This window comes from Heloderma suspectum, chromosome 13 (genome assembly GCF_057233095.1).
Source record: "Heloderma suspectum isolate Gila_16-S chromosome 13, 16-S_ref, whole genome shotgun sequence".
Classification (NCBI taxonomy): Eukaryota; Metazoa; Chordata; class Lepidosauria; order Squamata; family Helodermatidae; genus Heloderma; species Heloderma suspectum.
The window spans coordinates 17,036,931-17,292,317 of record NC_139470.1 but is presented as its reverse complement, the minus strand read 5'-3'; the positions used below and the strand labels follow the sequence as shown (position 1 = coordinate 17,292,317).

Genomic DNA, 255,387 nt, shown 5'->3' with positions numbered 1-255,387 from the left:
TTCAATGCAACACAATCCTAAACATGTTTACCTAGAAGTCCCATTGAGTTCAGTGAGATTTATTTCCTAGTAAATTAATTTAAGATTGCAGATTTAGTCACTTTAGCTGGATTTGGGGGTCCGGTATAAGGGTGCTTACAGGTCATAAAAATGCTAAGTTTACCTTAATAAATATTTTATGAACTAGCTTGCTAAAGCTAACTCCTAATTCAGAAACATTTGTCTCCAAAGGGCATTTTCTATGAACAACTGTGGTCCATAGTACTATTTGTGTGTAAAACACATGTTGGGAGCATTGTTAGAAACTCTGCAAAGCTTACTCTTGGCAGATGCCAACTTACTAATTCTCCACTTGTCTGTAGTTGTGTAGAAACTTTTATCTGTGCTTCTACACATATCTTACCAAAATGCCTACTCCGAGCTGATTTGAACTATAGCTTGAGGCTTGCCTATATAATGATTACATCATTAACTTCATGAGTTTTGACTGTTACAAAAACTCTAGTGAAATAACACCACAGGTTTTATTAAGAATTTTGACAGCTTTTTGTTTTGGCTCCTTGCATTCCTGTTTTGGAGAGCTAACTTTTGTTGTATGAACTTTACCTTTGATTTACAACTCTACAAAAGAAGCTATGGACACAATTTACTAATATTCAGTGCTTGGCGGCATATTTTTTGTCTGTGTTAAAGCATATTGGCTTGAAACCATTAATTGCAATCATTGAATGTTACTGGGATTGAATTTCCACCTTGAGCATAAGAGCAGGATTTCTGACAGAATGGAAAACCTTTTAAAAGATTGCTTATGAACAGTGTGTAAGGGTGCAATCCTATGCATGTTTAGACAGAAAAAGGTTCTACAGCTCCCAGCATTCTTATGCTGGAAGTTGTAGGACTTTTTTCTGTCTAAGCATGCATAGGATTCCACCCTAATTTACATGATCTTTTCCTTACCTATTCTATCTATTTCTGTGTAACTATTCTAGAAATTCCTTTTAAAATGATGTAGAATCTGAGGTCAAGGTACCAATGTATGCAATTATACTGAAGCTTAATTCAAAGATATTTGGTATGAAGAATTCATATGTTGGGGCTCATGTGAGTTAAACGGAACATGTGCACAGTCACTGATCACTGTACAAAATCCTCTGGGGTGATTTCATACTCAACTTTGAGACTATGCATATAGATCAGGCAATATACAAGATTCACAATTCATTCTGTCTGTTTGTGCACATTCTCCATTGAACTCCTATTAGCCACAAGCTGTCAAACATTCCAGTCTTGAACCCACAAGACCCTGCAATTCATAGTGGTGTAATGCCATGAAATTCTGTTGCCTGGCTGTGATTGATTGAGTGTTGTTTTTGAGGCCTAATTTTTTTCTAAAGCCATACATGTGTGCCATACATGAGAAGCCTTGTAATGCATGCTTTCAGGAGATAATTACATTAACACACAGGTTACATTCAAGAGCTGGGAAAGGATTTTGGTAACTGAAGGCAACCTGTCTGTTTCCACTGTAAAATATTTAAATGTGAAGCTGCCTTATACAGAGTCAGACCCATCCATCTATCTACCACAGTACTGGCGACCCCTGACTGGCCGTGGATCTCCAAGGTCTTTGGCAGGGAGTCTTTCCCAGGCCTCCTAGTTGAAATCCTACTAAATTGGAGATGCTAGCATTGAACCAAGAACATTTTTGGTATGCAAACCTTATGCTTTACCAGTGAGTTACCAGTGACTTCATGTGCCATGTGGTATACAATGGTATTTTATAATACATTGGCCAAGAAACCATAGTGGGAATTTTAAATTCTTAATAATTAATTGGTTCCTGTAAATTTACTATATAATCCAATGCATAATACATCAGTTTTAAAATAGCTCAGATCAGGCATACATACACACAATTTTAGTCCCATGCATAGTACTTCTATATTTATAAAGCAATGTTTTGAACCAATCCCAAGTTTAAGGGAGAGTATTTTTGTAAGCGTTGCAGTTTAAGTCCAAGAAAATCCTTTTAACATAAGTTTGAGATGTTTATGATTTGACTGAAGTGCAAGACACTAAAGTAATGAAAAGTGCACCTTAGTGAAGTCCATCCTTGCAATCAGTGTTAGAGCATGTGCTGTGATCAGAACTGAAATGGTTAAACCGGAAGAAATTCAACAGTAGGACTAACTTGTGATCCCAGAACAAACTTTTAAAGGCTGCAGCAAGTTTACTTACTATTGTTGCCTTTTCTTGTGGTGTTTCAGTGTAGAGCACTCCTAAGGAAATACTTTTGCTTTTGTATTTGCTTTGTACTGTCGGTGCCTTAGTCATGTACCCCAAACATCCTGCACAGCTAATTTTAGTTAATGGTAAGTTTAAAACCTAAAACAGAATTTTATAAAGGTTTTCTCTATGTTGTTAGATTATAACAACTAAACATTTCTATTGTGTGACAGATTTGTGATTTGGTTATTATAATATGTATAGAATGATTGTAAGTAGAAAAAGTTTATATTTCGTCTTAATTCTGTTGATGTAAACGTACATTTTTTTAAAAAAAAAACAGTTGATGTCTTGTTAGTATGTGCCATCTGATTCTTGTAAAAACAAATGTGAAGAAATCATTAAATTGTGATCCTGAATTACCAAAGTAACAAAGTATTATGCATATATTAAGTGATTGGAAAGGCTTGTTTTCTAAAAACACACACACAAGCACACCCTAAAATAGTTATTAATTATTGCATCCTGAGTTATCTATTAGGGGTTTCAATGCCTCAGTTGAAATTTAGTATTGACTTAAGTTACTTTTTCTCAATCATGGAAATGCTGTGGTTCACTAGCTATAATGATGAGACAAAGCCATTTACTGTTTCTGGTCTGGAGGAGTCTAGGATATGGATGATGCAAGTGTCCTTCTCTATGCTACCCTTACCTTGCCCACAACTCCACTCCATTTTGCCAGTAGAACAAATACACCAGCAGAGTGTTTCACCGCTGTATCTGTCATGGAGGTGTACTGATGTAGCAGATGCAGAGCATCTGCCAAATCCTGTAACCCCTCAGTTGGTGTAACTCATAGGATTGCTCTGTGTTCATGACTCACTGGCCTGATATAATTAATAAACCAGTCTTAGTCTGACACCCTGGTTTGTTTTAACAAACCACCATTTGCTAAGTTCAGATGCCGCAACAGTTGCTGCTGACTAAAAATGAAAGCTTTCAATCTCCTCCCCTTGCAGATAGGCAAGCATGAGAGCTTCAGGACTCCTATGGACTTCAAAGGATGCTTGCCTGTGTTGGTACCAGAAGCACCAGCAGAAATGAAGCAGGCAGGGGAAATAATCATCACTGTGTAGATCTATTTTTAAGCTGCTTACATTGCTCCTTCAGCTGGTTGTCACCATCATGAGAATTGTGCAGATTATAGTAACTCTTACAGCTGCGTGTGAGAGATGGAGCGGGAGGATACTCTCTGCAATGGTTTGCTGTTACAAAGTTGTCGCTACCTCCCTCCTTAAAATTGGCTTTTAAGGCAGCCGACCAGCCGTGTATATTGACATTCTGTGAGCTGGTGGAAGGTTCCCGCTTGGTGCCACTGGGGCAGCTTGGGGAATCGTGCATATCTCCTGAACTCAGACGTGGCTCTCTGAAAATAAAAGATCGGCTCCAGCTCCTTCCTTTCACACTTCTAGACTTATGCTGGGGCTGAAGGAGCTGTGTAAAAGGACATCGAACCCAGGAGACAAATGGTGGAGGTAGCAGCAGAAATAAATTCTGAGACTATGGGGTGGGGAATCCCTGAAGATTGTGGAGCCAAGGTGGGGGAGAGAAACAGACTGGGGACTGATCCATATGTAACATTCTGCTGCTTATTCTATCTCAAGCTAGCAGTCTACTCATGTGAGCAGCATAACACACTGGGTGAGAGCCAACAAAATGTGGCAGCAGTATCTACTGCAGTGTCCTGAAAGTATTAATTTGTGGCCCATTGCAAAGCTTGTGACAGATGTCAATGCACTAAAACATAAGCCCCTTACAAAACAATACTCGGCCAGCCATTAGGGACTATTTAAGGCCGAAACAAACGTGACATGGAAGAGATCTGTTATCAGATCTCAGAGGAAGCTACCTTCTACCGTGTCAAACAATTTGTCTAGCCCAGTACTGTCAGCACTGACTGATGGCTGCTCTCCAGGGTTTCAGGTAAGATCTTCCAGCCACACCTGGAGATGTCAGGGATTGAACCAGGGACCTTCAGTGGCAAAGCATATGCCCTACTACAGAGCTATGGCCCCTCCTAACATGTCTCTTCTCGCTTTAAAGCAGGGGTGAGCAACCCTTTTGCCCCCAAGGGCCATATGTGGTAATGGGTGGAGGGTCTGCCGGAGAACACAGGCATACTTCCCCTCTCTGCGAGCACAGGGAGATGCTTCCCTCCCTCAACCCCAAAATCTCAGTGTACAGGGAGCAGACCTTCCCACCTTGCACACTGACACAACTTTGCATCTACCCCCTAGTACCAATCAACTGGGCAGTGGGAGGAGGTGTGCAATTGTCCCCGCGCAGTGGAGCAGCTAGGTAATTTTGGATCTTGGATTTAATGGTCTCCTGGGTGGTGGGGGTGTCTTTAGACCATGTGAAGGTATGCAATGAACAGTTCTCCCTGCCATTCCATGTTTCACAACTGGTTCTACATTCCTGATACAGCAAAACAACAACAACTGTTTGCCAACCTTGATGAGAGGAAAACAAATACTCTGAACATGTGCAGTTTTGCATTTTAAACTCACTGAAATCCTAGCACTGTCATGACTACAGGAATAAAATGGAGACTGCCTCTGTTGTGCTGACAATAGAGAGATTTGCTTGTGAATAAGGATTTTGTTGTAGAAAGGGATAATACATTTTTAAAGGTAAAACAATACAATGAGCATCTGTAACCATGTATGTGACTGGTCAGCTGCCTGCTAACTTTACAATGTTTAAAAGAAAGCATCAGTCCTGGTGGGCCCTGATGTAAGGTCTGTTTGCCGCTACCCCCATCCCCTGATGGGGGTAGCCCAGAACGCAGGCGGAGGAATTCAGTGTCTGGGATGGCAGCTTCAGTGGTGAGGATGGGCAACACAGATGGCCTTTGAGGGCCATGGGTTGCCCATGTGTGCTTTAAAACACCTGTGGGTGGGGGGTGATTTTGATTACAGCAGTGCAGAAGGCAGAAACCTAGCTCTTCAGAGGCCCTTTCTGCCATGTTTCTCTTTTTCTGCGGTGGTACCAAAGTGCAGGATTCCATCCTGAGGCATGTTCACCAAGCACCCTTGTTACTGTGTCTTTGGGCCAAGCCAGACTTAAGGTGAAATGCATCCTTGCATTTAATAAGCAGTGTTATAAAAGTTGTATCAACTGAGCCAGGAGTAGGCAGAGAGGGGAATGTAACCCTCTCCTCCCCTGATGCAGTCCCAAGGAATACCCCTGTGCCAGTGGGGAATGCTGAGTACTTCCAGGCAAAGTGCTGCTGCTACCAGTCATGGAATTGTGTAGCAATTCCATCTTATTTTCCTTAAGGGGTTCTCTGCAGTAAGGGAAAGGATGGAAAAAGCAGTGGGGGGGGGGAACTAGGAGGGCTACAAATGGGAGATGACGACATCTAGACCCCCCATAGAATTCTGTGAATGGGGTGGGGCCATGGGGCCATAAAAGCCTTCTCTGGGAGCACGCACGCGCACACACACCCAGCAAATGGCACCAAATAGCATTTAGCCTCACATCTAGTTTTGGCCTTTAAGCACCTGCATGAATTAATGACTTGTGTCCACAGACCAACAGTCGTTTATACACCAAAACCCATACAAGCTAACCCAAGAAATTAATACATAACAAGGACACAGATAACATCACAGAGGAGCCCAAGGGGAGTTCTTCCTAATTTGTATTCAGGAGAGAAATAAGTTCTCTATCCTCTCAGTAGTATGAATAGCATCATCCCTTAAAGAGAACAATCCCAGAGTTTTCAGTAGCCCTTCTGACCAGGTAAAAAAATGTAGTAAAAGGAGGATCAACATCTCTCTGACTCCGTATATAAAACTGCAGTATAAAAGAACATGGCCAACAGATTCCTTTCTCTGATGCCACAAGGATAAGGTTGGTTCTTAAGTTGTACCTTGGGTTTGTTGAGCCCTTAGATGCCTGGAAAAAAAATTTTTAATGGCATTTAGGGAGCAATCCTATGCATGTTTTGACAGAAAGAAGTCCTACAATTCCAGCATTCTCCAGCCAGCCATGCTGGCTAAGGAATGCTGGGAATTGTAGGGCTTTTTTCTGTCTAAATATGCATAGGATTGTGCCCTCAGTTTCTTTTATAGCAGGAGAGCAGACCATTGTGTGTGTGTGTGGGGGGAGATTCCCCCCCAGCTCCTCCATGGGTTGGATGATGCCAGTGGACTCCTGGAAGCTCCATGGGCCAGATTGGGCAGGCCAGTGGGTCAGATTTATGGTTGCTCCCCTGCCCAGCTGAAATTAGTGTGGACTCCTCTCAGCGGCTTTTATTCATGGTTTTCTATAATAGTTTTAGACAGATTATTTTTTTGTTTTTCAATTTATTATAATTATTATTACATTTATATCCCACCCTTTTTTTTCCTTTTGCAAGGAACCCAAGGCAGCGTACATGGTCCTCTTCCTCCTCTCCATTGTATCTTCACAACAACCCTGTGAGGTAGGTGCATCTGAGAGTCAGTGACTGGCCCAAAGTCCACCCAATGAGCTTCATGGCCCAGTGGGGACTAGAACCCAGATCTCCTGAGTCCGGCACTTGAACCACCACACCAGCTCTCAATTTAACAATTTACTGTAGTTAACCAACTTGAGGCTTTAGCAATATGCCAGGATACAAAGTAGAAGGAAATAAACATTTCCTCTGCGTCATTTGCCTGATTTAAATTGCAGCTCACCTGGCCTTGAAGCTGTTGTTAGATTCAAAGCAGAAATAAGATAGGTGCTTGTTCTGCATCTCTCTGTATCTCCCCACTCCAACTACCATCGCCCCAGTGGGGCTGATAGAAGGTTTTGAGGAGGAGATGATTTAGATCAGGAAACCTGCATGAACGCAGCACTGCTCCAATCAAAACTGGAGACCCCCCACTCAGAACTTCTTTAAAATGGGGGGAGGGGGAGAGAGACTGTATTGCATTGCTTGTGTACACACCAATTAAAATTTAGAAAATATGTGGATTGGGCTTTTTAAAAGGGGAGAAAAACAGAGGAGGCCAGGGATAGAAGGAAAGAAGTTGCTGGGCGATATCAGTTGCTCTCTGGTAATGCTTTTGCTTACAGGTGTTGCTAGGTTTAGGAGTTTTGGCTGCCCTTGTAATGTTGAGTTTTTGTTCCCCCGGCCCCAGTATAAGTAAATAGCTTCCTTTTTTGCTGCAGCAGCTTCAGTGAAGCTGTGACAACTAAATAAGGATACTGTGCGTTCTCCTGTACTTTTCAGAAATGGGTTCCAATTGTGCGAAAGCCTGCTTCAATAAACACAGAGCTATAATTACAGCATATAATCAGAATAACCAGCATGCTTTGCACTAGCACTGGAGGAAAAGGTTTTAAGTACAGTTTGGGAGACTCATGTCATTTCTGAAATGCCTCCGTTAGTCTCAGCTGCTATAAGTCAACACTGCACTGATGACCTATGACCCATCATTATATTTGGAACACACATGGGCAATATATAATCTGTTTCCCCCTCCCTCCCTGAAAACCAGTTGGCTTTTTGCAGAGATGGATAAGCAAGCATTTAAATTAGTGATAAGTGGGCAGCAAAGAGCAGGGGATCTCGGGACAGGACCTGTGGACAGAATGATATTGAGAAGATGTCCAGGGTGCTAAAGTTGCACCACTAACCATTAGGAAGCTTAGTTCAGCTCCCTCTTGCTTTTGAGCCTTCACCAGACTATGTTCATATTTTGGAATCATGAGGGCTAGATGCTTCATTCCCAACCAGCAGGTGTAAGGAGCTACATATCTCCCACAAAAGTGAAAGTCTTCTTCCTTTGAATACTTTATTCTGGGGAAAGTCAAGGGGCTGTCAACGGTTACACTGTTAAGATGGGGGCTAAATCTGGGCTAGAGGGCCCTGGTTTTAGAGCTGTGCGCAAATGGCCTCTCAAAATTCTCCGGCCTATTTGTGGACAGAGAAATTGGTGGAACGACAGTTTCTCACAGAGAGGACTCACTTTTGGCAGGCATTGTAGCACCAGTTCTTTCTTTTTTCCCTCAGGGTTTTTGGTTTATTGCACTGTTTCTGTAGGCGGCAACAGCATCAACTGTGTTGAGGCTTCCACTTTTGTGAGGAAGAATTTTGAATTTCTTTTGGTGGTATTTTTGAGCTTGCCTCATCCCTGCAAGGTGGTCAAGGGTGCTCTGTGTGTTTTCTCTCTGTGTTACACATCTTCCCATTGCTCTGCAGACTCCCAGGCCACCTGCACTTCCTGAATTTGAAAACATGGCTTTTTCATTGCCTCATGATGTCATCCTCATGATGGCTTTGACTGAAGTGTGGGAAGCCGAGGAGGCTACAAGCTGCCACAAAGATGACTGTACAATGAAAGACAGGACCCTCACGCACACTCCTCAGCCACCTCATAAGTAAGGTAAGCACAAGAACCCTGAACCCAGCCCATGAGAATTTCTCCAAAATTTCTCCTCCTCTGAATTTATTTTTTGAAAGCAATTCCTTTTCCATCAAATTGAATGAGAATGGTGGAAAAAATGTGGGAGAAATTTTTAGCACAGCACTACATACTGACTTGGCTACCCCACTTTTAAAATGAACAACCCAGTAGCATTGCTTTGGGGCAAAGTCGCTTCTGGCAGCTGCCTGGGCAGCAATAATGTTCTGGGGTGTGTGTTTGAGTGGGGTGGTGGGTGTTTTTTGTGTGTGTGCAAAGATTGGTGCTGTTGCAGTTGTTGCTGGTAATTTTGTAACCCCATTTGCCACAGGGTGGCAAAGTGCACAGTCCTTTCGCTCAGCTCTTGACACAATAATGATACATTTCCCTCCTTGAAACATCAGCAGCATTTTTTAAAAAATTGCTGGGTTGGTGAGTGGGATGGGCTGGAGGGAGAGAATGTGTTTAATGTATGTCCAGAGAAAATGATACAGAAAATCTCTTGCTGTGGCACCATGTTATCTTCCCAATCTGTCAGCTGCAACTGGAGATAGTCATTCCTTTCTCCCCTCACACACAATTGAGAAGCGGGGAAGGTAACCTGTGCAGAAAAAGGGAAAAAACCCACTGGTTTTCTTTTGACAGTGTAATGCAGGGCAGGGTAGGCGGCTATGGGCTCATGGGCACACTTGGCAATTTGCGAAACCGTCCTGGGCACCACCACAAAATGGCTTCCATGGTTGACATGGCTAGTCACAAAGGACAAGCAACCTGCCCAAAGGTCCGAGTACAAGGCAGAAGCAGAGTCTGATCCCTGGCACACTAAACAACTCCTTTGAACCCCAACGGAAACGTTTTCTCATCCACCCCCTGACCGCCACCTGCTCCCCTGCCAGCCAAGTCATTCCCCTTTATTCTTTCTCTCTCACACTCCAGCTCCTCCTGGAAATAAGGTAGGGTATGTGTTTTTCAAATCAATCAATAAAATAAAGTTCCAGCAAGGCAATTCCGTTCTTACATTAATATCTCATTATCTCATGGGGTGGGGAGGGGTAAGAAGACTCCCAAAGGTGGTGCTTCATTCAACACTACACTCAACATCAGAGGCGTTCCTATGAGTGCTTCCTCTGAGGGAGGCTCGGAAAGTGGCATCAAGGGAGAGGGCCCTTGGTGGTGGCCCCCAGTTACGGAATGCTCTCCCCACTGAAGTCCACCTGGCACCAACACTGTCATCTTTTTAGTGCCAGGTTAAGACTGCTCTTTACTCCCAGGCATTTGATGGCATATGAGAGAGCCAGTGTGGTTTGGTGGCAAGAGTGTTGGACTGGGAGCCGGGAGATCCAGGTACTAGTCCTCACTTGGCCATGGAAGCTCACTGGGTGACTTTGGGCCAGTCACAGACTCTCAGCCCAACCTACCTCACAAGGTTGTTGTTGTGAGGATAAAATGGAGAACAGAAGGGTTATGTATGCTGCCTTGAGTTCCTTGGAGGAAAAAAGGCAGGATATAAATGCAATCAATCAATCAATCAATCAATCAGATGGGGCATTCATGTGAGTTATTTCTATCAGGTGCAGTATCTTATTGTAAATGTTTTAGCTGTTTAAATTGTTTTAAATTTTAGCATGTTAGAGATTTCATGGCGAAGGGGCTTGTGTAACTCAGTGAAGCCATAAGCTATGCCGTGCAGGGCCACCCAAGACGGACAGGTCATGGCGGAGAGTTCTGACAAAATGTGGTCCACTGGAGAAGGAAACGGCAACCCACTCCAGTATTCTTGCCAAGAAAACCCCATGGAACGTATCACAAGGCTAAAAGAGATGACGCCGGAAGATGAGCCCCTCAGGTCGGAAGGTGTCCAATATACTACTGGGGAAGAGCAGAGGGAATTTCCAAGTAGCGCCAGAAAGAGTGAAGCGGCTGGGCCAAAGCCAAAAGGACGCTCAGCTGTGGATGTGTCTGGTGGTGAAAAGAAAGTCCGATGCTGTAAAGAACAATATTGTTTAGGAACCTGGAATGTAAGGTCAATGAATCAAGGTAAGCTGGAGGTGGTCAAACATGAGATGGCAAGATTGAACATCGCCATCTTGGGAATGAGCAAACTAAAATGGACAAGCATAGGCAAATTTAATTCAGGTGACCATTATATCTACTACTGTGGGCAAGAATCCCTTCGAAGAAATGGAGTAGCACTCATAGTCACCAAAAGGGTAGGAAAAGCAGTACTGGGGTACCATCTTAAAAATGATAGAATGATCTCAGTACGAATCCAAGGCAAACCATTCAACATCACAGTAATTCAAGTCTATGTTCCAACCACTGAGGCCGAAGAAGCTGAGGTTGATCGGTTCTAGGAAGATGTACAACACCTTCTAGAACTAACACCAAAAAAATATGTCCTCTTCATCATAGGGGATTGGAATGCTAAAGCAGGAAGTCAAGAAATCACCGGGATAACAGGCAAGCATGGCCTTGGTGTACAAAATGAAGCAGGACAAAGGCTAATAGAGTTTTGTCAAGAGAACACGCTGATCATAGCAAACACTCTTTTCCAACAGCACAAGAGGCGACTCTACACATGGACATCACCACATGGTCAATATCGAAATCAGATTGATTATGTACTTTGCAGCCAAAGATGGAGAAGCTCCATACAGTCAGTCAAAACAAGACCTGGAGCTGACTGTGGCTCAGATCATGAGCTGCTTCTTGCAAAAGTTTGGCTTAAATTGAAGAACGTAGGGAAAACCACTAAACTATTCAGGTATGACCTAAATCATATCCCTTATGAATATACAGTGCAGGTGAAGAATAGATTTAAGAGATTAGACCTGATAGACAGAGTGCCTGAGGAACTATGGACGGAGGTCCGTAACATTGTTCAGGAGGCAGCAACTCAATCCATCCCAAAGAAAAAGAAATGTAAGAAAGCCAAGTGGCTGTCTGATGAGGCTTTACAAGTAGCTGAGGAAAGAAGGGAAGCGAAAAGCAAGGGAGAAAGGGGAAGATATATCCAACTGAATGCAGAGTTCCAGAGAATAGCAAGGAGAGACGGCGGCCTTCTTAAATGAACAATGCAAAGAAATCGAGGAAAACAATGGAATGGGAAAGACTAGAGATCTTTTCAAGAAAATCGGAGATCTCAAGGGAACGTTTTGTGCAAAGATGGGCATGATAAAGGACAAAGAAGGCAGGGACCTAACAGAAGTAGATGAGATGAAGAAGAGGTGAAAGAATACACAGAAGAACTATACAGGAAAGATCTTAATGTCCCCGATAGCCATGATAGTGCGCTCACTGAACTTGAGCCGGACATCCTCGAGAGTGAAGTCAAGTGGGCCTTAGGAAGCATTACTAACAACAAAGCTAGTGGAGATGACAGTATTCCAGCTGAGCTATTTAAAATCCTAAAAGATTATGCTGTTAAAGTGCTGCACTCAATATGCCAACAAATTTCACTGCAGACAGTGACTGCGGTGAAATTTCACCAAGATCACCGCAGACAGTGACTGTAGCCATGAAATTAAAAGATGCTTGCTCCTTGGGAGGAAAGCTATGGCAAACCTAGACAGCATAGTAAGAAGCAGAGACATCACCTTGCCGACAAAGGTTCGTATAATCAAAGCTATAGTTTTCCCAGTAGCAATGTATGGCTGTGAGAGCTGTACTATAAAGAAGGCTGAGCGCCGAAGAATTGATGCCTTCGAACTGTGGTGCTGGAGAAGACTCTTACGAGTCCCCTGGACTGCAAGGAGGTCAAATCAGTCCATCCTAAAGGAAATCAACCCTGAGTACTCATTGGAAGGACAGATACTGAAGCTGAAGCTCAAATACTTTGGCCACCTAATGCTAAGAGAAAACTCCCTGGAAAAGACCCTGATGCTGGGAAAGATTGAAGGCAAAGCAAAAGGAGAAGGGGACGGCAGAGGATGAGATGGCTAGATAGCATCACCGATGCAACTAATATGAATTTGAGCACACTCCGGGAGAGAGCGGAAGACAGGAAGGCCTGGCGTGCTATGGTCCATGGGGTCACGGAGAGTCGGACACGACTGAACGACTGAACAACAACAAGAGATTTCATATTATGTTTTCATTATCTGGAATTGTGATGTGTATTTTTTTGTGAACCACCCAGAGAGCAGGTGGTAATCTGTATTCAAATCTGGATTTTAAATCTCTGCATTGCTACTAGGTTTGATTCTGATTGTACTGTTATGTTGTGGTTTGAAGCTTTCATATTTTTTATTGGTTTACCTTGAGCTTTGTGTTTTTAATTTTTGTGAACCACCCAGAGAGCTTTGGCTACTGGGCAGTCTAGAAATTAAATAATAAAGAAATAAATATTATTGGGCAATATAGAAATAAAAATAACCATAATAACCATAACAATATGGAAACTATCCTTCCCTTCACAAGGTGAATTTAGAATTAAGGTTGTCTTAATTAGCCCCTCCTCTCTGAGATAAATGTCAGCCCACTGAAATAAATAAATAACCAATTGTGTAAAGTGACTTGTTGCCTGTAATTATTTCAGATTGAAAGCAGAGCACGCTCTCTCTCAAAAGACATACCTAATTCAACCACAAGATAGAGCCATTGTAATACCAGATCCATGCACAATAAGTAACCTCGTGCTATATAGGCTGGCCTTCATCCAACCCGGGACCCTGCAGATGTGTCAGATTACAACTCCTACCATCCCCAGCCAGCTGCTGGGGTTGATGGGACTTGTGGTCTAACATATTTGGAGAGTGCCTGGTTGGGGAAGGTTACTACAAGCTTATTGTTTGAATCCCATATGTGAAATGCAGTGTAATATAAATGGTATTTGTTTGTTTTACTTTGCAGGGCAACATATCCTGTGTGCACGCATCTATTATACATATTCATTATATTTACAAATGGGACAGTCGCTTTCTTGGTGTGTTCAGCAAGAGACCTAGAAAGCTAGCAGAGATGTCAAAGCTATCCAATATATTTGCACACAGTATGTCACATAGATGGAACATAGGAAGCCGCCTTATACCAAGTCAGACCCTTGGTCCATCTGGCCCAGTATTGTTAGCACTGACTGGCAATGGCTCTCCAGGGTTTCAGGCAGGGGTCTTTCCAGCCCCACCTGGAGATGTCGGGGATTGAACCTAGGACCTTCTGCTTGCAAAGCTCTACCACTGGGCTGCCAAAAGATATGGCGATGTTAGCTTAGAGAGCAATCCTATGGTCCCTGGGTGAGCATGCGAGGGACCATAGGACTGTTCAGATTCCCCCTTCTGTGGTTGGGAACAGCCCTCTGACCTCGGAAGGGGGAGTCAGAGATCCACCCCTCCTCCCCCACCCTCTCACAGCTGGCGCGGAAAGAAATGCTCTGGCTGCCCTCTGAGTGACCTTAGAGAAGGATGAAAGGGGGTGTTTCTCTGGGCAGGGAGGGGAGGAGACCAGAGAGGTCAGGATACAAGCTATTCTGAGCCTCCTCCAGGCTCCTTCCCTCCCCGTCTGAACCACCCTCATGAGAGAGGAATCTGCAGGGTGTGTGGACGGGGAGGCAAAGATCACCTCTACTGCTCCTCCTGCCCTGCATTGGATGATCGGATGCCTCCAGGGTCAGAGGCTTCTGATCACCAAGGGCACAATCAATAGGATTGCACCCTTCAAAAGAGAATTAGTCAAATGCATGGAGGATAGGCCTGCCAGCATTTACGAGTCATGGTGACTATATGCAACCCCTAGGTTGGCCTTCTCCAACCTGTGGCCCTCCAGATTTGCTGGAATACAATTCCCATTGCCTCTGACCATTGGACACCCTGGCCCAAGCTGATAGGCCTTGGGGCCCTATAACATCCACAGGGCCATAGCTCCCCTGCCCTTGAAGCCCGTCAAAAGTGAGTTCAGGCTGTCCCTAGCTTACAAACCATGTAAACAAGCTGCCTTATTTGGCTCGTCGGGAACTTTACCTAGGTTCCATTTGGAGGAATGGGAAAAAACTCTTGAACCTGCTCAGACAATAGTAGGTTTCTGACTGTTATTAAGTGGGCCAGCATGAAACAAGGCTGTAATAAAGGAAAACCTTGAAACAAAGGGTCAGGACCCCTTGCCATGTCTGGGGACTCCCTTTGTGTGTTGTAAGAGTGACATCATAAGGAGGGCTTTTAGGTCATGTTCATGAACATACCTCCCCATAGTATGGCCATGGTGGACCTGACATCTCGAGTTTCTTTAAGTTTTGCAGTGCGCTGTGTGGCATCTCGGACACAGTTGATGGGGTGGTCCCTAAAAAGGAAAGTAAGGTGAGCTCAGTTCATTATGTCACCCACTGTGGAGGTAAGAGGATGCACCCTTGGAAAGGTTATAGAAAAGCAGCCAACTCTGTGCCACATAGAGATTCAGGTGCATGGCAAATAGAAGCATTTTTTAGCCGTGTCAAATGCCGAGTGAAACATTTCTAGCCTTCCAAAGTCACGTTGATCAGCAAAGAAAGGAAGACCTGAACTGGGGGACATAGATTATTTCAACCTCTGGCCGGAGGCCCAATCCAGCCCACCTGGGGATCCCCAGGAGGCCCTGGCCTTCCCCCAGCCCCAACTCCCACTTTTTCCCAACCACTGGTCCAGATGCATTGGACTACAAGGCAATACTGGCTGGGGATGGTGAGAGTTGTAGTCCAACACATCTAGAGGGCGCCGGGTTGGGGGAAGCTGTTCTAGGCTCTTGAAAATATCATTATCGCCCACCCCTGACTCCTGGCCATGCCATCGCTCTTTCTATTTTTGGCAAGAACCCCCACAGCATATTCCGGCTGCCTCTCCGAGGCTTTGCCCTGTGCTCATCTTTCCAGCCGGGGGATACGGTCTGAGGCTGGACACAGAACATCCATAGGCAGCGCTCGCTCTCTCTCTCTCTCTCTCTCTCTCTCTCTCTCTCTCTCTCTCGGTTGGAAGCCCTCTGCTATTGCAGACAGATTTCCTGATCTGCCACAGCAGTCTAAACTTCTCCCTCCAGTGCTCCAGTGACAACTGGCAAGGAAAAGGAAGAAGAGATTATCTATTTGAGTAGAAATCTTCTTCAGGGCTTGCTCTGTTTAGTTTGTCAGCTGAATGGAGCTCCTGGAACTTTCTCTGGATTTTAAGGACAGTCAGAAGTTGTATGGATCAATAGATTTCTGTTTATCTTCACACACACACGCAGTTATTTATTTATTTAGGGCACAATCCTATGCATGTTTAGACTGAAAAAAAATCCTACAACTGAGTGCCCATGCTGACTGGGGAATGCTGGGAGGTGTAGGACTTTTTCCTGTCTAAACTTGCAAAGGATTGCAGCCTTAAGGCATTTATATCCTGCTATTCTGCTGGAAAGGCTCTAGAACAGTTTAGAGATTAGTCAAAAACAAGAAAATCCCTGCCCTCATGACAGGGAGGGGGAAAGGGCCATGTTGGAGCATTGCCAAGCCCAGAACTGTTTAACTCAGGAGGTCCAGGTTCTATTCCCCACTTGGCCAGGAAGCTCACTGAGTGACTTTGGGCCAGTCATTGACTCTCAGCCTAACCTTCCTTGCAGGACTGTTGTGAGGATAAAATAGAGGAAGATGACTCTGTAAGCCAGGTTAAAAGAAGAAAAAAGAGGAAAAAATGTAACAACATATTCTAAACATAATGTTATATTTTTATTTTTTTGGTTTTGTTATTTTTTTGTTTGTTTGGTTTGGTTAAAACTCCTAATAAAAATTGATTTAAAAAGAGGGAAAATGTAATTAACAACAATGTAATAAAACAACAATGAGTGGTGGCTTAGTGGTTAAGACGCTGAACTGCAGACTGGAAGGTCGGCAGGTCAGCAGTTCGAGACCCGAGTGCTGCGTGACGGAGTGAGCTCCCGTCTTCAGTCCCAGCTTCTGCCAACCTAGCAGTTCGAAAGCAAGAAATTGCAAGTAGATAAATAGGTACCGCCTCGGCGGGAAAGGTGACAGCGTTCCGTGCACCTCGGTGTTCAGTCATGCCGGCCACATGGCCACGGAAGCGCCTTTGGACAGCGCCGGCTCTTCGGCTTAGAAACGGGGATGAGCACCGCACCCTAGAGTCGGACACGACTGGTTGGGGACACCTCTACCTTTTTATATACATATATATATATATGCATCAGGCCGCGGGGGCTTAGTGGTTAAGACGCTGAACTGCAGACCGGAAGGTCGGCAGGTCAGCAGTTCGAGACCCGAGTGCCGCGTGACGGAGTGAGCTCCCGTCTTCAGCCCCAGCTCCTGCCAACTGAGCAGTTCGAAAGCAAGAAATTGCAAGTAGATAAACAGGTACTGCCTCGGCGGGAAAGGTGACAGCGCTCCGTGCGCCTCGGTGTTCAGTCATGCCGGCCACATGGCCACAGAAGCGCCTTTGGACAGCGCCGGCTCTTTGGCTTAGAAACGGGGATGAGCACCGCACCCTAGAGTCGGACACGACTGGCTGGGGGCACCTTTAATAAAACAGCACGATCCTATGCATCTCTCCTCTGAAATAAGCCCCACTGAGTTCAATGGAACTTACTCCCAGGTAGGAGCTTTAGTCAGGTCAGCAGTCTCCAACTCCGTGCCTCCAGATGTTTTGGACTCCAACTCCCAGCATTCCTGACCATTAGCCCTGGGTCTGATGGGAGTTGAAGTCCAAAAAATTTGGAGGGCCCCAGGTTGGGGGAAGGCTGAGTTGGGTGAATGTTGGACCTTTTGCCCGAGTTAAAAGGGTCAGAAAGGAAAGGCGCTTTCCCAGCTGGCTACAGTGTAGCAACAGAACTGCGGAAGCAATTAGGAACAATGTAAAAAGGGATCCCGCCAGTGGAGGCTGGTGGCTCCGGTTTTGGTGGGGCTATAAATCCATTCTGGATTTCAGTCAGAGCCTGCCAGAACTTTAAAGGAGCTATCCAAAGTGCTGAACCTATTCTGGGGATAGAGTTCAGCACCTTGGATAGCCCTTTTAGAGTTCTGGCTGAAACCCAGAATGGATGTATAGCCCCACCGAAATCCGAGCCACCAGCCTCCACTGGCGCCCGCTGATTGGCAGGTGGGCGGGGCTCGTGCATGCAGAGCGCCTCGCACGCGCCTGTTCCCTGCCCGACAAGAAAAGGAAACAAGTCTGGCGCCGCAGGGAGTCTCCCCGGCAGTCGTGCCCGCAGCTGCACGCCCATTGGCTAGCCCGAGTTCCTCTCGAACTCTTCCATCATTCTCATTCCCCGAGGGTCCTAGCGCCCGCGCCACTGCGCGCGCCTTTTTTCATTGGACTTTTGCTTTTCTTTTGGCGGCTGCAGAAAGGCAGCGCGGGCAAACTGGCAGAAAGCGCGAGCTCCAGGCCACGCGCTGCCCTTCACTCACCAAAAACACTCACGCATATTTATGCATTGATGAGCAATCTTTAAAAACCGCTTCTTATAGGAAACAAATCCCAAGAACCGGTTTACGAAAGAATTAAGACAAATAAAACACCCCCCCCACACACACACACACACACTTGTCGCCTTGAGTGCTATTTTTTTGGTAGAAAGGCAGGGTACAAATCAAATCAATTGATAACATAAATAAAAATAGTATAATGAGGTTGGTTTAAAGGGAGCTCAGATTAATAGCATAGTTTAAAGATAGCCAAAGTTTTGTTGTTGTTCAGTCGTTAAGTCGTGTCTGACTCTTCGTGACCTCAGCTTAAATAGCTTAGTTTAAAGATAGCCAAAGTAAAAAGATTATATATTTCATATATAAATTCAATCACACCAATACACACATACGTATAAGTATGTTGTTCATTTGTTCAGTCGCTTCCGACTCTTCATGACTTCATGGACCAGCCCACGCCAGAGCTTCCTGTCTGCCGTCGCCACCCCCAGCTCCCCCAAGGTCGAGTCCGTCACCTCCAGAATATCATCCATGTATAAGTATATAAGATACAAAATAATTTTGTTTAATACACACACACATACAGAGAATCAAAACACTTGAACACACACACACACACTGAGTTTTATAGCTTGGGGAAAGCCAAAGTAAATATTCAGCATTCATGTACAAGATATAACAATTTTATATATAAAGTGTCATATATAAAAATTCAAACACACTTAAAAAAACATGTACATATAAGTATTTTATTTATAATACAGAGAGAGAGAGAGAGAGAGAATAAAAACACACGAGCACACCGACACACCTCTGATGATGATGATGATAATGAGTCTGTGTGTGGGTGTATAATATAGTACTTAATATAAACACAACACATATATAACATAAGATACATATTATATGCCTGACATGTTATTTCTTTCTGAACTTACTCCTGTATAAACAAGAGTCTTGTGGCATCCTAAAGACTTAGAGTACAATCCCAGCCCCCCAGATCTGCTAGCCAGAGGGGGTAAGGATAGGGCAGAGATGCCCCTCTGCTGTCAGAGAGGAATTGGGGGGGGGGTCTGCACCATTCACACTACTGTGGAAAAAACTGGTGGTAAAGATCTACCACTGGAGGTAGGCTTCAAACTGTGGCAGGTTCCCCAAGTGGCCCCTCAATAATGGTTTCAATTGGGGGGGCACATGGGATTTCAAAGAACAAAGATCAGCCATGCTAAAAAGCCAGGTAAAGCCCCCGCCCCCTAGAATTGCTCTGCCCAAATTTATTATAACATTAGCTTCTGTGGGCCAAAATAAGAGTCTGGCCTGTTTGCCATGTGTGGAATGCAACAGACTAACATGTCTATTCATCTGGAAACTGTCTCTTATGTATGTAACTGTTTCATTCATTTCTTTTGGTGCGGGAGGGCGGAGGGGCAGGAAACGGCACATATATTGCTGTTTGTTTTCATGGCTGTGTGAGGTGAACCCTATAACAAAAAGATACAGTGCAATTCAATGCATGGTTGTTGTTGTTGTTGTTGTTCAGTCATTAAGTCATGTCCGACTCTTCGTGACCCCATGGACCATAGCATGCCAGGCCTTCCTGTCCTCCGCTCTCTCCCAGAGTGTGCTCAAGTTCGTATTCATTGCATCGGTGATGCTATCTAGCCATCTCATCCTCTGCCGTCTCATTCTCCTTTTGCCTTCAATCTTTCCCAGCATCAGGGTCTTTTCCAGAGAGTTTTCTCTTCACATTAGGTGGCCAAAATATTGGAGCTTCAGCTTCAGTATCTGTCCTTCCAATGAGCACTCAGGGTTGATTTCCTTTAGGGTTGACTGATTTGACCTCCTTGCAGTCCAGGGGACTTGTAACAGTCTTCTCCAGCACCACAGTTTGAAAGCATCAGTTCTTCGGTGCTCAGCCTTCCTTATAGTACAGCTCTCACAGCCATACGTTACTACTGGGAAAACCATAGCTTTGAGTATATGAACCTTTGTCGGCAAGGTGATGTCTCTGCTTCTTACTACGCTGTCTAGGTTTGCCATAGCTTTCCTCCCAAGCAGCAAGCGTCTTTTAATTTCATGGCTACAGTCACCGTCTGTGGTGATCTTGGGGCCAAAGAAAATAAAATCTGTCACTACTTCCATTTCTCCCCCTTCTATATGCCAGGAAATGATGGGGCCAGATGCCATGATCTTAGTTTTTTTAATGTTGAGTTTCAGACCAGCTTTTGCACTCTCCACTTTCACCCTCAACAAGAGGCTCTTTAGATCCTCTTCGCTTTCTGCCATTAGGGTGGTATCGTCTGCGTATCTGAGGTTGTTGATAATTCTCCCGGCAATCTTAATTCCGACCTGTGATTCATCCAACCCGGCGTTTCTCATGAGGTACTCTGCATATAAGTTAAATAAGCAGGGCGACAATATGCAGCCTTATCGTACTCCTTTCCCAATTTTGAACCAATCGGTTGTTCCATGTCTGGTTCTTACTGTTGCTTCTTGGCCCTCATACAGGTTTCTCAGGAGACAGGTAAGGTGGTCTGGTACACCCATCTCTTTCAGAATTTGCCACAGTTTGTTGTGATGCATGCAATCAAAGGCTTGAGCGTAGTCAATGAAGCAGAAATAGACGTTTTTCTGGAATTCTCTTGCTTTCTCCATGATCCAGCGAATGTTGGCGATTTGATCTCTAGTTCCTCTGCCTCTTCGAAACCCAGCTTGTACTTCTGGTAGTTCTTGGTTCGCATACTGCTGAAACCTAGCTTGTAGGATTTTGAGCATCACCTTTCTGGCATGTGAAATGAGCGCAATTGTATGGTAGTTTGAACACTCTTTGGCATTGCCCTTCTTTGGAATTGGAATGTGAACTGACCTTTTCCAGTCTTGTGGCCACTGTTGAGTGTTCCAAATTTGTTGGCATATTGAGTGCAGCACTTTAACAGCATCATCTTTTAGGATTTTAAATAGCTCAGCTGGAATACTGTCATCTCTGCTAGCTTTGTTGTTACTGATGCTTCCTAAGGACCACTTGACTTCACTCTCGAGGATGTCCGGCTCAAGTTCAGTGACAGCACTATCATGGCTATCAGTGACATGAAGATCTTTCCTGTATAGTTCTTGTGTGTATGCTTTCCACCTCTTCTTCATCTCATCTGCTTCTGTTAGGTCCCTGCCTTCTTTGTCCTTTATCATGAGAGGGCTCATCTTCCGGCGTCATATCTTTTAGCCTTGTGGTATGTTCCATGGGGTTTTCTTGGCAAGAATACTGGAGTGGGTTGCCATTTCCTTCTCCAGTGGACCACATTTTGTCAGAACTCTCTGCCATGACCTGTCTGTCTTGGGTGGCCCTGCACGGCATAGCTTATGGCTTCACTGAGTTATGCAAGCCCCTTCACCACAACAGGGCAGTGATCCATGAAGGGGAAAGGAAAGGTTCCTCCTGTGCAAGCACCGAGTCATTGCTGACCCCTAGAGGGAAGCCGCTTACTCTGGTGTTTTCATGGCAGACTATAGCGGGGTGGTTTGCCATTGCCTTCCCCAGTCGTGACTATCTTTCCCCCAGCAAGCTGGGTACTCGTGTTATGGACCTCGGAAGGATGGAAGGCTGAGTCGACCTGAGCCAGCTACCCGAGACCCAGCTTCTCTGCTGGGATCGAACTTAGGTCGCGGGGAGAGTTTCGGTTGCAATACTGCTGCCTACCTCTCTGTGCCACATGGTTACTCAGAAATAAATCCCATCCAGTTCAATGCGTTTTGTTGTTGTTCAGTCGTTTGCAGTCCTAATCTGTATGTGCGCTGTTTATATATTTAAAAGGAAGTCCTTCTTCACATGGCACATAAACTATGGAGTTTGCTACCACAGGATGCAGTGATGGCCACCAATTTGGATGGCTTTAAAAGCGGGTTGGACACATTCCTGGCTATCCATGGCTACTAGTCCTGATGGCTATGTGCTACCTCCAGAGCCAGAGGCAATGAGCCACGTACACCAGTCGCTGGGGAACATGGGTGGGAGGGAGCTGTTGTGCTCATGCCTGCTTGTGGGCTCCCAGTCGACAGCTGGTTGGTCGCTATGTGAACAGAATGCTGGACTAGATGGAACCTTGGTCTGATCCAACAGGGCTTTTCTGATGTTCTTATCCATTGCAGCTTTGTATCTGACGGAATAGTATGTGCTCGTTTTTACCTGGGTTTTATTGGGTGGCTTTGTTGTTGTTTTTTACTTATATATCAATTTTGGGAAACCACTTTGAGAGAGGTTCCCCCTGCCCTTAAAGGCAGCATGCAAATATCTTCAATCAGCCTTCCCCATCCTAATGCTCTCCAGATGTTCTGGACAACTTCCACCATTCCTGATCATTGGTAATGCTAGCTGGGGCTAATGGGAGTTGAAGACGAAAACATCTGGGGGGCACCATTGCTGGGGAAGGCTGCTCCAAATGTTGTTGGACTTTAGCTCCCATCATCCCTAGCCGGCATAGGCAATGGTGAGGGATGATGGGAACTGCAGTCCAGCAGCTTCTCAAGGGCCACAAATTCTCCATCCTTGCTCCATGTAATTGCTATTATTTCTCTCTCTCAGCTTTTACAATAAATACGTGTCTTAAAAAAAATGAAGAGCCAGAGCGCCTTTTCCTGCCATCCCCAACCCTGGTACCTCTAGCACAGGGGTAGGCAACCTGTCACCCCCCGGATGCATTTTTGACTACAACCCCCATCATCCCCAGCCAGCAAGCTCAATGGCTGGTGTGATATGAGCGGAACACGCTCACATGTTCGTTGTCTAGCTGGACAATGGATCACACTAGGCAATGGGGACGATGGAGGCTGTAGTCCCCAAAACAGTCGGAGGGCCTGTCCCAGCTTTATTTTTATTGCATCTATATCCCGTTGTCTAGCTGGACAATGGATCACACTAGGCAATGGGGACGATGGAGGCTGTAGTCCCCAAAACAGTCGGAGGGCCTGTCCCAGCTTTATTTTTATTGCATCTATATCCCGTTGTCTAGCTGGACAATGGATCACACTAGGCAATGGGGACGATGGAGGCTGTAGCCCCCAAAACAGTCGGAGGGCCTGTCCCAGCTTTATTTTTATTGCATTTATATATCCCGCCTTTTTCCTCTTGCAAGGAACCCAAGGCGGCTTACCTTATCCCACTCCTCTCCATTTTATCCTCACAACAACAACCCTGTGAGGTAGGCTGGGCTGAGAGTCTGTGACCGGCCCAAAGTCACCCAGTGACCTTCCACGGCTGACTGTGGGCTAGAACCCGGTCTACAACTCCCATCAGCCCCAGCTAGCACGGCTAATCTATAGGGAGGATGGGAACCGCGGCCCAGAATCACGCAAGAGGCCCAGGCTGCGGGGGGGGGCGGGGGCGGGGGCGGGGCCGCCGCCGCGCGCTGCGATTGGCTCTGAGGGGGCGGCGCCAACGGCGACGCTCGGCGGCGGTTTCTCTTCTTCTAACGGCCGCCAACGGACCTCGTTCCCCAGCGCGCGTGCGGGCTCCAGGGGGCGTGGAAAAAGGAGAAAGGGGTGGGGGAAGGAAACGAGCCGGAGCAAAACAAAGCCGAGCCGGGCAGTCGCGGCGGGAGCAGCGCGCGCGCGCGGGGGGCGTCGTTGGAAGAGTGGGGGGGCGTGAGGACGGGAGAAGAAGGCGGCGGCGGCGGCGGCGGCCCCCAACGACACCAACACGGCGACGACGACGACGACGACGACTAAAGCAACAGGATGACTCGGAGGCTGCTCGGCCCTGAGGACAAGGGGAGAGAGCGGCTCCGCATTGGCGGCGGCGGCACGAGCGGCGGCGGCTGGCGGTCTCTATGACCCCCTCACCCCCCCCCCAAGCCACCCACACCGCTCCTTGCCTCCGCTTGGGTCGTGGTCGTAGAGGAGACGCCGCCGACGCCCCCCGCCTCCTTCGCTCGAGTGGGGGTGTGTGGGAAGGAGGACTGCGCCCCCCCGCGCCCCACTCCCCAGCACCACCGCAGCAGGTAGTCGTTCGCCCCCCCCGCCTCGTGAGCCAACTTGTGCGCCCCCCGCCGCCTCTTGTCAGCTGGGGGAAGAGAAAGAAAGGGGGCGCCTCGGTGTGTGTGCGGGGAACGCCCCCCCCACAGCTGAGGTACCCCCCTTCCGTTCTTTCCCCACACAAAGGACGGTTGTGGACCTCTTGGCCCGGGAGAGGGAAGGGTCGTCAATAGAGGGAGGGAGGGAGGGGCCAGTTTGAATTTTGACCGGGGGGGGGGTTGTGATTCGTCTCCGCGCCTCCTCCCCCCCGCAAACACGTGACCCTCTTTTGAGGAGGGGGATGAAGCTGGGCGGGACTGTTAACTTGTCCCCACCTGCCTGCCGTTGGCAGTAGAGCAGCCTGCCCCAGCCTGGTCTCCTCCAGATGTGTTTGGACAGTAAGCCCCATCATCCCCGGCCACGATGGCCAGGAATGCTGGGGGCTGTATTCCAAAACATCTAGAGGGCACTGAATTGGAGAAGGCTGACCTGACTAAAGCTGCGCTCCTACTTGGGAGTAAGTTCGGCTGAACTCGGTGGAGCTTGCTTCAGAGGAGAGTTGCTAGCTGGGGGATGCTGGGAATTAATAGTCGGACACATCTGGAGGGAACCAGGTTGGGGCAGGCTGAAGCAGGGTATTGTTTGCCCCTCCACCACCAAAGAATTATTTTATTGGTTATATTTTAATCCCCTCCCGTGACTCATAGCAAGCTTACCCGTTACTATGTTTATTTTTTATTTATATATTAATATTTGTATCCCGCCTTAACATAAACCACCCAAGGCAGCTAACGATATCTCCACACAGTGGGTTGGAACCAGGCTTCTTCATACTTAGAACGGACCCATTAAAATAGCTGGAATTAAGTCCTATCAATTTCAGTAGGTCTGTTCTCAGTTATGATGGAGTCTGGTTCCCTGCCGTTAATAGAGAGCCCTGTGCATGTGTACTCAAAAGTAATTTCCCTTGAGTTCAGTGGGTCTTAATCCTAGGGAAGTGTGCATCACATTGCAGCATAAAACGAGTAATAGTGACAGTAATATAGGAGGACAGGACAGCAGATGCATAACAGATAAAGTTTAGATAACGAGTAGTTTGCAAGCAAAGTAATAATTTACTTTGAAAATAATTCAGAAGTACAGAGCAGCTGAAGTACTAAATTATTTTACTGGCACTGGTGGAGCAGTGATGCTCCCCACCAGTAATGATAAATGTAATAATTAATTGTAATGTTTGTATTCCATCCGATGCCCTGAGCTCAGGTGGCTTAGAGCAATTTTATTGGTATCTGTCCTCTTGGAGCGGGTCTTGAGGAGGAAAAAGATTCAGGGTGGCTAAAATTCTAGTGGTATGTATGGGTCCCACTTCCCTTAGAAGGGCTTGCAATTAAAACAGTAAATAAATCCTGAACTCAACAAAAGAAAATAAATATGTGTCTAGGAAAATAGTTGTTTTGCTATTGTTTGTTGTGAGAGAAGGATTTGGGGTTTGCATCCTTAGTGAAAGGTTTTCAAAGTGTTTAGATACAGGCACTCAGTCTTACCAGATTCTCTCAGTTGGAAGTCCTGCTCTTTAATAAGGGGTGGTGGTGGTGGTGGCTGTACTTAAGCCAGGATGGAAAAGCACTTTGCATTGCTTTGTATGTTCCAGAGCTTGTTTGATTCAAATTTAAGTCGAAGTTCATGCACACACATTCTACCTGATTCTCACCTCTTCCTTATTCCTTGTTTGAGTAGTCAGGGAAGGGAGTGGGGGAGGCTTTGCTTTTGCAGTGTGTGGAGGGCCACTGTTGCGTCCATTAGGGTGTGTGTGTGTGTGGGGGGGTAAATTTAGAAAATTGTGTTGTAAGGTGTTGTGTTGTTATTACACTTGCATGGTACTGGGAGGGGAACGAGAACTTGACTGAATCTGTTCAGATTCTCTAAACTATTGTATGTGTTGTGGTATATAAAGGAAATGTAATTTCCTTTTCCTCCCCACTTTCCTGACATGCTATCCCCCATCCTTTAGGGCAATCAGCACAAGGATGGTATGTTTACCCCGATTGTGGCATCCCTCAGAGATGCAGGTGGTTCTTGAGTCCGTTATCTGGGGTAGTAGAACAGTAAACATCTCTGAGCTGGTTTGTTTGCACTCTTCCTATGCAAGGTTTCCTTTGTTGGTTTGGAACTAGGGTGCAGGTGGGTGGCGTTTTGTCTGTTGCTCAGATTTGCCCATTTTCCTATGACGCTCACATTGAGGTGCTGGTCGTCTATACGTGCTGCCCCTTGTCCAAATTCTTGCTTTGTTGGAGTCTGCTACTCAATGGCTCAAACAAATTGGCCTCAGAGGTAAGGGAATTTTAGCTTCAGCTGCAGGAGAGGATTTGTTTTCCTTTGCTTTTAAATGCATGCTTATTTGCTCTTTTTTCTGTCAGCCTTCGAGGCTTTTAGAGCATGAGATCTTTCATTTTGGTTGATGTCTTCTTTCTTTCCCATGCTGATTGGTGTACTGGTAGTGGTGGTGGGGAGGCTTTACATAATATGTTCTAGCTCAAGTGGATGGCACCAAGGCTGAACGGGAAAAATGGAAATGCATCCTTTTCCTCCCTTTGCAGTCCCCCCACTGTCCATTAGAACTAGAAGGCAGGCCGAGGAAAGCCTGACTCCTTGCAAGCTAAATCCAACCCTGTTGAGGTTGTTCAGGTGCTGCTTGTAAACAGTGCCAGGAAGAGTTGCTTGCAGCCACTGTTGGCCTTTTGTTTTGATCTAACGGGTGCGGACTAGCTATGGCAGGAGCTGGCTGTTGCTGCTGCTTTTGTTAGTGGGGAGACAGTCCGGGACTCCGCTGGTGCACATTCATCTTCCCTCCCTGAGGTGCTGTATTGTCCAAAGTGGCTGAAGATGCAGCCTTCTAAAAATAGACAAGCATCTTGTAATGTGCTTCCTTCTCACTTCCGTTATGAAAATTTGCTTTTTTCTCAAGGCTCCTAACTATTGTTTCCCCTCTTCAGATGAAGACTGGCATGTGACAGTGAAATAAAAGGGTGATAAACAATAAAAGGGTGAGAGGGAGATGCTTTGGTGAAATCAGGCCATTGACTATTGTTTTGTGGTCTGGGTGTGTGGTGATGGTTGATTAGGAGTTTTCTCACAGCCCAGAATTTCTGTAATTCTTCTTTTGTTGTTTTGTTTGAAGTTTAGCAAGAGTGATATCCACTAAATCCTCAATAAATCAGTGTCTATTTTTATTCCTTAAAAATATCTTGAATATGTATACATGTGATATAGTCTGGAATACTAGTGGTTCTAAAAGCCTCTTTACAGTTAACTGACCTCCTGGGAAGGCCCAAGACAGGAAATCACAATGAATGTAAGGCCTGTAACAGTAGGGGACATCTATAAGTGTAATATATGAAATAGAAATGAGAAATACTATATAATAAATTCAAATGACCTGTTGCTTGCATTGTTGAAATATGCTGTCTTAACTGTTGGTCAATGACCAGTTTAATATTCTGTAGATCTGGTGTATGCAGATCTTTTCTATTGCAGCTAACATGCTTAAGTATTTGTTTATACATCCGGGTACAGAGTAAGGACAACCCACTATGCCTAAGATTGGCTGCTGCTTGACTACCAAGATTATGCCTTCCTTCAAATGATGTCATGCTGGTAGACAGAAGAGCTATCATTGCGTACATTCAGTGTATGAATTGTAAGAGCACACGAGAGTCAAATTTATTTGTGCATCTAATAAAATTGCTGGCTTATTTGGCCTTTTGAAGTGGGGGAAATAAACAGTAGCAATTGGCAGGTTGTAAATAGCATGATGTAAATGAAAAGTGTCTTAAACATCAATAATAGCTTTTGAAAAATGGTTCCTTCTGACTTTTGAACCATTTTGCTACTTAGGTTTTGACATTTAATACCAGATTTGTACAGCATTGCATTTAAGTTTATAGGAGACCCCCCCACCCCAAATTGCTATTGTCAAATGGAATAGGAAGTTTGTCTGTTTTTTAAAAAAAACAGTGTTACTGAGAAGCTTAAACATGGCTTTTTGTACACGTGTAGTTTGTGTTTTGTATTTTTCTAGCATCACCTTGTCTAATGTTTCCTTTGTTCAGCAAAAGGATGCATGGGCAGGTAGGTTATGGGAGTTAGGTGCAAGAGAATCTTGACTTTAGTATGCTAGGCTATATGCCTTTATTGAAACTGACATTCATTGACCTGTATCCTCTACTGTAACTTAATTAAAGGAGATGCCCTGCTGTAATACGCAACGCTTGGCTATTCTGGATACATGCAAATTCCGTCTTGACCACCCTTGTCAGGTGCTCTTAATAGGCCAATCTATAGCCTTGGCAGGAAACATGCCAAGACATACATCTGGAAGTGTCCTTGCCTCAAAATAGATCAGCAGGGTAAATAATTCCTTGGACAATCCTCATGATACCCTTTTGTTCTGTATATCTCTACTTGTCTCTTGAAGCATGGCTATGCTTACTTAGTTCACTTTATTAGAGCCCCGAGATCCATCAGCTGGAGCCTGGTGCAAAAGACATACACTTACAATTAAATAATTCTGAGTTGAATGCTAGAACTGAATGGAACTCACAGTCCTTCCACACAAAAATCCATTCCTGTTTATCCCAAGCTTTCTTCATTTCAGCAGTATAATTTAGGATGGAAAGGGAGTAATTTCATTGTGAAACAGTTGGGAGTCAAAAATCCTTGCTGTGGTATTGCAGATTACCCAGAGATCTATCAGTATATCCAAATATACCTTCTGCCCACGCTTGAGATAATGCTAAAAGACTGAGGTTTGGGGCAGGCATCTAGCTCTAAACCTATTTTATTGCTATATAGTGGTGGGTGTGGGTTCTGGAGAGTGGGAAAGGAAAAAAGTGCCCTTTTCCTCCCTTGAAAGTGGTGGTTTTCAAACTTTCAGTGAATTCTTTTCAGATTGACTTTCTGTTGAGGAATGCATGCATGCTACAGAGGATTCTGAGGCATGCTCTCTGGGATATATATACATATGGAGCTCTGGCCAAGCCTCACTGTACCCCCTGCACTCTAGAATGCATAAAATACTCCTCTGCAATTATGCACTGCAGGGAAAGATCAGCAGTGGTAGGCAAGCTGTCTTTTATGGGAAGTTGTCTGCCATTGCTGATCCTACTTTAAAGGAAAGCCTGCCAAGATAAATTGTGCTGTTGGTTTAGATATCCTTAGGAAGAGTTTTCATATTAGAAAAATACACATCCAATATTTGAATTCTTCCAAATATTGTATAAAAGCAAATGATGGAGGAGAATCAAGAGTAAATGGGGAGGGAGGGTAGTTCTAGCCTGGTAGTTGCAGTCTTAAGTACTGCGATAAGCCCCTTTAAACTTGGTAGGATTTACTTCTGAGTAAGTTTGCATTAGGTTGGGCTGTGAGCCTCTATGTGTTAGTCTAGGTTTGGGTTCATACTGGAGAGCTATTGTGAATTCACCTAACTGTAAATAAGCATCTATTCCATTGGGATGGAGAAATTGAAAGAATAGCTGGTGCTTGCAATCTTATAGGTACAGCAAGTCTCCAAAATTAATGTGCCTCAACTGCATCGGGTGTTCTGATAAGAAGCAAGAGAATATCTAGAAACCACAAACCCAATAATATAGTTCACAACTATATTGTCAGATAACGTATAATAACAAGAACGAATACGTATGTCCTGTAACTACAGAATGCTGGCCAAAATTTGGTTCAGTAAATTGCCTATCAAGTCCATATCTGTAGATTTTGAGTCCTAAGGAGAAAATCTTTTCTGGTCCAATTCAAATTAGTTACTGCTGGGGTGTACCTCTCCACTCTTCTAGTGGTAAAAGCTTGGGGAAGCATAACACACATTTGGAAAGAGAACCCTATGCAGGAGGGAACAGCCCAGTGAGGTCTGAACACACCCAGTGAACATGGAATGCTGATTGTCCAGGGTGGTATGGGGAATGAAGTATCCTGAAAGAAGGCATGGCTGGCTGGAAGCCTGAACAAGAGCTCAAATATTTCACACTGAAATATGTTGTTGCAGGCTTCATTTGTATACTTTATATTGCCACCACTAGTAAGCTTTAAATCTTATGCATGTGTACTCAAAAGTAAGTTCCTTTTTGAGTTCAGCGGGTCTTACTCCCAGGGAAGTGTGCATCAAATTGCAGCATGAAACAAGTAATAGCAACAGTAATATAAAATGACAGGACAGCAGATGCACAACACATTAAGTTTAGATAAGCAGTTTACAAGCAAAACGACTATGAAAATCAGAAATACAAAGCAGCTTCAGTATTCAATAAATTTACTGGCACTGGAGGGGCAGTGATGGTCCCCACCAATAATGATTAATTTAATAATTAAGTTCTATTCCTTTAGTATAATATCTTGCCTATTTTTAGGAAAAAGAACTGTACTTGGTACAGCCATAGATTTGATTACATTTGAGACTTGTTTTTAGGCATGCTGGCACTAACTCTCCCATACTGACTTGGTAGTGCTGCTACAGGGTGCAGTCCTGCTATTGGTTATTACCTATTAATTTTAGGAAGGTTTGTGTCTAATCATACACCTATGATGTCCAAAGATGGAATTCTTGTTATTTCTTTCCCTTCCATTCTACCACTTATCTTATTATGGAAACTTATTCAGCCACCACTACCATTGAATAATTAACCAGAGGCTCAATTCAGGCATTGCACTAAACCATGTTTCGCACTAACCAAAGTTCAGAACCCAAGCCATGGTTATTAGTTTCCAGACATTCAGCAGGCACACCATGGTTAAGAGCAGTTTGTCTGCTGTTGTCTTTTATTTTCTCAACAACACCCACCTTCATAATTTCAGTCCCAGCTCCATAGTGGTGCCTCTAGAACGTGAGTGACACTCCTTAACTATGGTTTGTCTATTCTCTGACCTGTCATCCAGCCATAATCAGTACAAACTATAGCTTGCAACTCCACTTAAAACCAAGGTTTCTGGTTCTGCTTTGCCTTCCTTAACTGTGTCTTGGCATGATCTCTAAATTGAAATGTGCATTTCTTACTGAATTCTGTAAAGTTTTACTCTTTTCTTATAAATAATGGTAGTAATTAAGCTGAAAGTTAAAGAAACATTTAAATGTATTTGTTCAAAGTATATGATTCCCCCCCTTTTCAAAATGTGCAGTTCTTAAAAAGTCGACAGTTTACTTGGGGAGGGGGCTGTGAGTTGTGTTCTTGAACTGGGTATGGATAAAGGCAGGGAAGAATTTGGATTCTTTTTTTGTATAAAGAGTAATTATTAATGAGGTGACAAGAGGGGCATCATGAACTTGGCTACGGGAGAAGGAAGAGAGGAATGTCTCAACTGGTAGCTTGTCCCAGCGTAGGACAAAAATGTCCAATAAATGCAAGTTAATATGTCCTTTGTACTAGATAGTTCTATGGTGAGCCCAATATTGGGTGCCTGTAACGGAAGAACACTTGTTTGATTTTAGTGTTGTAATTATAAACATGCTGAGTTTAATTGAGCTTGCAGTACATACATTTTTATAGCCGTAGAGATCTTACTCCAGTGAGTTTAGCTCAGACCAGGAACTCTGGCAACCAGTAGGCTCCTGCATCACCTGTTTTGTTTTCCTCAGAAATGAGATGAACGCTTATAAAAGGTTCAAGATCCCCCCCAAATCCTGCTGCTGCAGAAATAATTCACTTTCTGCTGTGGTCTAGTGCTTTGAGTTGTCATTGCTGCCATGCTACTGTCATCATGCCATTCTGATTTTTGCTGCAGATGGGGAAAAAGCCTGGTTTCTCAATTGTCCTTCCAAAATTGATGGAGAAATGATTTCAAATTTTAGTAGCCTCTTCACATGCCCCATATCTGCTGTGGTTGGCCTACCTGGGATACTGAATTCAGAACCATGTGTTCTTGATTTATGGGCCTTGACTATACTAGTGCATAGTACCTGTGGTTATCAACCTGAGGAGGACCTGGGGGGAGTATATCCCTGCTTCAGCTCACTGATAATGGTTGCCCTGTGAGCAGTGTTTAGTGAGTGTCCAGCATCTATTGGGTGATACCCTCTGCCATGTCTGGATATTATCTCCAGGTAATTCCTCTTGAGCATCATGATTTGTTATGGAAAGTTATTAGAAGAGGCTACACCGTGCCATTTTTATTGTACATATTCTAGTATTTGTTTAGACTTTGGCTGCATCTAGACATCACAGTGATGTATAGTTTAATGGGAATAAGGTGAGCTGAGCCTCGGGCCCACACACACACACCTTCTCTTCTCCAGTGTGGCTGTCAGGAGTTCGGAAGCTTTCGCTTCCATTTTTGATTAACCATAGCTTGTCATTTTGTCTGAACCAACTGTGGTTAATCTTATCTATGGCTTGCTTGAAACAAGCCAGCTTGAAACTATGGGTTATGAAGCTGGCTTATTTCAACAAACTATAGCTAAAATTAACCACAGTTTAGAACTCAGTCACAACACTAAACACTAATAACAAATGGAAGTGAAAGCTTCCACTCAAGTCTGCAAGGCTAAGGCTTGTTCCCATTATGATAAACCAGAGTTGATTGTGACATCTGACAATCTGCGAGGATAGGACCCTCTCCTCTCCCTTCCCATGGTATACCCATGCAGGCACCCTACATTACTGATATAGGGAGTGATTTGACATGTAGAAAATGTGCCCATCTTATTGTAATTGTATCCGAATATTTAGATTGACAAGTGAATCTTTGATTAGAAATGTGTACTGTAAAAGTACTTGGAGTGGCTTATACGTTTTTTTCTTTTGTTGCAGGTTTTAACTGTTTCTTCTGTGGCGTCTGTGTGGAAAGTGCCACACACACTCCAGAACAACAACGGCTTTTGCTTGTATTTTCCAGTGTTTTTTTTGTCAGCAAGTTCAGCAAAGTTGTAATTCTTCAAGTGCCAGCCCTGATCAGAGTGAGGAACCAGCAACAGAGATGGTAAAAATGACAAAATCTAAAACGTTCCAGGCTTACCTACCAAATTGTCACCGAACCTACAGCTGTATCCACTGCAGAGCCCATCTGGCCAATCATGACGAACTAATTTCCAAGGCAAGTGGTCTGTCTCTAGACCTCATGAGTGCGTGATCTGGTGCTTGTTTTGTAACCTATTCTAATTGCCTTAATGAGACAAAAATGGTATACCAAAAGCTGCATGTTTGACGGCTCTATTAGAAATAGACTGAATAAGAATTTACATACTTTCTGTTTGTGCCTGGGTGCGGCTACTTGAAGTATGTTTAATCTCTTGTCAGGCAAGGATGATGTGTTTTGTTTTTTTAAAAGAAGATCTGAAGTGTAGCACAGCGACCAGGGTTGTGGTTCTTTTAGGTCAGGAGTGGCAACCTTTTTTTTCCATTGAGGCCTCATTCCCTCATGGGTAATCTGTAAGGAGCCATGTGTTGGCAGTGGGCAGGGCCGAAGCCGGCCTGCCACCCCCTTTTCCCTCTCTCCCACTTCCTTACCACGCAGCAGGCTGCCTGGGAATGGGCCGATCACTCTCGCCAGAGATCCAAACTAATTACATGAAGAGTTTTTGAAATTAGGCTGAGGTCCATGTGCGGCCTTAGAGCTGTAGGTTGCCCACCCCTGTTTTAGGCAATGTGACTAACATCTGATTATTCTAGAGTTGCAAAAATTGGTAGTAGGAGACTTCTAGAGTTAAGCTGTGCACAGTGATTTTAAATATTCATATATACAGAAGATTCAGTTATATTACAGGCTGACACCTTCTAAACAATTTAGCCATATATTGGAGTGATAATTTGGTGTTTCACTGCAGAGAAGTATATCTGGTCAGCAGGAAAAAAAATAGGCAGTTCTTAATCTGTATGTGCTCAGGAGCTAGGATTTTTGTCTGACCTATTCAGTAAGAGCATTCATGAAGTGCTGGAGCATGCTTTTGATTAGCACTTTTTATTTCATTCTTTGTTTCATTCTTCCTTTATCCATTCTTCAAAAGACTTCGGTTGCAACTTGGACTCAAGGCCCATCCTTGAGAACTATAGATGTGAAGAAACCTCTTGGCAGGCAGTTTTCCTGACTCCTCTGTGGAAGGGAGTTTTCTTTTGCTCATGGAATGAGAACATTTTCTCCCAAGCATGTATATTTCCCTTCATATTCTCTTTAGCTGGATCCCCTCTCTTTTTCATAAATTAGAGAGGAACTTTGGACCTCAGGAAGAGAATTATTCTTATATGAACCAGATTTTTCTTCACAGCAGTACGTTTTGCAATCTGCACGCACAGTTTGGAGAAGATGCATTTGCTAGCAGTTAGGTAGTATCTTAAGTACTTAGGATGCTGGTTCATGTTATGGATTTTAAGTTCATCAAGCACAAATATGCTAAAGGAAAGCAAGAAAAATCCTGGCTGCCTTGTTTTCCAGGCACTGATTTTCATGTTCTGTAAAGCATCCTCAAGAAACTTTGTACTTCCTATGTGTGGAAAAATAGTTCTGTCTCCTTCTCAGGTGAAAGCATTTCAGATTTTGAATAAACAATCTACTAAACATAACAGTATTTTCAGACTTCCAGTTTGTGTAATATCTACCTTGTTGAAATGTTTAAAAATTTGGCTGATCATCCATCACGCATATTTTGCGGGACTGGGTCATGTAATGGTAAAATATACAGGCAATTAAATACTGTACTTACGTTAATTAGTGTAGTTTAAATAATAGTGAGAGGTGAAGCATTCAGTTGCATTTATTTTCCTAACTGACCATGTTCACAAGTCTGTGATGGAAAGAGAGTTGAATACATAGCAGTAATTTCAAGGTGTAAAGCATTGAGTGTATCTGTTTCAAAAACAAGTACTACCTGTGCAAGAAGCTGAGTCATGGTTGCCCTTAAAATAAACACTTCCAGGTTTGCACACAGTGATATAATGTGAATCACTTGAATCTGACTTTATAGGAATTCTCCCTCCCGTCCAAAAAAAAAAATCCATAAAGGTATTACTGGGATCGCAAATGTTAAATAATGAAGTAACGTAATGCACAGATGCCATTTCTCTGAAAAGAACTAAGATGTCAAACAAAGAGTTGGCAAAATTCTTAAGCCTAAATATTGTAAAAAAATGAAACACCAAATCATATTTCTGTCAGTCACAAGTTAGCAGGCCCAATCTCATCCTCTTCTACCTCTACTGCATATCAGTATTTCAGTGCTTGTTTGGTTGGCTTCAGAGTTAGCCATACTTACAGTAGATCTATTGAAATTAATGGAACTTAAATTGGTCATGGCTGACCTATGTCTCACTGATTTCCTGGGTCTACTCTAAGCGTGACCCAAGTTTGTAGCTAACCCATTGTGTTTCAGGCACAGGCAGCTCAAATTTAAAATCCTTGCTAAACTATCAAGAACAATATTAGATTAAAATATATTGTAACATGATCTAAACCCTTCTGACAGGGTGGGAACAAAATCTAAGCAAATCTTGAAATTTGTATTGCCTTATGGAATAGACAATATTTTGCAGTCATTTTTATATATATATATATATATATATATATATATATATACACACACACACACACACACACACACACATATACATACACACACACACACACACACACACACACACGTACGTACAAATTCCTATTTGGGGTTTCTATTCTCATTTGGCCTATTACTCAGCAATAGTGATGAATTCAGGAGCATTTAAGTAATATATCTCAGAGTGTGCTTTGGTAGGAAAGTGCCACAAATTATAATGGCGGTTTCTACCATGCAATTGATAGCTGATGCTGAATCCCGTCTTCTGCACAGGAGTACATATGGTGCCATTTCTAAGCAGCTAAGAATTTACAATTGAAGTAAGACATATGGAACATAGCTGAAGATTGTGGGGTATGGAACAAGACCAGAAAAAAGTAGTAAGAACTCGATTCCAGCAAAATTAATGTAGTCCAACATTGTGTTTCCATCCTGTCAGGCAGCTGCCTCTGGAAGCTCAGAAGCAAGGCATGGTGATGGTCATCTCCTGTTGGTCCCCAGTGCCTGCCACTCTGAGGAGAACTGTTTCTGAATGTGGCAGTTCTATTTGTGTTTATTATGCCTGTCACTATGATCTTGTATCTCCCTCCATTATTTTTAAAAATCTTGATGCTAGAAAACTTTTCCGGTAGGACTTAAACCCACAAACTTTGAATACCCGTTGGTACCTTGCTACAAAATCTCTACAAGAAAAAAAAATAGCCCCCTTCTCTCTTTCCCACATCATGGGTTTGTCTAGCAAGAGAACGAAGTTCCTGATAAGGATAGGGCAGGACTTAATGGGTAGTTGGCAGCCCTCAACAGAGGAGATTTTATTGTGGTGTAAGTTCTTCATGGAAGGAGTAAATATTCAAGAAACCTATTGAAGGAGAGGAAGCTGGGGGGATGTGAAGAAGAAGTATGACAAAGTAGAAGGATGAAGTACTATATCTTACTATCTATTCCATAAGTTAATATATGATCTGAAGCACATTCATTTTGTCCCTAAATCTGAGAACTGTATAAGTTTTATGAATGGTGATGTACATGCCATTATTAAAAACCCACCACCAATAAAAGCTGAATTCCGTGACCTGTATAATGTGTGCACACTTACATACTTTTTGAATGGTGATTTTTTACTTGGCATAATTTTGTTGCTAAATCACAAAACACGCACTTAACCAACACTTAAATGTCTGCTGTTTCCAAAAATCTACCATCCATGCTTTTAAAGTAATATTTATCCAGCTAAACCCATACTTCCCATAAAGCTTTCTCTGGTATTGTGTAACATTTTGGATCACCTCAAATGTTCAAACACTCTTTCCTCTCTCAGATACTATGTCAATTTCAAGTACTCATTTACATACTATCATTTATTTACTGAAGGTGAAGTGCTTGATTGCTGTACTATTAACATTCTTGCACTTAATAGATCAAACCGATCTTCAGCTTCCTCTTTTGATCAGTTTAAATGCCCATCTTGATACCTGTGAACTTAAATGTTGTCTCAGCAACTTGAGACCAATATGTATTAGCATGCAGGCGTTGTTTTCAGATGTACAGTATATAAGCCTCAACAAATCATATATCCAACACATGCCAATATCAGTATTACACTTAAATACTTTTCCATGAGATTATTACATGGGGAGACCTCTTTTGTTGTTCTTATGCATGTTTCTGCCCCCATTTGGTAGTATGTCTTCCAAAGCATTTCCCTCAACTTTTGAGTTATTCACCGCAGTGCAAATACACAGTTTAATCATAGTTGATTAAAAGAAACCTTTATGATTTTGAGTAACAATTTTCTCAAGCTCAGTTTCTAAGTTTAAGTCACTTGCTTAATCTCACATGGAATAATATGCAAGGGAGATTCTCCCTGCCCCCAGATAATTACCCAGTTTTATTGTAAAAGATAATAAGTTTATTGGTGTTTATGCTTAAATGGGGAACTTTTCAACTTGATATCTAAGGTGCTCTTTAATATAAAAGAAGTCTAAATGGGAAGATCCTTAAGCTTGTTACAGGTTTAAAAAATGAATAGTACCGTGTCCCATGGCAAATATTTCAGTGGGATTTGTGAAGCCTCCTGATTAAGAAAAGGCTAACATGTATGTTTCCCCCTGTCCTTTAGCCAATCTACCATTTACCTGTAATTGGACACAGTAATTACTTAGCAATGCTACATCTCCCTCTTTTTTTTTGGCAACACTTTAACTTGATTTATATTCTTTTGCCATCTATGCAGAACATTTGCAACATTTTTGTACATATATTTAGCAATGTATCAGGTGCAGGGCCTGACCATGCTTGAAATAAAAATACATATTTAGCAATAATTTTTCTAAACTGTCAAATTATAAGTGCATAATAATTCAATCACATTGAATCTGAGCAGCTCACCAGAGATAGATAACCCTGTTCTAGAATTAATTTCTAAGGTTGACAGTTAGGGGTAGGAAATATTTTACTGGACATTTCCACTTGGTCCCTGTCAAACTGGTATTTTTTTCCCCTGACATGTTCATATGAACTACTATAAATTATACTTTGTTCTTATTGATTTTCTAATCTGACACATGTTCAGATTCATATTCTATCCTTTATGGGCCCAACAGCTTCACTGAAGAAAATAAAGCTAAGCATATTGATTTATTTTATTAGATCATATTTTAAGCTGCCCGATAACAGACGTTTTCTAAGTGGATTACAAAAAGATAAAAATACAGTACAATAGGAGATCATCACCATGCATTCTCTAGACATAGCTGCACCTATGGCAGGTTATTTTTCTCCCTTTTGTCCACACAAGCATGAACAAACATGAATCACTGTGCACTGGTCATTAGTGCACTGGTCATTATCGCAAAGTGGAGGCTGGTGCATGTAGAACAGTAAGATGTGCAGGCCAGGTTCCTGAAAAGAAGGATGAGTAGATAGTTATTTAGTGCCTGTGTACACTAACCTTGGAGTAAGTCCCATTGAAATGCCGTAGAAATGCTGTAAAAATGATCAACTATTGCAGGAATGTGATTGTTTCACTTTGCAGGGTCATTTTCCCTTTAAAAAAACCATTGCCTGATTTCCAGTTGAACTATTATGAAATGGTACTATAATGTCACCAGGAACACAGTATAGGTTTCAATACAGCCTGTAAAATCCATGCTGGTAAAAGCTATTAGACATTCTTGTAAGTATAACAATAGACTACTTACTTTTTTTCAGGCATTCTTTATATTTTGTTTTCCCTTGGCCTTAATTTCCAGATGCTCACTTAAATGTGTGAATAAATCAGTTCATTCTCTTTCCTCAGTTCAGCTCCTTTATGGTGGTGATATCTCTGTCTTTCCCTTTTCCTTTTAATTTCTGGGTAAACAGATGCACCTTGATATTTGTTCTGATTTTGCTAGGCATAGGAAGGGGCAAGAGGGCAGAAGGTTCAACCCCAGCCAGTGGAAGCCCCATTTTGGGGGATTTTACTAAGCATCACCTATATGCTTTCAAGTATACATTTGTGGCTAGAAATATTTTGTTGTTTAAAAAGGAAAGCTGTGGTTGTGACCAATGCCACATCCTGAGCTTTTTTCCTGCCCTTGTGGGTTTACAACATATATACAGCCTTGCCTTTATAATATCCCATTTGCAGTCTCCTCATTTTTCGGAAGTGAAAAGTCCCATCCTCTTTCTTTGGGTGTGTGGAGTGGAAGAAAGCTTGGTTTGTCCTGAAGAGACATTGAAAGGATAGCTACCAAGGTGAAATCCCAAAAGGTTAGCAGAACCTTTTGTTACAGCAGAAACAATGCCCTATACTACCTTTTAAAGCCTAGCAGATTTATTGTGGCATTAGAGTTATTGTGGACTAGAGCAGGGGTGTAGAACCTCAGTCCAGTGGCCAAATCTGGTCTCTCTGGGGGTTCCCAGAAGACCACATCCCATTCCCCTTGCCTCAGCCCTCCCACCCAGCCACTAACTGGTGGTTTCCTGGTGTTTGTGCAGTGTCCCCCCCTATTCTAGAAGGTTGAAATGCCTTTCCTATGGCTTAGTTATTGGCAGTAAGAGCTTTAAGCTAAAATATGCTGGTATTTTGGGGGTTTGGTCCTGCCCCTTTTACTTTTTGTTGCACCCACTGCTGGAATGAGGCCCCCAAGAATTTCTCAGAAATTGAATTTGGCCCTTGGGCTGAAGGAGGTTTTGCACCTCTGGTCTAGAGCTTCAGGTGTGTGAAAAGTGTGTGTGAGTGAGTGAGAGAGAGGGAGAGAGCTATGCAAACATGAAATGTAAACAAGACCATTGTGACCCATTCACAACAGTAGTCACTGATGATAATATTTTTCTTGCTACACTTATTTAATATGAAAAAGAGACCACTGTTTTCTATAGTGAGAAAGATCTCCCCCATCTTGATTAAGTCTGAACAGGATAGAATCTAATTTGGTGATTTATTTTAATTAAGTACTATTGTGCTGAAGCTTCCTCCTAAAGCTGTTGGGTTAAATATGGCAATTCTGAGGTCAGCAGCAGAGTATCCTGGGAGACTGAAAAGTTATCCCACTACTTTCTGACTGTCGCTATTTTTTTTTATGCCAGATTTATGATCACTTATTCTTTTACTTAGAGGTTGACCTCTTTGTCAGTAAACTGTTCTTTAAACAACAGAAGGGCTTTCCTGGCAGGTGTATATCATGATTTAGGCTTGTGTGGATGAATGATTCCCTGAAGTTATGGCTGGTGTACTATAATCAGATTTTTTTCAAGCACAAGTTTGTTCCCTCCCATTTTTGCATTCATTTGTGAATTTTTTTTAAAGTCTGTACAAATTCATATGGTTTTTTGTACATTATTTCCCCTAATATATGCATTTTTAGAAGCACTTCCCCTAGTATATACATTTTTGTACATCATTTTCCTTAAGGTGTGCATTTTTGTATGCTTTTTTTCATCAGAGAGAAATGTGGAGAAGTGTGCAAATTAAAGGATGGTTGCATTCCTGTATACCTTTTAGTTCGAAAACTGCAAATTAGGTTGGTTCATATTAAGATGTGAACCAAACGTATTTCATCCCTATCTCTAGTTGTTGGGTTCTGTAATAGTGCTGCTGGCATAGATATAAAGAAAGAGCAGTGGCAGGACCTAGCTTCTTGGTTTGTGTGTCTGTTAGATCAAGGGTAGGCAGAAGGTAGATCTCCGTATGATTTGGACTTCAACTCCCAGCACCCCTACCAGCATGGCCAGGAATGCTGCAAAGCTGAACTCCAAAATATCTGTAGGTCTCCTTACTGCCAACCCTTAGATGGCCTGTTGTTGCTGTTGAGCAGCTATTTTAGAGTGTTAGCAAGCAAGGACATACCTACTGTCCAAAGCCTCCCATTTCATGCTTTTCAGACACTGCCCCCCCACTCATATCTTGCTTCCCCTCTCCCTGTGTGTATGTGTTCATGCCACCTTGAATCCCCTGTCTCAGCAACCTTATCTTCCTTCTAGAGGGCTCTTTCCTTGAATGGCTGCTTCAGGAAAAGTTGGTACTATCTTGCCAGAAGCATTTTAGGAGAGGAGGAAGGAGCCTACTTGAAGGTGCAACTTTCCTCCTGATTATAGTTGCAGCAAGAAGGGAATAGTGTGAAAGTTGTAAGGGGGTAGAGTTGGGCATGGGGAGGAGGCTGATGTGAGGAGAAGTGGCTACCCCCAACCCCTCAAGCAACAAGAGCTGGGATGTTCCTTTCTTGCCGGGTCTCTTGGGGATGCCCGTTCTAGACTCAGGTGTTGTTGGGAGAGTGTGGGGTTGGGTGCTCCCCATTATTTTTTGGTAAGCCTTGGTTGTCTCCTAAACTCAGTAAAGACCTTTGCCTTGTGTATCCAGACTCAAGGATTATTTGCACATGAGGTGTATTTTGTTTTCGACATAGATAATCTGTTGAACTATGACTTCTTTGACATAGAACCTCCATCAGTACAACCTGCTCTTTCCTTTTGGCAATTGTTATAATCTTAGTTCATCCCACTTATTTTTCCCTTGGTCTAAGATGTGCCTGGCAGATCCTTTCAATATCAAGTATTCTGTTTAGGCTTCCTGTGTTTCAGGGTTTTGCAAAAATTATGCATGTATGTCCACCATCACCCTTGATACAATAGGATTTTTGAGAAAGTCTTATGAGTTTCTGTGTTCTCTTTGTGAACTTCTATGCTGTCCTCGCTTTGAAGGAACTTAGGCTGCAATCCTTTACCCATTTATCTAGGAGTAAGCCCCATTGAACTCAACACATAGGATCACACTGTTACCATCCTCAGGCTGAGTCATTTCAAATTGGATGTTCCTCAGCTCACGTTCGCTTTCCTAAATTTCAGCTTGTAAAGCGATTCTTTGACTTTTTTGGGTTTTAAGTGCCAGCAGTCTGGTTCCATTAAAATTCAGGCAGGCCCCTGTATCTTGAATAAAGGATATTGCCCATAAGTTTTCCCAATGTTTAACAAATCTTAAGTTCTTTCTCCACAAGCCACTGGGACACAGCAACTCTCCATCTTTAGCTGGCACTGCATATGAAACAGGTTGCATTTTTCAAAGATGCTTTAGGGGTCCTGGATTTTAGGTTTGGTCTTAAAGCATGCTTAGTTTGGGCCATTCTGTGGATGATAGGAACATAGGAAGGAGCCTTATACCAAGTCAGATCATTGGTCCATCTTGCCCAGTATTGTCGACACTGACTGGGGTTTCAGGCAAGAATTTTTCTAGCCCTACCTGGAGATGGTGGGGATTGAGCCTAGGACCTACTGCATGCAAAGCAGGGGCTCCAGCACTGAGCTATGCCCCTTCCGTAATGATAGGAGTTGTAGTTCAACACATAAGGACAGCACTAGGTTCTACAAAGCACTTTGAGATTGCAACTTTGCAAATGCTATTCATGTGTTGCATTCATAGCTTGTAAGACTATTTGGCTATGAGGCAAAACCACTAATTTGCAAGCAAACAATTGTGTCTAGTCTTCAGAATTAGTCATGTGGTAGGTTAGTGTTACAGCTGTCAGGTTTTTATCTGAGATCTTCTGAATTATTAGAAAATGATGACTAATTTTTAATTATGTTAAGGTGACATCATCTGTTGTGGCACTGAGAGGTGGCGGCTTACTTTCAGATGTCTAAGGGACATGTCCGGTAAAGGGGCAAATGATGTTAAAGATATGAACAGGCAAACACATCCTGATGATAGTCATTCCTTTTTAAAGCAACATTTGCAGATAGCAGCAGTAATAGGTATTGGTTGAATGCTTCTGGAAAGGCATTTTAATGTCTTCTAGCAAAACTGGTAAGGTTTAATAGAGGTGTGGTAATACTGAGGTAATACTGAGGGGCCGCGGTGGCTTAGTGGTTAAGACGCTGAAGTGCAGACTGGAAGGTCGGCAGGACAGCAGTTCGAGACCCGAGTGCTGCGTGACGGAGTGAGCTCCCGTCTTCAGCCCCAGCTCCTGCCAACCTAGCAGTTCGAAAGCAAGAAATTGCAAGTAGATAAATAGGTACCGCCTTGGCGGGAAAAGTGACAGCGTTCCGTGCACCTCGGTGTTCAGTCATGCCGGCCACATGACTACTGAAGCGTCTTCGGACAGCGCTGGCTCTTCAGCTTAGAAACGGGGATGAGCACCGCACCCTAGAGTCAGACACGACTGGTTGGGGGCACCTTTACCTTTAATACTGAACTGGTTTTGCTTAATTACAGTCTAATGATACCATTTTGACTTCTGTTTTACTACCCAGTAAGTGTTGGGATAGAAAAATGTTGCTGCTTCAGAAATATTGCACGGCCAGTGTAGTATAGTGGCTAGAGCAGCTTTCCCCAACCTGATGCCCTCCAGATGTGTCTGGCCCTACTGGCCAGGGATGATGAGAGTTGCAGTCCAGCACATCTGAAGAGCACCAAGTTGAGGAAGGCTGGGATGGAGTGTTGGACTAGGGCCTGGAGACCAAGGTTCAAATCCCTGCTCAATTATTAAACTCTCACTGGGTAACTTTGGGCCAGTCCCTTTGGGTCTGTCAAGTCTACCATCCTGTATCAGGTCTAATATCCTGTCCCCATTGTTATTTAATATCTATATGAAGCTGTTGGGAACGGTCATCAGGAGATTTGGGGCAAGGTGTCACCAGTATGCTCGCAGCACCCAGCTCTATTTCTCTGTGACATCTGAATTGGGAGAGGCTGTGCACGTTCTGAACTGGTGCCTGGATGCAGTTATGGCTTGGATGAGGGCGAATAAACTGAAGCTGAATCCCAGTAAGACAGAGACCCTACGGGTTGGTAGTTCCCAGGTCCAGGAATTGGGGTGTTTGCCTGTTCTGGATGGGGTTGCACTCCCCCTGAAAGAGCAGGTCCATAGTTTGGGGGTGCTCCTGGATCCACCTTCATTACTGGAGGCCTCAGTAGGGATGCTGGAGAAATTCGAGGTGGATTAAAATGAGCTCAGATTTCTAAGAATCCGACCTGCGGAATCTACTGTGGAACGGCCCCCCTTAGGCCATGTGGAGTCCGTGGACTTTCAGATGATTTTTTTACTTTCTCGAAATTTGCACATAGAAATCCATAGAAAAATACGTTTTGCCTGAGGAAACATTGAATGGAATGCGGGACAATACACTAAATGTTACATATTGAGGTAAATTATGTAAATTTCCGTATTTTTCTGAAAAAAATATTTACATCTGTCTGTGGGCGGATGACAGAATGAAAGGCATCTGACAGTCTGCGAAACACAGACGGAGCGGATTTTACAGTCTGTGCATCCCTAGGCCTCCATGGCCCGGGGCACCCATTACCAACTTTGGTTGGTATGCCAACTACACCCATTCCTGGATAGGGATAGCTTAACCATGGTGAGCCACGCACTGGTAACCTCACAATTAGACTACTGCAATGTGCTCTACGAGGGGCTGCCCTCGTGTGTGGTTCAGAAGCTGCAGCTAGTGCAAAATGCAGCAGCTAGGGTACTCACTGGGACACCCAGCTGTGCGCACGTAACATCTGTGTTAAAAGACCTGCACTTGGATGCCTATTAGGTACTGAGCCACATACGAGGTTATGTTATTGTCATACAAAGCCCTAAACAATCTGAGACCAGAATACCTAGCAGGCCTCCTTCCCTTATACCAGGATGCCCAGGCGACCTTTAAGATCAGCAGAGGAGGCCTTGCTGGTCATTCCAAAAAGAACAAAATGTTGCCATAAAGTATCCAGACATTGGGCCTTCTTTGCAGTGGCGCCCACTCTCTGGAAAACCCTCGCTTGTGAAGTTTGGGAGGCAGAAAATGTGACATCTTTTAAATGTCTCCTGAAAGCACACTTGTTCACTCAGGCTTTTTTCCTGGGCTGCAAATTAATTATGCCACTCCATTTTACTGCTCCTTGATTTTTTACTCTAGTTGGTAGTGTTTTTAATGCTGTGTTTTGTGTTTTTAATACTGCATTTTAAAATTGTGAACCACTGAGAAATTTTATTATATTCAGTGGTATATAAATACTGATGATGATAATAATAATAATATCCTACGGTGGCCAACCAGATACCTCCAAGAAGCCCATGCACAAGGTGATTGTGAGGATAAAATTATATGTACTGTGTATGTATGTGTGTGTGTATATGTGTGTGTGTGTGTGTGTGTGTGTATATATATATATATGGGAGGAGGGGGATAAGAATCAGGTATGCTACCCTGAGATCCTTGGAGGAAAGGTAGAATAAATATTTTAAAAGAAGAAGAAAAGAACAATTATGGTTGTGGTTCAGATTATGATTTGTGGCCAGTATTAGGATGTGCTATAAAATCCAGTTCTGTGCAAAGAAATCCTACGCACAAAATAAACACTGAAAGTTGCAGAAATATAACTAAAAATTGTAATATTTTGTTAAGGGCTGTGGTGGCAAAGGAGAATTAAATCTGTTATGCATCCCATTTTACCCACCCCACAACTTGAAACCTTATCTGTTTCTAACAACATAATGGATCCTGTCTGTCCACTCAGTGAGCTCATACATTTTCTAATTATCTGAATTTAATATTCTGCAATTCTATACAGTTACATCTGTGCTTGTTGTGTTTTTGCTTAGTGAATGATAATAGTGATCTTGATCAGTAAAACGTAGCAAAGTGTAGGCAGAGCTATATCCTCTCTACAGTCCTTACCTTATGGCAAAATATTCCTGCAAATCTTATATCTGCATTTGATGCATTTTCAGGCAAGTGTGTGGTACCTGATAGTGTCTTTGTTCAAATAAATGAATGGAAAGAGTGCAGTTAGCTGCTGAATGCTATTAGCAACATTTTGGATTATCTCCCGTGTTAGCCTACTAAGGGCGCAATCCTATCCAGATAGGCGGCCGAGCTCCAAACCCACTTATCCAGTGCAGAGCAGGAGAAGCACGGAGGGTATCATTCTCTCCGCGCTTCTCCTGCCTTGCATCTTCGGCTAGGCAGCGGAATGCAGCTGTCTAGCAATGGGAGGGCTGAGCGGGGGAGGTGGCTGCTGTACAACATATAGGATGCGTCATAAAGGCATTTCCTCTCTCCCCGCCCCGGAATGCCCCACACATGCCCCTTTTTGGCTGCTCCACACTCCTCTTGCAAACGTGGAGGACAGGGCTGTTCTGCACTGCCTCTGAGGCAGCGCAGAAGTAGGAGGAGACCAGTTCCCGGAAAACAATCCAGCCACTGTCTAGCAACCATAGGATTGCTCCCTAAGTAAGCAAAAGAGAAAAGTGGGCAGTCAAGCTAGCAGTTAGGTCAAATTGGCCATGTTAAGAATTTTCCTATGCATTATTTCAATAGTGTTACAATTACCCTGCAAGGTAGGCCATTATTACAGTCGGGAGATGGGGTGGCAGTGGTGGGAAGGATGAGAAAGTGAGTTGCTTTAAGTGAGCTTGTTTTATGGTGGAGTTGAACTGGCGACTTCTAGCTCATGTTCTTGACTGCTGCATTTCTAATACCGCATGACAATCCTTATCTTTCCTTTAAAAAAAAAATGTGTGATGGATATGTTATAGCAGTGGCAAACCCTGTGGACTTTGGGAAGGCACCATAGCTGGGATCGGCTACACAAGCACTTGGGTAAAGATTTGGTTTGAGATTAGAGCTCAGACAACGGGTTTACAGCCTCATAAATGGCATCTGAACAGTCATTACCTGAACAATTCATGCAGCAGGATTTACGTTTAATGGGCACCCTAAAATGTACCAGTTTCAAAGTTCAGGTGAAATATTTTTGCCTGTCTTTCTTTCTTTCTTTCTTTCTTTCTTTCTTTCTTTCTTTCTTTCTTTCTTTCTTTCTTTCACAATACTCCTTTATTGAGAGAATGCTGTAGTACAACATTCTCTAAGCTGGTGCCGTCCAAATATTTTGGACTTCAGCCCCAGCCAGCATGACAAATGATCAGGAATGCTGAGAGTTGTTGTATCAAATGGCTGAAGGGCACCAGGTTTGGGAAGGCTGCTGTAGTATGATCTTATAAAATGCTTTCAAAACATACTTCTAAAAGACTTTCTCCCCTCCCCCCCCCACAGTCCTTTCAGGGAAGCCAGGGACGAGCCTACCTCTTTAATTCAGTGTAAGTACAATTGCAATTCTTACTTTTTATGGGATAGAAAAACAATTTGATGATGATCATATGTTGGTGGGTTGGCTTGTTTAAATAAAGACAGAATCCCTACTAGATCAGACCAAAGATCCATCCCACCCAGCATTCTGCTTTTTATAATGGCAAAGCAGACCCCTGGGAAACCCATAAGCAGGGCTTGAAGATAATAATTGTCTGTTGCTGTTGCTCCCCAGCAACTGCTTTTTAGTGGCATTCAGATACTTCAAACCAGGAGTAGGCAACTTCTGGGGGTCCAAGAGCCAATCTACCCCCATGGAACTCACCAGGAGCCTCACCCCTTCCTGTCGTTGGTGCATATACTGCTGAAAGTGGTGCAGTGCCAAAAATAGCTGCAATTTCTATTTTAAAAGGCATGCAGGAAGTGCAAAAATTGTGCTCTTGGAAGCCCACAAGGGCAGGGGTCCCCAATGTGGTGGGTGTTACTACATCTGCAGGGGCCTCCGAATGGCATCCATGAAGCTCTCCAATCTCTGCCTCCTTTAAAAATTTACTTTTAATTAAAACAACTTGAAAAATGTTAATGTGCCAGTTTCCCCTTCCTGTTCCTGAACCTGCCATTGATCAGCTGTTCAGCAAGCAGGAAGACAAGGAAAGGCTTGCTCCCCTGGCCCCACCCCATCTTCTTCTGTCCACACATACCTTTCCCCTTTGCTCTATCAATACCTCTCCACTCCCAGCCTCTAGTCTTGCTGTTTCTCTCCACCCAACCCTTCTCACTGTTTCTCTCCCTTCTTCATCCCCAGCCTTCTTTCTCTCCCTTCCTAGCCTCTAACCTTGCTCTTTCTTGCTCATCCCTTCATCTTGCCATTTCTTTCCACTCCCAGCCTCGTTGTTTCCCTCCCTCCCACCTTGCTGTTTCTCCCCCCTCCTAGCCTCGTTCTTTCTCTCCCTTCTACCTCTTTGCCTTGCTGTTTCCTCTTCCCTTCCAGCCTCTAGCCTCACTGCTCCCCCCTCACCTCTTTTGACTAGCTGGGCCCCCACAGTAGCCATTATGTGACTAGCCACATTCTCTATCGGTGCCATTTTGTTGTGGTACACACAGCAGTTTCTCAAATTCCCAAATGTGTCTACAGGTCTGAGAAGGTTGGAAACCCCTGCTCGAGGGAATGTGATTTCACTTTAAAACAAGCTATGCACTCCACATGGCCTTGTCTTAAAGAGAAATTGACACTTTTTTGCTGCTGCACTGCTGAATTCCAGTGATGGGGGCCACAAAAATGCCCAGGGGGACCACATCTTGCTTAGGCCACATCTTGCCTACTTTAAACTGCGGTGAGGGAGCTTCTTACACTGCCTGCCTACATGGAACCCGTTTGAAGCTCTTAATTCACATTGCTAAAAAGTATGACCTGGTTATGCTGGGATCCAACCCATTTGCAAACACACTTCAGTTGTTTCAATTACTTAATGTAGAGTAGTAATAACTAACTTGCATTGGTGGCACTTAATCACCAATTCATACTAGCTACCACTCAATGGAAAATAAGCCATAGCTAAAGCTATCTAGCTATTGTTAGTTCACATGAAAATCAGTGCTGTTCAGTAATTACATTGGTGTTAATATAGTTGAAGTGGCTCAAAAGTTTGATTTGAGTAGGGGAAAGCCAAGCATCTTGTCTTTAAAATAGCTTCCCTGTGTGACCTGGGAAATATTTGCCACAAACCCTGACGTAAGTGATTTTGAGACCTTGCATCTATTTTTTTTGCACAAAACTAGATACTAACAGGGTGGGGTTGGGGTGGGAAGTGCTCTGAAATAGCTGATGTTTCTCCCACTGTCTCTTGCAGGGTGAACGTGGGTTGTGGTCCTGCCGAGGAGAGAGTACTTCTGACAGGCTTGCACGCAGTAGCAGATATTTATTGTGAAAACTGCAAAACCACACTTGGATGGAAATATGTAAGCAGTTGTCCATTTTTGGACCCACATTTGTGTCACTGCTTGGTTCTGTCTGTCTATTGGGAAAAGATTTGTGCAAAGGTGGGAGTAACTGGATCATGTGTCGATCTGTGGTGCCCTGTGCCTCTTGGCAGACTGGCAGCTTGATGAACCAAGTCCTGAAGATGAACCCACTGAGTCTCGCTGTGACTAAGGTCCATGTGTAAAATTATCCATGTCTTGCAGAAGCAACCCAATCTTCCATCACCAGCTCTTGGCCTGATCCGCACCTCCACCTAGACTCTAGGTCCTAGAGGGAGAAGGCCAGGCCATGCAAGTGGGGCTGCTGCTCCTCCTTCTTGTCACTGCTTGCACCGTCTGAGAGGGCAGGAGAGCAGGCAATGACAGTAGGGAGAAGGAGGGTCAGCTCCTAGCTGGAATTGGCAAGTGCCTGATGTGGTGACCCCTGATGTAGGTCCTGCTTACTTGGGCTGAGGGTTTGTTTACAAGCGGTTTTCAAACACGTGAACTGTTGACTCCTCCATCAGGAATTCTGCTTTTGGATCTGATGGATTGCAGTTCATCTGACCCTTGGGCATTCTCTGTAACTCTGGGTTCCTCCCAGAATGTTCAGCTTTCCTTGAAAAGAAGGAAAAAAGTCTCCATAACCTTTTTTGTTTGTGGAAATATAAGGAAAAGCATACAGGCTCTGTATTCTGCCCAGTTGCTAAGTCTCTTCCCACCTTCCAGTGTTCTGGCCAAGAAGTCAAAAGCACTGGAATGACTGGCAAACAATCGCACTTACTTTTAAATGTGGTAAAATTAACACGTATCTGATTAACACTATTAAACAACTACAAACATATTGGGTCCTAGCTGTCCTGCATTGATACTCCCCATTGGTGCACCCTTTAAGCCCCCGCACCTCAACATTTCTGGCTACAAGCCTGTGAGGACACCCACTGAGGAAGTTGCAATGCCCAGTTTGCCCACTAAGGCATGCTTTCTTCTCCCTCTATTCCCCCCATCCCCAGCTCTGGATTGATTACCATTACATTTTTCACAAGGGGGAGAAGGACTAGTGGGTAACAGTGCATGCTTTGTGTGAAGAAGATCTTGGGTTCAATCCCCGGCATCTCCTTGTAGAAGGATCAGGTGGCAGGTCATGTACCCAAGGCCCTGAAGAGCTGCTGTCAATGAGAGTAGATCATACCAGGCTAGATGGACAAATAGTCTGACCTGGTTAAAGGCAGCTTCTGATCTTCCTAAGATGTGTCGCTGTATATGCGTCCCAGAAATGTTGAACTTGTCACTAACTTGCTTTGGTTTTAATAATGATTCAGCTAAAGACCATTGCTTTTTAAAATAGTAATAAACGCCCTAGCAGAAATAAAAGCATAATATGAAAAAGTATAATCAGTGTCAGTCTATTCAAATGAGAGAGGGTTTGCTGTTAGCTGTTGATGCACAGATTGTAAGGAGCCTTAAGAGCCAGTTTACAATGTACACAGACCTTGACTGAATGTCTTATATACAGAGTGATAGCTGGGAGATTGCCTTCCTCTCGTACCTGCTGGTTCCCCATCATTTATAGAGCAGTATGTGTGATTTGGGGACCTGCTTGTGTAATCCATTCACTTTTTTTCCAGTGGGGCTGGGGTGGCAGTGGAGGTTTCATAGGGGGCTTTGTGATGTACATGATCATCTCATTACACATTGCATATTGATTCCAGGACCCTTTGTGTACCAGTCTCAAGGTAACATCTGTAATGACTGTTGGTAATGGAAGTATATTTTCCACAAGATTTTCATTCTTTAAGGTCTGATATTGTAGATGCTAGGAATGAAAAACAACAACACAAGAGAGTCTTCTTCACAAAATGTCTACCTTATTGCTTAGTGTGTTTTGATTTTTTGTTGTTTCCCAATAACAACAACAAAAGTGTATTTATAACATGAAATCACCTATTACTAGCTGATGCTCTAGTCCAGCGTTCCTCAGTGTGGTGCCCTCCAGTTATTTTGGACTACAACTCATAACTTCCCTGACCACTGGCCATGCTTTCTGTGCCTGATGGGAGTTGTAGTCCATCACATCTGGAGGGCACTACGTTGGGGAAGGCTGCTGTAGTCACTGAACTGTGTAGAGAGTTGAACTTCTAAGGGTAGGGCTAGAACATGCCTGTCATTTATAGGATGATTGAAAAATACAAGAGATATGTACGCTGAATGACACTTAGAGATTTGTTAGAATATATTCTTGTTTGAGATGAGTAGATAACGGAAATCTAATATTTTATTTTCTGGCCTAGGAACATGCATTTGAGAGCAGTCAGAAATACAAAGAAGGAAAATTCATCATTGAACTTGCCCACATGATCAAAGACAATGGCTGGGAGTAAATTGGAACACTACTCTTTCTTTATGGACACTTAATCTGTGGAACATGCTTTATAAAAGACTAATGCAAAAAGGATTATGGTTGGGCTTGGTTGAGAAAATCACTGCATTTTTGAAACCTTCAAGCTAAGTAGTGTAATTTTGTGGCTTTTCCCCTCCAAGGCCATCTTTTGCCTCTTTCTCTTTGTGTAAGTTCCCCTCTTTTTGTATATGTATTCCTGTGTGAACAGTTGTTTTGAATGAACTTTTTCTAAAAACTCTAGAGGAATAATTCCCTAACTGCAAATTACTTTTACTAGCTAGCATCTCTCTTTTGACCTATGCCTTCAAATGCTCCCTTCTGCTGTGCATGCTTTTTGCCTGTCACCTGCCCCTGCATGAACAGTCCTGGAGAGAATGTATGGGATTAGTATGTCTCTTTTTATTTTTTCCCATACATAACAATTTCTGTGGTCTCTTTGCAGTGAAAAGGACACAGTGTTGTAGTAATCATTATTACTTCTAAAAATATTTTCTGTGTACTGCAACCTGTGTACATCTTTTGGCCAGGTTGGTTAAATGTTCAGTCAGTTGTACTGACTGAAGTTAGTAAACTTTCACTTTTATATATAAAAAAAGCAGAGAGAGAGAGAGAGAAAGGGGGAGGGGGGTTTGACAATTTACAAGGATAACAAAGACAGTAATACTGTGGAATAGATGGCCTAAATCAATACATTCCTAAGAAAGTTTAGACTTTGCTCTTTTAAGGAAAAATGTCTAGCAAAGTCTTCAAGAACAAAGGGCACCAAATATACAGCTCTTATTTTTAATATGTCAGTGTGAAATGTTTTTGGTAATGTACCCTTAATAGGGACGTGTACATCCATTGAGGTTTTATGGCTGGTTCCATGTAGCTCTGTAGTTTTAATGCACTGGACAAAGAGGTTGATATCAGTGAAGTGGTCTGCTGTTGCAGTACTTAAACACACAGAATTATTTTTTGTGTTAAAAAGTGGCCAGAGCCTATAGCTGTTACTACCCTACCTGTGGGAGGTTGATGAGCAGGTAAGAAAGTGGCAAATTGACTTAATTTCTTCATTAAAGAGAGAAAAAAAGTAGCAAGATAGTTTTTTAAAGGGGTGCTTGATTTGCTGGCTGAATCATCCCTAAGCATGTTTTTGTAATAAACAGTTATGTGAAAGAAACATCAACTTGTAATTTTTCCCAGCTGCTGCTTTTAAGTGGGGTGACTCAGTCAGACACTTCCACAATGTGTATATGTGTGTAAAGTTCCCTTAAGGGAACTTTTATATGCATACTATTTCAAGAGATTTGAATACTTTTTACGTCATGTTTTTTGCATTAATCTTTGTTCTAAAATTTACAAGAGGAAAAATGTATGGGAGAACGTTTTACACTAACTCTGCGTAACTGCTGTTAGCATGAATAATATGGAAAGCCTTACAGTGGAAACTCTGTTCCTTTCTAATACAACTTTTACATGTCATAACAAAGTTTTGCATTATCTCTCCTTGCTGGCTGCTGCTAACATCCTCTTAATAGGCTTTCAAATCTCTACTGCACTTTACCTATATATTTCATGTAAAAGTAGGAGTAATCTTCCTCTGAAGATTAATCTTTCCCCCCCTTCTGGTTGAGGAATTCTTTCCCAAATAAACCATCTGGGATGTAGTATGGTTACACTGTGATGCAAAAAGAATATTGAATATATCTATTTAAATGTGTGTATGTAGTTACCTCTTAGGCATTCAAATCCAAAGAGCTGTACTAGTGACAGCTAGATTCAGATTTTGTGTTGCTGAATTACCTTTATTCTGGTGCTCTATTTAATATGAATGAGTTTTTAGATCCATGAATCTTCAGTCCAGTACTTGATTTAAAGTAAAACGGAACCTGGAGTCATCTTGATTCATCCAGACAACAGCCGTTTTAGCCCCCATAGTTCTACTACAAGAAGCTGAAGTTCCTTGAAGATGAGATACTTACTTCCTAGTTGGGTATGCTTGGCTGCCTGGTAATTTGCTTAGTGCTGCCATCTCTTGTGCTGCCAGTACAGATCCTTCTAGTTCCCTTCGACTAGAAGTGATCAGCATGGGAACTGGTACAAGCAGACACTGTGTGTCCTGCGGGTTTGTGACACATGCAAACATCAGTCTGGTGTTCCCTGACTAAATACCAGTAACTCAAACTGAATTAAGTTATTGTATATCACTTTAAATTCCTTGAATTTGGAGATCTGGTTTTCTTCTCTTCCCTCTGTTGTTTTATGGCTGTCATGATAAAGAACTTGAACTATCTTCCCTCTGGCACAGTATCCACTGCCAACAATGAAAGTACTAAAATTGTAAGCAGTCGGGCACTGTTGTTGGCTCACGATGCTATAATTAGTACCAGCTATGAAAATGTTGCTAGAACCATATCTCCATAATATGGCTGCTCACTTGATGTGTTTCTCTCATCTAGTACCATAATAATCAGAGGACAAATGTCAGGGGTTTTTTTGGGGGGGGGGAGGTGAGAGTTTGAGAGAGAGAAAAAAACGTTAAGAGGAAAAACATTTTTAGAGTAGTTCAACCTCTTTATATCAGTGCATTATTCATATTCCAGACCTAAATCATTTAGGGCTAAACTACATGTTACACACAAACATAATTTTAGCATTTTCTAAGACTGAAAATCCACTTTGGGTGATGCTAAGAGAAGTAGCAGAGAGGAAGGTGTGTGTGTGTTTTTAGTGCTTTCCCCACTCAAACTCACTTTAAGCAGCTTTCCCCGGCAGGTTTCAAAAGCAGCGGGTGCATTTGGGGGAGAAGTTGCCCTGGGGGTGGGGTGCGGGTTGGAATGGAAAAAGGATTGAACATCCCCTTCTCTCTGCTGCTTTCCGATTCTTCTTCTCTCCCGAGATGCTTTTTCACCTTGTGTGTAACATTTGCGTTTGGCTGAGTGCATGAACATGGGTGTCTTCACCAAAACCTTTTGTTTAACCTGGATGCCCAAAACAGGTTAAAAAAGCTGGCATCTGGAGTATCAAACTGCGGGTAAAAAATCTAATGCAAATCATTTCTGATGATAAAGCATTTAAGAATACCAAATAGAGCATGATGTTTATGAATTTTGAAAAGGGGATGGGAGGGTGATAGAGAATTTAAATCTAAAACTGATACCATGGGTGTCAAGTAGCATCCCTTTTAGATATCTAGGAGTAAGTGGACTCCTTTGCTTGGCATCGTAGGAGGTTCTTTAAAACTGGGTGCTTCAATTTGACAGATCTGGTGAAAGTAGAATCCAGCTACTGCTGGATGTTAGTTGATGTATAAAAGATCAGTCTGGTTACTGAACTTTCCAGCATTACATAAAAACATAATACTTGAAGAACATTTTACAAAGCATTTTCCCTCTAACCATTTTTGTAATGTATTCTATTTAAGGTTTTGTGTGTTCTTTCTGGGTAAGTTACGCTTTCCCTTCAACTTGAGCACTTTTGTTACTTGTTATTTTTATTACTGTTGGTCTTAACATTTATTTTATATATATATATTTTTTATATCTTGTAACAACAATTTTTTGTGAACATCTGTGTGTTTCCTACTAGTTCTCCCCCCTTCCCCCAACCGCCTTTTTGGACTAGATGAACTGATTACAAGCTGGCTCTTGGGAAGAATGTTCATTGGCACATACAGGAACGTGCTAGCAAAATGTACATGTATTGAGGTGTGTGTTTTTCTCTGATCTCAGTAGCCACCGTTATCCTAAAATAACCCGACAATATGACATGACTGAGGGTCAGTTCAGACATTCTAAAAATCTCCATGTGGAGCATCCCCCTATGTAGCTATGTGGAGGAAGGTATGTGTTATATCCTGCGAAAGTGTTGATGGGGACTTAGCAAGTAAAATCCTGGAAGCAACGCCCATCACATGGCCACTCTGGATCAGATGTTACCTCCACAAGGGTAAAGATGTCTCCATAAGGATGCTTCACATGAAGGGTTTTTGTGCATCTGAACTGGCCCAGGCTGCAACCTAGTTTTCATTTTCTAGCTCTTTTGACATGTGCATTAAATAGTGAGAAGTGATTTCATGTGGTAGTTATTTCTTTGAGACTAACAGCTGTGGATGCCTTTTAGCCATTGTGGGGGCGAGGGGAAATGGCATACTTGAGGCAAATTAAGTTGCAACGTTCACTCTGTGTCCCAAATAAAGAGTTTGCTTTTTGGCTTAACCAGTCTTGTACGCATGGATTTGATTCGCTGTGCTACTGCCATGAATTTATTATGTAACAATCCAGAGCAATAGAAGGGGGCTAAAGAGCACTGTTTTAATCTTGTCCAAGTTTCTCTATATTATATTTCATATTTTAAGATGTGGCAAGTCAAAATGACTGATATCTCTCTAAATTGTTTTATTATTTGTATGGACCTTATGTCATAGAACTCTGTGACAAATACTATTATTAAAATCTCACTCGGTGTCAGATGAAATCAGACCTCAAAGCAACAGTACCTTTTCTTTTGAGAGAAAAAGACAACCCATGTTGGCCATTAATATGAACAGAATTAATAGGGGCATGCCATTTCTAATTAATCTGAAATGAGAGATTTACAAAATCTGGCTTTTTTTTTCAAATAAAATCATAATCTATAATGATAACATGTTTTATGTTGACATGCTGCGATAGCCACATCTTAATATCCAACTTGTATAACGGGGTGAGCATGGAAGCAGCATTCAAGTTGATGATAGCACCACATACTGCACCCTTAGTGTAGAAACAACCGATAGTGTATGTTATAAAGAACAGGGTTTTCAGAGAAGCAAGGAAGGGTCAAACACATGAGTCTTAGGTGGCAATTGACTTGTGCCTCATTGCTGAAACGACTTTTTAAAATGCTTTCTTTTGTGGCTGATGTGGCTTCTTTCTGGTTTTTGTCTTAGCAGTGCTGTACACAATTTGTTTCACTTTATTGTATCTATTTGAGGTATCACAATAAAAGCTTTCAGTTGTTTTGTTGAATTAAAAACTTCTCTTTGTGGTTCCTTTCTTTAAAAACAGAGAGAAGGGTTGCATTTTAGCTACATGAGAGTGTGAGCAATATTTATAAAACTATCCGGTTTTTGTTAGAAGCTTTCATCGAACATAGCTGTGGATGTTTTAAAACTTCCCTCTACACCACTACCGATGTGTTTAACAAGCATAAAGGGTGGTTGTCAGTAGTTGCTGCTGATCTGGCAGAATATTCTCTCCTTCACTCACTCTCAGGTGGTATCAAGGCCAAGAATTAGAAGAAACAAACGGACCTGTAACTGTTCACTGTTCCAGCCAGCCATGTCCTCCTCCATGAGATTCCATTCCCCCTCCCATCCAATTTTCTTCCCCCTCCCCCACCAACAGTCAGTCAGTATTCTTGTCCTTGAAGTAGACTCAGTCCTCAATGGGATGGATTTTTTTTCCACCTTACGTTTTTTCCCCTAAAGATTTTTGTTGTACTTTTGCAAACCTTGCCTGGCTCCCTTGAACATATTGGTGCCTCTCTCTTGTATGTGAATGGCACTCGGGGAATAGCGATAGCTATTAGTATATATTATTATTTATTATTATTAGATTTATTAGCTGCCCATCTGGCCAGCTACCCAGCCACTCTAGGCGGTGTACAATAGCAACACAAAATAATAATATATGATGATTATATAATAATAATTATATAATATATGATTCTAATTCTCAGTCTGTAAATATGGGGTTCATCTGCTAACACAGATGCCTTCTTTATTTCTCAGGCCAGCCAGAAACATAGATAAGGATGGTAAGATTTCTTCTACTACTCATATTCTATTAGAGCTAGGTAGATGGTAAGGTGATATGAGTGGGGCATAGCAGTTTCAGAGTAATCTTAGTGAAAACATTAAAAAGTGGGGGGGGGAGTTTGACTACAAACACAAAGGCATAGACAAAATAAGTTAAAATGCATCTATAATTCATTTTATTGCTTGCCCTTGATTTTTACTTAGGGCTGCTTCTGTTCACACTTGATTGGTCAATCAATCATGGTTCCAGAATTTGGCATCACTTCCAGCCCACCAATGGTCGTCATCACAGGGAAGGAGGTAAGGGTTGAGTGTGTGTATGATTGTGTGTGCATGTGTATGTTTCCACCCCATTTCAGGGTTTCCCTTTATGTGTCTGATGATCTTGCCAGTGAGTCTTTAGAAGGCACCAAGGAGGGGAAGAAACCTCAAGATGCCCCAAACACTGCCTGGCCTAAGGTGTTTTGAAGAAAATCTTCCTCAGGGGCACTGTAAAGACACAAGACTCTGCACTTCAACTATGAGGCATCATTTGCAAAAGGAGTATTCAAAGAGCACAGGATGTTGTGATTTTACAGTGCGCCCAAGATTTTCTTTGAAGTGCCTTGAGCCAAACAGCATTTTGTGGATCTTGAAATTTCCTCCACTCCTTTCCATGGGTCTTTAGACCCATCTCAGCATGCCTCACCAGTGGCAATCTTAACCAATCTCAGGTCCTTATTTTAAACCGGGTTTGTGGTTTTATAGATAATGTTTGAAGGCTAGTTGTAGAGAGGGGAGAAGAGGGATGGGTGAATGTTTAAGATGAAAACTTTTCAATAAAGCCATAATTTTTTAAAAACAAACTATGTAAGCTGTTAGTGAGAGAGACCCACAGGTTGATAATACACTTTGTCCTAGACAGGAAATGCCACATAATGTGTATATTTTGGAGAAAATAGAACAAATCTTTGGCTTCAGCAACCAAGGGACCCAGTGCTAGTCTTTGAGTTTGCACTCTTATTCTAGGATCTTTTGAGATAATTTATTGTTGATGGAATAATACAATTTTAATAAAAGAATTGTAACTACCCTCCCCCATGGTGTGGAGAATGTGCATAGGGAGACATTTTTCTCCCTTTCATAATACTAGACCCCAGTGGGGCCATCCCATGAAGCTGAGCAGTGGGAGATTTGGGACAGAGAAAAGGGAGGACTCCTTCACACAGCACATAGTTAAACTATGGAATTTGCTACCACGAGATGTAGTGATGGCTGCCAAGTTGGATGACTTTACAAGGGTGTTAGAGAAATTCATGGAGGATGCTACGTCCAGCATCGGAGGCAGTATGCTGGGGAACACTAGTGGAAGGGTGCTTTTGTACTCATGTCCTGCTTGTGGGTTTTCCGTGGGCAGCTGTTGGCCACTGTGTGAACAGAATGCTAGACTAGATGGACCTTGGGCCTGATTGGGGGTGGTTTGACAAATTCCATCATAACCTCATTGATTTCTCATGAACTGGAAGCAATTTGTGCCTATCAAAATTTCCTTTGTGGTGGGAGTCTGGGGCGGGGGGAGGAATGATGATGCTGGTGGAGCAGACAATTTACATGGGGCTCTGTAGGCTTTGAGAAAGGTCAATCGGCATTGCAGACAACCTCCTTCAAGGACAGCTGCAGCATTGCTTGTTGTCAAAAAACCAGTCAGCTTGATGACTCAGACCTTTTCCAGTTAATGAGCAGCACCAAGTATTGTCTTGTAATTTCTCCTTTGTTGTACCCCCCCCCCCCACACACACAGTACGTTAAAGCCAAAGGGCCATTGTGAAAGAGTTTGCAGTCTGACCCTTACTAACCTTGACATGGCAGGAAGCTCAATGTTTAAATACAAGTCATCGGAAGAAGAAAAACAGGTTTTCTTTGCATGGTTATGCTATATCAGTTATTCCAGAGATCGCTGGTCATTCAGTATAATACAGTAGACATTCCTGATTCAGTTACAGGGGTGTGGTTTCAGTTGCCCATTAATTTCAAGGGGTAAAGCCTAGGCTGAATTTATGATGTGGGTCTGAACCTCAAGGATCCTAAAGTATAGGAAAGAAGGGCTGGGAAAAGCTTGGAGCAGCTGCCTGGGGCAGAGAAGAAATATATCAGCTCATTTCTTTAGACGTGCCTGAGTGCTGTTGGCTTTGAAAGGGGGAAGAGACACATTCATGAAGGAAAACTCTATCAATGGCTTCCAGTCATGATGGCTATACGCAGCCTCTGTGTTCAGAAGCACAATGCCACTGCATGCCAGCCCCTGGGAGCAACAATTCGTAGGCTGCTCAGACGCACCTGGGATGCTACATTAGGTAGGCCTTTGCTGTGATCTAGCTGGGTTCTTACGATCTTCTGATTTGAACTGAAATGAATAATCCACTTGGGCAGGTATGCCCAATGCAACTCCTTGAGTAACTGGTTCATGTAAGTGGCTCTTACTGTTGACGCAGCTGGATCTTAATCATAGAAATGATGGCCTTTTGGGGTGTGGGGGGGGTCTCTGGTGTGATTAAAAACTGCAGGGAGCTTTTCACAAAATTAGCTAACCACATTGGGGGAAAAGCCTGAAAATAAAACTGTTGGTACAATACATTTATATGGCATGGATATACTTGGAATACTGTGCAGAGTTCTGTTCACTCCATCTTAAGAGAGGGATATTGCAGAATTGGAGAAGGCGCAGGAACAGGCATTTAAAATGATCAAGGGGATTGGACAACTTCTCTAGTAGGAAAGGTTACATTGTTTGGAGAATGTTTTTGTTCAGGAAAGAAGACAGCTAAAGGAGGAAATAACAGGTTTTGAAAATTGATGCATGTTGTGGAGAAAATGGATAGAAAGAAGTTTTTGTCACTTTCTCATAATACTAGAACTGGCCTCTGGTGAATGCTTGATGTCAGTCTGCCTGCTATTTCCCTTGTTATTTAATCTCAAGTATTCGTGTATGGTACTGGCTTTCAGGATGTATGCCTTCCCTTGTATTTTTTTTTAAATCTCATGTATCGGTTAAAGTTATAGCTCCATCTGCTATATCGCTTTCACTGTCCAAGCAGTATGGCTCTTGCCTTCAAAAGCTCATGTCACAATGAGTGTGTTGTTTTCAAAATTGTCTTTGTTTTTATCAAGCAGATCATGGAATTCTGTGCCTAGTCCAGGCTTAGACGAGATGGTTGTGAAATCATAACATCGACACTAATTTGGCCTTTAATTTGGCCATCTGAGATGGCCTATTCGAGGCATTTTAATGCATGACACAAAAGCGCCCTTCACCCATTATCTGTAGATACACCAATGTGGACTGGAAAATAGGAGAGAGACATTTTAAAACAGAAGTTACGTTGTAGCCAATTTGGGCTCTTATGTTTCAGTGACATATGCGCTGGGTCATAATGTCTGCAAAAAGCCACAATTTCTTTCAATCACTCTTCCCACTTATGCTTTCTATTTTCAGCACTGTTGCTATCATTCTCCTCTTGGATGGGGGAAAGGGGAGGGGGAGGAGGGCAGCAAAACAAACACTTCCTTTGGAGCGTTATTTCCAGAGGGTGAGGTCATCATCAAGGCAGCAGTTTTTCAGCTTGGTGGAAGATGACAGAGATTGGATTGATTCAAGCCACATGCTGGGCTTAACAGTGAGTGAGACATAAACTGCACTGCAACAGTGGCTTATTATGATCTGATGAACTAGAGGCTGGGAGCTTACAGGTCTAGGCAAAAGAAAGCCTTTGCAGAGAGCCTTTGGCCGTTGCATACGGCAAGTGACGGGGCTAAAGCAGTGAGCATTGAATAGGCCAGAAAATCTGCCTGAGATCCTGACAGTTGCAAGCTACTTCTGTGGTATGGCTCTCCTGAAACACTTCTAGCAGCTAACAACACTTACAGGGAGGTTCCCCCACTGCTTTTTAGCTCTGCTAAGGGGAAAGTGGGTGTAGCTTTCTGGGAAAGCCCAGGTGAGCTGGATTTGGTCCCCTGGCCTGACATTCTCCACCTCTGGTCTAGATAAACCAGCAGAATAAACCATCACCATAGAAGTGGATTCGTCCACTCTTCTGTGTGTGGGATGTAGGAGGAGATTCTGGTGACTAGTTTTGTTTCTACCTTTCTGGTCTGAGAAATGGGGGAAAGGGACTAACAGAGCAAACATACAGAAGTGTCACAGCTTGGTAATGTATAATGGATACAAGTGGAACCCAGAAGAGTGAAAAGGAATCCTTTGCCTATTTTTTTTTAACTTTCCCCTACTTTGTTTTTCCTGTACCCAATATTGTGACCCTTTTAGGGAAAACTAAACTTATACAAAATTGATGTTGGTCACCTTGAGTCCACAGGAAAAGGATGGATATAAATATAATCAGATGAAACTGTTCAGATAAGATCTTCAGCAGAGGGCTATTTTCCCCCAGCAGTGGCACCCACATTTCTTCTTTGACATGCTTAAGTTCTCCATCGTAGATGCCCCACTGGGAGCACTGATATCAGCTGCTGCCATTCCCCCAGCTGGAATGGGAAGGCCTAAAGATTGATGCAACAAGCAGGGATTTGGAGGCATCTGCATCCATTTTCCACACTTCAGTCGCCAACTGTGTCTTTGCAGGAACAGTTCATCTTTAGTTGGAAGAACTAGCCAGATTGGACTCTACCCTCAAACCTGTGAACAGCACTTTTTAAAAGATGGTGCTGTCCATGGCGCTGCCAGCAGGCTCATCACTGGATGCAGCTCAGTTTGAATCCAGAGCGATAGCAACTAATGCAGTAGCTAGGAAGTGGATTGTAGAGACCAAAAGTGGTGGACCCAAGATCCAAGCGAGGTTGGGAAGTTTCCCTTTTGTAGGTGCCAGACTGTTTGGAAAACCGCTGAAGACAATCCTTATTGAAATCAGAGATGCACAGACACACAAAGCTTTACCTATGGCTAAGAAGGAGATCGTAAGACAAGATGGCAGAGGCCTTTTGGTCTCTACAAGAAAGCTTGTACCACACTTCTGGGGCATAGAAGTCCAAATGGAGTCCTCCAGCAAGGGATCTTCCTAAGGCCGTCTTCTCTGGATGCAGACCACAACGTGAGATACATGGGCCCAGGAGACTTATTCCCAGTGATGCTTATTGGAGGCGGGGGGAGGTATTCATTTGTTTCTTACTGCCTAAGAGAATGGAGATGTACAAGCCATCGTGGTCTTTAAATGGCTGAAGACATCTCTCAGGAAAAAGCACATTAGGACAGAAACCCTTGGATCCATAGTGGCCTCCTTCAACAAGCAAGCATCATCAATTTGAGGCATACCTTCACATTCCTGTCAGTCAGACCTAGAAGTCACTCTGCTTCTCCTATGACAGCTTTCACTTCCAGTAGAGGATTCTGCCATTGGATCTGACGTCAGCAACCTGGGCGGTTTGCTAAAGTCCTCATGGTCAAGATGGTGCAGCCAAGGAAGCAAGGCGCATACCTCTACTCATACTTGATAATCTCATCTGATTTCCATCCACAGAGGGTCTGTTGACACTCAGATCACTCCATCGTATCTTCAGGCATGTTGTAACCTAGGACAAGAACTCTCTCATCACCGCTCAGATATTTTATTGGATGTAAAGTGGTATATAAATCTTGTAAATAAATGCTCCCCTGGAACTTTCAAAAACATGCAGCATTAGTGTCATAATGCATGAAATTGCAAAATCATAAGCAGAATGCCAGTTGCATAATTTATGGTTTATTTCCCACTGATGTAGTTACCTTGACTACAGAAACTTTCTCTGTTGGCTTCTTTTGTCTCACCTCAGCCAAAATTGTTCACTTCTGTTGTTGCTCTAACCACATGATGCCCCCTCTACAAATTGCTTTACTGCCTTCTTGTCTGCTCCCGGATTCAGCACAACTTTTTGTCTTTACATTTAAAGTTCTCCATAATCTTGCCTTCCTTATCTCTCCACTCTCATTCCCTGACACATCTCTCTCTCAGTTCTGCACTCTTCTTAATTGGTGCTGTGCTTTTAAACAGGAGCTTGCTGAAGTTCTCTGAATTCCAGCTGAATTCCATCCAGCTCAAGTCTGTATCAGATTGTGAACTTTTTTCTTTTCACATGAAAATCTGTGCGTATTTTTCCAAATGTACACATCATTTGTGCGCGTCTTTGAAACGTATGCATTCTTCTCCCATTGATTAAAATGTGTGCATTTTTCAAATGTAGGCATGTTCTTGAACACATTCTTTTGGTCCACAAATCACATTACAAGCTCGGAGATGTACAAACTTCGACTGCAAATTGGATCCAAGTCCATGTTTGGTCTAGAGGGTGCAGACTGGGTAAATTCTGATCAAAAACAAACAAACTAATTTCTCATACATCCCCACTTGAGAAGATGCATCAATCTAAGCAGGTAAAGGTTTTCTTGGCCTGGAGAGAGCAATGGAATAATAATCTGCTAAGACCGGGCTGCTGTCAGGTGCTAGGAAGTTTGGTCAGCTGAAGCACAGAGTCCATTGCTTTTCAAGGGAGACAAGACACACCTTACGCTGCAAGTCACAGGATGTCATGTAAGCAAGCAACATACAACAGGCCGTTGGTTCCATGTAATTTCTATCTGGTGACTGAAAAATAAGGTCATAAGCCAAGGAGCGCTGTATTTCTTCTTCTTCCTGAACAGCCCGATCGATGTCTCCTTATGGATGTCAAGTTGCAAATTGAAAATTAAGCTGCAGAAAACTAGTTTTCTCCCATTTGCTTCTTATCTTTAGGTAATTCTGTATTCAGTTCTAGCTAGGGATGTCAGAGAATTCCACGACGGATCTCGGTGAGACCGCCCCCGAAATCCGTCGCGGAACGAAGCCCCGCCCCCCCCCACCCCATGAAAGCCACGTGAAACGGAGCATTTACCTGCTCCTGTCCGCGCTGCTTTGTGAATGGCGGCCATCCTGGCTGCCATTCGCTTCCTCCTCTTCCTAGCCGGTAAATATGTAGCCTATCACGGCAAACGCAGGGACGCCATTTGCATCCCTGCGGAGGCCCTGATAGGCTACGTAAGTATTTATGTAGCCTATCACGGCAGGGGGGAAAAAAACCCAGCGTACGCAAATGGTGGTGGCTACGACAGCTGCCATTTGCATCCCTGCAGGGCTGCCCAGCAGCCGGATGTCCGGCTGCGGGCAACTGGAGCCAGCTGGCGGCTCTGCGGCTTGGCCGCGGAGCGGAGCCAGACGGGCAGTATTCTGGGGGGAGGGACAGAGCACCTGCCCCCCACCACGGATGCCCCTGCGTGGAGTCAGGTAAGGGATTCGTACATCCCTAGTTCTAGCCAACAAGACTCTAGTCTTAGGAGTAGCTTGTGTCTAAATAGTTTTATTTCTTCTTCGTGGTCTCTGTGCATCACACATATGGGCTCTGCGCCTGCACAAAACCTTGATTTGGGAAATTTCTAAAGCTGAAATATTTTGGCAGGAACCCTCCCCCACCACCCCACTGCGCATGCTCCAGTGGGTTCTTGCCTAATCCTTCAGTTCTTCATCAACTGCCATTGTGGCAACACTCGATTCAAGGGACTTGGTCTTGACTGCGCTGAGGGAATTTCTCCGTTTTCTAACTTTCTCTTCCTATGGTTTTTCTTTCTTTCAAGTTTGTCATTTTGAGTGGTTTTTCTTTATTTGTGGGTTTTGGTGGTTGTTTGATCGCGTTGCACCTTAGAATCTGTGTTCCTGCTAAAAGCCGCAGCTTTGTCCTTCACGATACACTTCTTCCCATTTTTAACCACTGATTTGGCTACAACATTTATTCAGTAGCTTAATATTTCTGAAATAGATTGCTTCTCTTCAGCTTTTAGGCCCCAGGACTGCCTGCCAGGCTAGCTCCATCTTGGTTTTCCTTTCACCAGCAGGGAAAGACGTTTTCATTTAGACATGCTTTGGGATTTTAAGCTGCTGAGGTAGGTTTGAACTGGTTGTTTCATTTTTATCTATATGCTTTTATGTTGTTATAATTTTGTATTTTATCTTGTATTTCTTTCCTGTTAGCAGTCTTAAAAACTAATTGTAGCAGAAAGGCAGAATATACCTGTAATAATAAAGAAACCAACTGCAGTTCCATAGCATTTCCTATCAGGAAACCACCTAGTAAGAGGGCAGAGGTGCCCCAAACAGACCAGAAGATAATAAAGTAGGCAAAAGCAGCAGGATTGTTACTTTAGACCAGGAGTGGGCAGCTTGTGTCCCTCCAGATGTTTTGGTCTACAACTCCAATGCTGAGGGATCATGGGAGTTGTAGACCAAAACATCAGGAGGGTCACATGTTGCCTACTCCTGCTGTAGATCAGTTACAGGTTTGGGGGAGGAGGCTCTTGACAAGAAAGCCCTCCCAAGGCATCATCCTGGCCAGGAACTATCATTTGCTTCTTCAGAGAGCAGATAAACAAGTAGCAGCACCTCATCTTTGTGGCTGGGACCAATCCTCACTGGTGCTCAGGGAACATGAACTAATGTGCTGGTAGCTGCTCACCGCTTTGAGTGAGTAGCAATTGTGTCTAGTAGCTGCACCAGGTTTGGTCAGTGGCAGCAGATACCTATGTATGTATGAATGAATGGCAACTCCTGGGTGCCTTTCAGCGCAGAAGCCATCCCAAGGCGGCTCACAGCAATAAAATACCTCTGGCAGGCTGTGGGCGCTCAGCCCCTGCCTAGGAGACCAACCTCTGATGCTGCCCCCCACTTTAAACCTTAACCTGCTTTTTAAAAAATTGCAAACAGACTGAAGTTTGTTTTCCTCCTCAAATGTTGAACTTATAGTTTATGGAGAGCTGCAGCCATTTCCTCAAAAGAGCCCTGACTCCTGTAAGGATCTTTGAAAATATGGATGACTCATTTCCTGGCAAGAAAACAAAAGAGAAAACAAAGCACTGTATTGGCAGAACCCTGGAAAAAACTGCATCAAGGCACGCCAAGCCAATGAAAATGTAAACCTTTAATGAAAAGTATTTCACAGAATTTCTCCTGCTACAATTTTGTATCAAGGGACTTTTTTCATAAACAAGGTAGTACTGCAATATATAAACTGTTATTTTCTAAAGCAATATATACTCAGTTCTTGAGAGGGGATCTCGGCTTCTCACTGCAAACAACCACATAAGTATTTCACTGTCTCTTTTTGTGGTGTGGCTTTAAAGATTGCTTGATGATGGATGTGACTGATCCTGGTGAATTCAGTCTATACAAAGATAGCTTAAATATTCTGGTCAGACTCTTAAGGTGTCTGTGCATATAAACTGGAGCAGTGGGGGCCACCTTACCTTGTGCAGCCTTGAGCCAAGCGCTACAGTTTTGCTCCCCTGTTCTGGGATAGTGAATAAGAAGTAATGAACGAAAATCCAGGCGCTCTCTCTCTCAAATTATATCTTCCTGCTAACAGAGAATACTCTTCACTGATATCCTGCAATATGGATATCTAGGAAAAGTGTGTGTGTGTGTGTGTGTGTGGTGGGGGGTGAGATTTTATTTGCTTTATCTTTAATACTGCTTTTCTTATCATTCATTTGTACTGTATGAAAAAGACCTATACACATTAGCAAACCTGCCCCAAATTGGCATAAGACATTCCCTCAGCCAGCACCTTTGCTTTAGCGCAGACTTCCCTGACCTGGTGCCCTCCAGACCTGTTGGACTGCAACTTCCATTTTCCCCACCCAGCATGATGGGAAGCTAGCAAATGTGGAGCTTCGGCCCCATCTTAACTGCCATAACTCTGTCCATCTTCAGCAAGAAGGACAGATGACAAATTAAACAGAAATGCATGTACTGATTGGCACTGGTTAAAGAAAAGCTGCTTTGGGCAGAGAAGTAGCAGCTGGGAGAGAGGCTGCTCAAACTCCCTCACTGATCTTTTCTCCTTTGCAAATGGCAGAGGTTCCTTTTATCCCCCCAGCTGCTTTTCCTCTGCAGAATTCACCCTTCCAAAAACCCATCTGGAACTCCAAAGGGTGAAAAGCACTTTATGGGGCGGGAGGGAGGGGGGAGGATCTCGAATGAAAATCCTAGGTTTGAGTGCATTGGGAGAAAGACAGAGCAACACACTAACTAAGGAAGCAAGCCGTCTTCGACTTGTCAGACTTGGGGCCCATATTTCACCCTGACTTACAACACAGGACCCACGTTCAATTTTGTGTCCTTTACGTCAAGACTCTTCCTGTGGGGATCTCCCCCATTCTCTTTTCCTCTCTGTCCAAGCCCTGTGCAAATCTTTATATTCCTTCCCCAAGGCTATCTGCTTGCATTCAGTGACCTGGTTCCAATGACAAAGGCAAAGCAAAACCCCCTCCCCATGCAGTTCCACTACTCTCTGCTCTACTCTAGTGGTCACCAACCTTCCTGAAGCCACAGGCCATTTTTCTGGGGATGCCCTTACTGTGCTGCAGTATCTCCATCTGGCCTGTCAAAAAAACATGCCTAGCAAAAGCTAGTGGCTAACAGACTTGGAGGGCTCAGGCTAGCTGTCTGAGATAGGGCAAACAGGGCTGCAGCATTACCTGGACTTGCCTCTTTTTGAAACTGACATCTCACCTTGTGGCCAGGTGAGTTTTGAATCTGCATCTCTCTGTACAAAAGCAGCCCCTGCAGAGAGGTCTAGACTGCTGCTTCCTAAGCTCTTCAATACTTGTGAGATCAGTCAGCCAAAGGGGCTGAGCTGGAAGGGTATCCCTCGGAGAAAGGGAATAAAGTCTGGGTAGTTGATGGCTCAAAGGAACAGTGGTCGAGGAGGTGTGAAATGGAGAAGGATGCACAGGTGTTTATGAATCATAGTTGGAAAGGAGCAAGGGATTATATTAAGCCTGCAACAAGGGTACAAATCTAGTGATGCCGCCGCCGCCTCCTCCTCCTCCTCCTCTGCCTGAATCTGGCTTAAGTCTGGAATCAAACCTCGCAAATAGGACTTCATTCATCTGTTTAAGTGTCCTCTTACGTTCCTATGGATAGATTTGCTGAGCAGCCATGCACAAGAGTCATCCTTGAATCACAGAGTGCAGTCACTCACTGAAAAACAAAGGAAAGAAGAGAGCTGCCAAGGAAACAAAGTTAAATTAAGGAACGTTGGGAAAATGTCTGATTTGTGTCCGTGTGCACGCAGAGGCAAAATCTAGCCTCCTCCACTCAAAACAGTGGAGTCCGGGCTTGGCTATGGATGGGTTCTTTAGAGCTGGCCACCTTAAAATCGGCTACCAGGAGCTGAAGTCCCCAAAACCTGTGTTTTTCTTCTCTTTCTTTGCAGCTGCACTGGTGGATGGTCCGTCATCTTCTACTGCTCGCTTCCTATAATGGAAGTCACACAGTCAGGCTGATTTATTACATCTTCTGTCCCTCCCTTTATCCAAAAAAGCTCAGGGTGGTGTACAATGCCCCCCCCCCTTATCCTCACAATGACCCTGTGAGGTAGGTTAGGCTGAGAATGAGTGACTGGCCCACAGTTGCCCAAAACAAATGGGGAATATGAATCCTTGGTCTAACCACTACACTGCCTTCGTTCAACTCTGAGCATATACTGCAGCCTTATAGTTAGACCGCTAGTTCATCTAGCTAGTCCTGTCTGCTCTGAGTGACAGCAGTGCGGGTAGGCAGAGGTCTACCCGAGATCCTTTTTTAACCGGGGACTCTGGGGACTGAACCTGCAACCTTCTGTGTGCAAACTTTTGTTCTCCCACTGAGCTAAGGCCCTCCCCACCCTCATCTGCTCAGTGGCAGCACACTGAGCTTTGCTTGTGGCTAGGGGATGCTGGGCCAGAAGTGGCTGAAGTGCTGGCCTTGTCCAGGGTAGTTTAGAAAATTAAAAAGAAAAGCCGGTGTGAAATGGAAGAACAAAAGAGGCTCCAGCTATTAAACTGTAAGCAGGTATTTTAAACTGTGAGCTGCCTTGAGTGCACTGGCAGAAAGATGGAGTGACGTGCTAACCACACAAGCAAGCCATCTTCAACTTGTCAGACTTGGCAGCCCAACCTACAACACAGGACCAACTTTCAATTTTTTATCCTTTACGTCAGACTCTCCCCTTGGGGACCTCCCCCATTCTCTCTCTGATCTTCTCCCTCTCTCTGTCCAACTCCTGCTCAAATCTTTATATTCCATCCCCAAGGCTATCAGCTTGCATTCAATGACCTGGTTTGCATGACACAGCCAGCTTATCGAGGGTTATTTAATCAATGATGAGCTGTGGCATGTGCTGGGCATGTGCCATGGACATTTTGATTACACAGCCTACAACTGGGCTTATGAGAGGTTGCACTGTATCATCCGAACCCGGTCGTCGTGGGTTAATCAAGGGTTTAAACAGCTGTTGCTCAACCAATGAGCTGCAGTGGGGGTGAAGTGAGGGTTGTTTATAAACCTTGAATAACCCAGGAAGACCGGGTTCAGACGACAGGGCCACACACACTGCAGCTCACTGTGGGTTAAATAAGTCATGTTGTGTGAACCAGCCCAGTGAGTTCTATGTAACCTGACAGGCACACCTGCAGAAGCTGGGTCCAAACAAAGATGATGAAGGAGAAAGGGGCCAGGGCTTGGTAGGGAGAGCACTTGCTCAGCCCGCAGAAAGCCTGGTGTGAACCCCGACACCTCCAGCTTACAGGATCAGGTAGCAGGGCATGGGACAAAGCCCCTAGCCTAAGACACTGGAGGGCTACTGCCAGTCAGAGGAGACGGTGCTGAGTTGGGATGAGCAATGGTCTTGACTGGGTTGAAAGCAGCTTCGTACACCATGAAGACACGGCACTGCCTCACTTCTCCATGCAAAGGGACGCACAAGTTCAAGAAGGCCAAAAGTGCCAGGCACTTACGCTGCAGCTAGGTTAATGTACTTCCCGACCCCCTCGCGGTATGTTTTTGGAGTGTGATGCACCACTTTTGGGACCACTGTTTTGGTTTCCCCCTTTGCTGCCTTCTCCTCTTCCTGGGCCTTCTCTCTTTCTTTGGCAACCTTTGAGAAAACAAGCACAACCAAACAGCATTCCCAAAATCACCGAAGCAGGGGTTTCAAACAGACCAGAGGGCATCTAGACAAAAGACTAGGACCCCGGCAGACTAGCTGCCACAGGCGACTCTGTCTGTCCCAGGGAGAACTAATCCTTCCAGGAGCATGCACTGCCCACCAGTCTGTTGCTTTCTCGGTCTGGAGACAGCATCATGCACAGGACAGGGGGCATGGCTTTGCACCACATCTGTTGGACTGTGAATGAGGAAATACATAAAAATAAGTCCTGATGGAGGACACCAAAGATCCATCTAGGCCAGCGATCCCATTGCCCACAGCGTCCAGCCAGATGCCTCCAGGAAGCCCACAGGCAGGGCCTATAGCTCCTCTTTCCTCCCCCGGCACCTGGTATTCAGAAGTATCCCATTGGGCCATTGTGGCTGATGGCTGCTGTCACTCCAATACTCTATGAATTTTTCTAATGTATTTTTGGAAGACATCGAAGCCAGCAGCTTATCGCCACATCCTGCAGCACTTAAATCCCACAAGGAAAAGAAGAAGAAAAGAAAGTGTAGGGAGAGAAGAGCCAAGGCTGCCTAAAAGGTATGAAATCATTTCCTGCTTGAGGTCTTTGGTGCGCAGGCCTACTTAGGTTAATACTTCCATCATCACCTGAGCATCTGCCTCTTCATATGGGTCCACAAAAACAGTTGTTGACTTGATTCGTATTTCCTCCTGAGAACAAAAGGGGGGGGATAAGTATGATGCGCTTCACTGAAGTGGTGTCATTTCCCTGAAGTTCGGTTTAAAGGATGAACAAGCAGGACACACAGAAGGTGAGAGACGTTTTTAGTTCTGACTGGGCAACTTTGTGCAAGTGATGCTATTATACCTTGGGACGGTCAGTTTTCGGATCACTCTCCACATTCTCCATTGCTGTCAGGGTCTCAAAACCACCGACCACTCTATATAAAAAAAAGAGAACAAATATGCAAGGGAGGAAAAAATTACCTCAGCTTTTTAGAGGAAAAAAACGCAGTCTCTAGACACAGCGTCTGCAACAAGCCTCGCACAATGGCAATCGAAGAAGAACTGAGGGAATAAACGGGAAACCATTAGGGACATGCGGGGGAGGGCAGCAGGGGAGGGTTCCCACCAAAATTCCTCAACTGTAGAAGGTTCCCAAATCGAGGCTCCATGCTGGCACAGAGACCATATGTGTGGATGCGCAGATGACTGCTCCAAGTACCACAGTTACAAGGAAGCAACCTGTCCTTTCAAAACCAAGCGAAAGGACACATCCCACCCCTTCCTGGTATGTAGCCAGACTGAGGTCAGGGCGCACAGTGGGAGCTTTCACAGGTCAAATGTGAAATGGCAAGCCCTAAATCAGGGGTGGACAACTTGTGGCCCTCCAAATGTTTTGTCCTACAATTCCCATTATCCCTCACCATTGGCTAGGTTGGCGAGGGCTGATGAGAGTTGTGGGACTTCTTTCTATCTAAATACGCATAGGCGCGCACCCTAAATTTATGTACAAGGGTCAACAAGGGGAGACGGCCTTCTCAGTGGTAGCCCCCCGATTGTAGGATGCTCTCGCCTGTGAGGTCTGCCTGGAATCAACATTGTCATCTTTCCAGTGCCAGGTTAAGACTTTCCCCTACTCCCAAACATCTGATGGGATATGGTGGGGCTTTTAATGTTAGTTGTTTTATCAGGTCCTGGTATTTTCTTGTGAATACTTTTAGTTGTTTTAAATTGTTTTGAAGTTTTTGTATGTTAAAAGATTTTACATTATGCTTTTATTATGTTGTATTTTGGGTTTTGATTTTTGTGAACCACCCAGACAGCTTTGGCTATTGGGCAGTATAGAAGTGAAATACTTGAAAATGATATGAAATGTGAATGAAATCAGATGAATCTGATGGCTCTGTGGGCTTGCCTTTATCAGTTGCTCTGCGAATGACACCCTTCAAACCTGGCACTATGCTGTCATCCATCAAGGCAATAAGGTAGAACTGTAGGTGCCAGAAGCAGGGCCTTTACAGTGATGACCCCGGGGCTGCAGCACAAACTTCCACAAACCTTAGGTGCTGAGTCAGGCCACTTTCCTTGCCTTCCCAAAAGCTGAAAGGTACCTCACCTTTTGCTGGCTTGGGGTTTACTAAATTTCACCAGGATATTCTGAGTTTAATGGATTTTTGTGTGTGTATGTTTTTAAACTTGTTCGGAAATGGATTTGAGCTCTGGGAAAAGCAACATTATAACATTTTAAGTGAAACTACCCAAAAAATAGACACCAACGACTACAAACTCTGGCGAGAACTCTGACCAAGCAGCAAAAAATTCCTACTCAAGTTTCTGTCTGAATTATATGCAGTTTGCTATTCTGTATGGCAGAGTAGGATACACAAAAATTTCTGTTTGAAACTTGGGGAAACCCTTTAGAGCCAGCCTTTTCAACAAGCTGTTCCACAATTTATTTCTACGTACTTTAGAAAGTCTGCAGCAGAACCTCCATTTGATCATGATGCTTCAGGCCGATAACAAGAGAAGCCTTGATAGCGCTGAAGGTCACAGCCCATCTGACATACTGTGCTCTGCATTTTTCATTGCCGCTGGAGCACGCTTACAGTTTAAATACTGGGAAGCTTCTCTCACAAATAACTCTGCCATCTTCTGGGGGGGGGGTCTTGATCTAATTAGGCTTTGATCATCCAAAACATCTACAGTACCATCTGCTGGGTGCCTCAACGAACCCGCCCTTCTCCGCAACCCAATTCCACCAGCCCCCATGCCCCCAGCATCATTCAGAAATGCATTTTGCTAACAAGCGTGGGATTTCATCGCAGTTCAGGGTGAACTAAAAGAATATGAGAAATACAGCATGATTAAAACACAGTTGATAGATCTGGGCTGAGGGCTGGCGCCACTGAGGGGCATGCTCAGGCACCCAGAGGAAAGCTGTCATTGTCACCAAAGGAAGCTTTTCTCTCCCAGCTTGTGGGGTGGGGGGTGGGTTTCATCAGGGCCATAGGGACTGGGTTCGCACAACATGCTAACCCACACTCAGTGGTTGACTGTGGGTTGTAGTTGAACCGTGGGCTGTTTGTTGAACCGTGGGTTAACATGTTGTCTGAACATCCATAGGGTGGCTTGTTAACCATGTAGTGTGGCTTATTTTCTCAAACAAGCCACCTTGAGAACCTATGGTTTGTTGTTGGGTTGTTTGGGGTGGTTAACGAGACACCCTGCAGAAAATGTCCTGGGTTCAGACAGCACACTAACTCACGGTTCAAAAAGCAACCCACTTTTCAACAACAGCCCACACTCAGCTACTGAGTGTGGGTTAGCGTGTGGTGTGAACAGCCTATATGTGGGGGGCAGGGGCGGGGAGAGGGTGAACCCTCTCAACAGGAGCTGGTGTGGCATAGCTAAGAGACTGAGCTACAGATTGGGAATTCCCTGGTTTAAATCTCACCTCTGCTAAACTCACTAGAGTAGAGGACTTGGGTAAGTCACTCTCATTCAGTCTCAGTCCCTCATCTGCAATATGAAGGATAATAATACTGACCCACCTTACAGGGTTGTGGTAAGTATTACAGCTAGATACTGCATGTAAAGTTCTCTTTGAACACTTGAAAGCACCATTCAAATGTTACTTTATTACTATTACCACCACCAACACGTTCTGAGTGCTGTATTTTGTACTATTGCCAAAAAGGATTGCACCACTATGTTAAGCCTTATAAAAGCATCACTCCCTAAATTTATTCCTACATTCAGTGCGGGTTTGTCTCCACTCATCTGACAACTGTCCCTTGTACATTTTCTTTTCAACTTATGTGTGCATTTTTAGTCTCCTAAATAATATCAGTTAAACCTTATGCTATACTGCGCTGGCCGAGACTCAAAATAAATCACGCAGTTTCCTGCCCAGAAGACAATGCAAAAATAAAATAAAAATACACAAAGTATCTGGAATGCTTTAGAGGAGAAACAAAAACATCTAGCAGAAGGAAGGAAAGAAAACTAGTTTGAGTGAGAAAAATCCACATACATCCGCTCTGAAAGCCTGCGTTTACCAGAAAAATCATTTTAAGATTTAGAGCAAAGCATGGTATCCTTTATAGTTGGAAAAGCCTAATTCTGTGCATTAGGAGCAGGGGTCCCCAACCTTTTTGGGTTGGTGGGCACATTTGGAATGTTGAGAGAGTTGCGGACACTCTCACAAAATGGCTGCCATGGGAGGGCTTGCTCATTCATAAAATGGCTGCCATGGTGGGCAGGGCCAGTCCTAAAACACGCATTTGTCAGATGTCAAACTGGTGAGACTAAAAGAAACGTAACTTGCCCAAGAACCAAAGTACAAGGCAGATACTGTACTTTGGTAGGGGCATCTGAGCTCCAAACACAAAAATCCACTCATTTGAACCCAAATAAAGGTGGTGCTGGAGGGCGGCATGTTGTTTGTGCATGGCAACCTCCTAGTTTAATAATAAAAAAAAAATCTTAAGAAATAATATTAAAATTGGGAGGGGCAGGAAGACTGGTGGACACCAAGAGAGGTGTCCTTGCTGGAGACCCCAGTGCTAGGCTGTCTGTTGCTTAAAAACTGTCTGCACCGTTCTAGATCCTGGGTGGACACATGGACCCAGTTCGCACAATTGTGGCGTGGTTAACAATCCATGGACTTTTGTTGGGTTATTTGAGGGTTGCTGCCCACCCCAAACAAGCCATGTCACCCAGGTTCAGATGACACAGCAATCCGCGCCAGCAAGGTTATTTTGGGAAATCTGACCAGTATGTGGCCGGCGGTTATTTCCCTTGCGGAACCAGCCCACAGTGACCATGCAGCAAAAGACATGCACCTGCAGTCTTTTGTGTTGAAATCGGCAGCACCGATTTCAACACAGAAGTGCACTGAAGGGCTCCCCAGCCCTGATTAGCATGTGTACCTTTTTACTGCAGCCAAACTTCTGCTTGGAGAAACACACAGTCCAAAGAGACTGAGCTTGGCAACAATGCTGAGGGAAATCAGAAGAGCAAAAGCTTCTGCCTCAGATTCTCATAAACTGAGCCAACGGGACAAATCAGGACACCTGGAAGAAAAGGCTGAATTCTCCACTTAAACTATCCAGTACTGAAGCAGATGTGTCTCTCTACAGGAGCTGGTGCTGTTTTTGTACTGCAAGGCAGGCTCTGCGTCCCACCTGCCACCCACCAATTTTCACCTCTTCCAGCCACCCACTTTGGGCCAGCTTTCATAAAAAACAAAGCAACCGCCCCCCACCCCTCAAGCCACCTGGCATATTTTTATAGTGAAATGCAACATCAGTCCATTTCAAAACAAAAACAAACATTGCTCCGGGGAAGGTGGCTTTGCGATTGTCATAAGGGCCAGCCAATCAGCACGCTGCATGGCTAGCTAAGGGAAAGGGACAGAGGTGGCGTCATGATTGTCAGAAGGGCCGGCCAATCAGCACTCCACATGGCTGGCTGGCAGAAGGGGACAGGTGGCATCGTAATTGTCAAAAGGGCCAGCCAATCGGCACTTCGCACAGGGAAAAGGAAGAACCAGTTGCTCCTGTGCTTGATTCTCTGTGGAAGGATTAACTTCTGACCAAGAAGAGGCGAATATGGATCATCATGCAAATTATGTATATCTCCACACAGCTTAAAAGCCAAGCCAGGCAGGCCTTCACAGGGGTAATGTGCAAAGCCTCCATTTACATATGCAAGAACATGAGTTGCTAATGAACTGATGAAAGAGTGCAATCATCTCAGAAGCATGTCTTGCATTAGTGATTTCACTACAATGGCAGCTCGAGATTTAGGAGCATTTCTTAATCAAGATTTGCTCTTACAGAGGCTGGAGCAAAAAAAGAAAGAAAGGAAAAACAGTAAAGGCGTGAAGATCACACATATGTCCCTAACACACTTTCTCCTTGCTGAATTTGTGACAGTGACTCATGAGGTCTGTGGGACTGGAAGAAGCTATTTTTAGTTCCAGTGACAGTATACCATTGCTCGTAACTGCACAGACACCTTTAGTTACTGTGAACCTAACTTTACGGAATGAACTGCAGAGCCACCTTCACCAGGATGCACCCCAGGAAATAAAGGGTTTAGGAGAGAAAGGCACAGGTTGGTGTGACCTGTCCTGTCCTCTTCAAAATCCTTTATTTCTTCGGTGCAAGAGATTCCTTCTCTTTTATGCACACTTTCTAGAACACATCTGCGGTGATTGAAAGGCTGATTTCAGGGCTGGCGCCGGGGGTTAGCATTGCTGGGCACTCATCAAGACCCAGAATCCAGCAGGGGGCCCACTGCAGACCCAGGCGGTCATGGCCTGTTCTCTGGGCCTCTCTGAGTGAGCAGTGACGGAGCAAGGAGAAGCAGCAGTCTCCACTTCTCTTGCCCTCTCAGCAGCTGTGTGGGTTGGGCCCAGAAGAAGAGAGCCAGCAAGGGGGCAGTGGGGAGAGTGGCAAGGAGGTGGATCCATTCAGGGAGAGGACCCACTAAGGGAACCTTCCCAAAGTCCGGCCCACCCCACACATGGGCCAGCCCTGGCTGATGCGCTTTATTTTCAGTAGTGAGGTGTGAAATGCTACCTTACTGCCTAAGGCAACACAGAGGCCTAATCAGTGTGCCTGAGAAAAGAATTTTACTATATAAGTGGAAAAATCAATGTACGGAGAGAAGATGTGGCTGCCAATCATCAGAATGAAACACTTTTGCTTGAACGTGGTACCCAGGCTGGTAGTATGCCAAGGACAATTTCTCTTTTCATCTCCATTACATTGTAGTCTCGTTCTTTCGTCTAAGGAGCTCAGGGTAGCATACATGACCTTACACCCTTTTATCTTCACAACAACCCTGTGAGACAGGTAAGACTGAGAAAGAAGGGACTGGTCACCCAGGGAGCTTCATGGCTGAATTGGTTTCTGAATTCAGATCCTCCTGGTCTGAGCCCATCATGCTAATCCCAACACCATGATGGCTATTTCTCTGCATCAAAGTGCACAGGAAAATTTGATATATGATTCAACGAAATCGCTTCCTTTACCTTCCAAACACTGTGTGCTTCTTGTCCAGGTACGCACAGGAGCGGAATGTGATGAAGCTGGAAGGGGAGGGGAAAAAAGACAGCTCTTACAAGCCTGTAATGAACAGAACGTATCCAGAGTTTTCAAAAGCTGGAGAATTTCAAAGACACAGACAGTTGTGGCCTGTGCAGGCCAAATGGCAAAAGGTGAGGGAGTATGTAGGATCCAAGGCGGAAGGCGTGTTGGTGGGGAGGGGAAGCAACTAAGAGGGTGGGAACGTAGCAGCACGGGTATGTCCTAGAGTGATTTCTAGCTTGAATGGAAGATCTAGTAAATTTAGAAGGGGAACGGAATATAGAGGTTCTGAGAAACATTGTTTTAATCCGCGCGCGTGTGTGTATGTGTATATATATGGGAGGTGCCAGCACTGGGAGAGACAGGAGCTCAGCGGCAGAGCACCCGCTCTGCATGCAGAAGGCCCCTGGCTCAGTCTCCAGCATCTCCAAGCAGGGCTGGAAAAACAACCCCCTGCCTGAAGCCCTGGAGAGCTGCTGCCAGTCAGTGTTAGCAACCCTGGGCTAGCTGGGCCGATGGCCTGACTCAGCATAAAGCAGTTCCCTGTGCTCCTGCGTGTCTATGCGCACACATGCACAACGCTTTTACTTCCAATACGTCTGGCTGGCCTATGGGATACCAAGACCTTTAGACTAGCACGGAGCGGCAGAAGCTATTCAAAGATGCGTACGATTCTGCAAGGTTCCGAAGAGGGTTGCGTCTGAGTTGGTGTTTTGCTGTAACAGAACTGAATCTGTAATCAAACCATCACTTGCGGAATCAGGGATAACAGGAAAGGCCAGGAGGGACTCTGTTAATGAAGACCAGCTCAGGCTGCGCTCTGGTGCACACACGCAACAGGCATTAAGATCCGTTAGCGATTAAGAGGCATTACGGAGAGAACCCCGTGTGCACCAGTTCCTGCGTGTGACAGTCACACACTGGCATGACCTGCCTTCATCCAACCTCCTCTTTTGGACTGTGCCGGTGGGGCACAGTTGCGTGCAAATGTAGGTGTTGGGCTACAGCTCCTATCATTCCTCCCCAGCATGGCCATTGGCTGTGCTGGTTGGGAATGATGGGAGTTGGGGCAGTACCAGGTTAGGGGAGGCAGGGGCTCAAGCAACGTTAGTGGAGGGGCTCGGGCTCCGTGCAAGAGCACCCGACCCCAGGTTCGATCCCTGGTAGCTCCAATTTTTAAACAGTTCAGGTAGTGGGAGATGCCAAAGACCCCGTCCTGAGACTCTTGAGAAGCACTGTTGGTCAGTGTTGACAATACCAAGGTAGAGGGATAAATAGCCTGACTTGATATATGGCAATCCCAGTGCAGCCTGGTGGCTGCAATGTCAGTGAGGCAGTGAATCCGCTCTGGGCTGCAGTCAGAACCAGTCAGAACTGCTCCAGGCTTCTGACTGAAACCTGGAGCGGATTCACCGCCCCACTGACATGGCAGCCACCAGCCTCCACTGCAACATCCTATGTTCTATGTGCAGTAGGAGCCCACTACCTAGAGCAGGGATGTATAACCTAGGCCCATGGTCCAAGCCTGGCTTGCCTTGGATTCCAATCTGGCCTCCTTGGCACCCCAGATGGCCACACCCCCTTTCTCCCAACCACCAATTGGTGGTTTCCCAGATTTCGTGAAGTTTTTTTCCCCCATTCTAAAAGGTTGGAATGCCTCTCCTATGTCTCAGTTACTGGATTTCAGTTAAAACCTGCTGGCATTTTTCAGATTTGGAGCCCTGCCACTTTGGCCTTGCCCACCGCTGGAACATGGCCCCGGAGAGCTTCTCCAAAATGGAATTCAGCCCTCCAGCTGAAAGAGGTTCAGTACCCCTGGAGGCTCATTGAGTGTATGACCAACACACCAGGACATGGCATCAGCCAGCCCTTCCTTCCTTCCTTCCTTCCTTCCTTCCTTCCTTCCTTCCTTCCTTCCTGTCATACAAATCCCACCTTTTTTTCTACTTAAGGAACCCAAGGTGGTATACATAATCTTCCTCCTCCCCATTTTATCCTCAAAACAATGAACTAAAGACCTTTTGAGGTCATTCTGGGAGGTGACTTCACCAGGCGCTGCAGAAAAGCCATCGGTACAGATCTAAGTTAGACGCAGCAAGGCTGGCTGGATTGTCTTCTAGTTTATTTATCTGGAAGAATTAGAACCTGCCTTCCCTGCAGTGGCTTACATGCAATTTTTTAAAATTTCAAAGATAAGACCTAGGAATTAAGCAGATTAAGATCTATTGCAGAACAGTAGCTGCCTTCAAAGCAACTAAAGGCCAACCATTCTATCTAAGCCTGGGAGAACAGAGTTTTCACCTCATGCTTCTTCAAGTGTTACAAGCCATGTGCTACGGAGAGCAGAAGAGCTGCCAAGGCATCACTTACAATTGGGACTTGTTATTGTTGACTCCGGTATTGGCCATGCTGAGGACGCCGCGGCCTTTGTGAGACAAGTTGGGCTTGAACTCATCCTTGAAAGGTTTTCCCCAAATGGACTCTCCTCCTGAAATTAAACAAACATAAAACTTTCCAAAAGACAATGCTACTCCCACACCCGCATGGTGAAGTCATGCCAATCCCAATCCCAATCTCCCCTCCCTCTCCCTCTCCCTCCCTCACACTCACACACACAGTCAAATGTCAATGCATTTACAATCACAAACCCCACAACTGCCATTTTCTCTAATTCATTAACAAATTGTAGAATAAACATTCCATTAAAATATAATGCAATAATAGAACCACATCTTTATCTACCTATATAGATATAGAAAGTTCGAACTACCAACAGGTTCATATGAAAATACATGGCGAAATGTGAAATTCTCACATACTACTCTATCAAATATTGATATGAAAATCACACATCTGTAGATGGGGCTGCATACTTCGTTTCTCAACCATCATTTTCAAGCGAGAAAATAGCTTCTGATCCAGGAAGGGAGTTGCTATGTCAAAACAACCGCTAATACAGCAACTGATAAATACGGCAACTGATAAATACAATTACAACAGGGAATGGGGGAGAGAGAAGAACATAGGAAGCAGACTTATACGGAGTCAGCCCATTGGTCCATCTAATCCAGTATTGCGGACGCTGACTGGCAGTGGCTCTTCAGAGTTTCAGGCAGGAGTTTTTCCTGCCCTACCTGGGGATTGAATGGGGGAACCTTCTATATGCGAAGCTCTCATCCAATCCTATACCAAACCAATTCTCAGAGCGTGGATCCTAGTGTAGCCAAGCTGTCACCATCTACGCAGAAGGGGAGGTACTGGCAGGCTTGGAGGGACCACAGGGTTTGCAGTGATGAGGAACTTGCGGGCCCTTGGGGCTTCCCCGTGCGGCCCACCAGCTTCTGTCCTAGGCCCAATCCTTTCCCTAGGCCCCACCCAGTGCTCAGAGCGGGGCTTCTCTCTTCAGTGCCAGAGAAAGGCAGCCCTCTCTAGCAATGCACAGGGAAAGGCTGTCCCTTCTTCCGTGTACAGAGAGGCATGGAGCATCCATAGAGAAAGGTGTCAGGCGACAGGGCTTTGAGGGCCGGGCGTGGGGAAGGACCCTGTTCCCTGACATCACCCAGCCCTCTGGAGGGTGTCTTGGGATGCAATCCGGCCCCCGTGGTCAGAACACTTCCCTACCCTCGCCCCGGGGAACAGGGGAAGGCTCAAAAGATGGCCAAATCTTGTACTCCTCTTCTTATAACTTATATCATGGTTGGTAAAGTAAAGCAGAAAAATACAAATAGATGTTAAATATACTACCCTCTGTCAATAATTAGATTTAAACTTAAATATATTTCTTCTTCTTCTCATTGCTTAGGTTGATTTGATTTTGGAAAAGGAATAACACCATTTAAAAAAAAAAGATGGCCAAACATCCCCCTCATACCCCCACGTTGTGTATGTTTTCCCCAAATTATTAGCCCTTCCAGGAGGAGTGAACTCCTTGCAATTCACACAAGACTTCTAATCTGCAATTTGCACCCCTGCTATTTTGTGGTGCCGCTCTGCGCTCCGATTTTCTCTTGAACAGATAGAAAATGGAATCTCCATTTGGGTGCAGACCTATTTGCTTGGCTGTCACTTCTCTGCTATTTATGACAGTTGTGACATTTTCATTTTCCCTCCAGGACTAGTCTTAAACAGGAGAGAAAATTCTGAGACAAGTCATTTCCATACTTATATGGTCAACAGTTCTAATCTTGACTGACAAACCATGAAAGAGTAAAAAAATGTGTGTATACTTCTCTGTCTCGCTTGCTCTCTCGCTCCCTTTACGTCATTAATGGAAAGAAAGCGAAACACCAGAAATGCATCTGAAAAGAGGGGCTGGTCTGCTCTCCAGACAAGCTGAAGAATCCCCTGGAGAAACCGTATCGCTGGCAGAACAGCGGTTTCCAGAAGCATCTGATGTACTCCAGAGGCTATTGGAACACGTACGCGGCGAAACAATTTGAAACACCAGCAAGTGCAAAAGCAGCAAAGACATCAAAGGGAGGGGAAAGGAAAGTCGGACCATCAGGCACTGGGAAGACTCCAAGACGTTCTCCCTGCCCCATTCCCCTGCATGCAAACAGACCCACATGCTTCTCATTTATTATTTCTTCCTTAAGGGGAGAGGAGACACAGGGCATGAATAGGATTCCCCATTCTTTTCAAGTGTTGGTCCATCTAGCTTAGCACTGTTGACATTGCTCAGCTGTGGCTCTTTGGGGTGCAAGACAGGGCATTAACCCTGGGACCTTCTGCATGCAAAGCATGTGGCGCAGAGCTCCAACAGCGGTGGGCAGAAGGTAGATCTCTGGATGTTCTGGACTTCGCCTTCCAGAAGCCCCTGCCAGCATGGCCAACAGTAAAGAATCTGAAGTCCCAACACATCTGGAGATCTACCTTATTTATTTAAAGTATTTTTATCCTGTGCCTTGGGGGCGGGGGGGAGAACGGCTCTCCGAGTGGCTTAAAATAAATCCGCAAGACAGTCCTGGCCCTCAGGCTTACAACCTAAAAAGACATGACACGCAAGGAAAATGGGATGGGGAAGGAAGAGGAAGAAAAAATACCGTGTCCACCCCTGCCCTTACCCAACATTGGAGAGCCGGTGTGGCAAAGCTTACTGGGTGACATTGGGCCAGTCACTGACTCTCAGCCTAACCTACCTCACAGGGTTGTTGTGAGGATAAAATGGAGAGGAGGAGGATCATGTAAGCTGCCTTGGGCTCCTTGCAGGAGGGAAAAAAGCGGGATATAAATGTAGTAACAAATAAAATCATTGCTTAAAACACGTCAGCCTACTTGTCTACCTAGCCCAGCATGGGCTTTCCAGGGTCTCAGGCGGAGGTATTTCAACCTGATACTTTCAACTGGACATGCCAGGGATGAATCTGGACTTTCTGCATGGAAAGCAAGTTCTCTGAACCCAAGCTATGGCCCCTTTTCCAATTCTGCATATGCGAGCAGTGGTTTCAGATCAAAACACGAAACAACAGCATTCTACCAGCCAAGCAGGCACACTGGATGATACGTTCCGTTGTTAAGTACAAACTTGGAGCACATCAACAAATAGCGAGACACCATGTCTTTGAAATAGATGCAGCAGATGTAAAGATGCAAAAATAAATCCAAGGTGTTGTTTTGTTTTTTAAAAACAAGTGGAAGAGAAAAGAAAGGAAACTTTGGCCCACTGCTTTCCCCAAGACAGAGAAGTAGCCATGGATTTCCTAGCCTGCTTCTCAAAAACCACAGCAGCTCCCCTTGGTTGTCACAGAAAAGATGTGTTCTTCCTTGCTGGCAAGACGCTTGCCATAAACAAATGCTGTTTAAAATGGGGGTGTGGGGGCTCTGAAGCAGGTTAAAAATAACAAACCCTGCAATATTCCAAACAAAAGGTGTGGGCGGGAAATGCATCGGCAGTTGCAATTTTAAAATTAATTGCCATTTTACTTAATTGTGGGGGCGGGGAAGGGGAGTGAAGGGAGGGGAGGGGTGTACGAAAATGGCTAAGCTCTGGATGATCGAAATGCGAAGACTTCTATTTACAGAACTGACAACTTGTTTGAGTCCTCCTTTCCTTTGCCACTCAGGAGTTACCCTACACATTTCACTTTAGCAATACTCCCTCAGACAGCCACTTTGTTAAAGGATGTGCAGATTCAAAAGTAGGTGGTTTTGAGATGAGAAGCAGCAGGGGATGGGATGCTTAACCCTCTCCCTGCTCTCTGTTTTCCTCCTCCAAATCAGCCTCTCAAACTTCTTCCCCATTGCAGGGTTCAGTTTGCAGATTTTCAGTCCTCTTCGCCCAAACACACAGAAAAGAAACCTCAAAGGGATTTGAATGCCCGCCCCCTGCTGTAACAAAATGCTTTGGGCTTCAGAATGCTGACACAAATTACTGTTCTGTAAAAACTGAGAGAACAGGAGAGAGAAAAAAAACCCAGTGAAAAATGAGAATTCTCTGCAGTGATAGAACAAATGGCTGGACTTTGGGCTGATTACTTATCTCTCAGCCTCAGCGTTCCTCATCTGTAAAATGAGACAATTAATTGGATGCTTTTGACCTGTTCCCCATGCAGCTCCTGGTACATTTTTAGGGTTTGGTGCCAAGATTGCCTGGTCTACAGTAATTCAGATCAGGATTTGTTCTTGTATTTGCAGGTCACCCCTACCCTTGAATGCCTACCCTTGACACTGGGCCTGGGAAGCTGCCTTATACCAGACTATACCAGGTTGGATGCCAACTCCCAGCACCACCCAGCCAGCCATGTTGGGATGCTGGGAATTGTCGTCCAGCACATCTGGAGGACACCAGGTTGGGGAAAACTGGTCTAAACAAAGCAGACCACGCATGCTTGACATCTCCCTGCCCATGCCTTAAGATACACAGAGCATCTCATAATGATGAAATACAGCTTTGAAACTGCTAGCAAACTGATTCGCGCACCAGCCCCTTCCCCAGGATAGGTTCGCCCCACATCCCGGCTGGAGTCGTTGACTAGTATTCCCGTTCTGGGTCTGGTAGTGGGAATGCCAGGTCACCGGCTGCGGTGCTGGTTCCAGGCTCTCGAGGGCCATTGAGAAAGACCCCCTCCTTCAGTGAGTCTGCCTTCTCACCACCGTTGTCACCAGCTGCGCTTGCTCCTCATCCTCTTTCTCGTCATTGCCACCACCTGCTTGCTTGGCAGGCAGACAGCGCCAGGGAGCAAGTCAGCATCTGCTGCTGCTCCTTTTCACCGCCACCATTCTCTGACCCAGAGCAAGAGGCAGCTGAACAAGCAGGCTGCAGAGGTGAAGAGGAGGAGCAACTCCGGGGGGCTCTTGTCAGTGGGCCTCTGCTGGAGTGTGAGCCCTTGGCAGGTGCCCAACCATGCCTACCCTTGACGCCAGCTGCCTCATCACTTTGCTTCCCAGCATTCATTGTGGGTTGGCATGGCAGTTAAACCCATTTAAAACAGAGATAGCTTTGGGCAAATCTTCCCCTGCTCCTTGAAATAGGAGCTTTTATCTTATTTTTCTCTGAGAAACCAGGAGTTGCGCATTATAGCAAACGATTACTGCAAGGAATTCCAGCTACCACATGACTTCTAAGATAAAGGACGATTTCTCGTCTGGCTACAATGTAAATCAGGCTTACCTCAAGACCGAAATGCCGAATTAAGATTAAGGAGGACGGAAAATTGTGATTGCTTCTTCGAAGCACTCATCTAAAGCTTCCCTCTTAAATAGCTGTACACCGTAAGTGGAATCTTAGAGAACTATGAAGCCTAGAAAAGTCAAATAAAATATATTGTGCCAGAGTGCCACTTATTCCAGTGAGAGTAATTTAACAACTTCACTGTCTTAATATCCTTCGCTGTTAATTTAAAAAATGCATAGCGACTATATTCCAAAGGCTTGGCGGGGGGGGGGGGCATAACAAGCGCTATAAAAAGCCATCATATGCATAAATCAGTTGCTTTATCCCTTATAGGAATTTTAACCATCTTCTGGGCAAACTAGGAAGACCCACACACATGTTTTTGTAAGGTTCCGTTCTTTCCCCAGGGTCTCTAGAAGTTCGCATCTCGGAATGGAGAGTGGATGCATCATCTCTAGAAAGGCAGCCCGCAGAAGAGAGTTTGCCAACTCACACACTGCAGCTGCTGAAGTAGATTTCCATTCGTTTGAATGGGGGCGGGGGAATATTTACAACTACAAACATGCCCATTTTCTACTCCATCTATTTATCTGTAGACCATGGTATCAAGATGCTGATCTTTCTGAAGAATGACATGGGGCTCAGTTCAAAACATAATCCCTTGCTTGTTTGGGAGTTAGAAGAGAACTAACCCATTTAGGACACCAAAAAAGAAGGGACCTGGCTTTCATATTTAAGCTCATGATGTTTCTGTGGTCTTAAAGCTAAACACCACCACCATGGAGGTGGGTTTCCAGGCAGCACGGCTGGCGTCAAGGGTAGGCATGGTGGGGCACTTGCCGAGGTCCCACACCCTAGCAGGGGCCCACTGACAAGAGCCCCCTGGCCTTGCTCCTCCACTTCACCACTGCTACCTGCTTGTTCACCCGCCTCTTGTTCTGGCCCAGTCGATGGTGGTGGTGAGAAGGAGGAGCAGTGGACTGCTGACTTGCTCCCCGGCTCTCTCTGCCTGCCAAGTAAGCAGGTGGTAGCAATGATAAGGAAGAGGATGAGGAACAAGAGCAGCTGTGACAACGGCACTGAGAAGGCAGATTCACTGAGGGAGGGGGCCCTTTGACCGTGTCTTGCCCAAGGGCTCTCATGAACCTGGACCAGGCACTGCCAGGCAGTTACAGGGCAAGCCGATGGCTGTACAGCTGGAATGAATCAGCGGAGAGTCCAAGTTCATAGAACCAAAGTGTCGGGGCGGGGCGGGCTATAGGCCATCTAGCAACCCCCACAGCTCGATGTAGGAAATCTAGAGCTACAGCGTCCCCAAAAGATGACCGGCCAATCTGTGCCTGAATACCTCCAGTGGGGGAGATCCACCAGTTGTCTAGGTACAAACATAGGAAGCTGCCTTATTCTGAGGCAGACCTTGGGTCCACTTAGCCCACTGTTGTCAACACTGACTGGCAGTGGCTCTCCAGGGTTTCAGGCAGGCGTTTTTCCAACCCTACCAGGAGATGCCGGGCATCGAACCCAGGACCTTCTGCATGCAAAGCAGGTGCTCTACCCACTGAGCTATAGTCCCTCCCCTTGATAATGGGTTCCGTTGTCAAACCGCTCTTACCGTCAAGAGACTTCGCAGCACCTTAAGGGTGCAATCCTATGCATGTTTAGACAGAAAACAAGTTCACTTGTTCTCAGCTTTAGCCTTCCTGACGCCATCCCGGCAATTCTGTGCTACCTGCCTGTACTCTTCCTTTGTTACTTGGCCTTCTTTCCACTTCCTATATGTGTCCTTTTTTGTTTTCAGGTCATCTCTAAGCTTTTGGTGAAGCCACATTGGCTTCTTCTGTTGTCTTCCACCTTTCTTCTTGTTGGAATTGTTTGTAATTGTGTCAAAACAGGGACCATTTGCATCCCTGTTTTCCCCCACGATAGGCTACACAAATATTTGCGAAGCCTATCGCATGAACTTATCGCTAACGGACTCTTTCTAGAGCTTTGGGAAGTTTTTCCTCAGAGTTGCTGTCCAAATGATATTTTGCTTCAGCTTTGAATTATTTTCGTCTTCTCCTGTTGGCATTTTACCAACTCCAAAAAAAACAAATAAGCAAGCAAGCAAGACTTTTGTCCAAATCAATTTGGAATCAATATTGCCGCATCAGCTGATATGGATACAAAATGGACAGGTCTGCAAACAGGGCAATCAGGAAGGGTGATTACTTCCCACGTGAGATCCTGTTATCCTTCTGCTTAAGCGCAGGAGTCTAGCACTCCCTGAGGTTTGCCAGGGAGCCACTCCCTGGCAAACCTGGGACTGGGATCTACCACTCCAGATGGCGGGGGATGGGGTTCCTCAACAGAAAAATAAATCCCTGCACACAGAAAGCAAGCGTGTCAAGGAAGAGGCTAGGCTGGGCTCCTTCTCCCTGACACACTGGGATTTCTTTCTTTTTTTAGACGGAGGAGTATTCAAACACCTGAGCCCTCCACCTGTTCTACAACATGGTTTAGCCCAGACACAGGTTTGTGGAGATGTTAAAAACAAATTTAAAAACTCTGCACATGAACTTGTGGGAGCAGGCACAACTCCTTCACTCCCCGTTTACCCTGCACCAGGTCAAAGGTGTTTGCCTCCTTGTGTCAGCGATTTAGCCATACAACTGTGAAACATGTCAGAAAATTACTTCTCATAATTCACTCGGAGTTATGGTTGGCTTCTAGAAGGGCTCCTGCCCATGTCGGAATCACTTGGGTGTAAAGGCACAGCTTTGCACGATTTGCTACAAAGCTTTACGAAAAGCTCTGAGGGCCGCCAAGCCAACCGCGTAATCAAGTTGAATTCACGCTAAGTAAGCGGAAGGAAAAAAGAAGGAAACATTGAGAAGACTTGCCCGCTGTGTGAAACTAACTTCTTTTTTTATAGGAGGGTTTAAATAAGTCCTTTCTAGGCATTTCTTTGTACCTGTATTTCATTTCCCCATAATTCCTTGTAACACCATGGAGACTGCCCTTTTATTACCTCAGAATGCCAGCTGGAACAACGCCCCACTATAATTGCTCCAGGGCATTTTCAGAAAATAAAAAAGGCAAGGAGTTTGCAGGAACACCAGTAAGTTTTACCTCCCACTCTGCCGACCCTTGAAATTGATCCTCACCTCCCCAAAATAGCTGAAATTCATTCATTCATTCATGCATTATATTTCTATACTGCCCCATAGCCAAAGCTCTCTGGGCAGTTCACAAAAATTAAAAACCATTAAAATACATTATATAAAATATAAAACCATTCATGTAATAACACAGAACAAATAGCACAAACAACAACATATATCTAAAACAAAAACAATCGGCCAGAGACAACCAAAAGACTCATTATATGCTGCCAAACACCTGAGAGAAGAGGGCAATGAGAGAAGAGAGAAATAGCCTAAACATTTTGGGGGGGTGGTATGGTCCATCCCTAGATGTAACACACAATATAATGCAGTTTCTCCGTTTGGTAGTGGGATAGCAAAATGAAATTTGGTAGGCACATTTACAACATCATTCTCTGCTTGAAGTTTGAATGCCAGACCAACTGCCACACCTGCTTTTAAGGCAGCAGAGAGAAAGCAAGGATGCAAATGACATTACAGTGCAACAACCAAAGCGAGGTCTCCCAAGCATTGTGCTCTACTGGTTAACATTACGACTTTAATATTGTTTTCTGAGCTGCCTCAAGGATCCTATTGGGCTATAATGACTCTATGATGAGCTATAAAAAATTAAAAGAGCACAGAGGCCAAAAAGGTGGTGGTGGGAGGAGAGCAAGTAAGGCTGAATTTCACCTACTGATCTGAGCTATTATTGTTATTATGGCTTATTTGTATACTGCTTTTTGGCCCCGAGGGCCCACAAACCAGTGAATTAATCTAATATGCTTTGTGTTTATTCTTGCCCTGAAAACCCATATCTACAAAAGAACAGTGCAAGATCTGAAAGTATGGAAAGCACCTTGTTGGTCTAATCCCAGGATGCAGAACCTCAGGCCTGGGGGCCAAATCCAGCCCCCTTGGGTTCCCAGTCCAGCCCGCTGGGGATTCCCAACAGGCCATGCCCCTTTCCCTGGCCCCACTCCCTTTCCCCCAACTACCGATTGCTTGGTGGTTTACCAGCTTTCATGCAGTTTTTCTCCCCATTCCAAAAGGTTGAGAGGCCTCTCTTGAGGCTTACTTAATGGCAGTAAGAACTAAAATATGCCGGGGGGGGGGGGGATTTGGTCCCATCCTTTTGCCCCACCCCCTTTGCCTCTGGCCCCACCCACAACGGAACGAGGCCCCTGAGACCTTCCCTGAAACGGAATTTGGCCCTCAGGCTGAAAGAGGTTCTGAAGCCGTGGTCTAACCTAACAAGGCAGATGTTTCGGTACTCTCGTCTCTGGTGCAGATGTCTACAGAACTCACTTATGCTAGGAGGCAGGACGAGGCGGTTGGCTTCAGAACAGTGCAAAGAATGCCTTCTGGAGCTTTTGCTTTCCTGGTGGAACACCTGTCTGTGTTGTCTGTCTACTGTTCTGGACTCCCTGTCAATATTTCCTCACTGATAACAACGGCAGGAAGATGGGGGGGGGGGGAGTACAGGAGAAACAAGGCAACTTTTATTCTTAACTTTATGAAGAAATCAGGGACTAATAACAAGGTTGGACTTGGATGGAATTGGTCCTGTTTGGCCTGGAGCACTCCCACAAACATCTCTTTTCTTTCTGAATATAACGAGGGCCTTGCTCAAGGCCACACTGTTTTTTTTTCCATTCTGCGGTTCTCAAAATAACCTATGCTGGTATGAGTTTGAGCAATGATGCGGCATAAAAGTGCATGAACTGCAGATGGCCTGGGGAAGGAGCAGAGCTCAGTGATAGAGCTACTTGCTTTGCAGGCAAAAGGTCTCAGATTCAACCCATGGCATCTGCCATTGGGGATGGGAAAGAACCCCTGAGAGCTGCTGCCAGTCAATGCAGCGGACGATATCGAGCTAGGTGGACCAAAGGACTGACTTGGTATAAGGCAGTTCCTCTGTTCCACAGAATCATGTTCCCTTGTATCCTCTCTTTTTAAAGTCCAACACACTGGATTGGTTCACACGTAACCGCAATTCCTGGGTTGTTTTACCCAGGAATTTCCGTAACAGAGCAGAAGCAAACAAGTGAGCATGCTGCCTCCTGCACACTCATTCCTGGGTTGTTGTCGTGACACCTGAACCCAGGAACTCTGGGTTGTTTAGAGGTTAAACAACCCAGAGTTCACCCAACAATCACTCATGGTTTGTTAACTCTGGTTGTTTGACCCCTAAACAACCCAGAGTTCCTGGGTTCAGTCTTCATGATAACCCAGAAATGGAACATTCCTGGGTTGTTGACTGAAAGTGGAAGTGATGTGCGCTCAGGAGATAGCGGGATCACTCACTCCTGCTCAGCCACGGCAATTCCTGGGTTAAACAATCAAGGAACTGTTGTTACGTATGAACTGGCCCGGTATCTCCACTGTTAAAAACAAACAAGCAAGCAAACACCCTCTGTTGTAAACAGCCTTGTAAATTTTACTGAAGAAAGCCGTAAAAATTATCTTATTTTTAAACATTTCCTTATTATTACAAGCATATTGAGATACATATACTCAGATGTACATAAAACAATGAATTCTGATTTCATGCAACATTAAACCAAGTCACAAGCATCGTTAGAGTTACGCTTACAACAGATCACAAGTCTGTCTCAAGCCAAGACCTAAAAGACCTAAGAAACTGAGGTTTCATAATCATCCTATTATACAGATTTGGGGTGGGCAACTTTTTGCCCGCAGGCCACAAGCAGGGATTGCTGTAGGGTGCGGTGGGCTCACACACACAGCCTTCCTGTTCACCTCCCCACTCTGAAACACAAATATATACACACGAACCCTTCCCCCATTACTCATTCACACACATTTTTGCCACACCCACAGCATCCTATTGGACTATAATGACTCTATGATGGGCTATAAAAAATTAAAAGAGCACAAAGGCCAAAAAGGTGGTGGGGGGGAGGAGAGCAAGGAAGGCTGAATTTCACCTACTGATCTGAGTGATTATTGTTGCTATGGCTTATTTGTATACTGCTTTTTGGCCCTGAGGGCCCACAAAGCCGTGCATTAACCCAGTATGCTTTGGCTTGTTTTTATTTCTCCATACCCAGAGACACAAACACTCCCCCATGCCCACTATCTTGAGCGCCCTTTTCTCGGTGAGAAGGTAGGGTATAAATCAAATAAGTCTTGGTGTACGGGGTCAGGGAAGTGCAAACCCCCCTATGTACTTGGTTATTTTCTAATAACCAGAAAAATTACCAAACACATTCATCCTACCAATGTTATTTATCTGAAATATTTTATGCCTCGTTTTTGCAAACGGCATAAAAAAAGAGTACCCCTAGTGTCAATTCATGTTGTTTTCACCCTGAAAAACCTTGACCTTAAACTCTCGAGGAATAAGCATGCTGTTGGAAAGGGTGAACTGAAGATGAAATTAATCCAGCTTTTAAAGCTGAAAACAAGTCACATCCAATACAAATGTGGATCAGTGAAGGGGGGATAAGAAACCCAGTTTGCTTACCTGTTCCTGTTCCAGTTGGATCTCCTCCTTGGATCTACAGAATCAAAATATAAGGAGAACTTAGGGTGAGAGTAATAAAAAAAAAAAAAGCGGGGAGAGAAATGGAATTTTCTTTTGAGACTGTTCTCTGCTAGCAGGTCGTGGCAATAGAACTGTTGGTACTTATTTCCAGTTCCTTTTATCATTGAGTTGTCATAGTGCATCGGTTATCCAGTCCACCCTTCCCCAATTCGGGTGACCTAGTGATGCTTTGGACTACAGCTCTCAACATTCTGGATCATTGGCCGTGTTAGCTGGGAATGACCCTTGGTCCATCTAGCCCAGTACTGTCGACACTGACCAGCACTGTCTCTCCAGGGTTTCAGGCAGGATTTTTTCCTAGCTCTACCTGGAGAAGCCGAGGATCGAACCTGGAACCTTCTGCATGCGAAGCAAGAGCCCTGCCACTGAGCCACAGCCAAAATGTCCAGAGGGCACCAGACTGTGGAAGTGTTATCTAGTCGTATGACAAGGTTATTATAATAAGGTCTCCAGTGGTGAAATGGGGAGAGGGCACAGGAAGGCTGGCCAGCTAGAGTGCTGGATTTGGATATGAACCTAACTGAACAGCCTTGCGGACATCCCTCTCTCTCCATCTAACCTCCCTTACAGGGTGGGTTGGGAGGCTGGGGAGGGGCCACAGCTCAAAGGCAGGACCCCTGCTTGGTATTCAGAAGGTCCCAGATTCAACCCCCGGCAGCTCCACTTTAGGGATCTCAAGTAGCTGGGGAGGGGCCGTGGCTCAGTGGCAGAGCCCTTGCTTTGTGTGCAGAAGGTCCCAGATTCAACCCCTGGCATCTCCTCTTTAAGGATCTCAAGTAGCAGGGCAGGGAAAGACCGTCTGCCTGAGGCCTTGAAGAGCTGCTACCAATCAGAGTAGACAATACTGGGTGAGACAGCCCAATGGGCTGGGTTGGTATATGGCAGCTTCCTATGCTAAATTGCCACCTTGGGCTCCTTGGAAGGGAGGCTGTAATGTCATGAGGCATGCTCTAACGCAGGGGTGAACAAGCAGGTAGCAATGGTGAGGAGGAGGACCAAGCCCAGAGGGCTCTTGTCAGCGAGCTCCTGCTGGGGTGTGGGCCCTTTGCAGCTGCCCATCCATGCCTGCCCTTGACACCGATGCAAAACAGAAAAGACAAAGTCCCCGTTGAGCAAAGAGGGCCCCATTTTGGCCCAGAGATATTTCCACGACAGAACTGCAACCCTGAGGGAAGTCATGTGGGCCTCGCTCATTGGATACTCATCCATGGCACATTTCCCATGCTAAGAACTATGGAAAGGTGACCCCATAAATATGGGGTCTCTGATGTGGTGCTCGTCGGCACCAAAGTGCCTGCATAACTTTTCTTGGCACCTGCCACACTTCCTCCCCGTCCTGATTTTTATTTTATTTTTAAAAGATTTTTTAAATTACAAAAGAATTATCTCTCAGCCTCAACAGTTTGCCTTCTGTGAAATGCGTGTCGGAGCAGAAAAATGTGGATTCAAAAGAGTGATTTTCTGTTTTGGAGCCTAAACCCCACCTCTGCCATTTTGAGAATGGGCAAGCCTCATCCCCATGGCAGCCATTTTGTGAGAGAGCCCATGACACTCTCAACGTTCCAAATGTGCTCACTGACCCAAAATGGTTCAGGACCCCTGCTAGAGATAATGATGTTCAGAGCCCAGCCTTTCATGTCACTCATCCAACCCAAGGCTCAAATGCTGGAAACCAAAGGGGGCTGAAAAGAAAAAAAAAAAAACCCCGACGATGACAAAATCCAAATCCTTAACTTCTGAATGCTTGGAAACAGCTGATGACAGCCTGACTTATGCAACATGGGTTGCTAAGCAATTGGCTATTGCTCTCATTCCAGAAGGGCAATTTTGTTCTCCAGGAATATTTTCTATTAATGTCAGCCTTAGTTTACGTCTCTTGCAGATTTTGGTCCATAGGGGATAAAAACCAACACCACTAAGAATTTTAATTAAGATGTCTCGACATGGCAACAAATCTCTGTTTCAGAGACAAAACATTCACTACCCCCTCACACGCACACCTCTCAATACTCACCACAAAATTACGAATTGATCTGTGAAAAATGGTCCCATCATAGTAATTTTTCTTGCATAGCTTAATGAAATTCTCACAGGTTTTAGGGGTCTGGAAAAGAAGAACATTAACTGTTTGTAATGAAAGAATGTATTTACACAGCAAAGTCAACTCTCATTTTTGCTTTGGGGAGAGGGGGTGCCCAGTATCATCAACTTGGCTAGGACCATTTAGTCCAATTTAATAAGCAAAAAATGGCTTCCTTCTCAGGCCCCAGCAATATGGCCAGATTGTCTATTTTCCCCAAAACCTGTGCTCTAATTTCCCTATTCCCACTCATCACCTTCCTCTATTATAATTTCAACTGCATTTTTCGAGACCCCTAATATTAGCCCCAATTCAGAGGACACTGATCACATTAAAGTCCTTGTTCAAATAACCCGTCCTACCTACCTACCTACCTACCTATTTATTATTACATAATAAATAAAAAAAAATCCCACCTTTTTTCCTCTTACAAAGAACCCAAGACAGGTTACATGGTCCTCCCCACTCTCTTTATCCTCACAACAACCCTGTGAGGTAGGTGAGGCTGACAGTCACTGACTAGCCTAAAGTCACCCAGTGAGCTTCATGGCTGAAGGGGGACTAGAACCTGGGTCTCTCCAGTCCCAGCCCAACACTCTAACCACTACACTACACTGGCTCTATTGATTTCAATGGGACTTGAGCATGACTAATGTCCTCTGGATTTGGGCCATTTTGCTTAAGTCGTTACAAGGCTGGCCCAAGACATTTTGTTCCCTTAGGTGGGGCAGCAAATGGCACCCCCATGCCCTCTCCCCTGACAAGTAAAGGTACATCATACTGAAGGCAAGGCAAGTTATTTTGGATCCTGAGGAAGGTAATCCCACAAGTGCTTCTCCTCCTCCCCAGCAGTGTAGTGTAGTGGGAAATGATGAAGTGCAGGCGTTCATCAAGACAGTCCCCATAGCCACGCCCCCATGGAGAGCCCAGAACTGGCAGGCAGCTGTGTGAATAGGAACATAGGAAGAGCCCTGCTGGATCAGACCAAGGGTCCATCTAGTCCAGCATTCTGTTCACACAGTGGCCAAACAGCTGCCTGTGGGAAACCCACAAGCAGGAAATGAGTGCAACAGCACCCTCCCGCCCATGTTCCCCAGCAACTGGAGTACATAAGCATACTGCCTCTGATACTGGAGGTGGCATGTAGCCATCAGGACTAGTAGCCATTGATAGCCTTCTCCTCCAGGAATTTGTCTTAACCCCCTTTTAAAGTCATCCAAATTGGTGGCCATCACTACATCCTGTAGAAGCAAATTCCATACTTCAACTTAGGGATGGATAGACTCACCCCCATCCAATGCAATAGCAACCTCCTGGTCAACTGGTGTACATAGGCATCCTGCCTCTGACACCGGAGGTAGCATATAGCCATCAGGACTAGTAGCCGCTGATAGCCTTCTCCTCCAGGAATTAGTCTAACCCCTTTTTAAAGCCATCCAAATTGGTGACCATCACTACAACTTGTGGAAGTGAATTCCATAGCCTAGCTATGCGCTGTGTGAAAAAGTCCTTCATCTGTCCTGAATCTCCCACCAATCAGCTTCATGGGATGACCCCACTGGGTTCTAGCATTATGAGAGAGGGAGAAAAAATGCTTCCCTATCCACTTTCTCCACACCAGGCATAAATTTGTACACCTCTATCAAGTCTCCCCTTCCTCGCCTTTTCTTCAAGCTAAACAACCCCAGTTGTTGTAACTTGCCCTCATGGGGAGTTGCTCCAGCCCCTTGATCACAGAATCATAGAATCATAGAATAGTAGGGTTGGAAGGGACCCACAAGACCATCGAGTCCAACCCTCTGCTCAATGCAGGAATCCAAGTCAGAGCATCCCTGACAGATGGCTGCCCAGCCTCATCTTGAATGCCTCCAGTGTGGGAGAGCCCACCACCTCCCTAGGTCATTGGTTCCATTGTCGTATTGCTCTTACAGTCAGGAAGTTTTTCCTGATGTTCAGCCAGAATCTGGCTTCCTGTAACTTGAGCCCATTATTCCGTGTCCTGCACTCTGGGATGATCAAGAAGAGATGCTGGCCTTCCTCTCTGTGACAACCTTTCAAGTACTTGAAGAGTGCTATCATATTTCCCCTCAGTCTTCTCTTCTCAAGGCTAAACATGCCCACTTCTTTCAGTCTCTCTTCATAGGGCTTTGTTTCCAGTCCCGATCATATTTGTTGCCCTCCTCTGAACCCTCTCCAGTTTGTCTGCATCCTTCTTCAAGTGTGGTGCCCAGAACTGGACACAGTACTCCAGATGAGGCCTAACCAGTGCTGAGTAGAGGGGAACTAGTACTTCCCAGGATTTGGAAGCTATGCTTCTATTAATGCTGCCCAAAATAGCATTGGCCTTTTTTGCAGCCACATCACATTGATGGCTCATATTCAGCTTGTAGTCAACAACAATTCCAAGATCCTTCTCGCTTGTTGAGCCACGTATCCCCCATCTTGTAACTGTGCATTTGGTTTCTTTTTCCTAGGTGCAGAACTTGGCATTTATCCCTATTAAATGTCATTCTGTTGTTTTCTGCCCAGCGCTCCAGTCTATCCAGATCACTTTGAATTTTTTTTTCTATCTTCCAAAGTATTAGCTATCCTGCCCAATTTTGTGTCATCTGCAAATTTGATCAGCATTCCCTGCACCTCCTCCTCCAAGTCATTAATAAAAATGTTGAAGAGCACTGGGCCCAGGACTGAGCCCTGCGGTACCCCACTTGTTACCTCTCCCCAGTTTGAGAAGGTCCCATTGATAAGCACTCTTTGAGTCCGATTCTGTAGCCAACTGTGGATCCTCTGGATCATTGTTTCATCTAGCCCACTTTGAGCTAGTTTGCTCATCAGGATATCATGGGGCACTTTGTCGAAAGCTTTGCTGAAGTCGAGGTATATGATGTCTACAGCATTCCCATGGTCTACAAGGGAGGTTACTTGATCAAAAAATGAGATCAGATTCGTCTGGCAGGACTTGTTTTTGACAAATCCATGTTGGCTTCGAGTAATCACGGCATTGTTGTCAAGGTGCTTCCAGATGGATTCCTTTATCATCTGCTCCAGAATTTTCCCAGGGCTTTATCATCTGCCTTAACAAACCAGTTTTAGCAGTTTTCATCTCCGCCAGGACCAGGCCTTTTGTAAAACAAAAGGGTCTTCATGCCCCAACACACTTTGCATTGCAAAAGGAAACAATATATTGTTGCTGGGAAAGTCATTTCTCCTGCAGCTACTGTGAGGATTGCAGCTGAGCTCAGAGAGGGAACAGGGAAGTCTGAGCTGGGTGGCTGATGAGGTCAGTGACCCTGCTAATGTAAAAGTGTCAGCACTGTGTCCTTGAAAGCCCTGGCTCCACTTCACTGCTGCTCCCAAGCAAGTAAACATACAATGTCCATATACATGGAGGGCGCAATCCTATGGCCACTAGTCAGCGGCTAGACGGCCATAGGATATGTCGGTTTCGGGGAACCGACCTTGAAGCCCACGCTCCGAGGTCAGTTCCTGGAGAACCAACCTTCCCCCACTCCTGCGCTGCCTTGCAGGCAGCTCGAAACGGCGCCATGCTCCACACTTGGAAGAGGAGTGTGGAGAGGCGAAAACGGGACATTCCAGGGTGGGGAAGGCGGAAATGCTGGTATGACACATCCTAGGTGTCATCCGGCAGCCACCTCCCCGCTCCACTTTCCCGTGGCTAGACAGCCGAAATCAGCTGTCTAGCTGCAAATGCAGGGTGGCTGAAGCATGGAGGGGATGATCCCCTCCGTGCTTCTCCTGCCCTATATTGAATAGGCAGTCACCTCGGAGTTCGGAGGCAGCTGCCTATCCCCATAGGATTGTGCCCTAAATAACTAACAATTTGCTGTCCTTTCATGACGCAAAATGAGCTGCCTACTGGTGGGACCAAACCAAAAATGGTAGTTAACTGGGAATATTAAGACCAAAATGAACATATTGGCTTCTCTCTTTATGAATCAGAGAATAAGGAGATTTTGGCAAAAGGTTGATGAGGAGCATGAGAGCAATAAAAAAAAGTTCTCTGGAGACACAGGGCAACGATCCATTTTGCGATGACTTTAAAGAAAAAAGAAAAATGAAATTAACTTGAAGCCGAAGTGCCTGAGAGAATACACAATCCCATTTCAGCATTCTGGAAACCAATAACAAACCTACAGAACACTGATAAGAGACAAATTACTTCTTTACTTTGGAACTATTCTGTAGGCTGCACCTTAGTAAAGGACAATCATTCTCCTGAAAAAATTTTTTAAATGTATGTGGAAAGGGCTGCCTTTAAAAGCTATCAACTCGTTCCCATGGCCACTGCGTGCATCATGTAAGGCGCATAATGCTCTGGCAAGTAATCGGTTTCCTTAGCAACATTACTGGAAAAAAGTACAGTAAAAGCCAGTCTAATGGTCCTTGCTCCATCAGAATCAGAAGCCAATTTCATCCTTGAAGCATGTGAAGAACTGACACCTTCCTTTCTGCTTTACTTTCACACAGAAAAATAAATAAATCTCAATTTGCTCAATTGTTCACATATTATGGGCTACCTTTGAAGTGGAGGATGCTGCAAAGAAATAAAAAAAATCCATCTTCACAATTGGCTAATTTTTTTTTAACACTACCAACGGGATTTGGCATTCCCTCAAGACTCACATGTCCGTTCTGCTCTTCACGGTATAACAAGTGGGAGGGATGGAAGAGAGCCAAGGCCCTCACCAATACTGCAAGAGGAAGAGGATGCTTCCCTTTCCAAGATTTGAGCTTCAAAAGAAAGGATAAAATGAGAAAGGGGCCGTAGCCCAGTGGTAGGGCACATGCTTTGCTCACAGAAGTTCCCAGGTTCGATCCCCGGCATCTCCAGGTAGAGCAGGAAAAGTCCTGCCTGAAATCCTGGAGAGCTGCTGCCAGTCAGTGTCGACAATGCTGGGCTAGACGGACCAGTGGTCTAACTCAGTATAAGGCAGCTTCCTATGTTCTCGTGAGCTACCGTCTGGATAATTCCACCTGCTACATTTGAGTGTCGCACTTATGGGGTTTGGCCACACCAAAGATCGTTAGTCTCTGGCCCAAGACAACATTATTTAATATGTTTATATCCTGCCTTTCCTCCAAAGCAGCATACCTGGTTTGCCCTCCCCTGTCTTATCCTCACACCCACCCTGTGAGGTAGGCTAGGTTGAGAGGTAGTGACTGCCCAAGGTCACACAGCGGCTTCCATGGCCAACCAGGGAGTTGGACCCACATCTCCCTGGTCCTGGTCCAACACGCTAACCACTACACCACACTGGTCTTGTATTACTCCACTTATAATTCATCCTCTTCATTTTAAAATCGCAGTCATTTTGCAGGGCGGAAAGGGGCCAAACTGACAACCCTGAAATGTGTCAGATAGTTGACGTATCTAAGTTAAGCACAGTCCTCTTCCAAGCTTGCACCAGCATAGGCCTTGACTGCTGCCAGTGCTAAGAGGTGAGGCAACATGGCCCAACACACCTGGAGGAGTGTGGCAGCTTCCTTCTCCTAACTGCTGGCTCTCAACATCCCTATATACCTGCCAGCCTTCCCAAATGTCATATCTACTTACTAGAAGGGTAGCACAACATGCCCTCTTTGCTATCTGGCAGCCTTCCCCAACTGGTGCCATCCAGATCTGTGGAACTGGAATTGCAGTCCAGCACATCTGGTGGGCATCAGGTTGGAGATGGCTGCTATACGACATGGGTAAGACCCCACCCTGTTTCCCTTCTGGTGACCTGGTAAAAGGATCATAGAATCAGAATAGTAGGGTTGGAAGGGGCCTACAAGGCCATCAGGTCCAACCCCCTGCTCAATGCAGGAATCTAAGTCAGAGCATGTCCAGCCTCATCTTGAATGCCTCCAGTGTGGGAGAGCCTACTACCTCCCTCGGGAATTGGGTCCATTGTCGTATTGCTCTAACAGTCAGGAAGTTTTTCCTGATGTTCAGCCGGAATCTGGCTTCCTGTAACTTGAGCCCATTATTCCATGTCCTGCACTCTGGGATGATCGACAAGACATCCTGTCCTTCCTCTCTGTGACAACCTTTCAAGTACTTGAAGAGCGCTATCATATCTCCCCTCAGTCTTCTCTTCTCAAGGCTAAACATGCCCAGTTCTTTCAGTCTCTCTTCATAGGGCTTTGTTTCCAGTCCCCTGATCATCTTTGTTGCCCTTCTCTGAACCCTCTCCAGTTTGTCTGCATCCTTCTTAAAATGTGGTGTCCAGAACTGGACACCATACTCAAGATGAGGCCTAACCAGTGCTGACTAGAGGGGAACTGGTACTTCCCGGGATCTGGAAGCTATGCTTCTATTAATGCAGCCGAAAATAGCATTGGCCTTTTTTGCAGCCACATCACATTGCTGGCTCATATTCAGCTTGTGATCTAAAAGGAGAACCTCTAACCATCACAACTTGCTGCTTCTTATGGCTTTGTTCTCCAGGGACCCCAAATCTGGAAACCTTCATCATAGTTCAAGCACCATCGCACAGCCAACTCTTCACCTACTTCTATAAGCCCACCCCGTGGGGATGCTGCTACTGAAAGGGAAAGCTAAAGCCATTCAAGAGACTCGCCCAGCCCTGGGTGGAAGAAGGTTTAGAGCAACCTTCCCCAGCTTGGCACCCTCCAGTGATGTTGGACTATAACTCCCACCATTCTGTGCTGGCTGGGACTATGGGAGTTTTAGTCTAACACAGTAGGAGGGAACGAGGTCAGGGAAGGCTGGCCTAGAGCCATCCCCCGTCTTTAAAAGGAGCACGTCTCAGACTGCAGCAGGGCCACACGGCTGAAAGAAGACATCATCGCACCACCTGTTGCCATTCATGAACATGTGGAATACAGAAACCTGCCCTGTATCAGCTCGGACTATTTATCCATTTATTCCAGTACTGAGTTTTCTGACTTGCAGCTGTTTTCCAGGATCACCTGCTACTTGGCCCTTTGCACCGAAGAGGCCAGGGACTGAAATGGAACTTCCTGCATGCAAAGCACGAGCTATACCACCGAGCTACAGCCCCTTCCCTATTACAGAGCACCTTCCGAAACCTCTAATGATTATCTTTTTGCTATTTCCCACTAATACAGATCAAACAGTGGCATTTGAACCTTTAGATCAGGAGCAGACAAGTTGTGGCCCTCCAGATGTTTTGGCCTACAACTCCCATCATCCTTCACCATTGGCTATGCTGGCTAGGGCTGATGAGAGTTGTACGCCAAAACATCTGGAGGGCTACATGTTGCCCATCCCTGCTTTAGATATTAACTGATCCAAGAGCATGTCCCCTACTAATATGTCATCCTGGGATATCCCATCTTTAAATGAGTAGCATTTATTTTCCACATTTCATTTGCAAAAGCAATCTCAAACATCAATGAGGCTTTTATCATCAGCCAGCCCCCCAAGTCTAACCGCCTCTCCTTTTTCCTTCTCCCTCTGGAGGGGGAAGAGCCTGGAACTGGGGCTTGGGCTCAGCCTACACACATAGCAGGATGAGGTGTGTCAGAGTTCCCCTTATGACCTGGACCCCCTGAGCAACTCCTTAAGGATCTCTTGCCTCCTTAAGAGTCCCATCTTCCTTATTTTACCTTCCCCTTCCCAGTAACTTGAGGTATAAGCTGTAGACATGGGATGATTGGTACTTCAGACACCCGGTATTAACCACAACAGTTTCCTGGTAAATTAAAGCAAGCAAATCACAACTAAATGTATTTACAGAATAGTGCTGAGTGATACAAAAGGCATTAAGAGAAAATCAAGGTTGCAAAAAGGCAAGTTCCTCTACCCTAGCTGCACTTAAGACTTTTCCAGATGCTTCTTCCTGCTCTGTCATGCTCTGGTCTTCCTCTCTCACCCCTGACTCCCTGTCCCTTTTTATCCCCTCCTCCCCGCAAACCAAAAGTACTGTTTCAAAACTGAAGATATGAAACCTAACTCAAGAAAATGAAACTTAACTGAGGAAATGAAGCTACCCCCTCCCAACAAAAACCCCCTAGGCCTCTAGACCTGACCTTTTTCTTTTCCTTGCCTCTGTAGGCCTCAAATCTTCACAAGGTGGTTGAGTCCTGAGATAATAGAATGGATGGTGTACGAGTGTGTGTGTATGTGTGACTGATATTTTTTAATGTTCCCTTTTGTAAAAATCTGAAGGAGGGGAACTTTCCATGAGAACCACCAAACACATAAATGGACCCACAGGTACTGCAAAAAGCAGATGAAACTCAGGATAAAATTGTGTTTTATGTATTGAAAATGTAAGTACATGTACACCAAACTAAACTTGCTGTTGCAAGAGAAACCACAAGGTCTCACGCTGACAGAGGACCATTCACATCTTGAAAGTACGAACAGGTGTGATAACACCCAATGCAATTAAATGCAAGAAACTCTATGTAACAAGGATAGATTGAACATAGACATAGCAATGCTGCAAACACTGGGTCTCAAATGATAGTACGTAATAGTCCTATCTCAACTTGAGACTTTGTGCTTTCACTTGCAACAGCAAGTTTCGTTTGTTGTACATGTACCCACATTTTCAGCACATACATTCCCCCCCCCCGAATTTCACCTGCTTTTTGCAATACCTGTGGGTGCATTGATTTGTTTGGTAGCCCTTTTGTAAAAACAAAGCAAAAAACCCACCTCCCTGCAAGTAGAAAAGTAGTACAACAGGGAGCAATGTGCTATTTTTCTCCTTGCAAAGAGGAGTATTAAAAACAACAACATGGGCAGCAATTAAAAGAGCGCTGCCATCCACAGCTTAAAGTGGTACGGTCAACTCGTAGAACCTCAGGACTCTACTGCCTCACTCTGCTTCAGTTCCCATGAACTTCCAGGGGCCAATATTATGCCTAACATTGTATATTGTATCTTTGTGATGAATTTTAAATTGTTGTATTGTGATCTGGGAGCCAATCTCGACAGCAAAACAGGGTATGTACCCTATGGACCATAGCACGCCAGACAGGAAGGCCTGGCATGTTATGGTCCATGGGGTCACGAAGAGTCGGACATGACTTAATGGACACGACTTAACGACTGAACAACATAAATAAATAAACTGACAATGCTTCCTTTCAGCCAAGAGGAGAAGACTTGGAGCCAGGCAAAATCTACATATATAAACACACACAAGCCAACTCCACTGATTTTAGCATTTTAAGAGCAGATTTGCCTGTCTTGCTTCAGCCCTGCTGCTTTTTTTATCAGTCTCTGGGGCTTTCAAATGCAAAATGTGCTGGCAGTGCAGTCGTTAGATTGAAAGCCCTGTTATCTCTGTGTGCCTCTGGGCACTTGCTCTCCCCACCCTGCTTTCTGCAAAGGATATTTTCAAATCAATCCTGCTCGATACTGATTGCTACAGCATGCCTGTCATCAGATAGGACAGATGTTGCAAAATTGTCCGAGGATGTCAACTGTGGGGTGCTTCCAGACTGGGCTTTTGAGTGGTACCCTGTCAATGCTCTTCCATTGTAGAACACATGCAGGGAACAGGAAAACCACGGAATGTGGTTGCCAAAGTCTTCAACTGCAGCACTGGAGAGATAAGCCCCCTCCTCTATACATCTGTGGAGTGAGGACTTGGCAGCGTTTTCTGTGTTGGAGTGTACTTATTCCAGCATAGGGACACATACTTTCCTTCCCTTTTACTTTATGATTAGCATTGTTGGGTTTTGTTATATAGTATTGTGCAACTAAAAAACAAACACTGTTCAATAAAAAGTACAACTCCCCCCCGCCAAAAAAGTGTTCTCTGTTCTATTTAGATGCTCTCTTTATATTTCAGTGCGCTTATCTCAAATATAAAATGATGCCATTCTTTTTTTTTTTTTTAATCCCCTGCCAGGCAGCTCGAAATGTTCCTGGCCCTATCTCTCCAAAGCATGCTGATGTCCCTCCCTGATCCTCAGCGGTCCCTCTCTGTGAGCCCCTGCCAAAGGAAGTGAGGTGGGTGGCTACCAGGAAAAGGGCCTTTTCTGCTGTGGCACCCCAGCTGTGGAATGAGCTCTCTAGTGAGGTTCGCCTGGTACCTACGTTGTATTCCTTCGGGTGCCAGGTGAAGACCTTTTTATTCTCCCAGGCCTTTTAGCATTTTAGCTTTCTAGTCTTTAGCTTTGGTGTTTTAAATCTGTATTTTAAATCTGTTCCTTGCTGCTAGGTTTTATTCTGGTTGTTATATTGTGGTTTTAATGTTGTTTTACCCTGTGCTTTTTGGTTTTAATTTTTGTGAACTGCCCAGAGAGCTTCGGCTATTGGGCGGTATAGAAAGAAAGAAAGAAAGAAAGAAAGAAAGAAAGAAAGAAAGAAAGAAAGGGAGGGGAATCCATGGGGTATGGTGGATGGCTTAAGCCAGTCTTCTCCCAGCCTGATGCCCTCCAGATGTGCTGGACTACAAATCTCAGCATCCCCAGCCAGCATGGGAGTTGCAGTCCATCATATCTGGAGGGCACCAGGCTGGGGGAAGACTGGCTTCAGTGGACAGTGTTAGACTGGAGTTGCAGGACCTTGGACAGCACCAAGCAGGTCCCAAGACATGGTCTGAAGGCACATGAGACACACACCGTGCTGAAGCTAAGCAGGTCTCGTCTGGTCAGTGCTTGGAGGGGAGACCACCTGGAAGATGCATGTAGCCACCCTGAGTTCCACGATGGCAGAAAGGTTTGATATAAATGAAACAAACAATCCCCAGCAAAGTCTGGAGAGCGATGGAGGACTGCCAACCTATTCAGGCTAGCTGAGTCTTGGCCATGATGGCCGGTCACAAAACACTCACTTCCCAGAAGTCAAACCGGTGAGACTAAAAGAAAAGTGACTTGCCCAAGAACTTAAGCAGAAGACTGGGTGACCAGTCAGATGGGCGATTAATAAATTTAATAAATAGTAGTAGTAGTAGTAATAATAATAATAATAATAAGGCAGAGGTGGGGCCCGAGCTCCGAAACACAAGCCACTCTTTCATACACAAATAAAGAGGGTGCCGGAGGGCAGAAGAGGGTTTTGCAGCAAGCCAGCCTCCCAGTAATTACCATCTTTTTACATTACAAAAAATTGTAAGAAATGAAATTAAAATCAGGAGGGACAAGGAGCCTGACAGATGCAGCGGGGCCCAGGGGCTTCACATTGGAGACTCAAAAGCATAAAGCCATCAGGACTAGTAGCCATTAATACCCTTCTCCTCCTTGAATCTGTCCAATCCCCTTTTAAAGATATCCAAAGTGGTTGCAATCACTACATCTTGTGGAAGTGAATTAACTGTGCTGTGTGAAGAAGTCCTTTTCTCCATCCTGAATCTCCCAACAATCAGATTCATGGGATGACCATAGATTCTAGTATTATATAAGAGAGAGAGAGAGAGAGAGAGAGAAATGTCTCCCTACCCACTTTCACCACACCATGTATAATTTTGTACACTCCTTTCATGTCTCCCCTCACTCGCCTTTTCTCTAAGCTAACCAGTCCCAGACATTGTAACCTTCCCTCATAGGGGAGTTGCTCCAACCCCTCAATCATTTTAGTTGCCCTTTTCTGCAATTTTTCCAGCGCTACAATATCCTTTTTTAGGTGCGGTGACCAGAACTGTACACAGTATTCCAAATGTGACTGCACAAGATTTGTATAAGGGCGGCATGATATCGGCAGTTTTATTTTCAATTCAATTATGCCTAACATGGAACTTGCCTTTTTTCACAGAAGCTGCACACTGACTGGGTCAACAATTTCATCCAGCTGTCCACCACAACCCCAAGATCTCTTTCTTGGTTCGTTAACGCAAGCTCAGATCCCAGCAGCATATCTGTGGAGCTGGGATTTTTTTGCCCCAACATGCATCACTTTACATTTGCTTACACTGAACCGCATTTGCTGTTTTGATGCCCACTGTCCCAGTTTGCAAAGATCCTTTTGGAGCTCTTTGCAATCCCTTTTTGTTTTAAGCACCCTAAATAATGTGGTGTCATCCGCAAACTTGGCCACCTCACCGCTCACTCCCTACTTCTAGATCTTTTATGAACAAGTTGAAAAGCATTGGAGCCAATACAGATCCCTGTGGGACCCCACTGTTTGCATCCGTCCACTGGGAGAATTTACCATTTATTCCTCAGGAAAATGAGACCCAAACTCCCAAGGACAGAAAAAACACTGGCCAAACAAATGGCACTTGGAATGGTAGGCATCGTGACATCCAGCTGAATAAATGATTCAAAAACAATCTGTTCATTTTGGTGCTGCTCCAAAGAACTAGTGCCATGGCATCCTCAGGCGTCCACCCTCCCATATCAGTGTTACTCAACGAAGAGAGAGAAAAATAGGTCAGCACTAAACACTTGACTAAGACTCCTGAGAACCACACCAGCACGATGCAATGCTGGAGGTGTTTACATCATCCTACAGCACCCTTGCCAATTCATCGCATTTTGTGCCAATGCCACACGTACCATGTGTTCCCCACTTCCATCTGGAAGACAGACCTGTACATGGGGGTCCAGTGAAATTCTGCCAAGCCATCATTTCTGCTCCCAACCATCTCTCCCCAGAAAGGCCTTCTAGCAATCCACATGGCTGCCCCGGTGCTACCAAATCGCAGGATGTGACCCCTCTCTGTTGCTGTTCTACATTGGTTCCATTATAGTTCTGTCGCACATTTTAAAAACCGTTACTGTTTAAATTCTACTGTGTTTTTTTCCAAATGCAGCAACAATGGGCAGATCCCCCTGTCCAACCTGCCTCCTTCCCCACTTGAACTTCCCCCGGGTTCTTATCACAAATAAGATGGCAATTTTTGTGAACGGCCCAGAGAGCTTCAGCTATGGGGCAGTATAAAAATATAATAAGGGCACAATCCTATGGCCACTAGACAGTGGCCATAGGATTGGTGGGTTTTTGGGAACCAATCTCGGATCCTGTGCTCCGACGTCAGTTACTGGAGAACTGCCTCCCCGCCTTCTCCTCTGCCGCCTCATAGGTGGCATGGAACGTCCCCAAGCATGTCCCCAGGCTCCAGGTTCGTAAGAGCAGCACAGAGTGGGACAAAACGGGGCATTCCCAGGGGCAGCAGAAGCCACTTTACGAGGCTTCCTATGCGCCATCCGTCCTCCCCCGTCCTGAACTGCTCCGGCTACACAGTCGAAATCAGCCGTCTAGCTGGAAATGCAGGGTGGCTGGAGCACAGAGGAGAGGAACCCCTCCGTGCTCCACCCGCCCTGCATTGGACAGGCAGTCGCCTCTGAGTTTGGAGGCGGATGGCTGCCTATCCCCATAGGATTTCTCCCTCCATGAATGAAATGAAATGAAGGTGCTTAGCATGCAGGAATTCACATAGCAGATGCTATTGATATACATCAGGAGTGCAGAACCTCAGGCAAAGGGACCAAATACGGCCCTCCTCAAATGGTATCTGAATGTGTTTGTTCTCCTCTTCCTTTCCCATAACTTTTTTCCTTTTGTGTCGTGTCTTTTAGATTGGAAGCCTGAGAGCAGGGCCTGTGAGAATTCTTTTAGCGTAACAACAAAGTTTGTCGAGGGCTGCAACTGACCCTGTGAGGGACTCTGTGGAAGGCACAATGCAGATCTGTATGCAGAGCACATGGTAATCTACAGAATTTGCACCAAGCATATCAGAAGTGCAGAACCTTTTTCAGCCTCATGGCTGAACTCCATTTTGGAGAAGCTCTCAGGGGCTGCACTGCAGTGTCCAAAGGCAAAGAGGGCAGGGCCAAAAACTCAAAAACATCAGCATATTTTACATTAAAGCTCTTCCTGCCAGCAACTAAGCCTTAGGAGAGGTGATTCAAGCTTTTAGAATGGAGAAGAAAACTGCCCAAAAGCTGGGAAGCCACTGATTGACGGAAAAGGGAATGAGGCCAGGGGAAGGAGTGTGGCCTTCTGGGAAACCCCAGAGGGCTAAACTTGGCCCTTGGGCCTGTGGTTCTCCACCCCTGAAGTATATGGCCCCTTGCTTTGACCGCATCATAGTGATGGACTTTTTGGAGGTAAAGAATAAATGTTGTAAGGTGCGAGCAGCCTTGAACTGGGTGATTCTGAGCAAGTCCCAAGACAGCTTCACTGTAACAGCGACCAGGTGCACAGCCTGGCTGGATGCCCTGAGTTCTGCTGCTCCACAGTGCACCCCCCTCCTGTGAAAGTGGTAGGAAGGGAAACTGCAACCAGTCAGCCTGGAAAGGATCAGATGACTTGGGGAGCCAACAGATAAGAATTCTCCTAGGCTTGGCCTTATAGAAGAATTCTCCTGGGCTTGACCTTATAGAAGAATTCTCCTGGGCTTGGCTCCTCAGTCTGAGGAACGTGTTTGAGAGGGAAGGTCCTGAACTGACTTGCTTTGCCCTTCTCCTGCCTGTTCTGAAACCTTACCACTGGCCCGTTTTAGACCAAGTCCTCTGCCTCCAGACCTCTGGATCCTTGTCTGCCCACTCTGGAGCCTGACCACTGACTGGCCTGTTTGGATGGGCCGGGGCAACCACCATGAAAACAATAGATTATAGCAAGTCAGAAATGTAATGCCATACCATGAGAGCCGGTGTGGTGTAGCGGTTAGAGTGCTGGACTAGGATGCGGGAGATCCAGGTTCTAGCCCTCACTCGGCCATGAAAGTCACTGGGTGACTTTGGGCCAGTCACTGACTCTCAGCATAACCTACCTCACAGGGTTGTTGTGAGGATAAAATGGAGAGGAGGAGGAGGATCATGTATGCCACCTTGAGCTCCTTGGGGGAAAGGTGGGAGATCAATGCAACAAATAAACAACTAATTAATAAATACCATGTCACAGTGCAACTCCAAGTTGAGGTCCCCTTTGTTGGTGTGCAGCCGGACATAGCCCTTCTTCTTCACGTACTGGTATCGCACCACGTCGTCATCAATGGCGGCTGCTCACGAAAGTAAAAGGGTGAAATGAGCACTCAGTAAATCTGCAACGGTTGTTTGTGAATATACAATTAGTAGACACCCTATTAGAGAGGACACCTTCTCCCCTTCACGCAAGCCAATCCATGAACCTTCAAAAGGTCATTATAAATTAACTCGGTCTCCTGCCATATATGCGGAGTAACGAACATGTGTTCCTCCACGGGAGGAGGGGAACTGGGCCATTCAGGACCCCCCTCAACATGACTGCTGAACAGGTGACCAGCAGGAGGCGTGCCCAGTGAATGCAGCCTCCAATATGACAACAAGAGACTGGCGGAACTGGGACAAGCAATTCTTGCAGGTCTAGCAAGAGTAACACTGTGGTTTAAACACTGTGGTTTGAACTATGGTTTAAAGTTAGAGCTGTTCATATTTGGTTTATATAGTTCTATTGGTTAGTGTATTAATATTGTTATTTACCAAAAAACATGAAGTTTAGTGAATACTGTTAAATATTTAGTTGTTTGTCTCCGGAGTGATTGCAATCTGTTCCTCCTCATCCTAGTTACAGAAACCTACCTATGGCTACATAAACAGTAAAAAAAATATTTAAAACATTTTCCAAGTTCTTTAATGATCTCTTGAAAAATCTTCCTCCGCTTCAGTTAACACACATAGGAACATAACCACTGTTCACAAGTTATGCGTCATGTCACTACCACAAGATACAATGATGGCCACTAATTTGGATGGCTTTAAAAGGGGGTTAGACTAATTCAAGGATCATCGAAGGCTACTAGTCCTGATAGCTATATGCCACCACCAGTGTCAGAGATGGTATGCCTAGGTACACCAGTTGACCAGGAGGGCGAGTCCATCCACCCATAAGTTAAAGTATGGAATTTGCTCCTACAGGATGTAGTGATGGCCACCAATTTGGATGGCGTTAAAAGGGGATTAGACAAATTCCTGGAGGAGAAGGCTGTCAGTGACTACTAGTCCTGATGGCTATGTGCTACCTCCACTATCAGAGGCAAGTATGCCTGTGTACACCAGTGGCTGGGGAACATGGGCAGGAGGGTGCTGTTGCGCTTATGCCCTGCTTGTGGGTTCCTGGTCAACAGCTGGTTGGCCACTGTGTGAAGAGAATGCTGGACAAGATGGACCTCGGTCGGATCCAGCAGGGTTCTTCTGATGTTCTTAAACCTGAGACATTGCACTCTCACCCTGCCACAGCAGGAGCGCAGGGTGGGTGCGGGGAGGGTGTTTACAAGTGCAGCAGACCCAAAGGATGCTACCTGCTTCGTGCGTTGTTTCAGGTGCCATGGCGGTGGACGTGAAAGAAGCACTCACTCTGCCTGTGGAATAGTGAGCCTGTAGAACAGACAACAAGGATTTCTTATTTCAAGATTGAAAAAGAAATCAAGGCAGGTAACAATATATACAACACAAGCATTAAACACTCTTTTCATAAACAAAAAACAAACATACTTATTTAAACGTACACCAACAGCCTGTCAAAGATTTAAAACAAGGAGCAGCCCCAAAGATGTGTAAGATATTACACAGAGAAGCTTAACTTCACAATTTGGGGAAGGGTGCTGTTTTGTGATTTTGGGCAGCCTGGTGCCCTCCACAGGTTTTGGACTCTCAAAATCCCCAGCCAGCAAGTCAGTGGCCAGGGATTATGGGAACTGTAGTCTAAAACATCTGGAGGGCACCAGGTTGGGAAGGGCCGTGGCTGAGCAGTAGAGCACCTGCTTGCATGCAGAAAGTCCCAAATTCAATCCCCCACTTTTCCAACTAGGGCTAGGAAACACTGCTGCCTGAAACCCCGGAGAGCTGCCACTGGTCAGTGCCAACAATACTGGGCTAGATGGACCGATGGTCTGGCTCAGTAAAATGCAGCTTCGTTATGTCCCTATATTCAGAGGAAGGGCCACAGCTCAGTGGTAGAGCACCGACTAGCACGCAGAAGGTTCAGTCCCCCACCTCTCCGAGTAGGACTGGAAACATTCCTGCCCGAAACCCTGGAGAGCTGCTGCCAGTCAGTGTCGACAATACTGAGCTAGATGGACCGATGGTCTGGCTCGGTGTAAGGCAGCTTCCTGTGTTCCTCGGTTGCCTACCCTGCTCTACACTGGAGAGGAAAGGAAAAGGAAAGGTTCCTCCTGTGCAAGCACCGGGTCATTACTGACCCCTAGAAGGACGCCGCTTGCGCTGGTGTTTTCATGGCAGACTATAGCGGGGTGGTTTGCCAGTGCCTTCCCCGCAAACCCACTTACACTAAGGAAGACAGCATCTGAGGGGACAGAGGATACTTTGGATTCCTGGATCTGAGGTCAGAAACAGCGCTCTGACCTCGGAGCTGGGAACTGGAGCTCTGCCCCCGCTCCCCTGCCTGGAAAGAACCACGCCAGCCGCTCTCCAAGGTTGGGAACTCAACCTTGGAGATGGGGAGAAGGGGGCATTCCAATGGGCGGGGAGGGGAGGGGGCTGCAGAGGCTGGAATACAATCTCCCATGGGGCCTTTCCAGCCTCCTTCCCTTCCCCTCCAAAGTGCCCCAGCCAGAGGGGCATAAAAGCTCGTCTAGCAAAAATGCGGAGGAGGAGGAGCGGGGAGGCAAAGATCGCCTCCGCTGCTCCTCCCGCTCTGCACTGGATGACTGTAAGCCTCTGTGTTCGGAGGCTTATGGTCATCGCGACAGGATTGCGCCCTAAGTTGAGGGAGTGGGACAGGAAGCTGTGGTGTCAGAGGGACAAACCCAGCCTTGTATTTAAGCACTGGCCTGGTTGCCAGAAGCGAGAAGGAATTGCATCCAGGCGAGTGCCTGGAATTCCATGCAAGGCAAGTGAGCCAGCTGGTCCCAGAGGAGGAATGGAGCCAACACGGAAGCAGGCTGTTGCAGTAGAGGCAGACCTCTGCATCCTTCTGTTGGAAACGGACTGTACTTCACCGTAGCAATCAACACCACAATAGACAAAGCTTCAGGCTAATACGACTTTATTTTGCTAGAGACTGGCCTCTCTACAAATGCAGATTTAAGGAAACTCTCAGACTGCCCCTGGCTCTAAACAACTAATCAACAATCTCTAAGCAGAGGAGATGAACCAGAGGGAGAGCAAGTTGCCAGCAGTTTGGGTATGAATCTCCCAGCCAAGCTGGTTTTGCAGTGATGCCCCTCCCTTAGGGTGGCTCCCTCCTACATTGGCTTCTGAGAGTGGCTATCTGGGTGGAGCGTCTGAGCCCTTCCCCTAACTTTTCCTGCTTGGCTTTGCAACACGCCTTAGCGTCTCTCTAGACACGCCCCTCTTCCTCCTCCACCTTGGAAACTTGAGTTCCAACAGTGGAGGGAGGGGGCAGGGACTGAGCCTGGGCCATCTGTTTGTCAAGACCTTTGGAGGAATCTCTTCCAGCATCTAGGCACTCTAGGGAGTGTTCCCCCCCCCATGCTTTGATCTAGCAGTTCTAATGCTAACTCAGAATCGGAGCTGTCAGACATCTGAAAGGGCTGGGACGCATCCCTGACACCTTCTTCTGCCAGTCCTCCAGCAGGCAAGCAGGTTTTTTTTGCAGGCTAGTAACTTTTGTGGACTTATTTACCATCAATCACGTCTACAGTGGTGCGAGTTACACTGCACCATCTTTTTTCCTGGCCATAATAATATATCAGGAAAACGCTGACACACAACCAAGCTACTGAATCTGCATCCCAGAGAGGCACCATCACTGGTACCATTGCTGTCAAGCAGGGGTGTTGAACCTTACGCCAGCAGGCCAAACCCAGCCTGCCTGGGGTCCCAATTCGGTCCTCCAGGATGCCCCAGAGGGCCATACCTGTATGTTTCTGACATCCGCCTGGCCTCTAGCACAGAAAGTAAACTAGCACAACTACTGGCAAGCATTCAGGGCAAGGACCCATCCAATCAAAAGCAGTCAGGGCAAGGACCCATCCAATCAAAAGCAGTCAGGGCAAGGACCCATCCAATCAAAAGCAGTCAGGGCAAGGACCCATCCAATCAAAAGCAGTCAGGGCAAGGACCCATCCAATCAAAAGCAGTCAGGGCAAGGACCCATCCAATCAAAAGCAGTCAGGGCAAGGACCCATCCAATCAAAAGCAGTCAGGGCAAGGACCCATCCAATCAAAAGCTATCGGGGAGAAATGAATCTGCTACTGATTAGTTGGGCCGCTTCCCCGCTGATGGTGCACTGAGTGTCTCTCTTTTATACTGACTATTCCTCTTGCCTTCCCCAACACATATTCAGAAGTGGCTCTTTACAAATCAGGAAACTCAACTTACTGCATTCAGCTTATCGACTTTCTTCTTCTCTGGAGCCTTCATCGTTGCTGCCAGAACTTCATCCCCTTTGAATTCCTTATAAAGTTCTGAAAGCGTTTCGCGGGTTTCAACATTTGCGTTTTTCAGGTAATAGGATGGGTCTGATTTCGCTTTCTCCTCGTCTGCAAAACATTCACATCGTTTGAGGAACTGGCAAGAACCAAGGGATGCTTCCGTTCCCCATCTGACTCTATAATGGTTAAAATAAAAATGCCACATGAACTGCCCTCGCCCCACAAGAGGCAGTGAGGCACCGGAAGAAAATACTGGCGTGACATACTAAGAGTCAAACTACGTCATGCTGAAGTATGATTTAAAAGACGTGAGCGAGGTCAGGCGTTGCCTGCTATAGCCAGGAGGAGGAGTTTGGAAGCTTCCACTTTTGCTTTTGATAAACCACAGTGGTTGGTTGTGTCGTCTGGATGAACAAACTATGATTAACATTAACTATGGTTAGTTTCACATAAGATGTTTCTACTAAACAGGACAGATGGCAGAACAACATAAAGCTGAAAAAGGACCTTGCAACTAAAATACTAGGGAAAATAGAAAGACCTACACATGACACCCAAATTGTTAAAGTAAGTGCCAGGCAAGCCTCCCTAACAAGCATAGTTCTAATAAGCATTCTAGTAAAATGCTAACCGGGCTCAGCGTTGCTACATGACATTCTTGGGTAGTCATCGGGTTCCCAGTTCCCAAGGAGGGCCCACCGCCAATGCTTGCTCTGATCCCCCTCCCCCAACTTTACCTGCCCACCCCTCAATCACAGTAACAAGACACCATTTAAATCTCTTACAATGCCCCAGGGCAACACTGATATCATCTTTGGAGGCCCTTATCCAGGTACCCCCATCAAATGAGGTGCAAGAGGCAGAGGACCAAGTAAGCTGCCTTGGGTTCCTTGCCAGAGGAAATAAGGTAGGATATAAATCTAATAATGAATTCAAAAATAAATATAAGCCTGGATCTGAGCTTGCTGTGGACAACTGTTCGATTTGCTTTCCATTAGCTGTTACGTTTTGCCTCACATTTCCTTCGGCCTTCTTGACATCATTCTTACCTGGATCGGTCACTTTCAAGTTGTTCTTAACATGGAAAAAGCTGGAGACGTTAAATTTGTCCAAGTTGGTTGGATCCTTAAAAAGTTAGAGGAAAAAAAGAAACAGAACACAACAGGACGTAAACATTCGTCATTTGGGACATCTGATAATTCAACTATTTTGATGCTTTTTGTTTTTCCCAGCAGCTGTTTTAATTAAAACCTTTCTTCGTTCCAGCGCCATCTTATTTGAGCGTGATGAAACTTGAAGTAATGGGGGTTCTAAAATGATTTTCTGGAGGCATTTAAAAAGAAATTCTAATACAGGAGTAGGAAGAACACATGACAGCCTGAAGTCCAAAAGTAACACTGGGAGAACTGTCTTAATATGTCGATATGAATGCAAATTGTATAACTCAAGATGAATGCAGCATTGTGTCTTCAGATAAGAAACTTCCAATATTCCATCACCACCAAGTCACTAGAGAGAGCCAATTGCTCCATCTCTCATTAAATGACATAATTATGCCTTTCATTCAGGCCTGAAATTGTTTGCTTTCACTGGTGAATAAATCTTTAGTTTTACGGCTGGCAGTAAAACTAAGAGACATTTACGAAGTCAAGCAGCGTGAGCAGGCATCCAAATGACAACCCACCAGCTTCCTTTCTGCGCCCCCCTCCTCCCTTTCTACACCATTTTAATTATTTTCCTTTGTTTTCCCCCTTCTCTTGTAAGAATTGGGAGGCAGTCTCTTCCACAACGTTTTGATGAAGGAAATAGCTTTTCATAGACTGGGGGTTGGCACAGAAGCCATGTGCAAAGGTGATTCTGAAGCTTTTCTTTTCTGATTCATAGGAAAGAGATGTTGTACATTTACCATGTATTCTGATTTCAAGATGGCGGACCTAATTCCAAATGGCAGCCAAAAACATTCCTCTCCCCAACAGGAAATTGAGCTTATTTGATATGTGTGTTTTTTTCCACCAGGAGATTTTTTTGTAATGTTGCATTTTTATGTTTTTAAAGTATTTAGCTTGTATTTTAATACTGTGTTTTACTTCTTGTTTTGTAAGCCACCCAAGGAACAGTTCTCCATGGAAGCACATTGGGTGACTTTGGGCCAGTCCCTGACTCTCAGCCCAAACTACCTGACAGGGTTGTTGTTGTGAGAATAAAATGGAGAGGAGGAGGATAATGTAAGCTGCCCTGGGTTCCTTGCAAGAGGAAAAAAGGCGGGATATAAATGCAATAATAAAATAAATAAATAAAATGAAAAAATGAAAATTGAACAAAAGCTGAAGTCCAGGGGAGTGGAATACACTGATATCAAATGAACCAAACCCCACAATGTGAAAAATGGATCTGCCAATTTTAACATTTTATCAACTGCTGCCGTAGAGAACCAGGACCTGCAGAGGTGCAGAATTCACAGTTTGGGTAGGGATGGCCAGCAGCAGAATGAGAGGGAAGTGACTTGTTCATTCCCTTTACTCTCTCCCTTGCAAAGAGCAGCCACTCCTTTATGTAACATTACCAAGAACAGTTCTTTTCTTCTGAAAGATGTGGGAGGGTAGGTGCTAATGGATTATTTAGTTTGCTCTAAAGGAACACAAGGAAGCTGGTTCAACTGTTAAGGAAAAGGTAGTTTTGCGTATGTCTTTGTTACCTAAGCAGATAAATCTGAATTTACATGTACGCTGGTAAATAGCTAAGCTTAAATTAAAATGCACTTTCATGGCTATGCTAAACTGAGACAGGATCTGACTGATTAAATAAAAACAGAACTGCCTTCTGCAAGGAGAAAGACTTAGGGGCCTGAACAAATCCCACAAAAAACTAGGGATGGGTATTCATCTTGAGACCGATAACTACGAGACCAGCTGAAGCACACATAGTCCACATGTCCCAGTATGCCAAATATTTTGTCTTCTTAAACCACAATGTGAATTAGCTGTGTGCTCCCTCCCGCTTTGCTCCTCCCTTTGTGCAAGCAGGTAAAGAAACTAGACAGAGGTATGACATTCAAACCTGGGATTATGGTTTATGGACTAAACAAGCCAGGATCCTAAACCAGCCTGAGAATCCTGGCTTGTTTGGTCACAATAAACCATAATCCCATGTTTGGCTGTCATGCTAAGCTATTCCAGCCTGGTTTGAGAGGAATGACGCAAGAGTGAACAGGCTGTGTATACACTGTAGTTTGTACAAATTTGATTCATTCATCTATCACATTTCTATGCTGCCCAAAGCCAAAGGTCTCTGGGTGGTTTACAAAGATTAAAACCCCCAAAATTTAATATGATAACATAAAACCCTTGAACAACAAAAAATATAAGCAATTTTAAACAATCAACAATAACAATCCCAGGTCCCATTAAAAAGCCTTATCATGTGCTGTCAAATGCCTGGGAGTAGAGGAAAGTCCTAACTTGGCACTGAAGAGATGACAATGTTGGTGCGAAGTGGACCTCAATGGGGAGAGCATTTCAGAATCAAGGGGGCCACCACCGAAAAGGCCATCCCCCTTGTAATACAAACTATAAAGCTGTATAAGGCTTTACAGGTCAAAACCAGGACTTTGAACTGGGCTCGGAAACGTACAGGCAGCCAGTTCAAGCAAGCCAGAAAGCGTTATACAGTCATCCCTTCTGGTCTCTGCCGTCAGTTGGGCTGCCACGTTTTGCACAAGCTGCAACTTCAAAACCATCTTCAAAGGTAGCTCCACGTCGAGTGCTTTGTGGGTAAATAAGCCAGAACGTCTGACTTTATCTCATGACATGTGAACTATGGATGCTGGAGAACTTGGGTCTGCATTTATAAGTGAACTGATCTAATTCGCATTTCCAAGACTAATATGCAGATTGGAAGACAGATTGCGCACTTCTCCATATTTTGCAATGCACTTCTTGGTTCAAAAATTGGGTACAAAAAGGCGTATATTAGGGAAAGGTGCATACAAAACTTTGTATGTTAGAGAACGGGACATACAAAAATGGGTGTATTGTGGAAAGTTGTATATGAAAATAAATGCAAATTCTCATGTGTATTTTTTTAAACTGCAGACTGATGCAGAAACCAGACAGAACAGACTTATGACTGAATGCATGTGAAACTGACATGGACCAGATACAAGCTAATTTGCAGCCAGAGTTGCATTTGCAAATAGGCTCAGCCTTGGTTGTTGTTGGGGGGGGGGGGCACACAGCAATCTCTATTTTAGCCTTCCCCAACCAGGTACACTCCTGATCTGTTGGACTGCAACACCTATAAATCCCAGCCACCTGGTCATACTGGCTGGGAATTATGGCAGTTGTAGTCTAACACATGAAGGCACTAGGTTGGGGAAGAGTATGGCGTGTGGCTTGGGGTTATCCATGCCCCCCCCCCAGCAGGTGCACACCTGCCACAGCAGCTCTACCTATGGGAACTTGTCTCCACATGCTGACTGCATTCCTTGGACCAGGAACGCATTTGCTGATCCCTAAAGTAATTTCTTGTGCTGTGAGCTTCTCCGCTGCTTAAACCGTTGGGAGATTATACAAAAACAGGAGATGGAGAGAAAAATCTAGCTACAGCGTTTATCCAGTTCTTTCCAAGGCTCGTTGCCGATTTTGTCAAGGTTAGGTATGGCAGAGGAATCCGGCTGGGGGGTGGAGCTCGATGAGCTTTCATTGACTCAGCCCCCTGGACTTCGGTTCGTCTTCCGCTAGCTGGCCCAACTCAGTCTGCGGCAAGTTGGGTCAGCTAATGGATTTTCAGTGTTTCTGAACTTGTGTGAATTATGGCCGCAATTGGCGCAGCTCACAGCTGTAACTGGCGCAGCTCACAGCCATAAGTGGCGCAACTCACAGCCGTCACTGGCACAAATTATGCAAATTACAGCCAAGACAAAAAAATACATAAAAAGTCCTTGGAATTTGGGAAAATCCACAGCTCAGCTTGCAAAGGCTGTGAAAGTTTGGCGAGCCCCAAAAGGGCTGAATTTCCTGGCAACAGACATCCCTAGTCAAGGTGAACTATGGTACATGTATAGATCTATGGTACATCTATACTACTAAGAAATTCTAGAACCGGGGAGATAGGGGGAAGGAATCTAAACGAAATATACACACTTAAAAAAACAAACAAACCCTTACCTGTAGCGTGATAATATCTTGCCTAGTGAAGAGTTCATCAGTTAACAGATCCTTGTAGGTTTTTGTTTTTATATTCAACTGCTCAACTGCCTTAAAAAAGTCAAAAACAGAGAAGAAATTTGAAACCAGAAATGACATGTCAAGGGAATAATGCAGTTCCCCCCCCTACTTTTTACAATCCTATAGGAAGAAGAACGGCATTCCCTCTGGCTTCTCAATTGCTGTATTTTAGAGTTGAGTGGCCCTCACGTTAAAAATACGACTGCCACATTTTAACAATATGTAGGGGTCAAAAGAGCCTCGTGTGGCGCAGAGTGGTAGGCGGCAGTATTGCAACCAAAACTCTCCCCATGACATGAGTTCGATCCCAGCGGAAGCCGGGTCTCGGGTGGCCGGCTCAGGTCAACTCAGCCTTCCATCCTTCCGAGGTCGGTAAAACGAGTACCCAGTTTGCTGGGGGAAAGGTAGTCACGACTGGGGAAGGCAATGGCAAACCACCCCGCTATAGTCTGCCATGAAAACGCCAGTGTAAGCAGCATCCCTGTAGGGGTTAGTAATGACCCGGTGCTTGCACAGGGGTCAAAAACTCATGAACCTTAAACGGATCACGGTGGTTGACTGGTGGAGGTTCTTCTTCTCATACAGTTTAGCTGGCTGGGGAATGCTGGGAGTTGTAGAGCACATCTGGAGAGCACCACGTCGAGGAAGGCTACTCCAGCAGTCTTCGTATGACCTTGCACCATCATTTTCTAGCATGGAACATTATAATCCGATTCAGTGGAGCACTCACCTCATAAGCAAACACATTCCCAGTTGTCTTGATAGCCACGATGTGTGAATTATTGGTGAACACGGTGAAGAGCACTGGACAGTGGTATTTACCTGACAGGGAGGAGGAATGAAAGGTTTCAGACATGAACTGCAATGATGGCATCCTCAGGGGTCCCCAACCTTTTTGCACCCATGGGCACATTTGGGAATTTGAGATACCACTGTGGGTACCACCACAAATGCCTAATCAGTGGATTGCCGCTTTGGCGTCTACCTTTTCCATCTATCTTAGGCTCTTAGGCTGCATCTTATTCAGCAAAAACGTTTGCTTCATGTCTGTTGGGCACCGCAACGTCTCTGTAGTAAGGGGCTGGCTGATTTGGCTAATTGCTGGCAGTGCAATGCAGCTAATTCTTCTTTTAAACATACGTTTGGGCAATGTCCGATAGTTGCTTCTTGGGGGGTGGGGAGGTTATTACACAGATAAATTTTGTACTGGAACAGTCACTGATGTACATGCTCTTTGAAATTATTTATCTGCTTCATGGAAATTAACAAATGGTCAGCGTGGATTCTCTGCACCCTTTTGACAGCCAAAAGACTAATATTAAAACATTGGAAGGTTAAGCACTCACCTCCTATAATGCAATGGATTGAGGACCTTACAACGCTATCAATATTTGAATGGGTGGCATATAGACGCCAGCTTCACATGGATACTTATTTGGATATTTGGTCCACTTCTGTTGTAGCCCATGTATAACTGCTAGAAAGTTGTTCTAGCATACAAGTAGCATTTCATACAAATCCATGTATGTATATTTACAAAAGTTTAAAAATACAAAAATAAAAAAATAATTTTGAGGTGCCCATGGGTGCCACGTTGGAGACCCTGCTTTGCAAGATATGCAGCGAATGCTACAGCGCCTTTCTGAAGAACAAGATTTCTGTTTATTAAAGCAATTTGTTTTCCCCCCATGCTTCAGTGCAAGTGCTCTCAGGGCAGCTAACCAACCCCAAGATTCCCCCTCTGCCCCTTTTATCCTCACAACCACCCCACGAGGTAGGTTAGGCTGTGTAAGGTTTGGGCCCACCCCCTCTGCAGAAGCACTCCAAAATGGCATGGGGACAGATTCAGAGTCAGATGAGGAAGAGGGAGAAGGGGTCGTGGAACTACCAAGGCCGCAGGAGATAGGGTAGGGTAACAGTGCAGAGAGGAGTCTTTCCAGATGCCAGCGAATCAGTCGGATCAAAGTCAGGCAGAGCCCTCTCCATCCGTGGGAATACCAAATCTTACAGTGGGGGAGGAGTTGGGAGTGGCAGACCCAAGAATCAGACGTCGGGTGAGGAGAGAGGAGCAACTTTGGGACCTGAGGCATTCTAAAAGGTTGGTCGCTCAAAAGAGGTCCCTAGGGGAAGACCCTCCCTGAGGGCAGGACTGGAGGAGCTACTCAGGTTTCGTACTGTTGGCTGGCGCCAGTTTTCATTGCAACTTCCTGTCACGGCATATTCATCAAAGGTAGCTTCTTGTAGTCTACTTAGGCTTATGCAAAGCCGACTAGAGAGCGCAGCTCTGTGTTGCTGTATGGGGACTATGTCTGTACCCTGAAGCATGGCTGGCCTGGCACTGGCTTACACAATAAAAGCTATTTACTAAGAGATCATCTGGGGGCGGGGGGGGGGGAGGTCACACAGCAAGCACACGTTGAGTGGGGATTCAAATCCAGGTCTCTTTGGCCTTGGTCTGGCACTCTAACCGCTACACCACACTGTCTGACAGAGAATCACACACGTCTGTCATCTTTAAAAGCACAATCATTGCAAGCTGACGGAATGCACGTAGCACAAAGTGAAATAAACTCACATCATTCCACAGTCTCCCTGTAGAAGTTTTCATAAAGTAAATACTCTGGATTGCATAAGCACAGAAGTTCATGGCTGCTTCCCAATATGTAGGCGCTTTTCAGGAAATACATGCGCCTACACAAACAAGCCAAACTTCCTGTGCATGCAAGCAGGTTTCTTTAGATGGCAGCCCATGCCATTAACACAGGCCTGCAAACAGCCACTAAACATGGTCATTCGGACGAGTAAGAAAGGTATTATGTAATTTTAAAGGTCATCTAGTCCACCCCCTGGCTCTGCAATGCAGCATGTTGCAGCTACAACAGCCCTGACAGAGGGCCATCCAGCCCCTGCTTAGATAGTATTTATTTATTTATTGCATTTATACCCCGCCTTTCTCCCTCTCGCAAGGAACTCAAGGCGGCTTACATTATCCTCCTCCTCACCGTTGTATCCTCACAACAACAACCCTGTGAGGTAGGTTGGGCTGAGAGTCTGTGACTGGCCCAAAGTCACCCAGTGAGCTTCCATGGCCAAGTGGGGACTAGAACCCGGATCTCCCGGCTCCCAGTCCGTCACTCTCACCACTACACTACACTAGTCTCTCTCCCTGCCCACCCACCAGGTTGCAGTCTGGATTAAAATGGTTTTCTTGAAGCTATCTGCCACGAGAAGAAGTCTGCTATTGGTTCCAATTGCAGCTTTATCCCCATGGCAAATGGGAGCTTTTGCAGGGGGAGGGGTTTTATTACGGCCCTGGTGTAGGGAAAGAGGACACCCCTGCCCCATGTGCTAGAGTCCCAATCCTGATCTCCTCCCCTCCCCCGGCAGCTATTTAAAAGCAACAACCCCCAGAAGCTTTAACTGCAGTCATGCATTTCATGTAACTTGTGCTTTGTAGTTTGTACTTTGGCCCTGATGTGGCAAGGAAACAGATTTCGGCTAAACGTTAGGAGGAAGTCGCTAATGGTAAGCGCTCCCGGGAGGTGGCGGGCTCTCCTTCACTGGAGGTATGGAAGGGTAACATGGGAGGATTTACATCAGGGGGGTCGAACCCCAGGCCCACAGGCCAAATATGGCCTTCCTAGAGACCCAATCCAACCTTCCAATGTTACCCAGGGGTTACCCAAATCTGCCCACCTGGAGACTCAATCCAACCCTCCAATAAACCAGGAGTGCAGAACCTCAGGCCAAATCCAGTTCTTTGGGGTCCTCCAGATGGCCTCACCCCCTCCTCTGGCCCCACCCCCTTCCCCCAACTGCCAATTGTTTGGTGGTTTCCTGGCTTTTCCGTAGTTCCTCCCCCACCCCAATTCTAAAAGGTTGAACTGCCTCTCCTAAGGCTTCCCTACTGGCAGTAAGAGCTCTAAACTAAAACATGCTGGTATTTCGGTATGTTTGGTCCCATCCCCTTTTGCCTTTGGCTCCGCTCACCTCTGCAATACAGCCCCCCCGAAAGCTTCTCTGAAACTGAATTTGGACCCTGGGGTGAAAGAGGTTGCCCACCCCTGTGTTAAAGGATGATCACATATTTAACGTAATATGTTAAGATTTGGTCTCCACATGTGCGGAAAAATCAAATACTTGTTTATTCAAGTTGTCTCCTGTATATCAGAACAGGGTTGGGTAGAAAATGGATCTCCAGATGGTTTGGGCTTCAGTTCCCAGCAGGCCTAACCATTGGCAGGGGCTTCTAGGAGCTGAAGACCAAAATGTCTGGAGAGCTACCTTCTGCTCACACCTACATCAGAACATCTCTCTGAGGAAAGGGCTTCTATCGGTTTGTTCTTCGTGCTGCATGGCTCAGGAACAAACCACAATGGGGTCGATGGGAAAATAGAGCCAGAGACAGGGTTCTCACAACACAATAACCCACACTCAAGGTTGAGTATGGGTTCAGTGTGGGTTGTCGTTGAACCATGGGCTGTTGTTGAAACATGGAATGTTGTGTTGTGTGAACCCAGCCGTGATAACAAACTAGGATTTGTTAACCATGAACAACCCATGAAGAGAATCCATGGTTTATTGTTGGGTTGTGAACTGTGGGTTGTTCGTGGTTAACAAATCATGGTTTGTTATCATGGCTGGGTTCAGACATGACAACCCACATTTCAACGACAACCCACATTTCAACCCATACTCAACCCTGAGTCTGGGTTATCATGTTTTATGAACCTAGCCAGAGTAATGTAGTGGGACAAAGTGCTGGATCTGGGCCAGGGAGACCAGAGTCCCCCCTGACTAATCTTGGGCTGGTCAGTCTCCCTCAGCCTAAACATCCTTACAGGGTCATTGGCCGGATTCTTTGAATAGCTCTTCATTTCATCCCTCTATTCCCAGAGGCTCAACTGCAACCAAAAAATTGTTTAAACAGGAGTTTAAGATGATTTTTGTAAGAAGCTCAGCCAGCACAAGGTTGGGGAATATTCTGTATTCCATCTAGGCAAGACATACTCTCTGAAATCTGATTGTGTGCACTTTTCAATAAAGTCCTTGGCTCCAGATGAAATTGAGTTGTAAATTCTTCCAGAGGGTCAAGATAAATATTACAATTTTGTTAGGTAAACAAAGCGATAAAAGCCAATGGATTTAGGACATTTATAGACTGGCTTGGCCAAAAGAAGAAGAAGATGCAAATAAGTAGTAATACTTGATCAGCTCACTGATGTGGGATGTTTTGATGAAATTGTGAAGCATCTTTGGTTTGTTTGAAATTTTGCTCCCTAGTTGCAGTTCAATGAACATCCCAGAGACAAGGCTATCTATCCCATGTGGGGTAGTTCTGCATACAGGGGGATTCTACCAAATTGTAGACGTTGGAATTACTAATAGAGTTCCCTAATCACTGCAGCTTTAATCACAACAACAAACACAACCCCAAGTTTCTAGCCCTTATGACTGGAAAAAAAAGAAAAAATTGGAAACGTCCCATAAACCTTCCCCAGCAAATAAATCCTGCAAATATCAACAGCTACTGAAACTCTGAATGATGACAACAAAGAATCTTGCAGCACCTTTCATTCTAAAGAAGGAAATCTACATAACTGGATAATTGATGCTGGCAGCCCAATTTTCTCCGTGTGCAGAATATGCGGATGGGGAGAAGGCTGCACATCATACAGAGATTCAGTCACAAAGCAACCCCCCCCCCCCCCAACACACACTTTTAGCCTTCACATGTACTGGCTCAAGACTGTACAACCATCACACTAATTTTTTTTTCCTCTTCTGCCTACGCCCACCTGCATACCTCTCTGCAGACTCAGCTTAGAATACTATGGGTCTGATGGAGTAGACTCTGGTCCCCAAAGCCTCTCTCATAATACATTGGTTATCCTTTAAGGTGCTAAAAAGACTCTTTGCTGTCTCTAAGAAGAAACCTGCCCCTACACCCCTCGCCAGCTTTTAAAATGGTGTTGAACAAGCCAGTGGAGAGCAAATGAATACAGCGGGCAGAAAACAGCCTTCAGCAATGTGTAATGGGGGGCTGGGGGTTGAACAGTAATAAGAAGAGGTGCATTACAAGCATGTCCCTATTTCCACCTACAAGTGGGACCCCCAAGAGAATGGTGCAGTGCATTCTCCTGTTCAGGGTGCAGCCCGCCTGCCAAGCCCTCCTGCAGGATGCTAGAAGCTGTTGGGGGCTCAGCCAGGGCACTCCACTCCCTGCCCGTTCCCCATTTTCCAACGGACACTCAGCATTCTGTGGCTCTAGCACGGTCTTCATTGGCTTATTTTAGGGCATTTGGGGTTTGTTTGTTTGCCCCCTTGCTTTTTCCTTTAAAACCCTTTTTCATACTTCTGCAAACTTCAGGGCTCCCCTGAGCATGCTGACACCTCCCTCTTGCTACTCAGTTGGCACATTTAGGCTCAATTTCTGTCGGCACTCACCCCACGAGTTTATTATTAGAGGGAGCGAACAGATGTTGGAAGGTTCTGGCACTAAAAGACGCATCTACATACACACACCCTGGCAGAAAAGAGAAAGGGCTCACCAGTTCATATCCTAATCCCAGTCTTGCCAAAGGAGAGGGAAGATAAGACACTTAGGCATGTTTGGGGGCTCCTACCGCTCCCCTGATTTTCTTTTGGTGGAATTGGGATCTATTGGTAGCTCTGCAGGTGATCAGCAAGGATTTCCGAGTCCCAGTGACCCACAGGGGCTGTTCACACAACACACTAACCCATACTTAGTGGTTGAGTGTGGGTTGTTTTGAAACATGATTTAGCGTGTTTATTTCATTTATTTATATATTTCATTTCTATACCGCCCAATAGCAGAAGCTCTCTGGGCAGGTCACAAAAATTAAAACCAAAAAGCACAGAGCAAAACAATATAAAATATAAAAACATTAAAACCACAACAATACAACCAGAATAAAACCTAGCAGCAATGCAAAGATTTAAAATACAGATTTAAAACAGCAAAGCTAAAAGTCTAGAAAGCTAAAATGCTAAAATGCCTGGGAAAATAAAAAAGTCTTCACCTGGCACTGGGAGGAATACATGTTGTCTGAACGTAGCACATTTTTCGCAGGGTGGGTTATGGTGCTGTCTGAATGCAGCCAAGGTGGCTTGTTAACCATGCGGTGTGGCTTGTTAACCACCCTGAACAACCCCAAAAAACAACCCATGGGTTCTCAAGGTGGCTTGTTCGAGAAAAATAAACCACACTGTGTGGTTAAGAAGCCACCCTGGCTGCGTTTCAGAAAACACGCTAACCCACGGTTCAACAAACAGCCCATGGTTCAAAACAACCCACACTCAACCACTGAGTGTGGGTTAGTGTGTTGTATGAACAACCGTACGACAGTGAAGAGAAAAAGTCCCCCCCCCCCCAAATTAGGCTGCTAAAATCAAGAACACTTGAGGTGGAACAGGAATAGATTGTGTATGTGAAAGGATTTGCATATGGGTTCCTGTTCTGGTACCGAAAACAAATTCTTGGCCTGGGAAGGTGCTCAGAGGTACCTTGTTCCTCAATTCTACGTCCCCCTCCCTGAACCATGATTTTGCATCTGGCTCCAGTTGGCAGACCTTGGAGTTCTAGTGAAAAACAAGGCAGATGCCGCAAACCTCAAGTCTGCCCCCGCCCCCAGCTATAAGCCATATGGGCAGTAGTTTATGTCACTCTGTGTGATGTACAGCATCTATCAGGGCAGTCACATTTTCATAAACTTGAAACAGAAAAACCGCCTTCCAAAAAAGAATCAAAGAGCCAACTCACCATCGCTGTTTTTAGCAAAGTTCAGCTTAATGAGAGATTTGGCATCAAGTTTCTGCAGGGGTAAACAAACACAGTGGTTAAGCGGCGTCCTTGGTGCTGACCCCAAAGAGACGCGAAAAGGTAACAAAGAGACTTGGAAAGTTGCACAGATGTTCACACTGCACACGTTGAGAGAAAAACGTCTACTCCTGGGATGCAAGAAGGAAGTTCAAGGCCACTGAACTCAAATGAATGAGAGGCAAGGAACAATTTTGATGACCTCTTAGTACCCATTCTGCAAGAGGTACCTTTGTGAAAATACCTAGGAATACCGCCTAGTTGGGTACTTCAAGGACCTGCTACTCCCACCTAGCCATACTAGATGCGACACCATTCACCTAACTGTGTGAATTTTTTTTTTTTTTTAAAGAAACAGCAGATCAGGACTGCAGCAGAGGCCCATGACCTCTCACCATGGTCCCAATCCCCCACACCATGGCCCCCAATCCAGATGGGTGTTTAAAAAAAAAAAAATACAGAACAAAACACTGTTCTGGGTTGGTTCAAATGGAAGCTTTTAAAAGGGGGGGAGGATTTTCGGGTGAGGAAAGGACTAGTCCTCCTCTCCCCAACCCTATGACCTCCCTTCAACCCCCCCCTCCCATTGATACCAGTGGAACAGAGGCACCATATGAGTGCATGTGTGCGTGCATGTGCAATTACATCATGGGGTCACATGCCAGCAGTGGGGTGGCCTTATGCACTGTAGTCATGTGCCTCCAACATGCTTGCCTGGAACCAATTTGGCCCTCGGGCCAGAAAACATTCCCTTTCCCTGTTTTAAAGAGTTAATAGCAGGTGTGGGTGACATCTAGTTTGGCCCTAAACCTTTCCAGTTCTTAAGAGCATCCTAATAGGCCTCAAATCATGGTTACTACAGACAGGGCCTTTTTGGTGAAGGCACCTCAGCTGCAGAACTTCCTTCCTTTTTCAGTTCCCCTGGTACTGAACCGGCTGTGTTTTCTGGGACCAGGCTAAAATGACCTTATTTTCCCAAGCTTTTGTTAGATTACACATTGACGCCACTTATGCATGTAAAGTTCACGTTGAAAACAATCACATCACCGAGACATGAACACAAACCATGTAGAAAGCATGCATTCTCCTTGAGGTTGTAGAAAAGTTTTTCAATAAATACGACTAGTATGTCAGTCAAAGTTAAACATGGTTTAATGGTCCTGGTGGTTCCACATGGACTTGTGGTCTGTTTGGAGTCTACTCGGAGTGGAGGCTTCAGGGTGCGGCTCCCTATCTGAAGAACTCCCTACTAGTCAATGTCAGGCAGGAACCGACCTTGCTTTGTTTTCACTGCCTGCTGATGACATTTTTATTTAAATAAGCTTTCCCTGTTTGACGGTCACAATTTTATTGCTTTAACCTGATTTTAAATATTTTAATTCTGCATTTTGATTCTGTTTTCTTTCTCTTCTTGTTCACTGCTCAGGAATCCTGTTAGATGCAGAGCACTATATAAATCTTGTAAATAAATAAGGACATAAGCACACGAGCTGAAGCACATTTCTATACGCGATTCCATTCTTTGACAGTAAAGAACAAGCAGCGGTTAACCCCAATTTGTTCTTTTAATCTCCTCTCCAATTTAATTCTGGTAACACCCTGGAACCACTTGGATAACACCATTTTGAATTTTCTTTTTTCGAAGGCGGGGGGGATAGTCACGACTCCTCAAACATCACTAAATGGCTTCCTTTCTTTTGCTGGTGCTTCTTAGGCATCCAACTGCCAATACGAAAACCAAAACGGACTGACCCTTCAGCGCTAGCTTAAGGCAAAATGATAACGCCCCCAGTTCAACCTTGCTTCCAGCTGGCTGCGGTGCAAATTAAAAAGGAAGACTTTGCACGCAAAGCCAAGAGGGGCAACCCTTGCAGCAAAGGCATTCTTATGATGGCCAGCCACACTGATTAAAAACGACAACCCCAAAGGGGATTTCTGCTGGAAGGTCAGAGAGTGAGCAAGTTATCACTGCAATTAGTCTTATTAATTTCCCCACTAAAATAACCAACATTTGTCCTTTTTTCTTTCTTACTTTCTTTTGCTTCAACTTGACAAAAAATAAATAAATCAAAGACTATAATTTATCTCTTGATCCTGGAAACAAGATTGGGCAGGTGATGTCTGCCTGTCTGTCATGTAATCCCAGCCATGCTTCTGCAGAGCCAACAGCCTGTTCGAAAACCCAAGAACGGCAGCTGTCATTATAAAATGGAATAAGTTTCTAGGCCTCACCTTACAGTTGGAATTTCAATTTTATTGAGGTTTGTTTATACCCTTCTCTTGAATGTACCCCTTCAATAAAATTATTTACCCCTTAAATAAAATTTAAATAATTATTTTCTTTAATAAAAAGAGTTAACATTTAAAAAAAGAGAGAGAGAATGTTTGCAGACAAATCAAACAAGAATAGAATCTGAATGGTAGATAAAAGTCAGCTGAAAGCAGAAATAAAAACCAACACAAGACGGCTAAAGAATTTGAAGAGCCTGGGTGAATTAAAAAAAAGGGACCTGGGACCAGGATGACATAAGAGGCGCAGGGTGAGCTTCCTAAGTGACAGTGTTTGACAGGCAGGATGCCACAACCAAAAAGGCCCTCCCACTGTCTCTGCTTGAATGTTCATATCTTGGCTTAATAAGGTGAGATATGAATGAACATGGGTGTTGCTAGGCTGGGGCCCCAGCCCTGAATGTATTCCACTGTGCCCACAGGTGCCAGCAGGTTTTTCTCTCAGCGATCCCATATAGGGGGAAATTTACAAGGGGACTGCAGCTAGAAAGCTGGAAAGCTAACTCTGTACACACATACATGCACATGCGCAACCCCTTCTCCCAAACCTTTCCTTGCGTGGCAACTCCACTTAGGGAGAAAAAACCTTTTCCCATTGACTTGGGATTATCTGGAGCAGGATTCAAATTATCTGAAGAATTTATTTTATTTGAGATGATCTAGATGAGAAATTAATTGGCTGGCCTTGCCCCTCGTGAAACTAAACCTTAACTAAATCTTTGCAATTATTTCTACATTTGCGCATATTGATATAAATTAGCATGTGAGATTTGCATCCAATGGGCGTGGCCTCTGAATTTTTTTTTTTAAGTGCCTTGCAACACCCCTGTGAATGAGCCCTTGAGGCTGCACATCCCAGTCGCTTTGGGCAGAATCCAACGGGGCGCTTTCATCCCGCCAATTCCTCTATAGCCCGCCGATTCCCTTCCGCAAGCAGTGGATTCTGCCAATTCCGTTGCGCAGGTGCAACCCACAGCTTATACAGGGGAGATTTAGCACTTCCTAGGGAAGCCCCAAAACGAGCAGAAACGCTTGTTTCTGGAAGGAGGCAGGTCGGCACGGGGCTCCCTTACGTGAACTCCACTGACTTGCCTCCTTCCAGAAACGAGCATTTCTGTTTGCTTTGGGTTACCCTGGAAGTGCTAAATTGCCATTGTGCAAGCAGCCGGGGGGGGGGGGGCACTTGCACAACAGAATCGATGGGCGGAAGAGAATCGGTGGGGGCGGAAGCACCCCGTTGGATTCTGCCCTTTGCTCCCCCATTTGTGCAAGCCGGCAAACAAACCAGGATGTCTTCTATTAACTTAGTTTCCCATTTCTTCCAGACCTGGAAGCTATTGTTAACTGCTTCAGAACAAGACAGGATATTAAGCCAACTTCCAAGCACAAAATGTTTTGTTAATTATAAATAATTCATATTAGACATTTACTGGGCTTCTCTCTCTCTCTTTTTGTGTTATCAGCTAATTTTTGTACTGCTTTGGAGGCATCATGCAGTTCTTGTGATGTCTACAGCTTTTGCTTTGCATTTCCTTCTGTACTATTTTGTATTAAAATTACACATTTATGATTTTTTTTCCTTTCTTTTTAAAGGACCTTTCTCTGGTCACCACCCAGCTAAGCAGAAAGGGTTTCTCAGTGTTCCAGATTTTCATCTCTCACCAGGGAAAGGGGTCAGGAAACAACGTGGGAGCATGTTCAACCCGAACGAGCGTAAAGCTCAGCAATAAGTGCTGGGAATCAGGAGATAATCAACAGATTTTTCCAAGCCTGGAGACGTAATGCAACAAAAAAACCAACAAAGCTCTGCAGTAAACAACGATGATTCAGATGAGAGCTTCCTCGCAACCGTGTGGTCCATACAGACTCATGCCACTCCCACACAGCCCAGTGACTTGGAGCCATCTGTAAAAATTGCTGTGTAATTGTTGTGGCAGGGGTGGACAGACATCAGGCTTGTGGGGTTGACTTTGTTTTGTTTTTTTACTAGAGCCCTGAGATCTACCAACCAGAGCAAGGTGCAGAGGACACAGAATCAATTTCCAAAGGGTAGCCGTGTTCATCTGTTGCAGCAAAAACAAGAACAGGTCTTGTGACACCTTAAGGACTAGCACATTGATTCTTGCAGAAATGTTCATGCACTATATAGCACACTTCCTCAGACACATGGAGTAATATGGAGAATTTCAGGTTAATATACAGCACATAGGGTGACACCAGGGGAGAATTGTAACACCAGGGGAGAATTGTAAACAGTGACCCAGTTCGCACGTAATGACCAACCATAGCTTAATTAAGCAGCGGTTGGTTGGGGCCGCGCGGAAGCAAGCATGCACATTGCCTCCCACCCACTCTCTGCTTCCACTTTACATCTCATTTAGAAAACAAACCAAGAACACCACATATCCCTGAGTTGTTTGGCATGATGTGCAAACCTTGAATTCTGCGTTGTCGTGGTAGAAACAACCCAGAATTTTAACCCAACCACAAACCACAGGTTAAAACTCTGAGTTGTCTCCTCCTCAACAGCTCAGAGTCCCAGGTTCACACATGATGACAAACAACCCAGGAAAAGGGCGTTTTCTAAACCAAATGCAAATCAGAAGTGGTGAGCAGGCGGGAGGCCAGGTGCTCACTCACCCGGCCCCCAAAGTGCTCACTCACCCAGCACGGCCCTCAAAACCCATGCATTGTCGTGACATGCAAACCAGGTCAGCAGGGGCTCCTGACTCTCTGTGTAGCGTTTTCAGGGGGCTGGAGGGTCTGCCGTGAGAAAGAAAGGGCAGGGAAGTCCACTTCTGCCAGTGCGGTCGACCTAGCATAAATCTGGATACAACCTGGATTCATTAGTGGTTTGTCACAGTGCAGTTGCTGCTGATAATACAAACACCCTGGTGCTAGGCAAGCCAAATTAACACATGTAAGTGTACTAAAAATCCTTTTTAAAAATCCTTTTTAAAAATCAATTCAAGCCTCTGGTGATAAAAATTAAACCTGCTGGTGTATTCTGCTGACCAGAATTAAAGAATTCTGCTTTGAGGAATTTGCTTTCAGTACCAGAACTTAACGGAGCTTCACCATCCATCCTTGTAAAAAACCCACTGCTGGTTTTCCCAAATGTTCTTCATTTCAGCAGTACCGTGCGTGCCGCTTTGCTTCTCCTAAACAACTGGGAGTCAAAAATCCTTGCTGAGGTACTGCAAACCACCCAACAATCTACCACAAGATCCAAGATCTACCATCTGTCCATCTTGGCGTAAACAGCATTGATGAAACGGCTGCCAGTAACATTCCAGGGGTGTCACAGCACATGGAAGCTGGCCAAGTAAGCAGTGAGGCCTGGTCTGGATGGGGGGGGCAGCGGGGGAGGGACATGACCGAAGCAAGACCATCCAGTGTGTTTTGGTTGTTTCAGGAGACAGTCAAGTCTCAGCCCAAACGATGCAATAGAAGAAGAACAGGCAGTAAACATTGGGGTCTGAGCATAGGTTTGCAGCGTAGTGGCATGCTAGAGGGAGAGTTACATGTGAAGTATGCTCAGAGGTAGCCGAAATGCATCGAGGTGTCACATAGGTGGAGGAATGCTCCTTTGCACAATCCAAGTCCCTAGATTTGGACATGGTCCAATGTGAAGGCTAATAGAATGTAGCATTATTGGGGAGGGACGAAAGCTCAGGGGTGTTCTCTTACTTGCAACCCCGACAACCCATGGTTTAACCAGCTTATGGGTTGTTGTTATGTGCGAACCGGGCAGAATACCTTCTCCCCATACAAGCCTGCCTGGGACTTAAGATCTTTGGGGAAAGCCCTTTTCTCAGTCCCACCACCATCAGAGGCACATTTGGTAGGGGGGGCTTTCTGGGTGGCTGCTCCCAGCCTCTGGAACTCCCTGCCGAGGGAGGCGAGGTTGGCCCCCTCTCTGCTGTCCTTCTGCCACGCTGGCAGGGGGGATGTTGGGAGCTGTAGTTCAACACATCTGGAGGACACCAGGCTGGGGAAGGCTGCCATAGTGCCTAGGCTAGCATTCTCTCCCAAGAAAGGCCCGCTTGGCTTCCTCGCTGCTTGGCAATTGGTGAAGAAGGTGCTGTTTCAGACAGCTTCGGGGATTAGTGGTAAGTGGAAATTGCTTGGCGGTTATTGTTTCTGCGGTTTGGGGATTTCCTTTTGTTTGGCAGAGGTGATTTTTAAAATGTTGGGGTTTCTTTTTGTTGTTCTTGTTTTACACCAGGAGTGCAGAACCTCAGGCTAGGAGGGCCAAATGTAGCCCTCTGGGGTTCCCAGAAGACCATGCCCCTTTCCCCCAACCACCAATTGTTTGGTGGTTTTCCAGCTTTGGGGCATTTTCCCCCCACCCCCATTCTGGAAGGTTGAAATGCCTCTCCTGAGGCTTACTTACTGGCAGCAAGACCTTTAAGCTAAACTATGCTGGCATTTTTGGAATTTTGGCCATACCCCTTTTGCCTTTGGCCATGCCCAGAGCTTCTCCGAAATGGAATTCAGTCCTCAGGCTGAAGGAGGTTCTGCACCCCTGTCTTACATGACTGTTAAGCCACCTTGAGAGTCCCAGGGGACAGAAAAGTAGGATGTTGATCTTTAAAATACAGAAAAAAGTCATTTAAAAATTAGGCAAGCTAAGTCAAGTATACCACAAACTTGGCATCGTTGATACAGGCTGCAGAATTCAGACTAAAGTCCAAACTAAGAAGTGCTAAAGTCAACAACATTCTTGCTGAGACCGTTGCAGTTGCTTTAAGATAAAAAATAACAAGAAGTGTCTAAACATCTACCAAAGTGTTTAAGGGTGCAATCCTATGGCCGCTAGTCAGCAGCTAGAAGGCCATAGGATAGGTCAGTTCCTGGGAACCGACCTCGGAGCCTGTGCTCCAAGGTCGGTTCCTGGAGAACTGACCCCCACCCCTTCCTGCGCCGCCTCGTAGGCAGCATGGATCAGCCCCGCGCTCCGCACTCGTAAGAGCAGTGAAGAGCAGCGAAAACGGGGTGTTCCTGGGGGCAGGCCAGGAGGTTGGAAATGCCGGTACGGCGCATCCCATGTGTCATCCAGCCACCCCTTCCTGCGTTCCAAGGTCCCACAGCTACACAGCTGAAATCAGCTGTCTAGCCACGAAAGCAGGGCGGGGGGAGCGAGGAGGAGATCCCGTCCCCACCACTCCTCCTGCCCCGCACTGGATAGGCTGTTGGAGGCGACTGTCAATCCACATAGGATTGCTCCCTAACTTGCTTATGCTGCTGCTGTGTAGTTTTAATCTCTGAGCATGTGAAGATGTACTTATGCTATGTAAAGAAAAGTATATAATCTGATAGTATGTAGCAATAAAGTGTGTTCTCTTGTCCAAGCTTGAGACCACCCCACAGCTGCGTTTTCAAAGAATAAACCAGTCCTTACAAAAATCAAAGTCTTGAGGTTTAAATTCCTCACACCTTGGAGCAGAATTTGAACCGACAGCCACAGACCCAGCTCCACTCCGAACACTGCATGCGTAAACCATTAAAAAAATCAATCTTCCATTCAAATCGGTTTAGCACATCAATTCTCTGGTGAAACAGAAGGGTTCAAATCAACCTGGATCACCGCTGCCGCACAGTGTGCAATTCAGCGCTTTGGAAAAAGGAACTCTTCTGCTCTCTTTGTTGGAGACGTGGCTCTCACAGCACAAGCCAAGCAACTCTTGGCAAAGCGACCTACTTTCCGACAATCCGGAGCGAGCGCGGCTGTCGAGCGCGGCCTTTCCCTTTCCCGTCTGCCAGTTGACATCGCTCAGTCCCCCCAGGATTGAGCGGGCAGCCTCCCTCGCCACCACGCAAGGCAGGAGGCTTCTTTGATTGTGTAGGTTAGTGGGGCACTGGGGCCAACTGGGGATGAAACAAGCCAAGCGGAGAAGATTAATTGCCCTTCTGTCACAGGCAAGCGCGCAACGGGACAGCAGGGCGAGAAATTCTCCCATTCGTTCTGCACGGACGCCATCTCTTCAGGCCTCTGTCAGCCCGAGCTTTCATGCTCTGCTAACAGACTGGTGGCTGAAGATGTGAAAAGGCTGCGTGAGGCACAAATCCAAGAGGAGTGTCTTCCTTCTGCTGGGCTCACACACTCAAGCAGAGCATCTGAGGTGCGGAGCTGTCCCTGAAACTGGTTCGGAAGCTGCAGCTGGCGCAGACATCTGTGACCTGCCTTTGAGCTAGAATGGCCCACAGAAAGCCTTTCCCGCCTGCTCACCTCCTTGAGAGCCTGTCTGGTGTAGCGATTACAGTTGCATAGAACCAGGGAGACCTGGGTTCAAATCTCCACTCAGCCAATCTTGGCCCAATTTCTCAGCTTAACCTACCACACAAGGTCGTTGGGAGGATAAAGGGGTTGGGCCACGTATGTATCTCTGAGTGCTTTGGAGGAAGGGCAGGATAAAAAACCAAACAAAAGGTATTATCAATATCAAATATACACTTATTCCTGTTCAACACTAGCTGCTACTTGGCTTCCAGGCCCAGTTCAAGGAGCCAGTTATCCTATATATCAGGGGTATTGAACCTCTTTCACCTCTTGGGCCGAATTCCATTTCGGAGAAGCTCTTAGGGGCAGCATTCCAGGGGTGGGCAGGACCAAAAGTAAAAGGAGTGGGCCCCAAAATGCCAACAAGACAAGCATATTTTAGCTTCAAGCTCTCGCTGCCAGTAACTAAGCCTTAGGAGGGGCATTCCAATGTCAGAATGGGGAAAAATCTGCGCAAAAGCCACCAAAGAGTGCGTGATTGGGAGAAAGTGGGTGGGGCCAGGGAAAGGGTGTGCGGCCCTCTGGAGAACCCTGGAGGGCCAGATTTGGCCCCCAGGGCTGAGGTTCTGCACCACTGGGCCGTACATTTGGACAAACTCATTGTCCAAATGTATATCCTTGTGTAGCCAGAATGGCACCATCTACACACAAAAGAGATGTATCAATGGGCTCAGGGAGACCCCAAGGTTTGCAGAAATACAAACAAAACAAAACCTTTAGAAAAAAAAATCCTGTGTCTGTGTGGGGTGGGGAACCCTGAAAGCAGCCCAATGAAGACTGATCACACTCAGTAAACACAGAATGCTGACAGGCGACAGGACGGTAAAATGGCAAAGGCAGAATCGAATAGGGTATCCTGGAAGCAGCTACAGCTGGCTGGCTGGCTGCCACATTGAACAGGAGCACTACACCTTGGAACATTCTGTTGCAGGTTCAACTTGTTCTCTTTGAAGCCCAGAACAGTCTGGCCCACAAATCCCTGGTGAACACCTTGCCCTCCCCATCCTCTGAATTCTGCAAGGGAGGCCCTGCACTGGGTCCCCTTCTTTTTGTGGTGAGATTGGTAGAGACTATGAACAGGGCCTTTATGGTAGTTGCCCCAAACTCTTTGAAACTCCCTGGCCAAAGGCAGCTCACCTTATAAACATCTTTAATTAAAAAGTGTGGCCATTTGAGAACGCTTTACCTGGGACTGGCCAACAGGTTTGGGGGGTTTTGGTTCTCTTTATGATTTACTTGATTCACTTCTATTCCCAGCCTTTCAAAATAAAATCTTTCCAAGGAGGCTTTACATCATAAACCATAACAACAATGCCTAAAAGATAATAAAATACATCAGCATAAAAAGTTAGGAACTGAATCTCAAGTAAGGAATATGACATGATTCCTTGGGATAGCTCTGAGGAAGTCAGAGAGGAAGCCGCAAAGGTCCATTAATAATGTTTCTCCCCTATATGGGCATGAGCACCACATTCCTGTCTGCTGGAGGTGATGGGAACAGCAGAAGCGGAAAATCAGTACTAAGGGGAACAGAAAAGGAAGGAAGGGAGCTCCATTATGCATGCGGGGGATATCTTGTCAGCCCCGAAGTGCGTTTAAATTATAAACATGTGGTTAACATATCACGGACACAGCTTTTCTGCTCATTCCAGGATGTCTGTCAGCTATGAATACGGAACCTCTTCCGCCCCGCTGCCCCATTTCCCTTGGGGAGGGGGGGAGCCAGCAAGATGACCACTATTCAAAACGTACCACTGTCTTTCCACAAGACTTCTGTAATCTACCAAGAAGGCCTCCTAAAGTAACCTTTACTGTTTGGATGAGGCATTCAGCATTGCAGTCCAAGCAGAATAATCCTTGCTTGCTTTGGAGCAGCAATGCACACGCTTACTGCCATCGAGGAAGCACAGTCCAGTTGGGGACAAATGCATGGAAGGAGGAGAAGGGAGTGTAGATAGAGGGGGAGGAGAAAGTGGACTGATTAAGTGTCCTTTTATCCTAACTAGTGCCCCCCAACCAACAGCCTGCTTGGGAAATCAGGGTTGAGGGATGAATATATTCCGAAATCTCAATTTGCCACACACATCCCTGCCAAAATTCTCTCATACAGCACAAAGAAGTCAGAATAGCCCCTTCCTCATGCTGCCTTGCTCAGGTTCAAAGCTGGCTGGGCAAGCGAGTCCCAAACCCTCAGGTGACGCATGGGATGTGAAGGATTATTTAAACCACCACCTCACGTGCCATTTATGAAGTTTATGGACTGATGTGCAGCTACAACTTGCCCCGGATTCGGCCTCAAGATGTGCTAGCCCCATGACATACATGGTCTGAAGGCACATGATGCAGCAACCTTGCTGAAGCGAAGCAGGTCCAAACCTGGCCAGTGTTTGGATGGGAGACCGCCTGGGAACCCTATGCACAGCGCCAGCCCCAGCTTTCCAAGGGCCCTTGGGCAAGGCACTCTCAATGGGCCCCCTTGCCCCGTGAGTCCACCTTCTTACTGCTATTGTCACCAGCGGCTCTTGCTCTCCTCCTCCTCATTGCTACCAGTTGCTTGCTTGGCAGCAGAGAGCCAGGGAGCAAGCAGGCCATGGCATCTCCTGCTCCTCCTTCTCACCACCACCACTGCCTGGGCCAGAGCAAGAGACAGGTGAAGAAGCAGGCTGCAATGGCGAAGAATCCAAGGGGCTCTTGTCAGTGGGCCCCTGCTGGGGTGTGGGCCCTCAGCAGATGCCCAACCATGCCTACCCTTGATGCTCTGCCCTGCCAAAGTGCACCATCTTGGGTTCTATCATGGAAGGCAGGCAGGATATAAATATATACCAATATTAATACAGCATGGTGGGTTGTCAAACACTCTGTGGACTGCAAGCTCTGCCCTCCCTCCAAGTGAGTCCTTGCTGACCTCTTATTTATTTATTATTAATAACAATAACAACAACAACATTTCTATACCGCCCCATAGCCCAAGCTCTCTGGGCAGTTTACACAAGTTAAAGATTAAAATACAATATACAAAGTTTAAAAGCCATTTACATAAAAGCACACAGCCAATATACACAAACATATAACTAAAAGCAACTTGGAACAGTCAGTCATAACTAAAGACACATCCAGGACTGATTAAAACTCATCCTGTGCTGCCAAACGCCTGGGAAAAGAGAGAGGTCGTAACCTGGCACCAAAAAGATAACAATGATGGTGCCAGGTGGATCTCATCGGGGAGCTCATTCCACAGATGGGGGGCCACCACTGAGAAGGCCTTTATAAATGCATAAGGCACAAATTAAGTTTAAACCATAACTAACTGTTTCCTTTTCGATTGTTCTGAAGAGATGCTGGGGGACAAGTTTCCTTTGCTTTTCAGAAAGCATTTTAAGGTGGAACAGAGCCAAAGGGGCAGCAACATTACTGGCACAAAGAGATGGTACCAGTACTTAAGACAGATATGCTTTCCTGCTTTGAAAACGACTCATTGTTTGTGCATCTGACATGTGGATCAGGCTTGCACTAGCAACTGATGGCTGTATAGCAGACCCTTTGTAAATACAAATCCCAACTCACTGAAAGAGCAGACAGGCAGATGACAGTTATTCCAACGAACTAGCCAACACACACAACTGCATATCCAGCCTCCATCAGCTGAAAATGCAACATTTCTCCTCTGCCCAGCTGTTCCTGTATGCCTTATCTTAGCAGAGCTGGCTAGCTGAAAGAAAGGAGTGTTAAAGATAAAGGCTATGTTCAATCAGGTCTACTGAGACAGGACTGAGCCTAGCCTTCCCTGTCCCCCACTCCGAGTTCATAAACTCTCTCCTCCCCAGGTCCCATGAACAGGAGTTCGGAAGCTTCTGCTTTTGATGAACTGCAGCTTGGTATGTTGTCAGAACCAAACAACCTGCAATTAATCTTATGGTTTGTTTGAAACAAGCTGTTGTTGTTATAATTACTGCTACTAATACTAATATGTATTAAATTTCTATACCACCTAATAACCAAAGCTCTCTGGGCAGTTTACAAGTTTTAAACCTTAAAAATACAATATAAAATATAAGAGAAAAATCATTTACATACACAAAGAATTGAAAACCATCAGCAATAGAAATCACAGGACTGGTTAAAACCTTATCATATGCTGTCAAATGCCTTGGAGTAAAGCAAAGTCTTAACCTTGCACTGAAAAGATAACAATGTTGGTGCCAAGCAGATCTCACTGGGAAGTAGTGCTGCATATTCGGGGGGGGGGGGGGGACAACCTTCAAACAAGGGGTTAGGAAGCTGGCTTGTTTCAACCAACCTCAGTTAAGATTAACCACACTTTTGGGGGTTCAGATGACATGCTAAACTGTAGTTAATGGAAAACAGCTTACAACAGTTGGGCCATACTTAATGTCCAAAATACCTGGGAAAATAAATATAACATAAAATAACATCTGGAGGGCACCAGGCTGCCTACCAATGACCTAGGCAGTGGGGAGGTCTTCAAACAGAGGCTGGACAACCATCTGTTGGGATTCTCTAGTTCTGGATTTCCTGCATCAAGCCAGGGTTTGGACTAGATCAGGGGAGCAGGACCTCAGGCCAAAAGCCCTATGCCGGCCCTCTGGGGTTCCCCAGAAGGCCATGCCCCCAACCACTGACTGTTTGATGGTTTCCCAACTTTTGCACTTCCCCCCCCCTTATTCTAAAAGGATGAAATGACTCTCCTAAGGTTTAGTAACTCACCAAAAGAGCTCTAAGCTAAAAAATATGCTGGTAGTTTTGGTATTTTGGCCACGCCGCCTTTGGCTTTGGCCCTACCCACACCTGGAATGTGGCCCCTGAGAGCTTCCTCCAAAATGGAACTCGGCCCTCCAGCTGAAAGAGGTTCCCCACCCCTGGACCAGATGGCCTCCAAGGTTCCCACCAACTCCATCGTTCTAAGTGCGCACAGGATCAGAGGCCTGGCACCCCAGCTCACAGACCTTTCCTGAAAAAATCCATATGAACCGTCAGTTTCTCAGCCAGAAGAATTCCACTGGAAAATGTATGTTACACAAGACAGAGCTATCGGTGTATCTTTACTTGGGACCAAGACACAGCTACAAACCTACTGATCTTGCCAAACCTTTCATGCTTATCTCACGGCTGCCATCTAGTGTTTAAAAAAAAATCTACAGTTTGCAACAACTATTTCTCATAAGGAGTTTTATTATCTTTCCTGCACCCCCCAAACCTTTTGAAAATGAGTGCAAAGGAAAAGCTGGCGTTCAACCAAGAGATGCAGAATAGGTCCCGAAGTTGCACAGCAACTACAGTCAATTCCTATTTCGACATTATAAACATCACCAGCAATTTTGTTAATGGTTTAAATCCCAACAGCACATACAACTAAGCCAGAAGGGCATTTCCGGCAACAACCTCGAATGACAACCAAAGATGAAAAGCTATGAAACCACAGTGGGGACGGGGAGAGTACATGAAATGGTTTAAATTTAAATTAAGCCCAGAAAACAGAGAAATTCGAGAGAAGGTATTTGAGCTGGCTTAATGAAGGAACAGGAAGGAGAAAATGAATGAACAGGGCATATGACAAGGAAGAAGGACATAAGAAGGTGCAATCTTATGCATGTTTAGACAGAAAAAGGTCCTACAACTCCCAGCATTCCCCAGCCAGCCGTGCTGGCTGGGGAATGCTGGGAGTTTTAAGACTTTTTTCTGTCTAAACATGCATAGGATTGTGCCTTTAGAGAAAGTTAAACCATTGGTCCATCTAATCTACAGTACACTGAATAACAGAAGCTCTCCAAGGTATTAGACAGAAATCTTTCCCAACAACAAGAACAAGGATAAAATAAAAGCAGCTATACTTGTATTTTTTAAGTTTCCCTTGATAAAGAGACATCTCAAAATGCATCGGGAGTAATGCATTGGTGGTATTTTTTGTTTAGGAATCTACTTGGAGATGCCGGGGATTGAACCTGGAGCCTTCTGCATGCAAAGCAGGTGCTCTACCCATTGAGCTGTGGCCCTGCACTGTTTATTTTTTTTAATCTGGGAGGGCTACAAAGCCAACTTCAGGCAGGACACAGACAAGAAGCCCTGTGCACGCGCTCATAAGTTGAGAGAGGCACGTGTGTACACACAGACACATACCCACTCACATTCTTCCCCCTTCAAAGCTAGCAGGGTCATGGCTCAGTGGTAGATCCCCTGCTTTGCATGCAAAAGGTCTCGGGTTCAATCCCTGACGTCTCCAGGTAGGGCTGGAAAAACAAAAGTCTTGCCTCAAACCCTGGACAGAGAGCTGCTGCAAGTCAGTGTAGACAACACTGGGCTAGATGAAATGATTTCCTGACTCGGTATACGGCAGCTTCCTATGTTCCTAAAGCTGAAGCCAGATAAAAATGCAGGGTGGATCAAATGAAGAGCGAACAGGAAAGACCATGATGGAGAGAGGCCCGAAAGTTACCCAACTTGCATTAAGCAGTCCAAGAACACGTACCTCCCCTGTGCTTGGATTCGTTCCATACTTCTTTATCCAAGGAACAATATTTCTAAAAGAGCACAAAGATGCAACAGTCAGAAACAAAGTCAGAAACATCCGTAGCCTCTTGAAAAGGCTTGGAAATTCTGATGTAATTGAGTGGCTCCCCATTCAAATCGCATCTCTTAGCTGCAAGCTCACTTTGCAGATCTAAATCTCCCCACCAAGTTGCCATGAATCAGAAGCAAGCTGTGACAAGAGGACAAGTGTCCTGAACAGAAAACCCAGAGAAATCATTGCTTGGTTCAGAAAATGGAAGTATCTCAAGTTCTTACATAAGCCAGGCTCCCAGCATACTGCATTCTTAACCCAGCTTGAATAAATGTATCCAGCACGGTGTGCCAAATGGCATAGGCTACTAATGGGGTGTGTGTGTTGAAGAATTAGAGGAAACGGGCAAGAAAAGCCATACAGTGGCAACACAACTGTAACCTTGCCCATCTTTGCTTATGTCTTGATTTATCTCCTGGCTTTGTTCCATGGACCTCAAGGAGGCTTTTATTTATTTATGACATCCCTATACCACCCAACTGGTAGATACCCTCAGGGCAGTTTACAATAATAAAACACCGAAACAACAACAAAATAACCAGAACAATAAACACAACAATGGAAAATATCAAAACATCAGCAACATTTAAAAGCCAGCAGATTAAATGCCTGTTTGGGGGTCAAAAAGGTTGCACACCTCTGCTTTTAACACATCAGTAGGCACATCACTGCCCATTTGGGGCAGCCCACCCAGAAGACAATCTGGGGATTCAGTTCCCAAGCTCTAATTTTACATATTCTGTTTCACACAGACCCGACATCAGGATGTGGCATTTTTCAGAAGTCACCAGGTTCTAGAGCAGGGGTCTCCAATCTTTTTGGGTCAGTGGGCACATTTGGAGTTTTGAGAGAGTATTGTGGGTGTTCTCACAAAATGGCTGTCATAGGGGGCTTGCCCATTCACAAGATGGCTGCTAGGGTGGGCATGGCCACAAAACATGCATCTCCCAGAAGGCAAACTGGTGAGGCTAAAAGAAAAGTAAGTTGCCCAAGTAGAAGGCAGAGGTGGGGTCTGAATGCCAAAAAGACAAAACTACTCTTTTCAACCCAAATAAAGATGGTGCTGGAGGGGAGCACTTTGCCTTGCAGCATGCCAGCTTCCCAGTTTAATTTTTTTTTAATTTAGAAAAGTCTTAAGGAATGAAATAAAAATCAGGAGGGGCAGGAAGCCTGGAGGATGCCAAGAGAGGTGTCTGTGGGTACACTGGTGCTCACAGATACCATATTGGAGAGCCCACATTCTAGAAGATAGGTAGAGCCCACCATTGAGACCTGACCTGGATCGCCTTTAAAGGTTCTGTTTCCCAACAGTGCCACGCAGTTCAGTGCCATACATAGCTCAGTGGTAGAGCACACGCTTTGCATACAGGAGGTCCCAGGTTCAATCCCCAGCCTCTCCAAATAGAACTCGGGAAAAGACTCTAGTCCAAAACCCTAGAGAGCTGCTGCCAGTCAGTGGAGACAATACTGAGCTAGGTGGACCAAACATTGGACTGGGGATAAGGTAGATTCCTATCCTTCAGTTTAAATTTCCCAGTGAGCCAGAGCAACATGGTGGGAAACTAAAATGGCGGCTCCCAATTGCCCAGCACTGTCCTTTGTCACTGCCACCAGGTAAGCCTCCCAAGGCTCACCAAAGTAGGAGGAGATGCAGGGGGGCCCTCACATGGTAGGAGGCAGCTCACTAATGCAGGAGGGTCCTACCAGAGGAGCCCTTTGCCAAGGCCTGCCCTGCTCAAACCCAGAGCCGTCCTTTGTTCCACATGTAGCCCAAAGGCTGGCCAGCTGACTCTCAAGGTTGATACCAACAAAAAAAAGAGACTCAAAAAGCAAAACTAGTCACTTACAATAGGTCAAAGATGGTTCCTTCTGGAGTGCAAACGGGATATTCAAATGGCTGCAGAGATAAGCTAGTGGGGAGAAAAAAAAATTAGAATTAAATGAATTAAACATCAGCAGATTGCCCCAACAGTCTGGTTCAGATATAATGCTAAACCACTGATTGATTGATTGATTGATTGATTACTACCCTGCAATCAGTTTTTGTGGACATCTTTAGAAGTCCGTTTAAAATACAGAAGGGTAGATGTCACAATGTGTATTTCTGGGGAGGATATTCTGTACTTGGAACCTCACCACAAAAAATGCCCCATTCCTAGTAGACTCTCAGCCTCTGAACATGGAGACACCTGAGGCAAGGCTTCAGATGATGATTTTAAGCAGGAGAGGGAAGGCTCCATCCCCCAGCCCTAATCTAGCCCCCGAAGATTCCCTATCTGGCCTGTGGAGACTTATTAACTGATGTGCCAAGGGGATTATCCTTTTGACACGCTCAACATCCAGCCCATGAAGTGCTAGATGAGGGATCATCCATCCCCCCACCCCAATTTTGGTTGCCCACCCCTGATTTTAAGGAATAGGCAGGCTCGTACAAGAGCTGACAAACTTCACCCAAAGAAAGGCCAAAGGGGATAGGTTTAAATCTATCCAATTAGATAAGCTATTCAAAATGATGAGAAAAGCTGTAGCTCATTTGTAGAGCACAAGCAAAAGGTCTTGGGCTCAATTCCAGGCATTTCCAAATAGGGCTGAAACAGACCCCTGTCTGAAACGATGGAGAGCTGCTACCAATAAGCATAGGCAGGCAACCTCATACCCTCCAGACACTCAGAATGCCTGACCTTTGGCCATGCTGGCTGGAGATTAGGGGAGTTGTAGTGTAAACAAGACTGAGCTAGACAGACCAATGGTCTAACCCAGTATAAAGGCAGCTTCCTAGAGGAAGTCTGAAGGAATTAAATAGCATATTAGAATCTCATATGTCTTCAAGGCTCACCTGCAGTGATCAAAAGGGAGACGTCTGAAGTTGGACTGTGGAATTTCTATTCAAAGGAAGACAAAGAAAAATCATATTTCATCCACACACCATATTCAACCTGGGATAAATATACTGATGAATACATTGTGTTTTTGCTCTTAATTGTGAAAACTGTAACAAGTTGGTTTAATGCATTACAGTCCAAGTAAGACCTTTATCTTTGTAGGGGATTTAAGTCCTATACTACTCCCACCCTCTTCACCATGAGAAAAAAGGAGACAGAGAGGGAGGAAAAAAAGAGCAAAGCAGTACAGAATTCAAATCAATAGTACCTTGAGAGTCCCACAAGACATCACATTATAAGTGTGAAGAAACTCCACAAACAGAAGAGGAGGCAGGGATGTACCACTGACCTTACCACTGATGCTGCATCTGCCACACATCCTTTACGCCTGTGTGTTCAGAGCGGACATCTGCGAAGGGGCAGGCTCTACACATGAGCAGAACCCCACTGTGATTGGAGGTCTTGTCCGGGTGGAGTTCCTGCAGCTGAGCAGGCACACCTTTGCAGGCATCCATGCGCAAGATGCAGATGTCAATGGGGCAGGGTCAAACAAGGGCATGATATCAGAGGGTGTTGGCCTGCTTCCTGTTCTACTTGGGTATCCCCATTTGCACATATAAGGTGTGAATGAGTCAACTGCGATGGGTCAAGAGACAACAAGTTATGCAGATCCAAGTTACATACCTGCTTTCTTCCCTCCATAAAAATGTGTATATTCTGTACATGTTATGTACCTAAAGAGAGGAAAGACACAGTTAAGGGACAACATATCCAGCCACAGCCATGAGCTTCTTACCCAGAATTTGGAAAAGGTGCTCAAAACAAGCACTTCAGCCAACATCCTTTGGATGTCGCACTCAATTGTGCGCAACATACAATAAAGTGAAATTTCTCTTGTAACATCACTGGAGAAGCCACCTATTAAGGGAAAGGCAGGAGGGAGTGTGTAAATAGCCAGTAGGTTTAGGTTACAGTTCTACACACTTACTAAGAGGTAAGTCCCACTGAACACAGTAGGATCAAAGGGCTGGTAGCAAGGTTACAATGTTTGGGGTTCTTTTATCTTATAAAAAAAGGTAAGGGGACACATGAGAGAGGTGGAGAAAGTGGATAAGGAGAAGTTTCTCTCTCTCAAAATTCTAGAATACTGGGTCATCCAACAAAGCTGAATGCTTCCAATGCAAGACCAGCAAAATGAAGTACCGCTTCACACAGTACATAGTTAGATGAAGGAATTTGCTACCCCAAGACGTAGTGATGGCCACCAACTTGGATGGCTATAAAAGGGGATTGGCCAAATTCACGGAGAAGGCTATCGATGGCTACTTGTCGCGACGGCTCTGCGCTACTTCCAATATCAGAGGCAGCACGTCTATGTACACCAGTTGCTGGGGAACCTGGGCGGGAGGGTGCTGTTGCGCTCATGCCCTGCTTGTGGGTTTCCCTTAGGAGCTGGTTGGCCACTGTGTGAACACAATGCCGGACTAGATGGACCCTTGGTCTGATCCAGCAGGGCTCCTACGTTTTTAGCTTATGCACGCGAAACACTATGCGCAGCTGAGAGGACTACGTACCCGTCTTGAGCACTGGCCATCTGGATTTTGCCAGTGCGGTGTAGCGGCTAGAGTACTGGGCTGGGAGTCGGGAGATCCGGGTTCCAGTCCCCACTCGGCCATGGAAGCCCATTGGGTGACTTTGGGCCAGTCACAGACTCTCAGCCCAACCTACCTCACAAGGGTTATTGTTGTGAGGATAAAATGGAGAGGAGGAGGAGAAGGGTTATGTATGCTGCCTTGAGTTCCTTGGAGGAAAAACGGCGGGATATAAATAAATGAAATAAATAAATAAATAAATACAGAGAGATTTGAAAGGCACTTACAAAAGCTAAAACGGCAAACGGCGGGACACTGTTTTAAATAACGGCAGAGGTTTAAACCTCTCCCTCATTTGATGCGGCAGAAACCTGACGGCAGAGGCTCAACAGCCGCAGCCTGGCAAGGCCAACCAACTACTGAAGATGCTGTTGCTGCTTGGGGGACGCGGGAGGCGGAGAGGCGAGCTTGTCACTTACATCTTGTCCTTCTGATGCTGCCTTTTCCCCATGGCGGCGGCTGCACTCGAGCCCTGGAAAGCCGAGGAAAAACCACACAGCCGCCCGGATAACCCAAACGGAGGGGAGGCGCGGCGCCCCTCACTCGCCGCGCAACCGGCGCCCAGCAGCACCCGCCTTCCGTAGAGCCGCGACTTCCGGTACTTCCGGCTCCAGGCCGCGCACCGCTCAGACTGTCCCCTTCCGGAAACGCGGGCCGCCATCTAAGGTTCCGACTCCGCCTTCTGCCCCCACCCCAGCCCTATACAATTTATATACGAGGACGAGGCACGACATCATCATCATCTAGTAACTATTAACAATAATGCAGTTGATGCAGTAATAATAATAAACAATTAATGTTTAATAATTATCAATAATACGCTTAATAATGCAGCAGCAGCAGCAGCAATGCAGCTTGGAGATTGCGTTTTTTTGCAGGTACAGGGAAGAGAATGCGGGTGCCTCTTTCGCCTCCTGGGGGACTGAGCAGCAACGCTGGCATAGGCCGGAGGAAGGTGCGTTTTCCATGGTCACAAGCAGGAGCTGGAATAGGGTCAGCTAGCTTTCCAAGTATTTGCTTCTTATTTTTTTTTAATTATAACCTGGTTGTTGTTGTTTTGTGTGTGTTTTTGTCATTTAGCATCCCTCCTGCATGAAAGAGACTAGACAGCGCCATCAACTTTCTTTTTTTTTTTTTGGACAGAAGAAAAGGTATTCAGATTGTATATTATTTCATCAACAGTTATGGTCAATACATAAACATATGAGATAAAGGAAAAGAGGATGAAACATTCGTTTTATTTCGTTTATCCCCCTCTTCCTCCAAGCAGCTCAGCGTGGCCTACATGGTTCCCTCCCTGCTCCCTTGTTATTCTCACAACAACCCTGGCAGGTCGCCATTTCTAGAGGGATAGGCATGTTAGTCTGTTTCCAGAAAAACAACGAAGAGTCTTGTGGCATTTTAAACAGTAACACATTTAGGGCGCAATCCTATCAGGATAGGCAGCTGCCTCTGAACTTGGAGGCGACCACCTATCCAATGCAGGGCGTGAGCAGCGTGGAGGGGATCTTCTCTGCGCTGCAGCTGCCCTGCATTCGCAGCTAGACAACTGACTTCGGCTGGCCAGCTGTGGGAAGTCAGAGCAGCGGGGCGGGCAGAGGCCAGACAATGCATAGGAAGTGTCGGAGAGCTACTTCCGCCCACCCCACCCCCAGGAACACCCTGTTTTTGCTGCTCCGTGCTGCTGTTATGAGTGCAGAGCCAATCCATGCTGCCTACGAGGCAGCACGGGAGAGGGTGGAGGTCAGTTCCCGGGAACCAACCTATCCTATGGCCGTCTAGCTGCTGACTAGTGGCCGTAGGATTGCAACGCAATCCTATACACGTTTAGACAAAAAAAAAAAAGTCCTACAACTCCCAATGTTTCCCAGTCAGCCATGCTAGCTGAGGAATGCTGGGAGTTGTAAGACTTTTTTTTCTGTCTAAACATGCATAGAATTGCACCCTTATTATGGCATAGGTTTTCGTGGCACTTCATCAGATGCATGGAATGGAATGTTGAGATGCAAGTATATATACACATGAGTGGGGAGTAAACAGTAGAAATTAAATGTAAAAGTACAGACAGTGACAATTATATTATTAACAATGGGCATTCACAAATTCCTTCTGACTTAACTTCCTCCCTAACCCAAACCACATGTGTATATATAGCTGCATTTTGTGCATCCGGTGAAGTGGACTCTAGTCCACAAAGGCTTATTCTTTAAAAGCTAACACAATAAATGTGTTAGCTTTTAAGGTGCCATAAGACTTTGTTGTTTTTCCTTGGAGGTAGGTTAAGCTGAGAATGTGCGACTGGCTCAAATTCACAAGTGAGCTACATAGCTGAGCGGGGACTTGAACCTGGGTCTTCCCAGTCCTAATCTAACACTCCGCATCCAAGTCAGCCTTTTACTTCCTCTCCCCCACACCCCACCACTTTTTGTAACATGATCTGAAGATCTCAAAAGCTTGTACATTTTTGGCTGGTTGTCCTAATAATGGTATGACCGTGGAGTTTTGGAATTTTTCTTGTGGGCCAACATGGCGTACTTTGTGTTATGTCTAACCACTGGCAATGTAGAATGTGCATTCCAATAAAAAATAAATGGCACCTATTTTTGTTTTAGATTTGAGATGGCAACCAGTCTGGTCTTATTTCACAGTTTTCCAGTTAACTTGGCCATTTCAGCACTGTCCTGTCCTTCAATAACTATTCTCTGATCAAATTAGGAGCAATGTTTTTTCGTCAACATACTCAAATCGCTTTTGCAGGTATCAATAAGTTTGCAATAAGAGGTTTTGACTGAGACTGTATATAGCAGGGGTCCCCAAACATTTTGGACCCGTGGGCACATTTTGGAATTTGAGAAACGGCTCTGGGAACCACCACAAAATACCTTATCTGTGGATCGCTGCTTTGGCATCTACCAATTGCGTCTATGGATCTTTGGCTGCATCTTATTCAGCAAAATCTTTTGTTTCATGTCTATTGGACCCCGTAACGTCTGTTTAATAAGGGATTGTCTAATTTGGCTACTTGCTGGCAAATGCTTCTTTTAAACGTATGTTTTGGCAATGTCCAATAGTTGCTTCTTTTGGGCGGGGGGGGGGGGATAAATTTTGTACTGGAACAGTCTTTAATATTCACTGGTGTACATGCTCTTTTACATTATTTACCTGCTTCATGGAAATTAAATGGTCAGCGTAAATGGATTCTCTGCACTCCTGACAACGAAAAGATTAATACTGCAAACGTTGGAAAGATAAACACTCACCTCCTATCATGCAATGGATTGAGGAGCTTACAACACTGTCAATATTTGAACGGGTGGCATATAGATGCCATCTTCAAACGGATACCTTTTTGGATATTTGGTCCACTTTTGTTGAAAGGTTCCTCCTGTGCAAGCACCAGGTCATTACTGACCCCTAGAGGGACGCCGCTTGCACTGGCATTTTCATGGCAGACTATAGCGGGCTGGTTTGCCATTGCCTTCCCCAGTTGTGACTACCTTTCCCCCAGCAAGCTGGGTGCCCATTTTACCAACCTCGGAAGGATGGAAGGCTGAGTCGACCTGAGCCGGCTACCCGAGACCCCACGTCTGCTGGGATCGAACTTGGGTCGTGGGGAGAGTTTCGGTTGCAATACTGCAGCCTACCACTCCTATGTTTAATTGCTAGACAGCTGTATGCATTTCATACAAATCCATGTACATATATTTTTTAAAATGGGAAAAAATTAAAAAGAGAAAATTTAAAAATACATATTTGGGTGCCTGCAGGCACCACGTTGGGGACCCCTGGTATATCGCTTTCAACAACACGGACCATTTGTCCATCTAACGCAGAATTATCTACTCTGATTGGCAGTAGATGTCGCAGGTCTCTAGAAAGGGGCTTGTCCAAGCCTATCTCCAGCTACCTGAACCTTATAAAATGGAGATGCTAGGCAGCAGTGGCCCAGCTAGGTAATTTTAGACCCTGGACTTAAAGATCTCATGGGAGCCCCTTTTAGGTAGCCATGTGTCTTACTTCAGTTGTGAAGCACATAACTAACATTTCTCTTCCCTTTTCCACCTGCCATTTCCATGCTTCACAACTGCCGTTTTGTTCTTGATATGTTACTTGCAAGAAAAACTGTTTGCCAAGCCTGATTTTTAAAAAAAAATAGTCTGAGCATGTGCAGCTTTGCATTTTAAATTCACTTCAATTTTAGCACCAGCACAACTGTAGGAATACAATGGAGTTTGCTTTTGCCCTGATCACCTGCCATTCTATGGGGGGTCATTTGCCCCCACCAGGCTATGGGGCCCCAGATTTTGGTCCCTACGTCTAACCCAAGCTGCAGCACTGGTCGGCAGCTTTCCCCAACTTGATGTCCTCCAGATGAGCTGAATGACAACTCATCCCCTCCCAATGGCCATGTTGGCAGGGGATGATGGGAGTTGTAGTCCAGCACATCTGGAAGGGGGCAGGTTGGGGAAGGCTATGCTAGGGATTGAATTGGGGGAAACACAGGAAGCTGCCCCATACTGAGTGAGACACTTGGTCCACCTAGCCCAGTATTGCTAACACTGACTGGAAGCACCGGCTCTGCAGGGTTTCAGGCAGGAGTTTTTCCAGCCCTACCTGGAGATGCTGGGATTAGAACTTGGGGCCTTCTGCATGCAAAATAGGTGCTTTACCACTGGCCCACAGCAGTATTTACATTTTCTGAAATAAACAATAAATGTAAGTCATTATAAGTTTCACCAAGGCAGTGGAATGGAGTTGAAGGAAGCACCGTCTGGAGATGGAAGGGGTGGGTATCAAGATGGGGAGAAGGGGCTAATGGAAAATCACCTTCACTCTGCCCTAATAAGTAGCTAGTACAAATGCATGGAAAAACCTGCCCATGAATTTGACCTTTCTTGCATCCTCAAAATCATGCCAGTGTAGTCTGCTTCCCTCTTGGAACCTTGCAGCCTGAGTGTCGTACAACCAAGATTACAGCATGGTTCGATGGGTGCATTTCTTTCCCAGACCTTCAGTACATACTCATGAGTGAACTGGAGCTGGAAGGGTGGGTGCTCAGCGAGAGAGGCCCTTCTCACCTTTAAGGCTCAGACCAACGGTCTGATTTGGTATAAGGCTCCTGTGCAGATCAGGGGTGGTTAATCAGTGACCTTCCAGATTTTTTGGACAACTCCCATAATCCCTGAGCATTGGCTATGCTAGCTGGTACTGATGGGGGTTGGGTTCCAGCGGCATCTGAAGGGCCAAAGTTCCCCCACCTCTGGTTCAGATCACTGTGTCCTACAATTCTTGGAGATTAAACTTTCCAAAGTTTTTAAAACATCAAGTAGTGCCTTCTCATATAGCAAGAACAGAAAACAAGAACATACACAGGAGCATTCACAAAGTCAGCAAGCAGATTAGTCACTCTGTACGTTACTTTAACCATCTTTTAGCTCACACAATTGGGGGCACAATTTTACCACAGAGTGGTAAAAGAATGAAGCTGTGTTTCTTCTGCACTTAACTCCATCAGAGGATAATTTCACCCATAAAGTTGACAGCTTCAGCTTCCCTGTAAACTATCCTGGGAACAACCCTTTGAAGAGCAATATATAAATGCGTAAAATAAAACATCTTTATGACAGTGACAGTGCCTATTTCTTGGTAAATCACCATTTCAATGTTACCCATATTTTTTTCCTGTTGGGTATGACACTTTACAATTTTGATAACTGCAAGAGCTGTCATTCTTCCAGGCTGAATTTTCTGAGATGTCTAGAACTTAAAATCTTCGAGTGACTGGTTGGATGCATACATCTTGTCTCTAGTGCACATGTCAGTCAATGCGTGTGCATGAACACTAAAGCATCATGCAGTGACCCCAGAGTGACATTTCATACCTTGCAGCTGCTGAAGTATATATTTTGAACAATTGATAAACATACTGTAGGACTTTATTTTTCTTTAAGCTGGAGATGCTGGAGGTTGAACCTGGAATCTCTTCAACCTAGTGAGTTACCCAGTCTTTGTACAGCAGAACACTTACCCCTTTCAATCCACCCACTAAACTTATATAAGCACATACCATATTTCTTTTATTTATTGTTACATTCCTATCCTCCAAAGAGCTCGGAGCGGAACACATGGTTCCTCCACTCCTTTATCCTCACAACAACCCTGTAAGGTAGCTAGACTGAGAGGGAGTGACTGGCCCAAGGCCACCCAGTGAACTTCATAGGCTGTTTAAACCTGGCTCTCCCCGGTCCTAGTCGTAACACTTCAACCCAGACTTTCCCAAAGTCCTCCAGATGTTTTGGACTACATTGCCCACCATTCCTGAGCATTGGCCATGTGGTGGAAGTCCTAAACATCTGGAGGCCCCCATGTTGGGGAAGGCTGTTCTAACCTCTACTTTACACTTTAAGTCTGAAATATCATAAAGGCCTCTTATAAAACATTTACTTTACAACTAGTTTACATCATCCCATATTTACGCATTTGTTTACACCATCCTTCCCCAACTTGTTTCCCTCCAGATGTGTTGGACTACAAGTCCCACCACCTCCAGCCACGATGATGGGGATGATGGGGATTGTAGTCCAACAATTCTGGAGGGCGGCAAGTTGGGGAAGGCTAGTTTACATAATCCCCCCCCCCCCCCCGCAAAGACTTTGTGCTTGGTTTTAAATATGCTTTTGTGATGACCCATGGTTGAAACAAATAAAATAGACCACTGACTGAAAAAGGCTGAATTCAGAATTTGTTTTAACAGGCTGTGGCCTGTACAGTTTAATGCTACTACAAGCAGCACAAGAATATCGACGTTTGTTCTTAGATCAATGCCATGTCCATTTATTATTTGTACTTACAAAAAAAAACACACCCCAAACCCAACCCTCCCTTTTCAGCCCCCCACCCCACCCCCGGCTTCCATCCCCGCAAAAGCCTTTTACAAATAGTTAAAAATTAAAAACCAGATGACATTAATTTTGGTACAATTATTCAGCAACAGAGCTGTCATAATTAACAAGTTAAATTTCATACAACCAGGTGACTTGGTAAGGGGAAATTCTGGTTATTGGCCAAATAAAATGTTCATATTACAAGTTAGCAAATTCTAGTACAAAAATAGTCCATGTGATAGAACAGCCTGTAATTTGTTTTTATTTTTTATTGTTATTCACAGTTAAGAGTCTGTTGGCTGCATAATTCCCTAAGTAGTTTATGAAATTTTCTTTTTGGGGGCTCCTCCTTGTACAACCCAAATATAGGACAGAGCCACAATAAATCCTTAGCAAAGATCCCTAGAACAAGGGTTAATATGATATTCAGTTTTATCTTCTTGGACTGTGCTTTTCACAGGATATCCTAAATCCAAGCAGCTCCCAAATAGTCTCTTTGATATTTGTCACTATGGGATCTGGAATCAAAAGGACCCCTGAAGGACACTCTCCATAGCTTTTCCATGGCTACCATAGGCCACAGCTGCCATGCCCAATTCCACTCGGAAAAAAACCCACAACTCTGTTCATCCCCATATTTCCACACACTCCTCTTGCGACCTTCTTTTAAAACGGCAGTACTTTGCTCGTTAAAACACTGTGGGCCTGGTTCTTGTATTGCCCCTTCGAGGCGTGTTCTGTTCTGAGTACGGCCCCCTCCGCTTCTGTCTTGATACTTTTCTCCAACTTTCCCCCCCCATAGGCCAGAGAAACATCTGGGAAGACTCTACTTGTCTCTCAAGATGTCTAGCTGCTCTTGGTATTCTGTGAAAAGCCGTTGGAAACGGAGGTTCTGACCAATGACGGGAAGCAGTTCCTTGAGAAGCTCTCGCTTTCGTAAGCCCTGCGCAAAAGCGAGAACAAAATAATCCCATCAAATGTTCACCACATCATGGACGTCAGTATTTGATGCGTGATATTAAAGACATTAAAGTCACTGGAAAAGACCCTGATGCTCGGAAAGATTGAAGGCAAAAGGAGAAGGGGACGGCAGAGGATGAGATGGCTAGATAGCATCACCAAAGCAATGAATATGGACTTGAGCACACTCCAGGAGAGAGCGCAGGACAGGAAGGCCTGGCATGCTATGGACCATGGGGTCACGAAGAGTCGGACACGACTTAACGACTGAACAACAACAAATTAAAGACATAAGAACATCAGAAGAGCCCTGCTGGATCAGACCAAGGGTCCATCTAGACCAGAATTCTGTTGCCACAGTGGCCAACCAGCTGCCCACGGGAAACCCACAAGCAGGACATGAGTGCAACAGCACCCTCCTGCCCATGTTCCCCAGCAACTGGTGTTCATAGGCATAATGCCTCTGATATTGGAGGAAGCACATAGCCATCAGGACTAGTAGCCACTGACAGCCTTCTCCCCCAAGAATTTATCTAACCCACTTTTAAAGCTATCCAAATTGGTGGCCATCACTACATGTTGTGGTAGCAAATTCCATAGTTTGCTGTGTGGAGAGATCCTTACTTTTACCTGTCCTGAATTTCCCACCAATCAGCTTCATGAGATGACCCCTTACTTGTTTGCCATTGAGAATTTATTTAGGCCATACGTTTATTTATTTATTCAGTGGCAATTTAGTCTCAGTGTGGTTAAGAGCTACAAACTGGTGTTACTTTGCAAAAAAGCCATTGTAAGTATTAATGAGCCTGGTGCTAAACAATTGCAGACTGTTAATGTGTGCCTGGAATGTCAGCATTCAGGATGGCATGCTTTGGGCCTGTTCCTTTGCCACCTTGTACTTATCAAAGGTTGAGGGAGATGGAAGGAGTTTTCTTTAATCCATCCTGGGGGAAGCCAACACTTACCACAACAGTTGATTCCCACTGACTTACACTTGAGCTGTGGACTGGACCCAATAAATCCTTGCATAATTCCCGCAATCGATATTCAAACCCTAAAAGGAAACAGAAAGTGAAACCGGGTTCATCACATTAAATCCATTGCATAATTCACAAACAGCAGAACTCAGAGAGGGCAGCACTTACAAGGTAGACAGAAATTATCTTGGCCACAGGAGTTACCATAAGTTACATGATGACTTGGCAAGAGTCAGGGGCAAAAAGAGAGCGAAGGAGCTAGGAATTCATCCTGACTTGTGAGTTTGCCTATTTCTTGTTTGGAAGCCCAGCAGTCCATTGTCTGGGGGCCACCCAGTCATTAGGTGGCACAACTCTCAAAAAGAGACGGACCAAGGCTGGACTGGGATGCACCTCCACCTCAAGGACAGAAACGCCTAACCTAACAATAGTGAAGCTCAGCCAAGCTCAAAGCCTGTACCTGTTAGATGCAACATGTGTCAAACCTTGGGGAGGGATCGTAGCCTGATGGTAGAGCCCATGCTTTGCATGCAGAAGGTCCCAGATTCAATTGCTGGCATCACCAGTTAAAAGGATTAGGTCAGGGGTGGGAGAACCTCTTTCAGCCTGCGGGCTGAACAGAATTTCAGAGACGCTCTCGGGGGTCGCATTCCCGTGGTAGGGGTGGAAGGCAACAGGACCCAAAATACACATGCACAAAATATCAGCACACTTCAGCTTCAAGCTCTCACTGCCAAGTAACTAAGCCGCAGGAGAGGGATTTCAGCGTTTCAGAGTGAGGAAAAAACTGGTTGGGGAAAGGGGGTGTGGCCATCTGGAGAAGCCCAGAGAGTGGATTGGGACCCCAGGAAGGCCAGATTTGGCCCCCTGGCCTGAGGCTCCCCAGCCCTGGGTTAGGTGATGGGAAGGAGCCTTCTCCGCTCGAGACCCTGAAGAGCTGCTGCCAGTCCAACAAACAATACCGGCCTAGATGGACAAATAGTCTAAGTGGAGATAAGGCAGTGACCTGTGTTCCTATAGGTTGCCCCAGTTATTTACTGAGGGTGTAGTCCTATGGAGACAGACATCAGCCTCTGAACTTGGAGGCTGACCCTTATCCAATGCAGGGTGGCTGGAGCACGGAGGCAATCCTTGCCTCTGTGCTCTGTCTGCCCTGCATTTTTGGCTAGATGTGCAATTCCGTGCGTCTAGTTGGGGACTTTGGAGCAGGAGGGGGGGAGGCCTTATGGTGGACAGGAAGCCTCATAAAGTGGCTTCTGCAGTCTCCTCCCCTCCCCACCCCTGGGACAGCCCCCTTTTTGCTGTTTCTGAGCACGGAGAAGTAGCCAACATGGAAAGAACTACACTGACTACAAGGGGGCAGGGATTGCGGTTCCTAGGAACTGAGCTTGGAGCCAGGCTTTTGGCCTCGGTTCCCAGAAACCAAAAAAATCCTATGGCCCTCTAGGCAGTGTCTAGTGGCCATAGGGTTGCTCCCTTATTAAACTGCTTTTATATTACTTAATATATTAAGATCCCTAAGCGGTTCACAAGAAATTAACAGACTCACTAGGAATACCTGATGTTTTATTTACCACCATCCTTTTCAACTGGTAAGGTTTCGTGTGACCTGTGCTTCCGTTAATGACCTGGAATAAATGACTGGCTATCAGTTGTTCTGTTCGCTATCAAGACGGGCTCTCTGACTGAGCTAGCCAAAAGTTAGTGGAGGATGCTCACAGACATTGCTTCCAGTTGAAGCCAAGCATAAGGTGACAGGAGTGCCTCGGGGGTCAGTTTGAAGTGACCCATAGCATGTGGAGAGGGATGAGTTGCTGATCACGGTGCTGACTAGGGGATAAAGGCAACCAGGGTGGATTCTGGAAGAAGGGGGTGAAAAGAGTGTAAGCATCCAAAGTAGAAACATCTCAGGATGCAAAGATTTTATTTGTGGAAAGCTCTACGCGTTTCGGCCTCTTTTTTACTTTTAAAGCCTTCTTGAAGGGGTTATAAAAACATCTGCAGAAATTCTTATAACAAAATATTTTCTGCTGTAATTCACTGGTGACTTGGAGATATTTTGTTATAAGAATTTCTGCAGGTGTTTTTATAGCCCCTTGAAGAAGGCCTTTGAAGTAAAAAAAGAGGCCGAAACATGTTGGGCTTTCCACAGATAAAATCTTTGCATCCTGAGACGTTTCTCTCCTTTTGGGATTTTGGAAGAAAACACCCAAACAAGAGAGGAATCAAGGGCAGTGGAGACAACAGAAAACACATCTGAAAATTAAAAAGGACATTTCCCGCCCAGGACAGTGTACTGAAAACCCACCAAAACCCCACTCCCCAAGGCTCACCTTCGTTAACTAGATACCGTGCATAGATAAGAAGCCAGTGGCGGTATTCGTGACTCGACTGTAATGTCAGTGCAGCTGCCACCTGACTCTCCAAGTAGGCCAGAGTGGTTTCCTGCTGGACCAAGTGAGGCATGGAGAATAACCTCGCCGCTTGCCTGCCAGAACTGCAATAACAAGCACAGAAAGGCACATTTCCAGCGGCGAAGAAGAAATTGGTCCAACTGGAAGGACCTTTGTGTATGCACACACATATCTGCATCTATGGTTGTATTTAGACTTTAATGACAAACCATCGTTTGCCATGATGAGCAAGAGACACCTTGAGCATGCGCACACCATCCCCTTCCTTCCCTCTTCCTCCACGTGTGAGGCAGGAAGGTTAGACGCTTCCGCTCCTGCTTTGTGCCAAAGGTTTGCTTGCAAACTAACTCAGGCCAGGAACGGATGCTTCTTAATTTCATCCCCTTAAGTAAAGGGGAACGAGAGGAGGGAGATCACAAGCCATGATCTGCTTGTGCTCATAATGGCAAACCATGGTTTACTGTTACATCTGAGTAATTTTCATTTAATTTAGCCATGATCTATCTATGTGGTGATTTGCAAAGAATGAAAGGGCAGGTCCCTACTGAAAGGGCTTACTTATAATCTAAAAATATACACAAGGGAGGCAACAAAGGAAGAGGAATGAAATGAAGACAGGGGTAAAGAGTGGATGAAAATGCCATTATTTCAAGTACACACACACTTAGGCTTAATTGTTACAGCAGGGTATTCGAGCTACCAGGTGGAGCCTATATCTATTCTTATGGCCCTTGGCATAATTTCAAAAGCCTTCTGCAAGGAATCAGTTCAGACAGCTTGCAGAAGAGAGCTATCCTTGTCCTGGCAGCCCACTAAGCAGGGGCAGGGGGGAGAGAGAGAGAAGGCAGTGGCAAAAAAGAGTGAGAGATGGCAACAAATTATTTCATGGTATATGTGAGAATACTTCTATAGATCTTTATGGAGATACAACAGTGCCAGGAAAGCAAGTGATATTGGTACAAAAAGGGCGGGTGCCCCATTTTAATGTTATCATATTTGTCTGGGTCATGGAGTAACTAAACCCAACATCTAAACTTAGGGGTAGGACATCCTTTCTCTTGCTTAGCAAATCAGTAGTTTTGTATAAGTTACCTAAAACTTTAAAAGGGTTAACTTTCCAAATCGATTCATCCATAAAATACATCTAAAAAAATTCTTAGATGAAAGATACAATTGCACCCTTAGCTTGATTGGGGAAAAAAGGCTTTCAAAATTACATACATGCACATAATTATACTTCTGAATTCAGTGTGAACATCAGAACAGTTCACATACAGCCCAGGCAATGTTATTTATTTATAATATTTATATACTGCTCATTGATGCAGGTTCTCCAGGCGATTTATAGTAAAAATTAAGCAAGTAGACGGTCTTTGCAGCAGGGCGCAGGAATTAGCCTCAGGAGTCATTCACCCTGCCCCACTGTGCAGGGTGAATGAAACCAACAATTTGGTTCACCCAACAATGAAAACCAAAGGAAGATGCTACTTGTCTCTCAAGATGTCTAGCTGCTCAGGGTGAAAAGCCATTGTGTTGGTGACAATACAAACAATTTGGCAATGGTAAACTATGTTTTAATAGTTGTGAACTGCCCAGACAGCCTTGGCTGTTGGGCAGTATATAAATGTAATAAATAAATACACAAACAAACTAATAACATTATGTAGTGGGATAAAAACCCATGATATTGATTGAGGCCACAGGTGACAAAACTGAACGTCTTGAACAATGGAACTTCAAAGGGAGACTCCAGCAAAACCCACGACTCACAGCTTATCAAGAAGGGCCACTTTAAGGTTAACAACAGAATGTAATAAATACATGAAATAAAATAAAATAAAATTCAGCTGGTTGCCAGGATAATGTGAGGAGAAAAAACCCACTGGGGTAGCATTAACAAAGGGCAAAATGCTCAAGTCCATACTTAGATGTTCTCCCTTGTATTATGGCTAAAGGTCCTGAACACAGCATAGCCTCCTGGGATGGTAAACTGTTTCTGAAGTCTGCACACTGTGCCAGAGTCTCCTGCTTGTCAGAGACAAGGTTCCTGGAAAGACCAAAACAAAATTACAGTTGAATACATGAGATATGAGATAAATTCCTCTTAAAAGGGGGGAAACTGACATTCACTCTAGTATCTTATTTCCCATCTGGTGAAATCCCAAATGCATGAGCCTTAAATCGTTGTTTAAAACTGTGCTACAATGTGCACTGCAATATAAAGCAAGCACAAGTTTTAAGCGGCAGGGACATAAATTGCAAAGAAAGACATTTCCAAGTCAAGGCTGTATTCTAGGTCCATTTATTCCAAACTAAACCACTGAAGTCAAGAGGGCTGCTGCAGAGAAAAACAGCTTGTGGATAACTGCTGTCGTCTTAAAGCATTTACTCAAAACGTCCTGAGGAACAAAACAAAGACTGACTCACGGATCCCCTCCTGTCTAGTGTAAATAAAAACAAAACAGACAAACCCACACTCTTCTCATTTAGTGCTTACCAAGAAGACAGAGAAGGGTTGAAGCAGTAAGCTTTTCCATCAGACATGTTCATTATGGGGATGCCATGTTGTGTCAACAAGATCTGAGACACTGTGGTTTCACTTCCTACAAATCAAATGAAATAACGAGATTCCCTTGTAGCAAAATCACAGTGGGAGCACAGCAACTCAGTGGAAGAGCAGAAGGCTTCCATGCAAAAGGTCCCAGGTTCAAACCCTGGCATCTCAGATTGCAGGACACACAAAGACCTCTGCCTGATACCCGGGAGAATCGCTAGAAGCCAGTGTATTTATTTTATGTATTTATTGATTATATTTCTATAGTGCCCAATAGCCGAAGTAATAGAAACTACTGGGAAAGATGGTCTGACTCAGTACAAGGCAGCTTCAGATACTATGTTTGTTACACGACAATTATAATCTCACGCACTTACATGTTATAAGAATTATTCTTAGTTCTATGTTGTTTGTGTATATTGTCTGTGTGCTTTTATGTACATGGCTTTTCAACTGTTTATATTGTATTTTAATGTTTTAACTTTTGTCAACCACCCAGAGAGCTTTGGCTATGGGGCGGTATAGAAATGTAATTAATTAATTAATACCTGGGGTGCAGAACCTCAGAGTAATTACTTTGAATGAGTTCAAATCTCCAGGGCCAGATGAACTGCACCCTAGAGTAATAAAGGAACTGGCAGAAGAACTCTCAGAACCGCTGTCTATTCTCTTTGAGAAATCATGGAGGACAGGGGAAGTGCCAGATGACTGGAGGAGGGCTAACATTGTCCCTATCTTCAAAAAGGGTAAAAAGGAAGGAACCTGGGAACTACAGACCAGTCAGTCTGACATCAATCCCTGGGAAAATTCTGGAGCAGATGATAAAGCAATCCATCTGGAAGCACCTTGAAAACAATGCAGTGATTACTCGAAGCCAACATGGATTTGTCAAGAACAAGTCCTGCCAGACGAAACTGATCTCATTTTTTTAACAAGTAACCTCCCTTGTGGACTGTGGGAATGCTGCAGACATAATATACCTTGACTTCAGCAAAGCTTTCGACAAAGTGCCCCATGATATCCTGATGAGCAAACTAGCTCAAAGTGGGCTAGATGAAACAACGATCCAGAGGATCCACAGCTGGCTACAGAATCAGACTCAAAGAGTGCTTATCAATGGGACCTTCTCAAACTGGGGAGAGGTAACGAGTGGGGTACCGCAGGGCTCAGTCCTGGGCCCAGTGCTCTTCAACATTTGTATTAATGACTTGGAGGAGGAGGTGCAGGGACTGCTGATCAAATTTGCAGATGACACAAAATTGGGCGGGATAGCTAATACTTTGGAAGACCGAAACAAAATTCAAAGTGATCTGGATAGACTGGAGCACTGGGCAGAATACAACAGAATGACATTTAATAGGGATAAATGCCAAGTTCTGCACCTAGGAAAAAGAAACCAAATGCACAGTTACAAGATGGGGGATACATGGCTCAACAACACTACAAGCGAGAAGGATCTTGGAATTGTTATCGATCACAAGCTGAATATGAGCCAACAATGTGATGTGGCTGCAAAAAAGGCAAATGCTATTTTGGGCTGCATTCATAGAAGCATAGCTTCCAAATCCCAGGAAGTACTAGTTCCCCTCTACTCAGCACTGGTTAGGCCTCATCTTCAGTACTGTGTCCAGTTCTGGGCACCACACTTAAAGAAGGATGCAGACAAACTGCAGAGGGTTCAGAGGAGGGCAACGTAGATGATCAGGGGATTGGAAACAAAGCCCTATGAGGAGAGATTGAAAGAACTGAGATTGAAGAGAAGACTGAGGGGAGACATGACAGAGCTCTTCAAGTACTTGAAAGGTTGTCAGAGAGGAAGGCCAGGATCTCTTCTCGATCATTCCAGATTGCAGGACATGGAATAAAGGGTTCAAGTTGCAGGAAGCCAGCTTCCGGCTGAACATCAGGAAAAAATTCCTGACTGTCAGAGCAATATGACAATGGAACCCATTACCTAGGGAGGTGGTGGGCTCTCCCAAACTGGAGGCATTCAAGACGAGGCTGGACAGCCACCTGTCAGGGATGCTTTGACCTGGATTCCTGCACTGAGTAGGGGTTGGACTCAATGGTCTTTCTTCCTTCCTTCCTTCCTTATTTATTTAAACATTTTTATCCTGCCCTATATCATTAAGATCCCAGGGCAGTGTACAAATAAAATCGATTTAAGCAGTATAAAACAAATAATTTAAACAGCTAAAAAGTTCCCTTCCTACCCTACTATTCTATGGCTCTATGAAATCTAGCCCTCTGGGGTTCTACCCCAACCCCTTACTACTGTTTGGTAGCTTCCCAGGTTTTGCATGTTTTTCCCCCTCCAATTCTGTAAGGTCGAAATACCCTCCCTAAGGCTTAACTGGCAGTAAGAGCTTTAAGCTAAAATATGCTGCTATTTCGGGTGCTACCCCTTTTGCTCTGCCCACCACTGGAATGTGGCCCCTGAGAGCTTCTCCAAAACTGAATTCAGCCCTCAGGCTGAAAGAGGTTGAACACCCCTGTTACAAACTTTGGTGACTGAATCACATGGCGGCTCCAGAGAAGATTTCTAAGGAAACATCAAGAGTAGCCGATTTAACTTCTAATGTGCATTTGTAGGGGGGAAATGAGTTAGTTCTTCCTCTGCCAGCAACAGGACAGGATGAGGGTTGGGAATTTGTGGCCCTCCAGATGTTTTGGCCTACAGCTCCCATCAGCCTTATCCAGCATAGCCAATGGTGGAGCATGATGGGAGTTGTTGACCAAAACATCTGGTGGACCACATGTTGCCTACCCCTGCTGGGTGATTGAGGGAGTCTGGAAGACAGCAGCAGCCTAGCCTGCAGAGCTGGTAAAGAACAGGGTCCTGGGGACAATGAATCAAAGTTGGGGAAAGAGCAGTAGCTGCTGGGAAGGACTGCATGTTGGGGCTGAAAAGTAGAGGGTGAAGCGGTGGAGAAGTGGCAGGATAACATATTTTGGCTTTCAGCCAGACACAACCTTTTTTTAAATATATAGCATTTAGGCAGCCCTTGCTTGGAGCCATTGCATTACCTGCTAAAATAGTTTGCAGGGATTCATCTTTCACCACGACTGACCGTTTCTGAACATTCCTGAAAGGTAAAAGAACGCAGAGGAAGGAATGACATTTCAGTTCAGCGAACACAGAGCAGACACATTTCCACGAGCTGGAAAAATTCAAAAGTGGCATGTCAAAACGTTAAAATTATACACACAGTCTGTGCATATTCTGCTCATTGCCACTGGAGCTCTGGCAGCAGCCTCAGAGGACTAAAGGTCACTAGCCACTTATGTGGATCTAACCCTTGGTAAGATTCAGGGGACTAGAAATGCACTGGCACTGTTCACATAGGAAAACCTGAACTGTATTGCTTCCTGCCCCGCTCTGCCCCACAACTAAGGGGTGGTGTCAATGGTAGCTTGATTTCAGCAAGTTTAAACAAGATACAATTTCCATCTCAGTATTTCCTTCACAGCCTCTTTGGAGTTGTCTATCCATTGTTGTTCTTGTCTTAGTGACTAATTTGGGAGAGGGATGATCAGGGAAAGTTAGCAGTGAAGGGGAGAAATAACAGACATAGAAAGGCAGTCAGCAGCTCCTCCTGTCCTCTATATGTGATTGTTATTCCCTCCAGCATTCTCTGCCTCTTGGCAGAATAGTAGGGGAAGGCTTCAGAAGTCTCACCAGACAAAGCTCTCAAGTAGCAAGGGGGATGTGAAATTAGGTGGGTGAATGGTCCCAGAGAGAATGCCTATTCTAAGATGGTGCCCAATTTATGGAGCTTTTGCCCCAGACTTGTACACCTCATGCCATCTTTTAGGTGCCAGGTGAGCTCTGTCCTATTCTCTGCTGCTAGCAGTATTTGAGATCCTTTTGATGGAATGTTTAGCTGCTGCTTTTATTTTTCATCATTTAGCTGCTGGGACTGCTGCTTTTAATTGCTGGTGGTGGTTTAGAATGGGATTTTATTGCTTTTATTATTGTCAGCCACCTTGAGGCTAGTTCTAAGGCAAAAGGCAAGGCATTTTTAAAAATAAAAGAAATATATTCTGTGTAATTCTGTGAGAAGGGGAACTATCACCTCTGCCATCAAGTCTATATCTAGACATTCGTGTCCATAAACTGGAGACACACACAAAACAGGCAGAAATTTGGTCCATTGGGAAACGCAATGCCTTGACAAAAAAGATACGACATAGACTTATTTGCAGTCACTACAGTATAGCTTTATTCCTTTTAAAGTGCCAGTAAGGCTAGTAACCAAGTCTCAGCTTAGTGCTTACCAAACAGAGAGGGTTGCAGCAGTTGTGAGAGCCATGATGTAGAAACCTGTGCAGTGCAGCGTGGAGACTGGTGAATGCAGGACAATGGGGGGGAGAAGGCGGCGACCGCAAGCCGAAAACACCGACAGGGTCCGCTTCTCGCAAGCGACACTCACCACTTCGCTGGAAAAGAGCAGGAGAGAAAAATACCAACTCAGGACTTATATTTATCTAAGAGTTTGAGACTCCAAGCTTTCCCACCAATGGTCTTTATACCAGCTTGCATATGAAGTGAAAACAGCACAGGAAGATACAAACCAAGACTAAAATCAGCATCAACACATTAATGAGAGGGAAAAGCCACATACAGGTCCATGCTCTGATAACCTCTCGTTTGGATTCCTGCAATGCATAATATGTGGGGCTGCCTTTGAAATCGGTCTGGAAACGTCAGCTGGTCCAAAACAGGGCAGCGAGACTGTTAACAGGGACTGGCCAAGGTGATCATATGATGCCAGTACTTTTCCATCTGCACGGGCTGCCAGTCCATGTCCAAGCCTGATTCAAAGTGCTGGTAAAAGCATTCAAAACCCTAAACAGCTTGAGGCCAGGCAACCTGAAGGATCTTCTCCTCCCATATACACCTGCCTGGACCCTAAGATCAATTTCAGCAGTCCTTCTCTGGAGCCCCCACCAAAGGAAGTGAGGCGGATGGGTACTAAGAAGAGGGCCTTTTCCACTGTGGCACCCCAGTTGTGAAATGAGCTTCCCAGAGAGGTTCACCTTGTGCCTACATTGTGCTCGTTTCGGCCAGGTGAAGACCTTTTTATTCTCCCGGGCATTTTAGTTTTTAAGTTTGCTTTATATCTGGTATTGTATTTTAAAATTTTGCACTCCTGCTCACTTCTTTTTGGTTATTATTTTTATATTGTAGTTTTAAACTTTTATATTGTAGTTTATCATCTGTATTTTGCTGTCTTGTGTTTTACGGTTTTAAATTGTTGTGAACTGCCCAGAGAACTTCAGCTATTGGGTGGTATAAATAAATAAATAAATTGTATCCCTGCAAAAGCTTGGGAGATTAGGACAGCTTTCACCCAACAACTAAAAAGATAACTTATTTATTAAAAACATTTTCATCCTGCCTTTCTGATTCAAAGTCACTCAAGGTACATAGAGTATGTATTTTTAATTTGTTTTTATTCTTGTTGTATGCCACCATGTTGTATACCAACTTGGTTATAGGGTGGTACATAGATGCCAAATAAAATAAAATAAAATAAAATAAAATAAGTAATGGCTATTAGTCATTTAATTTAATTTTATATAAATCATAAGTCATAATTTTATTAATTTATGCCCCGCCTTTCTGCCAAAGTAGGTCACTCAAGGCAGCTAATAATAAACACTGAATTAAAACAAAATCTTAATTAAAACGTAGCATAAATAAGTTAAACACAATTAAAACACAACAAAGAAATAAGCAGCATCAACCAATGATGTTCATAATGGCTATATACTCAATCCAGTATTGGAGGCAGTATGCTCTGAATACCAGTTGCTGGAGAGAAGAGTGAGAGGGTGCTATTGCATTCATATCCTACCTGTGGGTTTCCCACAACTAGGCAGCTGGTTGTCCAATGTGCGAACAGAACACTAGATGGACCCTTGGTCTGATTCATCAAGGCTCTTCTTATGTGATGTTCTTATTATGTCTGAAGTCAATCAATGTATACAAAGTGCTTCAAATATTCTTAAGCTACAGAGAAATGCTAAGCCCTGCCCCAATGCATCCTTGCTCAAGCTTCTGGATGCCGACAGACAAACACTGAACACACACACACACACACACACACACACACACTTACCAGCTTCCTGCTGCGGAGAGAATTCGGCTGGTGAGGACTGTCTCCCATTCCTTTCCTTCTCGATTGCACTTTAACCTGCTAAGTTTTGAACCTCCCACTGTAGTGATCTCATTCTCCACTTCAATATACATCGAGGGATCTGAGCTTACCTTCAAAAGTCAGTTCATTTAAAACAGCTGAGCAAGAAAGCGTCAAATATAGACCACCCCAGCTTAAATAAATGTTTAAGAGCTTGCAAGATCACATCATTCCGTATCTAAAATCGCAGGTTCTAGATTTAAACAGCGCTATAGAAATGCATCTGTTGTTCAAACATAAAAGAGCTCCCTGCGGCATCTGCAACACACATGTCTGTGTGTGCTATCTGTTTATATGGTTTTTATGTAAATGGTTTTTTTATACTTCGTATAATGCGTTCCAATGATTTTCAGTTTTTGTGAACCACCCAGAAAGCTTCAGCTATGGGGTGGTATAAAAATATAATAAATGAAGTGAAATGAAATGAAATGAAATGTATAGCTAATATGTAACCATAACTGTTAAGTTCGAGGAGCGTTCTGTACAATACGACTTACAGGCACTTTAATAATCATAATTATTACTGGGCTCTTCCCATACTCGGAATGTGAATTTAGTTCTGATGAGCATGCATTCAGAGAGCGCGGTACTCTAGAGATGACAGTGAGTCCAAGTATGAATATAGAATACAAAACTGAGTAAGTAGCTCTTCATCATGCTTCACCTGTTGAACATTTGGAGGCTCAAATCATGGTTCAAATTCTAAACTATGGTTACTGCAAACCATGGTTTGCTGCAGCCACCTCCACACATAACAATAAGCCTGGATTCCTGGTTTATCCTGTTTTACTGTGAACAAACAGCATGCTAATACATGCAGGCCATTCGTTACTGCTTAACTCCTCCCTTCATGCGAGGGGTACAACTAACTAGGAAGGGTCAAGCTTACACTAACGTTCAAACCCAGGATCCTGGTTTGTTGCTCGCCAGCAAGAAACCAGGGAAGAGCAAAGTGGGAGTGAACGAGATGTGTGGACCAGCACGCTGCTTGTTCATAGTAGGCCAGGAATCCTGGCTTATGTACAAACACTACATATGAATTTAGCCCATGACACCGCGTTCAGAAGCCTCAGAAATCTAAAGCCAAGTCAGGAGGAGACTATGTCTTTGGAGGTTTTAATTCCATGTTACATTTTTTTCCAGGTCTGAACTCAAGTCTTCTTTATGATAATCTACACAGTGCCTTCAACATACAGGGCACTTTTTACAGTTTCATAAGCAAAAGGCGACAGACACTTGACCCAGCAAGGCTACAATCTAAACCAGCCTTCCCCAGCCTGGTGTCCTCCTGGTTTTTGGACTACAACTCCCAGAATTCCTGGCCACTGCCCATGTTGACTAGCGATGATGGGAGTTGTAGTCTAACACATCAAGAGGGCACCGGGTTGGGAAGGCTGACTTGTGGTTTGAACAACTCAGTATTCGTTTTATTTTTGAGATCCTGGAAATGTCTTTGAGCCTCTTCTTGACAGCCCCTTCAATTCATGCAAGGGATATAACTATACAAAATCAGCTCAAGACTGTTATGAATTTTGACTTCAAGGCCTGAACACACCACCTTTCCCTCTTTAACTTAAGAGGAAAGGTAAGTAACAGCGCTGATGGACAGCTATTCTATCCCACTCCCATCTATTTAGTTTTATCAGCCACTTACTTGTAATGCAAATGATTTCTGTGGGACTGGGGTTGGCAGTTTAAGTGCTAAGGGTGCACTGTGACAAGGACCATCCTTCTCAGAAGCCAGGAGAGCTGGGGACTGAAAGACAAGTGTAAAACGCCCATGTCAATTTAAGCTCAGCACAAATTAGGGATAAGTCATTGTCCCAACCCCCCCCCCCGGGGAAAGGAATCCAGGAGAGAAGAAGGGAGAAGAAGGCAGGCGAAGACAGCAGCAGACACCTGCTCCATCAGGAGTGTGCGCACACGCGTGCTTTAAGTGTATGGTTTTTAATGTATCCATATATTTATATTTCATAAGTGTTGTGAACCACTTTGAGGACGCCACTTGAAAAGCAGTATACAGATCTGCTAATAAATATATAAATAAGGGGGCTAAAATATAAATAGATAGATAATTAGATAGATGGATATGCCCTAATAGTGTATCGGTCTTCAACCGGCATGGCAGGACTCAAGCGGATGGCATCCTGAAGTTCAAACTGGTGGCACCAACACCGTTTTCTGTTTTGTTGTGTAACAGGAAAATAAATAACTCATGGACGTGTTGGCAAAATACAACTGGGGGGAACCAAACAAACTACAGTGTTTGTAATAAAAAAAAAAAGGGGGAGAGAGGTGAAAAGGGAGCGAGGTGACCAGATACAAAAGGAGGGCAAAATTCTTTTAGATGTGTAGAAGGTGGTATTAAGTGTGGGTTTTTCAACCTTGGCATGACAAACAAACTGCATCGTGTGTTCAACTATGCTCTTGTATTCTACTGTCAGAAATATTGGGGTCCTGCCCTCCTTCGCATCTGGTCCATATACAGCAAGGGTGAGCAACTTTGGGAGGCCTGGGGGAGAGTTTTGCTCCCTCAGGGGGCCACACCCCTGCCACTGTCCTGAAGGCTGCAGGGGCTGCAGTGGGGGTGGGGGTGGCTGCATGCAGCCCGTGTGTTGCCTACCCCTGATATACGGTAAAATCTGAAGCAGGTGCCCTGTTGCAGTTTGGGATTAAACGTGGGCCTGCATCCAAAAAGGTTGACGATTACTGCCCTGGTGACTCCCTTGTGCTTGCAAGCAAAAAAATGGAAATAATAAACAGAGTTGGGCATTCACACTAACATTCCCCGACTTCCCCTTCCTTATACAAGAATCTCTAATGGTTATCAAAAGAAGGTAACTAACTTCCTGGTTACCTGAACAGTTAGCGTGACGGGCATGAGCCTAGAGTCCTTTCGAGGCCTGCCTTTTTTCTTCTTTTCTACTTCAAGTTCCAGTTTGCGCTTGGATAGCGACATTGGCTTGGCTGGGATCTTTTCCTCACTGTCGCTGCTGCTCTCTAGGATATCCCTGGGTTTACTATCCCTAACTGAGTTCTGCTCCTTCAATCTGCATGACAAATAAAAGGATTAGCTTCACAGTTTGCATCAGTTTTCCAAAGCTGAAGCTGCCTTGTACCAAAATCAGAACCCACTGGGCTTTCTAGGCCAGGATTGTTTCCTCTGACTGGCTCACCACGGCCATAAAGAAATTTTTTTCCCAACCAGGCCAGCCAATATTCATTTACCTCTGGATCTCCAACACAGTGCCCACAAACAACTTTTTTAGTGCCTGCCAGGCCTCTGCCCTTCCCAACTTTTATTTCTTACGATTTTTTAAACTGGGAGGCTGGCTTGTTGCAAAGCAAAGGGCTGCCCTCCAGTGCCATCTTTATTTGGGTTCAAAAGGGTGGCTTTGTGTCTTGGAGCTCTGACCCAAGTTCTACCTTGCACTTAGGTTCTTGGGCAACTTACTTTTCTTTTAGTTTCACCAGTTTGCCTTCTGGGAAATGAGTGTTCTGTGATCAGCCATGCCCACCATGGCAGACATTTCATGAACGGATGCAGCCATTCTGTGAAAGCACCCATGACACTAAAAATTCCAATTGTGCCCAGTGACCCCCCAAAAGTTGGGGACCACTGTTAAATTTAGCTGCAGATGCTGAACCCAGGGCCTTCTGCAGGTAGAGCAGGTGCTCCTGTATGGTCCTTCCTTGCCCTCTTTTTGCCCACGGGCAAAATAAACACAAAAACCATTGCCCTTGGGTAGATCCCTGACTCATGGCTAATGGTCCCATGGCAGCTATGTTAACCCCAGGTTTGTCCTCCCACCTGTACAGTTCATGTCTCACCTGTCTATGGCAATCTGATTGGTGTGTGTTATGGCAGAAGTCCCTGAGGTGGCTTTGGATCGCTCCGTAAATCTAGAATCAAATGCTTTCATTGGTTCTATCTTGGAAGAGGCTGTCAGCACAGAGGGGGATGATGCAGGGGGAGCAGCTGAAGCAGAGGTAGCATTTACACTGTAAAAAGGGGGGAAGGATAATAATGATGATGATAATAATAATAGACTACAGAGCCCACCCTTTTTTGTGAAGCTGCAGACAATGCAAAGCACACACACACACGCTTGTCAATATTAAAGGCCAGCCAATAAAAATATTGATCTAGCTCAGCCCTCTTGGAATGAAACAGGACACATGAGCCTCTTCACACATTACTTTCCAGTTTTATGATCACAGGTTAAACCATGCCCGATTATCTCCTTATAACATTAAACACACTGCTGAAATGTATCCTATATTTTAGTCAAGTTGTTAGAACCACACTGAGTGGCTCATAAGTAACGGGCAGTATCTAACGGGGACTCTGCCAATCCCAAGCAGCGCCCACTGTGTGCGCAATGGAGATTTAGTGTTGCCGGCAGCAACTAGAAACGCTCGTTCCTGGAACAGGGCAGGTTCGTGGAGCTCGCATAAGGGAGCTCGTTGACCTGTCCTGATCCAGAAATTAGTGTTTCTGCTCATTTGGAGGCTTCCTGTAGGAAGTCTTAAATCTCCGCTGTGCAAGTGGTTGGTCCCGTTTGCACAACAGAATTGGCAGGAGGGGACACTTGCAGAACTGAATCGGCAGGAGTGCCACATCCCATTGGATACTGCCCTAAGTGTGCGATCTGACTTCACTGAAGTGATGGCAAGGCGGTATGAAAGTTATTTCCACGATGGCAAGGCGGTATGAAAGTTATTTCCATGATGACTCATTCACAAACACAAATCATCTCTACTGAGTCACTGCAGGATTGACATGCATGTGTGGACAGGCCAGAAATGGTAGAAGATGAGATCTCTTGCCCAATACTGACCCCTCTTTGTTGGCTGCATCTTCAGTTGGTTTAACACTGACCGCCACTGGCTCTAAGGCAGGCTTAGACGTGCCGAGGGAATTGGTTGCATTATAATCTAATGTCATGAGTTGATTCGTCTGAGAAGCTGACATCATAGAGCCTGCTAAGGATCCAGATATTGGAATACTATTGAAAAAAGCTGTAGAAAAATCCCTGTTTAAAGGCAGGGAAAGAGAGAAGACAACAGTCAAGGGAAGTGGGGGGTTTTAGTATCAAGATTACATTTGCCTGCTGGCATGATCAAAGATGCGGATCATTTAAGCACAAATATATGCACTCAGTTACATGATAAAATAAAAAAAGATTTCTGCTACCCAGGTAGTTTCTTGGGTTGTGCTAGCAAGGGCTAGTTTTCCATGAAGCAGCAGACATTCCCACTAGGGCAACATGTTTTGAACAAGTCGACAGCCAGCGCTGGATGCTCCCCCAAGACTGTACAGCTCATCTTTCAGTGACAGCATACAACCCAATCCAAACCATACGGACCATCATTTTCCAGATCAAACAGAATTCCCCCCTCAGTCATTATCTGGATTCAACCAGCTCACCCTCACCCAGCCCGTTTCTGTACTGAGACCCTGGTTTAGGCTCCTAAGAGCTGCTCTTATAGAATCATAGAACAGTAGGGTTGGAAGGGGCCTACAAGACCATCAAGTCCAACCCTCTGCTCAATGCAGGTATCCAAGTCAAAGCATCCCTGACAAGTGATGCTTCCTCTTGAATGCCTCCAGTGGGGGAGAGCCCACCACCTCCCGAAGTAACTGGTTCCATTGTCGTATTGCTCTAAGAGTCAGGAAGTTTTTCCTGGGATCTGGCTTCCTGTCACTTGAGCCCATTATTCTGTGTCCTGCACTCTGGGATGATCAAGAAGAGATCTTGGCCTTCCTCTCTGTGACAACCTTTCAAGTACTTGAAGAGTGCTATCATGTCTCCCCTCAGTCTTCTCTTCTCAAGGCTAAACATGCCCACTTCTTTCAGTCTCTCCTCGTAGGGCTGTGTTTCTAGTCTCCTGATCATCTACGTTGCCCTCCTCTGAACCTTCTCCAGTTTGACTGCATCCTTCTTAAAGTGTGGTGCCCAGAACTGGACACAGTACTCCAAATGAGGCCTAACCAGTGCTGAGTAGAGGGGAACTAGCACTTCATGGGATTTGGGAGCTATGCTTCTATTAATGCTGCCCAAAATAGCATTTGCCTTTTTTGCAGCCACATCACATCGTTGGCTCATATGCAACTTGCACTCTACAACAATTCCAGGATCCTTCTCGCTTGTGGTATTGTTGAGCCAAGTATCCCCCATCTTGTAACTGTGCATTTGGTTTCTTTTTCCTAGGTGCAGACCTTGGCATTTATCCCTATTAAATTTCATTCTTTTGTTTTCTGCCCAGCACTCCAGCCTATCAAGATCACTTCGAATTTTGGGTCAGCAAAGAATTTGGGTCTTGGATCAGCAAAGAATGAAAGAGAAAGCCTGGAGTCATCCAAGTATTGATGACACTGCTGTACTTGCATCTGAAAAATCTCACTCAGCAAATGTAGTGGAAATATGGAAGACCACTGTATCTTTTGTGGTGCACAGAACCCCCCTGCCCATGTCTAGAATGCTGTTTGAGCCTGTTTTTGGCGCTGGGTAGCTATGCCAGTTTCCAGGGCTAATGCTGTTGATGCTGTATGGCTAGAGGCTGATAGATGAGCCTTTGGCAGATTCTCAAGGTTAGTCGAGAGCTGAAATGGGAATTATCTGGGCTGGCTGCCTGCCAATTGTTGAGGTTAGTGTTGTCTGTAGTGTTGAACTAGGTCCAGAATATGAGGGATCAAGGGGATAGTACAGGATTTCCTGGGACCCTCCCAAGGCAGAATCTCATTGTAGGCTAAGTAGGATAGATAAGAACGTAAGATGAGCCATCAGACTACAGGTCCATCTAGTCCAGCATTCTGTTCACTCAGTGGCCAACTAGCTGCCCATGGGAAACCCACAAACAGGAGTGCAACAGCACCCTCCCACCCATGTTCCCCAGAAACTGGTGTACATAGGCATAGTGCCTTTGAAACTAGAAGGAGCATATAGCCATCAGGGCTAGTAGCCACTGATAGCCTTATCCTCCAGGAATTTGTCCAATCTCCTTTAAAAACCATCCAAATTGGTGGCCATCACTACATCTGTGGTAGCTAATTTCATAGTTTATGCACTGTGTGAAGAAGTCCTTCCTTTTATCTGTCCTGAATCTCCCACCAATCATGGGATAATTCCTGTGGCTTCTAGCTAGTATTATGAAAGAGGGAGAAAAATGTCTCCCTATCCACATTCTCCACACCATGCATAATTTTGTACACCTCTATTGTGTCTCCCCTTACCCTCTTTTTTCCCAAGCTAAACATCCTAGCTGTTATAACCTTCCCTCATAAGGGAGATGTTCCAGCCCCTTGATCATTTTAGTTGCCCTTTTCTGGATACTACGGGCCAGACCATTGGGGTCTGCTCATCACTGCCCTTATCTGATTTGTTGATCTTAAGAGTACAAGGTTTCCGGTGACTGAAGGAATGTATGCTTTATGCTTATCTTGCCTGATATTAGACTTACTGCAGTTATTGAATTTTGCTTACTTTTGCTTCGCTGCTTTTTGTTAACCTGCTTTCTGTTAATAAAATATCTTTCCTTCAACCATTGCCTCTGAATATCCAAATAAGAACCACTGCCTATTGACAAAACAATTGGCAAAACAGTTTACATATCGGATGAGATTAGGGATAGAATGGAATCTCCATTCTCAGAATTGGATTCCTGCATTGAGCAGGGGGTTGGACTCGATGGCCTTGTAGGCCCCTTCCAGCCCTACTACTCTATGATTCTCCACAGGACAGGTCCCAGGGATGGAACAGTGTGCTATTCAAGATCCCATAGCAGTCCACATGTTAATTGAGGTGTTATGCACAATTCTAAATTCCCCTCTGTACTCTTGTGCAGTCTCACTGGAAGTTACTTTCATTTTAAAAAATCTATACTTTGCCAAATTCGCTGCTGCAGTCTCAAAAAACAAAGCAATGTAACAGTGTATTACTGCCAAATGTCTTCGAATCTATTTGGAATCAGGTTTCAAAACAGTGTGTGTGTGTGTGTGTGTGTGTATACATTAATTCATTCATATATACATATACATACATACATATACATATATTTGAAGCTAGGGTGCAGGAAAAATCTTTTTTCGAGCACATGAGTTGGGAACATCACAGGACAGAAGGAACCCCCCCCCCCCCAAACCCTTCATGATATACCCAGTGTCCAGCTGAGCTATGCAGAGAGGTGTGATCCTTCTCCGTCCATCTGCTGTCCGGGTCTCAACTTGTTTCTTTAAAAGATTCTGTCAGAAGAAAGGTGGTTATTGGAACTTTTGCTTTTTTACTCCTGTTAAGGTCTATCAAGATCTATCAAAGGCCCATGAAGATCTATCCCTCTATTATTATTCCCACTTTCTCTTTTAGGCTGTAAGCTTCTTGTGTAACTCTGCAAGACTCCAATGAACAATGATGGCACTGAATAATGGTCCTGCAAGCAGATCTTGTAGATTTGGAAGAACTCCTAAAGTTGCGTTTCCTAAAGGACAGGGCTTCTAAGTAAAAGACCAGGTCCTTGAGCTGAATATTGTCATCTTAACAGATCTGAACAGAGCATCCAGTCAAAAATACAACAACTGGATATACTTTGCCCAAGATGAAATTCTCCGATTTAGCAACTTTTAACTGTAAATGTCAACCTCTTGATATTAATAAAGCGTCACATTTCAAGAGGTACAAGTTAAATAAGAGTCCTTCTTTGAAACATGGTTCCTTTCCTCTCTTACATCAATGAAAGGTTGTTGGGGACTTGTCCTCAGACATCTCATTTCTCCTTTTGGGATAATATGCTTACCTGATTTAATTCATATTTGTACTATGCTCTGCTATCCACATTTGTTTTTGTTACTGATTTCATTATACTGCAGTATATATATTTGTACTTCAATAAAATACGTTTTTAAAAGTGGGCCAAGCGTGGAATTGGGTTGGATTTCGCCGTGTGGTTAAGACACTGGCCTGTTCTGCATATAATGCCAACCCACGTTTTGCTGTCTTGTTTGGCAGCCAATCAAACAAATTATCATTTATTTTCTCAATCCCTGGGTTGTTTTTTCCCCCCTCCCCCCACCACCCTTGCTTGCTCCTCCCTGCATCCCAAATGCCTTTGCGGTGCTGTAGTATTGGTATGTAGAGTGCTGGGATTTTTTTTTTACCGCTCTTGCCGGCTGCCTCTATGGCCAGGTGAAACAACCCATGAAAAACCCATGGTTCTGGGTTCACACATAATGACAGCCCCTGGTTTAAACAACCCAGAGTTCACAACCCAAGAACAAACTATGGGTTCTCTTTCTGGGTTGTTTGTGGTTAACAAACCATGGTTTGTTAGCACAGCCATGTTCACATGACATGACAATCCAGAATTCAGCAACCCATACCACGGGTTGACGTTATGTGCGAACCAGGCCAGTCACAAGCTTTGAAGGAAGAGGTTCACCGCCTGAAATATCTACCTTCCTGATGTCTTCCAAGCTTTCTCCATTCACCATGCTGGCCACCTTCGGAGCTGCTGCTGGTGCTACTGAGCCCGCTGCATCTCTCATCACTTCGCTCTTCTTTTCCGCCTGCTGCTGCCTTTGCTGATACTTCAGCATCTCTGGATTCTCAATAATAGCAGTAGACAGATGGGCCTCAGTCATTATAGCCAAGCTTTTACCATAGGTAGACTGATGGATGTTGCTCTAAGGGGCGTAAAAAAATGTGAACAGCAAACAGCTGCTTAAACAACATGCACAAACCTTGATAGCAACTCACAAAAAACTTTGGCACAGATTGAATATCCAGGTGATGCAAGAATTTCAGTAGTACTGATTCATCGTTTATTCCCAGCTTTATTTTTCAGTCAATACTCTTGGGTTTCATTATTATTTAGTAATACATAACACTATTATTTTGCCCGCTGTATGCCTACTCAAGAAAGAAACTATCCTACAGTGTGTCCCAATGCATTAGATGGTCAATACAGGATATAATGGCATATTTACTTTCCAGTGAGTTTGAATGCATATATTACCAAGTTGCATTATTTACAGCAGCAGCAAAGGAGAACCATGCAGGGGTTTTGAATAAAGTGTCACTGGTTTGTAAATGTCACATTTCCCTTGGTGCCCCTCTTTCCTTATGCACTCACACACACAAATAAAGAGAGGCTTCAATCTCACGCCTTTAATTCATTATCAACAGGTTCATTACAGATGCAAATCCTTGAAGACTCTCAGGCTACAAAAGGAATGACAACAGGGGATCCAAATGGGAACACTGAAGTTGCCTGCAGTTTGAAGTGAGGCCTGCTGGCTAGACTCACTTAGGGAGGGATGTCCTGACCTTCCAGTGATGCTTCCCTTCATCGCCTCTCACACATCGCTAACTGGGTCAACTGTCTGAGCTCTACCCTTGACGTTTCCCTCCTAGCTCTGCACCGCAGTCTAGCATCTCTTAGGTCACAGCCCCCACTCTCCTCCTCCCAGCTTCTCACAGAGGGGGACAAGGGCGGGGCTTCAGGCCAGGCCATCTGGGAGTTAGTAACCTGAGAAGCACACCTACCCATATCTGAACTGGCTTGGGAAAATGCATTCCCCCCCCCCACCCCATTCTGGCTGTTCCTCTTCTGAATCTGAGCTGCTAACTATCTCCCTGCAGTCAGAATCAATCCTGACATCAAAGGCAATTGATAAATTTTGACAAAGTAAGCCAAGAGAAACCATCAGGAGTTATTATTAAGGATTAATTTTAGTTCTGCACTGTATGTTAAATGAGAATCAGGAAGCTTATTTGCTCATGTTTTATGCCTGCGTTTTAGACATTTTCTCTTTTACATATTGTATGCCATGGCCTATGGCTACAAGCAATAAATATTTCTCGTATTGCGTTTAGTAAATGCATGGACATGATCTAGCTGCTGCAGAAAAATAAAGAAAACAGACAACAGTAAAATATAACAGTAAGATAACGGCATAATTTAAAAGGCTAAATGAAAGAGATGTGTCTTCACATCATTTCTAAAAGCCATGGGAGGGGGGCCCGGTCCTAGTTCTTGAAGGAGCTTGTTCCGTAGTTTGGGGAAGATACAGGAGAAAGCCCTTCTTAGGTGCCTGACAAACAGGCTTCAGTTGGTAATGATGCCCTCAAATGGCCTCTCTTGCAGATCTTAATAACCGGGCAGGTTCATAACAAGACAGGTGGTCCCTTAGAGCACCAGGTCCTTAGCCATTTAGGGCTTTAAAAGTTAAAACCAGCACCTTGCATCCAGAAAGCAACTGGCAACCAATACAGGTCTCTCAGGACAGGTGTGATTCCTGCATTGAGCAGGGGGTTGGACTCGATGGTCTTATAGGCCCCTTCCAACCCTACTATTCTGATTCTAAGCCCCGATAAAGAGGTTTCGTTTCTGAAGGTGGGAAGGTGCAGAGAAAGGGAAGAGGAAGAAGACTAGTCACAGAAAGCCTGAGATAACTTAATTTTTTTTTTAATGAAATGGAGAATATTTTCTCCATTTCAGGTAATGTTTGAAATAATGGAGGATATTTCAAACACTAATAATGCCTGACAAAGGCTGACACACTACCAAAGAAGATCATTCTTAGAAAATTCTTAAAAACACACACAGTCTTTTAACAGTCATACTTAAGAGCTTTTTCTTGTTTCATTTTGTATTCATCAGGCTAGAGACAATAGTCCAAAGGACAACATGCCGTGCTGGTAAACAGGGCACAGCTCCATTTGCGTTGTACAGTCTACCTGCTGCATGAAATCTGGAGGTCATCGTTTATAACAAACTCTGGTTAATTTAACAAGCTACCTTCAGAAACCACGGTTTGGAGCTGGCTTGCTTTGAAATTGATCAGAACTCTTGTAAACCACGATCCCCAGTTTGCATACAACGACAAGACAGGAGTCAGGGGAACTGAAAGTAAAGACTACCTAAGTCCTCCTCCTGGCCACGCAGGAGGAGAGGAGGGGGTAGCACACAAGCCCGAGTCTCATTTGGGCCCATTCCAGCACATGAACGTAAGCGCTGGCCAATGCATTTCTAAACGCAAAATATTTTCTGAAGGAAAATGTAGTAGTGGAACATTTCCCATACCACATTACTGATGACTCTAGACAATTTGCTGCAGAATGTAAAAGTACATCCCTCCCAGTTCACACCCACTATCAGTTTTTTATGAACATATAAGGTAGCCTTACACTGGAGCAGACCAGTGATTCTGCCTAGCCTAGGACTGCCTAGTATTCCACCTAGCCTAGGCCCACTTGGACTGGCTGCCTGTATATTTTCAAGGTTCTGGTTTTGACCTATAAAGCCTTACATGGCTCAGGACCACAATACCTTATACGGCTCAGGACCACTGATGGGAGCGCGTCTCTCAGCATGAACTGACCCGTACACAATGTTCAGCATCTAAGGCCCTCCTCCAGGTGCTCCCTGCAAGGGAGGCTTAGAGGGTGACCACAAGGGAGAGAGCCTTCTTGGTGTTGGCATCCCAATTATGGAATGGAATGATCTCTCCAACGAGGCCCACCTGGTACCAACATTATTATCTTTTCGGTTAACTGCCCCCTTCCCTCAGGCATTTGGCAATATAACGTGAGTTTTTAATCAGGTCCTGGACTGTCTTTGGGTCATTGTTTTTAGATATATTTTATTATTTATTTATTTAAAACATTTCCATCCTGCCCTATATCATTAAGATCTCAGGGCGGCATCCAGATAAAATCAATTTAGACAGTATAAAACAATAAATAATTTAAACATATTTTACATAAAAACATATTAAACTATTAAACAAGCTAAAACCAGTAAAAATCTAAAACAATAAAACAGTTAAAACAATGTGCTAGGAAATGCATTTAGCCCTCAAAGGCTTTGGAAAAAGCCATGTTTTTATTTGGTGCCAAAAAACGAGACCAAAGTTTGCGCCGATCGAGCCTCCAAGGGGAGGGCATTCCATAATCAGGATGCCACAGCAGAGAAGGCCCTCTCCCACGTCCCACCGTAGTGTATGTCTCGTACAGGTGGGACGCAGAGGAGGGCGCATATATATTGCCCATGTGTGCTATCTGTTTATATATATTATGTAAATGGTTTTGCACTTTGTATAATGCATTTTAATGGTTTTTAATTTTTGTGAACTGCCCAGAGAGCTTCAGCTATGGGGTGGTGTAGAGACATAATAAATGAAATGAAATGTCTACTCCAAAACAGATGTGCTTACCAAGATCTTTAGCAGAGGTCTTTCCCAGCCCTCCTACTACCTCAGATCCTTATTAACGGCAGATGCCATAAACCGAATCAGGGATCTTCTACATGCAAGGCATGAGCAATACTACTCAGCTATGGACCTTCCCTTCAACTGACAGCAACTTGAAAAACATGCAGACATACCCAAAAAAGAATATGCATGTGTTTGTAAGTGAATGCAGGTATGAGTGCACATACCTGTTTATGGTGAACATGCCACATGTTCCTAGGTGTGACCCAAAAGGACCTGTTAGAACTGACAATGCAGGTCCCAAACAAACAAAATGTTCCCCCCTCCTTAAGATGGGAAGTTTGATTATCAAGCCCATCCAGAAGAATGCACGGTACCTTCTCTTCCTCACTCAGCGGATCACCAAGCTCATCTTGGGAAAAATCCAAAAATGCCACTGATCCGTCCATGGAACACACCAAGATGCCAAGGCCGTTTAATGTCCTGAAGGACAAGAAATCAAGAATCATGATTAGTACCTTACAATGAAAGGAACAGTTCATGTAATTGGAAGGCTGGAGGCGGGGGGGGGGGGGCAGTCGACATGTTGGCCAACACGGAAATGCATCTAGGCTCTCACATCCATTAACTGGCAAAAACGATCATGTGGCATGAAAGACGGCCCAGTGAAGCCTTACTACAACTGAGCAAACCCAAACTCCATCCATCAAACAGCCACACATATTGGGGCTGTTCACATGATATGTTAACCCACCACACCCAGTGGTTGAGTGCGGGTTGTTCGGAACTGTGGGTTGTTCATTGAACTGCGGATTAGCGTGTTGTCTGAACGCAGCCACGGCGGCTGGTTAACCATGCAGTGTGACTTATTTTCTCGAACACGCCACCTTGAGAACCCATGGCTCGTTGGGTTGTTCAGGGTGGTTAACAAGCCACAACGCGCAGTTAACAGGCAACCTTGGCTGCGTTCAGACAACACGCTAACCCACCGTGCAGAAAACACGTTAACCCACAGTTCAACGAACAACCCACGGTTCAAAACAACCCACACCTAACCACTGAGTGTGGGTTAGCATGTTGTGTGAACAGCCCCGTGCAATTTCTGAGGCCTGGTGCTCATCTTACGATGATGGCGTGGTGGCATTGCTCCTTCCTGCACTGCTAAAGTGTCACGTTAAGCTAGGGATGGTGAACCTCTTTCTTCCCAAGAGCTGAATTCAGTTTTGGAGAAGCTCTTGGGGCTGCATTTCAGTGGTGGGCAGGGCTGCAGGCAAAAGGGGTGGGGCCAAAATACCAGTGTATTTTAAAGAGCTTAAATGTTAAAGAGCTTAGAGCTCTTCCTGACAGTTGCTAAGTGTTGGGAGAGACATTTCAACCTTTTGGAACGGGGACAGCTGCACAAAAGTCCGGTGGTTGGGGCAAAGGAGGCGTGACCATCCAGGGAATCCTGGGTGGGCTGAACTGGGACCCCAAGCGGGCCAAGACTAGACCCCTGGGCCCGGGGTTCCTGACCCCTGTGTTAAGCCCTGAACATGGTGGAAGAAACCCACCCTGGGGCTCCCCAGCAAAAGCCAAACTTTGAGGCTAGTGGAAGAAAGGACCACGCAGCACGGGTTTCCCCCACAGGGTCTGGGGCTTCTGACATTGCACTGGTGGAGCAGGAAGGAGCAGCGCAGCGGCGGCTCCTGCGCCATCAGGGTGACGTGAATAGCAGACCTGGCTTTTCCAACACTGAAGGTCGGATACTTCAGCAGAGAACAAATGTAAAACCCAAACGAAGAGGCTAGCGCTGGCACTATTGGTGCCATTTGGATTGTCTTGGTTTTGCCTAATCCAGTTTTAGATTCTTTACAAAATGGTCTCTTTGAGAAAGATCTCTTGCCATGGAATTGTGGTTAGAGACATTTTCAGTCTACTGTGAGAAAAAGAATGTTGGACTAGACAGGCCCTTAGTCTGATCCAGCAGGGCTCTTGTGTTCCGGCGTGGGTTTTAAAACAGACCGATACCATAGAGTGCACCTTTTAGAGGTGCACTAAAGCCCATTTCAGTAGGCTTGGGTGTGCCTAACTCCTTTAAGTATTAAGTTAAACAGAGCTCTTCTTCAGGCCTGTTCTGTGCAACTTGAAAGCATGGCAGCCAACTCTACCCCCATGCCTGGTCCAATAAAAGACGCCACGTATATGAACCGTCTTGGATGCGCCCGATCTCGTCTGATCTCAGGAGCAAAGCAGGGTCAGCCCTGGTTAGTACTTGAATGGGAGCCTGCCTGGGAATCAGACTTCCTCCACTGAGCAGGAGGTTGGACTTGATGGTCTTGTAGGCCCCTTCCAACCCTATAATTCTATGAATCTTCTCCTTTAGAGACTAAGAGCAATTGATCTTGTCACTAATCTAGTCATTTTGCAAAACTGAACTATTTCTTTTTAAAAATGGAACCATTAATACCTAAACTATATCATTCTAATTGTAATGTCAACCCAGGAATACTCAGAGCAAGTGCAATTTAGTCTGTTGAGACTAGAAATGGGGAGACCCAGGTTCAAATCTCTGCTCAGCCATAACCTTCAGCCATCCTAAGTTACCTCACAGGGTTGTTGTGAAGATCAAAGGGTGGTGGAGGAGGGACCATGTAAGCCACACTGAGCTCCTTGGAGAAAGGAGCTAAAATGTAATAAATGAATAGATTCATAATGAAAACACAGCAACTTTGAAAAAAGACTGTCCTGTGTGTATATGAACTCATTGAATTTATTCCTTTATTGAGTTCATATACATATTCCTTATTGAAGGAATAAAATATGACCTCAAGTCTTCAGCTCCTCTTTGGTTTGGCTCTCACTATACAAGGGAAAAATGATAACCCACCCAATCATTCCCCAGACACTTAACGTGCTATATCAATTGTCTGAGGATTTTATCTACTTTGCTAAGTTTTATGTTGATTTTTTACACTGTGTTTCTGCTCTTTTGCCTGCCTAAGGTTGTCATTTATACTGATGCATTATTGTTCTGGTTATGTTCCAGAACAAAGCTTTGCTGAAGGGTGGCCTATAAATCATCTAAATAAATAAAGGCGCAATCCTATCCGGAGGCTGATGGCCATCCTATGCAGAGTGAGGGGGGGAGCACAAAGGCACACGTCACCTCCACCCTTCTTCCGCTCTGCATTTTTGCTAGACGGGCTCTGCAGAGAGGGAGGGAAGGAGGCGGGGGATAACCTGTGGTTCTTTCAGCACTGGCTGCAAGTGAGTGGGGGCGGGGAGCTTGGACTCCTATGCCCCCCCCACCCGACACTGTCTAGGGACTATAGGACTGCTCTCTAAATGAATAGTATGCCTTCTCTCTTAAACCACCCACCTACTGCTTCTCTACACACCTTTTATCATCCTGAACTCAGTAAGGCCCAGCTCATCTGTTTGCTTTCCCTGCCACCTTTTCCCTTACAAGGACGTCTTGCAATGCTTCCAAAACCAGTAGGGGGAGCAACTGCAAATAGAAGCAAAGGGGCACTCTTCCTACTGCATCTGAAGTAGCACAGCGCCCTCAAGCAGAGAGGAGGTATCACTGCACAATGGCATGTATATCGTCTATGCAGAGGTTCTCAACCTTTTTTCTTCCCCCACATACCCCCTTGGAAATTGCTGGGGGATTTGGCAGAACACTTATCACGCAATCCTACGTAGGTCCGCTCAGAAGTAAGCCCCATGGAGTTCAATGGGGCTTGCTCACAGGTTAAGTGGGTATATGGTTGCAGCCTTAATCACTTTTTTCTTCTATAAATCAAAGCACAAATATCTCATACTTTAATAATCGTAATTCTGCCTGTCTAATGAAACGGACATGCCTGTTTTTGTGAGCAAAGTTCCATGAAATTGGGTGTGATGTCTGCCAGCTTTCGCCTCAGCTTCAGCACTGATCCTGCTTTGGAACTGAGGGCCACCCAGCATGGCTTGGAATTATGGGAGTTCATTCATTCATTACATTTCTATACCACCCAACAGCCAAAGCTCTCTGAGCAGTTTACAAAGATTAAGGGCGCAATCCTATGCAGATAGGCAGCTGCCTGTGAACTCGGAGGCGACCGCCTATCCAATGCAGGGCAGGAGAAGCACGAAGGGGATCCTCCGCTCCTCCTGCCCTGCATTTTTGGCTAGACAGCCGATTGCAGCTGTCTAGCTGCAAGAGGGCAGAGCGGGTGAGGAGGCTGCTGTACGACACATTGGATGTGTCGTACAGGCATTTCCGCCCTCCCCGCTCCAGAACGTCCCTTTTTGGCCGCTCCGCATTCCTCTTGTGAGCACGGAGGACAGGGCTGTTCCGCGCTGCCTCCGAGGCAGCATGGAGAGGCTGATTCTCCGGGAACCGACCTCAGAGCATGGGCTCCGAGGTCAGTTCCTGGAAAACCAGATATCCTATGGTCGTCGATTGCTCCCTAAAACCCTAAAAATACAATATAACAATGTAATTTAAAACCATTTGTATATAAAAATATAAAAAAGATTTTTGCACAAACAAACAAAAAACCCTAGGGACTGTTAAAAATCTTATCATATGCTATCAAATGCCTGAGAGTAGAGGGAAGTCTTAACTTGGCACCAGAAAGATGACAAAGTTGGCACCAGGGGGACCTCACTGGGGATAGCATCCCATAATCGGGGAGGGGGGGGGGCCACCAAGAAGGCCCTCTTTCTTGCTGCCATCGTCTGTAACTCCCTGAGAGGAGGCACTTGGGACTTGCTGTCCAATACATCTGGAGGGCACCAAGTTGGGGAAGGCTGGCCTAGTAGGCAACTTAGAACAAAGCAATCACAAGCTGAGAGGCCTGGAGGAGCCAGAAGACGCCTATCCATGGCTCTCTAAAGTGAGCTTAGTCACCAGCTGTCCTTCAGTGAGACAATAAGAGTCCCTTGTGCTCCCATGTATACATCTTGGAGCCGCTAAGCTTGCTTCAGATTAAACTGCAGCTAACGAATGACTCCTGGCTTCCTTGCTCCCTATCCTTCATTTTCACCCAAGCAGGAGCCCTTGCCACCCAACTTGGACTTGCCTTGGAATCCATTAACAGTGCTGGCCCTTCCCATCTGAACAAAGCCACAGAGGTTTTGAAATTCAGGTTTCAGTACACCACATCTATTAGATTTATTACAAGTGGGATCTGCAACAAAATACTGCAGTATAGAGAGCAGCTGTTCCGGATTCTAGACACTCCATTCAACTCCCCCCTCCTTTTGCAGTTTTCTATTCTGCATCCCCTCACCCCCAAATGCCAGTGTCCTATGGCCACCGAGCACACTCAAGTCCTTAAGGGGCTGTTTTTTTGGGGGGGGTCCCCCCCTTAAGAGATTGTTCCCTAAAGCTTTGTTGCATTTCTGCAAACCATGAGTTTCCCCCATCCTTGCTGATACTTGACCTTTCTGCATGGGTGCTGCTGTTTTGGCTAAATAAGCAAAAGCACACACAGCCTGGACATCGGGAATAGAGGGAATGATTTTGATGCACGCTCATGGGGCCAGCTCACATGTAGCAATAAGTTGGAATTCTTTAGAGTCCTGGTTTATTGGAAATGAACAAGCGTGGTCATGTGTGCTGCTTGATGGCTCCAGCTTGGCTTGTCCTGACATCAGGAACAGCTAAACCAACCAGGGATCCTCTATTTGTGGTTTGTTTAGCATTATGTCCAAACCGGGAACTCTGGCTTGTTGCTCTCCTAACAAGCCAGAAACATAACCCAAGAACAAACCCTGGCTTATGACTCAGCTTGTTAGGAGAGGATCAAGTCAGAATACCTGGATCAAATGCAATCCTAACCAAACCATGGACAGAGAGTCCCTCGTTTGCTTAGCAGCCCCTCCTGCCAGGGAGAGTGATGCAGTATACATCATCTCTATACATCATTAGAGACATGCACAAAACAGGGCAGGTAAAAGTGGTAAATCATAATACTTTTTTTTAAAAGGAGCTAAGCAGACTTGAAGTCAAATATTGCAGAACTTCATGGGAACTGATAGTTGACGAGAAGCAAACAGCTTAATGAAGATGACAATGCGGAATGAAAACTGAAAGGGCAAGCTGATGGCAAACAGCATTCAAGAGGTGAGCGCTGGAAACGTTTTCACACAAGCAGCTTCTATTGCCACAATCAACACTGTCTTACCATGAGATGTCCATGATTGACTTGTCAAACAGCTCGTGTATGACAACCAAAGGCCTTTTCAGACACGTAAGCTAAAAACAGAAGTTTCAGGGTTAGTGAATGTCATAGACTCATGTAAAAATCCACTACTTTAAAGATTTCACAGCATGCAGGAAAGTATACCATGTATTAATGCATGCTAGCTGAATGCCCAGTAATGGAAAAACTTAAGAGGGAGGGAGGATAGGATACTGAAGTTTACGGATTGCGCCACATGCTAGTCTTGTTGCAAATGCAGAAGAATACGTTCATCAGCAACTTGTTCCCAATAACTTAAACAGTCTTAAAAACAGAACAACCAGCCAATAAACCTCAGATTCCTAAAATAAAGCCTGCAGATCCAACGTTTTCAGCCAGATTTGAGGCTAGGTTTGGAGTAAGAAAGAAGGAATACCTAGAGCACCTGGCTAGGGCATGCTGGGAGTTGTAATCCAACACAGCAGGAGGACACCAGGTTGCGGAAGGCTGATCTACAGCACTCAGCTTTCTCTTCTTGCCCTATTTGCATTTTCTTTTCCTTTTACAGGAGCAAGCTCTAGCAAGCCTTGGCCTTGTGCGCACCCCCTACCCACACCCCACATGGACGGGAAGGATATTGAAAGCTTAACAGTTTGGAATAACCCACACATAAACACACAGTTTCCTGTTACATCCACACTCAGGAAACTATGGCTTATTTTAACTGAGGTTAGTTTGCACAGACCAGGATTTGAAACCATAGGGGCTTGTGGGCCCGAGGCTTGCTGCAGCTTGCTTCACCCTGCTTTAGTGTTTCATCTGAATCTGGCCTAAGAGATCCTGCTAAAAAGAGGCTGCTGAATAAAGATCTGAGTTGCTCCTAGAACAGTGAACTTTTGGGGGTACGAGACACCTTTTTGCATAGTCTCATCAACCTCAATGGTAGCATTTAATAAGATTCTTCAGTTGAAAATGAATGTTTGTGTTTTGACACGGGCAGGGGAGTTAGGTAAACATGCACCAGACCCAAAAGTAATTAGAAGTACTTAATTGCATTCCAGACATTTTTCCAGGGTTTACAAAGAGATGGGGGTGGGCGGGAAGAGGCTGCATGGATACCACAGGCTGACTACCCCAACTGAGAATGAAGTATTCACAATTTTGAAACACAGCAAACTAAGTTTCATCTGAATGTTCTCTGGAGCATTAGACAGCTTTTAATGCAACTGTGGAAAAGCAAGTGCTTACTCCTAAGGAAATCAACCAACATATAGCAGCTTCTGCATCAAGCGCTGCTCTACAGCCTTGCACTGCTGACAGAAGACCACGTGCCGAAGTAAAATGCATACAGAAATGGAAAGTGATAGATCAGGTAAGCAGAACCTGCTTTGTATCACCAACTGACAACAAGCAAAGATAGATATTCCTCTCTTCAGGAGCAAATGTGGGTTTATTCTACTGTGACCCCCCACGCACACATACACAACTTCTCTCTTCTACTGCCACATGCAACCGGGCTCCAACTCCAGAATGGATTTGTCCCTGCTCCCCACCCCCCACCAATGTCTCAGGCAGGCATTTGACTAACAACTTTTCTCTTCCAGGCACTTGGCATATTTATCCAGTTAAATATTTATTTGGTCCTCTCTCTTTTTTTTAACCAATCAGTTTTGGGGGTTAAACAACCCTTTTTCTCACGCAAGAGGGCTGGGTCATGATTTCCACAAGGGCCGGCCAGCCAGCCCTCTCCACAGCCAGAGAGTCAGGGAGAGGCACAGATCAGTAGCAGAACCCCTGCTCTGCATGCAGAAGGTAGGCCAGGTTCAATCCCTGCCATCTCCACACAGGGCAGGAAAAACTGCTGCCTGAAACCCTGGAGAGTTCCTGCCAATCAGTGTCGACAATACTGGGCTTGATGGACCAATGGTCTGACTCAGTATACGGTAGCTTCCTACGTCCCTATGTTCCAGATGCAAAGGTCAGGTAGAGGTGGCTTCATGACTGTCACAAAGGCCAGCCAATCAGCACTCTGCACAGCCAGCTTCTTGTGGAAAAATGAAGAACCAGCTGCTTTGAAAAAACGTGCACATCTGTCCTAAAAGGGGTGACTTGCGGATCCACAGCAGGCTCTTCATTCAAGGTCTGTGTATCTGCACAAACCCTGATCACATCAGCAAGGACAGAACATTTTACTTACCCAGACAGAAAGAGACCGATCTTTACTGCCAACCGCACAGCAGCAATAAGGACAGCTAGGCTTGGTTGAGCTCCCATTTTTTTGCTTCTTTTTGAAGATTTTTGGATTGAATTTCTAAAAAGAAGGACCAGGTGATTCTCTTAAAACTAATTCATTTAAGAAGTCGAGTTAATGTTGAAAGGATCAGTCATGTATTTTGGCCCTCACTATAATGGCATATTAAGCAGAAAACTAAATAAAGAAGAAATTAAGCTTCCTTAAGAGGCCCTTTCTGTATATTTCTGGGATTAGTATTGGTGTTGACCTTTAAAACCCTAAACAGCTTGGGACAAGACTATCTAAAGAAACATCTCCTCCCACATATACCTGCTCAGACCCTTAGGTCATCTTCTGAGGCCATCCTCTGAGTGCCCCCATCAAAGGAAACTAGGCGGGTGGCTACAAGACAGAGCGCCTTCTCAGTGGTGGCACCCTACTTGTGCAATACACTCTTCAAAGAGGTTCAACTGGTGCCTACATTATCTTTTCAGCGCCAGGCAAAGACCTTTCTTTTCTCCCAGGCATTTTAGAGACCTAGGTCTAGGTTATTATGTCTGTTCTATTGATTCCTGTGCTGTTTATTGTTTTGCATTATATTGTATTTTATTCTTTAAAATATTTGTATTTTATTTTATATTTTTAATTGTGTTGTAAACTGGCATTTTAGTTTTTTAACTGGTTCTAATCCGCCCAGAGAACATTAGTTATTGGGCGGATTAGAAATGTACTAAATAAATAAATAAAAATAATTATTCAAATGGAATGCAGAAATGTCATCTTGGCTCTTACACTGCGCACCTCCTCGCTAGCCCTATTTGTCTGCTATCTAGAACCATACTCTTCCAATGGGGAAAGAGTGGGCGTGGTCTTCCCCACTCTCCTCCATGCAACTCTAATCATGTGTGGGATTAGTTTGCCTGAACAGGGCCTCTTTCAAGACCTTAATCATCACCTAAAGTTAACACAATGGTATCCTGTTTTAGTTACCTTCAAGCTATTCTGTCTGCATCCAGGATGGGGGGTAACTTATTTATTTAATTTATATCCTGCCTTTCCTCCAGAAAATGGCGCTCAAGGCAGCTAACAATAAACTGGGAATTAAAAACAAAATCTTAATTAAAACATAACGTAAGAACAAAAAATTAAAAACACAATTCGAAACACAACAATAAAAGAAATAAACAGCACCCAAGCAATTAAAATCCCCTTCAGCAGCAAACCAGCTTATATGCCGAAGGCGTTCCCGAATAAAAACATCTTTGCTTGCCAGTGGAAGGACAACTGAGAGGGAGCCAACCTAGACTACAGAGCCTGGGGGCGGCCACTGAGAAGGCCCTCTTTTGCATCCCTACCAAACATTCCTCAGACGGCAGAGGAACAGACAGAAGGGCCTCTTCCCCTGAAAATCTTGAAACCTGGGCAGGCTCATATGGGAGAAGGTGGTGTTTCAGGTAGCCTGGTCCCACCACCGTCACTGCCAACTTACCACCACTGTCACGGCTTTGCGATGGCCGACAAAATCCATGTTGGTTTTCCATCCATCCCGCTCAATGATCTGCGCTGTAGGCCCAGAATTATTCATGGCATGAGCAGAGACTAGATAGTGCCCATCGGGTGACCAGCTGAGACGTAAAACGTGCGTCGTTCCTCCACACTGAAAGTAAAATCAAGCCGCAAAAAACAAGTTTTTTCAGAGCTCATACAAACAAGGAAGCTTGAAGGATAAAGCAGACCATCTTCAGCACTTTCAAGCATGTTATCTGTTACTGGTGTCAACTGAGGTTTCATTCACACATATGCCAGCCACCCAACAATGTTGGCTCCAAGGCATTTGTTTTTTAAACTAGGAGCTTTTCGTTTCAGTTTTTTGAACAATACAAATTAACATCAGAAAAATTAAGAAGGGAGAGTTGAAATAGGGAAAGGTGACATAGATTAAGGTGATGTGACCACATACATTGGAAAAAACAACTACACTGGACTATGATGTGTAAGTGTCAAGAAAAGCTGGCCAAATTTTCTTGTGTATATCTTCTTTGCACTCGTGTCGATAAATGGCCAGTTCAAAAAAAAAAAAAGAGGCCGGTGTGTGCAAAACCTTAACCCGTTGTTGTATGGAAGGTGACGTCTTTTCCTTGCAGTATCGAAACACCATGTATTGGCCTGAATATTGGCCCCAAGGCTTTAAGTGGACACCGAGGTTATGATTTGCAACTGGAAAAGTTTAGTGAAGTTTTAAAACAAGTGTTGCAGAAATGTTTTTGGGGGGGAGCTGAACTGCCCCATGCTCACTGATGTCATCTCCCCCACTCCACCCACCCACTTTTGCCTTTCTCCATGCTGAAAGAGGCAGAGAGTTGCCTCCCTCAGCACAGAGAAGGGACTTGGCCAGTGCTGAGAGGAGCACCTGCCAACTCCTTGGCTTCATACAGCACCCGTCATCCCCATCAAGGTGGTGGATGATACACGAAGCCACTCAGATAGCCACATCCCTGTTGTTATCTCTGATTTAAGATCGGAAATAACAGTGGGGACTCCTCCAGGGGCAGGGCTTGGAGGCCAAGCCCTGCCTCCTGGAGGAACACAAGGAAGCTCCACGGGCCAGATGCAAAAGCTCTGCGGGCTACATTAGGCCCAAAGGCCAGAGGTTCTGCATCCGTGTTTTCAGACTACACTATACAAACCCACTAAAATGAAGCATGTGGGGAGAGCAAACATTACGTTTAAAAGCTCTGCACAAGAGAAAGAATGAGAACACTGTCCAATATATATATGGAGCAATGAAAGAAAGATTGGAACACGTTCAATGAAAAAAAACTGCAACATGCTCAATTTGGAAGCACTAGCATCTGCTCTAAAGACACCTGACTGAACAAGGCAAAACCCCTCAACTGATATGGCCTGGTTCAGATCTAATGTCAAAGCTTAGTTTGGCCCTACAAGAATGAGCCTGGAAGGCGCCCCAGGCTCACAAGCTCCTGCCTCCCCTGGCATGCTGCAATTGCCTCCTTCCTTGCCTTTGCAGCATCTGAACCAGCAAGCTATGGAATGGGCTTGCCCTGCAAACCAGAATTGCAAAAGAGAGCCTCTAACTTTTTCAGAAGGGTCAGATGAAAAACAATCCCTCCTGGATCTCTAAGATTAATTTCTTGTAAATAAGTCCAATACAGTTTCTTCTCAGAAAAGCAAGAGTCAGCTGCCCATCCTAAACAGTGAGGACCCTCTCCATGTACGCTGCCACTTTTCAGGTTACAAGAGCTACTATTTAATCTGCCGACAATGTCTGTTCAAGGGATGACATATTATTTGTTCTTCTGTTGCTTCATGAGACCGCTAACCAACACGTACCTCATCAAAAGGTTTGGTGATGCTAGTTTCTAGCTGCCAGTCCATGGTTCGCCACACCTTCAAGCTTCGGTCATCGGCTTGCGACGCAATGTATTTCCCAACAGGATCCCACGTGAGCCCCTTAACCAAGCCAGAGTGACCCTTCAGAGTGGCAAGGATTTCTGCATTCAGCAAAGAGATAAAAATGGTACATGGTGACTTTTAAGCATTTCTGGAAACTATTTCATTTGCGAAACCCAAGAGAGATTTGAAAGGTTCTTCTTGAGCAGAATGCAGATAAGGATCTACTGGTAGGTCTCTGAGTGGTTTGCAGTGGTTCTCCTTTCTGACTTTTAGTGCCAACTCCACGTTTTTGGGGCCTGGAGCTGGCTCTGAAACAGCAAGTAGATTTTTTTTGTAAAAACCCTCTGCCATGGCTGGCCTTGTGCTAATTGCTTCTCTCTCAGTCTCAGTTTCTGCATCTGCAAAATAGGAATACTAATTGGTTGCTTTGGACCAGGCCTTTGTTTGGCTCTGCTGGCCAGTTTTAGAGTGATATGTTAGAATCTCTGATCTATGATACTTCACAGGTAGATTTGTATATATTCCAATGTATGATTTCATGGGGTGAAGTAGATAACTGACTTTGTCCCATGAGCCACTATGTTGTGCCTGGGTCCAGTTGGTAGACCTCAGCATTCAATTAAAAAACAAAATAGTTCCCACAAGCCTGATGTCTCAAGAGCAGGAGTGGGCAGACATCACATCAGGGTGGGTGCTGGATGTTCTTGGATCATAACTGCCATTCATCCCTGACCACTGGCCATGATAGCTGGGGCTGATGGGAGCTGATTCAACATCATCACAGGCTCAACAAACATGGCAGCACACAAATAAAGCCTATCATGTTGGTATAAGCTGGCATCCAACCATGCTGGAATTCATGCGTGCAGAAAAGGGCAATTAAAATGATTAATGGACTGAGCAATTCCCCTATGAGGGATGTTTACAACAGCTGGGTTTCCTTAGAAAAAGGCGAGTAAGGGGAGACATGATAGAGGTGTACAAAATTATGCACGGTGTGGAGAAAGTGGAGAGGGAGACATTTTTCTCCCTCTCTCATAATACTAGAATCTAAGGTCATCCCATGAAGCTGGTGGGAAATTCAGGACAGATAAAAGGAAGGATTTCTTCATACAGTCCATAGTTAAACTATGGAATTCACTTCCCCAGGATGTAGTGATGGCCACCACTTGGTTTTAAAAGGGGATTGGACAAATTCCAGGAGGAGAAGGCTATCAATGGCTACTAGTCCTGATGGCTCTATGCTACCTCCAGTATCAGAGGCAGTATGCCTATGTACACTAGTTGCTGGGGAAGATGGGCGGGAGCATGGTGTTGCACTCATGTCCTGCTTGTGGGTTTCCCGTGGACAGTTGGTTGGCCACTGTATGAACAGAATGCTGGACTAGATGGACCTTGGTCTGATCCAGCATGGCTCTTCTTATGTTCTAATGTATCCCGGTTTGAGAAGTTTGGGGATGTCAAGCAACAGCCCACAGTGAAACAGAGCACCTACCTCTTGGTGCTCAGAATTCAATCTGTCTGGGCATCACATACCTGGGAATTTCACAGCATTCCAGATGACGACAGTGTTATCCACACTGCAAGAGGCCAGCCAAGCATCATGAGGAGACCATGCCACATCCATGACATCTGTATGGAATGCAAAAAACTTTAGTAAGGTATGTCCCTGTGAGAATGGAAAACCAACACCAGTTCAACAGTCCCTTTGCATTCCAAGAAAAATGCACAGTAAACCTGGCCATAACTAAAATTCCATAGTCAAGGGGCCTAACATGACTATCTCCATGTGAATCAAGTAATTTTGTTGAATCCTCACTACTATTTTTCAAGAGAGTTTATTTAATACGTTATGCAAATACAAAGAAGTCAGGGGGAAATTGTTTTAATATCTGTTAGGATCAGGAGACATTCATCACAAAAAGGAAAACAGCCACCCAAGATGCAATTAATGTTCATTTCTTCCCCATCGGCTGTCTAGAAAAGACTATTTCATATGTAACTAGTGATCCAGAAGTGTTTTTAGTGTTTTATCTCAAACTCTTCTTGACTTCTGGCTAATCTGGCAGTATGTTGTCAAGGCAACGAATTCACAAGTTAAGTATAAAAAGATGAAAGTGATAGTTTTTAGAAGTAGCTCAAACAACCATACATGGAGCATTGGCCAAAATGAGATAGGGCAGGTAACCACATACTGTTTGAGTATATTATTTGCTGCCTCATGTTCATGGCAACTCCCTATCAGGGCTGAAAAACTCAAGGCCAAACAGGTTATGAGCATAATTCTTAAATTCAGGTATACTGCTGGGGGCAGGCAGAGGGCTCCTATCCTGAATTTTAAAAAATTAAAAATTCTGCCCCAAATACTACATGGATCAAAGATTGAGGGTTTGCAAGTCTCGGATGAGTTAGATTCCATTTAGAACAGAATGTTAACAATCTAGGAGGGCCCCAGACACACCCTGACACAGTGCCTATGGTAAAAAATGGGATCTCAGGCTTGGACTAGGAAGATGTCACCTGACATTTAATTATTGGTTAAAATGCAAGGGAATGGCAGAGCATTGTTTAGCAAAATGATGTTACTTCCAACAATTTGGCTTTTGTCCATCGAAGGAAAAATCTTGGTATCAGAATATGATGTGTGTACTACAGATATTTGGCTATTCTGAGATTTACCTCCTTCAGAGATATTACACTCCAGCTAAAAAGGTGTTTAAATTATGCAGTAACGATGTGTTTTTGCAAGAATATTCTACATCTCTTAACAGTATAAAGATATCCTCCTGATATAATCTACTTAAATATATCTCAGGTCCAGTGGACTATTCATTTAAAATGGAAATGTTCAGTTTGAAGAAAGAACGAATGCTTGCCAGGTTTCAGCTAATACAGTCCTTGATGGTAGACTAGCTAAGACGCCTTACTATTCACACTTTTGTCAGATGAGTTTGAGGACCTTCCACATTATTTAATGGTTTTATGATGCAAGATATTAGAGAGAAAAACCCTGTTGACTTGCTAAAAATGGAACAAATTGGTCAGTTTGCCAGAAAATACATTTCTTGCTTTTCAATATGGATATAAAGATTTTGAGAGGAGCTGCTACTTTCTTAATTCACTAGTTAAGACTAGGGATGTTGGAGAATTCCGCCACAGACTCCAGTGGGGCTGGATTCTAAAGAATCCGGCCCCCCGGAGTCCATGGCAGAAGGAACTACCCCACCACCACCACCCGAAATCCCTGGAACGGACCTACCTGGAAGCGGCTCCAGGTCGTCTTCCGGGCTGCTGCAGCTGCAAATGGCATCCTGCGTAGGGGACGCCATTTGCGTCCCTACCCTAAGCTGTGATAGGCTATGTAAATATATACGTAGCCTATCACGGCCTAGCGTAGGGACGCAAATGGTGTCCCCTACGCAGGACGCCATCTGCGTCCATAGCATCCCGGCGGCGGATGGAGGCCCCACTGTGGATTGGCCCAGCCAGCAGCTCCGCGGACTGGCCGCAGAGCAGAGCCGGCCAGGCAGGATTCCAGGGGGGAGGACCGGATCACCTCCTCCCCCCCCGTCAAGGATTCCGGGGGGAGGACCGGATCGCCTCCCCCCTCCGCCGCGGAACCCAGCGGAGCCAGGTAAGTGGGGTTTCGTACACCCCTAGTTAAGACCCATGTCAGGTTTTATAAGGCAAACGTAAAAGATTGCACTGGAGAAATTTCACTACTACAATTTTTGATTTTAGCCTCATATGTTTTATCCTTGGTTTGGTTAACAGCCACTTTTATTTTAAAAAAAATTGGAGAACAGTATTATGGAATTTTATCTTTAGCTTAGGTTTGTTAGTTTTGGATTTATTAATCATTTTCTCTTATCTATGTTTAATTTGTTCACTTTTACTTTTGTAATACATTGGATTCCCCCCCCCCCCGTTATATTGAGTGACTACAATTGTCCGAGTCAACCAGCCAAAGCGACAAATGGGCCCCTTTCACTGCTATCTATTTAGTTAAATAAAGTTTATCCCACCTTTTCTACACTGAAGTGTATTCAAGGTGCAGATCGCAAAATACAACACCATAAATACAAAACTGCAGATTGTAAAACACAACACCATAAATATAAAACAGATGTCTACCCATCTGCACCACACTCATAATGATACCAGAAATCACCACAGAACTGCCCTGTGTTTTCTGGACCAGGGGGAGGAGGAGATAATCATAGAACTATGGTGGTTTTGCATTTGTGACTTTTTCTGCAATATTATTTGCAAGCTGCTGAAAATATACAGCAAATGATGACTAAGTAGTGAAGCTTGTGTGGTTTGACTCTTGATGGTTGCTGCCATTTATCTTCCCTGCTGCGAGTACCTAAATAACTGGATTGAAGAAGTACAATGAGAAACAATGCCGGCTGCTCCGAGCACCACTTATCTAAACAGGCCAGATGACAGGGAGAGAAATTTGACTTTATTTATTGCATTTATATCCCGCCTTTTTTCCTCTTGCAAGGAACCCAAGGCAGCTTACATTACCCTCCTCCTCCTCCATTTTATCCTCACAACAACAACCCTGTGAGGTAGGTTGGGCTGAGAGCCTGTGACTGGCCAAAGTCACCCAATGAGCTTCCACAGCCGAGTGGGGACTAGAACCCGGATCTCCTGGCTCCCAGTCCAACACTCTCACCACTACACCGATCCTATCTTCAGAGATCAAATAAATGCAGTGTTGTCATATGTCCTCCAGAGTTTCAAACACACTTACCCCCTGAATGGCTTCTAAGAATTGAGACACATCTCCACTGTTCTACATTAGCAAGTTTACTACTGGAGCCAAACACTGTGCTAGGTCCAATGTACCTATTCAAGGCAGGAAAGAGAGTTACCCAAAACAACCACATTGCAGTATTCATTTGTACAACACCACGAGAGTTGTAATCAGCTTAAGCAGACAACCCAAGCCCACCTCCCCTTCAGGAGGGGAACGTTATAAAGTTATCTAAACATGCCTTTAAAACAGAGCCTGTAACAGGGGTAGGAAACCTTTGTAGGCTCATAGGCACATTTGGAAATTTAAGAAATTGTCCTGGGCACCACCACAAAATGGTGCAGGAAGTGCAGCTAGTCATTAGGGATGTACGGATTTTGTTAAATCTGTTCCATCTGTGTTTCACAGATTGTCAGGCATCTTTCGTTCCATCGTCCGCTCACTGACGGAATCAGATTTTTTTTTTTTGTTACCAAAATTCCATTCTATTCGTTCTAATTCTCATTAGCGCTAATGCACACTTGTGCAAATGCACATTAGTTGATGCAAAACAGCCCATTAGTGCTAATGCGCACTTGGGGAAATGCAGATTAGTGCAAATCCCCGCAAAAGTGAATGAAAAACTGGTTGACAAGTCCACAGAATCCGCGTGACTTGGAAAAAGCTGGTCCGATGTGGAATCCACAGGTCGGATTCATAGACATTCAAACTCGTTTGAATCTGTTGCGGATTTCCCCAACATCCCTATTCATCACAAAGGCTAGTCGCCATGTAGCTCAGAGACATTCACAGGAAATGAAGATGGCAGCTTCTAGAGCCTTCACTTTGCTTTGAAGAGATCCCAGCAGCCGGTGAGAAAATGTGTTAATTTCTTTTTTTTAAGTGGGAAGCACAGGGCACTTGAACGAGTGGCCAAAAAGGGGCCCAAGGGTGCATTGGTGCCCATAGGTGCTGCTTACCCCTGGCCTATAGCCATTGCTCTTTCTTTGTACTCTACAAAGCATGTCTACAACACTGGAGATAAGAGACGGGGAACGATTCCAGAGCAATTCTGGGAAGCAAAGAGCTAAATTCAGCAGGTGGGGGGAAAGCACTTACGCAGCTCTCTTCCAAACCATGATCAGCTTGTCATCTCCTCCGGAAGCCAGATACATGCCGTTGTTTGACCATCGCACACAGTTCACACATGCTACAATAAAAGTGGTGGAAGAGAAATAGCACAGAAGATGCCTGAAAAAGCAGCTCCAGAAAACAAGCCCATATTTACAGAAGAGCTAGGAATTTTTTGAATGGGATCTCACACCCTTTGTTGTTCTCTGTACACCTTAGGTAACGGGCAGTTTAATCTTTCTGCAGCGCTTATGCACCTGGCCTCGGCTGTAGCAAATGATCAAATTTTTGCCATGAAAAAAAAAAGCTTCAGTAAGAAAGTAATTCTTACTAAAGACAATCATCGTAAGCTATGTTGGCTTAATCAAGGATGTGAGGAAACAGGGGCTGCGTTCATCAAAGAGCACAAAGGGAGAAAGAACTATGAGTGTGTGAGGGCAGGGGAAGTGAGATAAAGTTAACGAAACCCAACGTGCATGCATTTCAAACAAGGCTCATCTTAAGGGATATGTTATACCAACAAAGTGAGTATTTAAATCCAAAACCAGAACATTAAAAACAAGATTCGCATGTAACAACAACCCAAAGTATGGGCTGGGTATGGGCTGAGAATGGATTGTCATTAAATTGTGGGTTGTTGTTGCTGAATCGTGGGTTGTCATTACGGGCAAACCCTGCATTCTGCTTTAGCTATGGGTTGTTAGCATGAACAACTCAGAGTTCACAACCCAGCAACAAACCATGGGTTCTCTTCCTGGGTTGTTTGTGGTTAACATCCCCACACTTAAACCATAGCGCAGGGTTTGCACGTAACGACAACCCAGGATTCAACAACGACGCTCAACTCATAATCTGGGTTGTCGCTATGTGCGAACGAGGCCAATATTTAGATATTTATTTTTATCTTGCTTTTCTATCGGTATAATCCATTCCATTCCATTCCCTATTATTTCTATACCGCCCCACAGCTGAAGCTCTCTGGATGGTTCACAAAAATTAAAAAACCATTAAAACACATTATATAAAGTATAAAACTATTCACGTAATGACATAAAACAAATAGCACACACAACAACATACATACATACATATATATATATATATATATATATATATAAAACAATTTAAAATGATCAACCAGAGACAATAAAAAAGACTCCTTATATGCTGCCAAATGCTTCAGAGAAGAAGGCAATTTTAACCTGGCACTGAAACAATGACAATGTTGGCACTAGGCAGGCCTCACCAGGGAGATTATTCCAGAAATGGGGGGCCACCACCGAGAAGGCCCTCTCCCTTGTTGCCATCCTCCAAGCTCCTGGAGGAGGGCCTTAGATGTAGAGCATAGTGTACGGGTAGCGCGATATGCAGTTAAAGCCCATGTTTCTCTTTATCAGTCCTTACATGTACTGACAAACCAGCACCGAAGATTCTTTTTACAGTACCTAAATGATTGTCCATCTGACAAAGCATCTTGGGTACATTCTCATTCTTTTCATCTTCCTCTTTGAGGACAGGAGCCATGTTCCATATCACAACCTTCCCAGAATCCTGCCCTAAGGGCAGAGAGAAATCAACACACAATTCAGAGAAAAGCATTGTTATTTCCACAGATTAAGATGAAATGTATCTACATGAAGATGACTAAATGCAAAAGGCTTAGCGCTCTTTGCATTCACTCACAGGCATCCAGCTAGGGCTTTATTCAAACATATTTGGCAAATTCACCCTTGGCTTTAGCAAATATTAGACTACTTAGTGTCCTAGGCAAAGCAAAGGTTGCAGTCCAGCCCATGGCTGCACACGCATAAGTCAACACAGTTGTGGACGGTGTAGCTGTGGGCTGGGTTCCAAATGCAGTCAAAGCCATAACAGAGTATCATACGGCAGCAAGGAGCTAAACCGATTATAAAAGCGGATGACTTAAGAGGATTAAGGGCATTAACAAGTGTCATCTGATGCCACTGTTCAGAAACAGCAACAATGTTCTTTGCAACCAGCACTGCTTTAATTAACAACAAGGGTGGCTCTGGCACTATAAAGGAAATAAAGGAAACGTTACAGAATGTTACTAAAGCACACATTTTAAATTATGCCAAGCAATGTCATGTTTATTATAAACTAACGAAACACCCTCCATTATGGCAGGCAGCGTTCACGCGTAGAAGGCCTACACAATCCCTGTGGAGATCGGGCAGTTATACTGCTGCTGCTTTTTGCTTCTGTTGTTGTTCTGGTTTGGTAGTTATAAGGTTATAAGTTTACAAACCCAGCTGTTCTACATGCCAGTATTATATCACTGCAAAGGCATTTGGGATACAGGGAGGGAGCAGGTGAAGGGGGAGGGAAACACACAACCCAAAGGAAAACAAACCATGGTTTGTTCAATCATCTTCCCAAACCCTGGGGAATGCAACAAACCCTGGGTTAACTAAACCATGGGTTAACGTTATGTGCGAACCAGGCCACTGCAACAGGTGTTGCAAACAATCACATACACAAAACTACTACTACCCTATTCAGTACTGTATTTTTAAAGATCGCAATTATTTCATTTCCAGAGAACCTGTAATCAACCTGGATATGGAGTTTTCAAAAGAGGATATATCTGCATGCATACCTTGCCCTCCAGTTGCAAACTTGGTCCCGTCTGGATGAATGTCAACTGAAAATATAGGCTTGCCTGAAAAAAAACAGTAAGAGGAACAAAATCTTGTGAGCTGAGAGCCCGCTTTCCATGATGTACCAAGTTACACATAAAGATATTTAGGTACCAGCCACCAACTGATGCTCTGTCGTGTTACAGTGCAGTCCAAGCCACCAGCAAGCTGGCACAACTGGGGGCTGCGTCTTACATTCATTCTGAAAACTGTAATCATTTCAGCATCTGACTGGGATGCAATGTTGCCCTGATCACAATGCTCAGCTTCATCTTATTTTTAAAAACAGCAATACAAAAACATATCATGCTTTCCCCCATCTTTAGGACCCAGCAGGGCATACATTCAAATAAGCATAGTTTATGGTACTGAGACCCCCTGATGGTACTGAGACCCCCTGTGCTAAGCATCAATTAAGAAGGGAAGGGTCATAGCTCAGTGGTAGAGCACATACTTTGCATGCAGAAGGACCCAGGTTCAATCCCCACCACATCTCCAGGTAACCCATGGTCCGTTGTAGGGTTATTTAACCTTCAAACAACCCCTTCCACCAGGGTTTGGACAATACAAGAAACCATGGCAACCCCTCTCCACTTGAATGTTCAAAATGGCGGCTGGCATGTGCTGCAATCCACCATGGCTGAAATAACCCATGGTGGGCTGTGGTGATTGTGCAAACCAGGCCACTGAGTCCAACCATCAGTTCATCTAGCCCAGTATTGTCAACATTGACTGGCAGCAGCTCTTCAGGGTTTCAACCAGGATTCTTTCCTAGCCCTACCTGGAGAAACCAGGGATTAAACCTGGGACCTTCTTCATGCAAAGCAGGTGCTGTACCACTGGTTTTAAACAGTACTAGGGGATCCTCTGCCCTTTCCCACTCTGGACTTGTCTACCTTTCCCACAATGTGAAGCCTCGGTGCAACATTAAACACTATTTACATCACTGGAGGAAAGAGCTGAAGGTTCAGGTATCTGTCACTTCTGCTGTGGTCCCTGCTCACATAAAAAAAAAATCATTTAAATTTGAACTGGCAGTAGCTGCTTTCTTCTTGGGTCCCTCTTTCTTTGAGAATTGGGTTATTTCTATAATCTGTTGAAACAAGCCACAAAAGCTATTTGCTACTGTCTGATGAGGATTGATGACTGTCCTACTTGGCAGGTGAAAAGGAAACCTGCGGCCTCCATTGAAATTTGACCAGTTGAGGAGGGAAAAAAAAATTAAAAGGTCAAACAACAAAACAAAAGGAAAACCTTCAAATGTGATGAAATAAATGAGTAAACATTTGAAATTCCAATATGAAAGGAGCAAAATTCCAGTATGTCTGATACTCCTGAATATTTTAAAGCTACTGCAGCCTTAGTTGGATGTTAACTTTTTCTGAAAGGAAACAACCCATAAGAACGTAAGAGCAGCCCTGCTGGATCAAGCCAAAGGTCCATGTAGACCAGCATGCTCTTCGCACAGTGGCCAACCAGATGCCCCAATGGGAAGCCCACGAGCAGGACATGAGCACAATTTTGCGCCCTTCTGCTTGTGTTCATCCTCAAAAGACATACTGCCTCTGATACTGGAGGTAATATACAGCCGTGAGGACTAGTAGCAATTGATAGTCTTGTCCAACATGATGAACAAACCCTGGCTATGAATCCGGCTTGTTAGGAGCAAAAAGCCGGAGAATCTAAGGCCTGGGGTCTCAATCCAGCCCCCCAGGGTTCCCAGAAGGCCACGCCCCTTCCTCAGTTCCCACCCCCTTTCTCCTAACCACCAAACATTTGGCGGTTTCCTGGCTTTTGTGCATTTTTTTCCCCATTCTAAAAAGTCGAAATGCCTCTCCTAAAGCTTAGTTACAGGAAGTAAGAGCTTTAAGCTACAGTATGCTGGTACTTTTTGTATTTTGGCAACGTTCCCTGTGCCTTAAGCCCTGCCCCAGTGGAAGGCGCCCCCCCTCCCCAAGCTTCCCTGAAATGGAATTTGGTCCTCAGGCGGAAAAGGTGCCCAACCCCAGCACTCTACAAACCACGGACTTCCTGGTTTGTTTAGCTGCTCCAGCTGGCAGTAGGAGCCAAGTGGGAGAGACTGAGCACTGTGCACCGGCATGCTTCCTTGTACTGTTATGTCCACACTGGCCCAAGGAATTGCATGCGGGACAGTGCGCAGGCTGGTGGAAGAAGTACAGAGTGCTCTGGCCCTCCCCCGCCATCCCCAGCAGGCTAGTAACATTTGTGGGCTTGTGAGTCTAACCTCTGAAGGCAGAGGCAGTAGAGCAAAGCCTCGGGAGAAAGATGCATACAGTCCATATGGGAAACACAGCCCATCAAATAGCCTAATAGCTACTGTATTTATTTATTCATTCGTTCAATTTATGAGTCGCCCTATAGCCAATGCTGTCAGGGTAACATAGAGAACGAAAGCAAATACAATAAAATCAAGAATAAAGCCAATGGGAAAAAACACATTAAAAGAATTGTTTTAAAAGCAGCAGCAATAATTCAGAATAATTTAAAAGAAAAATAACTGAGGACGCAATCCTATGTGTGTTCAGAGAGAAAAAAGTCCTACAACTCCCAGCATGACCCAGCCAGCATGCATAGAAGTGTACCTTGAGCTGATAAAACATGGAGAAAGACCATTTCAAAATGCAGCATTAAACAAATCATTAATAATAAAGTAAGAGGCAGTTAAAATTCTTTTTAGAGACCTGGGAGAATAAAAAAAAAAGGTATTTGCCTGGCACTAAAAAGTCAACCAAGTAGGCACCAGGTGGACCTCTCTAGGATGGGCATTCTACAATTTGGGGGCCACCACAGGGAAGGCCTGCTCATAAGTAGCCATCCACCGAATCTAAGTATGTGGGGGCACGCAAAGCAGGGCCTAGATGATGATCTCAGGACATGGGCAGGAACATATGGGAAGAGGCTGTCCTTTAGATACTGTGGCCCCAAGCCATAAAGGGTTGAGGTCACATTATTCTCAGCTCTTTTATATCAGCTCATTATTATATTCAACACTTAGTCTAATTTTGACATGTTTCTTTGAGGACAGTCCTTATATTGAAGCCTGCATGTAAAAGTCCTCCAAAGCCTTCTGATGCTTGGTCGGTGGCGGAGCATCTCTAAAGACTTGGATATAACAACAAATGCTTCTAAATGTGTGTTTTTGAGGCTGCAATCCTATACCCACTAAACTGAGAGGAAGCCCCACTTAATGAGGCTTTCTTCAGAATAGACATAGTTGGGATTGCACTGTAAGAGATCTTTGCAAAATATCCTGAAATTCTTTGGACTGGTGTTATCCATTGCCCACTGTTAGCCATCATCTGTCCCCTTGCAGAAGTCTGGGAAAGAAGCTTCAGACATCCTATGGAATGCCTTGTTTTCCCAGGGTTTGAATATCTAGAAGCAGATGAGCAGAGGATGAAACACTGTGACTGGGAACCGTAAGATAAGGAACAGTACATGCAGCATGTTCTCATAACACATTATTTGCAAACCTACCCACACTAATGGAATAGCTTTGGGAAGGTTTTTTTTAGCTTGTAGCAGGACTTTGCCTTTGATGGACTATAAGGTCCCCCCAGCTCCAGGAGGTGACTGAATATGCTTGAAAATATTTTGTTCTCTCTCAGGACAAATATATTTCAAAGATGCAACAAGCATCATTCTTTGAGGACCTTCCCCTCAGGCAATTGGAAAGGTCACGGTGTTTATTATAAACAAACACTATCATAATATTTTTTTTATTCTGCATCTGGTTTTGTTGCTAGTTGTGGTATTTTTCTTTGAGCACAGTCCTTATATTGAAGCAGACAAGTTAAATGACTTCTAAACGTCCTGAATATGGAGAATTGCTTGGGGGAAAAGGGAATTCTGAAGATTCAGATGTAAGACATTTAGGATGCAATCCTACACATTTATACTGATGCACACAAGACACAAATTATATCAAGGGCATGCAAGTGAAACATTCAAATTAGACACAACTCTGTTGCTTACATTTAAACCTACATGCATCTAGTAGAACATTTACACACCTCAAAGCATCTCTCTCTGTTGAAGGTATCCCCAGCATGAACCTAGTATTTGAATACTTAGGGGAAAGTGCTATAAGCCTCTAATACCACTTAATGTATAGGACTTCCATCTCATTTTTTTACTAAAGCAGTTGAGAGGTATGATCACTGGATAAAGACTAATGTACACCCTCATTTCCTACTGCCATTTTACAATAAGCTCTGGTAGCCAAATACCCTGCAAGTAGCATTCTTACGAACAAGTTGCCTAGTTTTAGTAATTTCCCCTAATGACAGCTTGCTTTGTGCAGCTTGGCCAAAATGCTGTTACAATCCAAGCCACAGTGATGTAGCCCAAAGGCGTGTGCACACGCACACAAACACTCCACAAGTACCAACCACAAAAGTATTTTGTGCTGCAGGAACTGACCTTGACTCTCTCGTCCTCCCCTGAAATCAAGATCAACTGCCCCAAGGCATACATTCCAAAATACTATGGCTTTCCGTTACATTATTTTCACAATTACCAAGTTCCCTCCCTCAACCTGCCAGGCACTGGAAAAATCCAACAGGTCATACAGTTCAGGAATGGTTTTCTAGGGTATGGCAAACAGCACTGGCAGAAAAAACTACCCATCAAAAGCAGACTGATGCAAGTAATTGTGAATACTTCCTTGAAACATGTTTTCCTTTCTTCACCTACATTAATTAAGGTGTTCCCAGAGCCTCCCCACCCTCCAAACAAGCTTCTTCATTAGTCCAGTGTGCAATGATGACATTATTATTATGGACATAGTGGGTTGGATGCAGGATCTGCCTCCTGCAAGGGGAAGAGGTCTGTTCACAGAAGGTCTCCTCCAGATTTTTGGAGATCCACCCTCTCCCCCCACTCCACAGCTCACTCCATTCAGCAGATTCTCCTGACTCTGTGTCTAGTGCTTCCTGGGGACTGGAGGGGCTGCCATGGGAAGGAGGGGGGCGGGGAAGTCCACTTCCACCAGCACAGTCAATCCAGTTTAAATCTTTGCGTTCACTTTACAGTGTAAGTACACAAGTCTTAGTAACAACATTTTTTATTTATTACATTTCTATATTGCCCAATAGCTGAAGCTCTCTGGGCAGTTCACAACAATTAAAACCATAAAATACAATACAATAAAATGAAATGAAATATAAAAGTTTAAAACTACAGTATAAAATAAAAAATAACCAAACAGAACCTAGAAGCAGTGCAAAGATTTAAAATATAGTACCAGATTTAAAACAGAAACTGAAAAACTAAAGTGCCTGGGAAAATAAAAAGGTCTTCACCTGCCACTGAAAAGAGAACGATGTAGGTGCCAGGCAAGCCTCTCTGGGAAGGTCAATCCCCAACCAGGGTGCCACAACAAAAAAGGCCCTCTTCTTAGTAGCCACCCACCTCACTTCCTTTGGCAGGGGCTTCCAGAGAAGGACCACTGAAGACAATCTTAGGATCCAGGCAGGTGTATATGGGAGATGAACACACACAGAGGCAAATACACAAACACTGCTCAAACTAGCCTTCTGCTATTATAGTGTACAGTAGTATACATTGGCATACAACTGGATGTATGCCAGTTGCTCATTCTGCCAGGCACAGTAACTGGTTGCAAACCCATGCATTCCTTTTCTTGACCTGACTCTCCCCTTGGCCATTTAACAGAATTGCTACTTGTCAACACGTGTGTATTTTGCACAAAAATTAATAATGAAAAGGGTGATGAAGGCCAGCAAGCCCAACTCCCACCACTGGAGTAAGATAAGAAAAGCCACCAGCAAATCCTATGAACAACTTTTCTGGAACAGAGTAATCCACTACTGTGTAAACACAGGGCTTCTATATCATTCTACAATTAAAAGTAGATTAGCAGATACAAAAGGGGGTCCTATAGAGCAAGAAGACAAAAGAACACTATGAAAGCAAAACTTTCAGCCTGGGTGGTCTACTTTTTGTTTTTAATCCCATGGTCCACCAATGTGCTTCAAGTGTATAAAACAAGATTGCATCCTCAGGATCTCTTAGCACTTATGGCATAACTAATCTGTCTTAAAACAAAGACAGAGTCTCATGACACTTTGAACTAAAAGATCTACGGTGGCATTATGCGTCCCCTTCCTCTGTTGTCTCCTTGCATCATTTTTCTAGATTGTAAATCATTTGGGGCAGGAATCTGTCCTCTAAGAACATATGAAGAGCCATGCAGGGTCAGGCCAAGGCCCCTCTAGTCCAGCACTCTGTTCACACAGTGGCCAACCAGCTGCCCACGGGAAATCTACAAGTACACTCCTGCCCATGTTGCCCAGCAACTGGTGTACAGAGGCATACTGCCTCTGATACTGGAGGTACCATACGGCCATCAGGACTAGCAGCCACTGACAGCCTTCTCCTCCATGAATTTGTCCAACCCCTTTTTAAAGCCATCCAAGTTGACGGTCATCACCACATCTAGTGGTAGGAAATTCCATAGTTTAACTCTGCGCTGTGTGAAGAAGTTCTTCCTTTTCTCTGTCCAGAATTTCCCACCAATCCCTCCTTCTCATTCTTTGAGAAGTACCATGTATATGTACGGCGCCATACAAGCAACAAAACAATGAACAGCAGCTTCGGTGCACTAGAGTCCACTTAATCAGTTGCACGGTTAAGTCGATTTTGAATATGCCCTCTTGTTTAAGAGCATCAGACCAAGATCCACCCTGCCCATCTTTATCTGCACCCCCCCCAAACATAAAGCAAGCCACAGATGGCCCACGAACCACTGGTCAGTGGCCTTCTGCCTACCTTTGCTGTAGAGAGCAGGGGCGCTGAACCTTGTTCAGCCTGCGGGCCAAATCCAATTTTGGGGAAGCTGTCAGGGGCTGCATTCCAATGGTGGGTGGGGTCAAAGACAAACAGGGTGGGGCCAAAATAAAAACCCCTGGCATATTTTAGTTTAAAGCTCTTCCTGCCAATAACTAAGCCTTAGGAGAGGCATTTCAACCTTTTAGAATCGGGGGGGGGGGGGGAGACTGCACAAAAGCTAGGAAGCCACAAAAGGATTGGGGATTGGGGAAAAGGGGGGCTTCTGGAAAACCCTGGAGGGCTGGATTGTGAACACAAGTGGGCCAGTGGCTCTGCACCCCTGATGTGGAGCAACATCAAGTAAGTCTGACCTGTGAGGAACAGAAATGCAGACAAACCCTTTGACTGCTAAGGAACAATATCTTAAAGGCACATAAGACTTTTGATGCAAATGAGTCACGGAGGGGAAAAAGGGCAAATGGTACAAGATGGAACAACTTGGCAAGATGTGGAAAGGTGACAGACACAGTAAGAGGTGGCTGCAACCAAAGATACAGAATTATTGATGATGTACATTCCCCCATCACCACCATGAGAGCACAATGTTCTGGAGATGAGAACAAATGTGGCTGCCACTCCTAGTTTCCATGACATCAGAACCCTCTCCTTTCATCATATAAGTCAACGGACCAGTGCCTCTTCCATCGACTTGTATTTATTTTTATTTACTTCCAGCATTCATATCCCACCTTTCTAACAAATATTCAAGGTGGCTAACAATCAAAACAAAATATACAATGATATTAGAACTGAAAACAGAACAGCACTCTTTAAGAGAAGTAATAGAGTAGAAGGCAGTAGCAGTATTAAACAATCTAAGGATGGCAATTTATGAAGCATTACTGATATAAAATTATCTTCACCACCCATCTAAGAGAGGGCAGTGATAGAGCCAGGCAGACCTCCCTTGGGAGGCCGTTTCATGTACTGGGCACCACAGCTAGAGAGGCCCCATCTTTGGTAGCACTTGCTGTATTTCCAACGATGGAAGACCTAAAACAGGGCCTCGGAAGATTAACAAACTTGTTGGACAGGCTCGTATTGAGGGAAGTGAGATGTTCTGGCCCAGAATGTTTAAAGTTCAAAACAAGCACCTTAAATTGAGGACAAACTGGTATTAAGCTGGTATAGTATGAACTGATAGTATGAACTGAGTCCACTCTGTAGTCTGGAAGTTGCAGTTTGAACCAAGAGAAACATCTGGACTGTTTTCAAGGGCAGCCCCACGTAAAATCTGTTAGAGCAGTCAGATCTGCTCTAACAGTGACAAGTGCATGAGTGACTGATTTTTAAAGACCAGCAATCAGGAGAAAGCCACATGTGGGGTTGCCTTGCATGTTGCATGGCTGCACTCACCAACTGGGTTCACACAACATGACAAGCCAGAGTATGGATTGAGTAAGGGCTGAGTGTGGATTGTGAATAACCATGAATTATTGCTGAATTGACGGTTGTTGTGTTGTGTGAACCCAGCTGCACTAACAAGCCATGATTTGTTAACCACACAAATCCACAAAGAGAACCCATGATTTGTTGTTGGGTTATGAACTGTGGGTTGTTTTTGGTTAACAAGCCATGGTTTGTTAGCACTGTTGGGTAGACACGACACAACAACCCACGACTCAACAACAACCCACGCTTCAACCCATACTCTGGCTTGTCGTGTTGTGTGAACCAGGTCACCGAGGACCACTGTGTCTGAGGACAGGGCTATTGCCAGTCCACAAATAAGTAGTGGCCCTTTCACCCACCTGCAACCTTGTTGCCTTTTCTCCTCTTATCTGTAACACAACTGCATATGGAAGGTCACTGCTAAAAGGAGGTGTTTCAAACTCACATTTATTATCTTCATCTCATACCTGGGCCCCCAGTGCACAGTCTGAAGGCGCATGATGCAGCAACCTAGCTGACACTAAGCAAGTCTGGGTCTGGGCAGCGTCTGGATAGACCACTGCCTAGGAACACTATCCACATCACCTTGAGCTCCTTGATGGAAGGAAGGCGAGATAGAAATGCACTAAATAAATACATCTTGATATTTCAAAAACATTTTAAAAAGCCATGCTAGTATATTAAAAAATGAAGTCTCTCTCTCTCCAAACTAGAAATGTTTTTAGCAGCAAGAACACAGTCTATGTCTAATGTGTTGAAATTGTATCGTTTTTCTTTCTTTCATTGATCATTTGTCATTGGCTAAAACATCTACATTTACCAATCCATCTTCGGAATTGTTACATCTTTGCCATTTGGAAACTATGAAATCTTTGTTACTTCTGAAAGGGGCAAAACAACAGATGATTCAGATAAGATACTGATAATGTCTATGTTCTTAGCATTATTAATAAGTTATGTTCAGCATCAGCAACTGTGTCTGCCTCTTTCAAAACCCACAAGCAACAAAGCTTTAGTCATAATGCTACAGGGGGCAATACAAAATATGAGAAGAGCCATGCCAGATCAGACCTAAGGTCCATCTAATTTCACATCCTGTTTGCCACAGTGGCCAACCAGATGCCACTGGGAAGCCACAAGCAGGACAGAAAGGTGATGCCAATTTCTGCATTCTGGGCACAAGTCTGTTTTCCTCTCAGTAGTCCATAGTACACTTTGCCCCACAACTCATCCTTTTCTTGGGGACTGTATCAACGTCTATAATAAAGTTTCCAAATACCTTTCAACTGGAGGAGCATTAAATAAATTTGTCTGAAAGGCCACCACGTTTGCACTAAATTATTTTCAAGAACCATTTAAGTATTCAGAAAGGGTCAAGTAAATTCACTCTATCCAGCATTTAGTAGAATAGTCAGTGATGGAACTGGAGTCATTTTAGACATACACATCGATACACCTTCTGTCCTACTCTAAAGGGGTTATAAACCATCCTAAACACCAAATAGTGCACCAGCATGTCCCTGCAAACCATCAGGTAAGGTGATATTTCTGAGACAGGTAAGTGATACAGCATCCAGGTGAACTTTTGCAATACATGGTGGGTGGAGTGGACAGTTGAGCAGCTAAATTACTCGCCCCTGTCTCTTCAAATGCAGGAGTATCTCCACACTGAATAAATGAGGGCACACAGACCAAAGGGGGGATCTATATGGGGAGGTTTCATATTATTTATTTTTAGGTTTTTAATCTTTGTAAACCACCCAGAGAGCTTTGGCTAGTGGGAGGTACAGAAATGTAATAAATGAAATGAATGAAAGCCCAAGTTAAATGTCATTTACCCCAAGTACCAGCTGCAAAGAAGCCCTTTCTTGCACCAATGCTGCATGCGAAGAACATAAAGTTTAAAGGTGCAATCCTATGCACTCTTAGACAGAAAGAAGTCCCACAACTACCAGCATTCCCCAGCCAGCCATGCAAAATGTGTAGCTCCCATGCATGTAGCTGTTGCTATCTACTCTGGATGTAGTGCACATAGTAAGAGGCATTTAAACTGTCAAGCTCCCTCTTTTCGGAGTAATGGCTTTCCCCATGTTCTGTGCACGGAGGGTAAACAATAGCTAAACCAGGCCCAAGGCCAACCTGAAGTTTGATGCAACTCAGAAGTTTGCGGCTCAACCCAATCAACCCACAGACGGTCCAATAAAACCACTTCCTTACATCCCATGTAAATTTTCTTTACAAGGACGAAGCGGCCCATCTTCATCAGTGATGAGGAACGGGGCATTCTGCATATGCTTAGAGGCCCTCTGCTTCCTCAGTCCCAACATCCTAAAGTACTGAAACTGAAACACTGGAGAGCCGCCGCTAATCAGAATAAACAATATGGGTCTAAGTGGCCTGACTCTGTCCTCGAAGCCCATACCTGCCTCCTCTCGCACTGAAGCAGCAATACTACGCTCTACGTAACCTGGCAGTACGTCCCACTTTGAATTCAATGAAACTTACTTCTGCAAGCAGTGCTCAGGATTGCAACATGAGTGAGCCTGCGGGGGTGGGGGGTTGATAACATCCTGTGGCTCTTCAGCAATGAGAGAACAGACACTTGACATGCTCAGTGGCCCTCTATTTCTTGGGTCCCAGGACCGAAGCATTAAAACCGCCCCCACGTTGGAAGAGGGGATGTGCTGTGTGGGCATAATGAAGCAAGGGGCCTTCTGCATATGCTCAGAGGCCCTCAGAGACAGCCCAATGCAATGCGACTTGGTGTAGGGCAACTTTATAGGGCTGTACATGGGAAACAGCTACACCTGCTTCACACAGCGAGCATGCAGGGGTATGTGCTACTGATTCCTCACGGATGAAGGGGCACTCTGCATATGCCCAGAGAGCCCCCGCTCTACTTAAGGGCCCGACAGAGAAAAGGGATGCTCCACAAATGCTCAGAGACATCCAGAGGCAGACCAACGGCGTGACCCTATGTAAGGTAGATTCACAGGAGCATGTCCTGGAAAAAATCCTACCTCAGCCTTCTCCAGCTGGGCACCCTTCAGATGTGTTGGACTACAACTCCCAGCTGTTGAGAGCTGCAGTCAGACACCTCTGGAGAGCAGGAGGTTGAGGAAGGCTGCTCTACATGCCCTGAGGGAGAAATAAAAGGGTGCACTCTGCACATGCTCAGCGCCACCCCTGGAAACTGCTGGAGGACTACACACATGCCCACAGTCACCCCTAGAGCTTCTCCAGGGCCTGAGAGCAACCCCCGCAAACAAACAGGGATACATTCTGCACATGCACACTCCAGCTCAGCCTCCCTCCCCTTTCTGGAGAGCCTGGCGGAGGCCTCTGCACATACTCAGAGACACCCCTAGAACCCAACTGAGGGCTGTGCACATGCCCAGAGCTGCCTCCAGGGCTTCCCCAAGGCCTGAGAGCAAAAAGCCCAAATGAATAAGGGTGCACTCTGCATATGCACACTCCCGCTCAGCCTCCCTTCCCTTTCTGGGGAACCTGGCGGAGGCCCCTGCACATGCCCAGAACCGCCCCCAGAGCTTCTCCAGGGCCTGAAAGCAAACCCCCCAAGCGAGCAGGGGCACTCTCTCGCGCATGCACGCTCCAGCTCAGCCTCCCTGCCCCTTGCGGGGAGCCCGGCGGAGGCCTCTGCACATGCTTGGGAGACGTCCCTGGAACCCGACTGAGGGCTGCGCACATGCCCAGAGCCGCCCCCAGAGCTTCTCCAGGGCCTGAAAGCAACCCCCCCAAGCGAGCAGGGGCGCGCTCTCGCGCATGCACGCTCCAGCTCAGCCTCCCTGCCCCTTGCGGGGAGCCCGGCGGAGGCCTCTGCACATGCTTGGGAGACGTCCCTGGAACCCGACTGAGGGCTGCGCACATGCCCAGAGCCGCCCCCAGAGCTTCTCCAGGGCCTGAAAGCAACCCCCCCAAGCGAGCAGGGGCGCGCTCTCGCGCATGCACGCTCCAGCTCAGCCTCCCGGCCCCTTGCGGGGAGCCCGGCGGAGGCCTCTGCACACGCTCAGAGGCCCCGCGCCCGAGAGCAGCTCACCGTTGTGGTTGACCCAGGCCGGCTTCAGGAGCTTCATTTTCCTCCTCCTCGCCCTTCTCCTCCTCCCCCTCCTCCTCCTCCCCGCCTTGCTGGGGCGCCTGGGCCTCCGTGTTGAGGACGGCTGCGGGTCGGGGCAGGCGCTGCTCCGCGGGGCCGCGCAGCGAGGCGGAGGAGGGCAGGCCGGCGCTGCGCGGGCTGCCTCCGCCGGAGAGCGGCTGCTGGCGCGGGCCGAGGGGCCGGCGCCCCGCCGCCAGGGGCTGCCGCCGCCGCCGCCGCTACCGCCGCCCGCCGCTCGCCCCCGTCCCGCCCGCCGCCGCCGCCGCCGCCGCCGCCCGCCGCCGCCCGTCCTCGTCGTCGTCCTTCTTCCCCTCACGGCCGCTCCATCCCGCGCGCCCGTGCCGCCAGCCGCTGCCGCCCCCGCCGCCCCCGCCGCCCGGCCGCATCCCCCGCTCCCGGCGGCTCCCCGGCAACGCCGGAAGTCAGCGGAGGGCAACGACCTAAGCGGCCCGGCGGGAAACAAGCGGCGCCGCCCAGAGAGCGCTCGCGGCGGGAGGCCGCGCTCGGCGACGCGTGTGGACGAGGCGAGCGGAGCAGCCGCGGGGCGCCGAGGGGGAGGGGGAGGGGGAGGGGGAGGGGGAGGGGCACGTGCCGCCGCCGGAGGGGGAGGAGCCGCCGCCGCCGCCGCCACCGCCGCCACCTGAGAGGAAGGCTCCTCCTCAGGGCGGTGCGGCGCTCGCGGTTGCCCGCGAGGAGATGGTGGCTCTTCCCGTGGCCATCGCCATCCCGGCTTATTTATTTCCTGTCACGTATTTCGTTTCTGTCCCGCCCCGTGGCCGAAGCTCTCTGGGCGGCTCCCGAAAACGGCCAACAGAAGGAAAGCAGATGATGCGAAGTAACGGGAGGAAATGTACACACGGGTTAAAACAGCTTCAAAAAGCACAGCGAGCGAGCGGGACGATGCCGGGACCAGAGCTCTCTGGGCGGCTCACCGAAATGTCCAAAAAAAAAAAGGAAAGGAAAAGAAAGGAAAGAAGCTGATATGAAATAACGGAGAACATTTATCAGTGCTTTAAAACGGTTTTTAAAAGCACAGCGAATGGTACGATGCCGGGACCAGAGCTCTCTGGGCGGCTCACCGAAATGTCCAAAAAAAAAAAAAGGAAAGGAAAGAAGCTGATATGAAATAACGGAGAACATTTATCAGTGCTTTAAAACGGTTTTTAAAAGCACAGCGAATGGTACGATGCCGGGACCAGAGCTCTCTGGGCGGCTCACCGAAATGTCCCAAAAAAAAAAAGGAAAGGAAAGAAGCTGATATGAAATAACGGAGAACATTTATCAGTGCTTTAAAACAGTTTTTAAAAGCACAGCAAACGGTACGATGCCAGGACCAGAGCTCTCTGGGCGGCTCACCGAAATGTCCAAAAAAAAAAGGAAAGGAAAGAAGCTGATATGAAATAACGGAGAACATTTATCAGTGCTTTAAAACAGTTTTTAAAAGCACAGCAAACGGTACGATGCCAGGACCAGAGCTCTCTGGGCGGCTCACCGAAATGTCCAAAAAAAAAAGGAAAGGAAAGAAGCTGATATGAAATAACGGAGAACATTTATCAGTGCTTTAAAACAGTTTTTAAAAGCACAGCGAATGGTACGATGCCGGGACCAGAGCTCTCTGGGCGGCTCACCGAAATGTCCAAAAAAAAAAAGGAAAGGAAAGAAGCTGATATGAAATAATGGAGAACATTTATCAGTGCTTTAAAACAGTTTTTAAAAGCACAGCGAACGGTACGATGCCGGGACCAGAGCTCTCTGGGCGGCTCACCGAAATGTCCAAAAGAAGGAAAGAAAATGATGTGAAATAACAGAGGAAATGTACAAATGGTTTAGAACAGCTTTAAAAAGCACAGTGAACGGTACGATATCGGGACCAGAGCTCTCTGGGCGGCTCACCGAAATGTCCAAAAGAAGGAAAGAAAATGATGTGAAATAATGGAGGAAATGTACACACGGTTTAAAACAGCTTCAAAAAGCACAGTGAGCGGTACGATGCCAGGACCAGAGCTCTCTGGGCGGCTTACCAAAATGTCCAAAAGAAGGAAAGAAAATGATGTGAAATAACGGAGGAAATGTACAAATGGTTTAGAACAGCTTTAAAAAGCACAGTGAACAGTACGATACCGGGACCAGAGCTCTCTGGGCGGTTCACAAAAATGTCCAAAAGAAGGAAAGAAAATGATGTGAAATAAAGGAGGAAATGTACAAATGGTTTAAAACAGCTTTAAAAAGCACAGTGAACGGTATGATATCGGGACCAGAGCTCTCTGGGCGGTTCACAAAAATGTCCAAAAGAAGGAAAGAAAATGATGTGAAATAACGGAGGAAATGTACAAATGGTTTCGAACAGCTTTAAAAAGCACAGTGAACAGTACGATACCAGGACCAGAGCATTCTGGGCGGTTCTCCAAAATGTCCAAAAAAAAGGAAAGAAGCTGATATGAAATAACAGAGAACATTTATAAGTGCTTTCAAACAGTTTTTAAAAGCGATACCGGGAACAGAGCTCTCTGGGCGGTTCATCGAAATGTCCAAAAAAAAGGAAAGAAGCTGATATGAAATAACAGAGAACATTTATAAGTGCTTTAAAACAGTTTATAAAAGCACAGTGAACAGTACGATACCGGGACCAAAGCTCCCTGGGCGGTTCACAAAATTTCCAAAAAAAAGGAAAGAAGCTGATATAACGGAGAACATTTATAAACGGTTTAAAACAGTTTTAGAAAGCACAGTGAACAATACAATACCGGGACCAAAGCTCCCTGGGCGGCTCACAACATTTCCAAAAAAAGGAAAGAAGATGATATAAAATAATGGAGAACATTTCTAAATAGTTTCAAACAGCTTTAAAAAGCACAGTGAACAATACGATACCAGGACCAGAGCTCTCTGGGCGGTTCACAAAAATTTCCAAAAGAAGGAAAGAAGCAGATTTAAAATAACGGAGAACATTTATAAATAGTTTAAAACAGCTTTAAAAAGCACTGTAAACATTATGATACTGGGACCAATGCTCTCTGGGCAGTTCACAGAAGTTACCAAAAAACATAATATTAAAAAATAGCAGCAGCAGTAGCAGCCACCGCTGCCCTCTGAGAGGAATGCTCCTCAAGGCAATTTAGGGGTTCTCAGTTGTTCATGGAGAGGTCATGACTATTCACATGACCATCATCATCTTGTTTTATTTATTTAATTTCATGTATTTCATTTCTATCTTGCCCATAACCAAAGCTCTTGGGATGGTTCACAAGAATGGCTCAGAACAAACGCACAAGGTGGAACAGACCTAACAGAACTGCACTAGACCAATAAGATAATTGTATACAATGTTTATAAATAAAGCACTTGATGGTACACAATTTATCATTTGATTTGTACCATTGGGTGCTTTGTTTATAAACACTGTATAAAATTGTCTTACTGGTCTAGTACAGTTCTGTGAGGTCTCTTGCACCATGTGTGTTTGTTTTGAGCTGTTATTTGGGCTTTGTCTTTTCTGTTTTGCGTGGTTCACAAAAATTGCCAAAACCAAACACCCATAATGTAAAATAACTTACAAATTTAAAAACAATTTAAAACAGCTTTAAAAACAGTTAATAATAAGATACCGGGACCTCATTTTATTTCACTGGTTTATTACATTTATATCCTGCCTTTTTTCCTCTTGCAAGGAACCCAGGGCTGCGTATGTGATCCTCCTCCCCTCCGTTTTACTCTCACAACAACCTTGTGAGGTAGGTTGGGCTGAGAGTCTGTGACTGGCCCAAAGTCAGCCAGTGAGCTTCATGGCCGAGTGGGGACCAGAATCTGGGTCTCCCCAGTCCAACACTCTAACCACCAGACCACACTGGCTCTTGTTGAGGCTTGGCATTTATGTAGTGCATCCTTCCCCAACCTGGTGCCCTCCAGATCTGTTGGGACTGCAATTCCCATAAATGGGGGTGGGCGGAGATGCCAGGTTGGGGAAGGCTGATTAGCGAGTATTCAAAAAACCTCCATGTACATTATATTGCCATCCTCACAACAATCCTGTGAAGTTGGTCAGTATCCCCCATATTGAAAATGGAGGCTGCAGTTTACTTAAGGTAGGAGTGCAGAATTTCAGGTTGGGGGTGAAATCTGGCCTGCCCAGGTTCCCAGTCTGGTCCTCTGGGGTTCCCCATGTTACCCCACCCCCTTTCCCTCTACCCATCAATCATTTGGAGGCTTCCCTGCTTTTGTGCATCCAGCCTCCTAATTCTAAAAGGTTGAAATGCCTCTTCTAAGGCTTAGCTACTGGAAGTAAGAGAGTTAGTAAGTACTGGCTGGGGCAGTTGTAGGCCTTTTCTCTGTTTAAACATGCATAGGATTGCGCCCTTATTTGATAGGATGTATTTAAGTGGGAACAATTTAGGCCGCTATAAGACTTATTTAATAGGATGTATTAACTTATCCCTGGAGTAAGCCCCATTAAACTTAGCGGGACTTACTTCTGAGTAAAGATGCATAAGGTTTTACTGTGAGGATGGGGCTGCTCCTATATATAACCTGCAGCCTTGGTCTCCTATTATTCTCTACTGCACAGCAATAACTCGAGTGAAGGCGGTAAAGTCTGGGTGGTCAAGAAAGAACGACAGAGAACGGGATACAGCCGCGCGGAGCCGCTACCCTCCTGGAACCTTTGTGGCAGGGCTCGCGAACAGGGAGGAGGCCAATTGCGGGAGGACCTTTGTGCGCTGCCGGAAGTGTCCCCCCTTGGGACGGAGGGAGCTAGCGCGGAGCAGCGGTTGCGGCGGGTCTCCGAGCTAAAGAGGACAACAGAAGCATGTTCGCCCAGGTTGCGCTGAGCCTGCTTCGCAGCAGGGCGGGAGGCTCTTCGTTTAGGTAGGTGGCAGGGGGGGAAAGGTGGATTTTTCCTCCTCCTCGCTTCTTGTTTCACCCATGAGAAGAAACGTGCTTTAAAAAAAATTTAAAAAATTGTATGTATCTTGTATCTAGGATCATAAAGAATGCCCTTTTGGGATCGGACCAAAGGTCCATCAAGTCCAGCTTCTCGTCTTGAAAAATTTCCAGGGGGTAACCATGTTAGGGTGCAATCCTATGCGTGTTTAGGCAGAAAAGAGGCCATGTACTTGCCATGTACTTGGCCACAGGCAAACGGCCATGCAAGATTCCCCCCTCCACCCCACTTCATCCAATTTGATACAGTCTTAAATCCGCTGTGTAGATGCTTCCTACCTTGTGTGCTTCAGCTGAAAAGTCTGTCATGCTACCATTCACACATTATTAGATATGTACTTCCAGCACTTATCTAGGACAGGGGAACGTGTCTAGTAATCCTTAGTTGCATATGTGGAGACTGAAAATTCTTAGGAGCTGCTTATTATGGCAAAGAACCTCAGTGAGTCACAGTTGCCTCTTCTGAATCTGAAACAAAGATTTCTTGCAAGGAAATGGTGTGTTTTTGATCTTACTATTCATCCTTTTTATTTATTGTGATTTAACGTATCTAATTCTTTTTATTAATTCTTCCTTAGTCCTCATTTAATCTGGAATGTTCAATGTCGAGCGAACCACTGGCAGTCTTCACTTCTTGGACTGAGGGCAGCTGTACCCATGAGGTAAAATGTCATTCAAATGCTGACTTTTAGAAAGGCATTAGAGTGCTCCTTTCCATGTGTTAAATTAGGGGAAGAAACTATGTAAATATTTTATGTATTAGTTACATTTTTATCCTGCCTTCCTCCAAGGACCTCAGAAATCTCATGGTTCTGTCTTCTCCCCCGCTTCCATTTTATCCTTGTAACAACCCTGTGAAGGAGGTTCAGGTCAGTGTGAGTGGCCCCAGATCACCCAGAGGGTTTCATAACTGAGTCGGGATTGGAAACCAGGTCTCCCAGGGGTTGACACTAACCACTACACCACACTCAATATGTACTTTCAGAGAAGAAAACTACTGAACTCCAGTCCAGTGACCTATACATTACTTGTGAGCATACACAGTGTCTTGTAATTTGTGCATTATTTACAGTGACCCTGTGAGATGTTAGATTGAGAAAGTGTGACTTGGGTGTGCGAATCCAATAAGGTTTCTAGCTGAGTGAGGATTTGAACCTGTGTCATTCTGTTCAAACCCCAAACTCTGCACTCTAGCCTCCCCACATTTCTGCTAGACAGGTGATTTCGCCCATCTAGCAATGGTGCCTTGGAGAGGGAGGGAAACTGGCTGAGGCAGCCATAGGAAATGGCACAATGCAGCCGCCCTGGTCTCCTCCCCGTGGGAATGCCCCCTTTCCCCCCTCTCTCTGTGCCAGCTATGAAGGGGATGGGAAGGGGGCGGGGAGCATGGTTTCCTGTCTCAGGTTAGTTCAGTTTCCGGGCTCTGAGCTCAGAGCCCGGAAACTGAACTAACCTATGCCCCCCAGACACTGTCTGGGGGGGCATAGGATCGCTCTCTAAGGCTGCAATCCTGTGCTTACTTACGTAGGAATAAGTCCCATTGAACTCAACATGCGTTTACATCTGAATAGATATGTATAGGATTGCACTTTAACGCTGCAATCCTGTGTACATTTACCTGGAAGTCAGCCCTGTTGAACATGGTGGGACGCACTTCCAAGTAAACCTGTGTAGGATTGTGCTGCGAAGACGAGTTCTGTGTGGCTCACAGTTGATCCAATAAACAGTATAGTGTGAAAGGTTTTAGGTCCAGTCTGTTGGTTCTGGAGGGCCATGAAAGGAATTTCTGAAGCACTGTTGGTGGGTGGCACTAGCTTGCCGTGAGTAATGCTACTGCATATAAATCTTTTGTGAAGTATGTATGAAAGACCTTTTGGAAGCGTGAAATGTTGCTACATTGTGTGCATTTAATCACTGATAGGAACTTTTTGAATGGTTTTTCCCGCCATTAGAGCAGAACCGAAGAAGAAGAAGAAGGTGGATCCAAGGAGAGATGTAGCCATAAAGGATCGAATGAAGAAGAGGATAAAAAGATTGGAGAAAGCCCCTCAAGAAATGATTCCCATTGAAGATTTCATAATGCCATTCAGATTCATGGATGAAACAAGGTATGGCAGGGATGCCTGTGGTTTCTGAGAGGCTGCATATTTTGTTTTGCTTATTTAAAACACTTACATGCCACCTTTCGGGGAAAGCCCTCCCAAAGCAGCTTACAAAAGATAAATAAACCAAAGAACAATAAAATATATAAATAATGTAATTTCAAAAAAAGAAAGAAAAAACTGCACATTTTGGGTGATTGTTGAATTGGGCTAATAAAAGTATTACACTTCATAAAGGTATTACACTATATTGCATTTTTCTTGCAGCCAACATGGCTGCCTTTATTATTTGGTGTGTTTTTTTATATAGGAGTTTCAAGCTGTTTTAAACCCATCTCACAGCACTTTTAACAGAACAAGTTTGAAACAAATATGTTTTAAAGGTCTGTTTAAAAACTAAAAACCATAGAGCGATATGTACTTCTTTTGGGAGAGACTTCCAGAGAGATAGTGCCACTACTGAAATGGCCCCATTTCTGGTACCTGCCAGACTGCTGGATCTTGTCGGGCCAGCAAGCAGAGCCTCAGAGGCTTTTGCATGGTTTCTAAACCAGATATTTCAGACAGTTTTTTGTCCTCTTTTAAGGGAAGTGAGTCTGAAGTATGAGGTACCAAACTTTAGACTTCTTTAGTTATGCAAAAAAAATCAAACTAAACAACACGTGTGTAAGATGGGCCTGTTTATATATTGGCTGCTTTAGGATAGTATCTTGGCTTAAGCTACGATAAGCACGAGATCTTTGCCCAGACATGCAGCCCCTTCTTTCCTGCCTTCATGTTGCGCATCAATGAGATGCAAAAGTGTCCAATTAACCATAGTTTCCAATGTCATCCAAACCACGAAACTGTGGTTACCAGCTTCAGAACAAGCCAGAAATCTTAATACCATGGTTGGAAGGTGGTTTAAGATCCTGGCTTGTTCCAAAGTTGGCAAGCATATTTTCCCAGTTTGAGCAAAACTGGAAATGGTTAATTGGAGATTCCTGGGTGCTGAGGAGAGAAGGGGCTATGGTGTGGGCAAAAGCCTTGTGCGTATCTCAGCTTGTTAGGTAAAGATATGATTTTCTGAATGCCGGCAGTTTAGCCTAATTCAGCAGCATCTGAAGTTGTTTCTACTTCTGATTCATTTGCATGTTCAAGGCATGGATCAGATTTTAAAAGGCACTGAAAGAGGTACAACAAGCCTTATAAGATCAGTAGGTTTTTCTGTGGCAACAAAGTAGGGTTGATATCTATTTTATTCCGCAATCTGTGAATGACCAGTGAATCTGCACCCTTGCTCTAAAATTACATGGATCAACTACACTGGGATTGAAAAAATTGAGATGCTGTTATTAGTAACAGAAATCTTGAATAATACCACAATAAGGTCTAAAACCCAGAGCTCTGGTGTGCAAAAGCGTTAAGTATGCAAGCACACTTCTAATGCTTCACTTCTTTTCCAAAGACTCACTCGGTTACTTTGGGCTGATAATAGTATCTCTTGTGCTTTCTTCTGCAGCCAGGTATGCAAAAGCTCCCTTCCCTTTGGCCCTAAATACATTGCGCTGTTTTGTTTTTCTCTGTTAGGGTGCGAGCGCCCTCTCCGGTGTCCTTTGAGGAAAGCGAGAGGAGAGCTCTGCTTATGAAGAAGTGGGCTCTGTACAAGCAAAAGCAGCACAAAGCAGAGATAAGTATGATCAAGTCCCTTGTGGATACCCAGGAGGCAGCACTAAAAGAATTACGGCTCGAATCGGAGGAACTGTATCAGGCAGCAATTCGGCGAGATGATGGGCTGTTTCCTTTTGAGAGGCAGGAGCCTACACTGACGCCACCGCTGCCTACCTATGAGGCTCCTGAAGGGAAATGTAATGACATCACAAAAGTATATACACAGTGATTTGGAAAATTGCCAATGTGACTGCTGGAAGATGCTCCATTCAGTAAATCATCATTTGGTGGATCATTGTTGAAACAAATAGAACACACACCAAGAGTAAACTATCGGGGGGGGGGGGGTGTCACTTTAGAAGAGGCTATGCTCTAGACAGCCAGTAACCTGTTCTATTTGGACAAACCAGTCTTTGATTCATATATTTCAATGTGGGATGGCACAGTTTTGTTGGAGTAGTAGTTTTCTACAGGAGTCACCATAAGAACCTTTGCTGGCTGATTGGCAGGATATAAAATTTTAGAAAGAAAGAAATGAAATGGCCAGGATGAAATTAGTACGTTTACTATAGCTATGTAAGGAGCAGTGAGAACAGATTATTTGGGCAGTTTGTGGTGAGTGGGCCAGGGGGGAGGGTTGTCGTCTTTGAGCACATTTGCTAAATCACACCCACCCATCCCTTTAACTAAAATTCTTTATTTGTATTCTTTATCTCGAATATGGCCTTTTTGAAGACTGCACATGATATGCCATTATTTTTTAATCTGAAAAGAATCGTTCCAAAACAGAATGTGGATGTTTAATTTGAAGCAGCAGGTTGATGTGCATGTTTCTGCTCTAGGGGACAGATTCGGACTTAAATATGTATTGATCATTTTGGCTATAGATAAACTTGCCAGCAGGGTTCTCCTCTTGGGGGCCTTGGCTGCCATAGGGGAGTGGCCGGGTAGTATTTCTGAGAGTGCAAAAAGATGTTAAGCTTCTGAGCAGGCAGAATGTGTCTCTATTATGCATATGTAGAAGACACAGCTGAAGGTCTATATTAATGGTTTATTAGACCAACCCAAAAGATCACAAAAATGTGCAAGCTTTTGAGCAGATCTCTTTATCAGGCAAGATGTTATTACAAAGCAGGTTCTGGGTGAGGGAATAGGGGAGAAAAAGTCCTGCCTTGATGGTGGAGTCACATTATTTGCATGTTCAGAATCTCAAGATGGAATGGGGAGGGGGGGGTTGCAGACATTCAGATTCTGCTCTCCAGGTCATGTGATGGTTACAGAAAGGACCTGCTGCTACCCCTAGGGCTGCTGGGACAAACAAAGGGAAAAATGTCGAGTCCTTTATTTTAAAAAAAAATCCTGCTGTCTTCAGAAGTGTTTTCTGCCCTGGGCGAACCACACGGCCTCCTTTTACCGCTGGACCACACAGAGAAATTAGGCAGTCTATTAACAAAGCAGGCCTTCATCCTGCTATGTATTGCGGAGGGGCATCTTTCCGGCCACTAGACCTACACAAGAAGGCAAAGGCACATTTCCCTCCCCCTATCTCTCTATAAACATCAGCTTGGGCTGAATTTGTACATCTAGGAGGTACTACTGGATCTACCTTCTAACAAAAGCTATGACTAAGAGCTTTTAGACAGGCTATTTCCTTGGGCTATTTCCTTCTCGTCAAAACCTTCCTGAGTCAAGGGTGATCCCTCCCCAAGTGAGTGGGGCTACTTCAAAACAGGGTGTGGTCAAATGAATGGAGATGGGGAGATGTAAAGGATCCTGTGTCCCATACTTCGCAGACTGTATATATGCCATTTCTTGTGTGCAAAGTACTTTAAAATCCCCCTCTGCCTGTTCTGTAGGTGACCTTGTGGCACTTCCTGTTTTGTGTGTGCACCAAGGCAGGGCTTAGAAATAAAGCTTTATCACACTAAAGGTCTAGGTACTGACCATACCACTCTCTGATTGCTGTCTGATATGCACACTCACAAAACTCACTGGGGGATTGGAAAATGCTTCTCCCGTGGTTGAGGAGAGGGTGTTGAAGCTCAGTCCTGTGGGCCTCATCTGGCTCTACTAGGGTCTGCAGGATACCACACCCCCTGTCCGCCAATAGTTGTGCGGTTTCCCAGCAGCTTTTGTGCAGCTTTTCCCCTATTCTACAAAGTTGAAATGCCTCTCTTAAGGCTTAGTTAGCAGCAGTAAGAGCTTTTAGCCAAAATACACTAGTATTTTTGGTGGCTCAGTCCCACCCACCATTGGAATCCCCCCCCCCCCCCCCGCTCCTCCATTGTGAAATTCCACCCTTGGGCTGAAAGCTGTTTAAACTCTGAGCTCCCTACCATCAGTTTATCTGGCTGTGGCCCAGCTGGAGTTGAAAGGTTATCACTGATTTGTGATCAAGGCAGGACGGGGATGAGGAGTCTTTGCTAAGTCTTGTTACAAAACGGGGATCTTCAAGCATTCTGTTTTTAAAAAGGTAAAGGTGTCCCCAACCAGTCGTGTCCGACTCTAGGGTGCGGTGCTCATCCCCATTTCTAAGCCAGCGCTGTCCGAAGACGCTTCCGTGGTCATGTGGCCGGCATGGCTGAACACCGAGGTGCACGGAACGCTGTTACCTTTCCCGCCGAGGCGGTACCTATTTATCTACTTGCAATTTCTTGCTTTCCAACTGCTAGGTTGACAGGAGCTGGGACTGAAGACAGGAGCTCACTCTGTCACGCGGCACCCAGGTCTCGAACTGCTGACCTGCCGACCTTCCAGTCTGCAGTTCAGCGTTTTAACCACTAAGCCACCGTGGCCCATTCTGTTTTTAAGATACCACAAAAAAGGAAAAGGTTCAGAACAGGTATTTATATTATAAAACCCAAACACCTGACAACTGAAGTGAGGTACACGATTGCTGGCATGACAGGGGACTCTCCCAAACAACGGTTTTAGGGTTCCCTAGGAAGCACCACACCAACGTCACACATCTAGTGTGCCCGGGCCTTGTCACTTTGGTTTGTCTTCGTCAAGGGGCAGATACCAATCTATGGGGGGCCTTTTCCTCAATTCCCACACTGGAACACGCTTCTGCTTCTCCGCAACCCGCTCTCGTTCACTCTTACACAAGGAATCCTGGAATAGAAAGCAATTATAATTATTATTTATATTGTACCCTCAGCATGCATGCACTTTACAGAGAAGAGGTCTGTGCCCCAACGGGTTTACAATCTGAATTCTGACAAAAGAAACAATAGAGAAACCAAGGTAGGGGTAAATGCGGGAAGAATGTACAATTATATCACTTACATGTACTTAGGATTAGTCAGAGAGCATAAGAACTGGGGCAGGGGTAGAGATATGAACGCCCGGAAAAAGAACTGGAAACATTCGGAAAAAAACTTTTTCCGTTTTTTTTTCCCCCCTGGAAAATTGGAAAAATTGAACAGCTTTGGATTATGAAATATTTTCTTTTAGAATTTAAGACACGGTGTTTATATATTGTTACCAAGCTTCTACTCCCATCCAAAGGATTTCTAAAAGCTATGTAATAAGAAGACTTCTACAGAAACACTAGAGATGTAAACTGGAAATAAGCCATGGTTTCTATTAAAATTATTGATCCAGTGTATCTTTTACTGGTAAACATTTTGGGATGCTCCAAGTCATGCTCAGTTTCCCCAACAGGTCGATCTCCAGTTGTTTTGAACTTCAACGCCCAGAAGTCCCTTCCAGCATGGCTAATAGTCAGGAATGCTCAATGAGTTGAGGCCCAAAATGTCTGGAGATCTACTTTCTGCACACCCCTGAAATGGGGGGTTGCGTCAAAGGCTTCATGGAAAAGTGGAACAATAAGTAAGACGTTAATTGACTTATAAAGGCAACAGTCACTATGAACCCAGGGCTGCATGCAACACTTGAAGGCATAAATGCTAGGCTTGATTAAATCAGCTCTTCCTGCAGAAGTATAATAGCCACCGCTCACCGGGCTGGGAGTGCACGTATGTATGCGCGTAGCGTACAAACACTGGTTTGAAGAGCTGTGATGTTTTGTCAAATACCCGGTTGGATTCCAGGTGTCCCCACGTCTGTAATCTTCAATGTATATAACCAAAGGCCATTACAATAAAGTACGATTCTATGAAATACAACTGTATATAATCGGTGGACGAGTGCAGGAGGCCTGGGGGCCATTTTCACCCACCACTGACTGCACACACAACCCCAGAGACGCTGAAAAAAAATAATTTCAAAAAATTTAAGTGGTGCCTGAAGGGCTGTGGAGTGCCGGAAGTGCCAAAATTAGCTTGTTTGCAAGCTAAATTTGACCCTTTTGATGCTCCATAGCAGCTACGGAGCACTAAAAGGGTCAAATTTAGCTTGCAAACAAGCTAATTTTGACACTTTTGGTGTTCTGTGGCTGCTATGGACGCCATTTTTTCAGGAAAACTGAAATAATGTTTTCTGCAGCATCCCATGGACCACATGTTACTGGTATATAACCAGTACTCAATGATTTAATAGTAAAACAAAATATAATATTAAATACAGGACTGCCTTCAACCAGTTGTTTATGCTACCATAGTCAAGGCTCTCTGAGGGGGGAAAACGAAGTCCTAAAATTTATAAGTTAGAGTTGGCAACGTTTTTATAAATCTGCAATGTATGTTCTTGCCTGCTACACCAAACAGTGTAATGTAATAAGGTAATATATTACCTTAAATAGGATAATATAGGGTTGTTAGCCAATAATTCCACCACCAGATCATGAGAAGTTTGATCCGTGTATTGCTTGCTTTGCTACTCAGCCTACCTTAGCTGCTGCACTTTTCGTTGTCTCCCACTCTCTGCAATGCTGGTAGTCTCTTTTCCACTGCGTACAGGAAGGCCTCTCCCCATAGGTATAATAATTATGGAAGAAGTTCCGGATACTCTTGCAGTGTTTCCATTCATCCCAATAATTGTCGCATGCTCGCGGAGGCTGCCAAACACACAACCCCCAAAATGCAGATAGCAGATGTTAACACTTGGGCACATGAGAAATAACCAGTGGGACCTGTAACAAAATGTTGCAGCGTGGAGTACTACTGATGGATTCTCAAGCATCTACTGACTGCTAAATGCGGGGCAGGTCAGCATGCTTCTGCTGAACGCTCTTTTTCCTGCTCTTTTCTCAGCCTCCTCAGGACCTCTAAGAACCTAAGAAGAGCCCTGCTGGATCAAACCAGGGGTCCCCCTAGTCCAACCAGCTGCCCACGGGAAACCCACAAGCAGGACACGTGCGACAGCACCCTCTTGTCCGTGTTCCCCGGCAACTGGTGTACATAGGCTCACTGCCTCGGATACTGGAGGTAGCACATAGCCATCAAGACTAGTAGCCATAGACAGCCTTTTCGTCCAGGAATTTGTCCAACCCCGCTTTAAAGCCATCCAAACTGGTGGCCATCGCTACATCTGTGGTAGCTAACTCCATAGTTTAACAATGTGCTGTTTGAGGAAGTCCTTCCTTTTATCTGTCCTGGATCTCCCATCAACCAGTTTCATGGGAGGACCTCACTGGGTTCTAGTATTTTGAGAGAGGGAGAAAAAATGTCTCCCTATCCACGTTCTCCACATCATGCATCATTTTGTACACCTGTTATCATGTCTCCCCTTACCTCTTTTCCATCTGTCTCTCCCCCTTCACAGTTTCCTCAGAACCGTTCTCAACAATCTCCGTCTCCTTTTCTCTCCTCTCTCAGAACCATCCCTGTCCCCACCCCACCCTGCAGCAAGTGGTATACATAGGCAGACGATCTCTGATCCTGGAGACAGCATGTAGCCGTCATGACCAGTAGCCATCGATAGCCTTCTCCTCCTCCATGCATTTGTCTAATCCCCCTTTTAAAGTCAGCAGCCGTCACATCTTATGTTTTAATCAGGTCCTAGATTTGTTTTGTACTTGATTACTTAAAGTTGTTTTTAGATATATGTTGTCTCCGTGTGTGTTTTCATGTAAATGGTTTTAGAACTGCGTATACTGTATTTTTAACGGTTTTTAATCTTTGTAAACCGCACAGAGAGCTTCAGCTGTGGGGCGGTATAGAAATGTAATAAATAATAATAATAATGTATTTATTATTTATTTACAGCATTTATATACCACTCCACATCGCTCCAGAATCCGTTTAGATGAACAATAAAAGATAAAATGATAAAAGTAGAACACTGTATTAAAAGGTATTGTTTTTAAAAACAGAGTAGCAATAAAACTAGCAACAGCAGATCCCATAGGTCAGCCTTCCTCAACCGGGTGCCCTCCGGATATGTCGGGACTACAACTCCCAGCATCCCTCAGCCAGCATAAACAATTGTAGTCCAACACATCTGGAGAGAATTACTTTGTGGAAGGCACCCATAGATTAAGTCAGGGCTGCGTGACGAAGGCTTTCCTATTGTCTGTCCTGAATTTCCCACCCAGTGGACGAGCAAGGGTTCTAGTCCTCAGTGATCCTTAATATTATCTTCAGCCTAAAACATACAAATAAATACAGCAAGGCGTTCCGAGTCCCATATTTATAAGCCTCGCTTACCCTCCAGGTCGCCTCATCAGCCATGCTGCTTCCTCCGCCCCCCGCCAGCCCGAGATCTAATGGCAGAGAAAGCCGCGCTTCCAAGGTGGAGCTTTATGACGGATCCCACCGCCCATCGCGCTGCGCAACGCGCCGCGCCAGGCAGTTAAAGGACGCATAAGGCAAAGGGCTACAGTCTTCCTATGCGAACAGCACTTCCGGATCCCGGCTGTCGTGGGAAACTTCCTCCATACGCGGGGTAAGAGTGGTAGAAAGGCTTGGGGAGATCGCGCGCAAAACAACCCACCGCCCCCAAGTCCGGCAGCGCCTTTCTTTTTCGGTGCTTTGGAATAATCGTGGCTGTCGAAAAGTAGGGAGAGTAAGCTGACTTTTGTAGGCTCGCTGCCAGTTCCTTATTTTATTTTTTAAAGATTTTATTAGTTTTCCAAAACAAGAGGAAACAAACCAACAGAAAGAAGAAAAAGAAATGCATTGGATTTAAATCTAATTATTGAGAGAGAGAGAAGAACATTTAACATAACTGCATATTTTTCCTTTTTTTATTTTCTTGGGCTCCAAGATCACCGCAGACGGTGACTGTAGCCATGAAATTAAAAGGCGCTTGCTCCTTGGGAGGAAAGCTATGGCAAACCTAGGCAGCATAGTAAGAAGCAGAGACATCACCTTGCCGGCAAAGGTCCGTCTAATCAAAGCTATGGTTTTCCCAGTAGCAACGTATGGCGGTGAGAGCTGGACTATCAGGAAGGCTGAGCGCCGAAGAATTGATGCTTTCGAACTGTGGTGCTGGAGAAGACTCTTACGAGTCCCCCTGGACTGCAAGGAGGTCAAATCAGTCCATCCTCAAAGAAATCAACCCTGAGTTCTCATTGGAAGGACAGATGCTGAAGCTGAAGCTCAAATATTTTGGCCACCTAATGCGAAGAGAAAACTCTCTGGAAAAGACCCTGATGCTGGGAAAGACTGAAGGCAAAAGAAGGGGACGGCAGAGGATGAGATGGCTAGATAGCATCACCGATGCAATGAATATGGACTTGAGCACGCTCCGGGAGAGAGCGCAGGACAGGAAGGCCTGGCGTGCTATGGTCCATGGGGTCACGAAGAGTCGGACACGACTGAACATTTTTCCTTTCACCTTACAAACCAAGATATAGGTGGAATCCATAGGGTGCTTGCAGGTTTCTTTACAATTCTTCACCATAACAGATTTAATTTAGGGAACAATCCTATGCACGTTTATATAGGAAGAAGGCCTACAACTCCCAGCATGCCCCAGCCATGCTAGCTGGGGCATGCTGGGAGTTGTAGGACTTCTTTCTGTATAAACGGGCATAGGATTGCACTCTTAGTCCCTTTCCCCTGGTCTGAGGAAAGGCTTTGACAAATACTGCTATATCCCTGCTTAGTATAGAAAATAATATCCCATATTAGTAGTCAAGATGTTTTCGCTTCGCCTTTAGCCAGTTTCAGTTGGCACACCAAGCTTTCTGCTATGACTATTTGCCACAGTTCCGTATACCAAGTTTTCAGTGTTAGACATTCTGCAGCTTTCCAGCTTTTAATTTAAGGTCACTGTCTGTGCCTTCTTGCATTTCAATCCCCTCTGAACTCATGGTTTAAAATCCTCCCCCTGGGGACCCATGTGTAGATAGCCTGGCAGCTCAGGCAACACTTCACGCACCTGATGAACTGGGCTGTAGTCCTCAAAAGCTTAAGCCTTCCCCCAATCTGGTGCATTCCTGATGTGGTGGAACGCAGCTCCCATAATTCTTAACCATTGGCAAGGCTGGCTGGGGCTGATGGAGGGTGTAGTCCAACTTCAACTGGAGGGCCACAGGTTTGAGTGTCAGCTGAGGACTGGGGGAGAGCCAGGTTCAAGCCATGGCTGAGATGCAAAGCTCTCGCTGTGACTACAGCCATTTGCTTCTTGCTGGTCTTCCCATGTCTCACCTTCATCTGCCCCCATCCATCTATCTGCTGCCCTAGCTATTCACCCGTCATTCAGGCCATGCCTTAAAAGTCACTCCTTCTCTCTCCTGCCCTCTCCAGGAAACGTCAACGTTTTCCATGGCCTTATTCCTCTCAACACATCCCTTCCTGTGATCTTCGCCCATCCAGCTCCACCACCCTCAACAGTTGAAAGGGCTCCTGGTCCCTGGAACAGCTCCGCCCATTTTCCCTCACTGCCCCTTATACCTGGAATTGCCTCCCAGAACACCTCCATGCAGCCACCTCCCTTATTCCTTTTAAATCCCTCCGCAAAACTCACCTTTTCAGGTATGTCTGTGGCTCATAAGCTATTGTAACTAAGCTATTGCAACTAAGCCAAGGGACACACAATTGAATAATCCCATATTCCTCTCCTGTATTACCCATGCTTCCATTTCCCCCTTCCTCGGTTGTTTCCCTATGCCTGTTTTAGATTGAAAGTGCCTTAGGGCAGGCATCTGTTATACTTGTTCCTTATAGAGCACTCTGTAAATAGATGGTGCCATAATTAATAGTAATAATACGTTTCCTGGGTGTCCTTGAACCAGTCACCATCTTCTCAGCTTAACCTAACTCATGGGGTTGTTGTGAGGATAAAATGTGGAGGAAAGAAGCATTTATAACAGCTTGAAATCCCTGAAGGAAAGGCAGGATATAAATGTAATAATCAAAACATATTGAATGTATACTTCCTAACACAGGGGGAAAGAGTTCTCTTTAAGGTCACAACCTTTTCCTAGGCAACTAGGACTTAAGGTGCAATCCTATGCATATTTAGACAGAAAAAAAGGCCTACAACGCCCAGCATGCCCCAGCCAGCCATGCTGGTCAACAAGGGCAAGAGGGTGGATGGTTAATAGAACCTTCAGGCAAAGTGACATTTCTAAGGATGCATTCCTATGCATATTGAGACAGGGGAAAAAAGCCCTACAACTCCCAGCATTCCCCATAGTTGGCTGGGGAAGGTGGGGAGTTGTAAAACTTTTTTTTCTGTCTAAACGTGCATAGGATTGTGCCCTTATTCTCTCTACCTGTCCAAAGACACAGACTGGAATACTACCGTAACAGTGCATTCCTGTGTACAGCGACTCAAAAGCAAGCCCAACTGAATTAAATGGGACTTACTCCCAGGTAATGGACAATAGGATTGCTGTCTAACAGGACCTTGTTTTTGCTCATCTTTCTTTTTGTCTGCACCTAGATAATTTGTGCATGGATATGGAGAAGGTGCTGGTGGTGAACGACAAATCTGATGTTCTAAAGATGAACACACCATAGGAACCTGGAATGTAACATCTATGAGCCAGGGCAAATTGGATGTGGTTATTGGGGAGATGTCAAGATTATAGACATTTTGGGTGTCAGTGAACTGAAATGGACTGGAATGGGCCATTTCACAGCAAATGACCACCAGATCTACTACTGTGGACAAGAGGACCACAGAAGAAATGGAGTAGCCTTCATAATTAATAATAAAGTGGCTAAAGCAGTGCCTGGATACAATCCAAAAAATGACAGAATGATCTCAATTCGAATTCAGGGTAAGCCATTTAACATCACAGTGATCCAAATATACGCCCCAACTACAGATGCTGAAGAAGCAGAAGTAGATCGGTTCTATGAGGATCTGCAGCACCTACTGGATAGTATGCCAAAAAAAGATGTTATTTTCATTACAGGAGACTGAAATGCTAAGGTGGGTAGTCAAACGACACCTGGAATTACAGGCAAGCATGGTCTGGGAGAACAAAATGAAGCAGGACATAGGCTGATAGAATTTTGCCAAGACAACTCACTGTGCATAACAAACACTCTCTTCCAACAACCTAAGAGACGACTTTATACATGGACTTCACCAGACGGTCGACACCAAAATCAGATTGACTACATCCTTTGTAGCCAAAGGTGGCGGACATCTATGCAGTCGGTAAAAACAAGACCTGGAGCTGATTGTAGTTCAGATCATGAACTTCTTATTGCACAATTTAAAATCAGACTGAAGAGAATAGGGAAGACCCACAGATCAGTTAGATATGAGCTCACGAATATTCCTAATGAATATGCAGTGGAGGTAAAGAATAGATTTAAGGGACTAGATTTAATAGATAGGGTCCCGGAAGAACTATGGACAGAAGTTCGCAACATTGTTCAGGAGGTGGCAACAAAAAACGTCCCAAAGAAAAAGAAAACCAAGAAGGCAAGATGGCTGTCTGCTGAGACACTGGAAGCAGCTCTCAACCTCTCAACACATCCCTTCCTGTGATCTTCGCCCATCCAGCTCCACCACCCTCAACAGTTGAAAGGGCTCCTGGTCCCTGGAACAGCTCCGCTCATTTTCCCTCACTGCCCCTATACCTGGAATGGAGAAAGCCAGGGAGTTTCAGAAAAACATCTATTTCTGTTTTATTGACTATTCTAAAGCCTTTGACTGTGTGGATCATAACAAATTGTGGCAAGTTCTTGATGGGATGGGGATACCAAGTCATCTTGTCTGCCTCCTGAGGAATCTGTATAACGACCAAGTAGCAACGGTAAGAACAGACCACAGAACAACGGACTGGTTTAAGATTGGGAAAGGAGTACGGCAGGGTTGTATACTCTCACCCTACCTATTCAACCTGTATGCAGAACACATCATGCGACGTGCTGGGCTTGATGAAGCCAAGGCTGGAGTTAAAATGGCTGGAAGAAACATTAACAATCTCCGATATGCAGATGATACCACTTTGATGGCTGAAAGCGAGGAGGAGCTGAGGATCCTCATGACAAAGGTGAAAGAAGAAAGTGCAAAAGCTGGGTTGCAGTTAAACCTCAAAAAAACCAAGATTATGGCAACCAGCTTGATTGATAACTGGCAGATAGAGGGAGAAAACATGGAGGCAGTGACAGACTTTGTCTGTCTAGGCGCAAAGATTACTGCAGAAGCTGACTGCAGCCAGGAAATCAGAAGATGTTTACTTCTTGGGAGGACAGCAATGTCAAATCTTGATAAAATAGTTAAGAGCAGAGACATCACACTGACAACAAAGGTCCACATAGTTAAAGCAATGGTATTCCCCGCAGTAACCTATGGCTGCGAGAGCTGGACCATAAGGAAGGCTGAGCGAAGGAAGATGGATGCTTTTGAACTGTGGTGCTGAAGGAAAATTCTGAGAGTGCCTTGGACTGCAAGAAGATCAAACCAGTCCATACTCCAGGAAATAAAGCCAGACTGCTCACTTGAGGGAAGGATACTAAAGGCAAAACTGAAGTACTTTGGCCACATCATAAGAAGACAGGATACCCTGGAGAAGATGCTGATGCTAGGGAAAGTGGAAGGCAAAAGGAAAAGGGGCCAACCAAAGGCAAGATGGATGGATGGATATTCTGGAGGTGACGGACTCGACCTTGGGGGAGCTGGGGGTGGCGACGGCCGACAGGAAGCTCTAGCGTGGGCTGGTCCATGAAGTCACGAAGAGTCGGAAGCGACTGAACGAATAAACAACAACATGGAGAAGGTCAACTGGTTGTCATTCATGGCACATCTGGTTGAATTGCTCAAGGTTAGAACATGTTCTACATTATGGTTTGGTCATTTCAACCCTTGGAAGGTGGGACTTTAGCTTTACTTATTTCTGATAGAAGAAATACTCTGGTTCAAGGAACAATCGCCCTAGTAAGGACTTTGAAACAGAAGGAAAATTGAGAGAACAGTTTTGGAGGAAGATATTACACCAGAACTTGACCACACTTTTCAGTGGGTGGTTTCTTTCAGCGCATACATCTTCAAGGGAAACGATACCTGGCATTTGAAAAAGGACAATATAGTGTCAGACTCTTTGGTAAAGGCTGATCTGTGGCATTATTCCTGAGAGCTGTTCTAGAGACAGAGGCCAACTTGCAAGGAGAAAAAAATGGAACGGAAAACCTTTAGGGATTAGAGGAAGGGAATGTAAATGTTATTTTGTTAACTATGTCAACTATTAAGAAACAGTCTCTTAGGGTGCAATCCTATGCCTGTTTAGACAGAAAAAAAGCCCTACAACTCCCAGCATGCCCCAGCCAGCCATACTGGCTGGGGAATGCTAGGAGTTGTAGGACATTTTTTGGGCTAAACATACATAGGATTGCACTTACAGAACTGAAATGGGCTTTGTAGGCTATCTAGTCTAAGGGTGGGCAACTTGTGGCCCTCCACGTTTTAGCCTACAACTTCTATCTTCCCTCACCATTGCCTATACTGCCCAGGGCTGATGGGAGTTGCAGTCCAACAACATCTGGAGGGCCACAAGTTACCCATCCCTGCGATAAACTATGAATATGTCCAAAAAAACTTGAGCAATGGAAGAGCAAGTCTCAAAAGCAATTTGGTTTGATGAATCACCCAAACACTGAAAAAGGTAGAAGTCTTCTATTAGCAAATAAAACAATGAAGCAGAGTTCCCTAAGGTTTCCCATCTCTTCCAGGCACTTCCTTTGTCGTGGAATATCCTACTTCTGACACCTGCTTCAAGCGTGGACATTTTTCCTACACGGAGATCGGTGTCCTTTCTGAAGTGCAATGCGAATTATTATATTGGCACAAGTAGACAAGTAAAGATCTTGGTGCAATCGTAGACACATTCTCCCCTCCTGGATATTGAACTTCACTCTATACAGGAAAAACAAAACAAAACACCCGACCTAAAGTGTAAAGAACCCACAAGAAGCTTATTTTCCAAGTGTGGAAAGTTAACTTACAGGAAAGCAACATAGCTAAGAACATTCTGTTACTACCATCATTATAATTATAAACCGGGGATATCAGGCCAGCCCAAGACATTTTGCTGCCTGAGGCAAAGCATGAAATGATGCCCAAGTAACAATTCCAGGTACAGAAGATGACTGGAGCGACAGCTGAATCTCACTTGTATGCTAGTGATGGGGTCAGCATCCTCTGCGAGACCTGAGAGCATCCAGCTGCTGTAGGGTGTGCAGGGCACGCCATGTGGCACATCCAGAGAGAACTCTGTCCTCTAAACAGGAGTGGGCAGAAGGTAAATCTCCAGATGTTTTGGACTTCAACTTCCAGAAGCTCCTGCCACCATGGCCAATGCTCAGGAATGCTGGGACTTGAAGTCCAAAACATCTGGAGATCTACTTTTTGCCCATCCCTGCTCTAACAGAGGGGAACGGCTCCCCCCTCAGCATCTGCTGCCTAGGGTGGTTGCCTCACTCTATCTCATGGGTGGACAACTTCCAGGGTCGGTGGGCTGCATGGTTGCCCCAGACCCCACTTGCTTGAAAATCAGGTGCATGCTCCACGCATGACTTGTTTTAAAGAACCATTGCTGCTTTTTTCTTTTGCCACCACCATCCTATCACCACATCTGGGCAGCAAATTTGGTGGCGGGGGTGAGCGGAGGCTGCAAAAAAGGACAGGGGGCCACATGCAGCCTGTGGGTCACATGTTGACCACCCTTGCTCTACCTAATGGTAGGGCCGGCCCTGTAAGATTAGTGCCCAGCCTCCCAGCTGAACAATCAGAAATCCACCACACTTAAGCATTTTGCTAGCCCTGCTTCACGGGTTGACCAGAGACCAGTCTTCATCAGCATGCACCTGCAGCTTCATTTTCTACTGAGAAGTACAAATCCCTGCACCCAGAAGTCCACTTTTAAAATACAAGACAGGAACAAAATGTTCTTGTGCAGCTTATGAGCAAGAGTCTCCCTTGTCTTAAGAAAGAAGATCTAAAAAAAATAAGGTCAGAAATGGTGCACTGTGATTTTATTGTCTCTCAGTCAAAAAGATCCAGTATTTAGGGTTTTCTTCCTTTCTTGCGCAGTGATTGACCTTCTCCAGAAAAAGCAATGAAGCGGCTTCCAGAGTCATCCTGAGAATTGAAAGTGAGGGGAGGGAATTTTACTTAGATTAGTTTTATTATTTTTCATAATCAATCTCTCTCTCTCTCTCTCTCTCTCTCACACACACACACACACACACACAGCAAGTGACAATGCTCTGTCCAAACACCATGAGTATTTCCAATTACCAAACTTCTATGAAATGTGATCAGTTCAAATTTAGCTGATGTGTTCGTATTAGAGTTCTCCATCTCTACTGGCTGTCAGTCTATTTCCAGGCTCAAGCTTTTAACCTTTAGAGCCCTAAACAGCTTGAGAACAGGTTACCTGAAGGAATGTCTCCTCCCATATTTACCTATCCAGTTAAGATCATCATCTCAGGCCCTACTCCAGGTGCCCTCACCAAATGAGGCGAGGCAGGTGGCTACAAGAGAGAGGGCCTTTTCAGTGGTGGCTCCCCATTTGTGGCATGCTCTCCTGAGAGAGGCTCACCTCCACCTTCATTATTGTCTTTTCAGCACCAGGCGAAGACCTTTTTATTCTCCGTGGCATTTTAAGCATGTTTTTAGTGCTTCTACTGCTTTATTTTGCTGCTGGTTTTCATTTGGTTTTCTGTGCAGGAATGGTTTTAGACTTTGCTGTTGGTATTATCTTGGTTTTATTTTGTGCCGTTTTTGTACTTTAATGTTTGTAATGTATTATATACTGTTCAGAGAACTTTGGTTACTGGGTGGTTTAAAAGTACAGTAAATAAAAAATAAATAAATTTAACATCCAGAGTTATAAAAAACTTACAGAATGGTTTGCAGGGCTGTTTTTCTAGTGCAAATTAAGTTCCAGTGCAACTAGAGGTAGTAAAAAAATGTCACCAAAAATGTCGTTTTTGGTTTGGGGTCAGAAGACGTCTGCTTCCTTCACCTGGTTTTGTTTGAAAAATGCCATGGGACATTGTTTTTCTGCCAGTATATTATCACTGGCTGAGACAAAAAAGCAACCCATTACCAAAAATCAAGAGATTTCTTGGACCATTTTTTCATCTCAGGTTCTCAAAAAGAGAACTCTGTACAGACACCTCAACATGGATCACTGGATCAATGTTTACTGGATTTTTTTTTACTCCAACATGTTAACCCATCTCAGCCAATGTACCCCAACAGCAAAAATCAGTTGATTTCTTGGCATGCTTTTTTGTCCTGGATGCTTTTGTGTACAGAAAGAAAACTGTAAATAGTTTTATGACTGCATGTACAGTGTCATTTATTTTTCCTCTCTAGTAAGGACATGTGAGTCACTGACAACTGTGATGTTCTATGTTTGTAGATTTGAGATCTATTTTTTTTAAAGGGTTAAATTGCAGGTGATGGGAAAGACCACTGCCTAAGACTCTGGAAGCTGCTGCTGGTCAAAGGAGACAACACTGGGTTAGATGGAGAAATAGTCTGATCTGGTATAAGGCAGCTTCCCTTGTGGCTAGGCAGATAACACTAGGAGGTGCAGCAGACATGCCTCCAGTGGATACCAAGGCATAAAAATGGCATAGAAGACAGCAAATGTCCTCTGCAGTAGCTTTCAATGTTGCCTTCACAAGAGCAACATCTACCCACTTAAGCTAAGCTTCATTCCAAGCTCCTAGGAGAACATCACAGCAAGAAGGAGACCAGCCTGGCCTCATATATCGGCGAGAGAAGGAACAGCTGCAGGGAGCTTGTTTCGCCCTTCCCTGCCAGAAAGAACACCTATAGGAACTTTAAAACTAAGAACAGGTACCTTGAGTTTTGCTTTCCCCCACTGCTCCCAATCCTTTTACCTTTTGTGTCATGTCTTTTAGACTGTAAGCTTGATAAGAGTTATTATTAAGATTAGTATCCTATTAATTAAGATTATGATAATTAAGAGTAATTATTAAGATTATTGTCCTATTATTAATTATTAAGATTATGATAATTAATTAATACTCTTTCTAAGCTGCTCTGGGAGCCTTTTTGGGTTGAAGAGCCAGGTAAAAATTCTGTAAGTAAATAAATATAAATGATATTATGAGTAATTAGCTATATTTTCCTCATTGTTCTGACTTTACAACAGAAACGACTAGAAGCATTCTAGCAGGACTGTCCGTATGTCCATTTGTTGGTGGGCTGAACCACCGGTGAGATGGTTAGTTCCTTACATGAAATTCCACACTAAATCATCAAGGTACTCACCTCTTCGATTTTTTTGACCAACGGCCGTGAATTTCTGATGAATGTGATCTTGCCAATTTTGAACTCATAATTAGGAATTCCTCTGCAGAAGAGACAGTTGAGATTTAAAATATTTATATCCCACCCTTCCACCTTAAGAAGACCCTCCATCTCCCAAAGGCAGGTCACAATTCAAAGAAAAATATTAAAAATAAATCCAAATTAAGCAAAACATTAAATTAATTTTCCTTTTCCTTGGAAATAAGGGAGGACTACAAGAAAACGTGATGTGTTTTTCTATGATAGTTTAGTGCTCATATGCCTAGATACCCTCCCTTAAGAGGATCAAGTGTGCATTTATATTCAGCAATGGAGACTATACTGCACTGCACTAGCAGTGGTAAAGCCTCAACACTGATTGGCTGAGCTTGTGAGAAGGCACAGAATGCTCATGAACATTCTAAGTACTCAGAGAAGGAAGCTGTCAGAATGTTTGAAGTTCCACTATGAAGTATTAGGAAGGAAGAAAAAGTTGTCAGTTTGGCTGGGCAGCGAGCTGGGAAGTAAGGACCTCAGGAAACTACAGAAGGTGGGGACACGGAGAAAGGAGGGCTAGACCAAAACAGAATGTTGGGACAGGAAGAAAGTGGCCAGGAGAGCTTTTGCTCAGTTTTGGACATGAGCTGTGCCCATTCCTGGTGCCATCAGACCTGGGCATGGTCCAACATACATTAGCATCATCTCATTTGGACTATTGTAACACAGTCTTTCTCCACTTCTGCCAGCAACCAGTGATGTGGATTTCCTCAGTCCCAGCTCTACAGCATAAGGTTGTTGAGGCACAGGGCAAGTTCTCTTACACTTTTATCCCACACTCTCTCCAAGGAGCCCAGGGGTGGCAAACATGGCTTTCCCCCCCTTTTACCCTTACAACAACCCTTGGAGGTCGGTCAGGGCGAGAGGAAATGACTGACCCAAGGTCACCACTGAGCTTCATATCAGAAAGGGCCATGAAGCTTGAACCCAGCTTTTCCAGACCAAGTCCAATGCTTAAACCAACAGTGGTTCTACATCAGGGCTGAGAAAGCCCTGCATTCCCTCGGGGGTTAATCTGTTAGGTGCAGCATGCCGCTGGTCGGTGCGGCTCAGAGCCAAATGTGGGCAGTTTGCAAAATTGGCACACTTTCACACTCCCTCTCTATACTACCCCATCCATCTCTCTCTCTCTCTGTGCCACTTCATCTGTGGGGGCCACATGAGATTAGGCTGCAGGCTCCCCACCCTTGCTCTATATATAGAAAACAAGAAAGGGAAAACATGACACGGGGCTGTCATTTTTTTTAATGGCAGCCCCATGTTTCTTATAATGGCCAATTCCCTTCCAAGCCAGTTTTTGTAAGCCATTTTCAGCCCGAGGGCCAAATTAAATCCTGGAGAAGCTCTCGGGGGCTGCCTTCCACTGGTGGGTGGGGCAAAAGGGGCAGGGCCAAAACCACCAGCATATTTTAGCTTAAAGCGCTTACTGCCAGTAACTAAGCCTTAGGGGAGGCATTTCAACCTTTTAGAATGGGAGGAAAAACTGCACAAATGGTGGGAAGCCATCAAACAATCAGTCAGGGGAAGGGTGTGGCCATCTGGGGAACGCCAGAAGGCCAGATTTTGTCCACAGGCCCAAGGTTCCCCACCCCTGTTATAAGCCATGGATTATATCCAAGCTCACTTCAGACTTCCCTGGAAAAGCAGCTAATTCTGGAGTTAGCAGCTGCTGTCAGCTTTTGAACTGCAGAGTTTCTTTCTCACATAACCAGCAGGACACAGGTATGACCTCTGCAGAAGCAGGATCTCAGATTGGGTAGAAGACTTCTCCCCCTTCTGGACTGCTGTCACATCTCCCACATGGTGTGGCCAACCATCAATTCGGAAGGGGGAGTGGCAAAAGAGCTCAGATTTGGGGAGGATACAGCAGAAATTGATCAAGGTCTTCAGGCAGCCACCACACCAGTAGCTTTCCTATCAGAGCTCCAAGCGAAGTTGTCTCACACGCTGAACACATTGTGGCAGCAGACAAAGATGCAACAGTCTAAATGGACCTTGCTGGGGGGACGCACAGCATTGTTCCCAAGGAAAACCCACCTCCGGATGTCTCCTGGTTTGATTGGAGAAGGACTTGCTTCAACACCTTTCTTTTTCCCATCCAGCCTGTTCCCAGATCCGGAAAATGCCTAAGGAAATAAGAGACGCACAGTCATTTCTACATCATCCTCAAGTCATTGTCCTGTAAAACTAACACCCTGAGTTAGATTTCCAAACCCCATGTTGCTGAACCACCTTTATTAGGCCAACCAAAAGGTCACCAAAAACTGGGCAAGCTTTTGAGAACCCCAGATCCCTTCATCATGCAAGATGTTATAAAAGGCGGGAGGGGGTGGGGAATGGGGAAGGGAAAAACGTTGACTACATGGTGAAGTCACATTGTCCACAAGTTCAGACTAGTCCTAAGGTGTAGTTTGGGAGGAGGAGTCTGCAGGTCATGTGATGGTTACAGGAAGGTTCTGCTGCTCCTGGTTCTGCTGTGAAGGAGGAGGCAGGAGGGAAATATTGGATCCTCCATTTGAGGGGAATACAAAGTCCAGTTATTCTCAGAAGAACTGGTCAAGGGTGCAATCTGTATTCCACTGAACAGTCCAAGTCCCACTTATCCCGGAGGTTCCCAGAGGCCAGCACCCAAAGAAACAAAGCAGAAAAACGACAAATGACTGTCTTTGACAGGTGACCTTTAGATCACAATTTGTTCTATGTTCTGCAAAGAAATTTTGGTCTACGCTAAATATTGATTCTCAACATACTAGAGCAGCCTTCCCCAAGCTGATGCCCTCCAGATGTTTTGGACTACAACTCCCATCAGCCCCAGCCAGCATGCCCAATGGTCAGGGATGATGGGGGCTGTAGTCCAAAACATCTGGAGGGCCCCAGGTTGGGGAAGGCTGTACTAATGTCTTACATTATGCGAGACGTGCAAATGCGTTCACTGTCACCAACTCCCTTCACGCAGCGCACAGTATCTGCTTCCTTGGCCCTTCTCCCTAAACTCCCAACTTATTTCCTTAAGATATTGGTTTGGATTCTCATAAGAATAAGTAGTCTGCAATATTTGCTACAATTCTAGAAAGCACTTGTAATCATTCCTTCTATTTCTGATGTTCAGGTTGTGCGTGCCGTTCCTTACATAGCCAAAATGGCAAACCCACGCACACGAGGGAAATTTCAGCTGGCAGGTTTGCAGAAGTAACCCTCCTCCCCCCAAAATCTATAGGAAATAAAAATTAAGGCAAGGAAGAACCCCAAGAACAGTCCAATGAGGACCGAGTATGCTCAATGGCCATAGAATATTAACTAATGACTAGGGGACAAAACCCAGAAAACTGGGTGGGGTGGGGAACAGAGTATCCCCAAGGAGGGCACTGAGCAGGAACCCTCCACACTGCAACATTTTGCTGCAGACCCCACTTGGTCTCAATTATTTTTCAAGGCTAGTACTTCTCGACAGGAAGCACATGCTCTTGGTATTCCATGGCGGATAACAGCCCTTAAGATCATCAGCTCAAGAAAGAGAAACTTACGCGGAATCCCAGGTCGCTCACATAGCCACTGTGATCTGCCTCAACATCCTGGAAAGCAAGTGGGGAAAGGAGTTGATTCATTTGATAATCATGGCTCCACCGTGCAATGTAGCATAAAGATTCCGAAAGCTCCCTACAGAATTACAGTCTAAGAGAGCAATGCTATGGGCCCTGGGTGAGTGTCCCAGGGACTACAGGGTTGTTTGGATTCCCCCTTCCGAGGTTGGAGAGGGCGCTCTGACCTTGGAACGGGGAGTTGGAGATCCACCCCCCCTCCCCCTTGCAGCCAGAGTGGAAATAACTGCACCAGCTGCCCTCTGAGGTCGGAAAAGTGACCTTGGAGGAGGAGGAAAGGGGGCGTTCCAGTGGGCGGGGAGGGGAGTAGACCAGATTGGCCAGGATACAAGCTATCCTTAGCCTCCCCCAGCCTCCTCCTTCCCCCCCCCCGCTCCAAAGCATCCTCACTAGATGGGCTAAAAAACCCATCTAGGGAAATCTGCAGGACAGGATGACGGGGAGGTGAAGATCACCTCCACCGCCCCTCCCATCCTGTGTTGGATGACCAGATGTCTCCGAGTTCTGGGGGTTTCGATCACTGAGGGCACAACAGGATTGCCCTCTGAGTGTGCCTTTCAGTCCAGGGGACAGAAGGCCCAAGTAAGCGGATTAAGCTACATGGGTAGCACAATTCAGGTGCAATCCCATGCATGACGGGCTGGGGAATGCTGGGAGTCGCAGGATTTTTTTGCATAGGATTAAACCCGCAGAAAATGAACTGCAATTAAGAAAAAGAACTTGTCAACCAGAGACAAGTTTATTGCCCTGCTATCCCTGCTTCTTTCCAAGTTATTGGGGGCGGGGCAGGGGAGAGAGAGCAGAATATGCAACGAGAGGCAACTTACTGTGGACTCCTCATGCTGTGTCTGTCTCTCTGGTTCTTTATAACCCAAAGGCGCATCAAAATCTACCTGTGTCAAATCAAGACAACATTCATCATGAGTAACTGAAAGCAGTCCATGGGAAACCACCAAATGATCGGTGGTCAAGAGAAAAGGGTGTGGCCATGGGATGGGAGTGTGGCCATCTGGGGGCTGGACTGGAACACGAGGAGGGCTGGATTTGGCTTCAGCTTCTACACCTCTGGCTTAGCATAATTTGGGGATTCCCAATGATTCATTTGTGGGATAACAACAAATATTTATTATTATTATTATTTCATTTAAGTACTTTCAGATGGCCAAAGTGCTGCACACACATTATCTTGTTGCAATCCTTACAAGCCTGTAACTAAGGCCAGTATTGCTATTCCTATATTGCAGACGGTGGGAGAGAAACGGCACAAAAGCCAGGAAACCCACCAAACCATCAGCAGTCAGGGAAAGGGGGTGTGATAATCTGGGGAACTGTGGAGGGCAGAACTGGGACCCCAGCCAGGCTGGATTAGGCCTTGGGCCTGAGGTTCAACACCCCGAATGTGCAGCCTGCCCTTCAGTAGCTATTTCAAAGGCTACTGAAAGGAAAGACCTTTCCCCAGGTAGCATCCTGAATTTTGTTTTGGTACAATTTTTATTTTTTGCTTTGGTACAATTTTATATGGCTGGTTATGTAATTAAATTCTTGTAACTACTCTTTACACTTTGTATTACAGATTTGTTTTATCTAATTTTATTAAAAATTTATTTAATGGTAGCTCCATCCTAATTTTGTACTTTATAAGTTCTCTTAAACCCATTTTGCTTTGTGTGTTGATTCTGGTTTAAGATAAGACCTTTATGCATATATGTGCAATCCACAAAACCTTCATTCAGTTAATAACACCTCTTCAGACCTATTGCCTAATTAGCAAAATAAAGCCTGTCAACTCAAACGGGCTCCTCCTTCAGGCAGGGACCTCCTGACCCAATGTCTGAACAGCCGCCAATCTGGAGGACTGCCTCCCACCTCCTCTCAACTCCGCCCGCTTAAGTCTGCCCCAAACTCTGGCATCTGTCAGTCCCAGTCCCTCCCCCACTGACAAAGGGTGCATTCCCAAGGGGAGACGGGGGTGTGTGTGTGTGTGTGTGACAGTCTCTGAACCTGGGCCTCTTGTTTGATAAGCCTCTGGGAAGATTCATCCCTGGCTCCTGCAGGGTCTTGGGGAATTTCCTCCCCCGCTCCCTGTCTTGGCTGGGCTTCTTCTAGCTCTGCCTTTGAATCTGAATCAGAGTCCAAAACCAAATCAGGGAGCCTGGTCCCAATCCACGGTAGTCATAGCATCATAGAATAGTAGGGTTGGAAGGGGCCTACAAGACCATCAAGTCCAACCCCCTGCTCAATGCAGGAATCCAAGTCAAAGTTGAAGCAGACAATGAATGGGACACTGACGCCCATCTCCAGCTTACGTTCATGTCACACTCTATGATGGACACAGCTTTGTCCGGTTTGGTCTCCATTACTCGAAGCTCATAGATCTAAATAAAAAGAAAATGTCACTGTCATCATCGTCTCCCCTACAACAATTCTGGCCTTGCCATTCTTCCAGCTCTTTTTACTCCCCACCCCCTCAGCCCCCTAACTCTTTGATGAAAACGGACATAGTCAGTCATCCAAGATCTCCTTCACTGGGACACAGCCCTGCTTGCAATATTGATGGTGCCATTCTAGATCTCCTCCTGGGCTCCACTGTCCATACAAGCAGATTAGAAAGCACGAACTGGCTTCGGATGAGCTCCGTCAAGCCACCCAGCTTGAAATGGCACACATTACCTTCTCATTGTAGTTGATGGCAATCACATCTCCAGTGGTCAGGCAAGCAAAATTTCTCAGAGCGTTTTCCAAACTTCAGAGGATGTTAAGTTGAAATACAAACTGAATTTGCAGCATAAAGGTTATGTATCACATCCGGATCTAGGTCACCTGCTGGTTTTAACCTTACCCAGCTCCATTTGGCTGCTCATCTCTCCTGCTGCAGCAGAGGGAGAGATGGGAAGCAGGCCCCACTCCTCCTCCTCTCCCCGAACTGTGTTGCATTCAAGCTGTTCTTTATAAGAACTTTGCAACTATAAGAACTTTGCAACTATAAGAACTGGCACTTGAGGTTGCACGTTTTTCCTTCCTTCCTCATCTTGTTTTTCCTTTTGTGTCGCGTCTTTTAGATTGAGTGGGCAGGGTCTGCCTCGTTTGTTACCAACCTTACATAAGTTGCTCTGGGGACCTTTTCACCCAAATAGCTAGAGTGAAAAAAAGCTTTAAATACACAAATGGACACCACTGTTAAGAAAATCTGCCATAGAAGAATGTGGCCACTCACTTTCTCCTGCGTTTTATTCTCATGAGACAGGCGCTCTCGCTCCTCCCCTTACCAACCTCTTCAATCCTGGCACCCTCCAGATGTGTTGGATGGCAACCCCCATCAGTCCCAGCCCACATGGCCAGGGCTGATGGGATCTGTAGTCCAACACATCTGGAGGGTGCCAATGAGGGAAGGCTGAGATAGAGAAACCACTTACACTGCCAGAGGTTTCCAGCTGAAGCCAAAGAGGCCATGTTAGTGGAAGCTGTCTGTGAACCGGCCCGTTGGGATTCTCAAATGGCCTAACAGTGGCAATGGGAGGAAATAAAGGAGCTATGCAAGCTGCTGAACCCTACCCCCAAATAGATTCGGCACCTTGGATAGCTCCTTTAGAGTTCTGGCTAAAACCCAGAATAGATTCACAGCCCTACAGAAATTGGAGCCACCAGCCTCCACTGGCACTGAGTTCCCCACCACTGGTATAAAAGTGTGGGTAGACTCCAACTCAAGCCCTATTTAGAGGAGACCCATTGAAACAAATGGGACTTCAGTTAGTCGTGACTCAATCCCATTCATGTCAATGGGTCTACTCTAAGTAGGGCTTCAGTTGGATTCTACCCTGTGAACCCCATTGGAAGAGGCAATCCCACTTCTTCCCCCACGGTGTACTTCGAGGCTCAACGCTACAGCTTCAGCCCGCTCCCTGCTCACTTCCCCAGAGATACGATGAAATGGATACACGGCTTTGGGGTTGGTGATGTCCAGGAAGTCGGGGCTCTGCGGCTGAAATTTCGAGTAGGTGGCCACCTGGAGGTTGACGCTCTCCACCTGTACCAGGCCCCCTTCCTCCAGCAGCAGGTTCTGCATCATCTGCGGAAAGAAACAAGGACGTGCACGCCAGCACTCCCTTCAAAAGAGGCGGGCAAGCGATGCACGCTCGAGCGCTAACGGATTGGGACATTCAGCTTCAGAATACAAATGAAAAAACAGTTCTATCGTGGTGCTGTCTAGCTGTTGAGAGAGTAGAACATGCAATGTATTTTCCCCCTTTACTTTACAGGCAAAAATATGGGTGGGATCCACTGGATGATTGGAGATTTTCTTTATGGTTCTTCAGAACAGCACAGTCCTATGCTGGCTGGGAAATGCTGGGAGTAGTGGGCCTTTTTTCTGTCTAAACATGCATAGGATTGTGCCCTCAGGGTGCAATCCAATGGGGATGGGCGGCTGCCTCTGAACTTGGAGGTGACCGATTATCCAATGCAGGGCGGGCAGAGCGCGGAGGGGATCTTCTCCTCCGTGCTCCGGCTGCCCTGCATTAGTGGCTAGACAGCCGATTTCAGCTGTCTAGCCAGGACGGGTCAGAGTGGTGTGTGTGTGTGAAGGCCAGATGGCACATAGGAAGCCTCATAAGGACACTTCTGCTGTCCCCTCCCCACCCCCTGGAATGCCCCCCTTTCCCCTACTCCACACTGCTCTTCCGAGCACAGAGCTGGGGCTGAACCATGCCTGCTACAAGCCAGCGGGGATGGGGGCAGGGAGGTGGTTTTCTGGGAAAGCAACGGAGGTATGAGTGGTATAAAGCTTATGAATTGTCCTCCAGATGAATGCTACTTGCACTAAGAGTTCTGAGTCTGTCTATCCAGAAGGTTTCCCTTTTGTCAAGCATGTCAGTGTTTTTTGTTTGTTCTATGGGAAGCAACTGTAAATCAGATAGACTTTCTCTCTCTCTCTGGTGGTGGGGGGTGCGTGTATGTGTAGAGAGAGGGTGGGTGTAAAGGGGCACAACAGCAAAGTAACAAGGAGACTCTTGATCTGCTACGGATGCAGTCAGTTGCTAGCAACACTTGAAAGAGTGGTATATTGGCATAACTTGCAAATGGACTTATATGCAGATATTTGGTCTGCTTTTACTGAAGTTTATGTCCAACCTTTTTTTCTTCTCTCGAATATTGTAATGTTAGAAATAGAGGATTTTGAATATGTTGTTGTATTTTTATTTCATCCCTTTTTTTTTTTTAGGTTTCGTAATGTTTTCAGTTTGTTTTGCAAAAATTCACAATAAAAGATTAAATTTAAAAAATGGATGCAGTCAGTTTTAAGTAAAAATATAAGAAAGGCAGACTCTTGATATCCATTTATCACCACAGCTACTGCTGAAGGCAGAAGCCAAAACATTTAGCACTAAATATATTTTGAAATTACTCTGCTGTTACTCTGCTCTGTCTTTCATTTATATATTACACGTACGCACGCACTCACTCTGTGTGTGTGTCTCTCTCCGATTGTTCTTCACAGTGTGCCCTCATTTGAAAGCAGCCCTTGCAAAAGCTCGAGTCAGACCCCCCCAATTTGGAAGAACCGGAGCGTCCACTTACCCAGTGTGGCAGGTAACAGATGCCCTCGTCAGCCACAAACTCAAGCACACCACAGTGAGTCATACGGTCCGAATTTTTATTGGTCAGCTTAAACAACATGGGATAGGTGATATTAAGTCGGCCTAGTGAGAACACGGGAGAGGAAAACACTGTGTTATATAAACCGGAACACCTTCGAAGCAATCCTACGCTCGCTGGCTTCCTTGGGAGTAAGCCCCACTGGGCTCAGTGGGATTGGCCTCCAAGTAAGCCTGCACAGGATCAGGCTGCATGTAAGACGATATAGCCTCAAAGAACACCTACGGCAAAAGGGCTTATATTTCTTTAAGGCAGCCTTCCCCAACCTGGGGCCCTCCAGATGCTTTGGACTTCAACTCCCAGCAGCCCCAGCCAGCATGGCCAATGATCAGGAATGCTGAGACTTGTCGTCCAGAACATCTGGAGGGCACCAGGCGGAGGAAGGCAGATTTATAAACACAAGTTAAAAAAAAAGAAACTTACAAAGTCAGCCATTAATAAAACCTAGGTAAAAACTAATACATACTCTTCTGTCAAATACAAAGTTCCAATAAATATTTACAACAAAAGCTTAAACCTAGGGATGTATCAGAAATTTGTTTCACTTTGGTTTTGATCAAAGTTTACCCAGCTTGCACCTTCTAGATTCAGACTCAGGAACAACCTGCGGTCAAAGGCCGTACATTTCCAAGCTTGCAGTGTGATTCGCGGGCTCCCCCTCAATGTGTTCGGCAGCGTGCATACATTTGAAAATGTGCATGAAAAATGCAAACTTTTGAAAAATGCACACAAATACGCTCTCATCCATGGGAGAAGAATGCGTACATTTCAAAGACGCACACAACTGATGTGCACATTTGGAAAAACATGCACAAAAACACGTACGGATTTTCATGCAAAGCTTGTAACCTGATATGGAGTCGACTCGGAACCAGCTTCGAGATAGGATCAGGAGAACTTCAGCAAACTCGAGTTTTGCTGATTGGTACATCCCTCGTTTAAAAAGCTCAGCTCAGTGGCCCACAAAGCCCATCTTAAGGAAAGGCCAGAGGAAAAAAGTGGGTCTTAAGAGCAAGTCTAAAGGCCTGGAATGATGGGGCTTGACACATCAGCTGGCACTGTGTTACATCATCTCTGGCCCTCCCAATGCTGGGTTCCAACTCCCATCAGTCCCAGGATGATGGCAGTTGAAGTCCAACAGTGCCTGGAGGGTCCTAGTTTCCCCTCCCCTGATCCAGGTTTTGGTTCCGTTTTGGCTCCTACATATTTCAAATATAGAAGCAGCCCTATTGATCACTGCATTGACTCTGGTGCAATCAGGTTACCATTATTGTGCCCTTCCTCTGGTATGGGATGTCAAGAGGAAATAACTGTAGTGTTCCCATAGCAGCACTTTCAAATGCAATACCAAACCTACATTCTTACAGTGTAATCCTATGTATGTTTGGACAGAAAAGCTCCCGCAACTCCCAGCATGCTGGAATGCTGGGAGTTTTAGGACTTTTTCCTGTCTAAACATGCATACGATTGCGCCCTTCATTGCTTTCTTCTTGCTTGAATGAGCTACAATGTATGCACTAAGAGAACATTCAATCTGATGCCACGCATGAGCCTTCCCCAACCTAGCACGCTCCAGATGTTTTGGACAACAACTCCCATCAGCCTCAGCCAGAATGGCCCACAGTCAGGGATGATGGCAGGTTGTAGGTCAAAACATCTGGAGGGCATCAAATCGGGGAAGGCTCTTCCACATCACACGTATGCCGGAGAGAATTTACTCACTGAGTTGATCCAAAGCCGAAGGAGGCATAATTACTGCAGAAACAAAAAACAAAAGAAGTTACAGAAAGATTAGTTAAAAAGGAAAGAAAACACAGGAAATTCCAAGCATCGACTTTCAGTTGTTTCCAAAACACAGAATATTTAAAGGTATCTTAGGGCTTAATTGCAAGTGATATGAAACTGCCATCAAAAACAGAAACCTGGGATCTGGTCCCCCTCCGGTAACCCTAGTCTAGGGTTACGCTATTACCCTAACAACAACAAGAGTTACCCTGTTACCCTACTCTCAGGTTACCCTAGTAACCCTAATCTAGTCCCCCTCCAGTAACCCAGGATCTAGTCCCCCTCCTCTTTCCAGTAACCTGCAGCGAAATGGACCCAGTGCTAAACTTCATCACACTGAGAGTTTCCCTGCAAACACCCCCACCCCCAATGATGTGGAGCAGGGCTGGGGAACCCACAGAGCAACAAAAGCCAAGGGAAGAGGTATTCTGTACTACATGTTATGAAGAGGCTGGGGGATTTTTGTCCCGTGGGCCAGATTTGGCCTGCTTCTCCTTCCCATCTGGCCGGCAAAGGCCTCAGGGAGGTTCATTCCCCCTCAAACAAGGAACAGCGGGAGGGAGAGCAGCTGGTGACCGAGCTGCAGCCTGGACGACTGCTCCTCAAGGCCATGGCTGCGTCGGCCTCACTCCTCCCTCGCTCACCGCCCCGATCGATTCAAGACAAGATGGGCATGGCTCAATATCAGGGTGCTATAAACTCTCCTTGTGCCAAGACAAGGAAACAGGTTCCACCCACACAGTCTCCTGCAGAGGATGCAACAGAGGGCACACAGGCAAACATTTCATTTTCCTTTCCATCCCTCTACCGCCCCATAGCCAAAGTATTCTGGACGGTTCACAAAAATTAAAAACCATTAAAATACATGATGCAAAGTATCAACCCATTCACGTTAAGGGCATAAAACAGATAGCACAGATGACAACAACATGTACCTAAAACAGTTTAAAACTATCAGCCAGAGAGGATCCCGGACCTGATCGAAAAGCCTCGTTAGATGCCGCCAAATGCCTGAGAGGAGAACATTAGCCCAAGCGGAACATTAGCACACAGCATCATTGCTAAGGGGCCACCCCCCGCAGTCTGGCACTGAGGCAGGAAGGAAAGCATAGATTAGCTAGCCGGACACCAGCTTTCCCCAACCTGGTGCATTGGCCATGCTGGCTGGGGGATGAAGCTCTGCCCCAACACATAAGGACGGCACAGGTTGGGGAAAGAATGTCTTATACCAAAACAAGTAGGAGCAGCAGCTGTCGTAACTGGAACACAGGGCTAGCTTGCCAGAGCCGTGTGGTCTACAAGTGAAGGCAGACAAAGGATTTTGAGAGGGAGAGCAGGGGCCATTCCACTGGCCCTGCTAAAAAGAATGATTGCTTTCTTCTACTACAAGCAAGGAGGATCTTGGAATTGTGGTAGGTCACAAGCTGGCTATGAGCCAACAATGTGATGTGGCTGCAAAAAAAGCAAACGCTATTTTGGGCTGCATTAATAGAAGCATAGCTTCCAAATCCTGTGAAGAACTCGTTCCCCTCTACTCAACACTGGTTAAGGCCTCATCTTCAGTACTGTGTCCAGTTCTGGGCACCACACTTTAAGAAGGATGCAGACAAACTGGAGAGGGTTCAGGGGAGGGCAACGAAGATGATCAGGGGACTGGAAACAAAGCCCTACAAGGAGAGACTGAAAGAACTGGGCATGTTTAGCCTTGAGAAGAGAAGACTGAGGGAAGATAGGATAGCGCTCTTCCAGTACTTGAAAGGTTGTCACAGAGAGGAAGGCCAGCATCTCTTCTCGATCATCCCAGAATGCAGGACACGGAATAATGGGCTCAAGTTGCAGGAAGCCATATTCTGGCTGAACATCAGGAAAAACGTCCTGACTGTTAGAGCAAGATGACAATGGAACCCATTACCTAGGGAGGCGGTGGGCTCTCCCACACTGGAAGCATTCAAGATGAAGCTGGACAGCCATCTGTCAGGGATGCTTTGACCTGGATTCCTGCATTGAGGAGGGGGTCAGACTCGATGGTCTTATAGGCCCAACCGTACTATTCTATGATTCCTCCTCCCTCTCCATTCTTTTTTCCTTGTGTGTCATGTATTTTTAGATTGTAAGCTTGTGGGGAGGGACTGTCTTGTTTCGTTGATTATACGTACAATATCTGGGAGCTTTTTTGGCTGAGGAGCTGCATAAAAAGGTTTCAAATAAATAAACTGGACTTTGACACTTGTGTTTATTAGACAGACATATACCAGCAGCCTGAATGCTGCTATCCTGGCTCCTGCTATCAATGACCAGATGGGTTATCTGCCTTTTTGTTTGGTTTGGAGTGGCACATACATCTTCCATTTGTGTAGATGTTGGTCCTTCAGCTTACCCCTCTTGTCCAAAATTGTCACAAATATTAAAAGCAAACAAAAAAACAGTCACAAACTGCTTTTGAGAGTCCAGGCACAAGTTGGTAACTGCACAGGCACAGCCCAATAGGGGCCCTCCATATCCAGGTTTTCCCCATTCAGACCGAACCACTTCGAAAACCTGCAGAACTGGCTTTTTCAGGGCATGCCCCAGGAGGTAAAAATGTACCTTCGTTTACAGAGCAGTGAAGGTGCCATCAAACCACCTGAACCACTCCAAGAAGCTTACATCTTTTCCCCACCTCCTAGTTCCCACCACTCCAGTTTCCTCCTTTCCCATATGACAGGGGTGGGGAACCTCAGGCCTGGAGCGCCAGTTCAGTCCTCCAGGGTTCCACAGATGGGCACACCCCCTCTCCCTACCGCCCCCCCCAGGCACCAATTGTTGGATGGTTTCTCAGGTTTTGTGCATTTTTTTCCTCCATTCTAAAACCATGCATGCAGTGAGAGCTTTAAGCTAAAATATGCCGGTATTTGGGGGCACACTCCTTTTGCCTTTGGCCCCACCCTCTCTTGCTTTTGGCCCTGCCTACCATTGGGAAGCAGCCCCTGAGAGTTTCTCCAGAACTGAATCCAGCCCTTGGGCAAAAAGAGGTTCAACACCCGTGCCATATGGCCACACCTACACTTGAACCTTACCTCTTGTTCCTATTTCTAGCCAAGCTGCTGTTCCTCTCTTCCTCTGGTCCAGCCTAAGACATTCTGCTGCTTGAGACAAAGGAACAGCAAACATCTCCCGCCCCCCTCCACCATCCTCTCCAAAGTTCTAGTCAAAAAAGCAAAGTGGATCCTGACAAATGCCTGGAAGAGAAGGCTATCAATGTCTACTAATGGCTATATGCTACCTCCAGTACCAGAGGCAGTATGCCTATGGATACCAGTTGCTGGGGAACATGGGCAGGAAGGTGCTGTTGCACTCATGTCCTGCGGTTTCCCATGGGCACCTGCTTGTGGTTTCCCATGGGCACTTAGTTGGCCACTATGTCAACCGAATGCTGGACTAGATGGGCCCTTGGTCTGATCCAGCAGGGCTCTTCTGATGTTCTTAACCCCCAAGTCTAAAGTATGCCCACCCCTGGCTTAATCCTCAAAGTGCTGCAACCTACGGAAACGAATAAGACTTTTGCCAGAAGTGCTCGTTCAAGATCTCAGCCGACCTTTGTGGTTTCACGCTAGTTCAGGTAGTGCCCTCCTCCGCGAACAACACACACGAGCCTTCTAGAGAAAGACTGATGCCAAAGAAAAATCAACACTTACTTTTCCCGCCTTTCTCCACATCCGACCTGTCATTTGGCCCGGCGAGCATGGACACTGAGAAGCAGCGGTACTGAGTCGAGAAGCGGTTCTGGAACACCCGGGGGATCGGATGATCGAACATGTTGAAAGAAAACTGGGGGGGGGGGGGAAGAGAACACGGGAATGCATTATGGCTACTGCACTCATGTCCTGCTTGTGCAGTTCCCAGGGGCAAGTGGCTGGCCACTGTGTGAACGGAACGCTGGACTGGATCGACCTTTGGTCCAATTCAGCACAGCTCTTCTTCTGTTCTTATTAGAAGAGCCGGGTGCTCCATACACAAGATACCGAAGGCCAAATTGGTTGTGACATTGGGAAACCTACCTTTTACTTATAAGGTTTAATATAAACCACAGCATGTGCACCAACAGTTTTGATTGCGGCCACAGTACTGGGGGAGGATGGGTTTAACCCTCCACCTACCATTTCCCCCCCGCTTTTAGCCAGCTAACAAGGCACTCCCAAATAATTAGGGAACAGATTAGTTTTAAAACGTAAGGGTGCAATCCTATGCATGTACAGACAGAAGAAAGTGCTACAACTCCCAGCATGCCCCAGCCAGTCATGCTGACTGGGGCATGCTGGGAGTTGTAGCACTTCTTTGTCTAACATGCATAGGATGGCATGCTAAAGTACTAAAAACAGCAGTCTCAAGAGAGGCCTTTTCCTCTCACGCTTCTACTGAGAAGAAGAATGCTTCTTTTCAGACGGTATTTGCTCCAACATAAAAAAGCACCATCTAAGAAAGTATGTCTCCCCCATCCCCACTTCGAATAATTTATTTTAGTCATAAACAAATTTATGGAGATTTAGGCAACTTATCTAGGAATATGTTTTGCAGAACTCAGTGGGACTTACTTCTGAGTAGACATGCAAAGAATTACACTGGGAAATAATTCTAACCTATTAGAGAACCAGTGTGGTGTAGTGGTTAGAGCTGGGGACTAAACTGGGGACTCCCAGGTTCAAATCCCCATTCAGTTACCCTCTCAGCTTACCTACCTCATAGGACTATCATATGAAGTTAAAATGGAGGGGGAAGGAACCTCGCATGCTGCCCTGAGCACCTTGGAGGAAGTGCAGGATAATAAACCGTATAATAATGTGAGTCGGACATGACTGAACAACAACAAAAATAATGTGACAAAGAGCTTAGGACACCAGCTTTTCTTTAATAGGACAGTCTTTAATGATATAATTATATATAAATATATAAACAGCATCCTTCTAGGATCCAGAGCCTACTTGTTTACAGTGTTGTTTGCCATTTTAAACACACACACATATATATATATATAAATATATGCATATTCACACTGTAGCGTAAAGGTTATGGTGTCAGACTAGGACCGCGGTGGGTGGGAGAGGCCACACCAAGGTTCAAGTCCCCACTTAGCTTTGATGCTTGCTAGGTGACCTTGGGTCAGGAACTACTATTTATTTTATTTACAATACTTGCATACCGCTCCATATCTAGAACAGATTTTGGAACGGTGAACACAAGAGATAAAACAGTAAAAGGATTAAAAAGATTAAAACACTAGATTAAAATTATGATATTTTTAAAAACAGAATACTAATAGAAACTGTGGCTGGTCAATTAAGGAATGCCTCCTGGAACAGTGCTATTTTCAGGAGGCGCTGGAAACAGCACAGTGTCGCTATCTCTCAGCCTAACCTACCCCACAGGGTTGTTGTGAGCACACACAAAAAGGCAGGGAGACAATAACCTCCACCACCCTGAGTTCCTTGGAGAATATACGTACACAGTGTTCGCTCCAGGTTTTTGAGGGCCCTTGGGCAAGACGTCCTCACTGGGCCTGCTCCCTCCGGGAGTCTACCTTCTCACTGCAAGCCCTCGCTTACTTGATAGGCCGGCAGCCACGAAGCCAAGCAGACCGTGGCCTCTACTGCTTCTCTTTCTCAGCCGGAGCAAGGGGCAGGTTAACAGGCAGGTTGCAATGGTGAGGAGGAGAACTCCCCAAAGGAGCACCGCCGGGGCCCTGCTGGATTGTGGCCTCTCGGCCGGTGGCCCACCACGCCAACGCCAGCCCTGTGCATACACACCAACTCATACAGACATCGGGCCAAGCGATTCATTCACAGGTTTCTATTAATCACCAATTAACCACCGCTGTGAATGGTCACGCTACCTGTTTTACCTACCCTTAAGTAGGTAAAACCTAAACTTAAAAACTTAAAACTTACCCTTCGGTCGAGTTGCGCCGGCTGTCATTGTTGCACTCCTTTGCCGTCTTATCCTCCACTGTTTACATTTCCCCTTCTGTCTATTCATCTATTATTATTATTATTATTATTAAATTTATTGATCGCCCATCTGGCTGGTCACCCAGCCACTCTGGGCGATGTACAACGTACAACGAAACAGTTTAAAACAACAAAATCCTACAATAAGAACATTTCCTAAAATACCTGAACCCACCCCAAATGCCTGCCTGAACAGCCACGTTTTTAATGCGCGGCGGAAGCTCGTCTACACGCCCGGTGGCCCGGAGGTTCATCCTCCCCGCATCTGACGTCGCAAGCGAGAGCCCCCGAAAGCTTCTGCCGCGGCAAGGCCGCAACTCGGCGGCGGAGCACCGCGCAGGCGGTCCTAGGCTCGATCCCCGGGATTTCCAGGCAGGGCCGGACACATGAAACCCCGGGGAGCCGCTGCTGCCGGTCCGCGTCGACAACACTGGGCCAGACGGGCCAAGGGCCTGACTCGGCGCGAGGCAGCTTCCCTCGGCCCGCTTCCCTGTGAGCAAGCCCCCCCTGAGCAGCGTGGGGCTTACTCCCGAGTAGGCCCCATGCGAAGCCTTGCTCTGCGCCTCCCGAACCCAGCTGAAGCGCGTCTTCACGGTGCCCGCCGGGCGACCGCGCGCGGAGGTAACACCCAGCCTCCGCCCTCCACAGAGCGGGCCCATTGAAATGAATGGGGGTGACGTTGCCCAGGGCTGGCGTAAATCCCATTTGTTTCAACGGGCCTGCTCTGCGCAGGGCCGAGGCGCGACTTCACGCTGTGTGTTCAGCCTAAGGGACAGCGCCTTTCAGCCGGGATGGCTCCGCATTTCCTCCTCTGGCAGGATTGATCCCTCTCCCCGAACAGGGCCCTACCATGACGGCGGCGGCTTCCTCGGCTTCTCTCTCCCCCGCCGGCTCTCGCGGCCTCCCCACAGGGCGGCCGCCGCCTCCGCCTCTTCCTCCTCGGGGGCTCCGGCGACGCAAACTTGGCTTTGGGTCGCCGACGGGAAGCCTCGCAGTCGCTGAGGGAAACAGAACGAGGGGCGGCGAAGCCTCCCTCAGCCTCGCTCCCTCCCTGCTGAGGGCAGATCGAGGCCCTTTCTGCGCAGGCTGGCCTTGGCGACTCGGAAGCTTCCGGCACGCAGCCCGACTGATGGGCTTCTGAGGGAAAGTGCTGCGGCGTCGACCGTTGCGAGCTGGGGGAGTTTAGGCCTTTGTTTTTTTTTAAAAAAAACTACATTTCCCAAAGTGCAATTCGAACGACTGGTGCGCGCAGGATATTCTTCCGCGTTTGCGTGTGAGAGAGAATGAGGAGGGAAATGAAACCAAACAGTCTCTGAGGGTTGTGTGTGTTTTAGTGTTTGTTTGTTTTTTGCCTCTTCTCCCGTTCTTCCCTCCACCCAAGAATGAGTATGGGCTTGTTTTGTGTGT

At 45.2% G+C, this 255,387-nt stretch overlaps 6 protein-coding genes and 1 long non-coding RNA gene across 16 annotated transcripts; 3 read left to right on the top strand and 4 right to left on the bottom strand.

Annotated features, from left to right (window-relative positions):
• The first annotated feature begins 23,556 nt into the window (after positions 1 to 23,556).
• YPEL1 (yippee like 1) lies at positions 23,557 to 52,209 on the top strand. 2 transcript variants are annotated; one of them, XM_084820503.1, is made up of 5 exons: positions 23,557 to 24,023; positions 32,847 to 33,129; positions 47,102 to 47,145; positions 48,985 to 49,093; positions 51,385 to 52,209. In XM_084820503.1, exons 2-5 carry the CDS (start codon positions 33,013 to 33,015, stop codon positions 51,472 to 51,474), a joined length of 360 nt encoding a protein of 119 aa, XP_084676629.1. In that variant the 5' UTR covers positions 23,557 to 24,023; positions 32,847 to 33,012; the 3' UTR covers positions 51,475 to 52,209. The 2 variants fall into 2 exon arrangements, with proteins under 2 accessions (XP_084676629.1, XP_084676628.1); XM_084820502.1 differs by having other exon boundaries at positions 23,751 to 24,023; positions 32,932 to 33,129.
• On the bottom strand, positions 36,920 to 146,305 carry PPIL2 (peptidylprolyl isomerase like 2). Of its 6 annotated transcripts, XR_014785813.1 has the most exons (22): positions 146,143 to 146,305; positions 144,756 to 144,805; positions 144,026 to 144,071; positions 143,037 to 143,099; positions 141,097 to 141,148; positions 125,984 to 126,035; positions 118,931 to 119,022; positions 118,141 to 118,230; positions 114,025 to 114,100; positions 112,923 to 113,083; positions 109,918 to 109,993; positions 108,533 to 108,639; positions 93,683 to 93,772; positions 91,588 to 91,621; positions 79,731 to 79,848; positions 77,306 to 77,362; positions 71,129 to 71,201; positions 70,909 to 70,971; positions 70,103 to 70,242; positions 68,193 to 68,582; positions 49,559 to 49,711; positions 36,920 to 38,479 (listed from the first exon to the last, which is right to left on the bottom strand). XR_014785813.1 is itself a non-coding variant. In XM_084820494.1 (20 exons), the coding sequence occupies exons 1-20, from the start codon at positions 146,172 to 146,174 to the stop codon at positions 68,489 to 68,491; spliced, it is 1,566 nt and encodes a 521-aa protein (XP_084676620.1). In that variant the 5' UTR covers positions 146,175 to 146,305; the 3' UTR covers positions 64,904 to 68,488. The 6 variants fall into 6 exon arrangements, 4 of the variants coding, with proteins under 4 accessions (XP_084676620.1, XP_084676621.1, XP_084676622.1 ...); XR_014785812.1 differs by lacking the exons at positions 36,920 to 38,479; positions 49,559 to 49,711 and adding an exon at positions 66,224 to 67,122 and having other exon boundaries at positions 67,216 to 68,582; XM_084820494.1 differs by lacking the exons at positions 36,920 to 38,479; positions 49,559 to 49,711 and having other exon boundaries at positions 64,904 to 68,582.
• Positions 54,738 to 66,144, top strand: LOC146336097 (uncharacterized). The gene is made up of 5 exons (XR_014785815.1): positions 54,738 to 55,183; positions 57,250 to 57,275; positions 57,481 to 57,576; positions 65,104 to 65,212; positions 66,069 to 66,144. It is a non-coding gene; the product is annotated as an uncharacterized LOC146336097 (long non-coding RNA).
• Positions 146,306 to 152,861: 6,556 nt separating the features above from the next.
• HIRA (histone cell cycle regulator) lies at positions 152,862 to 211,903 on the bottom strand. Of its 2 annotated transcripts, XR_014785801.1 has the most exons (26): positions 211,582 to 211,903; positions 199,220 to 199,282; positions 198,045 to 198,155; positions 196,588 to 196,678; positions 195,487 to 195,581; positions 192,261 to 192,356; positions 190,662 to 190,822; positions 188,800 to 188,967; positions 187,275 to 187,388; positions 185,081 to 185,151; positions 179,303 to 179,408; positions 175,167 to 175,394; positions 173,875 to 173,960; positions 170,557 to 170,751; positions 169,547 to 169,717; positions 168,573 to 168,765; positions 167,370 to 167,471; positions 165,638 to 165,786; positions 163,791 to 163,952; positions 162,540 to 162,598; positions 159,456 to 159,561; positions 158,883 to 159,005; positions 156,878 to 157,041; positions 156,103 to 156,172; positions 154,533 to 154,621; positions 152,862 to 153,550 (listed from the first exon to the last, which is right to left on the bottom strand). XR_014785801.1 is itself a non-coding variant. In XM_084820364.1 (25 exons), exons 1-25 carry the CDS (start codon positions 211,616 to 211,618, stop codon positions 153,434 to 153,436), a joined length of 3,057 nt encoding a protein of 1,018 aa, XP_084676490.1. In that variant the 5' UTR covers positions 211,619 to 211,903; the 3' UTR covers positions 152,862 to 153,433. The 2 variants fall into 2 exon arrangements, 1 of the variants encoding a protein (XP_084676490.1); XM_084820364.1 differs by lacking the exon at positions 156,103 to 156,172.
• A 4,468-nt stretch (positions 211,904 to 216,371) lies between these two features.
• MRPL40 (mitochondrial ribosomal protein L40) lies at positions 216,372 to 222,275 on the top strand. Its single transcript, XM_084820361.1, has 4 exons — positions 216,372 to 216,498; positions 217,152 to 217,235; positions 218,526 to 218,681; positions 220,245 to 222,275. Exons 1-4 carry the CDS (start codon positions 216,440 to 216,442, stop codon positions 220,552 to 220,554), a joined length of 609 nt encoding a protein of 202 aa, XP_084676487.1. The 5' UTR covers positions 216,372 to 216,439; the 3' UTR covers positions 220,555 to 222,275.
• An 878-nt stretch (positions 222,276 to 223,153) lies between these two features.
• On the bottom strand, positions 223,154 to 226,995 carry C13H22orf39 (chromosome 13 C22orf39 homolog). Its single transcript, XM_084820363.1, has 3 exons — positions 226,877 to 226,995; positions 225,118 to 225,285; positions 223,154 to 223,439 (listed from the first exon to the last, which is right to left on the bottom strand). Exons 1-3 carry the CDS (start codon positions 226,898 to 226,900, stop codon positions 223,314 to 223,316), a joined length of 318 nt encoding a protein of 105 aa, XP_084676489.1. The 5' UTR covers positions 226,901 to 226,995; the 3' UTR covers positions 223,154 to 223,313.
• Positions 226,996 to 233,997: 7,002 nt separating this feature from the next.
• Positions 233,998 to 255,124, bottom strand: UFD1 (ubiquitin recognition factor in ER associated degradation 1). 3 transcript variants are annotated; one of them, XM_084820360.1, is made up of 13 exons: positions 254,830 to 255,124; positions 253,921 to 254,008; positions 251,674 to 251,806; positions 247,937 to 247,969; positions 246,137 to 246,258; positions 244,498 to 244,628; positions 243,233 to 243,305; positions 242,869 to 242,937; positions 241,390 to 241,455; positions 240,488 to 240,535; positions 239,001 to 239,089; positions 236,889 to 236,970; positions 233,998 to 234,716 (listed from the first exon to the last, which is right to left on the bottom strand). In XM_084820360.1, the coding sequence occupies exons 3-13, from the start codon at positions 251,792 to 251,794 to the stop codon at positions 234,642 to 234,644; spliced, it is 909 nt and encodes a 302-aa protein (XP_084676486.1). In that variant the 5' UTR covers positions 251,795 to 251,806; positions 253,921 to 254,008; positions 254,830 to 255,124; the 3' UTR covers positions 233,998 to 234,641. The 3 variants fall into 3 exon arrangements, with proteins under 3 accessions (XP_084676486.1, XP_084676485.1, XP_084676484.1); XM_084820359.1 differs by lacking the exon at positions 254,830 to 255,124 and adding an exon at positions 254,508 to 254,576; XM_084820358.1 differs by lacking the exon at positions 253,921 to 254,008.
• Positions 255,125 to 255,387: the final 263 nt, after the last annotated feature.

Coding starts and splice junctions, on each gene's coding strand:
- C13H22orf39 (XM_084820363.1), bottom strand. CDS start 226,900: ATGGCTGATGAGGCGACCTGGAGG. Junction 225,286..226,876: donor CTGATGAGGCGACCTGGAGG/GTAAGCGAGGCT, acceptor TGTGTTTGGCAG/CCTCCGCGAGCATGCGACAA. Junction 223,440..225,117: donor CGAAAAGTGCAGCAGCTAAG/GTAGGCTGAGTA, acceptor TTTCTATTCCAG/GATTCCTTGTGTAAGAGTGA.
- UFD1 (XM_084820358.1), bottom strand. Junction 242,938..243,232: donor CCATCAACTACAATGAGAAG/GTAATGTGTGCC, acceptor CTTTTTATTTAG/ATCTATGAGCTTCGAGTAAT. Junction 234,717..236,888: donor TGGTCAAAAAAATCGAAGAG/GTGAGTACCTTG, acceptor TTCAATTCTCAG/GATGACTCTGGAAGCCGCTT.
- YPEL1 (XM_084820502.1), top strand. CDS start 23,853: ATGACCCCCTCACCCCCCCCCCAAGCCACCCACACCGCTCCTTGCCTC. Junction 24,024..32,931: donor CCCCAGCACCACCGCAGCAG/GTAGTCGTTCGC, acceptor TGTATTTTCCAG/TGTTTTTTTTGTCAGCAAGT. Junction 49,094..51,384: donor CCACACTTGGATGGAAATAT/GTAAGCAGTTGT, acceptor TTTCTGGCCTAG/GAACATGCATTTGAGAGCAG.
- HIRA (XM_084820364.1), bottom strand. CDS start 211,618: ATGAAGCTCCTGAAGCCGGCCTGGGTCAACCACAACG. Junction 196,679..198,044: donor TCAGATGGACAATCATTTAG/GTACTGTAAAAA, acceptor CTTTTATTGTAG/CATGTGTGAACTGTGTGCGA. Junction 175,395..179,302: donor CGCTGAGTGAGGAAGAGAAG/GTACCGTGCATT, acceptor TACGCCCCTTAG/AGCAACATCCATCAGTCTAC.
- MRPL40 (XM_084820361.1), top strand. CDS start 216,440: ATGTTCGCCCAGGTTGCGCTGAGCCTGCTTCGCAGCAGGGCGGGAGGC. Junction 216,499..217,151: donor GCGGGAGGCTCTTCGTTTAG/GTAGGTGGCAGG, acceptor ATTCTTCCTTAG/TCCTCATTTAATCTGGAATG. Junction 218,682..220,244: donor AGATTCATGGATGAAACAAG/GTATGGCAGGGA, acceptor TTTCTCTGTTAG/GGTGCGAGCGCCCTCTCCGG.
- PPIL2 (XM_084820494.1), bottom strand. CDS start 146,174: ATGGGGAAAAGGCAGCATCAGAAGGACAAGAT. Junction 108,640..109,917: donor TGAAACAACGCACGAAGCAG/GTAGCATCCTTT, acceptor TTTCGTGAGCAG/CCGCCATTGATGACGACGTG. Junction 71,202..77,305: donor AAGCACACAGTGTTTGGAAG/GTAAAGGAAGCG, acceptor TTTTTTATATAG/AGTGGTCGGTGGTTTTGAGA.